The sequence below is a fragment of the Choloepus didactylus genome, chromosome 15 (genome assembly GCF_015220235.1).
Source record: "Choloepus didactylus isolate mChoDid1 chromosome 15, mChoDid1.pri, whole genome shotgun sequence".
Classification (NCBI taxonomy): Eukaryota; Metazoa; Chordata; class Mammalia; order Pilosa; family Megalonychidae; genus Choloepus; species Choloepus didactylus.
This window is the reverse complement of record NC_051321.1, coordinates 33,082,155-33,322,220: the sequence shown is the minus strand read 5'-3', so window position 1 is coordinate 33,322,220 and position 240,066 is coordinate 33,082,155. Positions and strand designations below refer to the sequence as shown.

At 40.4% G+C, this 240,066-nt stretch overlaps 5 protein-coding genes, 1 long non-coding RNA gene, 1 other non-coding gene and 2 pseudogenes across 11 annotated transcripts; 3 read left to right on the top strand and 6 right to left on the bottom strand.

The window, feature by feature from the left end:
* Nucleotides 1-2,054: 2,054 nt before the first annotated feature.
* On the bottom strand, nt 2,055-65,142 carry CHUK (component of inhibitor of nuclear factor kappa B kinase complex). Of its 4 annotated transcripts, XR_005211943.1 has the most exons (22): nt 64,978-65,142; nt 61,228-61,322; nt 59,397-59,511; nt 58,679-58,748; nt 43,797-43,885; nt 42,549-42,638; nt 42,285-42,409; nt 41,987-42,094; nt 41,238-41,373; nt 20,792-20,986; nt 19,732-19,834; nt 16,727-16,850; nt 16,141-16,292; nt 11,866-11,927; nt 10,723-10,832; nt 10,003-10,052; nt 7,491-7,587; nt 6,990-7,137; nt 6,304-6,437; nt 5,472-5,706; nt 4,184-4,283; nt 3,251-3,288 (listed from the first exon to the last, which is right to left on the bottom strand). XR_005211943.1 is itself a non-coding variant. In XM_037804772.1 (21 exons), the coding sequence occupies exons 1-21, from the start codon at nt 65,080-65,082 to the stop codon at nt 3,259-3,261; spliced, it is 2,238 nt and encodes a 745-aa protein (XP_037660700.1). In that variant the 5' UTR covers nt 65,083-65,142; the 3' UTR covers nt 2,055-3,258. The 4 variants fall into 4 exon arrangements, 3 of the variants coding, with proteins under 3 accessions (XP_037660700.1, XP_037660701.1, XP_037660702.1); XM_037804772.1 differs by lacking the exon at nt 5,472-5,706 and having other exon boundaries at nt 2,055-3,288; XM_037804773.1 differs by lacking the exon at nt 5,472-5,706 and having other exon boundaries at nt 2,055-3,288; nt 6,321-6,437.
* A 1,842-nt stretch (nt 65,143-66,984) lies between these two features.
* CWF19L1 (CWF19 like cell cycle control factor 1) lies at nt 66,985-95,381 on the bottom strand. 2 transcript variants are annotated; one of them, XM_037804691.1, is made up of 14 exons: nt 95,268-95,381; nt 91,657-91,741; nt 90,621-90,699; nt 89,747-89,848; nt 87,595-87,809; nt 85,488-85,606; nt 81,866-81,950; nt 80,101-80,241; nt 79,145-79,259; nt 78,359-78,438; nt 71,176-71,385; nt 70,316-70,435; nt 69,830-69,927; nt 66,985-67,396 (listed from the first exon to the last, which is right to left on the bottom strand). In XM_037804691.1, the coding sequence occupies exons 1-14, from the start codon at nt 95,288-95,290 to the stop codon at nt 67,252-67,254; spliced, it is 1,617 nt and encodes a 538-aa protein (XP_037660619.1). In that variant the 5' UTR covers nt 95,291-95,381; the 3' UTR covers nt 66,985-67,251. The 2 variants fall into 2 exon arrangements, with proteins under 2 accessions (XP_037660619.1, XP_037660620.1); XM_037804692.1 differs by having other exon boundaries at nt 90,621-90,683; nt 95,268-95,318.
* On the bottom strand, nt 70,627-70,773 carry LOC119511058. The gene has a single exon (XR_005212142.1). It is a non-coding gene; the product is annotated as a small nucleolar RNA SNORA12 (small nucleolar RNA).
* Nucleotides 95,382-96,620: 1,239 nt separating the features above from the next.
* LOC119509864 lies at nt 96,621-98,208 on the top strand (annotated as a pseudogene).
* A 2,200-nt stretch (nt 98,209-100,408) lies between these two features.
* On the bottom strand, nt 100,409-105,973 carry BLOC1S2 (biogenesis of lysosomal organelles complex 1 subunit 2). The gene is made up of 4 exons (XM_037804587.1): nt 105,867-105,973; nt 103,581-103,700; nt 102,155-102,259; nt 100,409-100,883 (listed from the first exon to the last, which is right to left on the bottom strand). The coding sequence occupies exons 1-4, from the start codon at nt 105,907-105,909 to the stop codon at nt 100,852-100,854; spliced, it is 300 nt and encodes a 99-aa protein (XP_037660515.1). The 5' UTR covers nt 105,910-105,973; the 3' UTR covers nt 100,409-100,851.
* Nucleotides 105,974-107,772: 1,799 nt separating this feature from the next.
* Nucleotides 107,773-155,541, bottom strand: PKD2L1 (polycystin 2 like 1, transient receptor potential cation channel). The gene is made up of 16 exons (XM_037804693.1): nt 155,527-155,541; nt 154,162-154,434; nt 153,481-153,594; nt 127,929-128,056; nt 127,211-127,464; nt 115,392-115,616; nt 115,009-115,237; nt 114,224-114,394; nt 113,860-114,041; nt 113,435-113,555; nt 111,801-111,899; nt 111,459-111,580; nt 110,087-110,213; nt 109,189-109,307; nt 108,824-108,947; nt 107,773-108,517 (listed from the first exon to the last, which is right to left on the bottom strand). The coding sequence occupies exons 2-16, from the start codon at nt 154,394-154,396 to the stop codon at nt 108,344-108,346; spliced, it is 2,424 nt and encodes an 807-aa protein (XP_037660621.1). The 5' UTR covers nt 154,397-154,434; nt 155,527-155,541; the 3' UTR covers nt 107,773-108,343.
* Nucleotides 155,542-157,127: 1,586 nt separating this feature from the next.
* LOC119510412 lies at nt 157,128-162,846 on the bottom strand. The gene is made up of 3 exons (XR_005211916.1): nt 162,780-162,846; nt 157,606-157,696; nt 157,128-157,252 (listed from the first exon to the last, which is right to left on the bottom strand). It is a non-coding gene; the product is annotated as an uncharacterized LOC119510412 (long non-coding RNA).
* Nucleotides 162,847-194,794: 31,948 nt separating this feature from the next.
* On the top strand, nt 194,795-207,628 carry SCD (stearoyl-CoA desaturase). Its single transcript, XM_037804588.1, has 6 exons — nt 194,795-195,149; nt 195,647-195,929; nt 199,791-199,921; nt 201,078-201,283; nt 202,808-203,040; nt 205,210-207,628. Exons 1-6 carry the CDS (start codon nt 195,123-195,125, stop codon nt 205,407-205,409), a joined length of 1,080 nt encoding a protein of 359 aa, XP_037660516.1. The 5' UTR covers nt 194,795-195,122; the 3' UTR covers nt 205,410-207,628.
* On the top strand, nt 206,908-207,657 carry LOC119509863 (annotated as a pseudogene).
* Nucleotides 207,658-240,066: the final 32,409 nt, after the last annotated feature.

Sequence of the window (240,066 nt, the reverse complement as noted above, 5' to 3'; positions counted from 1 at the left end):
GAGAACCCACTCCCTTGCTCAGTACAGTAGCTGTTCGTTTATTTAATCCTTTTGTGGTTTATACCGAGCCCTACTGTATGTGACAAATGCTTCAGGCACGGACCATGAACTTCAGGAGCTCCCCAGACTTGTTGGAATAAAGTGCTGAAGAAGATCAGAAGAGCAAGAGACTCTACCCACCTGCCTCAATCACTCGTTTTTTTTTTCCCCCTCTATCAAGCTTTAAAATTTTTTTATTGTGCTTATATATATATATATATGTATATGTATGTATATACACACATATACGTATAACATATATACACACAAATTTTTATTGTGGTTACTATAACACACACACACACACACACGTGTTTTCTGGGTACCTACTATATGCCAGACTCGGCTGATTCAGGGAGGACTTTAGGAATGGCATCCACACAATGGGAACAGAATGAAATAAGCATGTGGGGGTGGGGATGGAGTGGAGGTCTTCATGGGAACTAAAATGAACAGTTAGCACTTGAATTTCTTCGAAGCCTTATGTGATGGAAAGGAGTGGTATGGTAGGCTAGGATCAGATTTTGAAAGGCTTGAATGCCCTTTTCTTGCTGGGAAGGGATCTGAATGACTAAAAAATAGAAACAGACTTTCTTTTCACTGAATATTGTTTTTGTAAAAAAAATTATGCACCATGTATATATATATCCTCTCAATAAAAGAAAAACAAAGGAAAAGGGTAGAGATGGATGACTATAGGGGAAATAAGGGCAGCATAGTACAGAAAATTGGGCATTAATGGTGCAAGCCTTGAAAGGCTAACAGTGGAACCTGAACTGGGCAAGGTAGATTAGGGTTGGAAGGCCTGTAATTTCTTGAGCAGGGAAGTATGGGAAAGCAGTGCTTTAGGCCAGTGGATCTGCCAGTACTAAGCAAGATGGCTCAGAGTGGAGACAGCCTGGAGGAAGAGAGCCAAGTGGTTAGGAAACTGCAAGCCCGAGGATACAAAAACAGAAGAGCTAGGATGGGGTAAACAGAATCAATTCAAGTCTTCATTAAAGCAAGCCCTTTCAGACCATTCTACCCTCTCCCTTCAATAAATGAATGTATCATCCATTTGACTTTTATTACCTAGGAATGTCTGGAACATTATTCCATATAAATGATATTTGTACAGTCCATATATTTTCTGAATGCATTCTTAGTTTTTCACAATAGTGCTTGGATTAGAAGATGAAAAGTATAAAATCCACAGTTGCCATTCAATTCTGAAAAGTTGTTAACCAATAAAAAATAAACAATGTGGTTAATCCATGCATCAAAAGCAAATCTGGGTTGATGTCACTATCACAGTCTGTCCTGACTCACACCACCTGCCTATGTCCAGTGAATCAAGCTGTTCTGACATCACCCTAGCTACACACCACCAAAATGGCCCCATCTATAGCAAATCTTTTACCAACTACTGTATTATTTAGAAAATGCATGATCATGAAAAAAAATTCTTTAACAGTAATTCCAATACTGAGATGTTTTGCAGTGTTCAGAGTCCCAGATAAGCATTCTTCTACTGTATTATTGTATCTGATCTTGCTATCTAGCTCAGTATCTTCCAAGCAACAGATACCCAATAAATGCTTATTGATTAAAATCTGCTAGAACTAAAGAAGAGTAAGAGACTGCTTATTATAGCAGTTGACAGGAACAGAATTTCAATCTTTAGAGAAACAGTGGTAACAGATGACTAAAAAGATATGAGAAGACAACCTCAAGATTTCAAACTTGGGTGACTAGGAAAATGATACTAGCAGAAATGAGGATGGTGGGAAGGTGACATCAGTTTATATGGGCATGGTATTTAAACATGGATAGTGGTGACAGGACTTCTGAGAGGATAAGACTACATTAGAAGGTACCCAACACTGTCTTTACCATGACACCTGTTTAATTCCTAGGGAAAATACAGTGACACCCTATATGTTATTCTGTGCTCCAATTCTATGAATCTTCACATTTCCCAAACCATTTTAAGCTGTTCCATTATAATTTGATTTTAATGAATAGAGATTCAAAAAGTAATTTAAAAATCATTTAATACACAAAATGAAAAACTGTTTTGAATACAAAAGCATTTCACATTTTTTTTAAAAAACAAGTAATACCTTCTAAATTACTTAACAGATGAAAGAGATCCACAATCCTTTATCTGAAACTATTGGGGCCAGATGTTTCAGAATTCTGAAATTTTCAGATTTTAGAAAAGTAATTCAGTGCATATGCCATATACTACATAACCCCCCCAGAAGAGTCTGTTGCAGCATCTCATAATCAAACACATCACGATTTCTGCAGCAAAATAAGAGAATATTCACACTAAATGGGATAAGTAGATTCAATATCAGTTCAGATTAAATTTGCAAGCAAATGAATTTTGTCACCAAGCCTATGAAAAACATTTTCAGAGCTTTTGGAATTTTGGAATTACAGATAAGGGAGTGCAGACCTTTATAAATTTATATGACAAGACATGAAAAAGCCTCTCAACAAATGACCCATTTTTACAAGAGGAAAAACAGATAAACGTACAAATATATTATAAATTAACGTGGGTGTCTTCTCTTTGATATTATTAAATGTACATCTTAAATACATATACATGTTAACAGTACACATAGCACATTTAACAAGATTTATAAGATTCAACTGTTATTAAAGACAGATGCACAGTCTTGACTGTCAAATGTGCAGTAAAATTGAAAATGGGATTAAACCAACGCCTTATGATGCCAGGAAGATCACCTGTTAAGTGCAACACAAGGACGTAAGAGTTTATTCTTCAAATTCAATTTTATTTGCAGCAGTCACTTCCACAGAAACACAAGTAGACACTTACTTTAACATGTATGTTAGTTGCGGTTTTCTTCTGTATATACAATACCACTTTTGGCCTTATGCCCAAAAGGCAAAACTTTAAAAGGCATTTTTTAATCAGTTAAATAAGTAATGTTTATACCAAATTTGGAGACAAGGGGATCACAATGATGTTCCTAAGTAGCTGTAGTATTTAAAGAAGTTCATTGACTTTTTATAAAATCCTGTTAGGAAGTTAAAATTAATCAAAATCAAAACATTGAGCTTGTAAAATCACGAGCAACTTCTGATCATAGCCATTTCTTCCATTGGCTGGTGTCTGCAGAATAGTTTCATGGGAGAAAAACGAATTTCCAACTTGTGCAGAGACAATTTCCATAAGTTTGGTGACAGTGAACAAGCAGCAGATCACTCTGTTAACCAACTCCAATCAAGATTCTAAAACCAGGCATGAAAAAGCTACAATTAGATGTTGTATAAGTAATAGCTATATGGGTGTTCATTTTTGCAAGCTTTCTGTATGTTTGATCATTTTATAGTAAAGAGTTGAAAAATCAAAAATATAAAAGCTACAATTAGAGAGTTTAGTTCCGAACAACTGATTGTACACTTTGGAGGATTGTACGTTATGTGACTATATCTCAATAAAGTTGCATTTAAAAAAGAAAACAGAGTTAATTTCCCTTATTTTTTGTTAATCTAAAAAAAACTTCAAAGACTTTTCATAAATATTTGAAGCAAATAATTATTCTTAATGAAAAAGAAGTATAAAAGTTGACATCATGATTAAATGTAGTAAAAATTAATTTAGTAAGCATTTTATTGTAGCTTCTCCAAGTTTTAACAAATCAATATTTCCACAATAACCAAATCTTCTGGGTTACAGAAGATTATTCTGTACAAAATTAACTATATAACTATATTTACAACTATAATAACTATATAAAATTAGCTATAACATAACACACATACTCATTTTATGTACAGCAGCCACCATTTTGAATTATTGTACAAATCTCACCCATCTTACTGGCAAAAATTGACTGCTGAAGCAAAATGGAATAAACCAATCAATTTCAGTGATTACAAATCAAAGAAAGCTCACCCCTCATTTAATTTGGCCAAAAATGCTACTGTTGAAGATTGTTGATGACATAATCCTAGTACAATGCCTGGGTAGCAGAGGATGGAAATTTGAGGTCCAGGATATTCTTCTGAATTTCTTCTATTTCCCATATGCATCCCAAATGCCAGATAAGGCTAGCATGGACAGTTAAACCCTTTGTACCCAATATACCAAAAAAAAAAACATCCATAAGCACACAAAACTTACCATCATACTACTGCCATGTTCCTCATTTGCTTCATGAATAATAGTGCTTAAATGGCCAAGAAAGTTCAAATTTTCTTCTATCATTTGTGCTAAAGTCTCCCTGTAGAATGAAAGAACAAGGCCTTTTCAAATTCAACAAAGGGGCTTATGAATTTCCTCCACTTTCTGGTCTTCTAGGTCAGGATGATCACTGTTCTTCCTTCAACCAGGACCCCAGAACAGCTGACTTCTGCAGTCCTAAGTTTCCTCATCCTTCTCACCCAGAGGCAGTGTCCTGCTTGTTCCTCCAAGCTGCTGCCTCTGCCCAGCTCTAATGATAAGAAGTCCACTATAACTCCAATCTGTTTTTTCTAAAACATAAGCAGCAAATAAATCCAACTTTTTTTCCTGAAAATGCTAAACTGGAGAAGAAAACCAAAGATCCTTATGGCATAGACAAATAAAAGACCTCTTCTTGTTAATATTCCCCTTTCCTAACATGTAGGGAGAAAAAAACCAGCATGCTTACTTCACAGACACAAATGTAGGAAAGAATATACAAAAGTACCATCTATTCTGCAGAGATCAGGGAAGGTGTAAAACTCTGGGTAGAAACTACAGATGGTAGCAATGAAAAGGAAAACAAGCAAGTTGACTCCTGAGGAGAGCAGAAGAAAATAGTGTGACATAAGAGCTGCCCAGAATATAAGTTTCCCTGGAAGTTTGCATTTGAAGGAGATCCTAATTCTGATTTCCACTCTCTGTGCCTTCCTCTTCCATATGGCCTCCATCTTCACCCTTTACCAACCCTCAGTCCCCACCTCTAAGAATCAGCTCTAGGCAATGGAAGATAACCACTATTAGCTTAAAACTAAATTTTGATTCAATTTTTAGTCACCATATGGAAAATTGAGGCCAAGGGTTCCTAATCCTTGGTGGGTAAGTACCATGGATATATTGTAATTGAAATCAGTTTTCCTTTATAATGTATTCCTACTAGAAAACACATTTAGAATTCCTGCCAGCTACACTTTTACAAAGAACCACAACCTCAAATTGGAAATTACCTGTTTAGAGGTGACATTTGTAACAATTAGCATTCCCTAGCAAACCTAAATGCCTTAATGAAAGCAAAAAATTAATAATGCATTAAATTTTATTTGCTTCAACTCAGATTAATGGAATATTTCCTGAAGTAATATAATCAAGTACTGCCTATGCGATAGCTATAGATGTATTACATTGGGCCAAATGTACATTGACCCCAAGAAATACCCTGGTACTTGCTTTCTTTAAAAAAATAAAATACCTGATATCAGCTTGCCTTCCTGCCATGTGCTTTTCTCTCATAAAAGTAGAGTACAGAATGTGCAACTGCATGACCTCCTGAGGAGTGATGTAACATGGCTGCACTTCTGCAAAACTAATTATGGGCAGAGTTTCCAGGAAGTGCTGGTGCTGTAGAGGTCTCCATGAGTTGTGAGAAAAGCGACAATACACAAGCTAGCAAAGAGCCACTGGCTCTGGATACGGCACATCTTATGCTGAGAAAATAACAGAAATGGATAGTCATTCAGCTTTTAGCACAAGAGTAGGAATTACTAAAAGAAAACACAGAGCTTCAAACTTGGGTTCTTATTGTAAAATTGACTTAAGGCTCTTGAAAAAGTGATTTTTTGAAATACTAAGTTATAAAATAGAGTAGATTAAACTCCACAATTTATTAGAAGAATAATCAAGTGTTTCAAAATGATAAATGCAAAAAGTTAGCAAAATCTCTCATACAGATAAATGGTTCAAGGAAGGAACATGGCTTGGGTAAAACAAATTGTTAAGCCAGTAAGAGAGAAAGAACTTAGAACTTGGGAGGAGTTCATAATAATAGCTAATAATTGCTGAATTTTTACTTTCCAAGCACTTCACATACATTGTCTCATTGAATTTTCAAAACAGTTTTATGAAATATTTCCATTTTACTGATGAGGATATGTGAACATTAAAAAGTCAAGTAAATTCCCCAAGGTTATTACAAACTCAAACCCTGGTTTATAATGCATCGAAGACTATGCCTTAACCACTATGCCTCATTCCTATCACTACTCTTGAAAACACAACTATCTATTGTGACAAAGTGAACCCACCCATCTTGAGGAGTTACCACGCATGACAGAGGATGTTCACGTTCTGCTGAAGTTGGGGGCAGCCATGCTGATGCCTGAGGGGTTACTGCACCTTCTAGACTAGATCCTATAAGAGACCGGGCAGAACTCTGTGTCTGAAGGGGAAAAAAAATCAAAAGATTATAGCAAGCATCTCTGTTGTTTATACAATTTCCTACCAGACCTGTAAGACTTGTATTTCCCTCACTACTTAAATGGACAACCAGAGTCTTTCTGTACAAAACTATTCCCACCTTTATACCACTACTAACTAACCTGCCCTTGGCTCCTTTCTTCATCAGATAAAGCCAGATATATCTGACCCTCTAACTACACTTTGGTTGGAGAAAAAAAAACCCAGCTAAACAAGGGTTGATTTCATTGAAGTCAGGCATATCAAACCCCAAATTAGGTTAGGATATCACAGTGGTCCAGGGCTGGGAGGAGTATAAAAATAAAGGAGACTGAAAAGGAGAGTGATAATGAAGGATGAACATGAAGTCCTGCATCTGAATCACTAGTCAGACACCAACAGAGAACATGAACAGAAAGTCAACACAAAATACTCAAGTCTTTAAGAGGACCTGGATCATGTTGATAAAAATCCCTTTTATAGAGAATAAGAGCCAATCCATATCACATTTAGAAATTCATTAATCATTACTTACACAGGCAATTTTAAGGAGATGCCATATTTCCTTCTGCCTCTTTCCCTGCATAAACATTACAGTATTGTCAGCTTCTTTGATGTTACTGAGGGCCACTTCCACCTTGGGGAGTAGATCGATAATCTTCTGCTTACAGCCCAACAACTTGCTGAAGAGATTAAATCAGTGTCAGACACTTACACATCTCCCAAGACTATGTACCATATTACCAAATCCAGCTGGGGCAATAAACCACAATCAGCATCAGATTTAATGACTGATCTCCAAAACAGGACACACAAGCATTATATATAAATGCATGCAGCTGTGGCCAAGCTACCCAACGCACTGCCAGAACTCTCCCTGGGACTATTATATTTACCAAAGAAAAATATGATACTTTGGAAGGCACATGACATAGATACCCTGGCTTTTCAACAGGATCTGAAATATATATGTGTGTGTGTGTGTATTTATATATATACATATATATATATATATATATATATTTTTTTTTTTTACCTCAGATGACCAAATAGCTCCTTGAGAACACGGTCCTGACTCTGCACAGTGTGCACAATGATCTTCACCATCTCTGTGCTGTCACTGTAGGAATGATCTATAAAAGACCTCAGTCAGTAAGAATAACCTCTTTTAAGCATGTGTATGCATCTCCATGATCAAATTTAGAACATTTTCATCACTCCAAAAAAGAAAGAAAAATAAGGAAACCCAAATCCTCCCATACCCCTGTCCCCACCTATTATTGACCCATAGTATTGGTGTGGTACATTTGTTACTATTAATGATAAGAGTATTAATATATTACTGTTAACTATAGTCCATAGTTTGCAATAGGTACATTTTACCCCTGTATTATTAACTCCTTGTAATAGTGTCACACATTTGCTCTAGTTAATGAAAGAACTTTTTATATTTGTACAGTTAATCACAGACATCATCCACCACAAGATTCACTGTGTTGTACATTCCCAGTTTTAACCTCTAACTTTCCTTCTGTTGACATAAGTCTCTAAACTTCCCTCTACCACACTCACACACTATTCAACACTGTTAATTACTCTCACAATAATGTGCTACCATCACTTTTGTCCATTTCCAAATGTTTAAGTTCAACCTAGTTAAACCTTCTGCACATATTAAGCAACCGCTCCCCATTCTTTAGCCTCATTCTATATCCTGGTAACCTATATTCTATATTTTATGTCTATGAGTTTACAAACTATAATTAATCCATATCAGTGAGATCATAAAATATTTGTCCTTTTGTGTCTGACTTCTTTCACTTAAAATAATACCCTCAAGATTCATCCATGTTGTTGCATGCTTCAGGACTTCATTCCTTCTTACTGCTAAAAAATATTCCATCGTATATATATACCACATCACCCTGCATTTTTGTATTATGAGGATGGCTTCTCTCCTTAAACCTCATAAGCCAACCTCTGCTAGCTTCAAATTTTTCCTCTGCAGCTTCCTCACCTCTCACCATTTATAAACTTGAGAAGAGTTAGGCCTTGCTCTGGATTAGGCTTTCGCTTACGGGAATGTTGCGGCTAGTTAGATCTTCTACCCAAACCGCTAAAACTTTCTCCCTATCAGCAATAAGGCTGTTTCACTTTCTTATCATTCATGTGTTCACTGGAGTAGCACTTTTAATTTCCTTCAAGAACCTTTCCTTTGTATTCACAATCTGGCTATTTGGCGCAAAAGGCCTACCTTTTGGCCTATCTCAGCTTTTGACATGCTTTCCTTGCTAAGCTTTATCATTTCTAGCTTTTGATCTAAAGTGAGAGACTAACAACTCTTCCTTTTCACTTGAACACTTAGAGACCACTGTAGGGTTAACTGGCCTAATTTCAATATTGTTTTGTCTCAGGGAATAGGGAATAGAAGAGGGAGAGAAACAGGGGAACTACCAGTTGGTGGAGCAGTCAGAACACAAACAACATCTATTAAGTTCATGGCACCCCAAAACAATAACAATAGTAACAACAAAAATCACGGATCACAGATCACCATAACAGATATAATAATGAAAAATTTTGAAATATTGCAAGAATTACCAATGTGTGACACAAAGAAACAAAGTGAGCACACACTGTTGGAAAAATGAAAAATGGCACCGACAGACTTGCTCAACACAGGGTTGCCAAAAACCTTCAATTTAAAACTTAAGGCTTTTTTTTTTAACAGTCTAGGTATACAGCAAAGTAGGGCAAAGACTCACCTCATTTCTTCTGTCACCCTTCAAAACAAATCAGTTTTTAACTAAAGGATAATACCTTACAGGTTCATAATACTTTACAGTTCTTAAAGCATTTTTGCAAACATTCTCAAATACAGTATCTCAACATACTAGCTGAGTTAGGAAAACTAGGCAGAAGGGGGAACTAAGGTTCCATTTTGCAGGAGTAACTGAGGTTCAGGGAGATTAGGTGATTTGTCTGAGGTGGCTTAATAAAGTGCCCAACCTAGAATCCAAGGCTTCCAATTCCCATTCCAGTGTTCTTTCCAGTAGTTCATGCTCTGTACCCAGCAGGTGCTCAAAAGGCATTGTTTGGCTAATAAACATTTGTTCAGTGACTAGTGTAGCTAGTCAGAAAATAAGGCATAGTTTTCAAGTTTTCTATACCTGAACTCTATAGCATCAAAATATCCAATCTCTCTAATCCTAAACAGTTCACAGAATACATCAGCATTTATTCTTTCCATCTTTCTACACATTTTCTTGCTTCCTCTTTCCTTCTCTGATTTCCTTTTCCCCCTCTTCCATTACTTCCTCTCACTTCCCTTTTAAAACGTTTCTTCCCCAAGTTTGTTACTCTCCCTTACTAATTTCTTAAGTTCTCACAAACTTAAAGCTGTTGTACTACAAACATCCAAATGGCAATACCAAAACTGGGATTGATTCTGCACTTGCTTAAAATCCCGTCCCCCAGATTTGTTAGCTAGTGATGGGTCCCTAAAATTCTGTACATCTATCAAATGTACTGTGATGAAAGTCTCTTACCTGAAGGTCTGTGCTTTAATTGCTTATACAGATCAATGGCACGCTGCTCCCTACAAAAGTAAAAACATGTTTCCATGTGTGAGGGCAATTCAATGACTATAATAATCTACAACTTGAAATGAACAACACTGATTACTTGGATAATGATCCCATTTTAAAGCAAGTACATATTGCCAATGAATATTTTCATTGCATAATAAGCAAGAGCATTTAATTGAGTAATAAGCAAGAATTATATAAGATCTTAAAAACAATTTTAATGTATTTGATATCTGCACTGATCTATCACCCACATAAACAACACCCCTGCACCAGAAATACTTAAATGGGCAAAAATCATGATTACAGAAGAAAATATGAAGTTCCTAATCCAAATACTTAGGAATTTAACCTCATTTAGGGCATTTCAGAGGCACTGGACTTTGGACCAAAAGTTTGGTAGGTAGAAAAATAGTTTGTAAGTTAGCATACTTGGAAAATTCTTCTTAACACTCACATGAAAAGATACTTTGATTAAAAAGGCAAAGAAGGTCAACCAGAGTTATTTCCAAAATTTTCTGTGCCTAAGAAAAAACTTCCCATTTAAATATGATGCCAATATATTTGGAGAAAGAAAAACTATAGAAAAGAACCATAGAGGCTTAATCTTCAAAATGTAAGCAGAACAATCTGCTACAAAAATTACAAACTCTAAGACCCACAACACAAGTACATTCTTACAGAGATTCCATCAAGTCTCCCTGACGTCTTCCATAGGGGCTCTTCTGTAGCTCCATGATTTCAGTGTGCAGAGACATGATCTGATCCTCTAGGTAGCCAATGACACCAACCTAAAATATGATGAAAAATAAAGGAAATAACAGGCTCACAACCCAACAACACAGAACAGAATGCAGACCTTAAGGACAGAGCATGACTTGCTGCTGCAATAGGAGAACTAAGTGATTTTACGAAACACGAACTTTTGTTAAAGCCTTTTTACCCTTCAGAGTCTGAAGCATAATCTTTCACATACAAACATACTTATTCCTATGCTTCTCTCTTTTCTCTCCTAGTAACAGTAAACTACTATCATTTGCTTTCTCCTTCTGAGAAGCAACAAGTTACTAACTAAAACGTTAGGTGTCACTAAAACAGAGAAAAAGAAACCACCAGAATCACTGGTATTACTTGCATTTCAGCGCTATGATTTTCACTGTCTCTTGTTCCTAACTGCATTGACAAGGACACAATGATCAAGACACTGACTTTCCCACCCTAGGATACCAACTGCTTCACTCATGTCCTCAACTTAGCCAATAAATTACATAAGCATTTAGGCACCAAGGAGAGCAACAATCTGGTGGGACCATGGACAGATGACCAGGGTGAAAAAGGAATCTGTTACATAGAGAATGATCTGTACCTAAGGTGATCATATAATTTACTGCATAATTTTGAAAGTGAAAGGAAATATTTATTGATAATTATGGCAAGACATCAGGTGTAAACTGGGATAGTCCCAGGTAAACCAGGATGTGCAGTCACCCTGTCTAAATCAGACATAAAAATAATAGTGATAACTACCATTATTACTAATGCACATTTAATCCTCACAACCTTTCTAAAAACAGTATTGTCCCCATTACAGAATAAGGAAACTGAAGCTCAGAGAGGCTAAGTGATTTGCCCAATGCCCCACTCCAAAGCCGCTATGCTTATCCACAAGGTACCTCCATCTATATACACAAAGCACCTACTAGATCTTTGTCAGATATTCAGGAATGAAATGAAAAACATTCTTTACATATCAAAACAAAAGGCAATTTCTAAGGGAAGTCTCAGGAATTCATAAGCACAGAAAATGAGCTCAGTGATTTTTACCTCAGCATAGTGAATGGCCTTTTCTTCCATTTCCTTCCATGCTTTCAACATTTTTTCTGAGGCTTAAAAAAAAAAATCTGAATTGGTTTTCTCAGAAATGGCCTTAGTTTATACAGTGTTTGATTTACAAAAACAAAACAAAACATGTTTATGTATTACATATATAGTCAAAGAAATTTTAATGAAATAATTACAATGTTTTGTCATTCACTACAATGCCTATGATACTATCACAAACAGAAATAAAATTTCAATCATGGGACCAGATCTAGCAGGTAAATTTATCCAACCAACCGGACCCTGCTGATCATTTATTCTGAGATACACCTATCTTGCTCAGGACAAGCATACAAACAGCAATTGTTTCTCACAAAAAGGAAGAAATACTGGTGATGACCCCTTCAGTTTATTCAAACATTACTCCGCTTTTTATGTTTCCTGAGTACCTCCGAAGGTAGTTAGGTTTAGAGCCAAATACTGAAAATTTGGAGGCTTTGTGTAATAAAAAACAGTGGGACTCCACAGAACTTGGAAAGAGATGAACCCTGGGATTATCTGAGTTTTTAATTGCAGCAAAGATTCCCCTGGCCAAGAAGTGATCCCAGTATAGACTTTGTACCTATTTTTAAAATGAGGTTAGAAATACAGATTCTTAAATCATTTCTATATTTTTTCTGGAGCCAAATAATTTTAGTCTAACTGTGAAAAAAAAATACTTAAAGTTGCTCAATTAAGAGTATACTAAACAAAATAGAATGAAAATTCAAAACAAATAAACATGGATTAATGATTTACGATGATTTGAGTTGTTCTGTCACTTGTTTTATACATATATATATATATATATTTTTTTTTTTTAATTGAGATTGTTCACATACCACACAACTATCCAAAGATCCAAAGCGTACAATCCATTGCCCATGGTACCATCATACAGCTGGGCATCCATCAACACAATTAATTTTTTTCAATTTTTAGAACATTTTCATTACTCCAGAAAAGAAATAAAGACAAAAACAGGAAACTCAGATCCTCCAATATCCCTAACCACCCCCCTCCATTATTGACTCATAGCTTTGGTATAGTACATTTGTTACTGCTGATGAATGAATGTTAAAATATAACTAACTGTAGTATATAATTTGCAATAGGTATATTTTTTTCTATATGTCTCTCTATTATTAACTTTTAGTTATAGTGTCATACATTTATTCTAGTTGGTGAGAGAAATTTCTAATATTTGTACAGTTAATCACGGACACTGTCCACCACAAGATTCACTGTTTATACATTCCTATCTTTTAACCTCCAACCTTCCTTCTGGTGACATACGTGACTCTCAGCTTACCCTTTCCACCACCTTCACACACCTTTCAGCACTGTTAGTTATTCTCACAACATGCTACCATCACCCCTGTCTATTTCCAAACATTTAAGTTCACCCTAGTTGAACATTCTGCTTATAATAAACAACCGCTCCCCATGCTTTAGCCTCATTCTATATCCTGGTAACTTATACTTCATGCTTATGAGTTTACATATTATAATTAGTTCATATCAGTGAGACCCTGCAATATTTGCCTTTATGTATCTGTCTTATTTCACTCAATATAGTGCCCGCAAGTTTTCTTCACCAGCCCATTTCTTTTAAGATGGTTTTGTCCACACACCATATATTACGTCCTAAGTAAACAATTGTTGGTTCCCTATATAGTCATGTATTTATGTATTTAGCACCATCACCGCTATCTATATAAGGACATCTCCATTCCTTCCACAAAGAAGGAAGAAGAGTCAAAGAAGGCAGAGAGACAAAAGAAAAAGAAAAGAGAAAGAGAGAAAAGAAAAAAAAAATGACAGCTAGAAAGCAACAAAAGGAAAGACAGCATTAACCTAAACTAGAATAAAGAGTAAGACAACTTCACCAATGAAATGCCAGGAGCCCCATACCCTGCCCCTATCCCACCCACCCATCCATATGCATTTACCTTTGGCATACAGCCTTTGTTATGTTAAAGGAAGCATAATACGTTTCCATCAATTATAGTCTCTAGTTTGCATTGATTGTATTTTCCCCCCAATCCCACCCTATTTTTAACAGCTTGCAATGTTGACATTCATTTGTTCTACTTCATGTAAAAACATATTTGTACCTTTTATTATAATCACTGGGCACCCTAGGTTTCCCTGAGTTACACAGTCCCAGTCTTTATCCTTCGTCTTTTGTTCTGGTGTCCCACATGCTCCCAACCTTCCTCTTTCCACCACACTCACAGTCACTTTTGTTAAGTGTATTTACATTGCTGTGCTACTATCTCCCAAAACTGTGTTCCAAACCTCTCACTCCTGTCTTTTCCTTTCTGTCTGCAGTCTTCCTTTAGTGTTTCCTGTAGAGCAGGTATCTTGTTTACAAACTCTGTCATTGTCTGTTTGTCAGAGGATATTTTAAGTTCTCCCTCATATTTGAAGGACAGTTTTGCTGAATATAGGATTCTTGGTTGGTGGTTTTTCTCTTTCAGTATCTTAAATATATCACCCCACTTCCTTCTTGCCTCCATGGTTTCTAGTGAGAAATCTGCACATAGTCTTATCAAGCTTCCTTTGTATGTGACGGATCACTTTTCTCTTGCTGCTTTCAGGATTCTCTATCTTTGATGGCTGATAATCTGATTATTAAGTGTCTTGGCATAGGCCTATTCAGATCTATTCTGTTTGGGGTACGCTGCACTTCTTGGATGTGTAATTTTACGTCTTTCATAAGGAGATGGGAAATTTTCATTATTTCCTCTATTATTGCTTCTGCCCCTTTTCCCTTCTCTTCTCCTTCTGGGACACCAATGACACGTGCATTCTTCCTTTTCGTTTTGTCCTTAAGTTCCTGGAGACATTGCTTGTATTTTTCCATTCTTTTCTCTATCTTTTCTTTTGTGTAGGCTTTCAGGTGTCTTGTTCTCCAGTTCCTGAGTGTTTTCTTCTGCCTCTTGAGATCTGCTGTTGTATGTGTCCATTGTGTCTTTCATCTCTTGTGTTGTGCCTTTCATTTCCATAGATTCTGCCAGTTGGTTTTTCGAACTTTCAATTTCTACCTTGTGTATGCCCAGTGTTTTCATTATACGGTTCATGTCTTTTGCCGTTATCTTCCCTAAACTTTTTGAACTGATTCAGTATTAGTTGTTTAAATTCCTGTATCTCAGTTGAAGTGTAAGTTTGTTGCTTTGACTGGGCCATAACTTTCCTTTTCTTAGTGCAGGCTGTAGTTTTCTGTTGTCTAGGCATGGTTTCCTTGGTTACCCCTACCAGGTTTTCCCAGACCAAATGAGCTTCCAGTCCCAGAAGGAAGAACTACTCAGTATCCAGTTTCCCTGAGGTTGTGTCTTAGAAATTGGCACACCCTGTGAGACCTCAGGTCACTGTCCTTTTCTGCCCAGCAGATAGCACCTGACAGCCTGTAACTCCAGACTGGTGTAAGGAGGTGTGGCCTGTGGCTGTTTTCCCCCAGGCTCTGGGGTCGGGGTCTGGTTCTGAATGAAAGGCGAATAGTAGAGCTGGGCCCCACCTCTTTCCTCTTAGGGAAGATAGAACCCCTATGGAGAGGTGATTAGCATTTGAATACTCTCTCTCTGCCTCTGCTATCTCCAACCTTGTCTGGGTCAGAGCTCTGGGAAATGAAAAAGGCTGCAGCTTTCTCCACTGAGCCAAAACAGAGGCAGAAAGCCCCCTTCAGGGCCAGTCCATGGCCACCCTCCAGCTCTCCAAGATCAGTCTTCACCCAAAGCCTCTGTCTGCTTGTTGGGGATTTGTACCTTGTATCAAGCAGTCCATGCTTGTTAATTAAAACCCCAGTTGGAGCTCAGCTGAGCTGTGTTCACTTGCTCAGACAGAGCTGCTCTTAGCACCACAAGGCTTTGCAACTCGAGCCATGGGGGGAGGGGCCTTCCAGCTTGGATCTGCAGTTTTTATTTACAGATTTTATGCTGCGATCTCGGGCATTCCTCCCAATTCAGGTTGGTGTATGATGAGTGGACGGTCACATTTGTTCTCCCACAGTTATTTCAGATTATTTACTAGCTGTTCCTGGTTGTTTATTAGTTGTTCCAGGGGGACTAACTAGCTTCCACTCCTCTCTATGCCACCATCTTAGATGAGTCTCCTGTCTCTTGTTTTAATGTGACTATCTCAATAAGTAAAAATAACTGGCTAAGGGTCAGAAGGCATGACAGCAGATAGCTTCAAGAGACTAGACACTCCTTGCACACACATTGCCCAAACACTTACATATCCCATAAGTCATCTGCTCACTATATCTCTCCAAGTCAAGCTGAATGCTTTTGTGAAAAAACTCCAATTTAGCTTTCAATTGCTGAGATGCTGAGATCAACGTATTCTTCATTTTTGTCAAGTTAGCATTATATCTAAGAAGACTTAACCTAAATCACAGCCCAAGGAAAAAAAAAAAAAAGATATTAGCATTTCAGAAACAAAACATTGGACAAAAATTTAAAAACATAAATTGCCATAAGCTCAAAGCATAAGTTTCTATTATCAATCTATGAGAAATAGCTGATCTCTAGAATCTGGTTTCCAAAAAACTTCTTGCCTGTGATTTTCTATAATAAAACAAATTCTATAATAAAACAATCTTCTTACACTAGAACCATTCAGGAACTTCTCTCAAGCCATTGCAACTGGATAGTTTCAGACCATTAGTAAGAATTCTTTAAGTCTGATCAGAATGTTACATTTCAAACTGGCCCAATATTTTGGTAATGCATAGAATAATGACGGGTGAAAACTAGTAAGATTAATTCCTGAGCATACAGTGCACATGAAGTTGTATTTATAAACAACAGAATCTGCTTACATTGCTGCTCTCTGTCCCTGAAAGAGCCTGCTGTAGTCTTCTTTTAGCCCAGATACATAGTGCACTGCTTCAGCCCATACTTTACGCAGCTGTATAATTGGTAGCTGTATTTTGCTGTCCTGTACTATATGTAAGAAGATAGGAAAAAGAGGAGAGGAATTATTTTTTAAGATCTTAAGAGCTCATTTATCATTCTCTTTCATTTTCTTGGCCATGCAAATCACATTTCCATAGATGCTAGAAAGAATCACTTGTTACCATTTATATATGTACTGAGCAACTTCAATACAAGTCCTGTTCGAGGTACAAGGTAGAAATACAAAATGAAAAATTCATAACCACTACCCTCACAGAGCTTGCAATTATTCCTTTTCTGCTCGGGGAGGAAAACTCTTTTTTTCCCCCACTAATACAAATTCTTAATTTCTATCAAGTTTCATCTCCACACTCCATCAGCCTTTCCTGCCTCTGAGTAATAAATTTCATCTCCTGGACCACCAAGACAGTTTCAGGAAAACATGGAGAGTCAATGGCAAATTAATAAGATATAGTTTTTTCTCAAAGCCAAACTATGAAATTATCTATTTATGACTATTTCTTGCCTTTCTTTGATGAAGGAAATACTGTTTTTCTAAACCATGTTAGGTATGTTGAGTTCAATGGGATTTCATTGTAACCTTATGAAATTTTCCAAGATGAAAGAGATTCACCCTATCTTTGAGATGGCAGGTATATCCTCTGCTATTCTTTTCCAGTGAGAACCTTCAGAGAAAGGTTAGGCAAAACCTGCCACACTACTATTCATACTGGCAAAAACACATTATCTGATGCAGACTTTTAAAAAATAAAGCTAAGTATGTGGAAACATATTTTCTCCCCTATAATTATTAGTAGCCTCAATTAATCTTTCTTCTATTCCTCCATACCAACACTTCCTCCTGTGGCTTCCTACAAAAGACCAAAAAAAAAAAAAAAAAAAAAAACACTTAAAAAGAAGTCTAGGCAAAAAGTAGATGAATAATAGGGAGGGATGGGGGGTATGGGATGTTTTGGGTGTTCTTTTTTACTTAACTTTTTAATTCTTATTCTTTTTTTTGTGTGTGGTAATGAAAATGTTCAAAATTGAATGTAGTGATGAATGCACACTATATAATGGTACTGTGAACACTGCTTGTATGCTGTGGATGATTGTATGGTATGTGAATATAGCTCAATAAAATTGAATTAAAAAAAAAAAAAAAAGAAGTCTAGGGGAAGGAAGTTAACCAAAACAACAAAATATCAAATAATTAAAAAAAAAAGTCTGAGAAGGCCTAAAAGAAACACTGCCAAGTAGCAACAGGCAAAACTAATGCCCAGATCTTGGTTTCAAATACCTTCTCTAATAAAAGGAACCAGGGTTCCTTAGAGAAATGGCTGATACTAGGAAGTGTTAACTGCTTCTCCCATACCCCCATCTCCTACAAATGCACAATGATGTGGTCTGTTAAAGGAACATAGGAGCCAAGTCAAAGAGCTCCCAATGCCAAAGCCAGAACAATTTGAGCAACAAAAAGCAAAACAAAACAAAAAACTACTACTGGATTATAAGACAAAGTTTAAAAGTGAGTCCATATGATATAAATGATTGAGTAAATTAATAAATGGGAGAGAATAGACAAATTTCCCAAGCAGAAGAATCCACATAAATTATACAGTTACTTAACCCTAAAGAAAGGTGAGTATAACTCCCCATTTCTTAAGTGTGGGCATAGCACAGTGACTTCCTTCTAAAGATTACAATATGGAAATAGGGGGGTGTGAAGATTAACTTTACAGCAGAGAGACATAAAACACTATCTCAGTCAGACTCTCAAGGTCAACAACAGTCACAAATCATGTTTATGGTATATACCCTTAATATGACATGATAAAAATGGGCACTTTATTCTGTGATCTTTTTCTTAAAATCCATAACCCCAGTCTAATCATGAGAGAAAAAAAATCAAATTCCAATAGACATGCTACAAAACATGTGACCAGTATTCCTCAAAAATGTAAAGGTCATCAAAAACAAGGGAAGTCTGGGAAGTTGTCAAAGCCAAGAGGATCCTAAGGAGACATGACAACTCTAAAAGTAATGTAGTATCCTGGATGGGATCCTAGGCCAGAAAAAGGACGTTATATTAAAAACTAAGGAGATCTGAGTAAAGTATGGACTTCAGTTAATAACAATGTATCGACAATGGTTTCATTAATTATAATAATGTATTACACTAATAAAAGATGTTAACAATACAGAAAACTGTGTGGTGGGGGAACTGGCAATAAAAGAACTCTACTGTTTGTTCAATTTTTTGGTGACTCTACAATTGTTCTAAAATGCCTATTAATAATAATAGTAATAATAAATGTCTGAGGCAGGGGGAATTGACTGGAAAGTGACATGAGGGAACATTCTCTGATGAAGGAACATTCTATATCTTGACTATGGTGTTGAATTACACAGGTATATACATTTGTCAAAAATCACAGAACTATAGGATCTATGCATCTTACTGTCTTAAACTACATATTCAATGAAAAAAAAATCCAAAAGAAAACTAATAAAAAGCTAACAGAGAGGAAAGATTCTTGTTCCTTTGTTCAATCTTGTCTTTGAAATGTTGTACTTTAGTTTTGGTTAGACATAAATTGGTCAAACACTTAACTCCTTCAAAAGAAGTAAATATTCTTCTCACTGCCTAAATTAAAACATTTGAATACTAAACAGTAGGATAAAATGAAATAAATATTTGAACATGTTGAGATAATGATTTAACTAATAGTGGACACTCTCATTGTCCTATCTGTAAGAGCCCTATCCTCAGCAAAATAAGCCTTCTTATCTGGTCATGACTCAAAATCTAACTTTTGACCCTCCAAACTGAAGTAATGAAAGATACAGACTATTCCTACTAATGAGGTTGAGAGTCAAAATTACATTATTTCAGGTAGAAGCTCAGGAGTAAATAGACTATACTTACCAATATAATTTACACAGTCAGATAAACTTCTGGAGGCAAATGGCCCTTCATATACAGTCTTACTTTTATCAAACAAATAAACCATATAGCTATCACAGCCTCTCTGAAACAAAGAAGCAAACAATTACAATTCTTCTCAAAGATCACTGAAAATCCTAGATTCTCTAAATACTTAAGCACCAGAATTTCCTATTTTGAAATGTAAAGAAGTAGTAGTTAATGTGCATTAGCATACATCCTACAGACTTAGGGTCTAAACTTTTGTTTAGAGGGAGAAGGGGATAAATAACTTGGTATGGGCTAAAAGAGAAAAACAGTTAACAGACCCCTAAAGGGACAAAAGCAAAAGTCAAAACTACCTATAGCCACACAATGGGGAAACTATTCCACAATCAAAAGGAATGAAGTTCTGACATTCTATGACATGCCTAAAACTCAAAAACATAAAGCCAGACACAAGAGATTACATATTGTATGACTGCATTTATATGAAATGCCCAGAAATGCCAAACTTATAGTAATAGAAAGTGGGTTAGTAGCTGCCTGGGGCCAGCAGAATGGGGACTAACAGTTAATGGGCCTAAGAGATTTTATTCAGATGAAGGAAATGTTTTAAAAGTGATTTATGGTGCTGCCTGCACAAAAATCATTTGACTTTGGTGGATTATGAGACATGTAAAAATATGTCTCAATAAAGTCATAAAAAGAAAAATGGAAAAAAAAAAAGTCATGACCACAATCATATTTTACTATCCACATATCCTCAGACAGGACAGACTGATCTAATTTCAAAGTTCTAGGTTTCAAGTACAAGAAGGAAAGAAATAGAACTGGGCATCAAAAAGAAAGTCATACAAAGTTCAAAACAAACCAATGTCTCATTTCTATCTTTTTCCACTTTGCAAAGCAGTAGAGTAACAACTAGGATAAAACTAAAAATTATAAGGTATGTAACACTCCCCAAGGGATCCCAAGTATGCATCAAAAAATGTAGCATGCGCAACCTTTCTGTGCAAACTGATTTTTTATATATACTCTAGATATATAAGAATTCTCTTACGACTCCATCTAGAACACACTGAGAGGCTGGTTTCCGAGGATCAAGAGAGATTCCTGTCTCTGAAAGAAGCTCTTGAGAACCAGTATTTATTCCGGTTTCACGTTCAATACGAGACTGCAGTGAATGAAGACTTTCATCAGGTGGCAACAAAAAAGAAATAATCTTTGCAGAAGTCATATTTAGAATGTGTACTATCTGTATAATAAAAAAAAAAGATAAATGATTATCAATCACTTGCTACTCAAAAGACCACAGGGCTAGGTATCAAAAGAGGAACATGAGCATAAGATATCATCTCTGTACTACAGAGGGTTCAGTCATTATCTAAAGTGAGATTTTCTTGTATAATATAAAAGACCATGAAAATCAAAGTGTAGAGTTTAATTTTCTACTGCCAATGGAGGTTTAGTTCCAACAAATAAAATTTCAAAGTACTTAAGGATGTAACAAAATCAGAATAAAAATTCCAATTCACTAAAGCAACACATTTATTCTAAGAAACATTTTATGAGACTTGAAGGGAAACATTCCCATTTATGAAGTTGAGTGGTAGTAGGATTGGCAACCACTGTGGAAGACAGTTTGACATTTCCTCAGGAAGCTAAATATAGAATTACCATATGACCTGGCAGTCCTGCTACTAGGTATATAGCCAGAAGAATTGAAAGCAGGGACTCAAACAAATATTTGCCCACACTGATGTTCATGGCAGTATTCACAATTGCCAAAAGATGGAAGCAACCCAGGTGTCCATCAAAGGATGAATGGATAAACAAAATGTGGTATATACATATGATGGAATATTATTTATCTGTAAAAGGGAATGAAGTCCTGATGCATGTGACAACATGGATAAGAACATTATGCTCAGTGAAATAAACCAAACACGAAAGGGCAAATATTGTTGATCCCACTGATACGAACTAATTGTAATACGCAAACTCATAAGAGTTAGAATCTAGAATACAGGTTACCACGAATAGACTGGAGGTAGAGAAAGGGGAGCTGAGGCTTAATTTGTACAGAATTTCTATTCTGATTGATTGTAAAGGCTTAGAAATGGAGTGGTGGGTGATAGTAGCACATTACCATGAGTGCAATTAACAGCACTGAATTATGTATGTGAATGTGGTTAAAGGGGAAGTTTTGGGTCATCTATGTTACCAGAATGATAGAAGACAGAACATGGGACTGTATAACCAGTGTAACCCTGATGTGGACTATGGATTGGGGTTAATAGTACAAATATAAGAATGCTCTTTCACGAATTATGACAAATTGTGTGATATTAATTCAAGATGTTAATAACAGGGTGGTATATGGGGGAAAAACACACCTAATGTAAACTATGGCCCTATAATTAATAGTGCTATTTTAACATTCTTTCATCACTTGTAACAAAGGTGCCACACTAATGCAAAGTGTCAACAAGAGGGGAGTATATGGGGAATGCTGTATTTTTTAAACGACTTTGGGAACCTACAAGTTCTCTAATTAAAAAATAATAATACTTAAATAAAAAAAAACCATTTGGCTAAGTGAAAGAAACTAGATGCAAATTACTACATATTGTATGATTCTATTTATATAAAATGCTGATCTACTAAAATCTATAGAGACAAAAATAGATCAGTGGTTATGTAGGGCTGGAGGACAGACAGATTGAGGTGACTGCTAAGGGATATGGGGTTTTCTTTTTGGAGTAATGAAACTGTTCTAAAATTGATTGTGGTGATAAATACACCACTCTGTGAATATACTAAAAATCACTGATCATACACTTCGGATGGACTGTATGGTATGTGAATGTTATCTCAATAAAAACTGCTTTTTCAAAAAAAAGTTGTTCAGGATCACACTGCTGATAACTGGAAGAGCTCGGATCTGAACTCCTATCTGTCTGACTGCCTCATGTTGCCTCAAGAAAGAATCATCTCATGGAAGAGCTTGGTCTCTCAACAGTAAAAGCACTGTTACACTCATTTTTCAGATTAAGCCAAATCTCAGAGCAGTTAAATGACTTGCCTACGGGCCCAAAGTTAGATATGAAACAGTCTTAATGTTCTCACTTAAAGTCCCATTGAAAGCAGCCTTCTGCAGTCCAAATGAGCAAGAGGCTGAATCAGGTGGGCTCTTTTCAGGTAACCAAGAACGGTCATAGAGTTGACGTCAAACTTTTGAACACAATACAATTTTTTTAATACAATTTTATTGAGATATATTCACATACCAGATAATCTTCATGGTATCATCATACAGTTGTACATTCATCACCACAATCAATTTTTGAACATTTTCAATACTCCAAAAAAAAAAATAAGAATAAAAATAAAAAAGAACAGCTAAAACATCCCATACCACTTATCCCACTCCCCCCGCCAATTATTTATTTATTTTTGTCTTTATTTTCTTACTCATCTGTCCATATACTGGATAAAGGGAGTGTCAGTTGCAAGGTTTTCACAATTACACGGTCACACCATAAGAGCTATATAGTTATACAATGAACTTCAAGAATTATAGTTCAACAGTTTCAGGTATTTCCTTCTAGTTATTCTAATACACTAAAAACTAAAAAGGAATATCTATATAATGCATAAAAATAACCTCCAGAATGACCTCTCGACTCTATTTGAAATCTCTCAGCCACTGAAACTTTATTTTGTTTCATTTCTCTTTCCCCTTTTGGTCCAAGAAGGTTTTCTCAATTCCACAATATCAGGGCAGGTTCATCCCCAGGAGTAATGTCCCTCATTGTCAGGGAGATTTACACCCCTGGGAGTCATGTCCCACATTGGGGGGTGGGGGGGTTGGAGTGAATTTACCTGCAGAGTTGGCTTAGATAGAGAGGCCACATCTAAGCAACAAAAGAGGTTCTCTTAGGGTAACTGTTAGACATAGTTATAAGCAGGCTTTGCTTCTCCTTTGCAGGAGTAAGTTTCTTAAGGGTAAGTTCCAAGATCGAGGGCTTGGCCTACTAAATTGACAGTTCCCAATACTAGCAAAAATATCAGGAATTCCCAGGTGGGAAAGTTTAATATTTCCACATTTTCTCCCAGTCCCTCAAGGGGGCATTGCAAATACTTTTTTATTCTCTGCCCAAATTACTCTGGGATGTATTAGGGCATCACACTAACTTGTACAAACCAAAAAGATCTCACTTCCTATTCAAGGTTCTATGTAATTATGGTGTTCAAATAAACTGATCATACAAGTTAAATTAGATAGTGTGCTACAGAAAATATAAATTTTGCACCAAATAAACATCTCTTCCTTTGGTCTCACATAGAAGTTGAAGTTTTAAAATACAGTCAATATTGTCCTTTACCCTTTAGTCTGATTTGCCTTAGTCCTAACGAGATCAGCTTCATTCATATCTCTAACTGAAGTCTGATGATCTCTTTTTTAACAGTTGTTGTATGGGGTAATGCTGACTTTCATAGCTGCAGAACTCTAGCTCTGAGTCTCAGGTGTCACACAGATACCTGAAGTTCCAAGAAATGACCAGGTTATACACAAAGAGCTCAGCATCTCAGAATTTAGAAATAACCATAACAACTCAGGAATCGACATGACTGCTGTAAGAGTTTACAATCTAGGAACCTTTACAATAAGCCTTCTCCTGTTAACCTATGCTCTTGAATTCAATTCTCAGAATTCCCACATTATATTTAGTCCAAATTAGTGAGGCACTAAAATATTTGTCTTTTTGTTTCTGGCTTACTTCATTTAACATACTGTCCTTAAGGTTCATTCACCTAGTTGCATGCCTTACAACTTTATTCCTTCTTGCAGCTGCTCAATGAACACAATATGATCCTTTTTTCATGCAAACTCCAAATGCCATAACAGAATTGCCATTATTTTTCTCAGCAGATTATTAAGATGTTTTCCTTTAACACATAATAATCCTTTATGCTTAAGGGAGGTGGGAGTGGGAGTGGGGGTAGGCAGGGTTGAGAATCTTCAAAATCAACAAAGACTTAAGAAACAAGCATACCAACTGAGAACTTTCATACCTTTCTAGCCTAGGCAGTTTTCACACTTTGACAGCTGCCACTGACAGCAATAGCAGAAACTTAGGGTGAAAATCCTGAAGCAGACATTGACTTTTAGACAGGGTAAATGTCAAACTAGTGTAAGTGATCATGGCATCCTACTCACCAAAGCTCTGAGCCAGATGGGAGCAAAAGAAAGAAGAAATACAATTTAAATTTATCTATTTGTTCAATGAAATATTTAATGAATGCCTATATGGTACATACTATTAAGTGTGTTGTGGTGGTGGTAGTGGGCATGCAAATTAAGTAACTTATGATCCTCGCCCTCTATAAGACTATGGTCAAACAGAAGATATCAAGTCATACTAAGAAAACTAAAATACAAGGCAAAATGTGATAGATACTATGATAAATGTGAAGTATTATGCAGAAGCCTTATGAGATTGCTTGGTACAAACAAGAGGGCATTTAATGAAGGGGGAACTATTTGTGCCAAATCTTTTGAAAAGGAATAAAGATTGGAATGAGAAAAGATTGTAAGGAGAAAGTTTCTTCTAGGCAAAAAACTCAAGGTAGGCAGAGGTAGAAATGGATGAGTATAATGAGAGACTATAAGTAATTCAAATTAATATAAGTAGTTTCAATGTACCTAAAATGGTGTCCCTTTAGGGCAGAATGGGAGATAAGGTTGAAAGTATAGGTTGAGATGAGATCAGATAAGATCTGAATATCACTGCAAGGCTTTGGACTTTAAAGCAACAGTGAACTATAGAATGTTTTTTAACTTGAGAAGCTGACAAGCTCAGAATACATTATCTGACAGAATAATTGCATATGTAGATTGAAGGAGAAGGAATCGTATAAGACAGTCAAAGGTTCCAACCTAGGTAAAAGGGAAGGTGATGGTGTAAATACGAGTCATAGGAAAAGATATAGAAGAAGAGATTTAGGGAGGTAGATGTGCTCAATTTTTAATATATTGAGTCTTAGATGCCAGTATAGTCATATAGTAGTTATAAATACTCAGCAGAAAGCCACAACTGGGGAGATAAATTTGGGAGTTATGCATATACAGTTTATAGCTAAAGCTATAGACCTGAAAAATTGACAAAGAAAAGAAAGGAGGGCGGGGCAAGATGGCGGACTGCTGGGCTGTATGTTTTAGTTACTCCTCCAGGAAAGTAGGTAGAAAGCCAGGAACTGCGTGGATTGGACACCACAGAGCAATCTGACTTTGGGCATACTTCATACAACACTCATGAAAACGTGGAACTGCTCAGATCAGCGAAATCTGTAAGTTTTTGTGGCCAGGGGACCCGCACCCCTCCCTGCCACGCTCAGTCCCATGGGAGGAGGGACTGTCAGCTCCGGGAAGGATAAGGGAGAACTGCAGTGGCAGCCCTTATCAGAAACTCATTCTACTGATCCAAACTCCAACCATACATAGACTGAGACCAGACACCAGAGAATCTGAGAGCAGCCAGCCCAGCAGAGAGGAGACAGGTATAGAAAAAAACAGCACGAAAAACTCCAAAATAAAAGCAGAGGATTTTTGGAGTTCTGGTGAACATAGAAAGGGGAAGGGTAGAGCTCAGGCCCTGAGGCTCATATGCAAATTCCGAAGAAAAGCTGATCTCTCTGCCCTGTGGAACTTTCCTTAATGGCCCTAATTGCTTTCTCTCTTAGCATTTCAATAACCCATTAGATCTCTGAGGAGGGCCTTTTTTTTTAATCCTTTTTTCTTTTTCTAAAACAATTACTCTAAGAAGCCCAATACAGAAAGCTTCAAAGACTTGCAATTTGGGCAGGTCAAGACAAGAGCAGAACTAAGAGAGCTCTGAGACAAAAGGCAATAATCCAGTGGCTGAGAAAATTCACTAAACACCACAACTTCCCAAGAAAAGGGGGGTGTCTGCTCACAGCCATCATCCTGGTGGACAGGAAACACTCCTGCCCGTCGCCAACCCCATAGCCCAGAGCTGTCCCACACAACCCAGTGTGATGGAAGCGCTTCAAATAACAGGCACACACCACAAAACTGGGTGTGGACATTAGCCTTCCCTGCAACCTCAGCTGATTGTCCCAGAGTTGGGAAGGTGGAGGCAGTGTGAATTAACAAAGCCCCATTCAGCCAATCATTTCAGCAGACTGGGAGCCTCCCTACACAGCCCAGCAGCCCAGAACTGCCCTGGGGGACGGCACTCACCTGTGACATAGCACAGACATCCCTCAACAGGACCCGGGGTGCACGCCTGGAAGAGGGGCCCACTTGCAAGTCTCAGGAGCCATACCCAATATCAAGGACTTGTGGGTCAGTGGCAGAGATAAACTGTGGCAAGGACTGAACTGAAGGATTAGACTATTGCGGCAGCATCGTTAACCCACAAACGTCCATAGATCACAGGGAGATTTGATTGTTAAGCCACCCCCCCTCCCTGACTGCCCAGAAACACGCCCACATATACAGGGCAGGCAACACCAACTACACACGCAAGCTTGGTACACCAATTGGGCCCACAAGACTCACTCCCCCACTCACCAAAAGGCTAAGCAGGGGAGAACTGGCTTGTGGAGAACAGGTGGCTCGTGGACGCCACCTGCTGGTTAGTTAGAGAAAGTGTACTCCACAAACTGTAGATCTGATAAATTAGAGATAAGGACTTCAATGGTCTACAAATCCAAAAGAACCCTATCAAGTTAAGCAAATGCCAAGAGGCCAAAACAAACAGAAAATTATAAACCATATGAAAAAACAGACGATATGGATAACCCAGGCCCAAGCACCCAAATCAAAAGATCAGAAGAGACAGCACCTAGAGCAGCTACTCAAAGAACTAAAGATGAACAATGAGACCACAGTACGGGAGAAGGAAATCAAGAAGACCCTAGAAGAGCATAAAGAAGACATTGCAAGACTAAATAAAAAAATGGATGATCTTATGGAAATTAAAGAAACTGTTGACCAAATTAAAAAGATTCTGGACACTCATAGTACAAAACTAGAGGAAGTGAACAACGAATCAGTGACCTGGAAGATGACAGAATGGAAAATGAAAGCATAAAAGAAAGAATGGGGAAAAAAATTGAAAAATCGAAATGGACCTCAGGGATATGACAGATAATATGAAACGTCCAAATATAAGACTCATTGGTGTTCCAGAAGGGGAAGAAAGGGAAGAAAAGGGTAAAGGTCTAGGAAGAGTATTCAAAGAAATTGTTGGGGAAAACTTCTAAATCTTCTAAACACATAAATACACAAATCATAAATGCTCAGCGAACTCCAAATAGAATAAATCCAAAAAACCCACTCCGAGACATATTGATCACACTGTCAAACGGAAGAGAAGGAGCAAGTTCTGAAAGCAGCAAGAGAAAAGCAATTCACCACATACAAAGGAAACAGCATAAGACTAAGTAGTGACTACTCAGCAGCCACCATGGAGGCGAGAAGGCAGTGGCACGATATATTTAAAATTCTGAGTGAGAAAATTTCCAACCAAGAATACTTTATCCAGCAAAGCTCTCCTTCAAATTTGAGGGAGAGCTTAAATTTTTCACAGACAAACAAATGCTGAGAGAATTTGCTAACAAGAGACCTGCCCTACTGGAGATACTAAAGAGAGCCCTACAGACAGAGAAACAAAGAAAGGACAGAGAGACTTGGAGAAAGGTTCAGTACTAAAGAGATTCGGTATGGGTACAATAAAGCAAATTAATAGAGAGAGGGGAAAAATATGACAAACATAAACCAAAGGATAAGATGGCTGATTCAAGAAATGCCTTCACGGTTATAACGCTGAATGTAAATGGATTAAACTCCCCAATTAAAAGATATAGATTCGCAGAATGGATCAAAAAACATGAACCATCAATATGTTGCATACAAGAGACTCATCTTAGACACAGGGACACAAAGAAACTGAAAGTGAAAGGATGGAAAAAAATATTTCATGCAAGCTACAGCCAAAAGAAAGCAGGTGCAGCAATTTTAATCTCAGATAAAATAGACTTCAATGCAGGGATGTTTTGAGAGACAAAGAAGGCCACTACATACTAATAAAAGGGGCAATTCAGCAAGAAGAAATAACATCGTAAATGTCTATGCACCCAATCAAGGTGCCACAAAATACATGAGAGAAACACGGCAAAACTAAAGGAAGCAATTGATGTTTCCACAATAATTGTGGGAGACTTCAACACATCACTCTCTCCTATAGATAGATCAACCAGACAGAAGACCAATAAGGAAATTGAAAACCTAAACAATCTGATAAATGAATTAGATTTAACAGACACATACAGAACTTACATCCCAAATCACCAGGATACACATACTTTTCTAGTGCTCACGGACTTTCTCCAGAAAGATCATATGCTGGGACATAAACAAGCCTCAATAAATTTAAAAAGATTGAAGTTATTCAAAGCACATTCTCTACCCACCACATGGAATACAATTAGAAGTCAATAACCATCAGAGACTTAGAAAATTCACAAATACCTGGAGGTTAAACAACACACTCCTAAACAATCAGTGGGTTAAGAAGAAAAGCAAGAGAAATTGCTAAATATAGAGACGAATGAAAATGAGAACACAACATACCAAAACCTATGGGATGCAGCAAAAGCAGTGCTAAGGGGGAAATTTATAGCACTAAACGCATATATTTAAAAGGAAGAAAGAGCCAAAATCAAAGAACTAATGGATCAACTGAAGAAGCTAGAAAATGAACAGCAAACCAATCCTAAACCAAGTACAAGAAAAGAAATAACAAGGATTAAAGCAGAAATAAATGACATAGAGAACAAAAAAACAATAGAAAGGATAAATATCACCAAAAGTTGGTTCTTTGAGAAGATCAACAAGATTGACAAGCCCCTAGCTAGACTGACAAAATCAAAAAGAGAGAAGACCCATATAAACAAAATAATGAATGAAAAAGGTAACATAACTGCAGATCCTGAAGAAATTAAAAGAATTATAAGAGGATATTATGAACAACTGTATGGCAACAAACTGGATAATGTAGAAGAAATGGACAATTTCCTGGAAACATATGAACAACCTAGACTGACCAGAGAAGAAATAGAAGACCTCAACCAACCCATCACAAGCAAAGAGATCCAATCAGTCATCAAAAATCTTCCCACAAATAAATGCCCAGGGCCAGATGGCTTCACAGGGGAATTCTACCAAACTTTCCAGAAAGAACTGACACCAATCTTACTCAAACTCTTTCAAAACATTGAAAAAAATGGAACACTACCTAACTCATTTTATGAAGCTAACATCAATCTAATACCAAAACCAGGCAAAGATGCTACAAAAAAGGAAAACTACCGGCCAATCTCCCTAATGAATATAGATGCAAAAATCCTCAACAAAATACTTGCAAATCGAATCCAAAGACACATTAAAAAAATCATACACCATGACCAAGTGGGGTTCATTCCAGGCATGCAAGGATGGTTCAACATAAGAAAAACAATCAATGTATTACAACACATTAAAAACTCGAAAGGGAAAAATCAATTGATCATCTCAATAGATGCTGAAAAAGCATTTGACAAAATCCAACATCCCTTTTTGATAAAAACACTTCAAAAGGTAGGAATTGAAGGAAACTTCCTCAACATGATAAAGAGCATATATGAAAAACCCACAGCCAGCATAGTACTCAATGGTGAGAGACTGAAAGCCTTCCCTCTAAGATCAGGAACAAGACAAGGATGCCCGCTGTCACCACTGTTATTCAACATTGTTCTGGAAGTGCTAGCCAGGGCAATCCGGCAAGACAAAGAAATAAAAGGCATCCAAATTGGAAAAGAAGAAGTAAAACTGTCATTGTTTGCAGATGATATGATCTTATATCTAGAAAACCCTGAGAAATCGACGATACACCTACTAGAGCTAATAAACAAATTAGCAAAGTAGCAGGATACAAGATTAATGCACATAAGTCAGTAATGTTTCTATATGCTAGAAATGAACAAACTGAAGAGACACTCAAGAAAAAGATACCATTTTCAATAGCAACTAAAAAAATCAAGTACCTAGGTATAAACTTAACCAAAGATGTAAAAGACCTATACAAAGAAAACTACATAACTCTACTAAAAGAAATAGAAGGGGACCTTAAAAGATGGAAAAATATTCCATGTTCATGGATAGGAAGGCTAAATGTCATTAAGATGTCAATTCTACCCAAACTCATCTACAGATTCAATGCAATCCCAATCAAAATTCCAACAACCTACTTTGCAGACTTGGAAAAGCTAGTTATCAAATTTATTTGGAAAGGGAAGATGCCTCGAATTGCTAAAGACACTCTAAAAAAGAAAAACGAAGTGGGAGGACTTACACTCCCTGACTTTGAAGCTTATTATAAAGCCACAGTTGCCAAAACAGCATGGTACTGGCACAAAGATAGACATATAGATCAATGGAATCGAATTGAGAATTCAGAGATAGACCCTCAGATCTATGGCCGACTGATCTTTGATAAGGCCCCCAAAGTCACCGAACTGAGCCATAATGGTCTTTTCAACAAATGGGGCTGGGAGAGTTGGATATCCATATCCAAAAGAATGAAAGAGGACCCCTACCTCACCCCCTACACAAAAATTAACTCAAAATGGACCAAAGATCTCAATATAAAAGAAAGTACCATAAAACTCCTAGAAGATAATGTAGGAAAACATCTTCAAGACCTTGTATTAGGAAGTCACTTCCTAGACTTTACACCCAAAGCACAAGCAACAAAAGAGAAAATAGATAAATGGGAACTCCTCAAGCTTAGAAGTTTCTGCACCTCAAAGGAATTTCTCAAAACGGTAAAGAGGCACCCAACTCAATGGGAAAAAATTTTTGGAAACCATGTATCTGACAAAAGACTGATATCTTGCATATACAAAGAAATCCTACAACTCAATGACAATAGTACAGACAGCCCAATTATAAAATGGGCAAAAGATATGAAAAGACAGTTCTCTGAAGAGGAAATACAAATGGCCAAGAAACACATGAAAAAATGTTCAGCTTCACTAGCTATTAGAGAGATGCAAATTAAGACCACAATGAGATACCATCTAACACCGGTTAGAATGGCTGCCATTAAACAAACAGGAAACTACAAATGCTGGAGGGGATGTGGAGAAATTGGAACTCTTATTCATTGTTGGTGGGACTGTATAATGGTTCAGCCACTCTGGAAGTCAGTCTGGCAGTTCCTTAGAAAACTAGATATAGAGCTACCATTCGATCCAGCGATTGCACTTCTCGGTATATACCCGGAAGATCGGAAAGCAGTGACACGAACAGATATCTGCACGCCAATGTTCATAGCAGCATTATTCACAATTGCCAAGAGATGGAAACAACCCAAATGTCCTTCAACAGATGAGTGGATAAATAAAATGTGGTATATACACACGATGGAATACTACGCGGCAGTAAGAAGGAACGATCTGGTGAAACATATGACAACATGGATGAACCTTGAAGACATAATGCTGAGCGAAATAAGCCAGGCACAAAAAGAGAAATATTATATGCTACCACTAATGTGAACTTTGAAAAATGTAAAACAAATGGTTTATAATGTAGAATGTAGGGGAACTAGCAGTAGAGAGCAATTAAGGAAGGGGGAACAATAATCCAAGAAGAACAGATAAGCTATTTAACGTTCTGGGGATGCCCAGAAATGACTATGGTCTGTTAATTTCTGATGGATGTAGTAGGAACAAGTTCACTGAAATGTTGCTATATTATGTAACTTTCTTGGGGTAAAGTAGGAACATGTTGGAAGTTAAGCAGTTATCTTAGGTTAGTTGTCTTTTTCTTATTCCCTTGTTATGGTCTCTTTGAAATGTTCTTTTATTGTATGTTTGTTTTCTTTTTAACTTTTTTTTTCATACAGTTGATATAAAAAATAAGGTAAAGTTAAAAAAAAAAAAAATAAAATAAAAAAGACAAACAAGTAAAAAAAAAAAAAAAAAAAAAGATGTAGTGCCCCCTTGAGGAGCCTGTGGAGAATGCAGGGGTATTTGCCTACCCCACCTCCATGGTTGCTAACATGACCACAGACATAGGGGACTGGTGGTTTGATGGGTTGAGCCCTCTACCATAAGTTTTACCCTTGGGAAGATGGTTGCTGCAAAGGAGAGGCTAGGCCTCCCTGTATTTGTGCCTAAGAGTCTCCTCCTGAATGCCTCTTTGTTGCTCAGATGTGGCCCTCTCTCTCTGGCTAAGCCAACTTGAAAGGTGAAATCACTGCCCTCCCCCCTACGTGGGATCAGACACCCAGGGAAGTGAATCTCCCTGGCAACGTGGAATATGACTCCCGGGGAGGAATGTAGACCCGGCATCGTGGGATGGAGAACATCTTCTTGACCAAAAGGGGGATGTGAAAGGAAATGAAATAAGCTTCAGTGGCAGAGAGATTCCAAAACGAGCCGAGAGATCACTCTGGTGGGCACTCTTACGCACACTTTAGACAACCTTTTTTAGGTTCTAAAGAATTGGGGTAGCTGGTGGTGGATACCTGAAACTATTAAACTACAACCCAGAACCCATGAATCTCGAAGACAGTTGTATAAAAATGTAGCTTATGAGGGGTGACAGTGGGATTGGGAATGCCATAAGGACCAAACTCCACTTTGTCTAGTTTATGGATGGATGTGTAGAAAAGTAGGGGAAGCAAACAAACAGACAAAGGTACCCAGTGTTCTTTTTTACTTCAATTGCTCTTTTTCACTCTAATTATTATTCTTGTTATTTTTGTGTGTGTGCTAATGAAGGTGTCAGGGATTGATTTAGGTGATGAATGTACAACTATGTAATGGTACTGTAAACAAACGAAAGTACAATTTGTTTTGTATGACTGCGTGGTATGTGAATATATCTCAATAAAATGATGATTAAAAAAAAAAAAAAAAAAAGGAAGAAAGAGCCAAAATCAAAGAACTAATGGATCAACTGAAGAAGCTAGAAAATGAACAGCAAACCAATCCTAAACCAAGTAGAAGAAAAGAAATAACAAGGATTAAAGCAGAAATAAATGACATAGAGAACAAAAAAACAATAGAGAGGATAAATATCACCAAAAGTTGGTTCTTTGAGAAGATCAACAAGATTGACAAGCCCCTAGCTAGACTGACAAAATCAAAAAGAGAGAAGACCCATATAAACAAAATAATGAATGAAAAAGGTGACATAACTGCAGATCCTGAAGAAATTAAAAAAATTATAAGAGGATACTATGAACAACTGTATGGCAACAAACTGGATAATGTAGAGGAAATGGACAATTTCCTGGAAACATATGAACAACCTAGACTGACCAGAGAAGAAATAGAAGACCTCAACCAACCCATCACAAGCAAAGAGATCCAATCAGTCATCAAAAATCTTCCCACAAATAAATGCCCAGGGCCAGATGGCTTCACAGGGGAATTCTACCAAACTTTCCAGAAAGAACTGACACCAATCTTACTCAAACTCTTTCAAAACATTGAAGAAAATGGAACACTACCTAACTCATTTTATGAAGCTAACATCAATCTAATACCAAAAACAGGCAAAGATGCTACAAAAAAGGAAAACTACCGGCCAATCTCCCTAATGAATATAGATGCAAAAATCCTCAACAAAATACTTACAAATCGAATCCAAAGACACATTAAAAAAATCATACACCATGACCAAGTGGGGTTCATTCCAGGCATGCAAGGATGGTTCAACATAAGAAAATCAATCAATGTATTACAACACATTAACAAGTCAAAAGGGAAAAATCAATTGATCATCTCAATAGATGCTGAAAAAGCATTTGACAAAATCCAACATCCCTTTTTGATAAAAACACTTCAAAAGGTAGGAATTGAAGGAAACTTCCTCAACATGATAAAGAGCATATATGAAAAACCCACAGCCAGCATAGTACTCAATGGTGAGAGACGGAAAGCCTTCCCTCTAAGATCAGGAACAAGACAAGGATGCCCGCTGTCACCACTGTTATTCAACATTGTTCTGGAAGTGCTAGCCAAGGCAATCCGGCAAGACAAAGAAATAAAAGGCATCCAAATTGGAAAAGAAGAAGTAAAACTGTCATTGTTTGCAGATGATATGATCTTATATCTAGAAAACCCTGAGAAATCGACGATACAGCTACTAGAGCTAATAAACAAATTTAGCAAAGTAGCGGGATACAAGATTAATGCACATAAGTCAGTAATGTTTCTATATGCTAGAAATGAACAAACTGAAGAGACACTCAAGAAAAAGATACCATTTTCAATAGCAACTAAAAAAATCAAGTACCTAGGAATAAACTTAACCAAAGATGTAAAAGACCTATACAAAGAAAACTACATAACTCTACTAAAAGAAATAGAAGGGGACCTTAAAAGATGGAAAAATATTCCATGTTCATGGATAGGAAGGCTAAATGTCATTAAGATGTCAATTCTACCCAAACTCATCTACAGATTCAATGCAATCCCAATCAAAATTCCAACAACCTACTTTGCAGACTTTGAAAAGCTAGTTATCAAATTTATTTGGAAAGGGAAGATGCCTCGAATTGCTAAAGACACTCTAAAAAAGAAAAACAAAGTGGGAGGACTTACACTCCCTGACTTTGAAGCTTAGTATAAAGCCACAGTTGTCAAAACAGCATGGTACTGGCACAAAGATAGACATATAGATCAATGGAATCGAATTGAGAATTCAGAGATAGACCCTCAGATCTATGGCCGACTGATCTTTGATAAGGCCCCCAAAGTCACTGAACTGAGTCATAATGGTCTTTTCAACAAATGGGGCTGGGAGAGTTGGATATCCATATCCAAAAGAATGAAAGAGGACCTCTAGCTCACCCCCTACACAAAAATTAACTCAAAATGGACCAAAGATCTCAATATAAAAGAAAGTACCATAAAACTCCTAGAAGATAATGTAGGAAAACATCTTCAAGACCTTGTATTAGGCGGCCACTTCCTAGACTTTACACCCAAAGCACAAGCAACAAAAGAAAAAATAGATAAATGGGAACTCCTCAAGCTTAGAAGTTTCTGCACCTCAAAGGAATTTCTCAAAAAGGTAAAGAGGCAGCCAACTCAATGGGAAAAAATTTTTGGAAACCATGTATCTGACAAAAGACTGATATCTTGCATATATAAAGAAATCCTACAACTCAATGACAATAGTACAATAGTACAGACAGCCCAATTATAAAACGGGCAAAAGATATGAAAAGACAGTTCTCTGAAGAGGAAATACAAATGGCCAAGAAACACATGAAAAAATGTTCAGCTTCACTAGCTATTAGAGAGATGCAAATTAAGACCACAATGAGATACCATCTAACACCGATTAGAATGGCTGCCATTAAACAAATAGGAAACTACAAATGCTGGAGGGGATGTGGAGAAATTGGAACTCTTATTCATTGTTGGTGGGACTGTATAATGGTTCAGCCACTCTGGAAGTCAGTCTGGCAGTTCCTTAGAAAACTAGATATAGAGTTACCATTCGATCCAGCGATTGCACTTCTCGGTATATACCCGGAAGATCGGAAAGCAGTGACACGAACAGATATCTGCACGCCAATGTTCATAGCAGCATTATTCACAATTGCCAAGAGATGGAAACAACCCAAATGTCCTTCAACAGATGAGTGGATAAATAAAATGTGGTATATACACATGATGGAATACTACGCGGCAGTAAGAAGGAACGATCTCGTGAAACATATGACAACATGGATGAACCTTGAAGACATAATGCTGAGCGAAATAAGCCAGGCACAAAAAGAGAAATATTATATGCTACCGCTAATGTGAACTTTGAAAAATGTAAAACAAATGGTTTATAATGTAGAATGTAGGGGAACTAGCAATAGAGAGCAATTGAGGAAGGGGGAACAATAATCCAAGAAGAACACATAAGCTATTTAGTGTTCTGGGGATGCCCAGGAATAACTATGGTCTGTTAATTTCTGATGGATATAGTAGGAACAAGTTCCCAGAAATGTTGCTATATTAGGTAACTTTCTTGGGGTAAAGTAGGAACATGTTGGAAGTTAAGCAGTTATCTTAGGTTAGTTGTCTTTTTCTTACTCCCTTGTTATGGTCTCTTTGAAATGTTCTTTTATTGTATGTTTGTTTTCTTTTTAACTTTTTTTTCATACAGTTGATTTAAAAAAGAAGGGAAAGTTAAAAAAAAAAAAAAAAAAGGAAAAACAAGGAAAAAAAAGATGTAGTGCCCCCTTGAGGAGCCTGTGGAGAATGCAGGGGTATTAGCCTACCCCACCTCGATGGTTGCTAACATGACCACAGATATAGGGGACTGGTGGTTTGATGGGTTGAGCCCTCTACCATAGGTTTTACCCTTGGGAAGACGGTTGCTGTAAAGGAGAGGCTAGGCCTCCCTATAATTGTGCCTAAGAGCCTTCTCCCAAATGCCTCTTTGTTGCTCAGATGTGGCCCTGTCTCTCTAGCTAAGCCAACTTGAAAGGTGAAATCACTGCCCTCCCCACTACATGGGATCAGACACCCAGGGGAGTGAATCTCCCTGGCAACGTGGAATATGACTCCCGGGGAGGAATGTAGACCTGGCATCGTGGGACGGAGAACATCTTCTTGACCAAAAGGGGGATGTGAAAGGAAATGAAATAAGCTTCAGTGGCAGAGAGATTCCAAAAGGAGCCGAGAGGTCACTCTGGTGGGCACTCTTACACACACTTTAGACAACCCTTTTTAGGTTCTAAAGAATTGGGGTAGCTGGTGGTGGATACCTGAAACTATCAAACTACAACCCAGAACCCATGAATCTTGTAGACAGTTGTACAAAAATGTAGCTTATGAGGGGTGACAAGGGGATTGGGAAAGCCATAAGGACCACACTCCACTTTGTCTAGTTTATGGATGAATGAGTAGAAAAATAGGGGAAGGAAACAAACAGACAAAGGTACCCAGTGTTCTTTTTTACTTCAATTGCTCTTTTTCACTCTATTATTCTTGTTATTTTTGTGTGTGTGCTAATGAAGGTGTCAGGGATTGATTTAGGTGATGAATGTACACCTATGTAATGGTACTGTGAACAATCGAAAGTGCGATTTGTTTTGCATGACTGCATGGTATGTGAATATATCTCAATAAAATGAAGATAAAAAAATAAAAAATAAAAAAAAATCATGAATATTTAAAAAAAAAAAAAAAAAAAGAGTAGAGGAACACCACCAGGAAGACAAACCATCATGAAACTGGTCTCTAAACAGAAAGCAACACTGACGGACTCACAAGGCCACACTCAGGAGAGAACTTTTTCACATCACCCTCCAACACCAGCTAATCACGACAACGGCAACAACCAAAATCAGGACATTGGAGGATGAGTTGGTCTCTCTGGACTCCTCTGGAAAGACTTCTGCACAGTGTGATTTATTCAGTGCATCAAGACGCAGAGCCTGTTACACGCTGTGATCTCAGTGATGCCTTAGTCGTTTGTATGTGCACACACACTGTGCCATTTGGTTTTGCATGTATGTTTCCAACAGGACACAAGAGTAATACAATAGTGAGGACTGGAACTGGAGTTTGTAGGGAGCAGGGCAAAGAGAAAGTTAGATATCCAAGTTTACTCCTTTTATCATGTTTACCACACAAGTGTTCACTGTATACCAGTTTTTAAAAAGGAGAAGGAAAAATCAGTTTAAAAATCTGACTAACTTTCCTTGCAAAAGGTACTATACCGGTTTGTATATATTATGTCCCCCAGAAAAAGCCATGTTCTTTGATGCAATCTTGTGGGGGCAGACATATTAGTGGGGATTAAGTTGGAACGTTCGGATTAGATTGTTTCCATGGAGATGCACCCCACCCAACTGTGGGTGATAACTCTGATTGGATAATTTTCATGGAGGTGTGGCCCTGCCCATTCAGCGTAGGCCTTGATTAGTTTACTGGAGCACTATATAAGCTCAGACAGAAGGAGCGAGCTTGCTACAGCCTCGAGGGGCACTTGGAAGAAAGCGCAGGAGCTGAGAGAGGAGCTTCAGCTTACAGAGACAGTTGAAGACAGTCTTTGAAAGCAGACTCTTGCTCCGGAGAAGCTAAGAGAGGACAAATACCCCAAGTGCAACTGAGAGTGACATTTTTGAGGAACTGAAGCCTAGAGAGGAATGTCCTGGGAGAAAGCCATTTTGAAACCAGAACTTTGGAGCAGACACCAACCATGTGCCTTCCCAGCTAACAGAGGTTTTCCAGACACCATTGGCCATCCTCCAGTGAAGGTACCCATTGCTGATGTGTTACCTTGGACACTTTATGGCCTTAAGACTGTAACTGTGTAACCAAATAAACCCCCTTTGTAAAAGCCAAAAAAAAAAAAAAAAAAGAAAAGAAAAGAAAGGAAAAGTAATAGGGAAAAAGGGAAGACCAAGGAGAGAGTCTCAGAATATAGTTACAGTTAAGAGCATAAAAGAGGAGGCCAAAGGAATAATTGAATAATTGTTTCACCATTATTTTCAGTGGTAGGTTCAGTATACTCTTAGCAACTTCTCTACATATTTAAAGTTTTTAATAATAAATAGTTGGAAAATATATGATCAGACTCTGTTTTTTAAAAGGGAAAGAAATATTTCATAGGTTTTTTTTTTAATGAAAATCAAATAGACATCATTCTCTCCTTGAATAACATATAAACACCCTAGAAAAATATCCTACAGTAATACCAAGCTGTTTTGCAGTTCATGCTTCTATATTTTTGCTCATGGTGTTCCCCTGGCTGTAAATCTCTTCCCCCCCACTCTTCTCCCGATTAACTTTTACTTATCATTTAAAATTCAGTCCTGTTATCATGTCCAGGAAGCATGATAGAGTACTCCTGAACTACTCTGCAGAGCACCCCATGCATGCCTTATTCTTCTGCACAGTCCCACAATAATATTGACCCTTTGAGGAATATATTACTGTCCCTCAGCTAAAAAAGGCAAACATTTGCCCAAATTTACAGACAGGTAAATAGCGGTGCTGCAAACTGAACTCAAGTCTATAGACAACTAAGCCTATAAAGAAGATTCTTGCCCCATGGTCTAAGCCAATCAGATGCTCCAGACTCCTTCCGCTCCAGACTCCTTCCAAGTAGAAACAAGGCTATGAAATGTCTGAAAAAATGTCTGAGATACCTGGTTCATGCATAACCAAAATTTCTGAAAGACAACAAAGAACTAAAAGGGGTCACCAACTCCTGCTTTGCTAACACTGTGAGAAGTGATCTATTCCTTGGCACAACAGAAGAAAACCAAACTGAGAAGCCAGATTTTTCAATGTTAGCCAAAAATACTTCAACATGCCCTCAAGTTCCTCTTTAATAAGTTAGAGCAAAATCAGAATAAAACTTATATGATTATAATTTCTCATTTCAGTTTTTGAAATCCTGGACACTAAAGGCAATCAATAAATGTGGAAAGTTCACAAATGAAAGTTGTTTCTGGGTGTACAGCATAAGAGAACTATCTAAACCTCTCATTCATTTGATGAATATTTAATGAGAATCTGATACATATCCTGCTGTGTACAGAATGCTGGGTATGGATTGGGAGTATGGAGGGCAAGGAGGAATGTTAATGAAAATAATAAAATAATTCCATCCTTGAGTGGCATGAATGGAATATGAGAAACAATTAGAAAATATAGAAATATGATTAAGTGATATATTGTGTGGTAGAGAACATTCAGAGAAAGGAGAGTGGAGTATGGGCCAGTGTAGGTAAGGAGATGCAGAAGGATAGCATCTGTGAAAGCACAAAAACGGGTAATGAGCTTGACAGCATAAGGAGCACTGAAGAGCTGGCTCTGGATGAGGTAAAGGGTAAGAGAAGCAGGTAGGAGGCAAGTGTTTGGCTGGAGTGGGGTTGCATTAGGAAAGTAAAAAAAAAGATAAGAAGATCAGTTTAGACTTGACTTGATAGGCAAGAAAGAACTAATAAAGTTAAAACATTAATATAATAACTAATAAATAATAAATAATAAATAAGTACAATTTCTTGGACAGGAGGATGAAAAGGCATTTTCAGAACATGAGATGGGCAGTTCATGGTGCATGGACTATAGGAAGGAGAATAAGTACAGAACCATGAACACCGGGTAGGAACCTTCCTCTCTAAACCAAATCCAGTATGATCAGACCAAGATTAATAGACACCAATACAGGGAAGGAAGAAATCCAAAACATGCTTCAAAGGACTAATCAACAATCACCAGTAAGAAGAAGCAGAATTGAGAAGAAGGTTTGCTAAAGAATATAAAAGCATTAGCTCTATAAATATTTTCTTTTTTAAATAAGCATGAGGTAAAGATGATTAAAACATATTTATGTTCATTTTGTAAATAAATTTTAATTTCAATGCTGGTTTCACAAAGTGGACACCATGGAAACTAACCTTCAAATTCAGAATGTGATCCATTAATAAAAAACATCTTGGCTGCTTCGAAGCAAGATCAATGGGTCCTCCTCTCTGTTGAGGATCCCAATTCAGCATCAACTGTAGCCAGTTTTCTGTGGGTTCTACTATTAAACTAGAGAATGTAAAATATAGGGTGAAAATCATACTTAGATGTTCCAATTTTTCTTTAGTATTATAAAAAAAGGTAATTTTATAAGTTGTCTATTTTGCTTTCCCATTACTTGTGTGTACCATTTTATATTTAATTTGCAAATAGTTCATGAAATGACAAGGGATAAACTGTTTCCCATAAAACAACAAAAAAAAAAACATATATGTAAGTTAGTTACTGGCAATGCCAACAGATGAGTCCAGTTCCATTCTCCAAGGAACTCATTTACTTCATTATCCCAAGAGTTTTCTTAGCATCTAAGCCAATCAGTTGAATGTCAGCAGGTCTTGTTTCCACTAGACCTGTGCTGTTCAATATGGTAACCATTAGCCACAAATGGCTATTTACATTTACATTTAAATTAATTAAAATTAAATAAATATAAAATTTTATTCCTCAGTCATACTAGCCACCTTTCCAGTACTCAACAGACTCATATGGCTGGCATAGATATAGAGCATTTCCATCATCACAGAAGCTTCTACTAGACAATGCAACTTGAGGCAACTACTCTGTTGATTTTTTGTAACCCTGGAGAAGCTGAAGCAAACTTCCCCAAATAAAACATACTTACCTACAAAGGCTATTTGGTTGAGGTAAATGGCTACTAAACCGAACTTCTCCTGTCATCTCTTCACAAGCAAATATACACTTTGGATCCTTCTTCTTAATCTTCTCATGCCTATGAAAACAAAAAACACCTTCAGCTGACAACCTGATTCCCACAAACACTCTTAATATTTCTTGCCATTTAAGTTTGTTAAATTTTGTGTTTAAAAAAGAAATTATACCATTAGAGAGAGAAAAACAGTCAGATATAAAAAAAATGTCCATTCCCATTGAACACATCAAAGTTATCTTCCATTTCTTACCAGGCAAATGGCTGCAGATGATGCAAAAAAGGCCTATATCCAGCAATACATTCAAACACCATGGTCCCAAAGCTCCAATAATCAACAGTGGCTGTGTAAGGCTTATTCTCAAAGAGCTCTGGGGCCTTAAAAAGAGAAAATGTTTTAAACACCAACACTATAAGGAAAAGCCTACTTTATTTCTGAACTACTATATTCATGACCTGCAGAAATAAGAATGAGAATCTTATACACTTAAAGTAAAAGAAATGATACATGTCTCACCAGATACTGCAATGTACCCACAAAAGATGTACACAGACTTCCTTGATCAACATCTTTGGCATATCCCAGATCAATTATTTTATGCGTTACCTGCAAAGAAGAGAGAATGAGTTTTAAATTGTTGAAAATTTTATAAGGAAAGGAACAATGTCTTTATAAGGCTGCAGAGAGGGCGGGTAATGCGGGTGGTTCTGGAATAATGCAAATGTGTCTCAATCCTGAGCACTACCATTTAACAAGCCAGGTGATCTTGATCCAGTTACTTAGTCTTAATCACTTTCCTACATAATGAGATTATTAACAGTCTCTACGTCACAGAAATATTATTAGGATTCAATGAAATAGTATAGGTAAAGAACTTAACACAGTGCCTGGAACATGGCAAAAATTAAATACAGATTGGTTATTAATTTTTATCTTGGTATATTCAGAATGAGCTTAATCCAATAAACTGGAAGGCCAATGTGACTTCCAAACTTGAAGAAGGACCTTACTATCTTAGAGTGGGTCAAATGTTAATAATACCTATCGCACTTCATTTCAAGAAAGTTTTTGAAATCTTTGGATATTTTAAAAAAAAAGCAAAGATAGTTGGTGCCAAACATAAATGAAGGGCTCTTAAGAGAAGGTGCACTAAGGTTCCATCTTCACTAACTAAAGAGTCAACACACAATCCAATTCAAGGTTCATATTCTTGGCTTCAATTATTGGAAAGGAACCTGGCTGCTAGAAACAAAAAAGTGTTCAAATTGTTCTGGAGAAAATTAACATTTCAGTAGTAAATTCACAGTTTCTGGTTTTTCTCAAGATGAGTTACTTAGTAATCTGAGAAATTAAAGTTTTGAATTTTATTTAAATGTAGAAATCAGGACTTCTGGGGAGGAGAATAAATTACCTTAAAGTTAACCCTATGTGCGCATGCATGAGTCTGTTTGTAGCCTTTTAAGAACAACATAGCTAAGGGTTGACAAATTATTTATTCACTGCCTACTATACCTGCTAGAGACTGTGCAGGAAAAAAAAGTGAACAAGATAGGTGCAGTTCTTTCTCTAATGGAGCTACTTCTAATGGAACAGAGAAGACAAACCACTGAACATACAACTATGGTTCAGTGAATGGGGGGAGGGGGAGTAGAAAAAGTATAGAGTGCCATGGGTACGCAGCAAGAGCACCAAACTTCAAAGACTGACCGCAACAGAGAGACTGTATTCAACAGGCAAGGAACATCACCCTCAAGTTTCACCTACCTTCCCACCAACATCCTGAAGAACAATGTTTTCAGGTTTTAGATCGCGATGTATAATTTTGTTTTCATGCAAATATCGAATCCCAGACCCTAAATAAAGTTTAAGATATATTTTGAGGTTAGAAAAAACACTGAGTTTTAAAAAAATTTCACTTTACATTTTGTGCAGATCTGCTGACACTCAAATTTATGTGGATAATCATAATTATGCAACTAATGATACATAAAAAGTCACACTACTTCAGATTTTATCCACAGAAAATTCAGTTTAAACATTAAACAAATACTGAAGAATTATGATATATGCTCATTTAACTTATGAGAATTAACACTAAAAAGAAATGGAGCAGTGACATCAACATGGAGACATAAGACATCTCCTGAAAAAACCTCCCCAGAGATTCAGTGAATAAAAGGACAAATCCCACTTGCTTAGAACTCTGGAGGAAGCAGAGACTGGAGAAGGACTCCACAAACGCTGACTCAAAAGAAAGAAAAATTTCCACATGGGAAATTGCCGTCCAGGACCCACCTGTCCACTCCCCTGCCCTCACTTGGTCCCACACAGCTTGGGAGGCACTCAGAGGCAGCACCCCGGATCCCTCCCACTGTGGACACAGATTATAGAGCCATTCACACAGCAAGTTACCAGGCTTAACCAGACACAGGGACCCAAGTCCTCAGAGACCGAGGGCAGAACACAAGCCACTGAGGAGTGTTGCACACAAAAGGGTGTCCTTGGGGGGTTGGTGGGGAGAGTGCAGAAGACTGGCAAGTAGAGCACTCACTCAATCCAGTTTCTGTTGGTTGGAACACCTAAACACAAACTGGACTTTTCTCGAGTGGCCCACCTCTCTGGATTGACTCCATATGGTATCCCAGGGAATAATACACTAAAAGGGAAGAAACCAGAGGAAGAAAAGCCTCACAGAGGAAAAACAAAGTGGGGAGGGGGCAGGTTTAAACTGAAGGAGAGTCCCAGAACTGAAAAGTATAAAGAAAATGGGGCACTGAATGAGAAGGGAGAACTTCAATCATAGGAGCTGGGGAGAAAATTCTGCATAAAAACAAAATAGAACAGATCAAGATTACCAGAGAAGGAACAGAGAAAGTAAGCTTTCTCCTTAGAGGTGAAACAATTGCATAATGAGCAATCTGAAAAAGTATACCGTATATCAGAGCAAGAATCAGATGAAAAAAGAGATGACAAAATCTGATCAAACACGGGCTATCCTAAAGGTCTAGAATAAATTAGGCCAAGCATCAAGGAAGAGCCTTAACATAAAGCAGATCAACAACAAAACCCTGGATAAGAGCAAGAAACTTAACTTCACAGTTAACTGATATTTGATTATCTGATTATCAAGATAATCAGATGCCTAGACATAAGCAAAAATTAAAACCCGTGCTAAGACACAGGAAGATATGGCTCAGTCAAGGGACAAATTAAAACTTCAGAGGAGACACATTCTGAGATGCTGATCCCTTTGTATATAACCTGATCGATCCCCGGAACTTCGGGTATCTGTGTGACACCTGAAACTCAGAGTAGGGCTCAGCAGATATGAATATCAGTATTTGTGCATACAGCAACTGTTAAAAAAGCTGAAAAAGAGTCCAGACTTCAATTAGAGATATGAATGAAGCAGATCTGATTAGGATTAGGGCAAACTGGGCCAAAGGGTAAAGGATGATACTGACTGTGTTTTAAAACTTCAACTTCCATGTGAGACCATGGGAAGAGATGTTTACTTGGTACAGGATCTATACTTCCTAAACAACTTACCTAGTAGTTTGTTCAAACACCATAATTACATGGAACTTTGAATAGGAAGTGAGACTAACAGGTTTGTATAGGTTAGTATGAAATAGCGACACATGCCAAAGTAATCTGGGCAGAGAATAAAAATATATATGCAGGCCCTCCCTGAGGAGCTGGGAAAAAATGCAGAAGTGTTGGATTTCCTGACCTGGATTGCTGCTGATGTTCCCACAAACACTGAGGACTAGTGGTTTGCTATGCCGAGCCCTCTATCTTGGGGCTCACCCTTATGAAGCACATTACTGCAAAGGAGAAGCTAAACCTGCTTAAAATTGTGCCTCAGTCTCCCCCCTGAGTGCCTCTTTGTTGCTCAGATGTGGCCCTCTCTCTCTAGCTAAGCCAACTCAGCAGTGAGCCAACTCACTGCCCTCCCCCCATGTGGGATCTGACTCCCAGGGGTGTAAATCTCCCTGGCAATGCAGGATATGACTCCCGAAGATGAATCCAGACCTGACATCATGGGATTGAGAACATCTTCTTGACCAAAAGGGGGATGCAAAATGAAACAAAATAAAGGTTCAGTGAGTGAGAGATTTCAAATGGAGTCAAGAGGTCACTCTGGTGGGCACTCCTATGCACCATATAGATAACCCTTTCTAGGTTTTAATGTACTGGAACAGCTAGAAGTAAATACCTGAAACTATCAAAATCCATCCCAGTAGCCTTGACTCTTGAAGACAATTGTATAAAAATGTAGCTTACAAGGGGTGACAGTATGATTGTGAAAGCCGTGCGGATTGCACTCCCTTTATTCAGTGCATGGATGGATGAGTACAAAAATGGGAACAAAAAACTAAATGAAAAATAGGGTGGGGGGGTGTTTTGGGTGTTGTTCTTTACTTTTATTTTTTTATTTCTATTTTCACTTTTTCTGGTACAAGGAAAATGTTCAAAGAATAGACTGGGGTGATTAATGGTACTGTGAAAAATTTGTACACTTCGGATAATTGTATGGTATATGAATATATCTCAATAAAACTGAATTAAAAATCTGCATATTAAAAAAATACACTAGAGGCATACAACAGCAGATTTGAATAGGCAGAAGAAAGAATCAACAAACTAGAAGACAGGACAACTGAAATCATAAACTCAGAAGAACAGATAGAGAAAAGAATAGAAAAAAATTGAGCAGTGTCTCAGGGATTTAACTGACAGCATGAATCACATAAACATATGCATTATGAGTGTCCCAGAAGGAGAACAGAAGGGAAAAGGGGCAAAAAGAGTATTTGAGGAAATAATCACTGAAAACGCCCATCTCTCATGAAAGACATAAATATATGTGTCCAAGACACACAACATACTCAAAACAGGATAGATCATAATAGACTTAGTCCGCAACACATACTAATCAGAATGTCAAATGCCAAAGAGAAAGAGAAAATTCTGAAAGTAGAAAGAAAAAAGCAATTGGTAACATACAAGGTATCCTCAATAAGACTAAGTTCTGATTTCTCATCATGGAGATGAGAAAGCAGTATGTGATATACTTAAGATACTAAAAGAGAAAAACTGCCAGCCCCAACTTCTTTATCTGGCAAAACAGTCATTTAAAGATGAGGGAGAATTTTAAACATTCACAGTTAAACAGAAACAGAGTTTGTCAACAAAGTACCCTACAAGAATTACTAAAAGGAGTTCTGCAGGTTGAAAGGAAGACAGGAGAGAGTAGCTTGGAGTAAAGCAGTGTGAAGAAATGAAGAGCATCATCAAGGGTTACTAAAAAGGTAAATGCAAAACCCAATAGTACTGTATCCTCAATATACAGCTGTAGTTTTTAATTCATATAGGAATCAGAATACTATTGGACAAGAAAAAAGCATATTTTCTAATAATAAACATGCAAAATAAAGAGGTAAAGTGGGACAAAAACAACATAAAGAGGGGAAACAGAAATATGGGAGCAGAGAACATGTATGATATGGAAGATAAGTTGTTATTTTTATCAAATTAGTAGCTTATAGATACATAGGTTGTATAATATAAACCCCAGGGTAATCACAAAGGAAGTATTTTAAATATATACAGATATAGAAACGAGAAAGGTATCAGTCAGATATATCACACAAGATCAACTATACAGAAAAGGAGGCTACAATAAAGGAAAAGAGAGACCAAAAAAAAAAAAATGACATATAAAACCTAAAGGACAAAATGGCTGAAGTATTGCCTTTACAGTAATAAAACTAAATGTTAATCGATTAAACTTCCTAATCAAAAAACAAAGATTGGCATAATGGATTAAAAAAAAAAAGCATGACTGAACTACATGTTGTTTACAAGAGACTCACCTTAGACCCAAATACACAAACAGATTTAAAGTGAAAGGTTGGAAAAAATTTTCCATGCAAATAGTAACCAAAAAAGAGCTGGGGTAGCCATACAAATATTGTACAAAATACATTTTAAGTCAAAAGCTGTTATAAGAGACAAAGAAAGACACTATATATATTAATAAAAGGGGCAATTCACCCAGAAAAAACAATAATCATAAATATTTATGCACCTAACCAGAGTGCCCCAAAATACATGAGGTAAAAACTGGTAAAACTGAAGAGAGAAACAGACATCTCTACAATAATAGTTGGAGACATATGTACCAATCTCATCAATAGATAGAAAGGAGACCCTGATTAATATGATAAATGAAGTAGAGTTAACAGATATATACAGAATATTGTACTCCAAAACAGCAGGATATACATTCTTCCCAAGTGCACGAAGATCATCTAGAGGATAGACCATATGTGGGGTCACAAAAGAAGTATCAATAAATTTTAAAATACTGAAATTATACAAAGTATCCTGTCTGATCATAATGGAATGAACCTGGAAATCAAAAACAGGTAGAGAATTGGAAAATCCACAGATATCTGGAAGTTAAATAACACACTCTTAAACAATCAGTGGGACAATGAAGAAGCTGCAAGGGAAATCAGTAAATATCTTGAGAAGAAAAATGAGAACACAACATATAAAAACTTATGGGATCCTGGAGCGTCTCGGCAAGATGGAGGCATAGGGAGATGCAGAATTTAGTCTTCCACAGGAATTGGTAAATAGCCGGGAACAACTAAACAGTCTGCAACAATTGTTGGGGGACATCTGTGACCGGATACACATCATACACCAGTCTGGAATGGGTGGAACAACTGAGATCGCAGCATAGAACTGGAAACTTGATACTGATTACACCCTCCTCCTCAGATCTGGGCCTGTCTGGTCTGGTAAAATCTGACTGGGGTAATCAAGGAAACCAGATGCCTAGACAACAAAAAATTATGAGTCACACAAGGGAAAAAGAAGACATGGCCCAGTTAAAGGAACAAACTTATACTTCAAATGAGAGACAGTAATTGAAACAATTAAAGATGTTCAGACAAATCTTCTGAATCAAATCAATGAGCTGAAGGAAAATGTGGCAAAAGACATGAAGGATATAATGAAGACACTGGGTGAAAAATAAAGAAGAATTTGTAAGTTTGAAAAACCAAATGGCAGAACTTATGGTAATGAAAGGCACAACAGAAGACATGAAAAACACAATGGAGACATATAACAGTAGATTTGAAGAGGGTGAAGAAAGGATTCAGGAACTGGAGGACAGGATACCTGAAATCCTACACACAAAAGAACAAGTATCTAAAAGCATCAAGTATCTAGGAATAAACTTAACCAAGGATGTAAAGGACCTCTATACAGAAAACTACAAAACACTGCTAAAAGAAATCAAAGAAGACCTAATTAGATTGAAAGACATTCCATGTCCATGGATAGGGAGGCTAAATATCATTAAGACATCAATTCACCCAAACTGATCTAGAGATTCAATGCAATACCAATCAAAATTCCAACAGTCTACTTTGCAGAAATGGAAAAGCTAATTATCAAATTTATTTGGAAGGGTAAGGTGTCTTGAACAGCCAAAAATATTTTGAAAAGAAGAATGCAGTGGGAGAACTCATGCTTCCTGACTTTGAAGCATATTATAAAGTCATAGTAGTCAAAACAGCAAGGTAGTGGCATAAAGATAGACATATTGTTCAATGGAAATGAATTGAGAGTTCAGAAATACACCCTCAGATCTATGGTCAATTGATTTTTGATAAGGTTTCCAAATCCACTCACTGGGACAGAGCAGTTTCTTCAATAAATGGTGCTGAGACAACAGGATATCCATATCCAAAAGAATGAAAGAGGACCCCTATCTTACACCTTATAAAAAAATTAACTCAAAGTGAATCGAAGACCTAAATATAAGAGTCAGTACCATAAAATTCCTAGAAGAAAATACAGGGAAACATCCTCAACACCTAGAAATCCTAGGTTTTTGGTTTTTATTTTTTTGGTTTTCTTTTTTTTATGTCTATTTGTTGCATATATTTTTTGGAATAATGAAAAAAATAGTCTAAAATTGAGTGCCTTAATGATTGTACAACTAGGTGATGATACTGTGAGACACTGATTGTATACTTTGGATTAATTACACAGCATGGGAATATATCTTAATAAAAATTGCAGTTAAAAAAAAAGGAATAAAGCCTCTTAGACCTTATACTCAAAGCACAAGCAACGAAAGAAAAAAATAAATAGGAACTCCTCAAGATTGAACACTTCTGTTTTTCAAAGGACTATGTAAAAAGGGTAAAAAGGTAGCCAACTCAATGGGAGAAAATATTTGGAAACCATATATCTGATAAGAGTTTGCTATCCAGTATATATAAAGAAATCCTACAACTCAACAATAAAAGACAGACAACCCAAATTATAAAATGGACAAAAGACATGAATAGGTCTTTCTCCAAAAAGAAAATATAAATGGCTAAAAAGCACATGAAAAGATGCTCATCTTCATTGGCTATTAGGGAAATGCAAATCAAAACCACAATGAGATATCATCTCACACCTATAAGAATGGCTGCTATTAAACAAACAAGAAGCTACAAGTGTCGGAGAGGATGTGGCGATAAAGGAACACTTTCACACTGCTGGGGGGAATATAAAATGGAACAGCTGCTGTGGAAGAGTTTGGCAGTTCCTTAGAAAACTAAATATTGAGTTGCCCTATGACCTGGCAACTCCACTGCTCAGTATATACTCAGGAGATCTGAAAGCAGGAACACAAACAGACATTTGCACACTGATGTTCACAGTGGCATTACTGACAACCTACACTAAGAAAAACAAAGATATGGCCCAAAGGAACAAACTTACACCTCAATCAAGATAGAGTTGAGATACTGTTTCACTTTAATGAAACAATCTATTAAAGATTTTCAAAGAAATGCGCTAAACCAAAACAACAAGTTCAGGAAAGATAAAACAAAAGAGACAAAGGCTATAAAGAAAACACTGGGCAAACATAAGGTCGAAATCAAAAGTTTGAAAAAACAACAGGCAGAATCTATGGAAATGAAAGGCACAAGACAAGAATCAATGAAAATTTTCCATCTCTTATGAAAGACATAAAATTACAGATCCAAGAAGCGCAGTGTACCCCAAACAGAATAGATATGAATAGACCTACACCAAGACACTTAATAATCAGCTTATCAAATGTCAAAGACAGAGAATCCTGAAAGCAGCAAGTGAAAAGCGATCCATCACATACAAAGGAAGCTTGATAAGACTATATGAGGATTTCTCAGTAGAAACCTTGGAGGCAAGAAGGACGTGATGTGATATATTCAAGATACTGAAAGAGAAAAACCGCCAACCAAAATCCTATATACAGCAAAACTGTCCTCTAAATATGAGGGAGAGTTTAAAATATTCTCTGATGAACAGACAATGAGAGAATCTGTGAACAAGATACCTGCGTTACAGGAAATACTAACGGGAACACTATAGACAGATACGGAAAGTCAGGAGTGAGAGGTTTGGAACACAATTTTGGATGATGGTAGCAAAGCAATGTTAAGTTCACTGAAGAAAGATGACTGGGAGTATGGTTGAAAGAGGAAGGTTAGGAGCATGTGGGACACCAGGAGGAAAGAGGAAAGATAAAGACTGGGACTGTATAACTCAGTGAAACCTATAGTGCTCAACAATTGTGATAAAAGGTACAGATATGTTTTTACATGAGAACAAATGAATGTCAACCTTGAAAGGTGTTAAAAACAGGGTGGTATTGGGGAAAAAAATACAATCAATGCAAACTAGAGACTCTAGTTCACAGAAACTTCGTATTATATTTCCTTTAATGTAACAAAGGCAATATACCAAAGCTAAATGCCTTTAAGAGGGGGACATAAGGGAAGGGTATGGGACTCTCGGCATTGGTGATGCTGTCTCTTTTATTCTACTTTAGTTTAATTCTATCTTTCCTATAGTCGCTTTTTAGCTCTCATGTTTTTTTCTTTCTTTCTTTTTCTTTTTTCTCTACCTTCTTTGACTCTTTCTCCTTCTTTGTGGAAGAAATGGAGGTGTCCTTATATAGATAGTAGTGATGGTGGTGAATACATAAATAGGTAACTATACAGGAAACCATCGGTTGTTTACTTAGGATGGAAAGTATGGTGGGTGAACAAAACTGTCTTAAAAAAAAAACGGGTTCACGAAAAAACCTTGAAGGCACTACAATGAGTGAAATAAGTCAAGACACATTAAGGACAAATATTCCATGGTCTCATTGATATGAACTAATTATAATATGTAAACACATGGACATGAAATATAGGTTAACAGGATATAGAACAAGACTAAATAATGAGGAGTGGTTGCTTATTATGAGCAGAATGTTCAAGTAGGTCGAACCTAAGTGTTTGGAAATGGGCAGAGGTGACAGTAGCACATTACTGTGAGAATAACAGTGCTGAATGTTGTGCTAATGTGGTGGAAAGGGGAAGCATAGAGTCACGTATGTCACCAGAAGGAAAGTTGGAGGTTAAAAGAGGGGAATGTACAAAACAGTGAATCTGGTGGTGGACAATGTCCGTGATTAACTGTACAAATATTTGAAATCTCTCTCATGAACTAGAACAAATGTATGACACTATAACTAGAAGCTAATATTAGAGGGGTATACAGGGAAAATAGATACCTATAGCAAACTATGTACTACAGTTAATAGTATTTTAACATTCTCTCATCAAGAGTAACAAATGTACTATACCAATACTATGAGTCAATAATGGAGGGGGGTTGGTTAGGGGTAGAGGTGGAACTGAGTTTTCTTTTTTGTCTTTATTTCTTTTCTGGAGTAATGAAAATGTTCTAAAAAAATCGGAAAAAAAATTAATTGTGGTGATGGATGCACAGCTGTATGACAGTACTGTTGGCAACTGTGCACTCTGATCTCTGGATAATTGTATGGTATGTGAACAATCTCAATAAAATTAAAAAAAAAAAAAAAAAGGGCCAAAGACATGAAAAGACATTTTTCCAGAAGAAATACAAATGGCTAAAAAGCACATGAAAAGATGCTCAGCTTCACTACCTATTAGGGAAACGCAAATTAAAACCACAATAAGATATCATTTCATACCTACTAGGAAGGGCACTATTAAACAAACCAGAAACTACAAGTTTTGGAGAGGATGTGAAGAAATAGAAACACTTATTCACTGCTGGTGGGAATGTAAAATGGTGCAGCAGCTGTGGAAGATGGTTTGGTGGTTCCTCAGAAAGCTAAGTATCCAGCAATCCAGCAATCCTGCGACTTGGTATATACCCAGAACATCTGAAAGCAGGAACACGTACAGACATTTACACACTGATGTTCAGAGTGGCATTATTCACAATTGTCAAAAGATGGAAACAACCCAAGTATCTATCAACTGATGAATAGGTAAACAAAATATGGTTATCTACATGCAATGGAATATTATTCAAAAGTAAGAAGGAATAAGGTCCTGAATCACACAACATGAATGAACCTTGAGGACCCTATGTTGAGTGAAATAAGTCAGACAAAAAAGGACAAATATAGCATGATCTGACTAATATGAACTAATTTTAATATGAAAACTCATAGACATAAAATTTAGAATATAGTTACCAGAAGATAGAATGAGACTTGAGAATGAGGAGTGGTTGCTGGATATATGCAGAATTTTTAACTAGGCTGAACTTAAATTTTTGGAAATGAATAGAGATAACAGTAGCACATTATTGTTTGTATAATTTAACAGTGCTGAATTGGATGTGAATGTAGTTGAAAAGGATAGTGTAAAGTCATGTTTGTCACCAGAAGAAAAGCTATAGGTTAAAACATGGGAATGTATAACAGAGTGAACCTTGTGGTGGACAATGACTGCTATTGACTGTACAAATATTAAAAAGTTCTCGCATGAACTAGAACAAATGTATGACACTATCATAAGGAGTTAATAATACGGTGGTATATGGGAAAAAAAGCACCTAGTGCAAACTATGGACTATAGTTTTAACAGTAATATCTTAATATTCTTTCATTAAGAGTAACAAATGCACCACATCAATACTGGGGGTCAACAATACGGGGAAACAAGGAGTATAGGATGTTTTGGATTTTCTTTTACATTTTTATTTTTTGTTTTTTTGGAGTAATGAAAATGTTCTAAAATTGATTGTGGTGATGAATGTACAACTATGATATGATACTGTGAGCCAGTGATTTTATATTTTGGATAGACTGTATGGCGTGTGAATGTATCTCAATAAAATTGCATTTAAAAAAAAACTTACAGGATTCAGTGAAGGCAGTGCTGCGAGCCAGATTTATTGCCCTAAATACTTACACTAAAAAGAAGAGCTAAAATGAAAGACCTAACCGTACACCTGGAGGAACTAGAAAAGGAACAGGAAACTAATCCCAAACTAAGCAGAAGGGAAAAAATAACAAATATTAGAGAAGAAATAAATGAAATTGAGAATAAAAAACAATAGAGAGAACTAACAAAACCAAAAGTTGATTCTTTTAAAAGATTGGTAAAATTCACAAACACTTAGCTAGACTGACAAAGAAAACAGAGAAGACACAGATAAATAAAATCAGAACTGGGGGGGGGGGGGGGCGTTACTATTGACCCTACAGAAATAAAAAAAAAAATCATAAGAGATACCATGAACAATTATACACCAACAAACTAGACAACTTAGATGAAATGGGGACAATTTCTTGGAAACACATGAACTGTTTCTATACTGACTTGACAAGAAACAGAAGACCTCAACAGACCAATTACAAGTAAAGAGATAGAATCAGTCATCAAAAACTCCCAACAAAGAGAAGCCCAGGACTGGATGGCTTCACAGGTGAATTCTACCAGTCATTCCAATAAGAATGAATACCAATCCTGTTCAAACTCCTGTTACAAATGAAATCCAACAGCACATTAAGAGAATTATACACCCTGATCAAGTAGGTTTTATCTCAGGTATACAAGTGTTGTTCAACACAAGAAAATGAATTAACGTAATACACATTAGCAAAGCAAAGGGAAAAAAACCATATGATCATCTCAATTGATGTAGACAAGGCATTTGACAAAATCCAGCATCCTTTCTTGATAAAAACACTTAGAAAAATAGGAATCGAAGGAAACTTCCTTTACACGATAAAGGGCATATATGAAAAACCTACAGCTAACATCATACTCAATGGGGAAAGACTAAAAGTGCACCCTCTAATATCTGGAACAAGACAAGGATGTCCACTATCACCACTGTTATCCAACACTGTACTGGAAGTTCTAGCCAGAGCAGTTAGGCAACAGAAATATATAAAAAGTATCCAAATTGGAAAGGAAGAAGTAAAACTTTCACTATTTATAGACGACACAATCCCTAAACATAGAAAGTCCTGAAAAATCTATGACAAATTCAACAAAGTATTGGGGTATGAGATTAACACAAAAATTATTAGTGTTTCTATACAATACTAATGAGCAATCTGATGAGGAAATCAAGAAAAAAATTCCATTTACACTAGCAACCAAAAGAGTTAAACATCGAGGAATAAATTAACCAAGGATATGAAGGACTTGTTCTCAGAAAACTACTACATATTGCTATAAGAAATCAAGACTTAAAGAAAGGAAGGACATTCCATGTTCATGGAATGGCAGACTAAATATCTTTAAGATGTTAATTCTACCCCAAATGATTTACATTTTCAATGCAATCCCAATCAAAATTCCAACAGTCTACTCTGCAGAAATGGAAAAGCTAATTATCAAATTTATTTTGAAGAGTAAGGGGCCCCAAATAGCAAAAAAAATCTTGAAAAAGAAGAACGAAGTTGGAGGACTCACACTTCCTGACTTTAAAGTATATTACAAAGCTACAGTGGTCAAAATGGCATGGTACTGGTACAAGGATAGACATTAGGAAACCCACTGAGAGTTTAGATTAGATACTCAGATCTATGGCCAATTAATGTGGGTTTTTTTGCAATTTTGTTGAGATATATTCACACACCATACCAACCATCCAAAGTACACAATCATTGGCTTACAGTATCATCACAGAGTTGTGCATACATCCCCACAGGCTGCCAAGTCTACTCAATTGGGAAAGAACAGCCTCATCAACAAATGGTGCTGGGAGAACTGGATATCGATATGCAAAAATGCAAGAATGAAAGAGGACCCCTATATCACACCATATACAAAACTAACTCAGAATGGATCAAAGACCTAAATATAAGAACCAGGACTAGAAAACTCTTAGAAGAAAATGTAGAGAATCATCTTCAGGATTTTGGATTAGGCAATTGTTTCTTTGACTTTATACCCAAGCACAAGCAATGAAAGAAAAAATAAATGGGACCTCCTCAAAACTGAATACTTTTATGCTTTGAAGGACTTTGTCATGAGAGTGAAAGACAACCTACTCAATGGGAGAAAAATATTTGGAAACTGCAAATCCGATAAAGGTTTAATAATCAGATTATATGGAGAAATCCAACAAGTCAACAACAACAAAAAAAACAACCCAATTAAAAAATGAGCAAAAGACTTGAATAGACATTTCTCCAAAGAAGATATAAAAATGGCTAAAAAGAACATGAAAACATGCTCAACATCACCAGTTATTAGGGAAACGCGAATCAAAATCACAATTAGATATTATTTCCTACTCACTAGAATGGCTACTATTAAAAAAAACAGAAAATTTCAAATGCTGAAGAGGATGTGGAGAAATAGGAACACCCATTAATTGCTGATGGGAATGTAAAATGGTGCAGCCAATTGTGGAAGACAGTTTGGCAGTTCCTCAGGAAGCTAAGTATAGAATTACTGTATAACCCAGCAATCCTGCTTCTAGGTATATACCCTATGCCAGTCTGAATCTATTATGTCCCCCAAAATGCCATTATCTTTGATGTAATCTTGTGTGGGCAGACGTATGAGTGTTGATTAGATTGTAATTCTTTGAGTGTTTCCATGGAGATGCAACCCACCCAACTGTGGGTGATAACTCTGATTGGATAGCTTCTGTGGAGGTGTGGCCCCGCCCATTCAGCATGGGCCTTGATTAGTTTACTAGAGTTCCATATAAGCTCAGACAGAAGGACTGCGCTAGCTACAGCCAAGAGGGACACTTTGAACAAAGTACAGGAGCTGAGAGAGGAGCTGCAGATGAGAGACAGTTTGAAGATGGCCGTTGAAAGCAGACTCTTGCTCCGGAGAAGCTAAGAGAGGATAAACACCCCAAGAGCAACTAAGAGTGACAATTTTGAGGAACTGCAGCCCAGAGAGGAACATCCTGAGAGAAACCCATTTTGAAACCAGAACTCTAGAGCAGATGCCGACCACATGCCTTCCCAGCTAACAGAGGTTTTCTGGATGCCATTGGCCATCCTCCAGTGAAGGTACTGATTGTTGATGACCTACCTTGGACACTTTATGGCCTTAAGATTGTAACTTTGTAACCAAATAAACCCCCTTTATAAAAGCCGATCCTTTTCTGGTGTTTTGCGAAAAGGCAGCATTAGCAAACTGGAACATATCCAGAAGAACTGAAAGCAGGGACTCAAACAGATATTTGCACACCAGTGTTCCTAATGGCATTATACTCAGTTGCCAAAAGGTGAAAGCAACCCAAATGTCTATCAACCGATGAATGCATAAACAAAAAGTGGTATCTACATACAATAGAATATTATTCAGCAGTAAGAAGGAATGAAGTCGTGATGCATGCAACAACATGGATAAACCTTGAGGACATTATTCTGAGTGAAATAACCCAGAGACAAAAGATCAAATATTGTATGATCTCACTGATATGAACTTATTATAAGACACAAACTCATAAGAGTTAGAATCTAGAAAATAGGTTACCAGGGGATAGATTGGGGGTACAGAATGGGGAGTTGATGCTTAATTTGTACAGAATTTCTATATAGGTTGATCGTAAAGGTTTAGAAATGGATATAGGTGATGGTAGCACATTATTGTCAGTGTAATTAACAGCACTAAATTATATAAGTGAATGTAGTTAAAAGGGGAAACTTTAGGTCATATATGTTACTAGAAGAAAAATTAAAAGATTAAGGGGGAAAAAAAAGAAATGGAGCAAGCAATTGAGAAAATCCATACATTTACCCTTGTAGCCTTTCCCTCCCACCTACATCATCCTCTTTACTAAGACCTTGGTAAAGAAGAAAAACCAAAACATAGGGAAACAAATTCTTGGCTCCTCAGCTTCTTCCAAGAGTGTAAGTTATTATAGGAATTTTTGAGGACTAATTCTGATTAAATAGTTTTTTTTTTAATCGCTCAGTGGCTTGAGAACGTATGCCTAAAAGAGATGCAATTCCACTGAATACAAAATATTAATCGAGGGGGGGTAGGAGGAAGCGAAATTGAATAAGGTCATTTCCCACCATTTTTTGTTAGCAATTAGAACATCTTTTAGCCAAAGATGAACTCCTAGCCAAAAGCAAAAAATAAATAATAAAATATCTTAGTTTTAACTTAGCATCAACAGTAATATATTTTTCCTACAATTACTTAAATCTATGCTTTATGTAGTATATAAACAATTCTGCTTATTTTCCCAATAGTATATAGAATATTCTATGAACCAAAGAGAAAGTAGACTATGATGGTAATTTCATATGGATTACATACCTATATCACTAAGTAAAGAAAGTATCTGGCTTTCTTTAAGTCCACAGCAATTTTCTGGTTTGTTGAGTAGCTAAAAAAAAAAAAAGGAAGTATAAAAGCATGTACTACCAATATTGCTGGTCAGCAATAGCTACAAACACTGATCACTATACTCTAACAGCAATTCAAATGAGAAAATAAATCATGATTAAAGAAAACAAAAGAGGAAAAAACCAAATCCGTAGGAGAACATTCAAATTTCATGACAAGGCTCATAGAAGTACAGATAAAGGGGGAAAATATTTGAACTTTGAAAAAGTTTAAAATGAGATGGGAAAGACAGATTTGCAATAAAGAAAACTTTTTTACAAGCATCTTAACATTGATGTTTAATCTAGCACCATCCACACAGTCCCATTTTGCATGCAAATAAGCAAAATGCATGTTCTAAATCGGGGGTTGGCAAATTTCTTCTAAAAAGGATCAGAGAGTAAATACTTCAGGCTTTGTAAGCCATACAGTCTGTTGTGACTACTTAACTCTGTTGCTGTAGCAGGAAAGCAGCCACACCCAATATGTAAAAAAATGATCGTGACCACATTCCAATAAAACTTTATTAACAAAAACAGGTAGCAGTGAATTGTTTTCTGACCACTATTCTAAATTATCACATTGAATATGATTCAAACACTGCTAGAGTTCATAATTTATTCTCATCATCTCAAAACTTCCATACTACCTTCCGAAGATCTCCTCCAGAACAGTATTCCATGGCCAGAAGAGGCACATCATTAATCAAAATATTCAATTCCTCAGGAACATCACAGGCCTTTACAACATTGGGATGGTTCAACCTAACAAGAAAGGGAAAACATTATAATAAAAAATTTTATCCAATGAAAGGGATTAGGGTTTGAAATGGTAGTTAATTGAGGGTACAAAGCCTGGCATTATATATGATATTCTAATTTCTTGCTTGTATCATTAAAAATTAGTAATTTTTAAAATTTTAACACCATCACTATTTCTACTATTACATTTCTACTGTCACTATTACATTTCTGTTACAAGCACTTACTTAACTCATTAACTCGTCACAATAATCTGACTGTAGGTAGATTTATTAATACTCCTATCACACACAAGAGAAAACTGGGGCATAAATTGATTAAGTAACTTAAGATCACAAAACAAGCAAGGAGTTGAGCAAGTTTTCAAATCTGACAGTCGGGCTCCAATGCTCATGTTATTAACTACCATATCACATTTCCTATCTCATAATCACTTATTTACAATGTCACCCAAAGGTGAATACTATTAAAATTTTGGTATATTTCCTTCATGTTTCAAATCTATGCATAAATACATTTTTAGTAAATACTTTGTTTTTAAACTTAAACAAAATATCATCCCCATCATCATCATCGCAGTGGATCCCAAAATTGGAAGATGTCCACGTTCCAGGAACCTAAAGAAATAGAACCTCCAAGTACGGGGCCTGAGAATCTATATTGTTAAAAGTTGTCCTGGTGATTCTGCTACACAGTCAATTCTGAGAACCATTAAAGAACACAGACACTGGAGTCAGAAAGCACTCATTTTCTGACTACCAATACCAGCTGTGTGATTCAATGATCTCCAACCTCCTCATTTACAAAACAGGGTCATTACCTAAATACAGAGTTGCTGTGATAATTAGAAGTATCTGTAAAGCATTTAGGACACTAAAAATGGCAGTTTTTAAATATGTCCACAAATTATTTTATACTTTTCCCTTCAAGAGCTTACTTCCTCTCCCACTGAGTGTAGGCTATGCTTAGTGACTCATTTCTAATGAAAAGAATGTGGTGGAAAGGATGCAGTGTGACTTACAAGGAGATCATAAAAGACATGGTAGCTTATATCTTGCTCTCTAAGATCACTCACTCTGAGTAAAACTAGCTACCATGTTATGAAGACATTAGTTTCCCTGTGGAGAGGCCCACATGGTGGGAAACTAATGACTCTGGCCAACAGCCACATACTTGACCTTGGAAGCAGATACTCCAGCCACAGTCAAACCTTTGCATGACTGCAGTTCCAGTCAACATCTTGGGATGTCTCAGGAGACCCAGAGCTAGAACCATCCAGCTAATCCACTCCCAAATTCCTAATCCACAGAAAGTGTGAGACATTAAATATTTGCTGTTTTAAGATACTAAATTTTGGGGTTATTTGTTAAGAAGCAATAGATAAATACACTATCTTAAAAAAAAAAGTAGGTGCAAAAGAAATGGAAGTTTTGATCAACATTTAACTAGAAAGTATAATAGGTGGGAATTGCCCAAATCCAGAAATAGATTCTGTCCTCAGAGAGCTGAATCTGATAAGACCTAGCTGACTCTTCTTAATCATAATGTGATGTTATCACTTGAAACAGAACACATATTTAATGAAAGAAAGATATAGTCCCAAGAAGATTGTGAGAAAACTAGATTCTGTGGATTTCATGGGTTCCTGGCCTTCTACTCTATGATGACATCTGTCTGGGCTGCAGGACTGGGGAAATATCAGTTAACAAATATACCTACTTCTTCATGATCTGGATTTCATGGCACCATCGTTCTCTGTTTTTGGTACTTAGCTCTAGGCGACAAGACTTAATTGCTATTTTGTGATCAAGTTCCTGCCAAAATAGAAAAACAACAGAAAAAAATATAAATTAGGTTCTTGTGCAGATTTGCTTGCTATCAAAGAAATGTCAACCTGGAGAAATAAAACTTTTTAGCCTTATTTATTAAATACAGTTATCCATAGCCAACACTTTTGGTAAGCAAACCATGAGAGTATTAAATAAATCAATGCTTTAAAACTGACCTTCAAACACACCAAAGCATATAAGCAAAAACTGACTAAGGTTGATCCTGAAACAGGTCTCTTCATAACATTGTTTCATATATGCTGCTAGAAAAAAAAATTATATCCTGTCTCTAACAAACCTCTTTTCAGATCATAGTCAAGACAGCTAATAAGAGCTCCAGACTCCAGCATGACCAGCATGAAGATGATAATTCAGGAGCTCCCTAACCTATATAAGCAAGAAATAGTTTTAATATGACCAAGCCTGATGCAAAAAAACTCCAAAGTTAGGTCCTAAATTTGCATTTCAAATGACATGGAAAAAAATCCTAATAATTTCCGTACTTCAGTTTCCACATCTATAAATTGAACCTAACAGCTCTTGCCTATCACTGAAATTAAATTCATATTGATGCACATTACAGGAAATAGCCAGACCTGTTCACATTCAGTACCCACTAGCCACACTAACAATGCAGCCCAGCAACAACAGTCAGGGCCTAGCAAGCTACACTATGTTTCCAACATTGTGAGAAGAGTCCAAAATACTTCCAAAATATACAGTCCCTGACACAAACCAAAAGTGTGCTAAAGGCTGTGTATGAATTAAGAGGGAAGAGCCCAGGGACTGGTATGGGTTTTAAAAAAAAAAACAAAACTATAGGTGGGGAAACGAGACATAGCTTGGAACTAGGATAGTCTGAATGGGGTAAAAAGAGGCTAGAGATAAGACAGTCTATATGCATAGCAACAGAAATAAGGAATTAGACTACAATCTAACCTAACCACAATTTTCACTCCCTTCAACCTTTCTTTTGTTATGAGCAGGTGCCTAGTTGTAGCTATGTTCCATGTAAGCTCTTACTACCATAGACACAATCTGGTACAACCACGAAAAATGTTAAACCCTATACTCTCAAATGAATGAGGCAGGAAGCAATCTGCTTCACAGAGGTCCCATCTCAGAAGATTCTTCAACTCCATAGTTTATATTTCACCTACTCTGTGCTGGCCTTCCCCAATCTACCTCTTCACAAAGTGTTTGGTGGGACTTTTATAGATGTCCAGTAAAACAAAACAAAACAAAATGAAACACAACCAGTTCTGTGTTAAAATACATTTGGGAAATACCAAGTAAAACTGGTTTCTTCATACAGGATTTCCCAGAGTTTTTACTATGTTAATATGGGTTATGAATCTCCAAATGAAGGAATATTACATGCAGCATTTATCAAAGGTATTTTGCCATAGTACCCTTTTTCAAAGCATTTCATGGGATTAGTTTTCCCAAATACACTTTGAGAAGTGCTACCCTATTCCCTAGAAAGAATGCTTCAGTTATTTTGGCCATGCTTCTGTATCACTTTGCAAATGTCTTTATTATAGATTGTACTTTAATTGTTCTTTATCTCTCTCACCAAACTTAAAATCTTGAGGGCAAGGAAAATTGTTTTTGTTGATTTAGGCACCATCAGCAACCAGTACTGTCATTAGCTACATAATGCATCTCATATTCTTTTCTCTTCTTCATTGTGCTTTGAGAGGCGTAGACAAAATACTGGGTCATGGCTTCCAAACATGAAGATCTTGAAAACTGTGAATGAAAACCCCAAGTAGACTTGGAAAAAGAAGTCTTACGACAGAGTATTACTTCTCTCCTCAATACTTGCTCAGTTATCAAATGTCCCAGTTTTGGGAAAGGGTCTCTATGGACAATTGGAAGTTCTTGAGCAATTTCTAAGATTCTAGAGGAACCCAGGTGTCTTCCATTTAAAAAGTGATGCAATTCATCCAGCCCTAAACAGGGAATGAGAGAAACATTTACAAAAGCATGTCACCATGTATGCTTCCTCTCTTACGACCAGGCTGATGGGGAAGGCTTAAGTAACAAAATCACAGGGAACATTCCACTGAAAGCACGTGGTTCCCTCTTTTTTGTGTATGTGTGCGTGTCTGAAGTCCCCTCCCCTCTTTTTTGTGTATGTGTGCGTGTCTGAAGTCCCCTCCACCCTGCCACCTTTGCCCTGAGAATTACTAAATTTACTACTTCTTTGGCTTCAAAGTACTTCATACCTTCCATTCACCCTCTTTCTGAGGTTTCCTTCTATGCTCTATCTAGAAACACATTTCACAGAATTCCCTCAGTTCTATTACTGACATTTGTCACTCTGCCCCACAAACATGCCTGTTCCCCCAGGTGGACTCCCATCTCCCCTTCTGCCTACCCTACATTATAGCCTCTACCAACACTCATGTTCCTTAAAACAGCAAATCATGATTTGTCCTTTTGAATTCTCTTATCCATTCACAGGCTAAGTACAGGTAGTTTAATAATATCTTAACTGCTCATCTTGCCCTATGTTTTTCCACTCAAAGTTATCATTTACAAAAGAATCTTCCTAGAACACCACTTTACCTTACATTTCCATTTTTAAAGCCAATTAATGATGATGAAGATGATAACAGCAACAGCAACACGCAGCAACAGCTAATATTTGAGGGCTTACCATGGCCAGGCACTATATTTAGCTTTACATACATTATTATCTTATTTAACTCTCAAACAGACCCATGAAGTATGTATCTTATACCCATTTTACAGATAACAAAACAAAGGTTATACTGCAGGGATTATTAATCTAAAGTCTATATTCCTAAGAGTCTGTGAATGTGTTTCAGGAGACCGTGAGCCCCCTCAAATGGCAATGCATAAGATGCATAAGGTTGTGTAGACATGAGTGTGCATTTTTCTGGGGGAAAGGAAGGGTACATAGCTTTTACTGGTATCTCAAAAGATGCAAGACTCAAATACGATTATTAACTGCTTCTACAATGGTTAAATATCTACAATTAAATCAAAGTAAAATGCCTGGGTCTGATGTTAGCTGCCCTCCACCAACTAAAATCCCTCCTCCTGCCCCAATCTTATCTCCTGAGAAGTCAGGATCATTTTCAACAGCTTGTCCTCATACTGTTTCCTACCTGGAATCCATCCCCAACTCCAGTCTACCCATGCTTCCAAAGGCTTAACTCTTGGACTCACCAAGCATCCTTCCTCGTCTACCCCAGCCCCAACCGGTATCACAGGCCTCCAAGAACACACACGTAAAAACACATTCCAACAGAGTGCCCCCATCCCTTTAGCCCCGTTTCCTCATCCATTTGTGCTCACATACACAACTCTGACGCTCCACGTTTACAAAGAGACATATAAACACAATGTTACATCTAAACACCTTTACATTCAAACCCAAGATCCTCCCTAATAGCTTTCTCTCACCAACACTGAACCCAGGACCAATCCCACTCGTTTCTATAGAGAAAGAAACAACCTCGGACTCACAAGCATGGTATCTCTCACACACACAAGCGCTAAGACCCACTGGTCCTCAAACACTGTCCAAGGTCTCACAATCTCACACATACTGACAGTCACTGTTTCACAAACACCCCCCACCGCTCCCTCGCGCGCCCCGCCTCACCCGATGCTGGTATAGGCAGACGTTCCCGAAGCCGCCGGTACCCAGCCGCTCCCGCATCTCCCAGGGCCCGCCCGCGCCCGGGCGCAGCCCCGGGGGCCGCTCCATGGGGCGGGAGCGGTAGCGGCCTCAGACACAGCCGCTGCTCCCGGGCCGGTTCCGGGCTGCCGAGGCTCGCGCGACTTTCTTCTCGCGAGATGTATGCGTCACTTCCGGTAACTGTCGCAAGCAAGACCCCACCCCAAGTTCTCCAAGTCCGGCAAGAGCTCCACCGGCGAAAGGGCGAGAAGGCGAGGGAAGCGCTCCCAGTCCGCTGTGTGAAATGCTGTAATCATTTTTCTGACCTAGAGGACTTCTTGTTTTTTTTTTTCCAGTCATGAAAAAATAAGCTCTATCCAGACCATGCATTCCTTTAAAATAACATTCTCTTCGTATTCATCTTTCCAAACTTAAGATTGCCTCCGGCCCTGTCTACAGTCACCTTTACTCAGGCTGCTCCATTTATCCTTCAGCCCCACCACCCACTGAACCATCACTGGCAAAGGCCACCAGTGGTTTAAATACAATCAGTGATTTAAATATTGAGGAATCTGAAGAAATCGAAAGAATCCTTCGTGAACAGGCCCATTGATGCACTGGCCTTCATAGTTTACCCCTTAAAGGTCCCCATTCTCTGATGCTGCATAGTCCAGTTTTTTTTCATCTCAGGATTAATGTGCCAGTTTGGATATATTATGTCCCCCCACCCATCCACCCCCAAAAGCCATGTTTTAATCCAATCTTGTGGGATATTTGGATTAGGTTCTTTCCCTGGAGATGTGACTCACCCAACTGTAGGTGATAACTTTTGATTAGATTATTCCTATGGAGGTGTGGCCCTGCCCATTCAGGGTTGGTCTTGATTAGTTTACTGGAGTGCTTTAAAAAGAGCCTACACAGGCCCAGACGTTTGCTGATGCCCAGAGATGCTTGGAGATGTGGACAGAAGGATGTTTGGAGATGCTCAGCTAAAAGAAACCCAGAATTTGGGAGCAAAGGACCAGCAGACACCAGCCACGTGCCTTCTCAGCTGAGAGGGGTGTTCCAGATGCCATCACCGGTTCTTCAATGAAGGTATCCTCTTGTTGATGCTTTAGTTTGGACACTTTATTGGCCTCAGAACTGTAAATCTGTAACCTGATAAAACCCCCTTTATAAAAGCCAATCCATTTCTAGTGTTTTGCATAATGGCAGATCTGGCAAACCAGAACACCAGTGTATGAGTCTCAGTTTATTCCTGTATAAAATGGAGGTAATGACATCTATTTCGTAGAGATTGCATGAGCATTAAGTAAATTACAGTGTCTGGGCTATAAGCAACCAATTTACATAGGAACAATTTTCTTTTGGCTTTCAAGATCCAGCATTTTCTGGGGATCTCTCTGCTCCTTCTCCATGCACTTGTGGGACCACAAGCACTCCTTAAATATTTCTCAGGTAGTCATCCTCAGCTTAGAACTTCATTCACTCTTATTTTCATCCATTCTTATCATTTCTCCAATGGCCTATATCCTTGTGATCCCCAAATCCCTATGCCCACCAACCTAGAGATCCATGAGTTTAAATCTACCCAAGAGCACAAGGGCCAAATATGGTAGATATCTCAGGCATCTAAATCTCTACATGTCCAAAGCAGAACTCATCTTCCTAAATCTTCCCCTTTCTCTTCCCAAATAGATTGTAAACTCTGAAAAACAGGGACCATGTTGGGACATGGCTGTACTCCCAGAGTCTAAAAAATGCCTGGCTCATAGAAAATATTTGCTGAAGGACTGAATGAGCTCTTATACATCAAGATGAATGCTGTGAGAAAAAAATGGCAAAGGCCTTAGATCTCTTCTCTACTCTGGGTAATTCAAGGAGAAGCCATCCTGTGTGATTCTGGGATAACATCTAGGCCTAAACCCTGGCACCTCCTATTACAAACATCACCTCATTTCAGTGGTCACAGGTAACATGAACACAAAACACTGACCATGGTAAAGTTTTTCAATTTTATTTGATGGTTTAGATGTTTTTGAAATGTTGTTAAATATAAACTATTTGGAACTGGATGACAGACATGTTTTTAATATATAATAAATAATATATTGAGTCCTAGGCTTCTTGCTACAAGCAGGATTCATGGGAATGCATGAAAAAGAAGGTGGGAAAAAGTCCCCATGGGAGTCTGTGGGTTCTTTAAAAACAGGCTGCTGCTACTACCTGTGACATTCATAGGAGTATCATTCCCTATGGTTAGTCATCCAGAGTGAAGTCAAAGGGCTCAAAGTTTTTCCGAAAGCAGCGAGCTAGGGTTTCCTCCTCGTCCTTGCTAATCTGACATTGCCGCCAGTCAGACTTGTCAGGAATATTAAGAATGGCTTCACTGGCCAGGACCTCCCTGAAGAAAGAGCACAACGAAGTCAAAATGGACAGCATCAGCCAGAAAGCCCCCTCCTTCCTCTACTCCCTCTCCAATAAGATAGCTCCTCAGCATCACCCAAAGAAGGTATGCAAACTCCTCTGCCTTTGCTCATGCCATTCTCCTGCTCTTAGTGCCATCTTTGCCATCTATCTATCAAAAGCATACCAACTTTAAGTGACCAGTTCAGGTCCTACCTCTTTCCTAACCCTCTGAACCCCATTAATTTCTCCCTCTTGTTGAACAACTTGGAACTACATCATTGATACTTTGCGAAACAACATGGCACTGTAGAAAGAGGGCAGACACGGGAGTCAGAAAGATCAGACTCGATTCCATTCCTAACTCTGCACTTGCGGTCTGTTATTTAGACAAATTACTTCATCTCCGAGTTTTGATTTCCTCACCTACGTAATAAGAATAATACCATACCTTACAGAGTTCTGTGAGGTGAAGAAATAACACAGTCAAAGCACCACAATAGCTATGATTACAACTTGACTTAAACTCTAGCTTTGTCATCCCAACTAGACCATTAAGGTCCGGTGATATCAGGCACCTAGTGTCATACCCTCTCTGTCTTGAAATTCCGCTGCATCTCCTTCCACGGGACTCAGACCTACATAGGCAAAACCGCGCAAGCTCACTGTCAACCAAACAACTTAATTTGGCTCTCAAGAATAAAAGAAACTACATATACATACACACACGCACACACACACACAATGCCACTACACACAAGCTGCCTTCTCATTGCCAATGCTTTTTATTTTTATTTATTTTTATTCACTTTGATATATTAGAAATTACTCTATTTGTGCATTCATATAGCTCATATTCTACTTTGAAGCTACAATAAATAGAAAAGTTGAACTCAAATCACACAATTCCTCTAAAAGTCAAAGAACCTGAGCTCAAGTTCTAGCTCCCTGGGCAAACCTCTGAGTCTTCTTCTTCTGTAAAATGGAGATAGTACCAACTTTATTGTATAGCTGGAAAAATCATGTCTTTTCAAGTTATTCTGTTAACTATAAAATGCTATATAACTGTAAATCAGTACTTTGAAAAATACTAAATGTGCATTCGTATGGCCCATATTCTACTTTGAAGCTATAATAAATAGAAAAGTTGAACTCAAATCACACAATTCCTCTAAAAGTCAAAGAACCTGAGCTCAAGTTCTAGCTCCCTGGGCAAATACTAAATGTTGAAAATACAACTATCATGAGCACAAAAAACACCAACACAGAAAGCCCATAGTATGAAGCTCTAGAAGAACGCCCAATAGAGAGGAAACAACAAAAAGATAATGTCTGATGTTTGAATCTCATAACCCATTTGTAATCATTTATTATCAATTATCTTTTTGAAGATGCAGACAACTACATTTGCTGGACTTATCTAATAGTGGCAGTCTCTTGGGGGCTGTCCAAATTAGTTCAAAAATGGTTCAGGGCTCACTTAAAGCCCAGTTCTAACTAGGGGGAAAAACAGCTACAAATTAGACATCAGCATTAGATAATCCATCCTGTACATTTTCTATTCCCATGTCCTCTGTCTCTTCTTGCCAACTCCTCCCTGTCGTCAGTCTTTGCTTAACTTGTACCATCCTCTGTACGGTTTTTCAGTTAGGTACTACCTGATATTAAAGTTTCATCCAGACCTTTAGGACCCAGTATAGGATAATAATGTTAGGACCTCATGGTTTGGGGTCCAACAGGCCTGAGTTTGAACCTACCACTATGTGAACAAGGACAAGTTATCTAACCCCTCTAGAGCTGTGCTATTTGATAAGATAGCTGCTAGCCAGATGTGGCTATTAAATTTAAATTCTAATTAATTAAAATTGAATAAAATTTAAAATTCAGGTCCTTAGTCACATTTCAGTGCTCAACAGCACAGAAACAGTATTGGACAGTGTAGATTTAGAGAACATTTCTATCATTATGGAAAGCTCTATTGGGCGTTCTTCTGGGGCTTCATTCTTCATGTTGATAAGTGGTATCTTACATAGTTGTAAAGATTACATGAGAGTGCATGTAAAGTTCTTGGCGCAGAGCATGTGCTCAATTTTAATGGAGCACTTTACTCTGCCTGGCTGGAGTGTCCTCACTCCAATCTTTGCCCTCTAAATCTATGTCTCAGATTCAACTTTAATCCTTTCATGAAGACTTTCACCAAGTACAAAATGAGCTCTCCCTTCTCTGAATTTCTAAAGTACATTGTTCTCCAAAACTTTTAAATTGTTCTACAAAACATTTTCACATTCTGCATTCCTGTCACTATGTAAATACCTGACTTGCCCTAAGGACTATTTCTTATTTATCTTTGTACTAATTGTCCATGTATCTCACTACATTGTTCATATTAGAGCCAGTAAAATTACATTTAAAAGAAGAAAACCATACAAACCTTCCAAACTGTAAAGGAAAATTCTTTTTAATTCTGTGGAAAAGCTTCTCTCCTGTGTCAAGTTCAACATAAAAATATGCTGATCCTGGCTGTGCAATCTAAAGTAATCAGAGTTGTATAAGTTTTAATTTGGCAAATAATTCAGACAAAAAGTACCAAAAGGAGGGGTGGGGGTGGGGGAAAGGGATGCAAGTAGCTTAGAGATTCTAAGCCACTTAGGGGAACCAGATTGTAAAAAGCCAAAGCGGCATATATTACCAAGATCCTCCCAGCGACATATATCCTTCTAAGTTCCCACCTTAGGAAATTTTTAATTACTTTCTTGTCCCAGAAAAGCACTAGGACTTGGCTGAAAAGCCTTCTTGATCTCCAGTCTGATTAACATCCTGTACTCTAATCCCAAATTGTTACCACCTACTTAACATTTTAGAATGCCTTGATAGTACCTCAGTTCAACATGTCAAAAACCTTCTCCTCCTGTTTTACCTGTTTGATGTCAGAGTGCTCTGGAATTTCCAACAGTTCTACCTGTTGCTCCTGCGCCTGGGTAATGAAGGCATCTTTTATGTCATCAGTGGTACAGCAGCTGAGTGGCACAGGAATGACCTGGGAGTGGGGGGGGGGGGGAGGTGAGGGGTGCTTTGGCTATGTCCCAGAGAGGATGTACCTGCACAGTCCCTGAAAAGCAGCAAATCCATCACAGGGGCAGAGAAACACCCCTCAGCACAGATTCTCCTCAGGCCAGACAGGCCACGTCAGCCTGTCCGTAAGGACTTAAACTTATGAGATAGCTTGCCACATATGGGAGCCAAACTCTGGTGCAGGAAGGCTAGCAAGAGATCTCTTTGTCTTGAAGCCTTTGTCAGCTCCTATATATTATATGTGGCAGAATCAGGCCCATTTGAAAACTTAACAAATGTGCCAGAAAGAAAACCACCACAACTACAGACAAATTATCCATAAAGAGTCTCTGAATGTCTGAACTGCTAGCTCCATGCAAGCTCTGAGACTATTTCCTGCCTCTAAGCCTCCATATAAAATATCCACTACTTTCCAAATTCCATTGATCAAGGCCCAAATCTCCCTTTGAGCCTTCCTCAACTACCTATTCTTTTGCTAAACAAGACACCGTCTATTTAACTTTTTAAAACAACATTATTTAAATATGAAGATAAACATTTATGTTCAATTATGTAAATATAAAATTAAAACAAATATTTGAATATTACTTAAAATTAATATCACTTAAATAGATAATATTTGAATATTTTAAAATTGTTTTTTTACCAGTAAATATCAAGGCACCCCACAGGGCCCTTCCCAAGTCCTGGCCAGAGACCACCTACCTGTAGCTGGAGATGATGGCTTTTATAATTTCTCTCAAATAGAATACACCGTTTCCCTCGACTCTTAAAGAATCGCCTCAGTGTAGCCTTGTACTTCTCCACCTCCTCCACCACCTCTGCTGAAAGCTCCACCACTGATTGGTAGTGTCCAATGGGCAGAATGAGAACATGGTCATCAGATAAGCCTCCTTTGGCCAGGGCAAGGTAGCACTGAAGAGGAAGCACAGAATTTAAACTTCAATACAGCATTTATGATTCTCCAGGGAGAAAAGCCTATGCAAAGAGCCTGAGGTTGTAAACAAGTGAGCAGAAAGCCATCAATAGAAATTCTTGTACGTTAAAAAATCTGATCGTAGAGAGTATAATAACAGTGTTCCCAAGAATCTGCTCAAGAATGAGATTAGATGCAACAAATTTTTATGCAAGTATCAAATGAATTAGGAGCAACTGAATTGGGAGAGACACAAATGCAGGCTTTTAGCTTCAATCACACCAGAGCTAAAGGAGACTGGAACAACAATTGGTGTTTGCTTCCAAGCTCCAAACTTGAAAACAATTTTTCAGTCACTATCACCTTCAGCCACAGAAAGATACTATTCCTCATTTCAAAATGACCACTTTTTGCCTCCCTACTGTAATACCCAACCCCCTTCCCTAATATACCCTCCAAGCTCACAAGACAGGCTAAGATGACATGTTTAAGCATCCAATGTCCATACAGCCTTGAGTGGCTGAGTGATCTCTACAAAATGAAAGCAAACATATAACCTAATGGGGTGGAAAGATGAAGGAGAAACATCAAACCCAGATATCTCCAAGATGTAGAGAACTATGGTTCCTAACAATGGATGTCAGCTTTTAACAGCAACTAAAAATACTTGTTAAAACCAAAACATAGGGGTCTTCTGAGGAAGATGGCAGAGTAGGAAGCTACAGGACTCACTCCTCCTCCAAAAACAGCTAGTGGACAGGTAGAAACTGTCTGAAACAACTGTTTCGGGACTTGAGGCCAAGGGAGCACTGTACAGCATCCAGGGAAGAGAGGAATGAAGAGACTGAGAAACTGTGGTAAAAAACTGTAAGTCAATCCACAGCGGGCGCTGGCACCCAAACCCCACCCTAGAGGCAAGCCATTCAAGTCCAGTCCCTGGCTGGCAGCCTGCAGTCAGGGGGAAATGGAAGCCCTCCTTCCCAAGGGCAGTAGGGGACAAGGCAAAGAATGAATCATGGCTTCTGATCGACCAATATAGATTGCTGGGTCCCAGCTCTGAATTGCTGTTCTAGTCCATTTCAACCCTGCCCCCAACAGGGGCCGAGGAAGTGGAAGTTTAAGGACAGTCCTCCCTGGTGCTGCAGGTAACAGTCTGCTAAAGGGCACCATCTGCTGGGCAGGCTAGGAAAGTGCAGGTTTGGAAAGCTGGCAAAAAGCCATGGTGGTATCTTTCCTGATCCTCCCCCCAGGGCCCTATGGAAATGGTCTGCCTTAACAGAAAGCCAATCAGCAACAAAGCCCTAAACAGGAAACTGACCTTCACAGTAAATTCATCAAGATAATTAGATGCCTAGACATCAGCAAAAAATTACAAGCCATACTAAGAAATAGGAAGCTATGTCCCAAAAGAACAAATTGGAAGATATGTCCCAAAAAAACAAAAAATTACAAGCCATACTAAGAAATAGGAAGCTATGTCCCAAAAGAACAAATTGGAAGATATGTCCCAAAAGAACAAGTTGGAGAAGATACAGAATTTGTAACAACTAATAAAAGATGTTCAAACAAAGCTCCTAAATTGATTTAAGGAGAAGGAACACATGGCTAAACAGATAAAGGATATTAAGAAGACACTGGACTTGGACCCACAGAGCTTGGGAAGTGATCAGAGGCAGTAGCCTGGATCCCTCCCCCCACCACCAGGGACACAGACTGTAAAACCACTCACAGCCACGAGTTAAATCACCAAGCATAACCATAGGGACCCAAATCCACAGAGACCCAGGGCAGAACACAAGTCACTGAGGAGTGCTGAATACAAAAGGGCCCCAAAGAGGAGTTTCCAAAATGGAGGATTAGGGAGGGAGAGGCAGAATCTACTTCTCTCCTAAAAGCAATGAGTAGCCAGGCAGAAACTTCAAATCAACTATTTGGGGATCTGGGGACCAGGGGAGGTCAGTACAATGACCAGGGAAGTGTGAGACAAAGAGACTGAGTAACTGTGGCCAGAGACGAGGAGTAATTCCCTCCACAGCTCCTGGCACCCATCCCCACCCTGAGGGAAGCAGTGGTGGGTGGCCTCATTCTTGCCTGGGGGGCAGCTGTGGACTGAGACAGCTGTGGGAGTCTTCTGCCCCAAATACAGAGGGGCCACAGCCCAACATTGAGCCAGATATTGGCTGGCAAAGTGAGAACACAAGAACCCCATGGTTTCAGCCCCTCCTGGTCAGACAACTCCAGGCATCACTCTGTCATCTGCTTCAGAGGTGGATTCGGCAAAAAGCCATAAAAGCCTGCCTTCATGGGGCTGAGGAAAATAGGTAGCTGAAGAGTGCCATCTGTTGGGCAGGCCAGAAAGTGCAGTGAAAAAAGGTTTTTTGGAGTCTTTCCAGACCCTCTCCCAGGGCCCACTGGACCTGGTCTATGCCTTTTACAAGGGTACCCAGCCTTGTTTTGGCTGGAAAACACTGATGATCCAACTGTCGAAGGAGCTGTAATACAAACCCAATCAATAACAAAATCCTAGACAGGAGAGAAAAACCGACCCCATCAAGATAATCAGATATCAACAAAAAAATCACAAGGCATACTAAAAAGCAGGAAGATATTGCACAAAGGAACAAATTTAGAAGTCAGAAAAGACACAGAATTTGGAACAACCAATCAAAGATGTTCAAATTTCCTAAACAAAATTCAACAAGATGGCTAACGAGTTAAGGATATCATGAAGACAATGGGTGATCATAAGGAAGAATGTGAAAGAATACTAGAAAAATAACAGATCTTATGGAAATGAAAGACAGTATAGAGTAAATAAAAAATACACTAGAGACACACATTTGAAGAGGCAGAAGAAAGGATCTGTAAGCTAGAAGACAGAGCATCAAATATGAACAGACAAATGGAGAAAAGTATGGAAAAATCTGAGCAGGGTCTCAAGGAAATGATTGACAACATGAAGCACACAAATGTATGCACCATGGGTGTCCCAGAAGGAAGAGAAGGGAAAAGGGCCATGAAGAATATTTGAGGAAATAAAGGCTGAAAATTTCCCAACACTTATAAAAAGACATAAATATGTAAATCCAAGAAGCCCAACACACTCCAAACAGAATAAATCCAAACAGACCCACTCCAAGGCACATACAAATCAGGCTGTCAAATGCCAAAGAGAAAGAGAGAATTCTGAAAGTAGTAAGAGAGAAGCAATTCACCACATACAAGGGAAACCAAATAAGACTAAACAAAGAATCAATAAGGAAACAGAGAACCTAAATAATATGATAAATGAAGTAAACCTAAGACATATGTAGAACATTATACCCCAAAACAGCATCATATACAGTCTTCTCAAGTGCTCATGGAACATTCTCCAGGATAGACCACACGTTGGGTCACAAAACAGGTCTCAATAAATTTTAAAATGATTGAAATTATATACAAAGCACTTTCTCTGATCATAATGGAATGAAGCTGTAAATCAATAATAGGCAGAGAACTAGAAAATTCACAAATATATGGAAGTTAAACAACACACTTAAACAATCAGTGGGTCAAAGAAGAAATTGCAAGAGAAATCAGTAAATATCTCCAGATAAATGCAAACAAGAACACAATGTATCAAAACTTATGGGATGCAGTGAAGGCAGTGTTGAGAGGAAATTTACAGCCCCAAATGCCTACTTTAAAAAAGAAGAACGATCTAAAATCAAATACCTAACTGAATACCTGGAGAAACCAGAGAAGGAAAAGCAAACTAATCCCAAAACATGCAGAAGGAAAATAATAACAAAGACTACAGCACAGATAAATGAAATTGAGAAAAAAAAATAGAATTAACAAAACCAAAAGTTGGTTCTTTGAGAAGATCAATAAGATTGAAAAACCCTTAGCTAGACTGACAAAGACAAAAAGAGAGAAGATACAAATAAAATCAGAAATGAGAGGGGGGTTTTTACCAAGGACCCCACAGAAATAAAAAAGATCATAAGAAGATATCATGAATAACTCTAAACAACTTAGATGAAATGGACAATTTCCTAGAAACACACGAACAACCTACACTGACTTGAGAAGAAATAGAAGACTGAGCACATCTACAAAGTTAATTTGTCAGATAACTAAAGTACCTCTAAGCCTCATAAGCACTAAAGCATTTAAAAAATTTTTACAATAACTATTTTTTATTCTGTTAGCCTTTTCTTTATGTCAGGGGGTCATCACCACAAGTATCAGCTTTTATTTTCTGATTTTATATGTGATGTGAAGGTTTCTAGTCTGAACAGCCCCACAATGCAGTACTTGCAGTTCTTGTGAATAATCACTTGGCCCAGTCTCGTCCCTTCCTTTCTAATTTAAACCTTCTAATCTGTTCTATGCTTAGATTATCTCTAACAATGTATAAACAGAACTTGAATGTTTCTCCCGTAAGTAAAATGCATGGATTTTGCAGATGTTATTTTGGACTCTTAGCAGTCTTTCCTAATTTGTGTGGTCATGGACCACCAGCACAGTTTTATGTACAACTCTTGTGGAAGGTATGGCAAAGACAAAGAAAGCCAAGAAAAAAGTGATAAAAGGAGATCAAGAGGAATGATTACAGAGGGGGATCCCAATAGCTTTGCCAGACACCCAGGTCACCACATGTTCCCAAGAGGTTTCTACCAGACAAAGACATTTACCAGTCTGGATAAATGTAGAATTGATTACTAGATAGGATCTGGGCTAAAATCTTCAAGTTCCCTACTTGGGGTAACACAAGTAAGACCTGAGATGCCTTTTTGCCTCTCTAGCTTCAGGCCTAGAGGAGAAGCATACATAGTGGTTTCCTTGATCTTCCCCTAGGCCCTGAGCTAGATACCCTGGTGAAAGGTGAATGGAAAGGAAAGGTCATTTCTCCCTGAGGCCTAGAGCAGCACTGAGCAAAGTCACCTACTCCAACTCTCTTTTCCTTATGTGGAATCTTGAATTTGCTAGGGTTTCCCAAATGAAGGCAGCCCAAAGCCTGCCTTCTACAAGTTGTGTAGATAGAAGAATGGCACAAACTAATCCAAAGAGGAAAAAAGGGTCCAAGAGAGATAATCCAGAAAGGGCATTCCTATTCAAGCAAGAGTTTTCTACTTTGCTCTTTTTCCCACTGAGATGTCCATCCACAGGCTCCATGGACCAATTATGTCATGGACCTTGACCTTATTAGTGCTCCCCTAGATCTAAGAATGTGCCACTAATCAGGACCTGAAAAATAAATGTAAAACACTGGGACTTCTCAGTCTGAAACAATGAAGGCAGGAGTAGGATGTGACTTAAAGTCTAAGATGAAACTGAGACTCTAGTTAGTCTGTTGGAGGCCACAATAAAAGGCCCTCAGATTGTTAGGATAAGCTGAGGAAAAGGCCACTCTTAGAAACCAAAATTAGAACAAATCAATGAAAAACATATAAAAGCATCCATCTGCAGAAGAACCACATACTAGGAAGTGGTTTGTAGATATTTCCCTCAGAAGCCTTGGGAAACATCCAATTCTAGTCACAGATGACTAGGGTCCAACTTTAAGCCTGAATATTAAGCTTTCTTAATTCTAGGTGAATGCGGAAAGAAAGATAATGGTCTTTATAAAGCCCAAAGAAATGAGAGTCAAAGAATATTTAATGTTTAATAGAGCCCTGGGGAAGTCTCAAATAGACTGACTTTACTGTGAGATACACTTGGTTTATCAGTATTTTCCACAGCCTGAATAAAATCATCCTCAGTATTATCCAGTTTTCCGAGTCTGTTCATGCTTACCAAGCAACCTAATTATTATCCAGAGTTCCCAGATAACCCACACCAGGAATGTGGATATGGGTGATTCTGTCACTAGAAAGCTATATCTTCGACTACAAGGCAAATCTGAGAATTTACCACTTTAGTCTTTCATATGATTAGTTAGTGTGAATCAGTTCCCAGCATTAGACAATTTCAGATAAAAATTAATAAGCTCAAATTTCTGGATCTGAAGCTCTAACAAGAATATTAGTATTTTTAATGCAATCTAGGTATATAAACAACAGAGGACTCCCTTTTTAGGACAAAGAAAATCTGTTTTAAACAGAAGCAACTCATTGCTACAAGTAGTATGGACTAACAGAGAGAGTTCAAGAAGTATATAAAAGCATCACTGTCAGGGATTCATACCTATTTGGAAAAGAGGGAGGAAAAAAAGTGAGAAATCTTGTAAAACTGGTTCTACAAACCACAGGAGAATGACTATAATCAAAAAAGACAGACAATAACAAATTCTGTTAAGGATGTAGAAAAATAAGAACTCTTATTCATTGCTGTTGGAAATATAAAACGGTACAGTGACTTTGAAAACTCTTGACAGTTTCTTAAATTGAACGTACATTTACCTTACAACTCAGCAATTCCACTCCTAAGTATCTACCCAAGAGAAATGAAAACATATGTCCACACAGACTTGCACGTGAATGTTCATAGCAGCATTATTCCTAATGGCCAAGAAGTAAAAACAACCCAAATGTCCAATGGATAAACAAAATGTGGTATATCCATATAATGGAACACTTTCAGCCATAAAAAGGAATGAAGCTCTGATACATGCTACAACGTGGATGAAACACAACAATATTATCCTAATTAAGAGAAGCCAGACACAAAAGATCACATATTGTATGATTCCATTTATATGAAATGTCTAGAAAACGCAAGCCTATAGAGACAGAAAGTAGATTAGTGGTTGCCTGGGGCTGGAAACAAGGATTAATGGTAAATTGGCATGAGGGATCTTACTGGAGTGAGGGAAATGTTTTAGAACTATATTATTGTGATGGTTGTACAACTCAGCAACTTACTAAAAATCACTGAATTGTACACTTAAAAGTAAGTAAATTTAATGTTATGCAAATTATGCCTCAAAAAGAAGAAAAACACAAGTTTCTCCTTCCCTGTAAAAGGTTCATGGAAGTAACTCACATGTGTGCCAATGTTGACCACCAAATGTTTTTCTACTTCAGGGCTGGCAAGGCAAAACCAACAAGGTCCCGGAGGCTGAGCTTCAAGTGGAAGAAAGTCAAATGTTACTATGATACAAGCACTACAGCATATAATCACCTTTAGAACTTAGCTTTGTCTGATCTTTCTATCTTGCAAAGACTGGTATACAGCGCTGCCACAATGGGCTGGGCCAGTTACGCTCCTCACTATGACCTCCCATCATCATTATCAAGGAAATTGAACCTCTTTAGAAAAGTTCTGCATTTGTAACCAATCTACAGGTAGGTGATCCACAAACAAGTAACTACATACTGACTAAAGCAGCGCATAACTGGTAGCATGCTTCAGTGAAAGAACACTTATCTGGGTATCAGAAGTCCAAGGTATGCTTCTAACTAGCCACATCACCATGGTATTAAGTTTACCCTCCCATAATCAGTTTTGAACTAAGGGGATGGGAAGAGAGTATCTCAGTGAAATAACCTTAAAGTCTTTCCTCTCAGTTTGATTATTCTATTATTTTATGAAACTTCACAATGGTTTTATAGGTCCTTTACCTCATCAAGTTTTACAAACTTACAGGAATAGCCTCAAAACAGCCTCAAAGTCAGGCCATTCTTTATTTTATTTTTATTATTGGTCCTAATGACTCATTGAATACTTTTCCTCTGCCAAAAGAGGCTCTCTCAGCAATACCACTTCCGAAACAAGACCTGAAATAACATTATTGCTCACACAGGAGACATCTGGAACCAAGGTACTTACGAGGTTTGCGAGGCTGTTTAGGGTGAGGAGAAGACTTGTTATCTCTGCCTGTGGATGAGCGCTTCCTTCCCTGCTTTTCACTTAAGTCAAAGAAAAATTGACAGGCTGACTCTTCCTGAATGGCCGAAAGGTAGAAGAGTAAATATTACTCAACTAACCTTTGGACAAGTAGCCAGACATTCATATACAAGAGAACATTCCTCCCAGTCCTTTCTGCCTGTGCAAGGGAAGAAAAATTATCTCCCCAAACCTAATGCCTGGACTCAGCCATACTTTTTCAACACTTATCAAAGCTACCACCAAATTCATCTCTATGGAAAAACAAGTTAAAATGCCAAGTTATAGAGCAATTCTTGACCAAAACAGAACAATATAACCTTATCCAAATTCTTTTTCCTTTCTCCCTCAATTAGGGCCATAGTGCAGTACTACAATTTCATAGGTCAAACAAGTTTAATCCAGCTTTAATAAAAGAGATGAGAAGGCTGCTTATAAAGAAAAAAGAAAAAAAAAGTCTGAGTCAGCAGACCATGCTTACTAGGTGAGGGAACTTGACTTCTCTTGCTTTAGTGGAAGAAAATTTTCAGAAAAGTCTGCTATTAACAAAATCTCTTCTGAGTGAATCTTACTTACTACTAGTATTCATCATAAAACAAGTTACATTGCTACCAAGTAGATGGATCCTTGTCTGAAGAATTGAGAATGGATAATCAAGTTTAAATGAAAGACAACATGAAAATGTTATCAACAAACTACAATAAAAAATACTGAGCTTACTTGAAGTCTAATGCTTTCTTAAAATCATCATGATTTCCCGAGGAAAAAAAAAGATTTAGATATAAAGGAGTAAACTAGTCTTATGTACTAAACTACAAGGAGAAAAGTACATCCACCAGGAAAAGTACATCTGTAACAGGCAATCTTGCCCAGAAATGCCACCCCTCATCAGAACATACCTCAGGGGCAGGAGTTTGCTTTCCCATGGATGCTTCCTTCCCAGATTTTCTGTAAGGGTTTTCAGTGACATCCACAGGCTGTTTTACCAGTTCTGCTACATCCATTAGTTTCATGGGAATGATACTGAATGCATAAAGATACTTCGGAGAAAAAACCAACATAGTAACTTTACAGGAAATACTGTTAATCCAAATGTAATCATCCTAGTTTGTTGTGAAGATTTCATAGAAAATTTCTAAAACTGAGCAAAATTAAAAGCGCAGCAACCAGCCCATCTGTGGCTCAGAGAATACACAGTAAGTCAAATGCCAACCCAGTGACCACTGCAGGGGCTGGCAGGGCTGACATGGGCTGATGAAGTAACAAGCAACATATCAGAATCCCAGCCCTTTCACAAATCAGGGATCCTTACCCAGAGGAGGGAATCCTGACAACCATCTCTGCAAGGCCCAGGGGGACTTGCTCCATAACCCTTGAAGACAAAGGACTTCTGTGTCTGAGCCCTTTATCTTTCTATACTTTCTCCACAGAATCATTCTTTTTTAAATGAAAACTACAACTGGACAATTTAGGGTTTTCCCCTCTGATAACTATACAAATTTTGCTGTACAGCTGGTCAATTTTCTTAAGGACTAGTAGCAAAGAAGTAAATATTTATATAAATATCTAGAATCTTGGACTAATGGCAAAGAAATTGAAAACTTTAGATGAGGTATGAATAGGCATTCAACCTCACTACTACTGATCAGGGAAATGCAATTAAGAAACAATGATACACTATTTTTCATCTATCAGGTTGTCAAAACTTTAGTAAAAAGGTGACACTACCCCATGAAAATGTGGAGAACAAAAACAACCATACACTGCTGCTTAGGTATAAACTGGAATAAAACTTTGAGACAAATTTATTAATGCTTCCCAAATTAAAAAATGTACACACCCTTTGACTAAAATATGCTTATGGCTGAGGCTAACATGTTCCTGATAGTAAAGAAGCAAACTGAAAATACTGTGGTTTCTATTCCAATTTAAGAGGACAGTAAAAAAATTAGAAATCTAAAAGTTGCTGAGAATGAATTGGGCTTCCAAGCTTAAAATATTATGGGAAAAAATAAATACGTATGTGCCTATCTTTATGTACATTGTCTATGGCATGTTATAGTGGAATAATCTTCAGATTATTTATCTCCCTATTTTCCCATTTGACTGACTGCTCTGATCTTAGCTATCTCAATCCACAATACCCTGCTTTTGGCCCTAAGAATCAGAGATGCTCTCAGGGAAGTGAGAAAAATAATCTACTTCTCTGATATTTCATCTACCTGTACTGCTTTCCAATACAAAGGTAGATTCCAGGTTATCACTAAATTTCCCAAAGCCAAGGAAGGCTTAGGTAAATCCTTGGGAGGATTTTATCATTTCTGCTAAATGAAGTTGCTAAAAGAAACAAGCAAGAGTACGGTCTGGGGGCAAACTCATGAATACCAACACAGACAACCACATGGATGTGGGAGAAAATGAACACCGTTCATTTCAAATTTTGCCTTTGTTTCACTGAGCCTATCTTCCCAGGCTCTTCCCTAGAATCTCCTGGGAAGAACTCAAGGAAATGCGACCTTCCATTACAGATCTTAGAAAGGAGTCGCTGAGGCTGCTGGGACCTTGCAGTGGGGGAGAAGTGACCCAAATGCTGATCTAGACAAGAGGAACATTTATCAGACAGACAATGAGTATTAACCTACCACCACATACTCAAATCTTTACCTTTTTCTTTTCTGGGTTTCCAACGTTTGCCAAAGCTATGAACCGGGTGGCATGCTGTGCACTTTCCTGTAGAACGATGTGGTTTCTATAACATATTTGAGAGACAACAGGTTACAAACAAACTTTACATTTGATTTGCAATTAAGAAACTGTGCAAACTCCGTGGAGCCATGAAAAGAGCCTAGGCCCTGAGTCCACCACTGCAAGAAACAAAATCTCAGATTAAGTTACCTACGTCCGTGGTAGGATAGTAGTCCCTCCCTCACAGGGCTGTTGTTAGGGAGAAATGAGACCATGTAATGGAAAAGCACAAAAATTCCAACTTTTGCCTCTAAAAGAATTGTAAAATTGGAAAAATGTTGATAACTGCTGAGGCTGGGTGATGGGTACATAGAGGTCATTATACTATTCTCTCTTCTTTTGTGTAATTAAAAACCAGAATAATAAACCAAAAGGAAGTTAGCTGTAAGTGGAAAGAACTTGCCTCAAATAGTAATATATAGTATGACTGTATTTTTCTAGGAAAAGTATTAAAAATACATGCATGTCTATGTTTCAAAGGAAAAATACAGGGATTACATACATCAAAAGAGTTTTTTGAGCTTTTTTATGTTTTACATGTATTCTACATTAAGCAACTATTATTTGTAGTTTAAAAAGAGATGTTGTGGCATGATATACATTTATTACTTTTAGTAAGTTGACCAATAATATAGATGCAGATCCTCTAGAGGCCTTTACATTCTTCATGCTATAGAAATTTACTGAATCTACTACAACACCATTTTACATAAATACACAAATACATATTTTATATACACATGATTGAAATGAAATAAGCCAAAATATAGTCTATTCCAATAAAACTTGTGTTTCTTTAAAGAGAATAAGCACATTTGTTGTTGCTAAACAGGGGGCTGGTGTCTATATTACGTGAAAATTGTGCTGATTCACACAAATTTTCTCTAACTTTTAAAATGACTGAAACAAGTTTTCTCACAATTAAATGGAAGCTTTAACAACATATGATAGCAACAACATTAAGGAGAAACAGCTGAATATCCTGTAGTAGCGTCTTTCTTTAGTGCAAGTAGCAAATAGTGCAGTGGTCTTAAGACCTGCTAACTTTCTAGTATTAAACTAGCCAGGTGTGGGAGGCAGAATAATGTACTTCATAAAGATGCCCATGTCCTAATTGCTATAACTCGTGAATATGTTAGCTTACATAGCAAAAGGAAATTAAGGTGGCTGATGGAATCAAGGTTGTTAATCAGCTGACCTTAAGATAGAGAGATGATCTTAGATTATCTGAATAATCTTGGATTAATCACAAGGGTCCTTAAAAGTGGAAGAGGGAGGCAGAAAAGAGTCAGAGAAATGTGACTATGGAAGAAGGTCAGAGTGGTGGGAAAGACTGAATAAGCTGTTGCTGGCTTTGAATTCAGAGGAAGGGGCCACAAGCCTAGGAATATAGGTGGCCTAAAGAAGCTGAAAAAGACAAAGAAAGAGATTCTCCCCTACAGCCTCCAGAAAGGAACACAGCCCTGCTGACACCTTGATTTCAGTCTAGTGAGACTAAAGTCTCTATCAGACTTCTGACCTACAGAATTGAAAAATAATGAATTTCTATTGTTTTAAGCTACTAAGTTTGTGGTAATTTGTTAGAGCAGCAATAGAAAACTAATATGCCAGGGAAACGACAAGTACAGACAAAGTTTTATTTTAAAATAAAAAAGATGATTGGTGAAGAAAGCTACCCCTGGATGGTATTTTTAACTATGATTAAAATAGATGTTTAGTAGAAGCAAATGTCTTTAAGGACCCACATTGTAAGACTGCAAGGAGGAAGCACAATTCCCACATTTAAAGTTTGTAAAGCATGGGCTGACTGTTATTCTAGATGCAAATGGTGGTAGTGATTTAACTATACTAGTATTTTTATTATAATAGCTACTGATTTTATTATAGCTTTGGTTAAAAAGTTGTACAGGATTGACTGTTATGTTTTTTAACAGCTTTATTGAGAAATAATCCACATACCATACATTCAACAATTTAAAGTATACAATTCAATGGCTTTTGGTATATTCACAGTATTGTTCTAACTCTAGAACATTTATCACCCCAAAAAGAAACCCCATACCTATTACCATTAACCTATTGACTGCTAGCAGTCACTTCCCATTTCACTTCTGCCCTAGGCAATCACTGATCTATTTTGTATCTCGATGGATTTGCCTATTCTGTTCATTTTATATTAATGGAATCATACAATAAGTGGTCTTTTACATCCATCTTCTTTCACTTGGCATGTTTTCAAGGTTCTATGTGTAACATGTATCAGTACTTCATTTCTTTTTCTTGCCAAATAATATTCCATTGTATGGTTATACCACTTTTTATTTATCCATTCATCAGGTGATACATATTTGTGTTGTTTCCACTTTTTGGCTATTATGAATAATGCTACTATGATCAAACATGTACAAGTTTTTGTACAAACATATGTTTTCATTTCTCTTGGAATAGAAAGAGAATTGCTAGGTCATAAGGCAACTCTATGTTTAACCTTTTGAGGAACTGTTAAACAGCAGCTGCACCATTTTACATTCTTACATTCTTAAGAGAGTTCCTATTACTCCACATCCTTGCCCACACTTGTTATTATCTGCCTTTTCGATCAGAGCCACCCTAGTGGGTGTGAACTGGTATCTCATTGCGGTTTTGATTTGTTTCTCTAATGGCTAATGATGTGAGCATCTTTTCATATGCCTGTTGACCATTAGTAAATGTTCTCTGGAGAAGTGTATATTCAGATCCTTAAAAGTTGCACAGGTTTCAAATAGTTTATCCCAACTCTATTTATCCCATAAGCTCTGCTTTTAGTGCATGGTTTTAGAAACAGGAGGTTTTTCTGGAATGCAAATAGGGTGATGTAGCAGAACAATCTGTATTTAGGCTGTGGGATTACGGAGGAAGGGCAGTTCTTTTCTTCTTTTCACTCATCTATATTTTTTGGACTTTCAATAATAAAGACATATATTACTTTTGTAAAACAAGCAAAAAACAAAAAGGGAAAAGATTTTTATACATTACTTTAGGGATTAATCATCCCTTTATCAGTTAAGATAATTCAGAGTTAACTTTATTGAACTCTATCACTTATAAAACACTGGTTTTATTTTCTCTGCAATACATCCTTAAAAATTCCACCTCCAAACTTAAAAGAAAGGAGGGAGGGAAGAAGGGGGAAAAAAAGATATAAATTCTTGATTCCTAAACTGAAATACTCCTTAAGTGATTATACGGAGAACCTGAATTTTCATGACTATACAAAGAATACTGGTTTGACCTGATTAAAACAGGATCTAATGTGCTACACAGAGCTATAATGATTAAACAGCATTGTTACCTCAGCCCTCAAACCTTTAAGGAATCTTATAGTACAATTCCTTAAATTTCATATTAGGGAAAAAACTCAGAGACGTTAAATGATTTGAGTCATTCATTTCAGTGTCTGAGCAACCAAAAGGAACCAAGATTTCATATGGCTAAAAATGAATGAGAAGTTTACACAGAAGATCCCAGGCACCGTTTTCAAAAAGCCAAAAATGTTACTTACCGATACGGAAGCCTCTCATAATAGGTCTTTTCTAAAGCAGCAAAGTGATATCTTGGTTTCAAGCCTGTGGCAAGACTAGAAACCAAAGCAGAGCCACATTTTTTGGTATCCACTTCTCCCTGTTAAACAGGAATTCATTTGTCTATAACAGAACTAACACATATCAAGAAATACCAAGACTCTTGGAAATGTCTTTGAAATTTATATGTGGTCACAAATATGGGCAGTGAGATTTGCATAGTGAATTGCATAGTTATGGCAATCAGAGAAATCTCAAACACATAAGGGGAACCGGGCTATTATGGATGCAGAAATAGGAACAACTGTGCGAGGCCAGAGGCTAAAGGGTAAGGTATCTTCTCTATACTAGTACCCAAAACATGATTTATTGAAACCTTTTTTTGGCAAGTAAGCTCACTATCTGGAGCCCCCAGACTGGTGCTTCTGTAATTTGCTGTGTAGTGCGTCTATAGTTCTGAAAATGCCAAGTCATGGTCAATGCAGAAAATAAAAATTAAAAACCAGCCTTCAGGGTTCCTAGGACTCAGAATATTTTGTACGGAATATTCAAGGATTTCATTACATAAGCACATAATCCTTTATTTTCCTTCAGTCAAGGAAGGGCATGGTTTGTAGAAGGGCACAACTGCCCTTTTTAATAGGAAGTTTGTCAAAAGTCAGGGTTGTTCCCCAAGCATTACTGCATTTCTAGCTTCTATTAACAACCAATTATGTGATCATTCATCCTTAACATTATTTATGAACTCTATTTGAAGAGAATGTATTAGCTGGCAACAAAGAAATTATCAAAGCTATTTTCCACTAAGTAAAGCAGTAACTTTCCTTCATCTCATGCTTGCCTCCTTCAGATTTCTGCTAAAGGGCAGGGAATTGGGCCCTAAGGTTAGTTCTAGTATCTTATGATCTGGCAAACTATTCTGTTTTTACCCTATGCATATCTTTCGTAATTATGTATAAAACTTAATCAAAATCCTCTTTTTGCACCCCCAAAGTGACAGGGTCTCATTTTTCACATTCTTTCTTACAGAGTACCACATGTACTCTTTCTCCCTTCCATCATTACCTTCACAGTCCTTCTCTGGATCTTCCCTAGCTTTTCTATACCTTCTCTGTGCTACAACCAGTGATGCCCCTTGTATTCCAGGCCAAATATAGCAATGGGTTTGTGGAAGGGGGTGATACTGTTGTCCTTTTTGCTTTCAACACCCTCCCTAAAATGCCTGGCATCTTGTTGGCCTTTTTGGCCACAGACATTTTGCTGAAGTGGGCAAGGAGTGGCCTATAGGTCCCTTTTCTGGATCATCACTGATAACTCTGAATCCATTAATTGAAATTTCTTCTTAATCACATTCTTACATTTCCCTTCAGTGAATGTTTTCTGCTTCAGCTTTATCCAATGCTTTCTGTCCTCACATACAACTTTTCAAGAGCTGATGTTTTCTGCCCTTATATACAACTTTTCAAGATCTTCCTTAGTCTCACTTCCACCAATGTAGTATTTCACTCCCCATGATAGTTGTCACCCACCAACACGGTGTGCATCCTCTTCTAGATTATTTATAAAAATATTAAGATCAAAGGCAAGAGTGAGTTCCAATGCATCCCAACATTAAAGCTTCCCCATTAAGGAAGCACGACGTTTTCAACATCTTGCTTCCTATCTTTAAATATATTTCCTCAATCCTACAATGATTCAATGTTTTAAAATATTTTGATAGCCAACAAGCTATAATTTGGAAGGAAGGGGAAAAATACAACTGCAGAGCCGCCATTAGCAGTAAATCTCTTCACTGAAAGTTAGTGAACCCTCAAAGCATATTAAGAGGAGGCTTGAGAGAGGGCATTTGAAGCACAGAATATAATCATTCATTTATGATTAAGACTTCAACAATCTCATCTATGAATCCCAATTTCTTATGATTGACTTTCTGCCTTGGTCAGCTTTTTGGTATCCTGAAAAAATTCACAAAATCTTTCTGCTGAAGAATATCAAGAGCTAAAATACTCAATTTGAGAGAAAACAAAAGCCCAAATTAAGCCAATACAATTTTCTTTTAGAAATTCCAAGTGAATAAGCACTACTCACAGAAGAATTCCCAAAGTTCCCCACATATTTTGGCCATGGGGATGTGAGTAAGATATCAACACCCTTAAACTGGGATGTTGAGCACAACATCATTTTCAGAGAAGACACATCCTTGGAACTAAAACTGTAACCTGGGACTGGCTCATTCAAAGACTCTGTCCCACTGAGGTATACAATCTGCAGCCCCGACGTTCCAGTGAAGACACCTTTACGACCTGGGTTGAAAAAGAAATGGGTAAGTTTCAGTCAAACCTTCAGAACGAAAATGTCATTATGGTGTTGAATCTCTCTTCCTATGCCACAGCTCTCCTACCTCCCTGCCATTCTACATGCCTGAATGGATATAAATTCTCCTGTAACCCACGTGGGGCTGCTAGGTATCAGTGTTGAGTGGCTATAACAGTACTCCTATTCAGTAAGTAAGAGCAGCACCTCCCAACTGGCATGCTAGTACAGGTAAGTCAAGGCTCCTGGAACCCACAGGCCAGTCTGTTATTCCAGGTGCCTTACAAGTATCGAAAAAAGTTGGGAAGAACTGATTAACAAAAAAACTTTCAGCATCCTACAGGAGACTCTGCATGGACTAAAAGAAACCCAGAAACCTGAGCACAGGGAAGGTATAAATTATGTTCAAATAAGGAGAATTCCATTTCTATGGCCTTACTGTATAACCTTACTAGATATATACAGTTTACTTGTAGATTTCTAACTAGCAGTTTCCTTCTCCACTCTCTCTCCAAGGCCACTAAGCCCTATAATTGCCAATGCTCACTTCTCTTAAACTACGCTCTCTTCCTTTTGAATCTATGAACTTGAAAATACCTTTACCTCTCCAAACACTCCTCTAATCACTTTCACTTCTCTTTGCCTACGAAAAATATATCCCAGAGGTACCATTATCTATTTGCTTCCCTTCTCATTATATTTCTTCCTTGGCAATTTCATCTTCTCCTCAGCTTTATTTTTCATCTTTATGAAACCAACTCCCCCAAACTCACACTCGCTAATATTGTCCTTGTTTATATACTCTAGAAAGAATTGTCACTTACAACTATACGTTGGATGTCCTACCAGCACTTCAAGTTCAATATGTTCACTATCAAGCTCATTGTTTGTTCCTCCTACTGGATCTCAAAAAATCAATTTCACACAAATAACGAAAGTACCCATAAACTATCTTAAAGCAGTGCTTATAATCCAAATCTAATAACTAGACTGAGAACTGCCATTAAGTCAGGCTCATGTTAAGATCTACAACAAGATTTCAAAATGTATACCTCACAACTGTGGTGTTAAAAAATAACAAGCAAAACTCCCACCCTCAAATTTTTGTTTAGAGGATCCCCATACGATGGAGCAAGATGAGATTTACACATGAAGGTCACAGCCAGATATAGAGAATAAAGACCAGGATGGCTATGGCAGGGGGAGGGAGGGGTTTTATAGTAAAGGAAACTCAGAAGATTTCTAGAGAAATAAGAGACCAGCAAAGAATAAATGTGAAGATTAGTGAAGCCATTTTAGAGAAAAATGAATTGAACGATCCAAGTGGCAGTAGGACTAGCAGGTACAGGAAAACAGAAGCAAAACTGACAGTGGTTCTGAAATGGCCAGACACTGAGATTCAAGGGAATTGTGGAGGGAACAACTTTAACCTAAAGTTGAAGAGTAGACCTGGAATCAGAAAAAGGACAGAGAGTAAAAACCCCAACCAAAAGATCAGGACTAATAACCTGAGTTGCCAAATCTTAGAATGAAACCTTGAGTTACAGCTAGTTAGAAATCTACAAGTAAACTTTATATGTCTAGTAAGGTTATACAGTAAGGCCATATAAATGGAATTCTCCTTATTTGAACATAATTTATACCCTACACGGTATAATTTATGCCATACTGTAGTCAGGTATCTTATCCCTCAAGTTGGCTGAAAGAGTATATACTGGGTTGTGGGGACACAGGAAACCTGAGGAGAGGTGGGGGAGACAACAAAGGAAAAATGCCATCATCCTAAGGGCACAGACACAGATTTTGGAATAGAACTGCATTTTCTCAGGAAGTAATGGTAGAAGAATCCAGCCGCAAAATTTCCTGGGAGACTAATTCTTGGGAACATTTTATTATGCTTACTACAAACACAAAAATATCAACTTACCCAGATAAGTAATGTTTTCAGCTAATTCACACCCATCAGCATCTTGAAAATATTTTAATGTTTCCTGGTTATTGGCACCCAGAACATATGTCTGAATAGGAGCTAGTGAGAGAAATAGATATGACATCATATAGCTACCAGATATGCTTTAGAACTTGCGAAATGCTTCCCCACAGGAAAAAATACTCATAGCAAAAGTAAAGACTCTAAATACAAAGAATTAAAAATAGAGTGGTATGTGGGGTAAAAATACCTACTACAAGCTACGGACAAAAGTTAACAATAATATCTTAAAATTCTTTCATCAACAGTAACAGGTGTACCACACCAATACTAAGGGCCAATAATAGAGAGAGATAAGGGATATGGGGTGTTCGGGGTTTTCTTTTTGTGTGTCTATTTGATAATTTTCTTTTCGGAGTAATGAAAATGGTCTAAAAGTGATGATGATTATACAACTAAGTGATGATACTGTGAGATACTGATTGTATAATTTGGATGGAATATATGATAAATGAATATATCTCATTAATGGAATCCCCAGGCTTCTTATAGAAGACGGTCAACATCTAATTAGGAAAATAAAGACCCTAAAGAGCTTAATAAAAAACACTGAAACTGGAAAAGGAAAGGACATTTGTGACTGCATTATTTACTCCCTGCCTACTGAAAAGAGTATTATTTTTCTGGAGCTAAATCAAACCAAATTCAAAATATGAACAGTTGGACTATGTATAGGCATTCTTCTCAGCATAGTGCAGAGCTCAAAGGGGAAATTCTTAAATAACTAATACATGTAGTGAAAATCCAGCAAGAAATGCAACACCTGAAACTTTGTTAGCAGTTATATGTTAAATAAAAATAATTTGTATACCTTTCTTGATGCCGGTCTTATACTCCTCCCATTCAGCACCCAGGGTGGAGCCAAAGAAATTTCCTACACATAACAGCAGCTAAAATGAGTTTTTTAAAACAGATATGAGCTTTTTTTATACCAGTCAATACATAATTGATAGTAACATTCAGCTTATCATCCGTCTTAACGATCTCAAACTAGGTTTTTATTCTTAACCAAATAGCAGAATTTCAACATACAATTCTTTAGCAGCAATTGTAGTAGCTGTTCTGATTCTATAAATTACCAAATCTTGGCTCACTGCTGTCAAATTCAAGTGGGGGTGGAAGACAGCAGGCCAGGGAACTGAATCGTCAAACAATGCCAGAATTTGAGTGCTCGTTAAATACTCCCAGTCCCACTTTGCCACTCCATGATTCCCTCCACCATCCTTCTCCTTCCTTCGTGCATACAGTGACGGGGAAACAGACCTTTGAAGAATCCCTCTGTGAAATACAAAACTTAAAATATTAGATACACTGAGGGATACAGGGCATAAAAGACATGTTTCCTGCCTGCTGTCTTTACTCAACTATTAACTCAATGGACAAATTATCCCAATGCCTAGAATACTCTTTTATCCTCCAGGGGTTTAGTCCAGTTGGCAACCATACACAGTATTTATGTAGTGCTCTTTAGTTTGTGAAGCATTTGCACATGTTATCTGACTTAATCCACTCCATATACCCAAGAAATAGATTTGTGCTTCCCAAACTCTACTGGTCAGAATCACCTAGGGAGGTTTTGCTAGCCTGTTTTTAGTTTTTTGAACAATAATAAAGTAACAAGATCCAAATGTAAAAAAGTATTTTTAAAAAAAATCTACAGTAAATAGGTTTCCCTTCCCCCACTATTCCCCAGCTACTAAGTTACTATACTCACTAAAGGAACTCAATATACCAAAAAAAAAAGGACAGTAAGAATGTGTTCAATCAAGTAAAGAAGCCCAAATTTCATTTTAGTGTGTGTTTGACTACAATAGTAAAATTAAATTCAGTAAAAAGAAACATCTTACATCAAAGTTTCCACTTTTCTTCTGAATTGTTCGAACTCTATTGAATACAACATCAAACTTTCCTTCAACATCTCCACAAGCCAAGCTGCAAACAAGAGATAAATGTTAAGGAAATCGAAAGTACGATTTGTTTTGTATGACTGCGTGGTATATGAATATATCTCAATAAAATGAAGATTAAAAAAAAAAAAAAAAAAAAAAAAGACATAATGCTGAGCAAAATAAGCCAGGCACAAAAAGAGAGATATTGTATGTTACCACTAATGTGAATTCTGTGAAAAATGTACAATGTTTTATACTGTAGAATGTAGGGGACCTAGAGATACCAATTAGTGGAGGGGGAATGATAATCTAATAAGAACAGATAAACTATGGAGGGTAATCTCAATGTTATGGGAATGCTCAGGAATGATTATGGTTTGTAAACTTTCTTGGATATAGTAAGATCATGTTGGAAGCAATAGAGTTATTTTAGGTTTTTTTTTTCTCTTATTCCTTTGTTTTCTTAGGGGTTGTTAATTTTCTTGGGGTATGGTAGGAACATGTTGGAAGCAATGTAGTTATTTTAGATTATTTGTTTTTCTTACTCCTCTGTTTGGACATGGTTTATTAATTTTCTTGGGGTATGGTAGGAACATATTGGAAGCAAAGTAGTTATTTTAGGTTATTTGTTTTCCTTAATCCATTGCTTTGTTTGAAATGTTGTGGGGTTTTTTTGGTTGTTGTTTGCCTGTTTGTTTTTAATTTTTTGATAAACAAAGTTAAAAAATTGAAAAAAAATCAGTAGAAAAATGGGAGTAAAAACTAAATGACAAATAGGGTGGGATGGGGGGATGGTTTGGGTATTCTCTTTTCACTTTTATTTTTTATTCTTATTCTGATTCTTTCTGATGTAAGGAAAATGTTCAGAAATAGATTGTGGTGATGAACGCATAACTATATGATCATACTGTGAACAGTTGATTGTATACCATGGATGACTGTATGGTTTGTGAATATATTTCAATAAAACTGAATTAAAAAAAAAAAAAATGTTAAGGAAACTCAGGAAACGCAAACAGGACTGCCAAGTCTGGTAAACACTAGTCTTCCTGAGAAGTTCAGTGCATGTGAACTCTTATGACTGCTGGACAGCTACAGCTGAATGACTCTCAACACCTCCAACTCACCATATCTAAAATTTAGTTTATCATTTTCTCCAAAATTGAGTCTACTCCTCCTCACTTTTCAGGTTCTGTGGATGGTTGCTGACAATCATCAAGACTCAGAAATCCTTCATCTGGTCACTAAGATCAATCAATCCCTCTTCCAAAACAACTTTTACATTCATCCTGTCCTTTTTATTTGCACTGCCACTGTTAGTATGGAGCTTCAGTCATCCACCCAGTGAGCATGTACTGGACACTTACAATATACTGAGTACAATATGCCAAGCACTATGCTAAGAATGTATTAGGAGTACAAAGAGGAGTAAGATTTAGTTCAAGCTTCAAAGAGCTCACAATCAGGGAGGGGGAATATTCTGATCATTCTAAATTTTTATGAAGGGCTAGCAGTTATGGGACAGAGAAGATAGAGTAAGGTGGAATGGCCCTATGTAAAGAAGTAATTTATTCTATCATCTAATTTCTGAGTTTTTCTAATTATGATTTGTATGTACTGTAGTATCTGTTTTATCACCATGTCTTTCTGGTGTGCTTTTATTGTTTATATCACTGAACATTTTTAAGCAGGGAAAGACATGATCATACCTGTTTTAGAAAGACCATTTTGGTAATGGAGTAAAAAATGACCTGTTGGAATAAGCAACTATAAGCAAAAATATCAACAAGAAGGCCAACAACAAATAGAGATGGGGAGGAGAGAAAGAGATGGGAAATCGTGAATGGGGAAGATTTTGACACAAATTGGATTGGGGAAGTAGGATGGGACATGAAGGAGAAGGAGGAATGGAGGATGACTGCAAGACTGAGCAACTAAGAGTCCTGTAAAGGCAATGGCCGAATCAGTTAAAAAGATAATGAGCCTGGTATTGGACACAGAGTAGAGATTACACTTACTTTCTTCTAATGCCTCCTCTTCTTCCTGTTCACCCTACATAAGCCATCAGCTTAATGTTTTTTCCTCAGAAACATTAAGAGGTTGTCCACTGCATGCAGAACCACAGCCATCTGCAAGGCCTGGACCTCTCTTTCCAACAATTCCTCCAGATTTCCCTAGCAGAACCCTTCTTTCCTGTCAATGTGGTCATTCTGCATCTCCACCATTCCCTGGAGTAGTTTTCTCTCCCAGTATGTCCTTCCTATCACTCCTCACCACTCCACTCCCTTCCGAGTCTAAGTTTTTCCCAAAGTTAGCACATGCCTGAAGCCTTCCTGATAGTCTCAGAAGTCACTACCTTCTCAAAACTTTCAGAACCCCACGTATCATTTCAGAGCAAGCTCAATCATAAACTATTATGCATTTTTATTTATCGTCTGAACACCACCTCTTCTAAGAAGCTGTTCACAGTCCCTATCAGTCACCAGTTCCTGGTGCTCCCATAAGAGCCTGCACTTCCCGTATAATAGCAGTTGTCACATGGTATTATAATTGTTTCTGGGAGAGTCACTGTCTAGTTTGTACATGTCAGGGCACCTCAAAATTCATCATCTCCTCATATAGGCCCTCTTCATGTATTCCCTATCCTACCAGAAACCTAGGACCAGACAGTGTCAATTCCTTCCACAACCAAACCATCACCAAGCTCTGTCAATCTCATCTCTTTAATTAACCTTGAATACTAACACTTCTTCCCAGCCATCACTCTTCCTAGTCCTAACTGCCCTCTACTTTGGCTTTAATCCGTTCTCCACGTTGCAGCAAGAATAGCTTTCCAAAATAAAAATTTGATCATGCCATGACATGCGTAAACATTCCGCAGGCTTACCAGAGCTCAATCCTCACTTCCCGAGGGAAGCCTTCCCTGATTCCTCACATTAAGCCAAATATCCCTACCACACACCGCCCCAAAACCGTGACCTTTTCTTCGAAACACTGATCACTATTGAGATTTTACATCTAACTAGATGATTTGAAAATATTCGTTCATCTAGTCTGTAAGATCCATTAAGACACTCCATCTGTGCAACGCCTAGCACAGTATCTGGCACACTGCAGTTGTTCAAAATATTGAATGAGTGAAGTCCTCTTCACCACCCCGTCGCTCCCTTCCCCCAAAGAAAGTGCGCCAGAGTAAGCTTCCTATTCATCTATCCAGTTCATCACCGTCCCCAGCGTCCAGCATTGGACCCGAAGTCTACAAGCATTTGGTTAATAAGGGGAGAAACGAAATGGAGATTCGTGTCAGAAGCTGGGATGGCCTAAGATGGAGGAGATTTGACGCCTGGAGCTTCCGCTTCTCTAAAAGAGTGTCGCCAAGAGAGTACTCCCTTTGAGGCGAAAACGGCCGGGAAAAGAGGACAGACACGGCCAGAATAAGACGTCACCGCAGATTCCCAGCCCCTCCCGCCTTTTCCTGTGCCTTTTACCGTCATGAGAAAGACCCCGCCTGTGTCTACACACACACACACACACACACACACACACACTTCCTATTCAGGGTCACTCACAGGCGAAGCGGCTTCTGAGCCATCGGTTCCAACAGCCTGGGCTGGGACCACCACCGAATTCTAAGGTTCCGAACCCGCGCTCTTCCGAAAAAAAGCGATCGCTCTTTAACAAAATGTCAGCTCGCCCCAGCCAATGAGGGCCCAGCTCTCTACGGAGAACGCCGAGGGACAAAAATGTTTTTCAGACAGTTTGCCTTGAAAAATTAAAAGAAAGGAGGAAGGGAAAACAACAAAACGAAATCTAATGATCATTTTTCATTTCGGGGCAAAAATAAGAAGTTATTGAGTGGCTGAAGAGTTTCGGGCACAATGTTGGGCCCTAACCTATCAGTCTAGTGAGGAAGACAGTCTCTCTCCACACACAGTTTTAAAAATGTTTTAACCTATCGAATTGTGGAAAGAATAATGGCCATCACCTCGATTCAATAAGTGTCAGCACGTAGGCAAATTTGCATTTTCTCTCTCTCTCTGTCTAGGTGCACAAGCACTTTTATTTTCACTGAATCATTTGAAAGTAAATTGCAGACATCATGAATCTTCATCCCCCATATCTGTGACAATCTCCTAAGAAAAAGGACATCCTCCTAAGAATAAGGACATCCTCCTACATAACCAAATTACCATTAACACACCTAAGAAAAGTCACATTAACTCAACAATATCACCTAATATACATTCTACTTAAATTTCTTTTGTCCCCACAAATTTATAGCTGGGGTTGTTCTCATTCAGGATCCAATCAAGTTTGATAAAATTATAGAGAAAGCCCCTGGGGCCCCTCAGAGCCAAAAAATCTATGCCCTACTTTCTCTTTGAACTCCCTCTTGAGAGCTTCTTAAATTTGAAATCCCCACTAAGGCGGCCAACCCTGACAGCCAAACAAGCCCCTAATTACATTGTTTTGACCTAATACCAAATAAAGCCTGCCTGCCCTAAACCCACCCTGTAAGATGGACAAACCCCTGTCCAATCAATAGGAATCAAGCAAACTTCTTTTTATGTCTATATAAATCGCCTGCCATTCCTAGAAGCTGCTTCCCTTTTTGCAGGAAAATTTTTGATGTTCCGAATAAAATGCCGTGATCTGCAAACCCAACTCTGATTGGTCTTTCAGGTTTCACAGTCTCCTAATTTACAGTATCCTACCTACCTTCTTGATTTTTTTTCATGGCATTGACTTTCTTGAACCGTTCAGGAGACAACATAGATACAAAGGAAAAAGTTCCTGAAAACCGAAGGGCAAGAAGTCTCCTCAAGGGCATCCAAGTAATTAAAAAACAACTAGCTTTTTCACAACAGGTTTGCCACCAGAACACAGGTGTCATGAAAACCATCGCTGATTCTTAAGCCAAAATGGGAAAGGAAAAGACTCATATCAACATCGTTGTTATTGGACACGTATATTTGGGCAAATCCACCACTACTGGCCACCTGATCTACAAATGTGGTGGAATCAACAAAAGAACTATCAAAAAATTTGAGGAGGCTGCTGAGATGGGAAAGAGCTCCTTCAACTATGCCTGGGTCTTGGATAAACTGAAAGCTGAACACGAGTGTGGTATCACCATTGCTATCTCCCTGTGGAAATTTGGGACCAGCAAGTACTATGTGACCATCATTGATGCCCCAGGACACAGAGACTTTATTAAAAACATGATTACAGGCACATCTCAGGCTGACTGTGCTGTCCTGATTGTTGCTGCTGGTGGTGGTGAATTTGAAGCTGGTATCTCCAAGAATGGGCAGACCCATAAGCATGCCCTTCTGGCTTACACACTCGGTGTGAAACAACTAATTGTTGGTGTTAAAATAGATTCCACTGAGCCACCCTACAGCCAGAAGAGATATGAGGAAATCGTTAAGGAAGTCAGCACCTACATTAAGAAAATTGGCTACAACCCTGACACAGTAGCATTTGTGCCAATTTCTGGTTGGAATGGTGACAACATACTGGAGCCAAGTGCTAAAATGCCTTGGTTCAAGGGATGGAAAGTCACCCGTAAGGACGGCAATGCCAGTAGAACCACACTGCTTTAAGCTCTGGATTGCATCCTGCCACCCACTTGTCCAAGTGACAGATCTTTGCATCTGCCTCTTCAGGATGTCTACAAAATTGGTGGTATTAGTGCCGTCCCTGTAGACTGGTGTTCTCAAACTGGGCATGGTGGTCACCTTCACTCCAGTCAACGTTACAACTGAAGTAAAGTCTGTACAGATGCACCATGAAGCTTTGAATGAAGCTCTTCCTGGGGACAATGTGGGCTTCAATGTCAAGAACATCTCTGTAAAAGATGTTTGTCGTGGCAATGTGGCTGATTACAGCAAAAATGATCCACCAATAGAAGCAGCTGACTTCACTGCTCAGGTGACTATCCTGAACCATCCAGGCCAAATCAGTGCTGGCTATGCACCTGTGCTGGATTGTCACACAGCTCACATTGCTTGCAAGTTTGCTGAGCTGAAGAAGAAGACTGATCATCATTCTGGGAAGAAGCTGGAAGATGGCCCCAAATTTCTGAAATCTGGTGATGCTGCCATCATTGATATGGTTCCTGGCAAAACCATGTGTGTTGAGAGCTTCTCTGGTTATCCTCCTCTGAGTTGTTTTGCTGTTTGGGATATGAGACAGACAGTTGCTGTGGGTGTCAACAAAGCAGTGGACAAGAAGGCTGCTGGAGCTGGCAAGGTCACCAAATCTTCCCAAAAAGCTCATAAGGCTAAATTAATATTACCTATAACACCTGCCGCCCCAGTCTTAATCAGTGGTGGAAGAACAGTCTCAGAATTGTTTGTCGTAATTGGCCATTTGAGTTTAATAGTAAAAGACTGGTTAATGATAACAATGCATCATAAACCTTTCAGAAGAAAAGGAATGTTTTGTGGACCGTTTTCTGTGTGTGGCAGTTTCAAGTTATTAGTTTTTAAAATCAGTACTTTTTAAATGGAAACAATGACTAAAAATCTGTCAAAGAATTTTGAGATCCATTAAAACAAAGTTTAATGAGAAGAAGAAGGGGAAAAAAAAAAAAACCAACTAAATCATTAAATAAGGTTAAGGAAGAACCACAAAGTTCTGATTTTCTCCACAACTTTCTGAAATGCTTTGTTAGGAAATACCAAATTCCTTTCCATGTAAACGTCGGTACTTTGCTGGCACCCTAAGTACGTGGTTTTTCAACTTTTGGGGTCTAATACAGCATTTCCCAGGAGTGATACTCAAGACTGAATCTTAAAGAAGAGCAGAAGATTGCCAAACCTGGGCAGGTAAATTCCAGAAATAGGAAACAATAGTAATATATGAAAACTTGTCCATGGAACTCTGTACTATCTTTACCAACTTTCCTGTAAATCTAAATCGATTCTAAAATTAAAAGGTTATTAAAAAAAAACAAAAAACCACATCCACGGGAATTTAAAGTGAAGATAGTTGAACACAGTGTAAGTGTAAGAGAAGCAGGAAATGAAACAGAAAAAAGAAAAAAATAGGGGCCTTGTATCCATGCTGTGGCAACCCGTGGCCTGAGCAAACAGGCCTGCAGATCTTTGGTGCACAGCAGTCTGCGTGACCTAGGCAGCTAAATGTTTAACCTATTGTCTTTGTAAGCCAGTAAAGAGAAAAAGGGTAAATTGACCTTCAAATGTAACTTTATGGGAAGCAGACAAGAAGTGAGAGACTCCTAAGTCTCACAAAAAGAGCAAAATGTAATTGTTCAAATGTGATCCCAGTCCTTCCTGCACCACCCCTCAAGTCAGAGTGACCTGTTCCTCCATCTGTGCTCCCCCACCCTTAGGAATGTCTTTGTCTAAAACCCTTATAAAAGGGCTTGCTGTTCTCTGAATCACGCCGCCGATTTTCCCTGCAAAAGTGGTGCCTGCCCAGCCAGAGAAAAGCCATTTGAATTCTCCCTCCCTGTGAGTAAGCCCCAAATAAAGTCCATGTTTCAGCAAATGCTGGGCGTTCTCCTTGGTCTTTTGACTGGTAAAGCCCCCCTCGGGCTGTAACACATGCTAAGAAGTCTGGTTCTTTCAAAGAGGCCATGAGAAGTCACTAAACAATTCTAAGCAGGAGAAGTAATGTGGCCAGTTTACATTTTAGAAAGATTGCTCTGACTAGCAATAGTTCAGAGCAAAGGACACTATATGGTGGCCTGGAACAGAGATAATAGAAATAAAAACAGAATTAAGACCTCTTTTGGAGGTGGAATTAGGGACCTCAGGCACCTTCCTAGCTACTAACACTCAACACTAGGTAAGCCTGTCTGTCTTCGAAACCAGACTGGTCAGTCAGTATTCCCCATCCACTGCTGTCTCTAGTCTGGAAGAAAGACAATTGGGTCCCCAGAAGCACCCTCAGACCTCACAAACACAAGTAGAAAGATGTTTTATAAAATGCTTTATTAGTGACAGCCCACACCTACCACTCCCACCTACCCAACACATGCACACTCGATATATATACATCTCATCTTTTGTCTTTTCTCTATTACATTTCCTTTTACTGTATCTGCTCACTCTCTAAGGCTCGGCCTGGAATTATTTTAAGATGTTGTTGTTAGGTCCAGAGCCATTCAAGAATCCACACAACGCAGCGAGTCATGGTTTAAGTAGAGAGCTTAAGGTTTATTAGAGGAAGAAAGCAGAAGAAAGCAGGTGGGAGCCAGCAGAAAAGAAAGAAAGGAAAAATGGCTCCAGCTCTCTATCTGAGAGCAGCATTTTTTAAAGGAAAAACCTACGTTGGGATGGGAGGGTGTCAAGGGAGAAGGGTGCCTGCTGAGTGCGTCCTGTGCCTCGACTGGGTGAGTGCCTATCAATTTCTAGGCTGATAGGTTGTTCGGATTCTGGCACATTATTCTTCTTAGAAAAGCAGCTGCGTTATCTATCTAGGGAGAGCAGGTCTTTTCAGTTGTTCATCTTATGGACATATCTGACCTTGCCTTTATCCGCCTTTTGAGGTTGGGGCGCCACTGTGGCTGGAACAGCCTTGAACAGCCTTCATTCTTTAGTTTATGGGGCACCTATTTTCTGTGAGATAAGCAGCAGGGCCCCTGGATCAAACATTCCTTCTATATGTTAGACTCTTTTTTCTGGGGTCTGATAGTTGTTATTGGCAATATTATAGAAAAGTATATTACTAATATTCATAAGGCCAAATTTGTTTTTTAATTTAGAGTCTTAATACATTAGCATCACTGACAGCAAAAAAAATCATTTACACAGCAACTTAAGACCAGTCATTTAAAGGAAATAATGAAGTAATCAAACCAGTACCAGTAAAAAATAGTTCTTCTCATTTGACTCTACTACCAAGCCCAGGTTGTTTATTCTGAACTTTGAGAGCCTTGGCCTGAATGGTTGGTGAAGCATTCAAGTAGAAGGCAGAGAGTTATGAGTTTCTGAGAGATACTGCCTCAAAGGCGGTTCAAAAATAAGCATAGTTCTCCAGTTTACTCCAATGTTAGGATATTCCTGGGACAACCAGCATTGTTCCTTTTGAGTTCTGACAATTCCATCAGCCTCAGGATTTGGGTCTTATAAAACATTCTTCCACATTAAAAAAGACTTTCTCCCATAGGAATAATTTTTTTCATCGCTTTTCCAGCTTCTTGTACTTGGCTTCTACCAGAGGGAGGAGAAGGAGCAGTTATATCTTTTAAAACTGGTTCTTAATAAGAGTTTTTAGTTAGCACTTCCAAGCAAATTCAAAAACGTCTATTACATTGTTAAAACACTTATTAGCTTCAATCTCTTCATTTGTCCAAATATGCAGACCCCTGATGTATACAACTTAAAATAAGGAATCAAACATACACAAATAGAATTGAGAACAACACAAGTTCACTAAGCTCTAACCCTGTCAACAGCATCTGCCTAGACAGCTCCACCAAGATTAAGTAGATCTACTTCCACTTGACCCACTGGGAACCTTACTAAGCACAGGAAACTGCTTCTGCAGGTACTGTTCTAGGCATCCTCTGGGTATAAATGTATTTCTGCCCCTTAATTTCATATCCCTATACTTTGGTCCAGGAAAGCAATTCAAGATGTAGAGATTTAAAAGGACATCAAATAAGCCTTTTAAACCCCTGAAAGCACTTGATACAAAGTCTTCTACATAATATAGTTCACACAGTAACCATTTACCAAATTAAATTCAACTACACTCTAAACTGCTAATTTAATTGTGGACAGTGAAACTGGTTGTTAATCACCAACCATGTTAAATCTCAGCCTGCCACAAACCACTCTCCTGAAGTAGTCAACAATTCTTAATGATGAAAATAAAATAATCTACAAATTATATCTAGATAAAAACAAAATACACAATATTTTTAATCATGTATATAAAGAGTCAGAGTCACTTAGCAAGTCATCAACACTAAAAGTATCACTTTCCTCCTTGGAGGAAAATTAATCCTCCAGGAAAACCCTTAATTGCCTATTCCATTTTTAAAAATGTCTGTTTATTATTATTAAAGACGCTTCAGCCTGCTGAAGCACAATCAAGAGCTTGAGCTTTACAGTCCAACAGACCTAGTTTGCAATATATCTCTTCCTTACACTAGCTTGGTGACCTTGAGCAAGTTACTTAACCCCTTAAACCACAGTGTCCTCCCCTGTAGAATTGGTCTACTTACCTCAAAGAACTGGAAGGATAAAAGACATAATATATGTAAAACTCTAAGAGTAATGCCTAAAATATCATTAGGTACTCAGGAAATATTATTTTTATTATTAATAATAATAAGAAGAAATAATAGTCACTGGGTTTTCATAAAGATTAAAATAGGTGAATGAAGGCACTCCATAAATGTTAACTATTCATAATAGCTAAGGACATACTGGCAAGGAGTATTCCTTATCAAACTGAAACAAATAAAAATGGTTACCCAATTTTTTTGAATATGCATCCAACTTGTAGGCTGCCTGCTCAAGAGCCGCTACCTGCTCTTCAATTATATTGATCTGATCCAGATAAGGCTGCAGTCCAGCATCTTTAAAACAAAGACACCACACATTTGTATGGAATCAACAAGGAGTGTAGAAGTAAGGTGGGAAAGTAAGAACGCAAACGTCTCTTGAGCTCTGCCTAAGGAAGACCAGGTGGGTTAGCATGAGTTCTGATCAATGGCAGGGCAGATGCTTTAGAAAACTATAGCTAGATGACCAGGCACAAATGTAATCCAGACAAAGTCAGTCTCTCTCATCGACTAATTTTCTTGTATTTCTTAGCTCCACAATGTTTCATTAATGATTCAGTTTCTTAGGCACTCCCATATCAAGAAAGAATGCCCTACATGGAATATGACTCCCGGGGAGGAATGTAGACCTGGCATCGTGGGACGGAGAACATCTTCTTGACCAAAAGGGGGATGTGAAAGGAAATGAAATAAGCTTCAGTGGCAGAAAGATTCCAAAAGGAGCCGAGAGGTCACTCTGGTGGGCACTCTTACGCACAATTTAGACAACCCTTTTTAGGTTCTAAAGAATTGGGGTAGCTGGTGGTGGATACCTGAAACTATCAAACTACAACCCAGAATCCATAAATCTCGAAGACAATTGTATAAAAATGTAGCTTATGAGGGGTGACAATGGGATTGGGAAAGCCATAAGGACCATACTCCACTTTGTCTAGTTTATGGATGGATGAGTAGAAAAATAGGGGAAGGAAACAAACAGACAAAGGTACCCAGTGTTCTTTTTTACTTCAATTGCTCTTTTTCACTTTAATTATTATTCTTGTTATTTTTGGGTGTGTCCTAATGAAGGTGTCAGGGATTGATTTAGGTGATGAATGTACAGCTATGTAATGGTACTGTGAACAATCAAATGTACGATTTGTTTTGTATGACTGCGTGGTATGTGAAGATATCTCAATAAAATGAAGATTAAAAAAAAAAAAAAAAGAGTGCCCTAGAGATAGGAAACATAAATATAATTCAATGGAAAAATATATTCTATCAGACTCTAAATTACCATTTCCCATTTATAGATTTTTCTGGTGTTTTGTATATAGAATAGACCTTTATGGATTTCATTATAAATCAGTCCACTAGAATCTGACCACCCTTCCTTTGCTCTTTCCTTTTCCAAGGATTTTATTCTTGATAAAATCAAGATTCAGAAGCAGAAATAACCATGCCATCAAAACATGTTAATCCATAGAACGGAAGAAATTCACCTTAACTTTGCAATTCAAGTTTAGAAAATGAGTTCCCCCAGTAGAGTAGCCGTGTTCCCTCCCGTTCCTCCATAGCCCCAAGCACAAAAGGACATTAAACACAAATACATTTGATTATAAAAATTATTACTTACACTTCTGGTTTAAGTCCTTTAAGTTTCTACTAATGTTTATAGCAATATCTTTCATTTCAAGGTACTTCAAGCTGGTTAGTTTATTCATATTTTCCAGGAGCTTATAATCTTCGCTGGTGGCTTTAAAAAAAAAAAAAAAAGGTGATGTTAAGCTTGTCTTTGATCACTGGAATGTGAATTATAGGCCAAATGATAGTTCAGGACAGGACCTATGGAATGTCAAAGGAGCAGGACACTTAAGATCTATGACATTTATAAACAGCCTGTGCGCTCTGAAGGCTTAAATAGAAACTTGGGAAACAATCAGCAAACCATTTAAACCAAACAAGATCCAAAAGCTTCAGGATCTCAGTTAGAAAGGGAAATGATAAACTATGTGCTTAAAAAAAAAGGGGGGGTGGGTGGTAAAATAGTCTTGGTACTTCAGCTTCTACAGCATGAAAACATATATTTGGGGGATTATATCATTTTAAAAAAAGCTATAGCATAAACTAGGACCTCAGTGATGTGTTTATTACTGTGCATGATATATTGCATTTTTTAAAAAACAGCTTTATTGAGGTATAATTTGCAAACAATATTTAAAGTGTACAATTTGGTAAATTTTGACTATGCACACATCCGTGAAAGCATCACCACAATCAAGACAGTGAACATATATTGAACATATGCATCAACCCCAAAAGTTTCCTCATGTCCTCCCCTTTTTTTCCTTCTTAAAGAAGTGGTAGATCTACAGAAAAATCATGCAGAAAATACAGTGTTCCCATATACTGCCCTCACATACACAGTTTTCCCTATTATTAACACTTTGCATTAGTGTGGTACCTTTGTTACAATTGAGGAAACAATATTATTGTAGTTATACTGTTAATTATAGAGCATAGTTTACATTAGGATTCACTGCGCTGAACATCCCCATGGTGTGTGTGTTTTAATTTTTTATTCCAATACCATTAGATAACCTAAAGTTTCCCCCACTTAATCACATTCAAATATATAATTTGATGATGTTAACTACATGCACAATTTTATGCTACAATCACCACCATCCATTACCCAAACTGTTCTATCACCCAAAACAGTAACTCTGCATCAATTAAGTATTAACTCCCCATTCCCTATCCCCACCCCAGCCCCTGGGAATCTGTATTCTAGTTTCTGCCTGTACCAATTTGTTCATTCTAATTATTTTCTATCAGTGAGATCATACAATGTTTGTTCTTTTGTTTCTGGCTTATTTCACTCAATATGATGTCTTCAAGGTTCACCCATGTTGTCTCATGTATCAAAACATCATTCCTTTTCACAGTTAAATAATATTGCATTGTATGCATAAACCATATTTTGTTTATCCATTCATCCACAGAGAGACACTTAGGCTGTTTCCACCTTTTGACAACTGTGAATAATGCTGCTATGAACACCAGTGTACAAATACATGTTTAAGTCCTTGCTTTCAATTTTGGGGGTATATACTTAGAAGTGAGATTGCTGGGTCGTATGGTAATTCTATACTTAACTTTCTGAGGAACCACCAAACTGACTGTTTTCCACAGCCACCTGCACACCATTTTACATTCCCATCAACCATGAATGAGTATGCCTATCTCTCCCATATCCTCCAACTCGTTATTTTCTGTTGTTTTTTTTTAATAGTAGCCATTCTAGTGGGTGTGAAATGGGAATCTCTTCAATCCTCTCCCCTTTATGTCCAAACCCTCACTCCATCCCAGCATCTTCTCCTCTAGATAGAAACAGATTCAGGTTTCCTCTAGCCCAAAAGCACTCCCTCTGTTCTGCTAATCCCTATCATTTGCTCAGCAAGGCAAAGGAGTGTCACTGCTAACACTTTTGAAACAGTAGTTTATACTCACTGCTTCCCCTTCCTCACCACTCAAGCATGTAACCTTGCAATCTGGCCTCTGCCCCGACCATTCCTGAGAAATTACATTCTTCAAGATCATCAGTGCCCTCCTAACCACCAACTCCACGGCACTTTCTCAGTTCTTATCCTCCCAAATTTCTCCATTGAGTATGACACTACTGATCTCCCTCTCTTCTTTAAATGCTCAGTTCTCTCACCTGCAATGGCACTGTACTGCACTGATTCTCTAATCTCTTTCTAACTGCTCTTCCAACAGACCTGTCTCAGGACATGTGGGTAGAGTAGTAGGAGCTGCAGAGAGATGCTGCCTAAAGCATGTCACAGGTCTCCTGGAGCCAAGCCACAGCTGGTAGGGAGTGATGCAAGGCAGCACCCGAAGGAACCCTGGCCGGTCTTACCCGTCAGTTCCCCAGTTAGGTAAGTGGCCATTTTGGAGAACATGTCCCGGCAGAGCTCATTGATGTCAGCCTCAGCGGGCTCCTTGGCTTCCTCAGCTGTCTCCACGGCAGCAATCGTCTAGGCCAAGAGAGAGAATCAGTAAGTGTCCTGCCCTACACCCATCTTATCCCAGCCAAAGCAGACTCCACCTGCCCTCATGCGAGCAAGCCGGCTCCATTCTACGTCTACCATAATCTCAAATTCCTCCACTTCGCCCTTGCCCCACCAGACATGCCAATTCTGTCCCCGTGCACCGGCCCCTCACTCATTCACGATCCTGCGTCCAAACCATTTCTTAGTCGCCCTGACTGGACAAACTCACATATACCCTCTCCGACCTGCTCGTTCCTGCCAGGTGAACCAGCCACACACAGGCCTCCCGTCCCGGGCCCCCCACCACGAGTCGCCCTTATGCCGCCGGACAATTCATCCCCATGAACCCCGGGTACCTCGAACAGCGTCCCTCAGGTCGAGTGGCGGGTAAGCCCTCTACTGCCGCCGCCGCCCGCCGCCATGCCGAGCCCGCGTTGCTTTCCGGTTCTGGGATGCCTGCGCATGCGCACCAGAGTGCCCCGCCCCACCTCCCGGGACCTTCGGGTGTCCCAGCCTGGGGTTAAGAGGTCTCGGCCTCTTTCCTAAGTCATGCCTCAGATAATGAATATTAACAAATGTAAGCACGAAGCCAAACTTGAAGCTAAAATAGGCTACAGTTAACCAGTCCGCTGCCTAGATTCGCGAAGTCCAGGACAGAGTCTGCACTCATCCCTGAGGCCACCCAGGAGGCATCTAGGACCACCGGTCTGGGGTTGGTTGAGCTGGGGGTAGCCTGCTCACCAAAGTCACCGGAGACAGTTTGCCCCACCCCAGAGACTCCACACCCTGGCTGGTGTAAGTCACCAGAAGATTGCTCAGGGAATCCATGATTTGGGTGGTAGTCTCATCTAGTACTTTGGCAACATGCGGGCATGAATTCCTAACCCTAAATACTCTCCCTTCCAGTGTCCTGGATTAACACCAACTCAGTGACCCTTTTTCTTTAACTACAGGCTGGCACCTACTCCTCTTCAGTTGATAGAGCTTTTCTTGAAGAAAACCTAGATTGTAACTATTTTAGGGCCATGGAAACTCTCTGGTTATCTTAATTGTACTTAGGCTGATTCATAAGTCTCCTTGGTGTACAGAGTGTACTGAATGGAATAGGAGAAGAGAAGTGGGTAAAGGGAATGGAGGACAAAAAGTGAATGGGGAACAACAGAAAGTGCAATATGAGAAAGGAATAAGGTCGCAGGAAGGGTAAAGAGTATGTATAGCAGATCTCAGGAAGTCAGCTCCCAGGCACCCAATCTTGCTGTAGGAGTTTCTTGTCTTATCCCTGGTTATCACTCCATTTTCACTTTCTTACTTCCACGTGCCACACATACCCAGTGCTACCCCCACCACCACTAGCCCTCTCAACCTTACTCACTCCATCCTAGGACATTCTCTGCTCTCCCTTATGGTACAGTCATAGTGCTCACCATTTGAAACCATACCCAAGGGCCAGAAGTTCTTATTTCTGGACTCTTGGGGCAGCCCAGCTTCTTCACATTGTCACTGTCCTCACTCTACACTTCCCAGAGGAGGTGAGCCTTCCCCAGCCCACGTACAAAGATGGCCCATAGTCTCAGCCTCTCTTCTTCCCCCTATAATCCCAGAAGCAAATGCAAAGTCCTGGTTTTTCTAAGTATTTTTATTGATATTCACCAAGGAAACCAACATTGCCATATGGAAGAATGCAGTCAGCCCACCACATCTTAGTCCAAAGATCTCTGAAACCTGAGATCATTTCCTTGCTGATTCTCCTCAGGCTCCAGCTTTGTCTCCTTGTGTACAGCCCCCCCCAGTTCCCCGCATTCAGTGAAATGTCAAGAGGCAGCCCCCTCTCCACAGAGCCTTCATCGACTTTACTCTCAGAGGATGTCACTCTAACCCTCTCCAACAGTTGAATCTCACCATGTGAGGAAGTCTTGTCTCCTTTAAGGCTTCTCCTTCTCTTTTACAGGGAAACTCAATGGGGGAGACAAGAAACCTATGGGCACTAGCAGCATATCTTTAGATACACAAAGGACAAGAATAAAATTCACTGGCAAGTAGGAAGACATCTAGATATGGGCTGCTCTCTTGGTCTACCTTTTTCACAAATCATGGCTATCCAAGTGCTTAAGAAGAGTCATTACCCTCCCTTCCTTTATTCTGTTTGTTATTGTCATTTTTTATCACCAGAGTGGAGCTAGAACCACAAGGAATGAAAGGCCCAGTACAAAATATTATTTCACAGAGCTACACAGAACTATTTGGCTACACACAGCAGCACTGCATCACAAGCCTAAGCATGATGCCCAGCTCACACATGAACATTGGCTCAAAAGGCCAGGTACAGGCTGGAACCCAGTAGCAGCTAAAAGTAGAGGGCATGCGGAGAGGGGGCCTCGAGGGAGGCAGTGAGAGAGGACCCTGCTGTCTGATGCTTCAGGATCCCTCCCCCACCACTCTTCTGCCAACCCTGGATTCCCCAGTGGACTGGGGTTCCAGCTGGGGCTGGCTGCAGGCACTCCCAAACAGCTTGTTCCTCCTGGAGCAAGAAAAAGGAGACAGGTCATTTAAAGGAGGAGTTTGTGTCCCACTTTCCTTTTCTCTGGATCTGATTCTCCACCCTCAGACCATCTTCCAGAGCCCAAGGCAACCCCACACTGGGGCAACCTCTTGCAGGCCTTCCCTCCACCCATTACCTCTAGTGATAGATGGACCGCTGCAGACATGATGTCCCAGTGGCCTGAAAACATAGGATTTTTGAAAGTACTCTGTCCCCACCCACTGAGTAGAAAAGACGGTAGAGTTAGCTATGGGGAGTTAAGGACCCAGATAAAAGGCCACTTACCATGCCTGGAGAGACAGCCAGCTGCCCTTTCTTCTCCAGCATCTTCAGCTTTGAGCCCACAGCATCGACCTGGCACACAACTCCTTCCAGGACAGTCTCCAGCCGCAGAACTCTCCTCATGAGCCTGTGCAGGATTTTAGAGAGACTGAGGGAGCAGAACAATGTGTCTTGGGGGCTAGGTGTCTACAGAGGCAGGGGGAACAAAACAGTATATGTCGGAGGGAGGAAGGAAGGTAAGGCTCAGCTTTGTAAGGCTCAGCCCAGGGTCTCCCCCAAACTAGGACAGGGAATTGGAAGGTTGCAGAAAGAAGCACAAGGTAGGATGTTACAGACACAGCCAGCCCTGGGCCCTTGGCTGCACATACGTTTGAAATTCTTCTCCTGAAATCCAGCCACCTGCTCTGACAGCCTCTGGGCCCAACTCTCCTGGTGGGCTGCGGGTAATAGACTGGCCCAGGTTCTCAATCTCAGTGCCGAGGGCCACCTGATCAGGAAGTCAGAAGGGAGAGGGGAGAGGATGACTCTGGGAAGCCATCAGCTGCTGTTCCATCCCCTGCTCTAATGGGCTCTTGGGACCAGACCCTGGGCTCCAGATCTTGTTGTGACCCTTCCCTCTCAGACTGGAAAAAATACTGTCAGGTTAGTTGGTGGACACAAACCTCATCCAACCACTGGAGAAACAAAATGTAAGTGCCTTGAAGCCTTGATTAGTGAAGCATTTGATAGAGGCCAACTCATCTTGGGAGAAGAGGGACAACACCAGAATTCCTGGCACTTTCCCTCTGAGCTGCCATCACCCCCTGCCCTCAACTTTTTGGTCTACACTGAATAGGGGTGGAGCAAGCATAGCAGAGCAGCTGAGAATCAGAGTTTGGAAATCCCAAAGACAAGGCAAGTCCTCAACAGGAGTTCTTGGATAATTGCCTCTTTTACCCTAAGACTGTGTATTGGAGTAGTGGTTCTCAACATTGGCTGCACATTGGAATCACCTGGGGTGTTTTAAAAGCTACTGCTGTCTGCGTCCTACTCCCAGCAATTCTGATTTAATTGGTCTAGGGTGTGTGGCCTGAGTATGGGAATTTTTAAAAACTCCCTCAGAGTATTCTGATGTGCAGTAAAGTCTGAGAACCAATATTCCAATTACTGCTCATCTATCAGAGGATTTTCAGTTTGGGTTTGGGTGCTGGGTGTGTTGGGGGGTGGGCAGCTTCCTTATACTGCCTCCCCCACCAACCAGCCAGGGAGGGGTGAGGGATGGCTCACCCTCTCCTCCTCCAGGTCCTGTTGCATTTCTGCCTGCTCCTTCTCATCCAGAACGTGGTTCCCATCTTGGTCAAACCTGGTGAAGGCAGCCGTGAGCTCAGTAATCTCATGCTCTGCGTGCCCCAGTCTGCGGAGAACAGGATTATGGAATAACCCGCAGCCACTGTAACTGCTCTAACATGAACTCCCACTTTCTTGCCAGGCTCAATGCATGAGTAGCTTGCTCTCTGGAGAAAAGGGGGGCTACATAGGAAAGCCAGGTTCTCCAGGGTCTAGCAATGTTACCAAGAAGAAGTCACTTGAATCTCTCTTCTTCCTCTCTTAACTTCTGCTGGCCACTTCAAGCCCACCTGATCTTCTACAGGGATCACTGCAAAATCTCTTCACCTCCAACTAACCTGCAATGCCCTGCCTCCCACCCTCACTCTCTACCTCAAAATCCATCCTCCATAATGCAATTAGAGTAATGAATCTTTCTAAAATGCAGGTCTAAATATACTCCTTCCCGGCTTAAAATCCCTCCTAGGCACCTATCCTATTCTTTGGATAGAATGGTTGTTTTTCCAACATGGATCCCTTGCAAATTTCTCTGGCCTGGTCTCCTTCTATGCCCCACCTTTCATGTGCTATCCTAGCAATGCTCAGCTGCATATAATTCCTGTATATGTTGTTCTATTTCAGACTTCTATGCCTTTGTAAATGCTTCCATCTCTTCTTGGAATGGTCTTCCCTCTGGTTTATCCACTTGGAAGTTATTCATCCTCTGAAATCCTATTCAGACAGCACCTCTTCTCGGAACCTTCCCTCAAGTTCAATATAGAATTGATCACTCTCTTCTCTGCTCTAGTTATTCCTGTTATTAGTTACTTATGTTGTTGAACTTATTCTGTGATGCAGTTTATTTGCTTATATGTCTATGAGCTCCTGGAGGACAAAGACTGTCTCATTTAATTATGTTGTGCTCTACTTAATGCTTGGCCTACAGGTGGTGGTGCTCACAATGTATTTGTTCAATGTTTGCTAACATGTTTCACTGGAAAGCAGGGAGAGAAGGGCTCAGGTAATAGACCAATGTTTGTTGGGGAGCATAGAATCGAGATCAGAGTTTTGTGAGAGTGGGGGATATGTATAACAAGGGAATTATATTATTACCTTGGGCCTAAGAGTTCTTCAACAGGGACCAGAATGTTATAGACCATGGTCAGAAGTCTTTACACCAAGGGCACAATTTGGAAGGTCAAGATCAGAAACATATAGACCAAGGTCTGAAGCCTAACAGCCAAGATGAAAGTCTTATAGGCAAAGGGTGTATAGTTGAGGGTCACAGACTTATAGACCAAGGCCAGGGGAGGCTGGATCTCTGGTTGCTCACTCCCTTAAGGTGTTGGTGAAATCCTCAAACTGGATCTCCTGCTCCCCACCCTGCAGGACCTTCTGCACATCTGAAACTTGTTCTTTCCGCAGGCGCAGCCTCAGAAGGGTCTTGTTGTAGCCCTGTAAGGGGAAAGGGAACAGGCTGAGGCCCCACAGGCCCCTCATCATCCCTGGCCCCCACCCCCACCCCCAGGATGCCAGGCTTCCATAAATCCACAAATTGATAAGTCAATGGCACACAAGGGCATGGGTCCTACACCAGTCAGGAACAGACCAGGACACAAAGCCTTGGACCTGGGCCCTGATGCAGATGTGTAGCTGAAGGAGATTAGATCATCACCTGTTTCAGGAGGTCAGAAAGCTGAAGCTCATCCTTCTGTCCAGCCAACTCCTCCTTGACCTCTGAGTATGTGTCATTGATGATGGCCAGGAACATGTTCTAGAGGATAAGACAGGGACCTGGATCCTCACCCTCAGACCCGATAACTGCCCCAAGCTCACTGACTCCATTGATGGCTCAGACACATATTCTAAAGGGGCCAATGCTCTCAACTCCAGCTCTGCAGACCACCAATCCCACCTCTCAGAGGTTCCAGAGCCCAGCCTTTCAGCACATCATGTTAGGGATGGAACATCTTCTCTCATTAACCTGGTGCCCACACTTCCAGTTGCAGTAGTTTTACTGACCACAGATAGCCCACACATCCGCTTTCTCTCTAAGCCCACTCAGCAGGTAAACTCACTGCCCTCCTCCACTTCATGGGACCTGACTCCCAGGGGAGTAAATCTCCCTGGCAATGACTCCCAGGGATGAACCTGGACCCAGCTCGTGGGATTGAGAAAGGCTTCTTGACCAAAAGGGGGAAGCAAAATGAAACAAAATAAAGTTTCAGTAGCTGACAGATTTCAAATGGAGTCAAGAGGTCATTCTGGAGGTTATTCTTATGCATTGTATAGATATCCCTTTGTAGTTTTTAGTGTATTGGAATAGCTAGAAGGAAATACCTAAAACTGTCAAACTGAAACCCAGTAGCCTTGATTCTTGAAGACAATTGTATAACTATGTATCTTACACGGTTTGTGTGATTGTGAAAACCTTGTGGCTCACACTCCCTTTATCCGGCGTATGGCCAATGAGTAGGAAAATGGGGACAAAAATTAATTGGAAAATAGGATGGGATGGGGGGATGGGATGTTTTAGGTGTTCTTTTTTACTTTTAATTTTATTCTTATTTTTATTTTTTTTTTTTGTAGTAATGAAAATGCTCAAAATCGATTGTGGTGATGAAGCACAACTATACAATGGTACTATGAACAATTGATTTGTACACTCTGGATGATTGTATGGTACGTGAATATATCTCAATAAATCTGAATTTTAAAAAAATATACCCCACACATGCCACAGACCCCATTACATGCAAGAGTCCACCAATCACTGAAACCAGACTCTTGTCAAGGTGAGAGTACAATTGTGTTCTCTTTACCACCATATACCCGCAACCTCTGTCCATATCCCCATCCAACAATCATATAAAGAAACCTGCTGGCTTTGTTAATAAAAATGAAACCCAGATCTTTCATGGTTGGCATGGAAGGAGAACAACTACAAAGCAATGGCAGTATAAAGCAGCAAGAGATCCCCAGGGGAAAGGGGAATCTTGGAGAATAGGTGTAGAAGCTTCCAGGTGCAGCCACTTCTCCTCATGAGGTACTTTTCTCACCCCTTCCATCCTTGAAGAACAGGGGTTTGATTTTACTGAGGGACCCTGCAGGTACCCTTATGCAAACTGCCTGACTATACAGACGACATCAGAAGACCCAGAAGTTACCCCCTCACTCTTCATCTTTGATTTGAGACACCCATCATAATCTTGAATCGGGGAAGATGGGGGGTCAAAACCCCACCCTGCAGGCCCTCCACATCCTCACCCCTCAGGCTCCCAATTCCCCAACCCTTAGAGGGACCCTCACCAGGAGCACAAAGAAGACGAAGAAGACGTAGGTGACAAAGTAGGCAGGGCCCAGGATGCGGTTGGCATTGTCGATAGCATTGTAGTCGAAGTCCCCAAGGATGATCCGGAACTGAGTGAAACTGAGAGACCAGGATCTGGTCTTCACCCAAAGCCTCACCATAACCCTGACCCCAATCCACACCCTCTTTCCACTTTGATGACTACTGCTCTTGCATAGACTCAGAGAGACCCTTCCAACCCAATCATATGGAAAGACAGCAAGGTGCATAGAAGACTTGAGCGCACACACCAGGGCTTCCTGACACTCTCACACGGATGCTTTAAACACAGACATGCACCCACACACATACCCAGCTTCCCCAAGGATACAGACACCCTTGGAGCTGGAGGGTAAGGGACCAGGAAGGACTAAAGGACACACACATGCACTTGATGAAAGTGCTAAAATTTTCCACTTGGGTCCCAAAAAGCAGGTAGCCGAGTTGGGCATAGGCGAAAAAAACGATGAAGAACATGACGGCGAAGCCCAGGATGTCCTTGGCACAGCGGGCCAGTGTGGAGGAAAGCTGGGTCATGGTTTTGTTGAAGCTGATGTACTTGAATATCTGGAAGGGTCAGGTTGAACAAAATGTTGAAGGAGGGAAAGAGAAGAGCTTTGAGAAGTCCACTCCAGGGGCCTACGGAGGCCACAGGAGTTGCCAAACCAGAAAAGGAAAATAAAACAAGTATTGAGGAAGGCAAAATGAGGGCCCTGAGGCAAAGCTGTGGGGGAGGAGTCCCAGGGTACCTTGATCCAGGCGAAGAAGAGGTTGACGGCATTCATGTTGTTGTACTGTGTCTGCCAGAAGGCGAGGAACTCGAAGTCAGCATACATGTTTGGCTGTTTCAGTAGCTTCCCCATCAGCCGATTCACCTCGAGGGTTCGGAATATGTGGAAACCCACGGCCACAATGGAGAGCTATCATCACAGGGATTGGGGGTGTGGTCAGAAAAGTCAAGGGGAAGCTCAAAGATGAGGTCCCCAGACACAGTTGGGGTAGTAAGGCAGGAAGGAATAAACATCTGTCCCTGCTGAGTTCTTGATTTTGTCTCAGGTTCAGATGGACCTGGATAGGATGATTGGGTAGCATCTTAAGTAATTAAAGTCCAAGAGAAGGCTGTGGTAAATACATAGGGCCATGGGGAACTAGAGTCAAGAAGTTTTATCTCCTCCTGCCACTGCCCATCCTCAGTCAGGAAACAAATGTGTCCTGTTAATAGGAAGGAGGTAGAGGGGAAGAATAATTGAATAGAAGAGAAGATTAAAGGGAATGGTTATAAGGGGACAGTTCATAAAGGCAAGAAACAAAAGAGGAACAGAATATCAACTACATAAAGAAAAGAGCAAGGCCTTTCACAGGTCAGGAGAAGAGAGGATGTGAGAGATGGGGTTTCCCAAGGACCCAGACTTAGGAAGCTGTTGCACAGTGATTTGACCTGAAGTCATAGGAAGGACTTCGAGCTTCAAAAGGAAGAACTTGGATCCCCCTCCTTCTCACAATTTGCACTGAATCCAGGATATGTTTTCCTCACCAAGATGACCACCAAGTCCAGGATGTTCCAGATGCTGCTGAGGTAGCGAAGCCGATGGATGTGGAGCTCCAGGATCTCCTCCACCACATAGTAGAAGATGAAGGCACAGAAGATGACCTCACAGCCAATGATAAAGAAGTCCCAGTTGCTGACATAGCGGATCAGCTTCACTGTGCGGATTTGCCAGGATGGGATGGCACCTCCTGTTGCTGGAAACTCCACCACCAACCTGTGTGGAGGGATGGGGAGATGGCTAGTGGAGCATGGGCTGGGACAGTTCCTCCCACCCCAACCATAGGGTACAAGTTTAGGGGAAGATCTCAAGGAGAGGAGAAAGGAACCAGGAATCATGGTGGAGGGATGTGGTAGGGAAAGATGCTCACCTCAGAACACAGAAAAGATTAATGTTGGCGTTGTAGACTGAGAAGTCAATGAAGACCACCCGAGTGCCCCTGTCCAGCCACAGCCCCTCCTGAAGATCCCGGAGTGCCTCTGCACTGGCCTTTCGGGATCCTGGAAGGTCCAGGTAGTAGCCGCCTCCACTGTAGCTTGTGAGTCGGCCCCAGTGGGAGGATCCTCCCAGCTCATCCTGAGAGTGGTATGTCCACCTGCCACAGAAGATGTCATCTGAGCAAAGAGAGGTCTGAGATAGCCCAAAACTCATCCTCCAAGGAAATGGCAACACCTTATGACTGTCTGAGCTTTACAGTTTCAGCGCTACTTTATACACACTACCTTATTTGATACTAAATATTTGAGGGAGGGCAAATGAAATCTACATTTTGCAAAAGAAGAAACTGAGACTCAGAAATGTCAGATAATCCAGGAAGTTAGTGACAGAACTGAAACTCAAATGTGCATCTCCTGATTTTTTCACTGTCACCCAAGACTACAGGATAAACCTAAGCCCCACTCTTGGCCCAACCAAGTTGTCCCCTTAAAGGAAGCACCTGGACCATACACTCTTCTAGCTCTTGTGGTTGTACACCCGGCTGCTTAACCCCTTGACTCTTTGTACTACCCACCAAACTTTCTTTCCTGAACCTCAATTACCTCTCTCTTCATCCCTTTCCTATCCACCCTTTCCCCTATCCTTTCCTAATTCCCCAGCCATTCTGGATTCCTTGCTGCTCCTTCTATCATTCCTGAGGGTCAGGACTCCTGTATCAGTGTCAATGCTTTACCCACTCTCCACACCCCCAAGGAGACTTCTGGGCAAGGAAGGATGCTTTCTCTGGCAGGACCACCCCCAGGGTAGGACAGGTGTGACTGTGACCTGCAAATGGGAACAAATCTGGAGGCTGTGGCTCTGTCTGCTAGTGCACCTCTTCTGTTCCTAAGTGACATAAACCAAGATCTCCAAAGAGTCACAGATATGACTCAGGGAGATTCCTCTTTAAGTTCCCCTGAGTGCCCCCAATCTCTTTAAGGCTCAGAAGTGGTTCCCAAAATGCCCAGGAATGACAATGGTCTGTTAATTTCTGATGGGTGTAGCAGGAACAAGTTCACAGAAATGTTGCTATATTAGGTAACTTTCTTGGGGTAGAGTAGGAACATGTTGGAAGTAAAGTAGTTATTTTAGGTTAATTGTCTTTTTCTTACTCCCTTGTTATGGTCTCTTTGAAATGTTCTCTTATTGTATGTGTTTTTTTTAATTTTTTTTAATTTTTTAATTTTTAATTTTTTTATTTTTCATACAGTTGATTAAAAAAAAAACAAGGAGGGAGGCGGAGTGCTGAGGAGCAGAATTTTGTCTCTCCCCTAGAGCAGCTGGCAATTACCCAAGAACTATATGAAACAGTGTTTTCGGGGTCTCCAGTAACCAGTCACACATTGGACACAAGTTTGGAATTGGAGGAAAAGCTGAGATCGCAGCGAACATTGTAAGTTCCCCGGACCAGGGGTCTGGCGCCCCTCCCCACCCAGACCTCACAGACTGTCTTGCTGCCGGGTCCCTGAAAGGGGGGGAAAAAAAAAAAAACAAAAAACAGCAATCTGCTGAGGGCAAGAAGGGAGGCTCAACCCAGCCTCAACTGCAGAATTAATTAACAAATTAAGTAACTAATTTTGGGAGATGGGGTGCTAAAGAAGGGCTGGGCTCCGAGAAGTGGGGGCACGTAAAAGCGGGCACCCATTCTCAGACTCCAAAAAAGCCATTTTTTTCCCCCCTACATTTTGTCCCTTCTGGCTTCTCACTGATCCCTTATCTTTTTGCATTTCAATAGCCCCCGGCAGGGGTGGAACTGAAGCTGTTGTATATCAGACAATAGCCCAAAGCATATCTTTAAATGCTCTATTCTTACACTGACAAAACTTCCAGGCTGGGGAAATAATTTTAAAATATACCATTTTTTTTTTTTTTTTTTTTTCCTTCTTTCTTTTTCTTGATTTCTTTTCTATTTTTTTTTTTTTTTTTTAATCTAAAAGTAATGTATGTGATTATTTTCTATCGGAAAGCCCAGGTTGAGGGACTAGGCTGGGCTTGGGGGAGACAGAGTACCCACAGTGTCTTTGAATTCCGTATTCACTACTGAAGGCCTCCATCCTCATCTTTAATTGGCAACTCAGGCTGACCAAGGAATCTACCTGGAGAGGCCCCAAAGAGGAGAGGGGAGAAGGGAATAGTGCCCCTGAGAGACAACTGGAGTTCTGAGGATTGGGAGAGTGGAGGGAGGTCAGCTCAACTGGCAGTCCTCCTTCTGGGAATTCAGACCCCAGGGGCTGGAATTCAGATTCTGGCTTCAGTCAGCCACGCCCCTGACAGGATCAGAGTCACCAGGAGGACTAAAGGCTCCATACCTCCTTACACTGGTGGGGGAGCTGTGGGCTGGCCAGCGCCACCTGCTGGACAGGGGAGGAAAAGCACCAATTCTAGAGGCCTCATAGGAGAGTCCCATTCTCAGGAAAACTCCATACCCTCCCAATGAGACCTGGGCCTCACTAGACTGGGAAAATATGACTAGGGTCTACCATATCTGAGGAGACCCACCCACAAAAAGGTTACATAGAGGCAGAGCAAGAAACAGGAAAAACAAGAGGAGAAAAATTCTGATCAACTAAATAGAACCTAAGTTAGAGGTCTAGAATAAGTTGAACTGAATAACAGAGGCCAGAGAACAAAGCCAACCAACAAGAAAACCACTAGGTAAAAGACAGAAAACAAGCTCCAAAATAAACTAATCAAGAAAATCAGATGCCTAGACAACTTAAGATAACAAGCCATACCAGGAAACACGAAAACATGGACCAGCCAAAGGAACAAACTAATAGCTCAGCTGAGACACAGGAGTGGAGGCAACTAATGCTAAATAAATTTGATGAAATGAAGGAAGATATAGCAAAAGAGCTGAAGGATATAAAGAAGACACTGGCTGACCATAAAGAAGAATTCATAAACTTAAAAAAACAAATAGCAGAACTCATGGGAATGAAGGCCACAATGGAGGAGATGAAAAACACAATGGAGGGACACAACAGTAGATTTGAACAGGCAGAAGAAAGGATCAGTGAACTGGAAGACAGGTCATTCGAATTCATACAAACAAAAGAACAGATGGTGAAAAAAATGGAAAAATATGAGCAGGGTCTTAGGGAGCTGAGTGACAACATGAAACGCACAAATATACGTGTTATGGGTATCCCTGAAGGAGAAGAGAGGGGAAAAGGGGCAGAAAGAGTAATAGAAGACATATTCACTGAAAAGTTCCCAACTCTTATAAAAGACAGAAAATTAGAGATTCAAGAAGTACAACGTACCCCAAAGAGAATAGATCCCAATAGACCTACTCCAAGACACTTACTGGTCAGATTGTCCAATGTCAAAGACAAAGAGAGGATTCTGAAAGCAGCAAGAGAAAAGCAATCCATCACATACAAGGGAAGGTCAATAAGACTATGTACAGATTTCTCTGCAGAAACCATGGAGGCAAGAAGACAGTGGCATGATATATTTAAGATACTGAAAGAGAAAAACTGCCAACCAAGAATTCTATATCCAGCAAAACTTTCCTTCAAAAATGAGGGAGAGATTAAAACATTTTCAGACAAACAGACACTGAGAGAGTTGTGAATAAGAGACCGGCACTACAAGAAATACTAAAGGGAGTGCTACAGGCTGATAGGAACAGACAGGAGAGAGAGAGAGTTGGAGAAGAGTGCAGAAATGAAGATTATCAGGAAAGGTAAAAGGAGAGGAAAAAATAAGTTATGACATATAAATTCCAAAAAACAAAATTATGGTAGAAAGTACTGCCCTTATAGTAATAACACTAAATGTAAATGGATTAAACTCCCCAATAAAAAGACACAGACTGGCAAAATGGATTAAAAAACAGGACCCATCTATATGCTGTCTACAAGAAACTCACTTTAGACACAAGGACAAACATAGACTGAAAGTGAAAGGTTGGAAAAAGATATTTCATGCAAACAACAACCAGAAAAAAGCGGGAGTAGCTATATTAATATCAGACAAGTTAGACTTCAAAAGCAAAACAATTAAAAGAGACAAAGAAGGACACTATATATTAATAAAAGGGTCAATTCATCAAGAAAACATAACAGTCATAAATATTTATGCACCAAGCCAGAATGCCCCAAAATTCATGAGGCAAACACTGCGATCACTGAAAGGAGAAATAGATACCTCTACAATAATAGTTGGAGACTTCAATACACCACTCTCATCAATGGATAGAATATCTAGACAGAGGATCACTAAAGAAACAGAGATGTTGAATTGTATGATAAATGAACTAGACTTGACAGACATTTATAGAACACTACATCCAACAACAACAGGATACACTTTTTTCTCAAGTGTTCATGGAACATTCTCTAGGATAGACCACATGTTGGGTCACAAAGCAAGTCTCAATAAATTTAAAAATATTGATATTATACACAACACTTTCTCAGACCACAATGGAATGAAGTTGGAAATAAATAAAAGGCAGAAGGTCATAAAATTCACAAACATATGGAGGCCAAACAACACCCTCTTAGAAAACCAGTGGGTAAAGGAAGAAATTACAAGAGAAATTAGTAAATACCTCAAGGCAAATGACAATGAAAACACAACTTATCAAAACTTATGGGATGCAGCAAAGGCAGTGATGAGAGGGAAATTTATTGCCCTAAATGCCTATATTAAAAGAGAAGAGAGAGCAAAAATTGAAGAGTTAACTGCTCACCTGGAGGAATTAGAGAAAGAACAGCAAACTAACCCCAAAGCAAGCCGAAGGGAAGAAATAACAAAGATTAGAGCAGAAATAAATGCAATTGAGAACAGGAAAACAATAGAGAGAATCAACAAAACCAGAAGTTGGTTCTTTGAGAAAATCAATAAAATCGATGGACCACTGGCTAGGCTAACAAAAAAAAAAAAAAAAAAGAGAGAGAGCAGATGCAAATAAATGCAATCAGAAATGGGAAAGGAAATATAACTACCGACCCTGCAGAAATTAAGGAGATAATGAGAAGATACTATGAGCAACTATATGCTAATAAACTAGACAACTTAAATGAAATGGACAACTTCCTAGAAAAGCATAAACAACCAACATTAACTCAAGAAGAAATAGATGACCTCAACAAACCAATCACAAGTAAAGAGATTGAGTCAGTCATCAAAAAGCTCCCAAAAAGGAAAAGCCCAGGACCAGATGGTTTCACATGTGAATTCTACCAAGCATTCAAGAATGAATTAGTACCAATCCTGCTCAATCTCGTCAAAAAAATTGAAGAAAAGGGAAAGCTACCTAACTCTTTCTATGAAGCCATCATCACCCTAATACCAAAACCAGGCAAAGATACTACAAAAAAAGAAAATTATAGACCAATTTCTTTAATGAATATAGACGCAAAAGTCCTCAACAAAATACTCGCAAATCGAATCCAGCAGCACATTAAAAGAATTATACACCACGACCAGGTGGGATTTATTCCAGGTATGCAAGGCTGGTTCAACACAAGAAAATCAATTAATGTAATACACCACATCAATAAATTAAAGCAGAAGAACCACATGATCATCTTGATTGATGCAGAAAAGGCATTTGACAAAATTCAACATCCTTTCCTGATGAAAACACTTCAAAGGATAGGAATAGAAGGGAACTTTTTCAATATGATAAAGGCAATATATGAAAAACCCACAGCTAACATCACACTCAATGGGGAGAGACTGAAAGCTTTTCCTCTAAGATCAGGAACAAGACAGGGATGCCCACTATCACCATTGTTATTCAACATTGTGCTGGAAGTTCTAGCTAGAGCAGTTAGGCAAGAAAAAGAAATAAAAGGCATCCAAATTGGAGAGGAAGAAGTAAAACTTTCACTGTTTGCAGATGACATGATTCTATATGTAGGAAATCCAGAAAAATCTACAGCAAAGCTACTAGAACTAGTCAATGAATACAGCAAAGTGGCAGGCTACAAGATCAACACACAAAAATCTGTAGTGTTCCTATACACAAGTAATGTACAACAAGAGGAGGAAATCAAGAAAAAAATCCCATTTACAATAGCAACCAAAAGAATCAAGTATTTAGGAATAAACTTAACCAAGGACACAAAAGACCTTTACATAGAAAACTATAAGAAACTGCTAAAAGAAATTGAACAAGACCTGAAAAAATGGAAGAACATACCATGTTCATGGATTGGAAGACTAAATATAGTTAAGATGGCAATTTTACCTAAACTGATTTACAGATTCAATGCAATACCAATTCAAATCCCAACAACTTACTTTACAGAAATAGAAAAACAATAACTAAATTTATTTGGAAGGGTAAGGTGCCCCGAATAGCCAAAAATGTCTTGAGAAAGAGGAATGAAGTGGGAGGTCTCTCACTACCTGACTTTGAAGCATATTACAAAGCTACAGTGCTCAAAACAGCATGGTACTGGCATAAGGACAGATATACTGATCAATGGAATTGAATTGAGTGTTCAGAAGTAGACCCTCACATCTATGGACAACTGATCTTTGATAAGGCAGTGAAGCCGAAGCAACTGGGAAAGAGCAGCCTGTTCAATAAATGGTGTTTGAAGAACTGGATATCCATTTCCAAAAGAATGAAAGAGGATGTCCATCTCACACCTTATACCAAAATTAACTCAAAGTGGATCAAAGACCTAAACATTAGCACCAAGACCATAAAACTCTTAGAAGAAAATGTAGGACAATATCTTAAAGATCTTGTGAAAGGAGGTGGTTTCTTAGACCTCACACCCAAGGCACAAGCAACCAAAGAACAAATAGACAAATGGGATCTCCTCAGAATTAAACACTTTTGTACATCAAAGGACTTTGTCAGAAAAGTAAAAAGGCAACCTACACAATGGGAGATGATATTTGGAAACCACATATCAGATAAGGGTTTAATATCCCAAATATATAAAGGAATCCTGCATCTCAATAACAGAAAGACAAACAATCCAATTAAAAAATGGGCAAAAGACATGAACAGACATCTTTCTGAAGAGGAAATACAAATGGCTCAAAAGCATATGAAAAAATGCTCAACTTCACTGGCTATTAAGGAAATGCAAATCAAAACCACAATGAGATATCATCTCACACCTACCAGAATGGCCATTATCCAAAAAACAGAAAATGACATGTGTTGGAGAGGATGTGGAGAAAGAGGCACACTTATTCATTGTTGGTGGGAATGTAGAATGGTGCAACCACTCTGGAAGACAGTATGGAGGTTCCTCAGGAAGCTAAATATAGATTTGCCATATGACCCAGCTATTCCATTGCTGGGTATATACTCAGAGGAACTGAAACTTAAGACACAAACAGACGTTTGTAAACCGATGTTTATTGCAGCATTATTCACAATTGCCAAGAGATGGAAACAGCCCAAATGTCCATCAAAGGACGAGTGGATAAACAAACTGTGGTATATACACATGATGGAATATAATGCAGCTGTAAGACAGAACGAAGACATGGATCATGTAATAATGTGGATGAAACTTGAGGACATTATGTTGAGTGAAGTTAGCCAGAAACAAAAGGACAGATTCTGTATGGTCTCACTAATATGAACAGACATTAATGAACAAACTTTGGGAGTTAAAAGCTGACAACACAGGCGACCAGGAGACAGAAAGAGGGCAGAGATCAGCCATTTGATGCTGAAGGACTACAGAATGTTTAGGATTGATTGCATAGATCCAGAAATAGATAGCATAATACTGTGTGATGGTAGCACGGTATTGTAAGTACACCGAACAAAGATGTCTGTGAGTAAAGCTGAAAGAGGTGGGATAGGAGAATGTATGACACCAGAGGTAAAGATAGATGATAAAGACTGGGACTGTATAACGTGGCAAAAACTGGAGTGGCCAATGACTGTTACTAAATATACAAATATAAAAATGTTTTTGCATGTGGGAAAGCAAATGAATGTCAACCATGTAGAAATTTGAAAAAGGGATGGTATTCAGGAAAAAACATAATCAAAGCAAACTGGAGTCTATGGTCAACAGTAACATGTAATATACCTCCATTAAATGTGTGCCGGTTTGAATGCTTTATGTCCCCCAGAAAAAGCCATATTCTTTGATGCAATCTTGTGGGGCAGACAGAACAGTGGGGATTAAGTTGGAATGTTTGGATTAGGTTGTTTGCATGGAGATGTGCCCCACCCAGCTGTGGGAGGTGACTCTGGTGGGATACTCCCATGGAGGTGTGGCCCCACCCATTCAGGGTGGGCCTTGATCAGTGGAGCCATATAAAACATGCTGACTCAAAGAGACTGGATGCAGTGCAGCTGTGAGTGACGATTTGATGAGGAGCAAGCTTGCAAGAGAGGAAGTCCTGGGAGAAGCCATTTTGAAACCAGAACTTTGGAGCAGACGCCAGCCATGTGCCTTCCCAGCTAACAGAGGTTTTCCGGACGCCATTGGCCATCTCCAGTGAAGGTACCCGATTACTGATGTGTTACCTTGGACATTTTGTGGCCTTAAGACTGTAACTGTGTAGTGAAATAAACCCCCATTTTATAAAAGCCTATCCATCTCTGGTGTTCTGCATTCCGCAGCATTAGCAAACTAAAACAAAATGTAACAAATGCAATATGCCAGTGCTAAATGTATATGAGAGGGGGATATAGGGGAGTAATATGGGATTCTTGGTAGTGGTGTTATTTGCTGTCCTTAGTAGTATATTGTATTGTATGACATGTTATTTTTCTTTTTATCATTTTTTCTTATTGCTAAAAAAAAACAAAACTATTTTTCTTGTAGTAATCAGTATGTTCAAGTGCAGATTGTGGTGATAAATGTACAACTTTATGATGATACCATGAACAACTGATTGTACACTGTGGATAAATGTATGGTATGTGAATATAACTCTATAAAATTGTAGGAAAATAGATATATAGGAGTAAAAGTGTTGGAGAAAACATGGTGAGAGGGATGATGCCTCACCAATATGGACCAACTACAATGTGTAAACTCAGAATTGAATCTTAGAACATAGCCTAACGTGGACACAATAATTGTAATAGTCCCTAGATTGTAAGCTCTTACAGCAGTTAACTCTATCCCTGAATTGTAAGGCCTATCTCTAAACTTTGAGATGCTGATCCCCTAGCATATAACCTGATTGGTCTCTGGAACAATGCATATCTCTGAGACACCTGAAACTCAGAGCTAGAGCTCGGCAGATATGAATGTCAGTATTAGTGCATACAGCCACTGTCAAAAAAAAAATAAACAAATAAAAAAAGCTGAAAAAGAGCCCAGACTTCAATTAGTGATATGAATGAAGCAGGTCTGGTTAAGACCAGGGCAAGCCAGGCCAAAGAGTAAAGGTCGAAACTGATTGTGTTTTAAAACTTCAACTTTCATATGAGACCAAGGGAATAGATATCTATTTGGTACAGGATCTAAATTTTCTAAACGGTACAACTCTACAGTCGATTTGTTCAAACACCACAATTGCATGGAACTTTGAATAGGAAGTGAGATACAGTAGGTTAGTATAGGCTGGAGTGAAATAGTGACACATCCTAGAAATAATTTGGGCAGATAATAAAAAATATATTTACAGCCTCCCCCTCCCCAGCCCCGAGGATCTGGGGGAAGGTGCGGATGTATTGGACATCCTCACCTGGACTGATGTTGATGTTGTCACAAACATTGGGACTGGCAGTTTGATGTGCTGAGCCCTCGAGCACAGGACTTGCCCTTATGAAGCTCATTACCACAAAGGAGAGTCTAAACTTGTATGTAATGGTGCCTAAGAGTCTCCCCCCGAGTACCTCTTTGTTGCTCAGATGTGGCCCTCTCTCTCTCTAACTGAGCCATCTCGACAGGTGAACTCACTGCCCTCCCCCCTACGTGGGACCCGACTCCCAGGGGTGTAAATCTCCCTGGCAATGCAGAGTATGACTCCCGGGGATGAATGTGGACCCGGCATCGTGGGACTGAGAGTATCTTCTTGACCAAAAGGGGGATGCAAAATGAGACGAAATAGTTTCAGTGGCTGAGAGATTCCAAATGGAGTCGAGAGGTCACTCTGGTGGACATTTTTATGCACTATATAGATAACACCTCTTAGGCTTTAATGTATTATAATAGCTAGAAGTAAATATCTGAAACTACCAAACTCCAACCCAGCAGTCTGGACTCCTGAAGACAATTATATAATAATGTAGATTACAAGGGGTGACAGTGTGATTGTGAAGACCTTGTGGATCACACCCCCTTTATCTAGTGTATGGATGAGTGGAGGAATGGGGATAAAAACTAAAGGACAAATGTGGTGGGATGGGGGGATGATTTGGGTGTTCTTTTTTCACTTTTATTTTTTTATTCTTGTTCTGTTTCTTTCTGATGTAAGGAGAATGTTCAGAGATAGATTGTGGTGATGAACGCATAACTAGGTTATCATACTGTGGACAGTGGATTGTATATCATGGATGATTGTATGGTGTGTGAATGTATTTCAATAAAACTGAATTTAATAAAAATAAAAAGAAAAGAAAAGAAAACAAGGAAAAAAATATGTAGAGCCCCCTTGAGGAGCCTGTGGAGAATGCAGGGGTATTATCCTACCCCACCTCGATGGTTGCTAACATGACCACAGACATAGAGGACTGGTGGTTTGATGGGTTGAGCCCTCTACCATAGGTTTTACCCTTGGGAAGACGGTTGCTGTAAAGGAGAGGCTAGGCCTCCCTATAATTGTGCCTAAGAGCCTCCTCCCGAACGCCTCTTTGTTGCTCAGATGTGGCCCTCTCTCTCTAGCTAAGCCAACTTGAAAGGTGAAATCACTGCCCTCCCCCGCTACATGGGATCAGACACCCAGGGGAGTGAATCTCCCTGGCAACGTGCAATATGACTCCCAGGGAGGAATGTAGACCCGGCATCGTGGGATGGAGAACATCTTCTTGACCAAAAGGGGGATGTGAAAGGAAATGAAATAAGCTTCAGTGGCAGAGAGATTCCAAAAGGAGCTGAGAGATCACTCTGGTGGGCACTCTTATGCACAATTTAGACAACCCTTTTTAGGTTCTAAAGAATTGGGGTAGCTGGTGGTGGATACCTGAAACTATCAAACTACAACCCAGAACCCATGAATCTCGAAGACAATTGTATAAAAATGTAGCTTATGAGGGGTGACAATGGGATTGGGAAAGCCATAAGGACCACACTCCCCTTTGTCTAGTTTATGGATGGATGAGTAGAAAAATAGGGGAAGGAAACAAACAAACATACAAACAGACAAAGGTACCCAGTGTTCTTTTTTACTTTAATTGCTCTTTTTCACTTTAATTATTATTCTTGTTATTTTTGTGTGTGTGGTAATGAAGGTGTCAGGGATTGATTTAGGTGATGAATGTACAGCTATGTAATGGTACTGTGAACAATCGAATGTACGATTTGTTTTGTATGACTGCGTGGTATGTGAATATATCTCAATAAAATGAAGATTTTTTTTTTTTTTTTAAATTTGGGGTGGTGTGAGGCTGGCTACAAATCGGAATTGCCTATTGATATAGAGATTCCTGGGCCTCGAGATGCCTGGGGTGGGGCCTTGGAATTTGCATTCTAATGATTTCCTCAGACGAGGACAATGTAGAACCAGATTTGGGAATCTCCACTCTCTAGGATTCCCGCAGCCTGCGGGTCCTTGGACAGGCAAGCCCTGAGACATTGGTGGGGGCTCACTCACGCTGTGCCATTGAGGGTCCCAAAGGGGAGCTGCTCTTCCTTGTCTGGAGAGTAGACGTCGTAGCAGCTCAAAATGTCCTCACGGAAGTCCTCATGCACCACACAGGAGTCATTGCGGACCCTCAGCTGCCGCAGCCTCGGGACCCCCAGCAGCAGGTTCTCGTAGTAGATGAAGGAGTGGGAGCCACGGCCTAGGCTCTGGTTGTTGTACCATTTGGTCCAATACAAACTGTCCAGTAGTGGGCCCTGGGCAAACTGAACCAGGAGCCGAGTTGGGCCTGACCCCACCGCATCCTGACCCCCATCCCCACCCTTAGAACGAAATTTGCCCTCACTCCCTGATCCCCAACTGTCTCCATTCTACATCTGTTGGATTCCTCAGCTGACCCTCAGACCTTGATCAGATCCTAATCTGTCTTTGCCTTTCTCTTTATTTAAAATGCACCTTGAAGCTCCACCTTACTTCTAACCCACTATCCTATTCTAACTCCTTGCTTAACTCCCCGATTAACATGTGATCCCTCATCTACCTCCACTTGAACTCTAACCTGACCCATCAATTCTTGCTGACTGACCCTGTGACTCAGCCTGATTCCTAATCAACCTAATTTCTGGCTTTCTGCCCACTCCACTGTCTGACCTCCCCCAAACCCTGGCCTGTGGCCTCAGGCCTCAGGCCTTCCAGGGGAGGGGAAGGGTAGAGGACATCCCATACTCACATCCCAGAAGTCTGCCATGCTGCTGATGGCCTGGAAGGAGACGCCGGTGTCTGACGTGGTATGTAAGAAAAGCTCAGACATCACTTTGGTGTAGTAATAGGCACTGGAGCTTGTCATTCCATAGGTCACTAGAAACCAACCCAAGAGGCTGTGTCTTGCTCATTGTCCTCATCTCCAGTCCCCAGAGGAGACAGGAAGCCCCACTGCCCTGGAGCCAGAGATGCCACCCAGATCAGATCCCATCAGACCTACCCACAAGGGTTGGCTGTGGAGGCTGCTCGTGGCATCAGGGACCAGGAAATGCATCAAGAAAGAGTTGTGGCTACAAAGTCTCCATCCTCCTCCCAGCTCACCTCAGAAAGACTGAAGTCTGCTTGGTAATTGTATCTTAACATTGTCATTCTGAAAATTCACTTTCCTCTTCCTGTATCAGCTTAACTTCCTAGATCTCACTCCCCAGGACCAACATACTTCTGCTTTCTGCCACAGGTAGTGCTTCCTTTTATTTACCTTATATTTACATCCTTTGGAAGGTGCCTCAAATTCTAAAGAACTTCTTGCACCTTGCAGTGGAGGTGTGGTCTGCCCCCTGGAGTCAGTGACTCCATAGCCATGGTAGTAGCAGGTAGCAAGCTGGTAAAATGTTCACGTGGGAAATCTAGGTGAAATATATGTAGGAATTCTTTTGTATTATTCTTGCATCCTGATGGGCACAGTTGTCCTGAGAGGGGAACTCAGAGCATCCCCATATCAAAACAGACCTGGCTGTTTCCCTGAGTAACTAGATCTGCCTCCAGTACCCTCACACACATACTCAGTCTCACGTGCCGAAGGTAGGGCTGCCAAGAGAAGTTTCCTGGTTAAAAGACAGGATTTAAAGAGTATAAGCTATTTATTTTATGGATTGTCCCTCAGCTTAGGCTTGTTTAATGAATCCTCGTGATTAAATTCATGTTGTGCAATGTTGTATCCTTCTGAATATATCATATCAGGAGGCACATATTGTCTATTTGTCTCATTACTGGTGATGTTCACTTTGATTCCTTGTTAAGGTGATATCTTTTCTAATGTAAAATTATTATTTTCCTCTTTGTAATTAGTAAGTATTTTGTAGGGAGATACTTTGAAATTATGTAAATACCCTGTTACTCATCAATTTTCACCTACTAGTTTTAACATCCATTGATGATTTTTGCCTAATTATTACTATGATGGTTGCCAAAGGGTAATTTTCTAAATCCATTACTACTTCTATACTTATAGTTGGTATTCTCTATAAGGAGGGATTTCTCTTCTTCCCCATTTATTTATATCATTATGGATTCATGGTTTTTTGTTTTGTTTTGTTTTTTTCCCTACAGGTCATAATTTGTTAATATTATTATTTGTTTTGTTGCACAAATTGTCCCATTTTTGGCCAGGTCATGAAATACAAAGAAATACTGAAGAATTGTTCCAAATTAAAAGAGACTAAAGTGACATGAAAGTTAAATATAATGTGTGGTCCTGAAATGGTTCCTGGAACAGAACTCCTTTTCTTTTGCTAAAAGGCTATTAGTGGAATAATTGGTGAAATTTGAATAAGGTCTATTTATTAGATGATGGTACTGGATCAATGATAATTTTCTGACTTTGATAAGAGAATGTCCTTCTTTTAGAAAACACACATTAAATATTTAGGGCTAAAGGAACATTATGTCTGCAAACAGTTCATAAAACATAAATATGTATACGTACATATATGGGGAGAGAGACAAATGTTCACTTTTGGGAAATGTGGGTGAGAGTACAGAGGAATTCTTTGTATTATTTTCTGTAAGTCTGTAGTTACATCAAAATAAAAAAATTTTTAAGTAGGATTTGTCAGCCTCCTGTTAGCAATTCCCTTTAAGAATTTTCCCTTTCAAATCTTGGACATTTTCTCTCATCACCCCATCTGGTTAGGGTATGGGTTGGAGAGGACCGGAGCTCAGCACAGTTTTGTAGTACAGAAGGGTTGATGAGTACACTTCGATTGAGCATAAGCAATATCATGCTTCTCTGGTGGAGGGGGAGGGAATAAACAAAGAAGGAAGCATCATTACTTCAAGTTTCCCCACTTCACTTTATCGAAGAAACTGCTCACTTCTCTCTAGCTCAAATCTATGATTACTTGACCTTATTACCTGCAGAGGAATTTGTAACTCAACTTTTCTGGATCTGGAAATTGGGCTCCCACCTGAAAACAGACTTCTGTTAGTTGACGGACCATGGCCAGTTAGAATTGATGGTCAGTGAGCTGAACTTTTCCTCACCTAAGGATGACTCAAGTGTTACATCATCTGAATGGCCTCTAGGTGGCACTAGTTGCTATAGCTGTTTCTCATCTCCAATTCTAAGTTACTGCCTAGAATTAACATTACACTGAACTGGTTGTCAAACATTTACGGATCCAAGATACCCCTGATTATTATCCAAGGCAGTCAACTATGTCTTCTGAGAAATGGGACCTTTCCTGTCAAATGCTCACTGACCCTCAGGTATTCAGTATTCACCCTTATTTGTAACTTTTTTAATTGATGTATAACATACATAAAGAAAAGAGCAAGAGGCTACCGTAGAAAGCCTCTAAATGAGGAGCTAAGCCTGGGTTAGTACCTATTCAACACCCTCTCCAAACACTCTCTCTTCTTTGTCAATTCTTATTTCGGCAAAATTTGTGCTTTGGCTCGTGAGAGGAGGGATACTTTCCCCCAACCCTTTATGAAACCCAAACTCAGTTTCTAATACCCCCAAATATTGATACTTAGTAGCCTGTATTATCAGTTTATCAAGTTAAATTATTCTAAAGATACATTTCATATTTATTCAACAAGTATTAACGTCTGCCATGTGCAAAATGCCTTGCTAGATCTTGTGAGAGACACAAAAATTACTAAAAAATGGTTTCTATCCTCAAAAAGTTCTACTGAGGAAGACATGTCTCAGAATAAACTTGGTATAAAAGAATGAGCATGAGCTTTGTTCTCTTTGGCATCTTTATTGAAGATGAGGGGGATTATATTGCAACAGGTTAAGGCAGTGGTTCTCAAAATGTGGTTCCAGGACCAGTAGCATCAGCGTCAACTGGAAACTTGTTAGAAATGCAAATTATTGGGCCCCACCCCACTCCTGATATGGTTTAAATCCCAGCTCTGTCACTTACTGTATAAACTTTACTCTGGGCCTCATTTTTCTCATCTGTAGAATGGGATTATAACACCTTTCTTGTAATTTTGTGAAGATTAAAGTTGATGTATTTAATATGCATGGAACATGGTAGTAGGTACTCAACAAGTGATTCTAGTCACTCTATTGTATGCTCTCCATGACAGGAACTATGTTTTATTCATTTAGCACAGTGCCTACTATTTAATAGGTCCCTAATGTGTTTGTTGGGTTGAATCAAAAATAGAAAAACCAATAACTGTAATACAGGGCAGAATGAAATACACGCATCATTTTCAAACTGGGTGAAGAGTTATGATTAATTGGCCTAAAATAGCAATGTCATCAAAATATTCAAGGGCAACTTCTATTTAGTAGATGTTGGAAAGAGATGGCCACATACTTTAATCCAAAAGGGAGAACAATAAATTCATGCAAGTCTTGGGTAAGAGAAATGAAACCAGTCCTTGGCTGCCTAAAGATCAGGCACTGTCAATCAGTAACCCTCACACAATCTGAGGATAGAAATGGTGCTGCCAGAACTCAATATCCCTAACAAAGTTTGGCAGAATTAAAGATCAAGAACATCAGGCTTGGAAACTGCAGCAATCAGAATCCAAAAGCACAGCCAGGGGAAGAGGGAATTGCTAAATAAAGGCGATGATCAATCCCAGCTCCAGCGTCTGTCCCCCTTTTCCTTAACCCACTGATTCGCAAATTTTACCATGCATCAAAATCACCTGGAAGACTGTAGGTCTGCAGTGGAGCCCAATGATTTGCATGTCTAACAAATTTCCAAGTGATGCTGACACTACTAGTCCTGGGACCACATTTGGAGAACCACTTCCTTAATCTGTTGCAACTTAATCCCCAGCCTTCTTCAATAGAGATGCCAAGAAGGCAGTGTCTATTTCAGTGATTTTCTAGATAGGGAGTGGGAAAGAAAGGAAAAACCCCTCTCCCAAAGGGTTCTCAGAATCTCTCTGAGATGTGGAGAGCTTCTTCAAACTTCACAGACCTCTCTGAGCACCCTCTCCCATCCCTGGGGAAAATCGCTGAATCATTGGCCCAAGTGAACCACTGGCATTCAAGGGAGACGTTCACATCCTTCAGGCGCATTGTGGTGGAAGCAGATTGAGAACAACTTGTTGATCTTTCTTGTTGTCTCCCTCCCTCCCTTTCTCATTGTATCCCATAATAAGGATCATAGTTTGACTTTACTGTGAGGAACCAGCTTGTCTAATTTTGACACCTGGTTCAGAAATTCCTGAATCTGACAGGGACTCAGCATATCCATTCCACCATTATCCTTCTCCACATCAGGAGGAAGAAATGGCTAAGGTAGCCACGTACTGCCTCAGAACCCCTATTTTGTAGCTGTGTGCCAAGTGCTTTACATGCTTACTTCATTTAATCCTACAGCAACATTTTGTGGTGGGTGGTATTATTATTCCCATTTTATAGTCTCAGAGAACTTAGTAACTTGACCATGGTAAACAACTAATGGATCCAGGATTCAAGTGCAAATCACTCTGACTCCAGAATAGACTGATTCTGTACTGCTTCAAGAACAGAACTATATCCAAAGACAGAAGTTTCTGGAAAGAAAGTTCAAGTACCATAAAAGTCAGATCTTCCTAATCATTAGTGCTTTCAGTTAGTTTTTGTTTTTATTTTTATTTTTATTGAAATATATTCACATACCCTACAATCACTCAAAGTGTAAAACATTTGTTCATTGGTGGTCCCCAATGCTTACAAGATTTTCAGGAATTCCCCACCTGGGGAATTTTAATATTTCCACATTTTTCCACAGTCCCTCAAGGGGGCTTTGCAAATACTTTTTATTCTCTGCCCAAATTACTCTGGATTGTATTGGGACTTCATACTAACCTGTACAAACCAACAAAGTCTCACTCCCTAGTCAAGGTTCCACGTAATTAGGGAATTTGAGTAAACTGACCATACAAGTTAAATTATATAGTGTGCTACAGAAAACATAGATTTTGCCACACAATTTCTTCCTTTGGTCCCACACAGAAGCCAAAGTTTAAAACACAGTTTGTATCATCCTCTACCCTTTAGTCTGATCTACCCCAATGTCAACCAAGTCCATTTCATTCATATTTCCATTCGAAGTCTGATCTCCTTTTCAGCCTCTTTAACAGTTGACTGTTGGGGCAATACCAACAGTCACAGCTGCTGAACTCTAAGTCTGACTCCCAGGTGCCACACAGACACCTGAAGCTCCAGGGACCAACCACGTCACACACAAACAGCTCAGAATCTCAAAATTTAGAAGTAACTGTTACAACTCATTAATAAATATGACTGCTGTAAAAGCTTACAATCTAGGAACCTTTACATAAGCCTTCCCCTTTTAACCCATGCTTCCAGATTCAATTCTCAGAGTTTATACGTTGTTATTAGTCCATATTAGTGAGGCATTATAATCTTTGTTTTTTCATTTCCGGCTTATTTCACTCAACATACTGTCCTCATGGTCCATTCACTTCGTTGCATACCTCATACCGTCATTCCTTCTTGCTGCTCCCTCGTGAAAAGCATTCCTATATTTGTACATTTAATCACACTCATTGACCACTCTAGGTTTCACTAAGTTATACAGTCCCAGTCTTTATCTTCTATCTTTCCTTCTGGTGTCATACAGACCCCTAACCTTCCTCTTTCAACCATATTCGCAGTCATCTTTTTTCAGTGTACTTACAATATTATGCTACCATCACACAGTATTGTGCTATCCATTTCTAGATCTACACAATCAATCCTCTAGAACATTCTATACTCCTTCAACATCAAATGCCCGATCTCTATCCTCTTTCTGTCATCTGATATCTTCATTTCTACACTTTTCTCCAAACCTCTCTCTCCTGTCTTTTCCTGTCTGTAGCATTCCCTTTAGTCTTTCCTGTAGAGGAGGTCTCCTATTCATGAACTCTCTCAGTGTTTGTTTATTTGTAAATATTTTAGATTATTCCTCACTTTTGAAGGACAGTTTTGCCAGATTGGTTGGCAGTTTTTCTCTTTCAGTATCTTGAAAATGTCATACCACTGCCTTCTCGCCACCATGGTTTCTGCTGAGAGATACACCCTTAGTCTTCTCGAGCTTCCCTTGTATGTGATGGATTGCTTTTCTCTTGCTGTTTTCAGAATTCTCTCTTGGTCTTTGACATTTGAAAATCTGTTTAGTAAGTTTCTTGGAGTAGGTCTATTTGGATCAGTTCTGTTTGGGGCACACTGCCTGTAATTTTATGTCTTTCATAAGAGTTGGGAAATTGTCATTGACTATTCTTTTGCCACTTTTCCCTTCTCTTCTCCTTCTGGGGTGCCTATAACATGTATATTCATATGTTTCATGTTGTTATTCAGTTCCCTGAGACCCTGTTCATATTTTTCCATTCTTTTCCCTATCTGTTCCATTGCGTGCAGAATTTCAGATGTCCTGTCCTCCATCTCACTGATCCTTTCTTTCGCTTCTCCAAGTCTGCTGTTGTATGTCTCCATTGTGTTTTTCATCTCTTCTACTGTGCCTTTCATTCCCATAAGTTCTGCCATTTGTTTTTTCAAGCTTATGAATTCTTCCTTAAGATCACCCAGTGTCTTCTTTATATCCTTCATCTCTTTTATCACATTCTCTCTCACCTCATTGATTTGATTTAAAAGATTTGTCTGAACATCTATAACTGATTGTTTCAACTCCTGAATCTCAGTTGAAATGTTACTTGCTTCCTTTGACTGGGCCATATCTTCCCATTTCCTGATGTGGCTCGTGATTTTTTGCTAGTGTCTAGGGATCTGATTCTATTGATTGGTTTATTCTTGGGGTTGTTTTCTCTCTTTTGCCCAAGGTTTTCTTGTTAGTTGACTTTGATCTCTATCTTTTCTTTTTTCTCTCCCTGGCCAGTTTTCAGATTGGCTCTGCCCCTCAATCTTCTCCCCAAAATCAGGCACCCACCATGGCCTGCCACAGGAATGGGAGGTAGGCACTGAGCACCCAAACAAATTCACTGTGTGTGGTAATACAAATCTGCTGGCTTCCAGTGGTGCTCTATTTTCCACCAGCTAGCAAGACCTGGGTTGGTTTTGGGGACCTACTTTAACAGTTGGGTCTTCCCTATTTCTCAGACAAAACAGGGCTGGGTTTCCATACAGGGCTTGTAGACCAGCTCCTGTGTTCCTAATGAAGGATCTGAAGCCTCTTTTAACAAGTATTTCCTTCCCTTGCACTTTCCAGACTGTCCAGCAGATGGCGCTGTTTGGTGACGTAATTGTTGTCAGAAGCTACTTTGCCTAAGAGCACAGGCTTTGTAGGACCCAGCAAGGCTGAAACTGAGGGATTCCTATGCCCTCACTTTGCCAGCCAAAATCTGGCTCGATGTGGGAAAGTACTCCCTCGGCCAACCCAGCACTCAAGCTGTCCCCAAGACAAGGAAATGGCCGCCAGCTGCTGCTTCCCTCAAGAGTGGGGGAAGGGCTTTCAGACCCAGAGCTGGAGACACAGTCTCTGTCCATGTTTTCTCAGTCTCTTTGTCCCTCACTGATCTGGGCCTTGAGATGTCCTCCCTGTCCACCAGTTCTTTAAACAGTGAGGGTATTTTTCACTGCTGTGGGATTTTAAAATCTGTGTTCCTGGTGGGAGGGTTCCAGTTTGCTCTTTCTGTGCCTTTCCTGCATGGAGACAGAGTGAGGAGGAGGGGAGATGACCAGCTGGTATGGGATGGAAAATTCCTACATGATATTTTTTCTTTTGCTTCAATTTGGCATTTGCAAGGTCTTTCCCCAGTCTATATCCTCCTCCAGAGTTTCAAACAATTCAGAATTGCCCTTTTTCTTCACTGAATCTCTGGATAGAAGTTTTCAGTAGCTGTTTACATTGCCATGTTGATGATGTCACTCCCCCCTATATTTTTGAGTGAAGAACATCTTTCTATCTGGGAAAGTCTTATTCTTCAGAAAGAATACCTGTGCAATGGACCAGAGATGTCAACCCCAACTATCTCTGAGATTAAAGATGAAGCAGGTTGATCAGTCTCAAATCCAATCTTGTATGAATAAAATAAGCATCAGGAAGTATAGCTGTCATCTTCTAAGGGAAATATTCTGAGGGTTTGGCAGCATAAATCCATCCATAAGTTATAATAGACTATTGTGGAATGGGACTCTACTACAACCAAAATAAAAGACATCGGCAAATCTCAATCACCTTGCAATTGTCAGGATGCCTTCAAGATTTCCCTTACCCTGTTATGGCAAAGGGATGCGCTGATGGGTGTAGGCACCACTGTCTGCAACCCTTCTCCTCCTACTTCAGTACTAACAAGGCAGATGAGCTGGAGTTCTGCTAATTCCACACAGTTTACTTCATGCCAACTTTTACTCTCCATGAGGTCCAGGTAAACCAAGAATGCTATCTAAACGTGGGTGGCATCTCCTATATCTAATTCCATCATCTCTAAATACTTAGGGTAGGTCCCCATCCAGACTTCCTCGGGGATCCACAAGTGAGCGTCACCACTGTCTGATATGCCGTCCTGGCTCAGGCCTCTACAGCGGGGGGTCAGCTTGTAATCACCACATTCCTCCATGCCAGGCCAAGGAGCATATCCTTCTTAACTGGTGTGCTTTTTCTTATTCAACAAGGAGAACTTGGCAACCTATTTAGGTTTTTTTCTCTGCATTGGCTGCCAGGAACCCAGGCTTTCTTTTCATTTGCAGTACCTTTATCTTAAGTTTTCTGGTACAAGTTATCTTTTCCCAGTTCTTTGGCTATGTATTTTTATTTTGGTTCTAATGGGCTATGTTTTACTTACCTGGTCTTATTAATGTTAACTGACTCAGTTCTCTTTTAGTTGTAGATGGGGCATAAAGAAATTGTTATTTAAGAAGCATGACTATAATAATTATCATTAGTCTCATCATCATCATGAGCTTGGGTAAAACCCTGATTTTATCCATTCCTATGTTTACGCTAGGACTAAATATTCTTGTTCTCTCTTCTAAACTTGTGACATACCTCCCCAGCTCAGAGCAATGGCAAGAAGCCAGCAGTTGCTTTGTGCTTTTCCTTTCCCAGGCTTTAGCCACATAGGCCATTAAATGCTACCATTCCTAATTGCTGTTTAATGGAGGATAGCTGTCCTCTGACAGCACTCTCCTTGGGCAGGAATGGGACCCCTTTCTCAACTAATTAGCAAAGAGTTGGGGGTGTGTCTTCCAGTGAATTTATAGTTCCATTTTGTGTCTACACTAGTTCTCTGCCAAAACCTCTGTCTCTTCAAGTTTTTGACACTCAAAAGTCACTGCTCCTTCCAAAAACTGGTGGCTCTGAAAAGAAGTATTGAAGATGTTTCCTCTAGAAACCTGGAGATCTCATCCATCCCCAATCCCAGCCCTCACAGTCACTGTGCTCATAGAGCCTCCACTGTTTTGTCAATTTGCCAACTGTGGAAGAGTTGGAGGTCCCTTGGGCCTTCCCAGTTCTAAACATTTCATCCTGCAGCAACTCTGATGGCTTTTTCTGGAGTCCCTCTTATCACCTGGCTTGCTGAGAAGTTCTTTGAAATACCTCCACTTATTTCTTGGTCTACTGTATCCAGGTTGGCTTTGATCATATAAATAACTTGCAAGGTAACTTGTGGTTACCCCTACAGGGTGGTCCTACTTTTTTGTGAAATAAAACACAATGCCCTGAGACCTTCCCTTCTTTTGCATCCCCAACAGCCTCTGATAATAGTTTCAAATTTCTTTAGCTAAGCACTTCAACAGCCAGTCTCGGTGGAGAAGAATCAGCTCTCACCAATCTTTCCAGTGACATCCAGGGATGTTATTACAGCCTTGATTTCTTGGCGTTCCATTCATTTTTGCTGCCTCCATGACAAACTATGGACAAGATTTCTTCTCCTTTTATTTGGCACAGACAGTTATCACCCAATTACCTTCCCCTCCCTTCATACATAATAAAATAGAGGAACATGGCTGCCCAACTAAACACCACATCATCCAGCATCCCTTGCAGCTAAGTGGTGACCATTTGATTAAGTTCTGGCCAATGGAGTGATTAAGTCCAATGAATGCAGTGACAGGCTTCCATTTACAATTCCTGACTCATGTCCTTAAAAGGAAGTAGATGCCTTCCCAGTCTACTTTTCTATTTCCTGCTAGCTGAAGTATGGACATAATAGCAGGACCTGGAGCATGGAATAGAAGCCATGTGCTGAGGATGGCAAAGCAATAAGGTAGAAGAAGCCTGGGCCATACATCATTGTGGAGCCCCAAATCAATCCAGAGCTTCTTACACCCCAGACTGTTTTGTGAGTGAGCAATAAACCTCCATCTTATTCAGGCCACTATTATTTTGATCTTGTTATTGCAGCTAAACCAGTATCCTAATTGATGTGCTTCATATGAATACATCCATGTCAGATGGGTACTTTGCAAAAGGAACCTTGCAAGGAAAATAAGGACAAAAGTGGGGAGTGGGGAAATGGGGAAGAGCTGAAGTCAACAAACGGATAATGCAAAATTCCTGTCCTAAAAAAACTCAAGTCTAATGACTGGTCTCTATGTTAAATCCATTTACTTGCTCCTTTTCTTAGTAGGAAGTCCCCTACTAAGAAAGATTTTGCTTGTTGTCTCTGAGAATAAGGACATACTGTTTCAAGAGAGCTGAAGGTACCAATTGGAGTATAAAATAAAAGCCCTGGCTTAGCAGGGGGTATTTTGGGCTGATGCGTCAGAAGTGGCTCTGCACATGCTCCTATGGAAGGTTATAGAGGAAGACTTGTGTTTCCTCTTGGCTATGCTTCCTTGAACTATTTTGCCTGAGGTCTCCCAGGCACTGATTATCTTGGAAGAAACCAAAGCTACAGAAAGTGGTATAGAATTGTGTTCCAGTTTGCTAATGCTGCCGTTTTGCAAAATAACAGAAATGGATTGGCTTCAATGGAGAAAGGCCTTTAGCATCCAGGAAAACCTCTGTTAGTTGGGAAGGCACGTGGCTGGAGTCTGCTTGCTCCCAGGTTGCGTTTCAAAATGACGTTCTCTAAAATGTCAGCATCAGCTTTCAATGGCTATCTTCAAAATGTCTCTCTAAGCTGCAGCAGCTCTGAGGTCCTTCTGTTTGTGCACTTTTACAGGGGTCCAATAAACTAATCAAGACCCATGCTGAATGGGCGGGGCCACACCTCCATCGAAATAATCTAATGAAAGGTATTACCCACAGTTAGGTGAGTCACATCTCCATGGAAACAACCTAATCCAAAGATTCCAACCTAATCAACACTAATATGGCAGCCCCCACAAGACTGCATTAAAGAACATGGCATTTTGGGGGATATAACACATCCAAACTGGCACAAACTGCATCCCAAAGACTTTTTACTGCCTATATCTACCTGCACCTAAGAGATATTTAATAATAGAAAGTGAGGAAGCATTAGAAGAAGAAACCTTGATGTTAACTGGTGCCATGGCTGGGATCCTCAAAATTGCGGACCCAGAAGAGATGAGAAACCAGGCAGGGAAATCTTGGAACCAATCCAGGATGCCACCATTTCATCACTGTCTTAATAAACAATAAGATGATGGAGTTGGTAATGAGTGATTTCAACATATAGAAACCTTAGACTTCACCTATAGTTTTGTAGTACAAGCTGTATGGATCAATAAAATTCTGTGAAGATTATAGGATAATCAATACCATGACCAAACCATATGTTCACCCAATGCCAGGAACTGATTCTCTCTGAAAGCTTTTGGGTCTGTTAAGGGTGTCCTTGTCATTGATTGGTTCAGGAAGTAATGAAAATAAAGGTAGTCCAGGAAGACTGTAAGAAGACAGCTTTGGTCACCCCAGATAGAAGCATCACCTCCAGAGATGGGCATGCTCACTCAATACACAACAGAGGGCTCTCAAATGGCTTTATATAGAGGAAAAGCATATTTAAATAATTAATACATTGATTGATTTTTTTTTTTTTTTATTAGTTACAGTGTCTAGTTTATGCTGATTACATCCGTCCCCCAATGCCTCCCCATTTTTAACACCTTGCAAGGTTGACATTTGCTTGTTCTCCCTCATAAAAGAACATATTTGTACATTTTATCACAATTGTTGAATACTCTAGATTTCACCAAGTTACACAGTCCCAGTCTTTATCTTTCCTCCTTTCTTGTGGTGTCTCACATGCTCCCCACCTTCCTCTCTCAACCGTATTCATAGTTACCTTTGTTCAGTGTACTTACATTGTTGTGCTACCATCTCCCAAAATTGTGTTCCAAACCACGCACTCCTGTCTTCTATCACCCTGTAGTGCTCCCTTTAGTATTTCCTGTAGGGCAGGTGTCTTGTTCACAAAGTCTCTCATTGTCTGTTTGTCAGAAAATATTTTGAGCTCTCCCTCATATTTGAAGGACAGCTTTGCTGGATACAGGATTCTTGGTTGGTGGTTTTTCTCTTTCAGTATCTTAAATATATCACACAACTTCCTTCTTGCCTCCATGGTTTCTGCTGACAGATCCACACATAGTTTTATTAAGCTTCCTTTGTATGTAATGGATCGCTTTTCTCTTGCTGCTTTCAGGATTCTCTCTTTGTCTTTGACATTTGATAATCTGATTATTAAGTGTCTTGGCGTAGGCCTATTCATATCTCTTCTGTTTGGAGTACGCTGCACTTCTTGGATCTGTAATTTTATGTCTTTCATAAGAGATGGGAAATTTTCATTAATTATTTCCTCTATTATTGCTTCTGCCCCCTTTCCCTTCTCTTCTCCTTCTGGGACACCAATGATACGTACATTATTGTACTTTGTTTCATCCTTGAGTTCCCGGAGACATGGCTCATATTTTTTCATTCTTTTCTCCATCTGCTCCTTTGCATGTAGGCTTTCAGGTGTTTTGTTCTCCAGTTCCTGAGTGTTTTCTTCTGCCTCTTGAGATCTGCTGTTGTATGTTTCCATTGTGTCTTTCATCTCTTGTGTTGTGCCTTTCATTTCCATAGATTCTACTAGTGGTTTTTTTGAATTTTTGATTTCTGCCATATACATGTCCAGCGCTTCCTTTACAGCCTCTATCTCTTTTACAATATCTTCTCTAAACTTTTTGAATTGATTTAGCATTAGTTGTTTAAATTCCTGTATCTCAGTTGAAGTGTACGTTTGTTCCTTTGACTGGGCCATAACTTTGGTTTTCTTAGTGTAGATTGTAATTTTCTGTTGTCTAGGCATGGCTTCCTTGGTTATCCAAATCAGGTTTTCCCAGACCAGAACAGGCTCAGGTCCCAGAGGGAAGAAATATTCAGTATCTGGCTTCCCTGTGGGTGTGTCTTAGAAAATTGCTCCACTGTTTGATGCCTCAGGTCACTGTGCTTTTCTGCCCAGAAGGTGATGCCTGTTAGCCTATAATTCTTGACTGGTGTGAGGAAGTATGTTCCCCCAGGCTCTGGGGTCTGGTTCTGAATGGAAAGGGCCCCACCCCTTTCCTCCTAGAGAAGACAGATCCCCCAGGTGGAGGTCATTAGCATTTCAATGGTCTTGCTCTCTGCTTGTGCTGTCTCCATCCTTCCCAGAGTCACAGCCCTGGAAACTGAAAATGACTGGGACTTTCTCCACTGAGCCAAAAAAGAAACAGATAGTTCCCTTCAGACCCAGTCCAAGACGATTCTCTGGCTCTCCCAGGTCAGTCATCACCCAAAGCCTCTGTCTGTTTTTTGGGGATGCGTACCTGTAGTGAGCAGTTCATACTCGCTACTTAAAACCCCAGTTGGAGCTCAGCTGAGCTGTATTCGCTTGCTGAAAGAGAGCTTCTCTCTGGCACCATGAGGCTTTGCAGCTCAGGCTATGGGGGAGGGGGTCTCGTGACTTGGATCTGCAGGTTTTACTTACAGATTTTATGCTGTGTTCTTGGGCATTCCTCCCAATTCAGGTTGGTGTATGATGAGTGGATGGTCTCGTTTGTCCCCCCGCAGTTATTCTGGATTGTTTGCTAGTTGTTTCTGGTTTTTTGTAGTTGTTCGAGGGGGACTACTTAGCTTCCACTCCTCTCTATGCCGCCATCTTGCCCGAGTCTGATTGATTTTTAATCATTTAAACAGAAACAGATGTCATTACCAGTTTTAAGGGTGTGAACTCCCCAAAACACCTTCTCAAACTTTCCCTTGGGTTCAAGAATCAAAAGAAGGAAAATGCTTTCCTGGAGGTCCCAGCAGTGACAGCCCTTAAAAAAAATCCCAAGAAGCCATAGGTTTACATCAGACAGGGGGGCAGGGAAGGTGCTGTGAGGCAGCAGATGAGGGAGTAAAGGAGAGGAATCAAAAGCCATGGCAGGAATAGCTGAGAAGGCAAAGTGGATTCGTGCCTGCGGAGACAAAGAAGGAAGATCCTGGGAGAGGCAGTCCAGGATGGAGAAGGCAAGAAGAACTGATCCTGATTCTGGGATTCACAGCAAGCTGGCAGTTCCTTGCAGTTTTTCTGCAGTATGAGCTACATTCACAAAGTGCTTCAAGAGATCTTCCCAAGCTGACTTTCTTGCCACCAGCCATCAATACCTCAAGAGTCTCCTATACTTCATTTATCTCATCAGCTGGACATTTCATCTCACAGATGGTGTTTGTGTTGATTCACACTTGCTTCTAGTGTAAACCAACCAAAGCTTCATATATAAAATTCACTTATATATGCCTAGAAAAAGGCTGGCATTATATACACCAAACTATTAACAGTGGTTACAAGGAGGAATTTTAACATTCTCTACGTTATTTGACTTTTTTATAGTGACTATAAATTAGTCAAAAATTTAGTAAAGATATTCTCAGGGTTTTTGTTTTTTGTTTTTTTTTTTTTTTTTTGGAGAGGGAGCGGTGCAGGGGGAGAATTCTTTTGTAATGGAATGAGGAGAAATGCTGTTTTCTATTTTCTTATTATACTTGTCCTTTGAGACTATGACTATTGCAAGACCCTTGTATTCACAGCCTAAGGCCTTAGTTGGCTGGTGCCATATCCTCCACCCCCTGCCTTCTCCAGAGAAGGAGCCAAAGGTAGTAAAACAAGCATAAGCAAGCAAGCACCCTGCCTTCTTTGGCAATGACTTTGGGCCTCCTCAGGCTGGAATGGTTGCCTGCCTCTGGGACCTGCAAGGGTCTCCCTGACCACTTTGCCCCCCACATCTCACCAACTCAACCCCTCTTTTGTAACCCTCATCATACTCTACATCACTGTTGGTTTACATGCCATCCTCTTTGCTCCTTGGAAGCAGAGAATGTGTGGCTCAGGTATTTCAAAAGTCTTAGCACATGGCCTTTGACCCAGTACCTCATAGGAGGTCATAGATGTCTCAATGAATTTACATGTGAATTCCCAGGATCTCATCCTTAGTTTGAACCTCTTGCTAACAAGCTCTCATCGTCTCACTTGTTCTTTCCTCCATGCCGTGAAGTAATCCAATTTGACCAGCTCAGACTCATTCTCTAAGCCAGCAGTTCTTAAATGCTTGGTCTTGGGATCCCTTTTGTACTTTTCAAATTTATTAGGACTCCAAAGAGTTATACCTATCACTATTTGAGTGATATCTATCAATATTTATCTTATTAGGAATTAAAACTGAGGAAACATTTAAGTACTTATTAATTCATTATTTAAAAATAATAAACCCAATGCATGTAAATATAAATAAAATATTTTTATGAAAAAGAGAGCTATATTTTCTAAAACAAAAAAGTTTTAACAAGAAAAGTGGCATCACTTTACATATTTGCAAATCTCTTTAATGTCTGGCTTAATAGGAGACAGCTGGAGTCTCATATCTACTTCTGCATTCAATCTGTTGCAATCTGTTGTTTGGTTGAAATACAAGAAGAAAATGTGATCTTACACAAATATGTAGTTGGGAAAGGGAGGACCTCCTGAGAGGGTCCCAGGAAACCCCAGGGATCCTCAGACCACACCTTGAAAACCACTGCCCTATGCCTTCTTTCTGTGACTGGAGCCTTGGCCTCATCCTGAAAATCTGCCTCCACTAAAAACCCTAGCCTTCCTACTGCCACTATATAATAAAATAAAGAGATTATTTTCAATATTATTATGGATCCCTTACAGTGTACCATGTTTCACAGTTTTCAAAAAGCCTTCCCATGCAATGTCTCCCAACAGGCTGGCAGGCATGCCCGATTATTCCACTTTGCCCATGGCCATTGTTTATTATGAATCATGAAGCTTAGAGTTTATATGATTTGCTCAGGATTTTTCAGCTGGTGAGAGGTAGAGCCAGTATTCAAACTCTCACCTTAGGAATACCAGCGAGATGCTCTTTCTCTGGTCGCTCACAGCAGAGTGCTCCAGCTTGATCTCATCTACAACAATCTAGAGAATCTAGATGTCCTGCTCTTTAGTACTTAATCTAAGAATTGTCCCTGGAATACAGCCGTGATTAAATGCATGGCCCCACATGGAGGAAAACTAAATGACAGTCAACTCAGCTGTTGGACAACAGGATGTGTCCAGACCCATCAGTCTTTCAAAAAGGGTCCAGGCCTTGGCCACTGGGGAATTCATCACAGCAGACACAGGCAAAAGCAAACTGGTTGAATAGTTACATCCCAGTGGTGCCTAAATCCCTATTATTAGGGTTAAGCTGTCTTAGATCACCTCATCCTAGTAGTAGGAGGACTTTGTAACCCTGTGTCTGATTCAGTTACCCAGTAGTTAACTGAACATGGTTGGGAAAGGCAAGATATCATCCTATAGCCATTCTGGATCTCTGGCAACCACTTCCAGAAGGCCTATTCTTTTTGATCCTTCACAACCATTATCCTGTTGCTTTCAAGCAGATTCCAAGCTTCTAGTGGTTCGCTTAAACTTTTCATTTCAACATTTTCCTAATTTATACTTTGATGTGGAATGGCAACTGATATTTATCGAAAGCCTACTTTATGCTGGGCACCGTCCTAAATACTTTATTTGCTTTTTTTCCAACCTCACAAGGAAGACATTTTCCTCATTTGATAGATAAAGAAATCAAGGCTACAAGAGATTAAGTATCTTGGACTATCCTGCCAAAGACACATAACTAATAACTGGCAGAGCCATCATTTGAACCAGGTTGCCTTACTCCAGGTCCCATGTTCTTTCCACCACACCATTGTGCCCTCATTAATATCTTGTTTCTATGTGACCAATTATCTTCTGCCATCATTACAGCCACATTGGAGCTCAACCACAGACATTTCCTGAAACACAATGCATTTCTGTTCCTTTTCTTGTCAATTCTAGAAATGCTCAGTAAGGAAAGCCAACATTTTCCCAATTCCCAAACTTAAATCATCCACTCCGATAAATGCAAGATTCCACCAATATATGGACAGAACCTTGAAACCCACTAAAAAAAGGCAGAATGAAGAGAGACAGGCATTTCTTTATGACCAGTGATGGATTAAAAACATCCGATTGACATTAACTGACGTGTAAACATGAATCACCAAAGGCGAGGGTCTCTGCCCTCCTCCCTGATTCCATGGTGACCAGACCCAGTGGCTTCCTGGTTCAGAGCCTCTCCCATACAGAGCCAGTCCCTGGTGCACCTTTGAGATAACAATACCTCTCCTAAAACAAACAAGTCATTGTTTCCACACAAAGAGCTTCGATGTTTCCTCCATCAACAAAAGTCTACAGCCATCCTGCCCAGAAGACAAAAGACCGGAAGACCTTTCATAAATATCATGATGATGATGGGTGTCTTGTGCAGTGGGGGCAAGGGGGATCATTCTCCAGCACATTCTCTGCGGAGGAATAGCTGAGCCAGGACTGACTCCACCCATCATGGACAGTTCTGAATGACTGATCATTCCTAAACTATTCATAACGACAATAATAATAGTTTTCTAATCTGTGGAGGGGAAATAATGATATCTATTCCTTACAGGATTGTTGTTGGGATCAAATGAGATAATAGGTATGAAAGCTCTTTGTAAGCTCTGGCTACACAACTGATAGTTTTTATTATGAGAAGACCGATGATTCACCCACATTGCCTGCATAAAAAAGATAGCTCCACTTTAGTCAGGGGAGACTGCAAATATCTCTGGTTTCTAGGCCCATTCAGGTCTTTCCACACAAAGACCAAGAACACAGCACAAGGGAAACAAGTCTTTATGGTTTGCCACTATAGCTTACTAGGGCCCATCCCAGGCCAAATTGCTATTTAGGGGAAGCCTAATTTTGCTGGCTGTTCTTTCCATCCTCAGGAAACCAGGTCTTGGAAATGAGACACCTGGTGGCAGGTCCCCACCTAAGCTTGAATGCTCCAAGCTTCTTGCCCCATCCCTTCCCTGATACCTCTGGATTGGGAGGAAGCTTCTGTCAGCCTTTGTTATGCAATTTATACAAAAATAAATGCAAGTAATAAATTAAAACAAGAAAAAGCTGTTCATCCTTATTAGTAATCAAAGACAAATTAATGGACACTGTGCCATTTATACCTATTTAATAATAAAAATTATAAGTGAAAATATCTAATTTGAAAAAAATGGTATGAACTTACTGCACTGGTTGCATAATAAATTTGCATAATTTCTCATTAAGGCAAAATGACAACACATAGCAAGTGCTAAGGAGATATTTTTATCTTTTGGCCTAGTTATCCCTCTCCCTGGAAATTCCCAAGGAAGTAATTCAACAAAAGTGAAAAGAAAAAAACAGAAGCAGGTGTAGGTGTATTTATCTATAATGGGCAAATATTGAAATAACAAAAGAAATGTATAGTTAATTGTGGTATGATTATAGTCACTAAAATGAAAATATAAAAAACCTCTTAGAAACATGAGGAAATATTTATGATATAATTAAAAGTGAAAGTGGACAACATAATGCAACTGGGTAAAGTGTGTATGTACGGATAAGGACTGATAATATAAAAAAGTGGGACTATCTTTGATGTTACGGTGATGAATTATGTGTGAATTTTATTTTAAAATATTCTTTAATGTTTTTATATCATCTTTTAAATACAGCAATAAAAAGAAAGAGAATTAATCAGCTGGTAGAATTATCTCAAGATCCTGCTTCTACCAGGGTAGGGCAGAAAGTTATCCTTGCTAAGGTGTTAATGAGAGTTAATAAATTAATGTGTAACACATTTTGCATGTAGAGCAGCTCTAGTAGACTCTAGGGTTGAAAGCCTCAGAATTTGAGTAGGCAAACAGTAGCTGAATTGAATTCCTGCCTCTGCCAGTTATTTGCTGGCGGCTATTTTAAAAAATTGCCAGTTATTTTAAAGCAAATTTAAAATAATGGCCAGTTATTTTGAAGAAAATTTCATATATTTCAAATATAAGGTATGTGCATTATAAAAACTGAAAAACAGAAAAAAATCACCCATGGTTCTATCACTTGAACATTTTGTTGCATTGCCTTACAGTCACACCTCCACATACACATATTATTTGTTAGCTGATTTTTAGGCATTGTAAACCACTTTATAAATACCATTTTTCCTCCTGCCTTTTTCACTGATTAATAGTGAACAATACCCACATTGCAGGGACACACCTGAGGCCAGCCCAGAGCCTGGGTCTCTAGGTGGTTGCATGCATTGATCGCTGAGCCCGGGAAATGAACTGCAGATCCACCCAGGTTCAATGGCAGCACTTGTGAACGTCGTGGTAGACAGGCAAACACAGAACCAGAGGGTCCAATACCGGGAGGATACACAAACTTCCAAGGAATGGCCCAAGACTTCTGGAAGAGTCTGACAGAAGCTTCCTCCCAATCCAGAGGTATCAGGAGCAGCTCAGGGACTTCCCAGAGCCTGCAGACCAAGGCCCCTCGGTCCTTTACTGGGGCCGTGTGGCAGCTGGAGCCCAGGAGGGGCTTCCCGCATGGCCCTGAGGGGGCTGTGTCTTCTGCCTGGGTCTGGCATCACTCTCCTCATTGTGACTAGGGAGCATGTCCTTAAAATTCGCTGGCACTCGCTGGCATGCAGGATGAGCTCCTCATTGCCCTGGGCACTGATGGTCAGCTCATGCTCTGCAGAGTTGAAGACATCCAGAAGCATGTGGCATTCTCGGGTGCTGGTTGCTGGGAGAGTACTGACTTGGGTGAAAAGCACAGATGGCTCAAATTCAACATGCAGCCCCAGGGAGCGTTTCCTTCAATGTGGCCTGGGCCTCCAGAGTATTTGTAATTCAGGATGGCTTCCAGAGGTTTCACGTGGCTGAAGTCACCCACTTTGCTGTTTTCAAGTGGGTTTGTAGGTTTGCTGTCCACTCGGAACATGACAACCTAGTGAAAAGGACTGGATGATGCAAAGCCACTGACACTGAGTCCATCTGTGACTGCACAATGCCAAATATAATACAAATACTTTGGGCAAGCTATTTAACAGGTCTAAACCTTTCCTGATTTGTAAAATGGGATGATAAACTACCTATTTCATAGAGTCTTTGGGAGTCTCCAATGAGATAACATATATAGCATAGTGCTAGGCATATTAAAAAATGATTCAATATAGTTTTGTTGTTTGTGCTGTCAATAATAATAATAATGCTGATGATAAGGTGGGGATGGTGATGATAAACTGTAGCCTTCTAGAGACAATGTCTTAGCTTAAAGGTCTTAAGTCAGAAGTAGAGATTTTGATGCTGTCAAAATGTTATGTGGCGCCAACTACAAACCTGAAAAGGGAAGTTTTTACAGTCTAGAGTACCAAGTGAGTATTTTGAAATTCCACTAGACAATACAAAGATAATTACTACCAGTGACCGTGTTAGGTTCTTTAAACATGTTATCTCCATATACAGGTATTATTATCCTTGTTTTACCACAAGGACATGCCTAAGGTCACAAAGCCAGCAAACGGCATAGGTAGGATCTGAATGCAGTTTATCCAACTACAGTGTTCTTATCTTTCCATTATGCCACAATATTCACCTTAATATTGAACATGGCTCCTGAAACATCTGCACCCAGTCATAGGAACTGACAAGGAAAAACACACTTGCAAAGCTTATATCCAAGTGCATGTCACTCCAGCTGTTGAAAACAGTATCACGACAAAACAACCCAACAGCCACCCTGCTTTTTGTCAGATTTTAGGGCCAGGACTGCATTCCTCATTCTTAGGCAGGAGAACTTAGTCAGCATGCTGACTAGCAAAATTAGGAGAGTCTAATTCAGTATTTCTCAACCTTTTCTCATTACCCCCTCTCCCAGGATCCTCTTTAGACATATTCTTCTTTTTTTTTTTTTTAATCTTCATTTTATTGAGATATATTCACATACCACGCAGTCATACAAAACAAATTGCACTTTCGATTGTTCACAGTACCATTACATAGTTGTACATTCATCACCTAAATCAATCCCTGACACCTTCATTAGCACACACACAAAAATAACAAGAATAATAATTAGAGTGAAAAAGAGCAATTGAAGTAAAAAAGAACACTGGGTACCTTTGTCTGTTTGTTTCCTTCCCCTATTTTTCTACTCATCCATCCATAAACTAGACAAAGTGGAGTATGGTCCTTATGGCTTTCCCAATCCCATTGTCACCCCTCATAAGCTACATTTTTATACAACTGTCTTCGAGATTCATGGGTTCTGGGTTGTAGTTTGATAGTTTCAGGTATCCACCACCAGCTACCCCAATCCTTTAGAACCTAAAAAGGGTTGTCTAAATTGTGCATAAGAGTGCCCACCAGAGTGACCTCTCGGCTCCTTTTGGAATCTCTCTGCTACTGAAGCTTATTTCATTTCCTTTCACATCCCCCTTTTGGTCAAGAAGATGTTCTCCGTCCCACGATGTCAGGTCTACATTCCTCCCCAGGAGTCATATTCCACGTTGCCAGGGAGATTCACTCCCCTGGGTTAGACATATTCTTCTTAATCACCCCTCCCAACTAAATTAATTTTTGATACCACAGATATACAATAGTCCTTTGGAAGGCCACAAGCCATTATAATATCTAAGTTTTTGGCCCTTCAAGAACCAGTTTTCATCCCCCCATTGAAAATGCATAGTCTAGTTTTAGATGACCAGAGCTCAGGGAGGCTGCCAGGGAGCTGAGATCCCAGGGAGGTGGGGCCAGGACCTTGGATAGCACCAGAGAGGCTCTAATGAGACAATGCCCAGGACTCAAATTTGTCTGAAGACTTGCCAGGGAGAAGGAAGAGGCAGGGAGAAGATGAGGTTAGGAAACTAGGATTGGTTTTATCTCACTAATGAGAAAGTTCTTGTTGGGTCTGGCCCTTTGTGAGTGGGAACTTCCATTCTCAAGTTCAAAGGCAGTTAATGGCATACCTTCAGGTAGTATGATGATTTCAAAGTCTTTACTAAGAGTCCAACTCCCTAAAAGGTAGAGATTTTCAGAGGTTTAGAAGTTTCAGATTAATTCTCCCTTCCTTGCCCCCCATCAGTGGTTGGGTTCATGACACAATAACATAGTTTTTCAGTGTCTGTTGTCAGTTAAAGATAATAACTGATATGATTTACCATGTGCCGGAGACTGTCCTAAGCACATTAATGGGCTATTTTATTTAACCCTTACAAAATCTTATCAGGTGAGTATCCTCATTATCCAAGGCTAAGAGAGGTTAGTAAACTTGCCCAGAATCACACAGTTAATAATTGGCAGTGCCAGCCTTGAACCCAGGCAGGCTGACTTCATAGCCCTAGTGTTTATCCAACATGCTATACTGCCACTGAATTGACTCAGTGTCCCTGATAAGGTTGCTGTGAGGTTTAAATAAAATAGTCCATTAATATACTTAGCACAGGACTATCCTCTTCCCCACTCAATTTTCCCAGAGATACCTCAATAACCCAAGGTCCAGATTTTTATTCTCTCTCCAGAATTAGAAGAACTCAAAATTTATCATGTCACACTTTGCTCATAACACTTCCATGGCTTCCCCCACATAGCCCTTGGAATAAAGTCCAAATTCATTATTATTGCTTATAAGGCCCTTCATTATCTGCCCCTGCTTATATCACCAGCTTCATCTTTCTACCACTTTGCTCCTCAAACCCTCCACTCCAGCCACACTGATGCACTCTCACTTCACTGAGCCCTCTATCACCTCTGGGCCTCAGCACATGCTGTTCCCCCTTCCCGGAAACTTCCCTGTCTCCACCTCCCTTTCAAGGAGCCAAATCCTCCTCATCTTTCAGGTTTCAGATCAGACATCACTTCTTCACCATGACCTCACATATCCCCCAAATCTGGACACAGTGGAGGTCAATGGTAGAGGCTGGTGTTTGAACTTGAGTCTGTGTAAATTCAGAGGCTATGCTTTCAGTCTCTGCATAATACCACCCCTGGAAACCATATGATAATGACTGACTTAGTGAGAAAATAGAAGTTGTTTAACCTGGAGTACAGATGGCCAAAGAGAAACATGAATAGCTACATTCACTCAAACAGTTGAAGGGTTGTCACATATGCTTCAGAGAGTAACAGCACAGTGGATGGCTCAATAGAGGAAAGAACATTCTAAAGAGGAGAGTGAGCCCCTGAGAGGAAGGCCCAAGTATCAGTCATCTCTGTATCCCTCAGTCCAATTTCTGGCACAGAGGAGGGGGCTTATAAATGTCTGTAACTAAAGGAAGTACACTGAGCTGCCCAACAATGGAATGGTTTGACCCGTGAAACAGTGAAATCCCCAACAATACTCCCCAGTGTGAGGCTGTTGGCCACCTGACAGAGCACAGTAGAAGGGGTTTTAGGAGGGATCACTACTTCGTCTTCACCCTTGAACTAGATGACCGCTAAAGCTCCTGACCGCTTGAGGATTCTATAATTATTGGACTGAATCTATGAATTAGATTTTGGCAAGCTGCAGACCATCTGGCATTTATCAGTGTGTTGGGATCTCACAAGGTAGGGAACACGAGTGGATGGGCTCCTCAGCTACAGAGTCAGAAATGGTTTGCTGTAACTTGGGAGATAGAAACCTCCCAATCCTGTTCCAAAGGCTACTCTGGAAATAGAGATATTTGAGTCATATATAAAGAAAGGCTTTCTGTCTGTGGGTTTCAGCTGCTGTCATGGTGCCTGAAAACTGAGAGGGAACACTCCTTCCTAGCAAATAGTTAAGAAAAAAAATCAATATGTTAAAAAATGAATTCCTGACAGTCATTTGCTGAACGCAAACAAATGGGCCCCACAGAATGGACTCTCGGTCTGCTGTCATTCCCCACGTGCAGTTTCCTTTCATTCCATGCTGAGTGACCTGTGGGAAACACTTGGAACTGCCCCCGCTGCCCGGCACAGAGTCAGTCCTAACAGCATACAGCCAGAGGGAAGTGCTTTCTGCTCAGTTTCCCAGATGGCTTACATCGATGTAGGTGGCTGACAAAGATAATGACATTTTCTGTCAACTCTGATATCAGACTTTCAGATTCCACTTTGAAAAGATTCATGCACCCTCAAAAGAGCAGAACCTTCTATCGGATACAATGCCACCTCGTAATGAGAGACACCTTGGTTGTTTGGCCCAAGCTACACCTTTAATCAGCACACACATACACAACTCGATTTAACTAGTCAAACTTCACTTGCTGCACGGGTTTGTAAAGAAGTAATTTGCTGAGCACAAAGTAGCACCGTCCTGTCCATAGGCCTTTTGGATCTATTTGGTCCAACTCTATTATTATCTACAGTTCTTTATTAAACTCTGTACTTCCAGGGTCCACCCTTCTATTTTTTTTTACCTGCTTCTCTCAACTTAGAGACCAAACCTTGCCAGTTTGTAACTACAGCTAGAGCTTCAGATACGCTCCCCTCCACTACCTGTGGCCTGGCGGCTCTCACACAGGAGAATCTTATCTGCATTGACCACCACAACTCCATTTGCATCTCTAACTCATTTATCAGAGCTTTGAGCTTTAAGAACTCCTGTATATTTTTCTTCCTGCCTCTAAAGAAACATGGATCCGTTGCAGTAAAATAACAGTGTGAAAACCACCAAACTGTTGAAACAGAAAGGAATGGTCTCCACTCCTAAAAACTTCCACCTGCCAATAGAAAACAATGGCTGCTGAGTAGATGTCAGTAAACTGAATTTAAAAACTGAGTTCCCCATGTAATTCTTGACAAAGCAATTTTTATTAGCAAGCTTTCTAACAGTCCACCTGCTTCTACTGAACTAAATGACTAGTTATTTTTATAACAAAATATCTTAAGCTGAAAGGGTAATAAATAGGACTGAATATTGATTTTAAGTTCCCAGGACACAGCCTGCTTTCACAGATGGATGCTGTCCCTACAGATGTTGCCTGCAGAAATGTGTACATAGAGGTTACACACATAGATGCTTCTCACAGACAGATGTACACAAAGACAGATGTTACTCACATAGACAGATGTCCACCAGGAACAAGACGTACACCAAAAGTTCCCGCAGGGTGGTCTTGACATAAAGTTCCCGGTTCTCGGCTGTGTTCTCAGTCAGAGTTGTTCCCCAAAGTCCTAAGGAGCATTCGAGAGATGCCCAGTGTCCTCCAGTGGCAGGACCCCTCCTGGTTTTCCCCAATCATCTGCCCCTGGACTTTACCCACATTGCCACCCTAGTCCTTTTCCATACCCATCACCTTATCCTTTGCCTCAATCTGGCTACTCTAATGATACCCATGTCTGTCCTCCTCCACCAACCTCCCTGAGAAGCACATCCTCAGCAGAGGCATGGGTGAAGGCTCTGGGCCAAGGAAAGCAAAAGTATTAGAAGGAGCACTTGATCTAGTGGGCAGTCCAGGTATCATCACATACCTGGCCTCCCCCAAATTAGCTCTAACATACCTCTCTGAGCTCCTAAGTGATGACCATGCCAGGCTGCCCTGCTAGGGAGCCCAGGATATTGGCCTCTGTGTTCTGGGACATACAGCTCTAACACAGACAATTCACAAACTCCAAACATACACCAAAATTTCACCTCTTCTTCAGAGCACAATCCATCCCACCCCCTCCCCCCAAGAAGGCTTTTGGGGACCTCTTCTTCTGTCTCCAAGATCCCAGGAGAACCCTCCCCTGATCAAGTACCTCTGATGCCATGACAGATATGGAGGCAGCAGCTATACACCGGGGTCCTGTGTGCTTTCTCCTGTGGACCATCTTCAGGCTTCTTGGCTTGGGGCTGGGGGGGCACCACACTGGAGATAGTGCAGAACCTCAGTGTCCCATGCGGGGAAGGGGGACCGCTGTAGGCAGGGTTGTCCCAGGCTCCACTCCCCAGCTTTTGCATCTCCTGCCCCTCAAGACTTTCCACAGTCTTCATAGGGAATGAAGTGGGGTACCTCAGGTGCCCACTCTCGCCTGGAGAAAGAGAGAGCCACTGCCCAAGCTAGCCAGCTGAGGGCAAAGGAAAGAAAGCACGAGAGCAGCTGGTCTCAGACAGCCTCTGCTCCTATCTTTTGTAGGGAGAAATCAGTGCCTGCTTGGGGGAGGGAGCAGATGAGGAGGGACAGGGGTGGGGAATGATCTCAGTCCTGTCAGGGGCTCGCTCTCTCTTCCTCTTGCTGCAAGTCCCAGAGGACAAGAAGAAAGGGGTTGGGAGGGAACTGGGAGGCAGGGGTTTGGCAAAGGGGAGAAGGGGGATACGAGGAAGATGTGAAGACTAGGGTGGAAGGAAGGGAGGATGAAAGAGATGAAAGTGGGGACACTGCATGCAGATAGGCCCTGGTGGAGAGATGGTCCAGAGGTCAGACGAAAGAGGTGATGAAAGAGCAAAGGGAGGGGCTGGGAGAAGGGGGAGGATGGAGGACTCCATCGTGGGTCTGAGCTGATTTCCACTAAAAGCTCCTGAAAGGGCCGACATGGATCGGGGTGGCGACCAAGGCCAGGGATGGGGGATTGAAATGTGCTGCCTCCCTCTCAGGCTCTACCAATGATGCCTGAGGCTCCTTTAATGTCTCACCTTGAGCTGTCCCTTAGTGGAGTGGAAGAGGAGGGTTCCCTTCCCTCACTCCACCCCCATCACTGGGGGAAAATATAATGGCAGGAGGAGCCCTGTCTCAGACACTAATGGGACAGGGTCTCTGACCCCTGATGGAAAAGGAGGAGGGACTGCTGGGCTCTGGGTTGCCTGTATCCTTTCTTCTGACGTTTGCCCTCCCATGGCTTATGGGTGAGATATACCAATAGAAGGGTGTACTGTATGGGTGTGGGGCTCAACTAGGGAAAAAACTAAGCTCTGGTTGGGGGAATGGACCAGAGAGCAAAGGGTAAGGGCAATGTGACTTGGGACTCTCTAAGGGGAGTGGATATCTGGACTCAGCTTAGCTGGTGTTCTAGTTTACTAATGCTGCGGGAATGCAAAACACCAGAAATGGATTGGCTTTTATAAAAGGGGGTTTATTTGACTACACAGTTACAGTCTCAAGTCCATAAAGTGTCCAAATCGGGTACCTTCACTGGAGGATGGCCAATGGTGTCTGTTAGCTGAGAAGGCACGTGGCTGGTGTCTGCTCCAGAGTCCTGGTTTCAAAATGGCTTTCTCCCAGGTTATTCCTTTCTAGGCTGCAGTTCCTCAAAAATCTCACTCTTAGTTGCTCTTGGGGTGTTTGTCCTCTCTTAGCTTCTCTGGAGCAAGAGTCTGCTTTCAACAGGTGTCTTCAAAATGTCTTTGTAAACTGCAGTTCCTCTCTCAGCTCCTGTGCATTCTTCAAAGTGTCCCTCTTGGCTGTAGCAAGTTCACTCCTTCTGTCTGAGCTTCTATAGTGCTACAGTAAACTAATCAAGGCCCACACTGAATGGGCGGGGCCACACCTCCAAGGAAATTATCCAATCAGAGTTATCACCCAAAGTTGGGTGGGGTGCATTTCCATGGAAACAACCTAATCCAAACGTTGCCACTTAATCCCCACTAATATGTCTGTCCCCACAAGATTGCATCAAAGAACATGGCTTTTTCTGGGGGACATACATACAAACTGGTACAGGTGGTGATCTTATCCCATGGCTCTTAGTACTGGGCCTAGAACCATGAGTTTGAGCACAAAATGGAATACAGGAGATATCAGAACTGATCTACTTTCTTTCCAGTCCCAGGTCTTTGAATTCAAATCCTGGCATGGGCCCCAAAGCACATCCCTGTCTGTGCCCAGCTCCAACCTCTGATTACCTATCCTGGGTCACCGACAGGCAGGTACTGTGCCCCAGAATGGGACAGGTCCCACAGGCGCTGGTGGTTACAACCTGCAGTCACTCATCCCTGATATCTGGGTTGTGGGGGGAGGTACTGTCCTCTCTCCAATTCCTGACTCCCCACCTAGGGCTATTTTATTGCTCTACTGGCCTGAAACCCACCTTCACGTTTGGTAAAACATCAGCCTCCTGGAAGTCACCAGTCTTGAGTGCCCCCATAAAGAGGTTCTAATCCCAGACAACACAGGGCTGGGCTCAGCCATTTGATAAGTAAGTGTACTCCAACTTCTGAGACAGGGTTGAAAAAGTGGTTGTCCTACCTGCTAGGTCTGCTGCATGGACCTCCTGCCCCAGGCCCAGATACCATTAAAGGAATTATTTTCGTGCCTGGGCTAGAGTGCCTGAGGACTCTTAGTGAGCTTTCCTGGATGGAGCAGAACCCAGTCTCCCTACTCTACCCATTAGTAAGACACACTTCAAGGTGCTTGTTTTCTTTGAGAACAAAAAGGATAAGGAACCATGCCAATATCAACCATTTTGTGTTAAATCATCTCATGGTAAAAGAAAGGGAGCTGCTGCCTCTCACTCACAAGCCTTTTGAACAAATGCAAAAGGCCCCTGGCTTGCAAAACAGGCCTGGGACAGGGGTGATAACAGGAAGCTAACAGTCTGGTCCAGAGAAGCAGGGAGAGGAACAGGCGATGGCTTCTGATTCCATTGTGGTGATTCTGAATTCTGGGGGAGATCTGTGGTTGACAGAGGTTTGAATGTTCAGCCTTGAGCCCTCTGCATGTGTGTAGAGCAATCCTAGCGGCACAGGTTATGCAACATAGCTTGAGAAATTTTTCAAAAGGCAATAGGAAGGCCTAAGGTGCTTAATCTTGCACAAGAAATTGCAAATGTGGTAATCAAGTGGGATCTCCAGATAACTTTATGTCTAGCAGTTCTCACGTCCTCAAGCTTCTACCGGCACCTGCATGACCACACCCTGTTAAAAAAGAGCAACCAGTTTCAGGGGAGTCCTGTGGCTCAGGCTGCCACCTACCTCAGAGCCTTGAACTTGGAACCAAGACTCCTGAGTTTAACTCTTGACCCAGCTTACTTACTAGCCATATGTTTCTGGGTAAATCACTTTTAAGACTTATTTTACCTATCTGCAAAGTTTTGATAGTAATGCCTGCTCTGCTGATCTTAAGAATTGTTTTAGTGTTAAAATGAGAGATTATGGAAGTCTTTATAAACTGTGTACTACAAATCATAAAACAAATTTAATTGTCTTATCATAGCATCCAATCTCATGCACTCTACTCACATTTGGCAATTCATGACTATGATAGATACCTTCAGCCAGGGCTCCAGTGTCATTGTCTCTGAGGGACAAGGGTACCAGGACTCTCTGCATCCAAACCATTCCATTTCCAGCAGATGACACCTGCAAAATGGAATGATAGCACTTGGGCTGAAGAGTATTATTTAAAAGGTAGTCTTTGAATGAGAGCACCTCTTAGAAGAGGTTTATTTTAATTTAATAGATTTTTTTAGAGCAGTTTTTTAGAGCAGTTTTAGGTTTATAGAGGACTGACATAGGAAGTACACAGAGTTCCCATATACCCTGTCTTTCCTCCCAACTCCCCACCCCCAGTTTCCTGCTTGCATTAGTGATACGATATATTTGTTACAACTAAAACAATATCAATGCGTTATTATTAACTCAAGTCCATAGTTTCCATTAGGGTTCACTCTTTGTGTTGTACAGTTCTATGGTTTACAAATGCATAATCTCATATATCCACAGTATCAAACAGGATAGTTTCACTGTCCTAAAAATGCCCTGTGCTCCACTATTCATCTTCCCCTTCCCTTGCTCAGACCTCTGGAAACTACTGGTCTTTTTAGAGTCTCTATAGTTTTGCCTTTTCCAGAATATCATATAGTTGGAATCATACAGTATGCATAGCCTTTTCAGACTGGCTTCTTTCACTTAGCAATATGTATTTAATTTTTTTTCATGTCTTTTCAGGCCATGATAGCTCATTTCTTTTTATTGCTGAATAATATTCCATTGTATGGATGTATCACAGTTTCTTTATCCATTCACCTATTGGTTGCTTCCAATTTTTGGCAATTATGAATAAAGCTGCTATAAACATTCATGTTCAGGTTTTTGTGTGGACATCAGTTTTCAACTTTTTTTGGTAAATACCTAGGAGCGTGATTGCTGGGGCATATGGTAGGCCTATAATTGACTTTATAAGAAACTGCCAAACTGTCTTCCAAAGTGGCTGTACCATTTTGCATTCCCACTAGCAATGAATGAGAGTTCCTGTTGCTCCTCAAGCTCAACATTATTTGGTGTCATCAGTGTTTTGGATTTAGTCATTCTAGTAAGTGTGTAGTGGAGTGCTGGTTTGGATATATTAGGTCCCTGAGAAGCCATGTTCTTTAATGCAATCTTGTGGGAGCAGATTTGTTAATCTTTTTGATTAGGGTGTGACCACTTGATTAAATGTTTCCATGGAGATTTGATCATGCCCGTGCAGGGTAGGTCTTGATTAGTTTACTGGAGTCCTTTAAAAAGAGCTCACGCTGAGAGCAGCTTAGAGTGACATTCTGGAGAGAAGCTAAGAGCTGACACTGACACTGACACTTGGAGATGCTTGGAGATGTTTGGAGATGCTAGCCCAGAGTTTGCTCCAGAGAAGCTAAGAGAGGACCCCAAGACAGTTAGATGCACAGGAGCTGAGAGAGGAGCTGAAATACAAACCGGCACAAGGGACCAGCAGACACCAGCCACATGCCTTCTCAACAGACAGAGGTGTTCCACATGCCATTGGCTGTTCTTCAGTGAAGGTATCCTCTTATTGATGCCTTAGATTACACACTTTTATGGCCACAAAACTGTAAATTTGTAACCAAATAAATCCCTTTTATAAACGCCAGTCCATTTCTGGTATTTTGCATAACAGCAGCATTAGCAAACCAGAACAAGTGGTATCTCATTGTTTTGATTTGTAATTCCTGATGACATATGATATTGAACATCTTTTCATATGCTTATTTTCCATTTGTGTATCTTCTTTGGAAAGTTGTCTGTTCAGATCTTTTGCCCATTTTATAATTGGTTTATTTGTTTTCTTATTGTTGAGTTTTAAGAGTTCTTTGCAGGTTTTGGACACAAGTCCCTTATTAGAGATGTGTTTTGCAAGAAGAGTCTTTACAGCCAAATGATAACCCTTGTGGCCCATGAAAACCAGAAGCACCTCTTCATCATGATGCCACTTAGCCCATTTGGGGAATTAATTCCTTCACTGGGTTCAAAAAAAATTTTTTTTGTAATTTGCTATCTTAATGCAGGTACATGGAGGAGAATTAACCCTATCTGCTATCAGTGCACTTCCTTTTCACACCATGCGTATCCTAGCCAGCTTCTTCAGTTCCAGCCTGATCTACTAGGCTCTGACAAAGAGCCCAGACATGTTAAAGCCTATAGGAAGGAAACTTGTGGCCCATCACCTTATAAGTTCTCCAGAAGGACTCCCTGGGATAAGTCATATTCAACATTCTAGAAAAAGGAACCCTGGGATGATTCACCTTCCAGGTTCTGCAGGGAGAAGCAAGCTCCAAACCGCCTTCTGTATCCTACATAATGATCCTCAATCTTTTTCATCCCAATACACATAAACAATAGGACACACTCCATAGTAAGTGCCTCACTATAACAATTATTCTCAATGGAAGACATTGGAAACCATTTATCTATAAGAAAGAACCCTGGTTAAAGACCTTAAACTTCACCAAATATGCCACTAGAGCCACCTGTGTAAAAAAATACTAACATTTCTAGGGCAGGGCAAGATGGCAGCATAGAGAGGTGTGGAATTTAGTTAGCTCTCTAGAGCAACTAGTAAATAGCCAGGAACTACTAGTAAATTGTCTGGAACAATTGTTTTGGGCTAGATAGAAGGAAATACCTGAAACTGTTGAACTGCAACCCAGTAGCCTTTATTCTTGAAGAAGATTATATAACTATGTAGTTTACACTGTGTGACCTTTTGATTGTGAAAACTTTGTGGCTCCCACTCCCTTTATACGTTGTATGGACAGATAAATAGAAAAATGAGGACAAAAAGTAAATGAATAATAGGGAGGGATGGGGGGTATGGGATGTTCTGGGTGTTCTTTTTCACTATAACTATTCTCATTCTTTTTCTGTGTGTGGTAATGAAAATGTTCAAAAATTAATTGTGGTGTTTAATGCACAATTATATAATGGTACTGTGAACAATTGATTGTACACTGTGGATGACTGTATGGTATGTGAATGTATCACAATAAAATTGAATATAAAAATTTTTTTAAAAATTCTGTAATTTGAGTAGCCCAAGTTTTCTGTAACAAACATGATGGACCAGGCAAACAGACATGAGTAGGCTAAGTCCAAGGGAATCCTTGCCTATTGTATGTGTGTGTGTGTTATAATTTGAACTACTTTATTTGGATTACATCAGTTTGTTGACTAATGACCTTTTTGTTTCTTTAAGCTTTTTATTTTGAAATAATTTCAACCCTACAGGACAGTTGCTAAAATAATACAAACTCCAATCAGAGAACTCTAACCCACCCCCATCCCTCCCAGATACCTAGATCAACCAATTTTAACATTTTGCACATTTGCTGTGCATCATTCTATCTATCTATCTATCTATCTATCTATCTAACATTTTCTGAAGATTTGAGAGTAGGTTGTGTACCTCATGTTCCTTGTATACTTAATTCTGCCATGTATATTTCCTGAGAAAAAGTGTATTCACTTATGTAACCACCTTAAATACAATTATCAAGTTCAAGAAACTTGATGTTAATATAAAGCTTAAAATCTGTATTCCAATTTTTCATATGCCTCAATAATATACTTTTGAGCCTTTTCTCCTCCATTATTAAATCTCATCCAGGATCACGTATTGCATTTAATTGTCATTGTCTGTGTAGTTGCTCTTTTTTTAAAAATTGTGAAAAAATGTACACAACGTAAACTTTCCCATCTCAACCACTCTCAAACATACTATTCAGTGGGATTAATCCCATTCACAATGCTGCTTACCCTCACCACCACCCATGACTAGAATTTTCCCATCACCCCAAACAGAAACCCTATTCCCATTATACATTAATTCCCCATTTCCCCTCCCACAGCCTTTAGCACCCTATACTCTACTTTCTGTCTCTATGAGTGTACATATTCTCTGTCATTCTCTTTCTAGTTACCATAGAACTTTAATTTAACATCCTAAATCTATAACAATTTTGTTTGGTTTGAAACCAAATTCACTTTAACAGCGTGTACAAACCCGGTGCTATATCCCTCTGTTCCCCCCACCTTTATGCGGTTCTTGTCACAAATTACATATTCATAGATTATGAGTCCAAAATCACTGATTTATCATACTTTTTATGCATTTGCAGTTTAGTTCCTCTAGGAAGTAAAAAAGTGGAGTTAACAAGTAAAAAATTCAATTGTACTGGGATTTATATTTTTCCCATCTCCTTATTTACTGGAGATTTTTATATCATCATACAGCTTTGATCTACTATCTAGTGTCTTTTCCTTTCCACCTACAGAACTCCCTTTATCATTTCTTGTAGGGCAGGTCTAATGGGGTGGGACTCCTTTGCTATGTGTTTTCATGCAACAGACAGAACAGCATTGGATCAGGGGCCTCCACAGACTTCTCTGCTGTTCAATATGCCAATGAACAAGACAGATCAACTAGAAGGCTTGGGATATATGAAGTCTAATTGCAGCTGACCCTAGCCCAGAAAGCCAGAAAATAGCATTTTGTTCAGTTTCATATGGGTCTTCACGGAGAGACTGGAGTGACCCAGCTTCTCATTAAAATGGCCCACTTTATCCTTTAACGTCCTTCCTTTCATAGATCTTGTTGGAATACACTTTGCATCTTTCACCTCTCAAAAGAGATCCTTTTGAAAGAGCCTCAGCTTTCTCCCTATTTCTAGAGGATCCTCCTGGACATCTATGTCCATTTGTCCATGCCCTCCACATAAGATTGGACAGATGGAGAGCACCAATCAAATTCAGGTAGGTGTAAGACAGATGATACATCCACTGAGCTTCCAGAATCCCTGGAAACTTGGTTCTGAGGTCATGATCATGCGCCTGAGACAGTCCCTCATTTCTAACATAGTCCAGACATCATGTGTTCATGTGGTCCTGAAGTAATCCATCAGTATTATCACTTTTAGGCAGAGTCTGGCTGCATCAGAATTCTATGGCTGGTGCTGAGTATCAGTTAGGACACCAGCTGGAAGGAAGTGAACTGGGGAGGAAAGAACTCCATATGAGAATGAGAAACCAGGATAGAAAGAAAGAGAGGGACCCATCTCAAGAGGAGGGAAGGAGAAAAAAAGGTATGAAAGAGAAAGGAGTTGTCTGACTGATGGTCTTGGGGAAGAGTACCTAAAAGAACTCAATTCTTCCTACCCTCAGAGTCACTCACCAAGTTCCACCTGAGGCACCACTGATGTGCAAAACCTTTGAAGAGGGGAGATCAGAGCAGGGCAGGTCCTTCTGATGTCACTCTTCCACTTCATTCCCAGCCTCTGAGAGCCCCGTTACAGGTGATAGATATTCTTCCATCCAGTTGTCACTTTAGTCATTAATTCATTCCAGGTACTTACTGAGTGTCGACTACATGGTGGGTACTTTGCTTAGCTCCGGTGATGAAGCTGCAAACAAGATCATCATGGGCCCTGCCTCCTCACTTAAGTGGGGAGAGAAGTGTTAAACAAATGCTTACATGAATAATTCAGGATTTATAATCATAAAAAGCACTACAGAGGAGAGGTACAGAGCACTCTGAGGATATATAGTGGGAGACCTGACTCTGGGGCCAATGAGTAATGAAACGATGATGTCTGTTCCTTTCCCCCCCTTCTTGTCCTGAGGCTTTCAAAAAAAATTTTACTGCTAATAAACACAGGGAAACAGACTAAGTCAAAAGAACAAACAAGGGGGAAGTTATAATATTGCAAGAAATGTTAAGATTTAGTCATCTTTATCCCTCATGGTTACTGGAATGTGAGTAGAACTAAGTTTGGAATCTTACATCAGATTCTTGCCTTAAAATATGGAACACAATCATGTCACTCTTGAAATTGGTTGCCTCCTCAAGACCTAGAAAAGAGATTAAAATTAATAAAAGAGATAGAATAGCTTAACTGGTGCAAGTACAAGTTCTGAATAGGAATTCAGATCCAAAAGTTTCATTTTTTATTTCCTTGACCCTGTAATCCCAGGTCTAGGAATCTATTCTGATAATTCATCAGCATTAGTGATAATAGGAAGGAAAAAAAAAAAGGCAGGGCAAGATGGTGGCAAAGGGAGGTATGGAATTTAGTTAGTCCCCTATAACAACTACCAAATAGCCAGGATTATTTACTGTTTACAACTAGTAAATAATCTGGAACAACTATTAGGGTAGGGGAACATCTGTGACCGGACAGCATCGTACACTAGTCTGGAATGGATGGAACAGCTGAGATCACAGCATAGAACTGTAAGTAAAACTCCCCAAATTGTGCAGCTGGCACTCCTCCCCCACTGGCACAGCAGGCTGATTTGGAACATATGGGAAAAAGAAGCAGTCTCTCCAGGAAGACAGGAATGTGGCTCTACCAAGCTCCAATTGTGGTTTTAATTTGTTAATTTGGGCTACTGAATACAAGCTATGAGCATAGATAAACTGAGATCAAGGAGGAGAGGAACCCAGAGGTTTCTCCTGGAAGAGAGGAGGCAGAACTGATGGGGGAAAAAATACATAAATAAATAAAAACAGAGGCTTTTGGAGTCAACTGACCTCAGAATACTGGAAAATGGCTGTGTCCCAAGAAAAGGGGCACACAAAACTGGGCAACAACTCCAGTTCTTGCCTGATGAACTGGAGGTCTGGGGACTGGCTCTGTAAAGGGAATTTCTTTCTTTCTTTCTTTCTTTCTTTCTTTCTGTTTTTCTTTTTCCTTCCTACACACAATAGAACAGATAGGGAAAAGAACAATGAGCAGGGTCTCAGGGAATTGAATGACAACATGAAGCACACAAATATACATGTCATGGGTGTCCCAGAAGAAGAGAAGAGGAAAGGGGCAGAAAGAATAATGGAGGAAATAATCACTGAAAATTTCCCATCTCTTATGAAAGACATAAAATTACAGATCCAAGAAATGCAGTGTACCCCAAACAGAATAGATCCAAGTAGAACAACTTCAAGACACTTAATAATCAGATTATCAAATGTCAAAGTCAAAGAGAGAATTCTGAAAGCAGCAAGAGAAAAGCGATCCATCACATACAAAGGAAGCATGATAAGACTATGTGAGGATTTCTCAGTAGAAACCATGGAGGTGAGAAGGCAGAGGAATGATATATTTAAGATACTGAAAGAGATAAATTGCCAACCCAGAATTCTATATCTGGCAAACTGTCCTTCAAAAATGAGGGAGAATTTAAAATATTTTGAGATAAACAGACTCTGAGAGAGTTTGTGAACAAGCTACCTGCTATACAGGAAATACTAAAGGGAGCACTACAAGCAGGAGAGAGAGGTTTGGAGAAGAGTGTAGAGATGAAGAATATCAGCAAGGGTAAAAAAAGAGAGAGAGGAAAACAATAAAAACAAAATAAGATATGACATATAAAATCCAAATGGCAAAATACAGTAGACATTACATTGAGTGAAATTAGCCAGAAACAAAAGGACAAATACTGTATGGTCTCACTAATATGAACTAATATTGATGAGTGAAATTCAAGAGTTGAGAACACAGGTTATCAGAAGATAGAAAGACGTTAGAGATTGGGCATTTGCTGCTGAAGGAGCACAAAAGGTTCAACAGGATTGATTGTATGGATCCAGAAATGGATAGCATAACAGTGTATGATGGGAGCACAATATTGTAAGTATTCTGAACAAAGATGAGTGTGAGTATGGTTGAAAGAGGAAGGCTAGGGGCATGTATGCCACCAGAAGGAAAGATAGGAGATAAAGACTGAGATTGTATAACCTAGTGAAACCTAGAGTGGTCAATGGTGGAGACTAAATGAGCAAATATAAGAATGCTTTTAAATGAGGGAGAATAAATGAATGTCATCATTGCAAGGTGTTGAAAATTGGATGGTATAGGGGAAAAATACAATCAATTCAAACTAGAATCTATGGTTTATGGTAACATTGTAAGATGCTTCCATTAATTGTAACAAAGGCAATATACCAAAGCTAAATGTCTATAAGAGTGGGATATAAGGGAGTGATGTGAGATTATTGGAGGTAGTGTTGTTGTCTGACCTTTTCATTGTATTTTATTTTATTTTTATTTTTCTCCTATCTTTTATATTTTTATTCTTCATTTTGTTTTCTCCTTTTCCCCTTTCTTTGTGGAAGAAATGGAAATGTCCTCATATAGATTATGGTAGTGAATGCATATTATGTGATTATACTGGGAATCATTGTTTACTTAAGATGGATTGTATGGTGTGTGGATGAAACTGTTAAAAAAATAAACAGAGGGATACAAGTGCTGGATAAAATGTGGAGAGAAGGATGTACCTATTCACTGTTGGTGAGGAAGTAGAGTTGCGCATCCCATCTGGAGGGCAGTGTGGTAGTTCCACAGGAAGTTAACTATGGGGTTGCCATATGGTCCTGCAACCCCGTTAATGGGTATCTACTTGGAAGAACTGAGAACAGGGACATGAGCAGACATTGCACACTGGTGTTTATGGCAGCTGTATTCACGATTTGCAATGGTTGGAGGTGGCCTGAGGGTATATCAACTGATAAACAGAAGGGTGAACTATGTTGTATACATACAATGGAATACTGAGAGGCGGCAAGAAGAAATGAAGTTGTGAGGTACACACCTAGGTGAATGGACCTTGAGGACAGTATGTTGAGTGAATTAAGCCAGAATCAAAAAGACAAACATTATAATGCCTCACTAATATGGACTAACTATAATGTGCAAACTCTTGGGAATTGAATCTGAGAGCATAGGTTATCAGGGGAAGGTTTATGGTAACGGTTCCTAGACAGTAAGCTCTTACAGAAGTCACATAATTCATGAGTTGTAATGGTTATCTCTAAATTCTGAGATGCTGAGCTGTTTGTGTATAACTGGTGGGTCCCTAGAACTTTGGGTATCTGTATGACACCTGAGACTCGAGCCAGAGTTCTGCAGCTATGAATGTATTACCTCATACAGCAAATGTTTAAAAAGCTGAAAAAGAGATCAGACTTCATTTAGAGAGATGAATGAAATGGACTTGATTAGAACTAAGGCAAATCAGACTAAAGGGAAAAGGATGATATTGACTGTGTTCTAAAACCTTAACTTCTGTGTGAGACCAAAGGAAGAGATGTTTATTTGGTGTAAAATCTGTATTTTCTATAGCATGCTATATAATTTAAATTGTATAGTCATTTTAGTCAAACACCATAAATTATGTGGAATCTTGAATAGGGGGTGAGATCTGGTTAGTTTGTACAGGTTAGTGTGAAGCCCCAATACATTCCAGAGTAATTTGGGCAGAGAATTAACAGTATTTGCAAAGCCCTTGAGGGACTGGGGGAAAATGTAGAAATATTAAGCTTCTATTAATAAAATTAAACTACTATTGTAGTAGGCCAAGCTTTTGACCCTGGGCCTTGCCCTTATCAAGCTTGTTACTGCATTGGTGAGGCTAAGCCTACTTATAATGGTGCCTAAGAGTCACCCCCAGAGGACCTCTTTTATTGCTCAGCTGTGCCCCCCCACCCAAGCCCACTTGGCAGGTAAACTCACTGCCCTCCCCACTACATGGGACATGACTCCCTGGGGTGTAAATCTCCCTGGCAATGTGGGACATAACTCCCAGGGATGAGCCTGGACCTGGAATTGTGGGATTGAGAAAGACTTCCTGACCAAAAGGGGGAAGAGAAAATAAACAAAGTTTCAGTGGCTGAGAGATCTCAAATGGAGTCAAGAGGTCACTCTGGAGAGCATTCTTATGTGCTATATAGATATCCCTTTTTAGTTTTTAGTGTATTGGAATAGCTAGAAAGGAAATACCTGAAAGTGTCAAACTGCAAGCCAGTATCCTTGATTCTTGAAGATGATTGCATAACTATGTAGCTTACATGGTGTGCCTGTGTGATTGTAAAACCTTGTGGCTCACACTCCCTTTATCCAGTGTATGGACAGATGAATAGAAAAAAGGGGGACAAAAAGTAAATGAATAATACGAGGGGAGGAGTATGAGATGTTTTGGGTGTTCCTTTTTACTTTTTATTCTTATTGTTATTTTTTTTTGGAGTAATCAAAGTGTTCAAAAAAGTGATTATGGTGCTGAATGCACAACTATATGATAATACTGTGAATAATTGATTGTACACTTCAGATGATTGTATGATATGTGAATATATCTCAATAAAATTGCATAAAAAAATGGAAACCTAAATAGCCAACAATAGAAAGAATATGATTAAATAAATTACAATACATTTGCATGATGGATTATTCTGCAGAAATTAATGAAGCATATTTAATACCATGAGAAAAGGCTCACTACATGTCATGTTAAAAATTCTGGTGTATACCTCTATATTGTAATGGAATCCACATTTTAAGTGTACGCTATACTGATACAGATGCATAGGTTAAAGAACTAACAGTAAATGAATAAAAAATTTAGCAATAGTTATTCTAGAATGGTGTGATTACAGGTGCTTTTTATTTTGGTAAATTTTTTACTTCAGTGATATGTGTACTTTTTTTTAGTTTTTTTTAAATTCAGTTTTACTGAGATATATTCACATACCATACAATCATCTACAGTGTACAATCAACTGTTCACAGTACCATCATATAGTTGTGCATTCATCACCCCAATTTTGAACATTTTCCTTACACCAGAAAGAAACAGAATAAAAATAAAAAATAAAAGTAAAAAAAGAACACCCAGATCATCCCCTCCATCCCACCCTATTTTTCATTTAGTTTTTGTCCCCATTTATCTATTCATCCATCCATACACTGGATAAAGGGAGTGTGATCCACAAGGTTTTCACAATCACGCTGTCACCCCCTTGTAATCTACATTGTCATACAATTGCCTTCAAGAGTCAGATACGTGTACTTTTATATTCAGAAAAGTAATAGGTTTTAAAAATCCAGTGGTGACAGTGGATCTTGTGGTGGATAGTGTCTGTGATTAACTGTACAAATATAAAACTGTTCTTTCATGAACTAGAGCAAATGTAAACAGTATTACAAGGAGTTAATAATAGAGGGGTATATGGGGAAGAATGTACCTATTGCAAACTATGGACTATAGTTAACAGTAATATTTTAAAATTCTTTTATCAACAGTAACAAATGTACCACACCAATACTATGGGTCAAAAATGGGGGTGGGTTGGGGGGTAGAGATAAGGGGTATGGGAGGATTTGGGTTTTCTTTTTTTATTTCTTTTCTGGAGTAATGAAAATGTTCTAAATTTCATCATGAGGATGTATGCACAACTATGTGACAATACTGTGAGCCAGTGTTTATACACTTCAGATGGTTTGTGTGATATACAACTATATCTCAATAAAATTGCATTAAAAAAAATTCAGTGGTGAGTAGTTACATTCATAAATTCTTCAGATTCGTTTTCACCTCAGCTCAGAGAAACTCTTGACTACTTGCCTTTGCCACACAAGCTCTCTGCTATAGCAAGAAATCATTAAATGGTGTACGAATAAAACTGCTTTTTTTTAAAAAAAAGGCCCCCACTCCCTTCTACATAGTATTTGGTTCTCTCTCTTTGTGCCAGTTTGAATGTATTATGTCCCCCAGAAAAAGCCATATTCTTTGTTGCAATCTTGTGGGGCAGACATATTAGTGGGGATTAAGTTGGAATGTTTGGATTAGGTTGTTTCCATGGAAATGTGCCCCACCCAACTGTGGGTGATAACTCTGGATAATTTCCATGGAGGTGTGGCCCTGCCCATTCAGGGTGGGTCTGAATTAGTTCACTAGAGCCCAATATGAGCTCAGACAGCCAAGAGGGACACTTTGAAGAATGCACAGAAGCTGAGAGAGTAGCTGCAGATGAGAGATGAAGATGGCTGTTGAAAGCAGACTCTTGCTCCGGAGAAGCTAAGAGAGGACAAACACCCCAAAAGCAACTAGGAGTGACATTTTTGAGGAACTGCAGCCTAGAGAGGAACGTACTGGGAGAAAGCCATATGAAACCAGAACTTTGGAGCAGACACCAGTCACGTGCCTTCCCAGCTAACAAAGCTTTTCCGGACACCATTAGCCATCCTCCAGTGAAGGTACCCGATTGTTGCTGACTTACCTTGGACACTTTATGGCCTTAAAACTGTAATTTTGTAACCAAGTAAACCCCCTTTACAAAAGCTGATCCATTTCTGGTATTTTGCATTCTGGCAGCATTAGGAAACTAGAACAGATTTTGGTACCAGAGAAGTGGGATGCTTTTGCTGCTGAGTTTGCAAACACCAAACTTGTTGGAATGGCTTTTTAAAAGGATAAGGGGAAGATTCTGGAAGAATTGTGAGGAGCTTGATAGAAAAGGCCTAAACTGCTTTGAAGAGACTGTTTGTGGAAATATGGACTCTAAAGATACTTCTGACGAGGCCTTGAACAGAAATGATGAATGTGTTGCTGCAAACTGGAAGAAAGGTGATCCTTGTTTTAAAGTGGCAGAGAATTTGGCAAAATTAAGTCCTGGTTTCAGACGGAAGGAAGAATTTGAAAGTGACAACCTGGAATACTTAGCTGAGGAGATCTCCAGACTACGTGTGGAAGATGTACCCTGGCTTCTCCTTGCAGCTTATAGTAAAATGAAAGCAGAGAGAGATAAACTTAGAACTGAACTCTTGGGTTCAAAGAAACCAGAACCTGATGGCTTGGAAAATTATAGGCTTCCAGGGGGTGGAATCCCAGAAGCTACAGCCCAACGTGAGGATGTAACCAAACATGGAACCCAGCCACCATTTCAGTACAAGCCAAGACTGGAAAAGGAGTTAAGCAGAAAGGATTTGTGGAAAGTCCTACTGTCTGGACAGCTTTGACCCCTGTGTGCTTCATCCAAAGCCAACAGAATTTTTGCAAGATCTTTATAGACAGAGCCATTACCGGTCTGGACTGGAGGAGACAGACAAGGAACAAAATGAAGGAAAAATGTCTTCAAAGACAGAGCCATGGAGTTCGAGGTCTGGAGTCAAGAGGACTTGGGTTGGGAGAAGGGAGTGGCCCACACACATGAAAAGGGTGAGTTTGCCCCAGAGATCGAGGGCAGGCCTTCCACCTGGATGCTCTGGAAGAGTTTTGCCACCCCAGGTCCCAAAGAGGGTGGAGCACATTCCCAGGGAATTGGGGAGAGCCTGGCTGCCACCCCACTGTTTTGAAGGGGTTGAGCGTGTGCCCCAGAGATGGAAGGGAATCCGGGTGCTGCCCAGAAGTTTGAGGAGGGTGGAGCCAAGAAGGTGGTCTCCCCATTATGTGGATATGTTGGAGAATTCACCCCAGTGTTTGGAGAGGAAAGAGCTGCCAAAAAGGCTCATAAGAAGGGTTAGACTCCCGCTCTCTCAAGCCCCAAGGATGCAACGTAGTTCTGTTAATTACTCTCAGACTTGGAAATCTAACGGAATTTGTCCTGCGGGGTTTTAGGAACTGTTTTGGTCCTGTTAACCCTGTTTTCCTTACTGTTTCTCCTTATGGCAACAGGAATGTTTACCCTATGAATGTCCCTCCTTTGTATATTAGAAGCACATAACTTGTTCTAAGTTCACAGATCCACAGCTAAAGGAGAATTATGCCTTAGGACCGACCATGCTTGTAATTGATTTCAGTGGGATCTTGTGGTTAACTATTGTTACTGAAATGACTTAAGTTTTTGTGATACTGTGATGGGATGAATGTATTTTGTATTTAGAAAGAATATGATTTTATGGGGTCCAGGGGGTGGAATGTGCCAGTTTGAATGTATTATGTCCCCCAGAAAAAGCCATATTCTTTGATGCAATCCTGTGGGGCAGACATATTAGTGGGGATTAAGTTGCAATGTTTGGATTAGGTTGTTTGCATGGAAATGTGCCCCACCCAACTGTGGGTGATGACTCTAATTGGATAATTTCCATGGAGGTGTTACCCTACCCTTTCAGGGTGGGTCTAAATTAAATCACTGGAGCCATATAAATGAGTGACAAATAGAAGGAATTCAGTGCAGCTGAGAGTGACATTTTGAAGAGGAGCTACAGCCAAGAGGGACACTTTGAAGAATGCACAGAATATGAGAGAGTAGCTGCAGATGAGAGACAGTTTGAAGATGGCTGTTGAAAGCAGACTTTAGCTCCGGAGAAGCTAAGAGAGGACAAACACCCCAAGAGCAACTAGGAGTGACATTTTTGAGGAACTACAGCCTGGAGAGGAACATCCTGGGAGAAAGTCATTTTGAAACCAGAACTTTGGAGCAGATGCCAGCCACGTGCCTTCTCAGCTAACAGAGGTTTTCTGGACACCACTGGCCATCCTCCAGTGAAGGTTGATGACTTACCTTGGACACTTCTTGGCCTTAAGACTGTAACTTTGTAACCAAATAAACCCCCTTTATAAAAGCCGATCCATTTACGGTGTTTTGCAATCTGGCAGGACTAGCAAACTAGAACAGATGTATTAATTGCTACCTTCTTGCAGATTACCGTTAGGGAAGGAGATGGGTGAAATATGTGACAACTACACAAATAGCAACAGTGAAAAGTAATGTAATTATAGATACAGCATCCAACAGGGGTTCAGAGGAAGGAGGGTGATTGGCTGAGGAGGTGGAAAGATCAGAAAAGGAATGTTGAAGGGGATGACATTGAAATGGACTTTGAAGGATGGGTAATATATTAAGAGACAGAAATAGGATATAGACACCATTTATTGACCATCCGCAAGCCAGACACTTTACATTATCTCAGTTAATTCCCACACTTTTGGGGCAGGTTTTTATTATCTCCATTTTACAGCTGCAGAAATTGAGGCTCAGAGAAATAACTTATAGTGGAATCAGCCTTCAAAACCAGGTCTGTGTGACCATAAGGATAATCACCTCCTCTGTGTCACCCATGCAGGGAAAGCAGAATGAGCAAAGGCGGGCAGGTAGGAATGTTGGGTGCTTTTTTTTGGACAAACTGTTCCATTTTGGCTGGAGCATAGGAAGTAAGCCTGGAAAGAGGGCTGGGGTTAGATATGGAAAGGCCTCAAATGCCAGGTATTTAGTTCATTGGTCAATAGAAGGACAGAAAGTTTCTGAGCAAAGAGTAATGTAATCAAAGTATTTTATGAAAAATAGATTGACAACCCTAGATTGCGTTGATTTTAGAGGGAAACGGAAAGCCATGAAACCAGTTGGAAGGTTTCTGTGCTAGTTCAAAAACAGATAATAAAATTCTGAATTATGGTGATGAAATAAGAATAGAAAGGAATGGAAAGGTATGCAAGACACCTTCTAGCCAGAACCTGCTGGGATTAGCATCTGATTGGATATAGGGTGCAAAGGAGAAAGAAATTGAAGGTGGCTCTAAGGTCTCAAATCTGGACAATTGGAAGGACAGAGATGCTATTAAAGGGGGTGGGGGTGGATGCAGAAGGGGCAGGTCTCAGCAGAAAGTGATTAATTCAGCTTTCATTATATTTGAGTCTAAAGTGTGTTAACGGGACATGCAGCTGATGATGTCTTAGAGGCCTTTACACAATTTGGGCTAGAGCTTGAGAGAGCGATAAGGACTGCAGAGAGTGATGTGGGGATCAAGTAGCTAGTGGTGATTATTGGAGCTACAGGAACAGTTGAGATTTCCAGAGGACTGAGTGAAGAGGAAAGAAAGGTTCAGGAGTCAAGGGAAAGAAAAAGAGCCAGCAAGAGAAAGAAGGAGCATAAGAACAGCAGGAGAACCAAGTATTAATGAGACATCAAATTCAGAGGACGAGTGTGCCGGAAGGGGGTGGTGATCAACAGTGACAAATGGAGCTAAAAGGTCAAGAAGCGTTCTGACAAATTAAAAGGTGACCTTGGAAAATGAGAAGGCCACAGAAAATTTGGGGGAGAGGCAGTATAGAGGTTAAAGGTGAGTGGGTAGTGAGACAATGAAAGCAGTGCGCCCACTTAACTGAATAAGTAATATGTAAAGTAATTATCAAGTACCTACTGTGTGACCTTCTTGCATATCTGGTTTAGGTGTCCCAAGAAACTGGACCCAATCATCCCCATCTTCATGTACTAAAAGCCTCAGCTCATTCCAACTCCTCTTATGATGCTGATTTTCAGGGAGGAAACTTTGGGTATGAAGTTTGGAAGTCAGGATTCCTATAATTTATGCTGTAAATGAAAGAACAGAACCCCAAACACCAGAACAAATTCTCCTCTCATATCCTCTGAGCAGAACCGAAAATAGAGTGGGAGGCCACAAAGTTGCTTTGCCCACAATGGCCACCAAGTGGCAGCAGCCCCCATGTCCCTATCACCTTGCCAGAATGGAAGGTCTGCAGAAGAGATCTTTCTTGATTGTAAAGAGCAGACAATTCATTGAAGACATCATGTTGAGTGAAACAAGCCAGACACAAAAGGACAAAAATTGTATGGTTTCTCACTCATGTGAAATAATTAGAAAATATAAAGTTATAGAGTCAGAAACTAGAACCTACCAGGGGCAGGGATGGGGTAGGGGCTGGAGAGTTAATGCTTGATCTGTACAGAGCTTTTGTTTGAAGTAATGGAAAAGTTTGGGTTATGGATGGTGGTGATGGTAGAACATCGGGAAAGTAATTAACACCACAAATGGCATATTTGGTAGTTGTTATAAAGGGAAATTTTAGGTTTTCACCAGAATAAAGATTTTTAAAAACCATAGAACTTTACAACACAAAGAGTGAACCCTAATGTAAACTATGGACTCTAGTTAATAGTTAATAGTTAATAGTATAACTATAATAATATTGTTTCATCAATTGTAACAAAGTTACCACACAAATGTAAAATGTCAATAATAGGGAAAACTGTGTGTGAGGGGGATATATAGGAACTCTGTACTTTCTCCATGATTTTTCTGTAAACCTATAACTTTTCTAATAAAAATAATGTAAACCTATAACTTTTCTAATAATAGCTTTCTATAAAACCTATAACTTTTCTAATAAAAAAAAAAGAGCAGACAAATCAGAGTTTGGGAGGGCCGCACACTCAGAGGGTCCCCCTCCTGGGGACCATTTCTCTCTCCAGCTCCTTCCTGTTACCTGTTCATCTGGGCAACTCTGGACTCTCAGGTCTGGCCCTGGTAGCCCACAGGATTTTGCCACTCTGGAGGCCTAGTAGCCTGTGTTATCCTAGGTCCTCTAAGAAGCAGGCGCCAACCTGGATAAATGTGCAATGGTTTCAGTAAGGGAAATACCCGAGAGAGAAAATAGTGAGGGTGCTGAGGAAGGCTGGAAGCCACCACACTGAGATGGAAGTCTGACTCCCAGTGAAGGCAGTATAGGAAGGTTGGGTGGAGAGACCATTGCATAGTCTAAGAAAGTTTGGGCAAGATCTTAGAAGACCTTAAAAAAATGACAAAAGATCTTAGGGGAGTTCCTTGAGCCAAAATATACCATCTGGGGAGTTCCAGGGCTCCCGGGACAGGCCTGCCGAGTGCAGCCATTGGTTGGGCTGCTCCTGGGCTGGGAGCAGGTTATGGGAAGCGTGGCCCCAGGTGAAGGCTCTTAGGCAGCTACCGGTAGTTGGAGGTCTATAAGACCCATTCTCTGGGCCTACACACCTTCCTTTGGAGAAGGGCCAGCCTCGGCCTCAGGAGACTATAAAGAGCCATGCTGGTTCCCCACTTCTGAGGGAACAGAGAAGGACATTCAATCCCTGTCTCTGACCTCGTGTGCTGATTTCACTATGTTCTACCCGTTCCCTCCCCAGTGACTGGAGGGCAGGCTCTTGCCCTCAACTTGAGAATCAGATTCTGTTCCCACTCTCCTGGGTGAATCCAGGTACACACCCGCTTCAGCAAGCCCTACCTCTTCCATGCCTCTGCCTTTGGCATCTTCGAGCCCTGAAACTTGGAGGCAATGGGATTACCTGGGTGTTGACTTCAGCCACGACCCACAGGACTAGGTACCTGCCCAACGTGGCAGGAAGTTGGCCAGAACCAGATGACTCACATCTGGTCAACGCCCAGGTCACAGCCCCTGCTGTCCCAGGTGTCCCTCTCCTGACACTCTGACAGTGTGGTTCTGCCATCAGCCAAGGCCAAACTATATGATAGGACAGCCACAGCTTTGCCAGGTGGCCCCAGATGACCAGGTAGCTCAGGAAGAAGCTAGCATTTGTCTGCGGAAAGTGGAGGTTTGGTAAAAACAGCCTTAGGGGAGAGGTACACTGGGTCCCAGACATGTCCTGGGGACTGACAGGGTCAACAGCCCCCTTGGGGCCTGTGTGAGTGCCACTGAGTCTGTAAGGATTGAGATGGAGCAGGGGAACCTGCTGCAAATGGGTCTGGATTTGGCTCTTCTCTGCCCTTGGCTGGTCCTCAGCTGAAAGGCAGGCTTCGGAGGTTTGCAATGAGTGCAGTTGGTTCTCTGGGCTGCTGCTTGAAAGGAGGAACAAGGAGAAACTGAGGACTCTGCAATAGCATTTCTCTGCCAGATGACATTGCAAAGCCAGAGTCCCCTTGGGAAATGAGAAGGAAATAACTCTGGGTTTTTAAAGGAATCAGGCCACCCTCTGGTGTGGGAACAGCAGAGAAATTGCCTGGAAATCCCCTGTGAGGACATTCTTTTTACGTGTTAGATGCCAAAGATGAAGCTGAGGGCAAGTGAGGGAATTTCCCTTTTCTCTCTTGGGCAGGGAGAGATGGAGCAGGAAGGTGGAGCCAGGGGATGGAATTGAAGGAAAAGGCCTCTTGGAGACCAGAAGGGCTTTTAGGCTGCAACTTGCTCCAGGCCAGGACCCTAAATTCTAGGGTTCATGTAGCCTGAAGGACTGGAGTGGGACCACGGAGGGAGTGGTGGGCATTGTTAGGACAGGGAAGAAGCAGGGCCCAGCAAGTCTCCTCACTCCCTATTTAGCAGCATTGTTTGTTCTGTTGGAGAGAGATAATTTCTAGACAAAATATATGACATAACTAGCGCACACCTAGCAGGTGTTAGGCACCTGATATATCCCTAAACCATCACCCACCCCACCCCACCCCAACAACCCCAGGCTGCAATTGCTTTTCTAACCCTTGAAAAATAGGGGTACATATGTTTGTAAATATTAATTGATTTTTAAAGCACCTAGTACAGGGTGTATAAGTAAGCACTAAAAAAAAAAAAATGGCTAAATGAGTCTATCTCAAGCCCATTTTCACCCCCTAACCAATTCTAGGAGCACCTCTATTAGGAAGGGCAACCTCTCTCCCTCCCTGAACTCCTACCCCATTTAATATGGTATGTTTATGCTCTGCTGTCATCAGATATGATCCCACTCCCACCCCACCCCATTCCCACCCCCAGTTTGCTTTTGTACTTTTGTCCTCTTTCCCTTAATCCTCTATGAGCTCCCCAGAGGCAGGACCAGAATTTTAGCTGCCGGTCCCCCTCCCCTTGGCCCTACCCGTCCCAGGGCAGAGAATTTACTTTCAGCTGGGCACTGGGAAGGCTCCTTCAACACTCAATCCCCAAGTGGATACATTGGCTCAGAGGGATGGAATGGAAGAGCAGCGGACTCTTGGCCGGGAAAATGCTCTGTGGCTTTGGTCACAGCCAGCTGCCCTCGGAATCTGGCAGCTGTGCTATGCCCGGCTCAGCTGCTATGTCAGTGCAAAGCAGGGGTCACATCAACTGTGGCAGAGGTTACTGTCAGGCAAGGGGAAGGCCAGGGAGGGTGTGGCAAGATCTACCAGGGAAAGGCTGTCTTCTGCGGGGGAGCTCTGGCAGACGGCCGGGTCTGCGGGGAGCAGCGCTAGGAAGGGGAGGAAGGGAGGAGAAAGCAAGAGTGAGGGGGTGAAGGGCTACCGATGGCTAGGGCCCCTTTTTGCCTGCAAGAAAGAAGGAGACACTAGTTCTGTGCTTCACTCATGACCTCCCTCAAGGTACCCTTAGCACGCACAGGAAGCAAGTGGGGTACACCTCTCTCTGGCAAAGGCAAAGCTGATACAAGACCCTCCCCTCTCTCCGCTTGAGCTCAAAACCCGAGTTAGGGCATGAAGGACTTTCCTTTAGACTCGTTTATTTCCTGTGTTGGCCCTGGGCTTGTATCTGCTATCTTCTCTTGTGCTGTCCATCCTAAATGGAATGCTCAGGTGTGGGGCAGGTTTCCCAGGCGGGGGGGTGTGGGGGGGTGTGGGGGGCTCTGGAGGGACTCCAGAGGAGGGAGTGAGCAGTTTCTGGCCCAGGAGGAGCCATCTTTTCTAGGAAAGGCCACAGGAGATTTCTCCAGCCATAGCCCTGGTCTTATGACCTTTGTCCCCAGGTCACACTTGCTCAGGCCCACATCTGGTCAGTGCACAGGTCATACCCTCTGACCTTGAGACTGTTCGCAGCCACTTAGTATTTGATCTGCAGGCATAACCTCAGGTCACAGAGATAGATAGGAATAACTGGTGAGGGCCCCTCCCCAGGACATGTGACTGAACACGCCAGCTCTCTCTCTCCCTCCCTCTCTGTTTGTTCTATGCCGTACAGGGCAGAACCTGGGGAGGAAGCGCTGGAGTGAAGGGTAGGCCACAGCTCTATGGATACTGCGAACAGATAGATGTCCAGTAGCCCAGGGTGCTGAGCCAAATGAGTGCACTGGCCCCTTCTCAACCAGCTCCCCAAGTTTCATTCTGTGACCAACTGTCATACCACTATAGGCCCTTAGGGAGTTAGCACTATCATCTCCTCCAGGAAGTCTTCCCTGATTCTTCCAAGCTGGGCCCAGTATGTGCTTCTCCTCTGGAGTCTGTAGCACCCTGGGCTAACCTCCACCATAGAGTCCTCAAGATCTCCTCCAACATAGTGACCTGCCCTTACTTCACTGAATATATCTGTGGAGGTATAGGGGCTCCATTCTTGTTTCAACCGATCTCCAGAAACTAGTGATGCCCAGACAGGCTCCAGAAGAGTGGACCAGCCAGCTCCCCTCTCCTAAGTGCAGGAGGACAGAGTGTCTGCTCACACTTGCTCTCCTGGTAGTTTGCTGCCTGCACTTGAGGTTGGATCCCAAAACAGGGAAGAGCCCATAGCCAGGAGGGCTCTGCCCCACTTCTCTCTACACAAAGAACTGGCAGAAGCAAATACTGGGAGCAGACACTGGTGCTGGCTTCCATCCTCTCCCCGCCTTGTCCACTGTCCCATGGGGAAGTACAAGATGTCCAGGGTTCTAAGAGTTTCTACAGCTTGGCCATCTTGTCCCACTCACAGGTGATGTGGATGGATCTATACATGGGGCTTGTTGGATAAAGACATGTCTCAGGCTGCTTGCTTATCTCAGCAAACTGATACTTACTTTACCGTTAGGATCAGGAGTAACTGAAGTGAAAGTGTCCAATACCTTCCAGTCATGGGGGAAGGGACTGGCCTAGTTTTGTCTATTGTGGGGAAGGGCCTGTGGCCAAGGAAGTGTATTCTTTCTCATGTGCCCGTAAAGGTGAGGAAGGGGAAGATGCCGAAGGGCAGAATTAGAGGGCAGCTGAGGCAAGAGAGAGACCTTAAATTTCCTAAACCACTATGGGGCTCAGTCAGTCCTTATGTCACCTGTGTGGACAGCTGTTTTCTCCTTGCAGGAAGTCCAGAAGGGCCAAAGGAAGGGAATGCCAAGCGGCTCATCCAGGTTGCATGAAGAACTGTAAGTACACACCACCCCCACTCATGTTGGCATCTGGCTAAGGACCATCACAGGCCTTCAAGGTGGCTGTTAGGCAACCATCAGCCCCTGCCAACTCACTTCCTTCTTTCTTTCTTCAACCTAACGTGCCATAATTCCAGCATGTGTCCCCAAGCTTCCTTTCCCTAAATCTGTCTAGAAAAGAGAAAAGGGGGTCAAAACTGTCCCTGGGGCTGGGGCCTGTCAGCTTCACAAGTGGGCAGTCATGGGAGTCACTCGATTTTCTGGGATACAGACATGCATGGGCAGGAAGCCTATCACAGGACAGGGGCCCTCATCCTGTTCCCCAAAACTCTGGGAGCCCAGAGCTAGAGGTATTGGCTTCCCACTCCCAAGGGAAGTATGTGAGAATTTAAGTCTGCTTTCCCCATTTCACAGAAGGAGAAACTGAATCAGAAAGCACTGAATGAACAAGTCAGAGATGAAGCTGGAAGTAGCATTGGAAGTGGAAGAAAGTCTTCTGAATCTTGTGATTTTACATCATCCCCAGTGTCAACTTACTTCCTGAGAATGATCAGTTACAGTGTCACCTCTAGCCTACCACGAAATAAGGAAAGAAATGGAAACATACAAAGTGTGTGATTTGAGTTGGTCACAAAGCAATCCTGGGTCAGTATCAGAATGCCCATAATGCATGAGTGAGTCCAGAAAGTGAGTAAATTGTCAAAAGAGCAGCCCACAGAGTGTGCCCCTACATCTCAAAACTTCACACCCCCACCCCCACCCCCGGACCACGTAAGGCTCAACAGGAGGGACAGTCTCTCCACAGATGTGGCCATTGATTTTGCAGCCAAGAGGGACTCTTGGGAAAAGCCACAATGCCCCACAAGCCTGTTACTTCCTGGAAGCCCAGGAGAGCCCTGGGAGGGGTGGGGTCCGGCAGGCGCTCCACCGCTATTGGAGAAGCATGTCTCGCTGTCCTTCTGGACAGTGGCCTGCTTGAGGTCAAGTCCTTTCTTCGTGCGTGGAAGGAAATTTTGACAGGACATGCAAAACTTCGCCCTGTTAGCAGAGGGAAGAAGCAAAGTAATCCTCCGGGCTTTGCTTCCTCCCTCCACGTGTCCCTGTCAGTCAAAGTTCAGGTACACACAACAGCTCAGGTTCAGGGTGGTTGTGCTGTCAGGACTCTGACGGGAAGCAGAATCAAGTATGAGCTGGGACACCAAATCTCAATCCTCAGAAAGGTCCTTACCCTTGTCAGAGAGCCCAGGTGAGGAGATCAGGCTTCTCTGGTTAGCTGTACCCTCAAGCCATCTCTTGGCTTGTACAAACCTCATCAAATAGAAATTCGGTCTATTCTGTGCCCAGCCCTGGAAACATCTGCGGTGCAAGTCCTGAGTATAGAATTGGTGCCACAAAGGGGAGCCAAGAAAGGTCCACAGCCAGGCAGGAACTTGGCCATGAAAATTATTCAGCGCAAAGACTGAAGCAACAGGCATTAGGGCAAGTGGACAGTGAGTAAAAGAAGACATGAGTTTTGTCTGGGTTCCTCTGGAACAAAGAGGTTGCCCAAAGTATTCCCCTTTCCTACGTTTCATAGAACAATTTACTCTAAATCCCCTTATCCCTTTTCTGCACCTGACGTTATTTATCTAATTGTTTCTTTTGCTAATTGTTTGTCTCTCCCACCAGAATGTAAGCTCCATGAGGATAGGAACATGGAGTTTGTCAGTGCTCCCAGCACCTGGAATAGTGTCTGGTCCACAGTAGGGGCTCCATAAACATTTGTTACATGTTGAATGAATGAACGAAGAAAGTTTGACTTGATCTCTCACTCTCGTTCCCACCCTTTCCTAGATTGTTAAATTAAGGTGTAATTACAGTATAATAAAATATACAAATCTTAAGTGTTCAGTTTGAGGAATTTTGACAATTGTAAATATTCAGGTAACCACTACCCAAAACAAGATATAGAACATTTCCATCACAAAAAACTTCCATCAGGCCCCTTTCCAAGCTAACTCCCCCCATCCCAGGCAACCACGTTCTGATTTTTATCACTATACATTAGTTTTTCCTGTTACTAATTTCATACAAAGGGAAGCATTCAATGTGTCCTTTTTACTGTCTAACTTCTTTGGTAAGCATAATGTTTTGAAGAGTCCTCCATGTTAGTTCATGTACTTTTTACGTTTTTTTAAAATTGCTGAGTATTCATTGTATGAATAAATGAATAAATTGTTTATCTATTCTACTATTGATGAACTTCTGGGATGTTTCCCATTTGGGGATATTATAAATAAAGTAGCAATGAATTTTTTTGTACAGGTCTTTTTGTGGGCATATGTTTTCATTTCACTCAAGGAAAATGGAATTGCTAGGTCTTTGCATAGACAAACATTTAACTTTATAAGAAAGTTCATGACTGCATGGTATGTGAATACCTCTCAATAAAATTGAATTATTAAAAAAAAAAAGAAAGTACAAAATAGTTGTCCAAATTTCATTTCATGCCCCCACCAGCAACATATGAGAGTTTCAGTTGTTCTACATGCTCATCAACAATTAGTGTTCTCAGTCTTTTTTATCTTAGTCATTCTAGTAAGTGTATAGGGTTATCACATGGTAATTTTTTTAAACAGCTTTATGAGATATAATTCACATACTATACAATTCATAAATTTGAAGTGTACAGTTCAATGGTTTTAATACATTCACAGAGTTGTGCATCCATAGCCACAATCAATTTTAGAGCATTTTTATCACCCCCAAAAGGAAATCCTGCACCCTTTAGCCATCATCCCTCAATGCTCCCATTCCTCCTCCCAGCCTAGGCAGCTACTAATACACTCTCTGTCTCTATGGACTTGCCTATTCTAGACATTTCTTATAAATGCAATCATAGATATAGTCCTTTGTTGATAGGCTTCTTTCACATAGCATAATTTTTTCAAGGATTAGCCATGCTATAGCATATATCAGTACTTCATTCCTTTTTATGGTCGAATAATATTCCATTGTTTGGATATGCCACGTTTTGTTCATCCATTCATCAGTTGTTGGTTATCTGGGTTGTTTCCACTTTTAGGCCATTATGAATAACACTGCTATGGAATATTCATATAGAAGCTTTTAAGGTAAACTTATGTTTTCATTTCTCTTGGGTATATCCCTACAAGTCAAATTGCAGGATCATATGGTAACTCTATGTCTAACATATTGAGGAACTGCTAAACTATTTTCCAAAGTGACTGCACCACTTTACATTCCCACGAGCAGTGCATGAAGATTCCAATTTCTCCTCGTCCTTGTCAACACTATTTATTACCTGTCTTTTTCATTATAGCCATCCTAGTGTGTATGAGGTATCTCATTTTGGTTTTGATTTGCATTTCCCTGCTGGCTGATGTTGAACATCTTTTCATGTGCTTATAGGCCATTTGTATATCTTTTTTGGAGAATGTCTAATCAGATCCTTTGCCCAATTTTCAATTGGGTTATTTGTCTTTTTATTATTGAATTGTAAGACTATATATGTGTACACATACACACACACACACACACACACATATTCTAGATGTAAGTCCCTTATCAGATTTATGATTTGCAAACATTTCCTCCCATTCTGGGGGTTGGCTTTTCACTTTCGTAATGGTATCCTATGAAGCACAAAAGTTTTTAATTTTTATTAAATCCAGTTTATTTCTCTGTTTGTTGCTTGTGCTTTTGTTGTTGTATCTAAGAAATCATCACCTAGTGCAATATCACAAAGATTTACACATAATTTCTTCTAAGAGTTTTATGGCTTTAGCTCTTACATTTAAGACTTTGATCTATTTTGAATTAATATTGCATATGGGGTGAAGTAGGGGGCCAACTTCATTCTTTTGCATGTGGATATCTAGCTGTCCCAGCACTATTTGCTGAAAAGACTATTCTTTCCCCCACTGAAATACCTAGGCACCCTTGTCAAAAATCAGTTAATCATAAATGTACAGGTTTATTTCTGGACTCTCAATTCGCTTCCATTGGTCTATGTGTCTCTCTTTAGGCCAGTATCATACTATAGAGTACCATGACTGTAATTTTGTAAGTTTTGAAATTGAGAAATGTTAGTCCTCCAACTTTGTTCTTCTTTCTCAAGAAGACTGTTTTGGCTATTCTTGACCCTTGGCATTTCCATTTAAATTTTAGAATCAGTTTGTCTATTTCTTCAAAGATAACCGGTTGGATTTTTATAAGGCTTGAATTAATCTTATAAAAGCCTACTGAGTCTTTCCATACATGAACAAGGTATATCTCCATCTAAGTATTCTATAATTTCTTTCAGCAATGTTTGCTGTTTTCATTGTATAGCTCTCACACATATTTTGTTAGATTCATTCCTTTGTATTTGATGTTTCTGAGGTCAATTGCAAACAGTATTTTTTTTTATATTTTATTTTCCAATTGCCCTTTTATAGTGTTTAGAATAGAACTGATATTTTCTATTGACCTTTGTTTCAGCTTGCTAGAGATGCCATTACACAAAATACCAGAAATGGATTGGCTTTTATAATGGGGATTTATTAGGTTACAAATTTACAGTCCTAAGGCCATAAAAGTGTCCAAACTAGGCATAAACAAGAGGATACCTTCACTGAAGAAATGCCATTAGTGTCCAGAACACCTCTGTCAGCTGGGAAGGCACTTTACTCGCATCTGCTTGTCCTTTGCTCCAGGATTCTAGTTTCAAAATAACTTTCTCCAAAATGTCTCTGGGCTTCTGTCTCTCTTAGCTTCTCCAGGGCAAACTCTGGATTACATATCTTAGCTTCTCCCCAAAATGTCTCTCTCAGCTTTTCTGAGCTCTTTCTCTCCATGAGCTCTCTTAAAGGCCTCCAGTAAACTAATCAAGACCCACACTTAATGTGTGGGGGTCACATCTCCATGAAAGTAATCTAATGAAAGATCCCACCCATAATAAGTCTGCCTCCACAAGGTTGCATTAAAGAACATAGTCTTACCTGGGTACATAACAGTTTCAAATTGTCAGAACCTTGTATCCTGTGTCCTTTTAAAATTTACTCATCAAACAAACTGGTACATACATATGATGGACTACTATGCAGCTGAAAGACAGAATAAAGTTATGACACATATAATAATGTGGATGAATCTTAAGGATGTTATGTTGAGCAAAATTATCCAGAAACAGAAGGATGAATACTGTATGGTGTCACTAATATGAACTAACTATAATGAGCAAACTCTGAGAGCTAACGTTAAGAACAGAAATTATCAGGAAATGGAAAGAGGGTAGAGATTGGGCATTTGATGCTGAAGGAGTACAGAATGTTCAACAGGATTGATGGTAATGATCCAGAAATTGATAGCACCATACTATCTGACAGTAGCACAATACTGTAGGTATAATGAACAAAGCTGAGCGTAAAGTATGGTTGGAAGATGAAGGCTAGGGGCATGAAGAAATGGAAATCTTCTCATATAGATTGTGGTGGTGAATGCATAAGTATATGATTATACTGGGAGCCATTGATATTTCACTTAGGATGGACTGTATGGTATGTGAATAAAACTGTTTAAAAAATAAACAGAAAGATACAAGCGCTGGAGAAGATGTGGAGAGAGAGATATAGCTATTCACTGCTGGTAGGGAGATAGAATGGTGCAGCCCCTCTGGAGGACAGTGTACTGGTTCCACAGGAGGCTGGGTGTAGGACTGCCATAAAATCCTGCAATGCTGTTATGTGGTGTATACTTGGAAGAACTGAAAAGAGGGACACAAATAGACATTCACACACTGATGTTTATGGCAGCATTATTCACAATTTGCAATGGATAGAGGTGGCCTAAGGGTACTTCGATAGATGAATGGAGGGGCGAACTCTGATGTATACTGGCTGCAAGTAGGACTGAAGCCATGAGGCACGCAACTGGGTGAATGTACCTTGAGGAAAGCAGGTTGAGTAAAATAAGCCAAAAACGAAGGGACAAATATTGTAAGGCTTCACGAATATAAACAAACTATAACGAGCAAATGCTGAGAATTGAAGTTGAGAACATGGGTTATCTCTGCATAGAACAGGGACAGGATTGGGCAATCAATGATTAAGGAGTACAGAATATTCAATAAGTCTTATTGTAAAGGTTTCTAGATTGTAAACTCTTAAAAGAGTCACACTTATTCCTGAGTTTTAACTGTTATTTCTAAATTCTGAGATGCTGTGCTCTTTGTGTATAACCTTGTAATGCTGTGCTCTTTGCGTATAACTTTGTAATTTCCTGGAAATTTGGGTATCTGTGTGACACCCAAGACTCAGAGTTAGAGTTCTGAAGCTCTGTAAGTCAGCATTACTCCATATAGTGACTGTTAAAGAAGCTGAAAAAGAGATCAGACTATAATTAGAGATATAAACACACTTGGTTAGGACTAAGGTAAATTAGAATACAGAGTAAAGGATGACACTGACTGTCTTTTAAAACTGCAACTTCTGTGTGAGACCAAAGGAAAAGAAATTCATTTGGTACAAAATTTATATTTTCTGTAGCATGCTATCTAATTTAACCTGTCTGATCAGTTTATTTAAACAATGTAATTACATGGAAACTAGTATAGGGAAAGAGTTCTTGTTATTTTGTACAGGCTAATGTAATGTCCCAGTACATCATAGAATACTTCAGGCAGAAAATAAAATATTTGCAAAATCCCCTTAAGGGACTGGGAGAAAATGTGGAACAATTAAGTTTCCTCACCTGGGGAATTCCTGCTATTCTCTTAAGCAATAGGGGCTCCCAATTTAATAAGCCAAGCCCTTGATCTAGAGGCTTACCCTTATGAAACTTACTGTGCCAGTTTGGATGAATTATGTCCCCCAAAACACCATTATCTTTGATGCAATCTTGTGGGGGCAGACGTATTAGTGTTGATTAGGTTGGAACCTATTGATTGAGTGTTTCCATGGAGATGTGACTCAAGCAACTAAGGGCAAGACCGTTGATTGGATAATTTCCATGCAGGTGTTACCCTGCCCATTCAGGATGGGAATTAATTGGATCACTGGAGTCATGTAAAGGAGTACACAGACAGAAGGACCCAGAGCAACTGAAAGTGACATTTTGAAGAGGCGCTGCAGCTACGAGAGGAAAAAACACCCCAAGAGCAACATTTTTGAGAACACCATTTTGAAATGCAACCTGGGAGCAAGCGAATGTTAGCCACACACCTTCCAAGCTAACAGAGAAAGTTTTCTGGATGCCAAGGTCATCCTTCAGCGAAGGTACCCAATTGTTGATGCCTTACCTTGGACACTATGGCTTTAAGATTGCAACTGTGTAACCAAATAAATCCCCTTTATAAAAGCCAATCCACTTTCAGTGTTTTGCAAAATGGCAGCATTAGAAAACCAGAACACTTATCTCTCCAATGGTAAAGCTAAGCCTACTTATAACTATGCCTAATAGTCATCCCCAGAAAACCTCTTTTTGCTCAGATGTTGCTTCTCTGTAAGCCAACTCTGCAGGTAAACTCACTGCCCTCCCCACTCCATGGGACATGACTCCCCCGGAGTATAAATCTCCCAGGCAACATGAGACATGGCTCTCAGGGTTGATCCTGGAGCTGGCATCTTGGGATTGAGAAAGGCTTCTTGACCAAAAGGGAGAAAAGAAATGTAACAAAATAAAATTTCAGTGGCTAAGAGATTTTCAAATAGAGTTGAGAGGTCATTCTGAAGGTTATTCCTATAGGTTATATAGATATTCCTTTTTAGTTTCTAGTGTTCTGAATAGCTAGAAGGAAATACCTGAAACTGTTGAACTGTAATGCAGTAGCCTTGTTTCTCAATGATGATTGTATAACTATGTAGCTTTCATTGTGTGACTGTATGATTGTGAAAACCTTGTGACTGACACTCTCTGTGTGCTGATTTGAATCTGTTATGTACCTCATAAAAGGCCATGCTTTCTTAATCCAATCTTGTGGGGGCAGACCTACTGTAGGTGGGACCTTTTGATTATATTGTTTCCATGGAAATGTGACCCTACCCATTCAAGGTGGGTCTTAATCATCTTTACTGGCATCCTCTAATGACAGGTTAAAAGGCAGAGACATTTTGAAGAAAGTTCAGAGAAGCTAAGAGAGACAGAAGCTCAGAGACATTTTGGACAAAGCCATTTTGAAACCAGAACCAAGGAGAAAAAGGACTAGCAGACATCACCATGAGCCTGCCCATGTGACAGAGGAACACCAGATGCCATCGACCTTTCCTCAGAGAAAGAATCTACCTCTTGATGCCTTAATTTGGGCATTTTCTTAGCCTAAGAACTGTAAATTTGCAACCTAATAAATCCCCATTGTAAAAGCCAATCCATTTCTGGTTATTTTGCATTGAGCAGCTTTAGCAAACCAGAACACCCTGGAACCAATGTATGAGCAGATGAGTAATAAAGACAAGACAAAAAATACATAAATAATAGGGAGGGATAAGAGGTGTGGGATGTTTGGGGTGTTCTTTTTTATTTCATTTTTCAATTTTTTTAATTGTTATTTTTCAGCGGGAGTAATGAAAACGTTCTAAAATTGTGGTGATGAATACACAACTGTATGATGACAGTGAGCATTTGATTGTATACTTTGGCTGAATTACATGGTATGCAAATATATCTCAATAAAATTGTATTAAAAAATACACTCATCAGTTTTGGTGGTTTTGTTTTTGTTTTTGTTTTGTACATTCCATAGGGCTTTCCTCATGAACATCCATGTGTTCTGCAAATAATGACAGTTTTATCTCATCTTCTCCTTTCTTTATGCTTTTTAATTATTTTTATTGCCTTATGGCACTAGCTAAGATTTTTAGTACAATGTTGAATAAAAGTGATGAGAACAGGCATGCTGGTGCGCTCCTAATTCTTAGAGAAAAATGATTTAATATTTCACCATTAAGTATAATACTAGCCACAGGCTTTATGTGCATATTCTTTAATAGGGAAGTTTCCCTCTATTCTTAGAGTGCTGAACCCTCTTAGTACTTCCACATCAGCATCACCCAAATACATGGTGTTTTGGTTTGTTAACACTGCCAGAATGCAATATACCAGGAATGGGTTGACTTTTATAGTGGGAATTTATTAGTTTACAAATTTACAGTTCTAAGGCCATGAAAGTGTCTAAAATAAGGCATCAAGAGGAAGATACCTTATCTGAGGAAAGGCAGCTGACAATCAGGGTACGTCTGTCACATAGGAAGACACATGGTCATGTCTGCTGATCTCCCGGCTTCTGGTTCCAAAATGGCCCTCTCAAATCCTGTGGGTCCTCCTTGCTTCTCCCAGGAGCAAACTCTGCGTTACATATTTTGGCTTCTCTCAGAAATGTCTCTGCCTTTTATCCTTTCATAGAGGACTCTATCAAGGGGATTAAGACCCACCTTGAAAGGACGGGGTCACATCTCCATGGAAACAACCTATGCAAAAGTTCCCACCCACAACAGGTCTGCCCCCACAAGATTGGATTAAAAGAACATAGGCTTTTCTGGGGTACATAACAGATCCAAACCAGCACACTTCACCTTCTGGACCCCAAAAAGACATGTTCTTTCCATATGCAAAATATGCTCATTCCATCACAATATCACAAAAGCTTAAATCATTTCAGTAACAATAAATAAGTACAAAGTCTTATCAAAATCAGTTATAGGCATGGTTTGTTGTAAGGCAAAATTACACTTCAGCTGTGGACCTGTGAAACTTAGAACAAGTTATCTGCTTCCAATACGCAAAGGAGGGACAGTCATAGGATAAACATTCCCACTGCCAGAGGGAGAAATTGGAAGGAAAACAGGGGTCACCGGACCCAAACAGTTCCAGAAATCTTCAGGGCAAAGGCCATGAGATTTCAAAGTCAGAGAATCACTTATAGAATGACCAGCACACGCAGTTCCTTCGCTTAATCTTACCAGCCCAAAGTAAAAGTTTCCCTGCATTTTACCTCCTACTAGGCCCCATAAAATAAATGAAAGAAAGCAGCAAGATCCTGTCTCAAGGAACTTGAAGTTTGATAAGAAAGATAAGATATGTTTAGGTAATTATTCTTTAGTCCATGTAAGACGTGCCACAAATGATGGCGTAAGCTCTCTGGAGACCGCGGAAGACAGAGCAAAGGCAAGAGCGGAGGAGTAAGCGTGGGAGTTGGGTGGCTGGGGCAGCATAGAGATAGCACATATCCAGAAGGGGTGCAGATCAGGGAAAGCTTCAAGAAAGTGATGGAATTTGATGTCTTGAAGAATGAGTAATACATATTTTTTTATTAGAAGCTGGAAATCACTCTGCACAGAAACACAAATACCCACACTCACACACTCACACTTTCACACAGATTACTCCAGGCAAGGCTGACTTATGTAATTAAAGGAAATGTACATCAAGCTTTAATGACAAAATTCCTGTGCTTTTCTGAGTGTTGCACAATTATCAGGCAAGCAGCACAAATATTATCCTGCCATAAGGCTGCCCTTCCTACCATGAGCTTAAACAATTTATTTTCAAGCCTTTGGCTGTCTGTTAATTACGCATGCATTTCTATACATTCACCATATGCCAGAATGACTGGGTATGTGCCAAATCACGAAGGTTATAAAAGTGAGGACCTAAAAGTTGAAAGTGCCCAAATCTACTTAGAGGCATGCAATTGCCCAAAAGCACCCATGTTAATAAACACAGCATTGCAAGAAAAGCTTGGGGCCCCATCATTCAGCTCAGCTCCATTGCCCAAGAAGACTTAGCTTTACTTGTATGCTTTTAATTTTTCATGGTATCTAAGAAATGATCCATGCTGTAAAGCAGGAGTTTATAAGTGCAGGATCTCAACAAAATCAGACTGCTAGAAAGAAAGAAATACAATTAAAATCTGAAAAAAAAAACTTTTGTCGTTTTTTTTTTTAAACTTTCATTGTTTACTATCAGATGCTTTGGCACTGTTTGTTCCCGGTGTTAAAAGGACTGACACCTTGACAGCCTGAGAAAGTTATTGGTGAGCTGATAGATTTTGGAAGTACAACTCCAATGCTGCAGGATCTTTTTATTTTTATCAGAAAAGTTGTAGGTTTACAGAAAAATCATGCAGAAAATACAGAGTTCCCACTATTAACATTATAGAATGAGTAATATTTTGACAGGCAGAATTGGAGATGGAAAGAAGTTGGGAAGATGGAGCATGTTTAGAAATTAGAAATGATTCAGTTTGATGAAGGTGTAAGTTGTACCAAGAGGATAGTGGGAATTAAAGCTGTAACGGGAAGTTCAGGGTCAAATCACAGAGAGCTTTGGATACCAAACTTGAGGAGTCTGAAAGTAAATCAAATAATTGCAATTGTAATTTATTATGTGTCCAGTATTGTACTAGTAACCTTAATATATTTTTTTCATGCTCATAGCCATCTCGCAAAACAAATATTATTATTCCCATTTACAGGTGATGAAATAGTGTTCACAGAACAAAATAATTCACCCAACATTAGCTGGTGTCTCAGTAAATTTCAGAGCTAGGATCTCGGCCTGCTGCTATTTTTTTTTTCTCCCTTCTATAACATTGTTTTGCATAGCTGAGCTCACGTAAACATATGTTTGTATCTTACTTTGTGACTATTATTATGACATGAACATTTCCTTTCCCATGTCATCAGAAATGTTTCTTAGGCAAGGTTTTAATTGGTGTTGGCTGTGTATCATTGTATCCATTTATTGTTTTTGTAATATTATGTTTCATAACATCATTTTATAAAATATAAATAATGCTATAGTGAATATGTTTGTGTATCTATTTATCCTCCTACCAGCAGTTTGAGAATACTTATTTCATCCTCCCCAGTACTGAATATTCTCATCTTTTAATCTTTGATAGCGACAAATGACATATCATGGTTATTTTTTCTTTAATAATTAATGAAGTTTAATATTTTTCAAGCATTTGTTGGCCATAAGTATCTTTTTCTCTTGTAAAGGGCCCATTCAGTTCCTTTGTTCCTTTATCATGTTGAGTTTAGTAATGTTTTAAATCTGTAGAAATCTGTAGAAATTATATATAAAGACTGTTAATCTTTTGCTGTCATAATTATTGGGGCAGTTTGTTATTTTTGACCAAGAAGCAAACTTGGCATCCAAGTCATTATGTTGGTTTTACTACTGTCACTTGAGAGCTACCCTCTGATCAGGATCTTCAGAGAGCAGGTAATCTCTGCTAAGAGGGAAACAAATGGCCAGTTAGGGAATAGAATGGAAATATTCTCAGACTATTAATTTGCGGTGGCATTCTTTTTTTCCCTCAATTTAAGCCCCTCTAAATTTCTCACACTAGTAAAGAAGAACGCATGGTGTCTGAAATAGATGGAAACACTGTATCATTCCATCCTGAATGTTCTAAATTCCAAATCAGGTTCATGTTAAAACTTGGTGAAAATTTCCTGAGGGTATGTTCTAATCAGGTTCATATTAAAATGTAGTGAAAATTTCCTCAGGGTATGTGGCTGAGAAACAATTAGAATCCTGGAAAACTTTTGCTCTGATAAAGCCCTGTGGGTTCAAGGCCTTATGTGGCTGTCTGCTGTGCTAGATAAGAGGGCCTTAGAGTACCAGGACACCCAGAGAGATGGGGGAGAATTGGAGAACTTTTCCCAGGGGTAGGTTTGCATTTCCAACCCTGCCCTGAAAAGGAACAAGTCCTTGCCAAACCCAGGAACATTTGAGAAGAGACGAATCAACAAGGAGACCCTTTTCCTATGACACATTATTTACTTAAGATGGCTGAAGGGCCCTTTACTTCTTGCTCTCTTGAATTGTGGAATCAAAATGAAATTTTTAGACTCCCAGGGGAATGAATCTCCCTGGCGACAGGGGACACGACTCCCTGGAATGAACCTGGCTCTGGCATTGAGGGATTGAAAATGCCTTCTTGACCAAAAGGGGGAAAAGAAAGGTAACGAAATAAGGATGCAGTGGCTAAGAGATTTCAAATAGAGTTGAGAGGCTGTCCTAGAGGTTACTCTTATGCAAACTCCAGCCAGATACTCCCAATGGCCACAGCATGCCAACAGTAGTCCTGAAATATCGAGGTCCCTACCTGAGATTCTATAAATGTTTCACTCACTAAGTTTCTCTCTCAGAAACTTAAATCCACCAGAATGCTCTTATGCCTGACAAGTCCTAAAACCCAGAGGCCTTTTTAAGAACAACAACCAGATGCAGCCCCCTTCCCCATAAGATCAGCACCCCTTTTCAGTATGAACAAGTTGGGGTGGTCTCTGCCTAGACACTCCTGTAGATCGGGAAAGTGATTAAATGAGAGGAAGGGGTAGCAACAGACAAGATAGGATTTAACAAAGCATTACAAATACTGAATCTTTATATAAATACTTTTTTTTTTAGATGCTAGGGTATTAGAATAGCTAGAAGGGAAGAACTGAAATGGTGGAAATTTAACCCATAACATTCTTTAAAAATTTGCTCTATAGCTACTTGTTAAATTGTACTTTGAAAGTTACCACCTTTCTGTTTATATCTTATGTTTCACAATAAGGAAATAACTGAAACTGTTGGTCTGTAATCTATATAACTACTTGTTGAATTGTACTTTGAGTTATCACCTTTTTTATACATGTTATATTTCACAATAAGGAAATAAGTGAAATTGTGGAAGTGTAACCCATAACATTCTTTGAAATTTGCTCTCTACTTGTCAAATCATACTTTGAAGTTACCGCTGTTATGTATATGTTAAATTTCACAACAAAAATGTATTTTTTTTAAAAACTGCCATAGCACCTTGTGTCCCCCTTTCACAGTGGAAGTTTTATAGCTCCAATCTCCATCTCCCAAGCATATTTTGCACTTTCTTCTTGTATGATAAAACATCATCATATAACTATCGTATACAAATATTGATCACATACTCATTTATAACTTCTAATTTGTCACTGACCTAATAGTTCCTAATACCAAGGCTTATGCTTTTCCCCTAATACCCCTCCTCCTATGCACTTCTATTTTGTGGGCAGTAAGGAATGAGCTTCTGACAGTCTCAAAGTCGTGGGTGACACAATCAGAGCCATGTGATATGCCTTGGATGAACTTCAAGGGAGGAAGCTTGAGGTACGCAATCGGTCATCATTCTATCGCAGCTAATCCACAATGAAGTCAGGTCTGACCTTTTCTCTCCGAAACTCGCTCTCCCTAATCTGGACCTTCTTGTGTTCAATTCTCTCTCTTTGGTAAGGACACCAGTCACGCTGGATTGGCCCCAATCTAATCCAGTTTGACCTCACCCTAACTCATCTTGTCTTCAAGGACCCTACTTCCAATGAGATCACATTTACAGGACTGGGAGTTAGAGTTTGAGCATATCTGTTCATGGGACACAACTCAACCCAGAACACATGGTAAGGCTCCCACAGCCCCAGAAAAGATGGATATAAGAGCAGGTCAGGGAAATCAGTGTATCTCAGGGCCCCAGGGACACTGAGCAACAAGTGGGAGCTTGAGCACTAACATCCCATTTCTGGGCTCAAATCCTAGCTCCACCCCTTGCTTTCTGCTGTGACCCTAAGTGAATTGATCTCTAGCCATCTCAGTTCCCTCAACTTTAAAATGGAATAATGAAGTACCCACTTCACAGGGTCACACTGAGGAGTAAATACAACGATGCTTGTGAATTGGCTTGCCGTAATAATTTAATACCTGTTAGCCGTTCTTATTCCACATACAAATTCCTGACATCTGCTCCTGGACAGGAGTTCTTATCCATGCTCCTGCCCTCTTCCATGAAGGATATTAAAATTACAACCTGCCCCTCTAAAGAATCTCCAAAATAGCCCACACACATTCGGGAGGCGAGGGCATAGGGTCCCTGAGAGTGACTGTTCCCTCCTGAGCGTGCCCTGCCTGAACACCGTGCACACGTGCAGGTTTAGATACTAGTGTTATCCCTGTGCGTCTGCGGAGTGGCCTGTCGGCGAGACCCAGCCAGAGCTCAGGACGGCCTCGGGTTCGCGTCTGTGTACCTCGCAGGCGGGGCAGCGCCATTGTTCCGCAGGCACCAGAGCCCGGGGCGCTCAGGGGCGCGACCCCGGGGCTGAGGCCATGTGTGCCTTCTTGTGTATCTCTGGGAAGGGGAAAACAGTGTGGAATTGTGGTGGTCGCAACCGTGGCTTGGCAGGGAAAAACTGTGGAATTGTGAGTAGTGGTCTCAACCGCGGCTTCCCCACTGTTGCGGGTGAAACTTCCCCAGTGCCCACCGATTCGGGGTGTGCTCACGGGCCAGTCCCGGGCTTGTACCCACCCCTCATTCCCCCGCCAAGTCCTCTCCTTCCTCCAGAGAGAAAGCGCCTCCCGAGCGCCTCCGAGGCCGCGGGGTGCCGGGCAGAGGCCCAGCGGCCGGTGGAAGAGAGGGAAAGAAGGAGAGAGGGAGGGGAGGGGGAGTGAGGAGCTCACGGCAGAGGGAACAGCAGATTGCGCCGAGCCAATGGCAACGGCAGGACGAGGTGGCACCAAATTCCCTTCGGCCAATGAAGCGGCAGAGTTTACAGAGGCATCATTAGCATTTCCCCGGCGGCGGCGGCGGCGTCTGCAGCATCCCGGTGCCCCGGCTCCGGCCCCCTGCACGCCTCGCCCTTCTGTCTCCTCCCCTCGCCCTCCCTCCGGCACCTCCACGCGGGGCAGCCTCGCGAGCCGGCCCTGCGCACTTTGCCCCTTGTTGGCAGCGAATAAAAGGGGTCTGAGGAAATACGGGACACGGTCACCCACTGCCAGCTGCAGCCTTTAAATTTCCCAGCCTCGGGAGAACCACGCACAGCGGGTCCGGCCAGACACGGATCCAGCGTGCAAAGCGCAGAGAAGGGTTCCTTCCCAGCGCAGCGCCAAAGCGGGCTCCGGAGCAGAAGTCCGCCCTCTGCCCTGGGAAAGTTATCCCGGCATCCGAGCGCCCAGATGCCGGCCCACTTGCTGCAGGAGGAGGTGAGCTTCCATGCAATGGCCCCCTGACCGCGGGTTTGCGGGTGCTGGTTGGTGGGGCAGAGATGAAAACTCCGGGGAGATCGTGACCCCTTTTGTGAACTGTACTCCGTTCTATTTATTAGGAATGTGGGTCGTAATCTGGGGACATGGAACTTTTGTTTCCTAAGCTTTAAATTGAAGAAAAATCTGATCGTGGCTGTAACTTTATGAATGTATGGGGTGGGCAGGAGGTGGGGGTGAGGATTCCTTTGTGTGGGCCTGCGGCTGGGAGTGTTTCGCTCCTCCTTCCCATTGCCCCTGCACCTTGAGGTCTCACCCGCCCCTCCCCCCGCCCAAATCTATCTGCACAGTTCCTGGGAACTTTCCTCGCTTCTGGCCCTTAACCTGGGTGGTGGGACTGGAGTCTGCGCCTGTACACCACCCCTCCCCAGCTCGATTAGAGAGGACTGCCGCCCTAGGGTGGGCTCCCGAATTTCTCCTCCACCTCTGCCTTCCAGATGTCTAGCTCCTACACCACCACCACCACCATCACGGCGCCTCCCTCCAGGCTTCTGCAGAATGGAGGCGGCAAGTTGGAGAAGACTCCTCTACCCGCGGAAGAAGACATACGCCCTGAAATGAAAGATGATATATATGACTCTAGCTACCAGGATAAGGAGGGTCCAAAGCCCAAGTTCGAGTATGTCTGGAGAAATATCATCCTGATGTCTCTGCTGCACTTGGGAGCCTTGTATGGGATCGTGCTCTTCCCCACCTGCCAGATCTACACTTACCTCTGGGGTAAGCAGACGCCCTGGCTCTCCTCCTGACCCAGCACTCCAGGTTGTAGGATCTCCCATTGAGCAGAGGCACCAGCCCCTCGCGGGCCAGGTGTTCCTGGCCATTTCTCTCTGGTGGTCTGAGGGACTGAGTGGCTGGGAACACAGCCCAGGGGTTTGGGATGCTGGGGCTTCTATTCTGGGGTCTCTATTTTCAGTTTAACATGGGTGCTGGGGAAGGGGCCCTGGGACCATGTGCTGGAGAATCCACTTTCCCTGAAAGGAGCTTTTTGATTTGAGTCCTTTGCCTGGTAGCCTGTCCAGTCCTGCCGGCCACACTGGGTCCAGGCCCTAACCATGAGGCATGGGAACATGGGACTAGACCAGTGGATTTATGAGATACATGCCCGGCACAGTTGTGGGATAGCGCCTGGCACAGTTGTGGGATAGAGCAAGGGAGAACTGCTCAGAACTTGGCTGTCCAGTCCTTCCATATAACAACCTTCCAAGAGTGAGGCTTTCAGTGAGCAGCCCACATATGAGACTGTTCTGGAAACCCTAAACTTGTCTTCTGGAGAGGGAGTTCCGGGTCTCTGGAGCTCCCTGCTCTCCCTTTTCAACTCAGGATTATGATGGGAGAGATGAAATGCCTGCAAAGCAATGTGCATATGCAGAGGCTAGGGCCTCACTATCAGCCCACACTGATGGATCCCAGAAAGAGCTAAGCTCAGGGCAGAGCAGAGACAAACTGGGAACCGTTTCCCTCACTGCAGCAGCCTCAGTGGGGAGGCTGCTCTGGATTCCCTTTCCTGGCCTGGCCTGTTTTGGCAAAGGTGGAGGGTAGGAACCAGGGAAGTCTGTGTTAGAAGGTGCCAGGTGCTTGGCAATTCGTGGAATCAGGAAGAGAGGGGCTGGAGCAGGCTGGGGCCACCCAGGTCTTCTGTAGGGGGTGGGGTCTTTCTGGAGTTTTGTCTTGGTAGATCCTCCAGGTGTTATATGCAGTGAAAAGCAACTGGGAAGGTCCCTATTTTCAGAATTCCAATTTTTCCAGGTACCAGCTGGGGACAACAATCCTTTTTCCAGGATAGGAAAGATAGTGTTCCTTAGGTACAGGTGTCATTGCTGGGGCAGAGGCAGACAGCAAGACATGGGATCAGTTCATCCCAGACGAGCAAGGACACATTTGTGGGGAAGAGTGGGTGGAGGAGGTCATCTGTTCAAGAGCAAGGATAAGGATTTCCCAGGGAGACTGGGGACTCTTCTCCACCTCTTCTTCCCAAGAGGGGGTCTTCATAAGTAGGTTTGTCACCTGCAAGCCCCTTCCAGCCCATGGACTTCTCTCAGGACCATCCCTGTTGGCCTTGTGTGTCCAGAGTGGGGCCAGATTGCCTCTGCTCAGCCCTTACCCTTGGTTGCTAGTGCAGGAAGCAGAAGGCTAAACCAGAGCCAGGACCATTCCCACTACCTTTTTGATGCCCTGCCCAGAGGTGTGTTGCTGTGCCTTTGCACGGAGAAACATGGCACACAGACAGGATGGTGATGAGCTGAGCTTCTCTTTTCATCACCCAGGGTGAAAGAGTTCTAGTGAGGCAACTGGGCTTCAGCAAGACTTTTACTCCTGTCCCTGAGCCCTTTGGTAGGTGACCTGGCTGATGGAATGACCATCTTGATTTTGGGGTGTCAGAACTCCTCTGTCTTATGAGCCAAGAGGGATAGGGAAGTGTGGGGGCTGGGAGCGGTGTCAGAAGTCTCAGCATGGGCATCTTCCCACCCTCAAGATCTAGAAGCCTTGGCATCACCTTTCCTCATTTTATCCATAAGAACAATGTTAAATCAGCAACAGGTTGCAATTCTGATGCCTTGTATCCATTTTATTCTGGAACCTTTCAGAAAACTGATTGTCGGGCTGAAGAGACTCTGGCAATGCTGAGGCCAAGGCTCCAAACCTCTAATCTCTCTTTTAGGACCAAAGCAATGACATTCAGCTTAACCATCAATGTGGACATTAATAGCCTTCCCTGGGGAAGGATGAGTCTCCCACTGGTTAAAGCCCCTCTATTTGGCAGGCTCAGAGGTGTTGCTAAAAGCACCAGAAGGCCTGGTCCTTGCTCAACTCCCCTATTAATTCTGGGATCTTATGTGTTTTCTGAGTCAACTTGCCAAGGTCCCCTTTGGCATGAAACAAATCCCAAGCAGCTTCCTTGGCCCTGAACTCAGTGCTTCTGCTTTCTGCTCAAAGTCATTTTCTACCTTGTTGGTCACTGATGGGATTCTGGCTCAATTGTCATATTTTCAGATGCAGATGTAGTCATATATTTGCCTAATGAAGAAAAAAAATTACTATATGACCTGAGGCCAGGAAAATCACCTGGGGCTTTAATCCTATCTCAGAGGGACTCTAGATAGAACTTTAATTGGGATAGACTCTGGCTCTGTGGCTCTCCTCAGGATCCTGTAGGAGGAACAGAATGGACCAGAGATGGGGAGGGGCAGGGAGGAGAGGGGCCCCTTCAGGAAGCTGGTGTCTAGGGCTGGAGGAGGACACGGGACAATTTGTTACATTGTGTGGTGTCTCCAACTGCAACTAAATTCTGTGGCCACTGAGGGCCCATTGTTTTTAGCTGATTCTAGCTAGGAGTGAAACGTTGTCAGAAATTGTTGCTATTAATCTCAGCTGTTCTACCAAGGCCTCAGCCCCTGCTTCTTAAACAGCCACTGAAGAGAGGATGATGGGTATGCCCACTACCCAGTTCCGAGATTATATCTGGCACCCCTTGAGCTGCCAGGCCTCCAGGAAGGGGAGGTAGGACAGTGTTAGGGTTTTCCCCTGGCAGCTTTGAGCACATCTTGCCACTATCTAGAATTAGCCTTTCCCAGAATGGAGTATGGGCTGACAGGTTATTTCACAAAGGAGGAAACCAGGAAATGTACATATCTTGAGAAATGGACAGTATAGTTGGGACATGACCAGCTTGTTGGCAGAAAACCTAGTTTCAAACCATGGTTCCACTTCTTACTAGCCATGTGACCATAGATAAAGAGTTAGCCTCTCTGCCTGTCTATTTCAGCCCTTAGGGTAGGGCAGGACAAAGTGAGGACACCACCTGCCTCATTCAGGGTATCCTATGAATTAGAGAATATTAAAATCCTTGATAAAGCTTAACACACTGTGCAAATATGACTATGTGCAGAGCTGATTTTCCCCTAATATGGCCATTCTGCCTGCTAAAATACTGAGATGCTTTTGTACTAGTGGTAAATACCCACACTCCTGAGCCCCCCTGAGTGCCCCTCACTATCCAAGGCCCACCACTCAGGCCCCTCCCCCAGGACCTTCCATCCACCCCCAACTCAGCAGCCTGTAACATCTGGCACAGCAGGGAATCTCCAGGGCCTGAATAAGTCAGAGCCCAGGCTGTCCTTGCTGCTAAATATTTTAACATCACCTTTGCTTATGGGTCCTAAGCTCTGCAGGAGTAGCCTGTGGTTCTTAAAACCTGGGAGGTTAGCGGGAGGTCAAAGGAGGTAGGACCCGGATAATGTTCCTCCAGACCAGAAATGACAAGGGGCTGAGTGGTGAGAGCCCCATTCCGTCCCCCACCTTCCTGCAGTTCCTGAGACTTGTGCACTATCTCCTTAGCTACACTATCTTCTTAGCTTATCCCAATCCCTGGGTTTGAGAGTCTGCGGTAGGATGGGTGATGATTTATTTTAGATGGTAACATCTAAGAAACCACAGTATCCCTGGAGTTCAAGGCAAAGCAGGTCTTCATCCAGAGCCTAAAAAGATGCAGACTCCAACATGGAGAGAATATCCTTTGATGGGCTTTCCCAGATGCAACTCACCCAAATTATTGACTCCCCCAATGTCTTCTCCTGGCAGTAATTTTCTACTATTGTGTAAGTGCCCTGGGCATAACAGCAGGAGCTCATCGCCTGTGGAGTCACCGAACTTATAAAGCCCGGCTGCCCCTGCGGGTCTTCCTGATCATTGCCAACACGATGGCATTCCAGGTAAGAAGCCGGCCCTGCTCACCTCTGCTTTCTTCTCTCTTTCGGTGATCCTCGGGCAGAATGGAATGTTGCCTGGAGAGGAACATCATCTGGACAGCCCTTTCACTTTTTCCTTCTCTCAGAGTCACTTCAAGTGCAGGCTTAGTTCATGAGGACATTTTTGAGTCTCTGGAAAAGGAGAAGTAAGCCAGCGACTGACCCTAGTTCCCTCTATCCTGGTTCCCTAGCCAGACAGACTCATGAATTCTGTTATTTTTAGATAAAAAGCACAAATACTTAGAGCACTGACTGTGTGCCCAGCACTGTTCTAAGCACTTGATGTAGATTAGATCAATAAAACCTGGTGACAATCTTAGTAGGTAGGTGCTATTATTATCCCCATTTTACAGATGAGAAAACTGATCACTGAGAGGTTAGATGACCTATTTTGGTCCTATCTTGGGCTGCCAGGCTGACTGAGTCAAATGTTGAGGGCTGCTGAGGCAGAAAGTTTATAGCAGAGATAGAATGAAAGGAGTTGAGGAAAGAGAATTCCCATAAGATAGCTGTGAAGTGGTAGCAGTGGGCAAAGGATAGATGGCATGTGGTGTGGGGCTTAGGTTTGGGCAAGAGGTAAAAAGAAGGTAACCAAGTTAGTCCCCTTCACCATGGCAGCATCCCAAGTACTTTCCAAAGCTGCTCTATACTCACTCTATACCTTAAAGACTCCTGGAAACGTCCTTGTAGGGCAGAGAGAACACAATCTTTAAGAGATAGGGGGAGTCCCAGAGAGACCCAGAGGTCATTTGGAAATGTGGCCGTGATCCTGGCCTACCTGCCGGTCTTGTTAATGAGTTGTGTGAGCCCTCTCCTGCCAAGGACGTCAGAATGGAGAAAGCTCCTCTCTGAGCTCTGCATATTCTATTGCCAGTCCACCCACCGTGGGTTCAAGTCCACTTGAACTTTAAGTCCAGAAGAGCCAGTCCTAATCATGTGGTCCTGGGACTTTAAGCTGCTTCTCCACTTATCAGGGGCAAGTTGGGGGAATAGAGGAGGCAACCCCATGACTCGCCCCTTTGGGGCATGTGGTGAGGTGGAGCTCTTGAAGACACCTGCCCACTGGGATTTCCCCCAGAATTTCCCCTCAGGCCTACATTTCTCCTTTCTGTCCCTCCAGAATGACATTTATGAATGGGCCCGAGACCACCGTGCCCACCACAAGTTTTCAGAAACAGATGCTGATCCTCATAACGCCCGACGTGGTTTTTTCTTCTCTCACGTGGGTTGGCTGCTTGTGCGCAAACACCCAGCTGTCAAAGAGAAGGGCGGTTTGCTAGACTTGTCTGACCTAAAAGCTGAGAAGATGGTGATGTTCCAGAGGAGGTAAGTGAAGTGACGATGGAGATAGAGAGATGGCCCTGAGCACCTGGGGTTTGGGGGCTCCCTTATTTTCTCCTAGGACTTACAAAACGTAAGCTGAGAAACTTACTGCATTTGCATATACAAAGTCATCATGTAAAACCCCAATTGTTAACGTCCCCTAGGCCCACAGTCATAAACTAGGGCTCTATATCTTTCTATGCTATCTTAAAGGTAAATCAAATTCAACATATTTAGTGACTTAGAGCCACCATGGTTACAAAGATGAATATTGCATAGCTCTTACCCTTCAGGAGTTTGTAGCCTTTTAAGGGGGTGGGAGGGTGGTAGGGGAATAAGCCAAGGACCTGAAGAAACATGATACAAAACAGAACATTTTCTGTACCATGAGATGGGCAAACCAGGGAAATTGAACAGCAAGGAACATCAGGGAAGGATTTATGAAGAAAGTAGCACTGGATTGAGTCTGGTGGATAGGAAGGGATTTTGACAGGTGTGGGGTGGGGGTGGGAGCAGAAAGAATAGAATGAGAATGAACTAAAGCCTGAAGCACATTCCAGCAGCAGTTCTTTTTCCTCAAATACAGGGTGTGGCAAGAAATAAAAGACTGGAAAGAGAGGTTGATATACCATTTTGTTTTAAAAACAGATTTAGGATTTAATTCACTAGGCAAGAAGAGACCATTAATAGGTTTTTGAGCAGGAATGTGACAGAGTGAAAGGTGTGCTACGGAAAGTTCACTCGGGGGACAAGTGAAAGGAGCCATTGATCCAAAGAGATGAGAGGCAGGAACACAAGTCAGAGGTAGCAAGGATCCGCACTAGGGAAGCACTGGTAGGAATGGAAAAGAGCTGGATGCAGGGGCTATGGATGGTATGAAAGGGTCAGACTTGACTGCCAAAGGGATAAAGGAAATCCGTTCCCTTAGGGTGGCCTTGTCTGCATATGGAAAAATGCATCGTGGGACAGGGCCTCCAGAGGAACAGACCTGCAGGCAGACGAAGACGCTTAGTGTGCCTCTCCAAGGGGAAAGAAGCAAAGGATTGGGGGGTGGCTAGCAGGAAAGGGGAGACATGACATTAAGCACAGACTGTTAAAAAGCACTGATGGAAAAGAGTAAGGAGCCCAAAGGCAGAATGGAAAGAAACAGCCTGAGAAAGAGAATTTAATTTATTAGTTTGCCCTTTGGACTTCACCTGTTTTACTATCACGGCATTCTGCTATAGCCAAAAAAAAAAAAAAAAAAAAAACACAGCCATCGATTTAGAATCAGGAGATGAGCCTTCCAATCCTTGCTCCACCGGTTCTGGTGGAATGCTCTTTGGAAAATCACCCAATGCCTCTTCCTGACCTCTGAAAATGGTGAGGTAATAACACTACATTCTCAAAGGATTTCCCACCTCATTCCCTCCCGCTCTGTTCGCTGCCACATTGTTTGCTTGTAAGAGGAAAGAGACAGCCCAGCCCAGTGGCTATGGACAATCCAGGAAGAGTGTCCTATAACAATCCTATATTCTCTCAATGTAGACACTACAAAGTTGGAATCCTGTTGATGTGCTTCATCCTGCCCACACTGGTGCCCTATTATTTCTGGGGTGAAACTTTTCAACACAGCTTGTTTGTTGCCACTCTCCTGCGTTACGCCATTGTGCTCAATGTCACCTGGCTGGTGAACAGTGCTGCCCACCTGTATGGATACCGCCCTTACGACAAGAACATCAACCCCCGGGAGAACATCCTGGTTTCCCTGGGAGCTGTGGGTGAGTTAACAGTGCACAGCCAGACCACGTCTATTGATTCACTGGTTAGGGTATAGAGTTAGGAACCAGAACACAAGATGAACCTGTTTTTTTTTTTTTTTTATGACCTCTTCCTATCTCCGTTTTCTCCAGGGGTGAGGGATATATCAGAAAACCCTTAGGAGAGTCAGATAAGAAGTCATTCAAAAAGGAAAGGGTAAAAAATAATAATTCCTTTCATTGTGGGTTCCAAATCCATCTCCAAAAGAACCACTTTGAGTTTTCCTTTTTCTGGTCACCTCTGGGCTGGACTGCAGATAATGCATAAATGGAACAATAGGTGCATTTGGGTGGCTGGTAAGCCTAGTGTTTTATATTTAAACGTGCTGCATAAAACATAGAATAAATAATTGTAATTTAGTTCAATAAACCTTATCTCTCTGCTATATTTGGACATGCCATACATACCTGAAGTTTATGCCGTATCTTATTGCCCACTGGTGCCGGGATGAATGGTGTCCCTTGCCACCAACTATCACACTTGTGTCCTCTTGTCCCTTGTATATTTTCTCTCTTCCACCCCCTCCCCCAGCATGGCTTAAGGATCCCCCTAGGGAGCAGTTAGTTTGATCCTAAGTGCCTCCTCACTGATCTGATTAATGCTGACTGTTCATGAACTTAATTCTCTCTATAATTCCAGTACCAATTGCCAGAGTCTTGAGACAACAGGGTTCTACCATCTGTCTCCATTTTCTGTCTTTCCAGTTGAATGTGGACCTTGACGAAGGCCTCTATTTAGTTTTCCATAAATAGACCCATGTTTAAGGGCTCCTCACCAGTGATCAGTGCTGTTGGTCATCCTGTGTCACCTAGGCAACCACATTGCTCTGTGTACTTGTGCACGCCATCGTCTAACACACTCATTTTTTCTGCCTTTAAAATCTTTGTATTCTCAACTCTGACCATCTTTATTGTCTTTACTAAAGGCATTTTTTTCTATCTCAACTTTCACACTAACCCCTCTCCTTTCAGGCACCTTCTACAATTGTTCATGTTCTTGCTTTGAAATAAATCAACTAGGCTGCACATGTCTGAGATTTTCTTAGAAGTGGAATTTGCTGGAAGGAGATTTGTGTGCTGCAAATGGATCTATAATGTGCTTCCCCAACTCCAGCCTCTTTATGACCACCAGCTCAAAGTGTCTTACTTTGTCTCAGTTATCATCCACTTCTTCAAACCTGCTGTCCGGGTACCTGCTCTACTTCTTTATCACCACACCCTTTGTTCCCCTCTAGCTAGGTTTTCTGCCATGCTAATCTTTTTCCTCCTTGAATTACCTTCCCTGCAGTCACAAGCTCATCTTCTCTCCTACAAAGCAGACCTCCTCCCTGGAGCGTCTCTTGGGCTATCTTACTGCCCCAGTTGCACAGTCTTGTTCTTCCACCTACTGACCCTCCTTTTTTTCCCTCCATTATCTACTTGTATGTCTGATTCAGTTTTAAATCCAATAAGTGTAAGGTCTGTTTAGTGCTTATATGGAGCCTAACTGGATAACCACTGATAGAAATTAGAAATCCTCTGCCACTACCTTTAGCCTTGGGGTTATCCACCTTCCCACCCAGTTCACACTGTGGATAATCAGGTGTCACCGAGGTAATGTCCCCCATGGGGTCATTTACTTTGTAGACTTCCTTCACTTGCTCGTTATGAACATCATTACTACTTTATCTAGGATACTTTCATCTTCAAAGGGCTTGACAAGCTCTTTCATTAGCTATTTTTTACTCCTAAGGGTTGAGTTGGCAGTGTTATTTATTTTTGCGTGAGGTTCGGAAAGAATTGTCTTGCAAACGTTGGAGAACTCTTTGTAGAGTTTAGTGAAGCTCTGGAATTTCTCAGTCTAAAATCCGTTCCCAGCCATAGCAGCTTCTCTCTGAGACACCTTACGTGCTCTGAGAGAAACGGCTGGTCCTCCTACAAAGGCTCCCAGACAGCCATGGATGGCTCACGATCTCCCCAGTAGGTGCCTGTGAGGGACATGTATTGGGTTCAGAGTAAAAGGAGTTGGATTCATTTAACAACAGCCAGCTTCTACTAGGGTTGAGATACTCTGCTAGGTGACGGTCAAGCAAAAGTCAGGAAGACAGCCATCCAGCATAGGTCCATAACTTCTCTCCATTTTTCTCCCAGGTGAGGGCTTCCACAACTACCACCACACCTTTCCCTATGACTACTCCGCCAGTGAGTATCGTTGGCACCTCAACCTCACCACGTTCTTCATCGACTGCATGGCTGCCCTTGGTCTTGCTTATGACCGGAAGAAAGTATCCAAGGCCACCATCCTGGCGAGGATTAAGAGAACTGGAGATGGAAGCTGCAAGAGTGGCTGAGTTGGGGTCCTTCAGTTTCCTTTTCCAAAAGTCAGCTGGTCAGAGATTTAATGTTCTGTTTATTAACTACTGAATAATGCTACCAGGATGCTTAAAGATGATGACGTTAACCCATTCCAGTACAGTATTCTCTTAAAATGTAAAAGTATTGAAAGCCAACAACTCTGCCTTTATGAAGCTAAACTGATATTCTTATTTCTTCTCTCTTCTCTCTCTTCTGGTCCCATTGGCCTTCTCTTTGCTTAGTTTCTATCACCTTTCTTTCTCTTCCCCACTCATTGCCTCCCAGGCAAAATGCGGGTAAGTCATTAGAGGGTGTCCAGCTACCAAAGCCTAGCCAGCTTTTTTGGAGTATAACACCCTTTCCTTGAGCTGTCTTGAGCTTCAGGGTAGATGGCTTAAGTTAGAAATAAAACTTCTGGAGAGGCCCCTGTTGATTATCTTCAGCCCAGGCTTTTTCTAATTGGAATGAAAAATAACTGTTTTTGGCACAAGGCTTTTCTAGAACAGGGCAATTGTCAGAGGAGAAAGTTAGCATGCCTGGTATGATTGACAAGTAAGGGTGGAGCAGGGTGGGAAACATGGAGGAAGTTCCTGCCATAGTCACACAGAGCTGCCTGCCTAGTGAGGACTTCAAGCTCCACCACGTGGCATGCTTCCTTTCTCTCCTGACTGTGAGTAGGGAATGGCCCTGGAGCTTGGCAATGCTAAAACACAGAAGCCAGTTTTAAGGTTTAGGCTGGGGATAAAGAAGCAGCATTTAGTTTGCAGCAAGAGTGTTCTCTGCTGGGGAAGGATTTTTTTTTTTTTTTTTTTTTACCTTATATAACAGAGAGATTTCTTGTTTCCTATATCAAGAAGTCTTCAAGTTGGGTGTTGGGTGTCTCCAGAATTGGTGAATCCAGCAGTTCATGGAATCATCAAAGTTCTTTCATCTTTCTGCTCTGCCGTCTTCAGGAGCTTGGTCAGCTCCCCTCATAGTTCCAAAGTGGCTACAATACTTCCAGACATCCAAAAAAAGGCAGAACTTTAGGAAGTGGAGTTGGATCAAACGTGAAAAATATATACATATATACTTTGCTTAGAACATTAAAGTCATTCACTTAGAGTGGTTCCCTCTGAAAGAGGAATGCTTGGAGAAACTTTGAAGGAGAAGAAGAATTAGTTGGAATGTCTACTTTCCCCTCACTGCTGGACAAAAAATGGAGAGGTTTGAGGGGCAGGGTCTGTAGGCAGTTCCTAAGCAAGAACTTTACAAAGGAAGGGCTCTGAGAACACGTTGCCAGGGGATACAGACAATTACTGAGGAAGTTATCGGGTGTCCTAATTTGAAACATGGTCATACAAGTCAGATGCTAAGTTCGTTCCTTAATTCCAATTTCTCCTTGGGATGTGTAAAAACTAGAAGGCTTCTCCCCAGTGTCACACCCTCTCACTCACTCCTTGCTGTCTTGCTGTGTTAACATCTGGCCTAGGGTATAGGACTGCCTGATTCTTGATTCCTGGCTCTTCTCTTTCCATCCCTTTTCTCACACGGGCTCTGTTGCCTCCCTGGCGTTTTCTCCCTTCTCTGGACAGGCAGGCTCCTTTGTGTTTATACAGAGACAGTGATGGCTATTACCATCCAGGCAGCTCCCACTCCTGCAGACCCAAATGCTCAGGGTCACCGAACCACTGTTTCTTTTTATAAAGTAGTTAGCTGCCACTTTCATTTGGCCTCCAGAGTCACTCCACCCCACACCCCTGTGCTCCCCTGCCACACTGATGACTCAAGACAAGGCTGGCAAACCCTACTAGAAACACCCCTAGCTCAGAGAGGCTCTCTCTGGAGGCACAGTCAAGCCAAATGCTTGTGTTGTGCCAGTGAGCCAGCCACGGAGGACAAGAGGGTTTGTTTTTGGTCTCCCCTGTCTGGCTCAGAACCAGAGAACATGCTGGATGCCCTCTTCCCCACCCCCACCCCCACTTGCTCAGTGAGCCTGCCCAACCTGAGTCAGTGCACCCAGCTGACAGTGCAATGCTTGTAGAAGTAGGAGGGAGCCCGGTCTTCACTGGGACACACAGGCAAAGGGGAATTCCAAAGTGCCTCACTTAGAAAGGAGGCCCCATTCCCTGGAACCAAGGTGTGCTACAAACTAACCAGCATTGCCCACAATACAACCTAGGGCAGACAACAGTATAGAAGTCCGAAAAAAAAAAAAAAAAAAAAAAACAAATCTGCTTTGAGAACGTTGGAACACTCCTAACCCTGTATCTCAGTCATCAATGCAGAAGCCTGGCTTTACTCTAAGATTGAAATTGTACAATACCAAATATTCTGTCCCCTGTTGCGCCCCTGTGGACTCTTGTATTCATGGAACAAACAGAGGCTATGGGGGTTTGTCTGGACTAAAGGCATCCTTGTTTTTTGAGCTGTTCATCTCAGTAGGAAAGAATTGAATGGAAGATCCCTCTAGTTTAGATCTGCTAACTTGTGTACACCTACCGCTCGGAAATGTCTTTTGGGTAGTTGTAATTCCACAGGTCATCAGATGCTTGCTCTATGATATATGAACAATAAAAACAACTTTCTACTCTACTCATGTTCTGTAGATCTGATCCATATCAGGACCCTACACAAAGGCTGGGCAGAGTTCCTCAGGCTGAGGCCCCCCGTGTGTAGGTGGGTGTGTTTTCCCAACAAGGAACACTTTTCATGATTCTAAAGCTTAATTCAAGCGGCACATCAATGATCCAGAAACTCCGATCTGATCAAGAGTTGGAATTTCTAATCGTTCTTGCTTTGTGGGTATGCTGACAACTTATTTGGGTGCCTTACATCTTTTCTAATCAGTATTGCATATGAGCCTGCCCTCTCCCTCCTGGTTGTGCCCTCTGTGGAGTTCATTTGCACCTGAGAGCCTCAAGAAGTGGCTGGTAGAAAAGGGGGCCTGGCTGGAAAGTTATCAGTACAGCTATTTGCAGGATACCTCCCTGGGCTTTATTTTGGAAACTTTTCTTAGGGCTGTTTTTATTAAGTGCCCACATTCTACGGAGGATGGAAGTAATTTGAATGTACTAGATTTATAATTTTTTAGGGTCAAAGATGGTTGTAGCATTTAAAATGGAACATTTCCTTCTTGATTTGCGAGTATCCTGATTTTATTCTCTGTAAGTGTGGCTCAAATGGGTCAGAGTAAAAAGCTGAACAAACGAAGGCAGCAATGCTACACTGGTGGCTGAGGCCAGGGCCCCTCATACCACTGTGCCACTGACTTGCTCTGTGACCCTGGGCAAATCACTTAATTCTATAACTATGTGCCTCAGTTTTCCGTCTGTTAAAATGGGGTAATAATACTGACCTACCTCAAAGGGCAGTTTTGAGGCATGACTCATGCTTTTTATAAAGCATTTTGGGATCGTTTAGCAGAGGAATTCTCTCAAGTCCTGAGGATTTTTATAGGAGCAGTGTCCACCATAAACTTGGTATGTCCATATCCTGCCTGGTACTTATCAGTATGGTTCTCTCCAAGGGATTGAATGAATCCATTGGATAAGTGGTGGATAACTAGCCAGACCAAGTGTGAGAAGGCATAAACTCATTGCCATGGAAACATATACAGGATACCTTTTCCTAGATTGGGTGGGATTTTTTCCCTTTTTATGTGGGATAGTAATTATTTGTGATCTAAGAATAATTTTGGAATAATTTCTATTAACATTGACTCTGAAGCTAGTTGTACTGATCTGAGATTGTGTTTGTTCATAATAAAAGTGAAGTGAATCTGATTGCACTGTGTCTGGCAGTTTTTTGGCTGGGATCCAGAGTCCTCAGCACCCTATCTATGACCTGTACCTTTTTTTTTTTTTTTAATTAAATTCAGTTTTATTGAAATACATTCACACACCATACAATCATCCATGGTACACCATCCACTGTCCACAGTATAACATAGTTATGCGATCATCACCACAATCTAACTCTGAACATTTTCCTTACATCAGAAAGAACCAGAACAAGAATAAAAAATAAAAGTGAAAAAAGAACACCCAAATCATCCCCCCATCCCACCCTATTTGTCCTTTAGTTTTTATCCCCATTTTTCTACTCATCCATACACTAGATAAAGGGGGTGTGATCCACAAGGTCTTCACAATCACACTGTATGACCTGTACCTTTAAGAGTAAAAAAGAAATAGAAGCGACAATGGTTGACTCATACCCCAGTAACCGCCCTCCCCATCCGAAAGGTAACTCTAGGTTAAACTTGGCCTAGAGTTTAACTCTAGGTTAAACTCCAGGCTGAGTAACTTAAACTCCGGGCCTGGAGTTTCCTGCTGTCAAATCAAACACGTTAACACCAGCTGACACCTCCGTCCTGGGGAAATGCCAAGGCACTCATGTTTCACGTGGTCACATGGACCCAAGATAGAGCTCCTGGGATGGGGGTGGGGGGGTGGAGCAGTAAGAAAAGCACTCCCTGGAAAAGCAGTGATTTTCCTTGAAGGGACTGGACAGTCCAGCTCACTCAGAAATGTAGTTGCCTCCAGGGAATAAAAAGGCTTCTGGAGAACACTGATGCACGACAGCAGAAGGAAGGGCAAAGCAATCTGAAGGAAGGTTTGTAAATTCATGATCATAAGGTAGAAACGGCTTTAGCTTTTACTGCTTTCTTAGAATCCTCATGTGAAAAAGAGAAGAGGGAACTTTTCTCAGTTTTGAGGAGTAGCGTGTTTCAGCAGGAGCCACGTTGACCAGAACCAGCTCTGCCAGGTCACCTCAGATTCATAACGTCTATGTTAACTAAGGCCTTGCCAGACTGTAATAACTTAATGGTGGCATTTTCTTCAATTACTATCTAGATTTTCATCTTCAGCTTCTTTACTTCTTATTTTGCTTAAAAGGTTCAGGCCAGAATTTTTTTTTCTTCAGTTTTTTCTGTACCTGCCCTCTTCCAATTCTCTGCTTTGTTTCCCACTAACTGGCACCCAATTCAAACTATATATCCTCACTATGCTCTTCGCTACTTTGTTTTCATTTCCTCCTATTTTACCCAGGGCGTCTTTGCTCTGATGAAACAAACCTTGCTTTCTCCATGTAATTTCTATTGCATTACTTGTTATTTCATTCTGGGACTATTTTCTTATTCCTATCTGCAAAAGTTTGAGAACGGGAGAGGAAACAGGAGAGATCTATGGCTGGAAAAGAGTCGATCAATGTGTCCAGGTGAATTCAAGATTGAGAAAGAAAGAGAATAAATGATGAGTTTACCTGAAAAGGTGAATTGTAAAAAGAGTTCCTAGGAGGCAAAAAACTGTTTTTGGCATGCTTTGTATGGGAAGGTATAAAGAGGTTAAGGTCCTGTTTAGGAATCAAGATTTAACCATGGAACAAAGGGACAAAAACAAAACAAAACAGTTTAATGGAAAAGAGCATAGAAAAAAATTTTCTGATTCCCAAGAGCCCCCAGTTTTCCCCCTCTTCCCTAGAGGAAGAAAGAGGATAGACTCTAAAACTACCCACCAGGACAATTAGGCAGTTTTTAATATTTAGAAATAAAAGGCCTCCATATTGGAAAGGAAGAAGTAAAAATATTTGCATATGACATGATCTTGTATCTAGAAAATCCTAAAGAATTCACACACAAAAAAACTATTGTCATTAATAAGCAAGCTCAGCAAGGTTGCAAGACACAAGATCAACATACAAAACTCAACTGTATTTCTATAAACTAGCAATGAATGATCTGAATATGAAACTGAGAAAGCAATTCCATTTATGATAGCATCAAGAATAATAAAATGCTTAGGAATAAATATGACAAAAGAAGTACACAAGGTTTGTACATTGGAAACTACAAAATATTGTTGAAAAAAATTAAAGAAGGCCTAAATAAGTGAAAAGTAAGTCCTATGTTCATTGATCGGAAAACTTAATATTATTAAGATGGCAATACTCCCCAAATTGATTTGCAGATTCAACACAATCACTATTAGAATCCCAGCCATCTTTTTTGCAGGAATTGTCAAGCTGATCCCAAAATTCATATGAAAATGAAGGGACCCAAAATAGCCAAAACAATCTTGAAAAAGAAGAAACAAAACTGGAAGACTCACACTTCCAGATTTCAAAATTATGTCAAAGGGTAATTAATCAAGACAATGTGGTATTGGCATAAAGATAGACATACAGATCAATGGAATAGAATTGAGAATGTAGAAATAAGCCCATATATTTATGGTCAACTGATTTTCAACATAAGTGCCAAGACAATTTACTGGGGAAAGTATAGTCTTTCAACAAATAAGGCTGGGACAACTATCCACATGCAAAAAAATTAACATGGCCTCCTGCCTCACACCATATACAAATATTAACTTAACGGACCAGCCAGAACAAATCTAAGAACTAGAACTATAAAACTCTTAGAAGAAAACATAAGCCCTCCTGACCCTGGATTAGGCAATGGTTCCTCAGATATGGGACACGAAAAGCACAACAGCAAATGAAAAAAATAGATAAATTAGACTTTGTCAAAATTGAAGATTTTGTGCATCAAAGAATATTATCAAAGTGGAAAGCCAACCCATAGAATGGAATAAAATGTTTTTAAATGATATATCTAATAAGTGAATAGCATCCAGAATATAAAAGGAACTGACAACTCAATACTAAAACAGACTGCCCAATTTTTAAATGAGCAAAGGATTTGAATGGACATTTTTCCAGAGAAGATATACAAGTGTTATAAAAGCATTTGTATATAAAAGAGATGCTCAACATCATTAGTCATTAGGGAAATGCAAATCAGAATCACAAAGAATTATCACTTCACACCAACTAAGGTGGCCATAATAAAAAAGAAGTTAAAAACAAGTGTTGGTGCAGATGCAGAAAAATTAGAACTTACATACACTGCTGGTGTGGATGTAAAATGGTGCAGCCACTTTGGAAAAAAGTGCTACTTCTTTATGTGGTTAAAACACAGATTTACCATATGACCCAGCAACTCCACTCCTAAGTATGTCCCCCAGAGAATTGAAAAATATGTCCCTACAAAAGCCTGTACAAGAACGTTCATAGCAGTTCATTATATAATATATATTGTATAACATAATCACCCCAAAGTAAAAATAGCCCAAATGATCACCAACAGATCAATGAACAAAATGTGGCATATCATGCAAAGGAATATTATTCAACCACAAAAAAGAATAAAGTACTGATACTTGCGACAACATGGATGAACCTTGTAATCATTAAGCCAAGTGAAAGAACCCAGACAAAAAAGGCCACACATTGTATGATTCCATTTGTGTGAAATGTCTGGAATAGGCAAATCCAGAGGCAGAAAGCTAGTTAGTTGTTGCCAAGAGCCAGGAATGGCGGGAAGGGAGGCGGAATGGGCAGTGACTGCTAATGGTCTCATGGTTTTTTAGGGTGGTGGGGATTGATGAAAGTTTTCTAAAATTAGATTGTGGTGATAGTTGCACAATTCTCTGAGTATACTAAAAACTATTGAATTGTACACTTTCAATGGGTGATTTTATGGCATGTGAATTATATCTTAATAAAAAGATTCAAACCAAATACAATCAAAGGAAGCACTCCACGTGCCCTCAATTCTACAGAGATGTGGTCTCTATTCTCAAACTACAAGGGGGCAAAAACACTAGCCATGTGAGAAATAGCAGCTGTGAAAGCCTGGAGAGCCTCAGATGGCATTCTTGCTATACCTTGGAAAAATCCAGCTACCATACACTAAGCTGGCTTAAGCCATTGAGTAAACACAAATCTGCCTTCCTTTTAATGGGGGAGATCCAAATTCTGAGTCTGCCACCAACAATAGCTCCAGGTCCTGCTGCCAGGTACTGTGCTGATGCTTCCCCTCAAATTATCTTACTGCAGCAGAAGTAGGTGCCATCACTCCCAGCTTTACTGATGAGGTAACTGAGTTCTGAGAGTAAACCGTGTGAGCAAATATGGGTGCCTGTGGTGTTAACTGCTGTACTGGGTGTGAATCAGATGACAAGCTAGATAAGCCCAGTGCATACACTTTTCATATATTCAACTGCATGCCTGGTGATGTTCAGGTAAACTCAGAAGCAAAGCCCGGCTATGTGGTCTCCTTCCTAGGTGGCAATAGCACAAAGCTTGACTTATGTCAAGTCCACCTGCAAACACTGCAAACACGCCCTCTATTTGGGAGGAATCTTGCTCACCCCACCTCATGACCCATCTTAACCTTCAACCATGCCTGAGTTTTTTTGTTTCTTTGTTTTTTGTTTTAATTCAGTTTTATTGAGATATAGTCACATACCACACAATCATCCATGGTGCACAATCAGCTGTTCACAGTACCATCTTAGAGTTGTACATTCATCACCCCAATCTATTTTTGAACATTTTCCTTACACCAGAAAGAATCAGAATCAGAATAAAAAATAAAAATAAAAAAAGAACACCCAAATCACCTGCCTCCCATCCCACCCTATTTTTCATTTAGGTTTTGTCCCCATTTTTCTACTCATCCATCCATACACTGGATAAAGGGAGTGTGATCCACAAGGTTTTCACAATCACACTGTCACCCCTTGTAAGCTACCTTGTTATACAATTGTCTTCAAGAGTCAAGGCTACTGAGTTGGAATTTGGTAGTTTCAGTTATTTACTTCTAGCTATTCCAATATATTAAAACCTAAAAAGTGTTATCTATATAGTGTGTAAGAATGTCCACCTGAGTGACCTCTTGTCTCCATTTGAAATCTCTCAGCCACTGAAGCTTTATTTCATTTCATTTCGCATCCCCCTTTTGGTCAAGAAGATGTTCTCAATCCCACAGTGCCAGGTCCAGATTCATCCCTGGGAGTCATATCCTGCGTTGCCAGGGAGATTTACACCCCTGGCAGTCAGGTCCCACGTAGGGGGGAGGATAGCGAGATCACCTGCTGAGGTGCATGCCTGAGTTTTAAACTCGCCTCCCAGGCCATAGAGATATACCTGACATTTCCTCTATACTTTTCTCCTTCCTCCTGTAAGGTTTTCAGCCCTTAAGGACATCTGCCTCTTTTAGAAATAGCTGCCCCGCACCTAAACAATCAGTACTTGATTGTAAGGCCAAAAAACAGTCAGTTCTTGATGAAATGACTGAAAGATCACATGTCTTGTTTCAAAGTCCATCTCTGCTACAAACTGGGTGAAATGTCACAGGGAGTGGGCGTCCTGTGTTATGCACCATAGTTAACTTTCTACTCTGCAGGCAAAGAGCCGACTCTTGATTTGGGGCAAATGCCACAGGCCCTAATTGTAGGCTCCAAAGAGCTAAAATGCTACACTGGGGTTGCTGAAGCCTTCCCCTTCTTGGGATCCGGGTCTGCCCTTCCCCCCACTGGTCCTCCCCAGGACCGCTCCACCCAGGCCACAAAACCACACAAAAGGCGCAGTGTGCGCTGTGCTGACTCACGGTGGTTCTCGGCCCAAGCTGTCTCAGAGGGACCCAAGAGGGCTCCTGCTTCCTGGCCATTTCTCATAGGAATCAGAGAGGAGCCAGGGCCATGCCAGGCTTTAAGAACTTTGTGACTGACCTCAGCGAGGAGAGAACAAGTGTAAAGCAAAAAGCAGAGGGGAGCACAGAATTGCTCCTTACTCTTACTGTATCCCTATCCTTCCTATGCTTCTGTTTTGTTTCGTTTTCTATTGTTTCAGATCTGTATACATAGATATATTTAAATTGAAGTGAAATTCACATAACATAAAATTAACCATTTTGAAGTGAACAATTCCGTGTCATTGAGGACATTCACAATGTGCAACCATCCACCCCGCCTCTATCTAGTTCCAAAACATTTTCATCATCCCAAATTAAAATTTTGAACCCATTAAACCTTCACCCCTCAGTTCCTGACAACCACCAATCTGCTTTCTGTCTCTATGGATTTACCTATTTTGGATATTTCATATGAATGGAATCATACAATATGTGACCTTCTGTGACCGGCTTCTTTCTCTTAGCATAATGGTTTCAAGATTCATCCACGTTGTAGCATGAATCAGTTCTTCATTCCTTTTTATGGCCAATCTACTGTGTGTGTGTGTGTGTGTGTGTGTGTGTGTGTGTGTGTGTGTGTGTGTGTGTTTACCACAATTTGTCCACTCATCCGTTGATGGACATTTGAGTTGTGAATAGTGCTGCCATAAGCATGTGTGTACATTGTATTTGAGTCCCTGTTTTCAATTCATTTGTGTGTGTATCTAGGATTGGAATTGCTAGGTCATATGGTAATTCTACATTTTACTTTTCTGAGGAACCCTCAAAGTGTTTTCCAAAGCAGCTAGGCTTTTTACACTCCCACCAGCAATGTAAGAGGGTCACCCTTTATTCTAAACATGTACCCATTGTTTCCTTTCCTCCCCTCACTTCCTACTCTCTGTTACGAAGAAAACTGCCCCCACCCCCACCCCCGCTTCTCTTTCCCCTGTGGCAGGGGCCGTGGCGCCCCTGGGAGACGGATCGCCCTCAGGCCATTGCTAGCTGCAGGAAGCCCAGAGGCCTCTCCCTCTGCCTCCACTCCTGACTCTCCTACAAATAGGATACTGGGACCTGGAGCAGGCGGGGAAAGGGGGCACACTCAGCACGGCTAAAACTACTCTCTCCGTCACCTCCAACACCTCTGTCCACACACAGAGTTCTCGTTAAACTCTCTCAACAGCTCAAGCTGAACGCAGAAAGGACGCGGCTGTGTAAGGACGCTTGCAGCCCTGGCTCAGATCTGCGGGTGTGTTTCAGTCTAAGCTCAGGCTTAAGATCTCGGAAGACTCAACCCTTAGCCTCGTCCTGCCCAGCCCCCTCCGCTAAAGTGCCTGCCTGTCTGGGCCTGGCTGGTCATAGACATGAATGGAGAGGAAGGGCCTCCCTCTCCACCCCCTTTCACCGGGGTTACTGCCGGTCGCAGAGCAGGAGCTATTTACATTTACAACAGCCCAACAGCGCCTGACCAAGCCAGAGCCAATCAGCAGCCCCCAAGCTTGTCTGATTCTGTCTGCGCCAATCAGGAGGCGCTATCGTTACAGCCTTTTTCTCTTGTGAATTACAGGTCTGCAGTAGCTTTCTCGGGTGGGTGGGGGTGGGAGTGGGGGTGTCAGACTCAAAGTTCTGCTTCCCTGGACTCAGTCTGTCATTCTCTGGAATGGGGGAAATGCTGCGATGCCATTCAGTAGGGGAAACGTCTGTGCTCTAGAACTCTGAGAGAGTTTTACGTGGGCTAAGAAGGGAGAACCCACTCCTTCCCAGCAGAGATCAACAAATGTCAGGAGAGATGTTAACCTCCCTTACTGCCTGCCCCTCCCTAGCTCAGGATTACTAATAGCAGCTCTTATACAGCAGCTGCCTTTGAAGTAGCGTGAGATCTCGCTAGCTAGGACAGGCCAGTAGGCAGAGCTAATTTTTACTGTTGTCTGCAATAGTGCAGACAAACACGTACCATGCAACAGATAGAGGGCAAAGAGTTAGCAAAACACATCAAAGATTGGTTAGTCACAGGGCCACGCATGAGTAAAAGCACAGAAAACAGGAATGTGTTCAGGAATGTTCGTGGCTGACATAAGCAGAGTATGAAGGTGATGTGCCGTGGCTGGGAAAACTGAAGAGGAGGTCTTTGAATGCCAGGATGGAAAGTTTAGACTTGGTTCTGTAAGTGATAGGGAGATATTTTCAAGGAGAGAGAAATAATCTCTCGTTTCAGAAAGCTAACTCGGGTGACAACATAAACAAAGGATCAGACACAGACCAGATTAGGGGCTGGAAGATGAGTTAGGAGGCTATTGTTAGGCCACAAAGAGAGGCCATGGGACCTAAAACTCTAGGATAGTAACGGATGGTGGAAACGCAAAGAACAGACACAACAGAGAAGCATTTTGGAGAGGACGCATAGCACTTAAGTGATTGAATGAGTGAGATAAGGGAAGTAGAAGTCAAAGATGACTTGGAGGTTTGTAGCCTGGGTGACTGAAAGGATAGCAACATCACAAACTGAAATAGGTGGTAAAAAAAAGAAACGCAGATTTTGGAAAGAGAGTAGGAATTCAGTTTTTGACCTGCAGAGTTTGAGTTGCAAGAACATCCACGTGTAAATAATACCCAGTAGACAGTTCAGGAAAAGGTTCTGGTATTCAGAATAGAAGTATAGGTGAGATCCGAAGATTTTATATGACAGCCGGGGAAAAATTTGATCACCTAGGAAGAGTTTATAGAATGAGAAAAGATTTGATGACAGACTCTCGAGAAGTACCAACATTTAACAGTAGAATGAGTTAGCGAAACTAAGTATCAGAAAGATATGAGAGGAAAACAGAATAGAACAGTTTAATAGAAGTGAAAAAATAATTTCAGGAAAAGGAAGCAGGATGTTGTAATAGCTGGAAATAGGACACTAGTTAAATAAACTAAGAAGCATTTAATAGAATATCATGCAGCTCTTAAAATTATATTATAAAACTGTGTTAATTACCATTGAAAGGTGTTCAATAAGTCTTTTTTTTAAAAATTGTTATTGTGGTAACATACATACAATATAAAATTTCCCATTTTAACTACTTCCAAGTATATAATTTAGTGGCGTTAACTACATTCACAAGGTTGTGCTACCATCACCACCATCCATTACCAAAACTTTTCCATCACCCCAAACAGAAACTCTGGGCCCATTAAGCATTAACTCCCCATTCCTCACTCCCACCCTTGCCCCTGGTACCCTGTAATCTACTCTCTCTATGAATTTGCATATTCTAGTTATTTTCATAAAATTGAAAGCATACAATATTTGTCCTTTTTTGTCTGGCTTGTTTCATTCAACATGACGTCTTTGAGGTTCATCCATGTTATTTAGGAGAAACATTCAGGTTAGAAGACAGTATGAACAAAATTATCTCATTTTAAAAAATAGCATATGTGACTGTGAAGGGGCATTAGGGAACTTTTTAAGACAGGGAACTGTTCTATATCTCGATTGTGTGATAGTTACATGACTATATATGCAATAACCAGAAAACATCAAACTCCAATACTTTAATTTCAGGATGACTTGTTGGAAGTTACCTACTTCATAGGGTTGTGCTGGGGATTAAATGGCACAAGAAGGCACAGAGTCTGGAACACAAAAGGGCTCACTCCGACCCGAAGGGAAGGGTGGTGCACTGCACGGAGGAGCCGGGACTGGGAGCAAGGCTCAAAGGATGGGTATGGAAGACAACTGGCCCTCCAGGACAAACCAAAAGAAGCTAAAGAAACTGAGTGTTTTTAGACTGAAAAGGGAAAATTTATGAGAGGGTTTCATAGCCAACTTAAAATATGCCACAGAAGGGGAAATAGACCTATTCTTTACTGATCCAGAGGGTTGAGTAAAAGTAGTGAAACTCAGTAGGAATGAGATTATTCTGTAGATGTGTCCTGCAAATTTCAGGACAAAATGTGACGTCTGGGGTGGGGGTAGGGGATCACTCCTCACCAGAATTGTTCAACTTGTCAGAGGTGCTGGAGGAGGTTCCCACACAGGATGAGGAGATGCACTAGATTTCCTCTTAGGCCCCACCTAGTTTTAAGACTCTGTAATTTAGAGTACATGAAATTCCTTTACCCAAACATAAGGTGACAGGTTTTAAGTTTTGTTATTTTCAGCCAACTTTGTCTCTTTTGGTTGTCCAGCTGTATTCCATCTCTTCACGGTTTTAAGCAAATCTGTTGAGGCTGTTTTCATGACCCGGACTAGATGAGTTTAAAAGTACTATATCTGACTAATAAGCACTAATTGTGTTTCAGACTAGTCCTCTGGCAGAAATTGAGTTATTTGACTTTAATATGAGTTTTCATTATTCAATGGGATAATGGAGAAACCATTAGACTAGGAGTCAACAAGCCCTACTTTCAAGGCTTGATTCCACTACTTACCAGGTGAATGACTTGACTTCGGGAGAGACATTTTATACACAGGTTGTCAAAGGATGGTGGGTCCATGGAACATTTTAGTGGATCCATGAGGTCAAAATGAATATCATAAGCATAAGTCTTTATTTTGCCTTTTCTCACTGTGTTAACATTTGAGCTGATGGCAGAAAAGCAATGGTGAGTAAACATTTGCCCCTTGGCAGGAATCAAGGGAGTAGCACCAAATTGTATCATTGGTCAGTATTCTTCACTTGTCATGTGCTGGGGAAGGGGTGGGATAGAGGGGATCCAGTTTCACTTCAGTATGTGTTTGATGGAGAAGTAAAAATTATTAATTTTCTCAAATCTTGACTCTTGACAATGGCTTTTTGAAATTCTGTGTGATGAAATGGGATGTAGGCATAAAGCAGCCTACTGTATAACAAGGAACACTAGTGTCTCTAGGAAAACCATTTGTGCCGTCATTTGAGTTGTGAGCTGAATTAGCCACTTTTTTTTTTCAGGTAATTTCATTTTTACTTGAGAGAATGAATGACAAAATATCGTTATTCAGACTTGGGTTTTTGGCAGATACTTTCTCGAACATTAGCGAAGTGAGATTGTTACTTCAAGGAAACAACTCACAACATTTGTGCCAAAGACAACATTTGAGCTTCCAACCAGAAATAATGCACTATGAGTTTGACAGCTTCCCAATAATTAAAGATTTCTCTGATGATACCATTGGTGTTACTAACAAATGTGGTTTTTTAATGTTGTAGAAGGAAATGTGAAACATTTGGGAGATTTGCATTGCTCAGTTAACCAATATTTTCCAAATAACCAAAGCACAACATGACAAAATCAAACATGAATTCAAGGTGCAAGCAAACTGCAAGAGAGAACACGGATTCTAATGTAACAGAATACGAAAAGTTCCTGATGCCATTTCAGCATTATACTTATACTTATAGCCATTTTCACTTGAACTGTTAAGCTAAGTCTCCCCCACCCTATGTTTGTGAACTTAATTTTTTGAACATAAGCAGGGGGCGTTAAAAGTATTCCTAGTAAATTTCATTTATTTGTTAATCCCATCTTTGAGACCTATTGAAAGCTTTTTTTTTTTTAATCTTCATTTTATTGAGATATATTCACATACCACGCAGTCATACAAAACAAATCGTACTTTCGATTGTTTACAGTACCATTACATAGTTGTACATTCATCACCTAAATCAATCCCTGACACCTTCATTAGCACACACACAAAAATAACAAGAATAATAATTAGAGTGAAAAAGAGCAATTGAAGTAAAAAAGAACACTGGGTACCTTTGTCTGTTTGTTTCCTTCCCCTATTTTTCTACTCATCCATCCATAAACAAGACAAAGTGGACTGTGGTCCTTATGGCTTTCCCAATCCCACTGTCACCCCTCATAAGCTACATTTTTATACAACTGTCTTCGAGATTCATGGGTTCTGGGTTGTAGTTTGATAGTTTCAGGTATCCACCACCAGCTACCCCAATTCTTTGGAACCTAAAAAGGGTTGTCTAAAGTGTGCGTAAGAGTGCCCACCAGAGTGACCTCTCGGCTCCTTTTGGAATCTCTCTGCCACTCAAGCTTATTTCATTTCCTTTCACATCCCCCTTTTGGTCAAGAAGATGTTCTCCGTCCCACGATGCCGGGTCTACATTCCTCCCCAGGAGTCATATTCCACGTTGCCAGGGAGATTCACTCCCCTGGGTGTCTGATCCCACGTAGTGGGGAGGGCAGTGATTTCACCTTTCAAGTTGGCTTAGCCAGAGAGAGAGGGCCACATCTGAGCAACAAAGAGGCATTCGGGAGGAGGCTCTTAGGCACAACCATAGGGAGGCCTAGCCTCTCCTTTGCAGCAACCATCTTCCCAAGGGTAAAACTTACGATAGAGGGCTCAACCCATCAAACCACCAGTCCCCTATGTCTGTGGTCATGTTAGCAACCATGGAGGTGGGGTAGGCGAATACCCCTGCATTCTCCACAGGCTCCTCAAGGGGGCACTACATCTTTTTTTTTCCTTTTCTTTTTTTTTTTTAACTTTCCCTTCTTTTTTAAATCAACTGTATGAAAAAAAAGTTAAAAAGAAAACAAACATACAATAAAAGAACATTTCAAAGAGACCATAACAAGGGAGTAAGAAAAAGACAACTAACCTAAGATAACTGCTTAACTTCCAACATGTTCCTACTTTACCCCAAGAAAGTTACATAATATAGCAACATTTCTGTGAACTTGTTCCTACTATATTCATCAGAAATTAACAGACCATAGTCATTCCTGGGCATCCCCAGAACATTAAATAGCTTATCTGTTCTTCTTGGATTATTGTTCCCCCTTCCTTAATTGCTCTCTACTGCTAGTTCCCCTACATTCTACATTATAAACCATTTGTTTTACATTTTTCAAAGTTCACATTAGTGGTAGCATATAATATTTCTCTTTCTGTGCCTGGCTTATTTCGCTCAGCATTATGTCTTCAAGGTTCATCCATGTTGTCATATGTTTGACGAGATCGTTCCTTCTTACTGCCGCGTAGTATTCCATCGTGTGTATATACCACATTTTATTTATCCACTCATCTGTTGAAGGACATTTGGGTTGTTTCCATCTCTTGGCAATTGTGAATAATGCTGCTATGAACGTTGGCGTGCAGATATCTGTTTGTGTCACTGCTTTCCGACCTTCTGGGTATATACCGAGAAGTGCAATCGCTGGATCGAATGGTAACTCTATATCTAGTTTTCTAAGGAACTGCCAGACTGACTTCCAGAGTGGCTGAACCATTATACAGTCCCACCAACAATGAATAAGAGTTCCAATTTCTCCACATCCCCTCCAGCATTTCTAGTTTCCTGTTTGTTTAATGGCAGCCATTCTAACCGGTGTTAGATGGTATCTCATTGTGGTCTTTTAATTTGCATCTCTCTAATAGCTAGTGAAGCTGAACATTTTTTCATGTGTTTCTTGGCCATTTGTATTTCTTCTTCAGAGAACTGTCTTTTCATATCTTTTGCCCATTTTATAATTGGCCTGTCTGTACTATTGTCATTGAGTTGTAGGATTTCTTTATATATGCAAGATATCAGTCTTTTGTCAGATACATGGTTTCCAAAAATTTTTTCCCATTGAGTTGGCTGCCTCTTTACCTTTTTGAGAAATTCCTTTGAGGTGCAGAAACTTCTAAGCTTGAGGAGTTCCCATTTATCTATTTTCTCTTTTGTTGCTTGTGCTTTGGGTGTAAAGTCTAGGAAGTGGCCGCCTAATACAAGGTCTTGAAGATGTTTTCCTACATTATCTTCTAGGAGTTTTATGGTACTTTCTTTTATATTGAGATCTTTGGTCCATTTTGAGTTAATTTTTGTGTAGGGGGTGAGGTAGGGGTCCTCTTTCATTCTTTTGGATATGGATATCCAACTCTCCCAGCCCCATTTGTTGAAAAGACCATTATGACTCAGTTCAGTGACTTTGGGGGCCTTATCAAAGATCAGTCGGCCATAGATCTGAGGGTCTATCTCTGAATTCTCAATTCGATTCCATTGATCTATATGTCTATCTATGTGCCAGTACCATGCTGTTTTGGCAACTGTGGCTTTATAATAAGCTTCAAAGTCAGGGAGTGTAAGTCCTCCCACTTCGTTTTTCTTTTTTAGACTGTCTTTGGCAATTCGAGGCATCTTCCCTTTCCAAATAAATTTGATAACTAGCTTTTCCAAGTCTGCAAAGTAGGTTGTTGGAATTTTGATTGGGATTGCATTGAATCTGTAGATGAGTTTGGGTAGAATTGACATCTTAATGACATTTAGCCTTCCTATCCATGAACATGGAATATTTTTCCATCTTTTAAGGTCCTCTTCTATTTCTTTTAGTAGAGTTATGTAGTTTTCTTTGTATAGGTCTTTTACATCTTTGGTTAAGTTTATTCCTAGGTACTTGATTTTTTTAGTTGCTATTGAAAATGGTATCTTTTTCTTGAGTGTCTCTTCAGTTTGTTCATTTCTAGCATATAGAAACATTACTGACTTATGTGCATTAATCTTGTATCCCGCTACTTTGCTAAATTTCTTTATTAGCTCTAGTAGCTCTATCGTCGATTTCTCAGGGTATTCTAGATATAAGATTATATCATCTGCAAACAATGACAGTTTTACTTCTTCTTTACCAATTTGGATGCCTTTTATTTCTTTGTCTTGCCGGATTGCCCTGGCTAGCACTTCCAGCACAATGTTGAATAACAGTGGTGACAGCGGGCATCCTTGTCTTGTTCCTGATCTTAGAGGGAAGGCTTTCAGTCTCTCACCATTGAGTACTATGCTGGCTGTGGGTTTTTCATATACGCTCTTTATCATGTTGAGGAAGTTTCCTTCAATTCCTACCTTTTGAAGTGTTTTTATCAAAAACGGATGTAGGATTTTGTCAAATGCTTTTTCAGCATCTATTGAGATGATCAATTGATTTTTCCCTTTTGACTTGTTAATGTGTTGTAATACATTGATTTTCTTATGTTGAACCATCCTTGCATGTCTGGAATGAACCCCACTTGGTCATGGTGTATGATTTTTGTAATGTGTCTTTGGATTCGATTTGCAAGTATTTTGTTGAGGATTTTTGCATCTATATTCATTAGGGAGATTGGCTGGTAGTTTTCCTTTTTTGTAGCATCTTTGCCTGGTTTTGGTATTAGATTGATGTTAGCTTCATAAAATGAGTTAGGTAGTGTTCCATTTTCTTCAATGCTTTGAAAGAGTTTGAGTAAGATTGGTGTCAGTTCTTTCTGGAAAGTTTGGTAGAATTCCCCTGTGAAGCCATCTGGCCCTGGGCATTTATTTGTGGGAAGATTTTTGATGACTGATTGGATCTCTTTGCTTGTGATGGGTTGGTTGAGGTCTTCTATTTCTTCTCTGGTCAGTCTAGGTTGTTCATATGTTTCCAGGAAATTGTCCATTTCTTCTACATTATCCAGTTTGTTGCCATACAGTTGTTAATAATATCCTCTTATAATTTTTTTAATATCTTCAGGATCTGCAGTTATGTCACCTTTTTCATTCATTATTTTGTTTATATGGGTCTTCTCTCTTTTTTATTTTGTCAGTCTAGCTAGGGGCTTGTCAATCTCGTTGATCTTTTCAAAGAACCAACTTTTGCTGATATTTATCCTCTCTATTGTTTTTTTTTGTTCTCTATGTCATTTATTTCTGCTTTAATCCTTGTTATTTCTTTTGTTCTACTTGGTTTAGGATTGGTTTGCTGTTCATTTTCTAGCTTCTTCAGTTGATCCATTAGTTCTTTGATTTTGGCTCTTTCTTCCTTTTTAATATATGCGTTTAGTGCTATAAATTTCCCCCTTAGCACTGCTTTTGCTGCATCCCATAGGTTTTGGTATGTTGTGTTCTCATTTTCATTCATCTCTATATATTTAGCAATTTCTCTTGCTATTTCTTCTTTAACCCACTGATTGTTTCGGAGTGTGTTGTTTAACCTCCAGGTATTTGTGAATTTTCTAAGTCTCTGATGGTGATTGACTTCTAATTGTATTCCATTGTGGTCAGAGAATGTGCTTTGAATAATTTCAATCTTTTTAAATTTATTGAGGCTTGTTTTATGTCCCAGCATATGATCTATTCTGGAGAAAGTTCCGTGAGCACTAGAAAAGTATGTGTATCCTGGTGATTTGGGATGTAATGTCCTGTATATGTCTGTTAAATCTAATTCATTTATCAGATTGTTTAGGTTTTCAATTTCCTTATTGGTCTTCTGTCTGGTTGATCTATCTATAGGAGAGAGTGATGTGTTGAAGTCTCCCACAATTATTGTGGAAACATCAATTGCTTCCTTTAGTTTTACCAGTGTTTCTCTCATGTATTTTGTGGCACCTTGATTGGGTGCATAGACATTTACGATTGTTATTTCTTCTTGTTGAATTGCCCCTTTTATTAATACGTAGTGGCCTTCTTTGTCTCTCAAAACATCCCTGCATTTGAAGTCTATTTTATCTGAGATTAATATTGCTACACCTGCTTTCTTTTGGCTGTAGCTTGCATGAAATATTTTTTTCCATCCTTTCACTTTCAGTTTCTTTGTGTCCCTGTGTCTAAGATGAGTCTCTTGTATGCAACATATTGATGGTTCATTTTTTTTGATCCATTCTGCGAATCTATATCTTTTAATTGGGGAGTTTGATCCATTTACATTCAACGTCATAACCGTGAAGGCATTTCTTGAATCAGCCATCTTATCCTTTGGTTTATGTTTGTCATATTTTTCCCCTCTGTCTATTAATATCTTTTATTGTACCCATACCGAATCTCTTTAGTACTGAACCTTTCTCCAAGTCTCTCTGTCCTTTCTTTGTTTCTCTGTCTGTAGGGCTCCCTTGAGTATCTCCAGTAGGGCAGGTCTCTTGTTAGCAAATTCTCTCAGCATTTGTTTGTCTGTGAAAAATTTAAGCTCTCCCTCAAATTTGAAGGAGAGCTTTGCTGGATAAAGTATTCTTGGCTGGAAATTTTTCTCACTCAAAATTTTAAATATATCGTGCCACTGCCTTCTCGCCTCCATGGTGGCTGCTGAGTAGTCACTACTTAGGTCTTATGCTGTTTCCTTTGTATGTGGTGAATTGCTTTTCTCTTGCTGCTTTCAGAACTTGCTCCTTCTCTTCTGTGTTTGACAGTGTGATCAGTATATGTCTCGGAGTGGGTTTATTTGGATTTATTCTATTTGGAGTTCGCTGAGCATTTATGATTTGTGTATTTATGTTGTTTAGAAGATTTGGGAAGTTTTCCCCAACAATTTCTTTGAATACTCTTCCTAGACCTTTACCCTTTTCTTCCCCTTCTGGGACACCAATGAGTCTTATATTTGGACGTTTCATATTATCTATCATATCCCTGAGGTCCATTTCGATTTTTTCAATTTTTTTCCCCATTCTTTCTTTTATGCTTTCATTTTCCATTCTGTCATCTTCCAGGTCACTGATTCGTTGTTCAACTTCCTCTAGTCTTGTACTATGAGTGTCCAGAATCTTTTTAATTTGGTCAACAGTTTCTTTAATTTCCATACAATCATCCATTTTTTTATTTAGTCTTGCAATGTCTTCTTTATGCTCTTCTAGGGTCTTCTTGATTTCCTTTGTCTCCCATGCTATGGTCTCATTGTTCATCTTTAGTTCTTTGAGTAGCTGCTCTAGGTGCTGTGTCTCTTCTGGTCTTTTGATTTGGGTGCTTGGGCTTGGGTTATCCATATCGTCTGGTTTTTTCATATGCTGTATAATTTTCTGTTGTTTTTGGCCTCGTGGCATTTGCTGAACTTGATAGGGTTCTTTTAGGATTTGTAGACCAATTGAAGTCCTTATCTCTAATTTATCAGATCTGCAGCTTCGTGGAGTACACTTTCTCTAACTAACCAGAAGGTGGCGTCCACGAGCCACCTGTTCTCCACAAGCCAGTTCTCCCCTGCTTAGCCTTTTTGGTGAGTGGGGGAGTGAGTCTTGTGGGGTCCGATTGGTGCACCAAGCTTGCGTGTGTAGTTGGTGTTGCCTGCCCTGTATATGGGGCGTGTTTCTGGGCAGTCAGGGAGGGGGGGGTGGCTCTAATAATCAAATCTCCCTGGTGATCCTAGAGTTTTAAAGCTGCTGCAATAGTCTAATCCTTCAGTTCAGTCCTGCCACAGTTTGTCTCTGCCACTGACCCACAAGTCCTTGGTATTGGCGTATGGCTCCTGAGACTTGCAAGTGGGCCCCTCTTCCAGGCTGTGCACCCCAGGTCCTCTGTTGAGGGATGACTGTGCTATGTCACAGGTGAGTGCCGTCCCCCCAGGGCAGTTCTGGGCTGCTGGGCTGTGTAGGGAGGCTCCCAGTCTGCTCAAATGATGGCTGAATGGGGCTTTGTTAATTCACACTGCTCCACCTTCCCAACTCTGGGACAATCAGCTGAGGTTGCAGGGAAGGCTAATGTCCACGCCCAGTTTTGTGGTGTGTGCCTGTTATTTGAAGCACTTCCGTCACACTGGGTTGTCTGGGGCAGCTCTGGGCTATGGGGCTGGCGATGGGCAGGAGTGTTTCCTGTCCACCAGGATGATGGCTGTGAGCGGACACCCCCCTTTTCTTGGGAAGTTGTGGTGTTTAGTGAATTTTCTCAGCCACTGGATTTATTGCCTTTTGTCTCAGAGCTCTCTTAGTTCTGCTCTTGACTTGACGTGCCCAAATTGCAAGTCTTTGAAGCTTTCTGTATTGGGCTTCTTAGAGTAATTGTTTTAGAAAAAAAAAAAAAAGGATTTAAAAAAAAAAAAAAAAAATGGGCCCTCCTCAGAGATCTAATGGGTTATTGAAATGCTAAGAGACAAAGCAACCAGGGCCATTAAGGAAAGGTCCACAGGGCAGAGAGATCAGCTTTTCTTCGGGATTTGCATATGCGCCTCAGGGCCTGAGCTCTACCCTTCCCCTTTCTATGTTCACCAGAACTCCAAAAATCCTCCGCTTTTATTTTGGAGTTTTTCGTGTTGTTTTTTTTCTATGCCTGTGTCCTCTCTGCTGGGCTGGCTGCTCTCAGATTCTCTAGTGTCTGGTCTCAGTCTATCTATGGTTGGAATTTGGATCAGTAGAATGCGTTTCCGATAAGGGCTGCCACTGCAGTTCTCCCTTCTCCTTCCCGGAGCTGACAGCCCCTCCTCCCACGGGACTGAGCCTGGCAGGGAGGGGCGCGGGTCCCCTGGCCGCAAAAACTTACAGATTTCGCTGATCTCAGCAGTTCCACGTTTTCATGAGTGTTGTATGAAGTATGCCCAAAGTCAGATTGCTCTGTGGTGTCCAGTCCACGCAGTTCCTGGCTTTCTACCTACTTTCCTGGAGGAGTAACTAAAACATACAGCTCACCAGTCCGCCATCTTTCCCCACCTCTGAAAGCTTTTTGAATCTTGATTCTTTCTTCCGAACTACTATATATCCCTTCTTGCTGTGTTTAATTGAAAATAATCACAGATAAGAGGTTTGTCTAGGTCAGACCAAGGACAGAGGGAAATGTTTTGTTTTCAATGCCTTTAGAATAATTCCCCAGAGTACTGTGCGATAAATGGATGAGCATACCTGCTCCTCCAGGGTCACAGAATAGCCTTATAATCAGAGCCAGTAGAGCAGTCAGTGAAACAGAAAGGGGAAATATTCTAGAACTTGCTTGGCAATGGGTAATATTCTGTACAAAAATAACCACAGCTAATAATACCTCTGCCTTTTATCTCTGGTGAAGACATCGCAAAGAAATGAAAGGGTAACAAGAACAAAAGCCGTTACCAAGTGTTGACTTGGCAAGCGTGAATACCTGCCAAAGGAAGTTGGACCCCAAGTCCACACAAGCCTTTAAAGAACAACCTGGAGAGAGGAGGAGTAGAAGGTGCATTTAGAATCAAGGGTTTTGGAATTAAGATATTCGGTGGAATGTAAGGAACAGGAAATACATTAGGATAGAGAAGTCCTGGTTTTGATGTCTGTAAATTCAGAAGAAAACCTTTAAACTGCCTAGGAAGAAGTCATCTACTGATAATGGACTAAAGCTGAGAGGTCCCAAGGCTTCCTAACGAGATCTTGGCAGAGCAGATGCCAGTTTCAAGGAGGACTGCCTTTCCTCTCTTATCTGTACCCTGGCTTGAAAGTGTTTGTGGGGTGGAGATGGGGCCGGGTGGTGGGCTCTGAGATAATATTGTGGCAATACACTGGGAGGGGAGTAGGTCCCAGTGGACACTGTTCACTTGAAAAGTCTCCTGGAGTTTCTTTGTATTTTGTTTCCATTTTCTATGTAAGTTAGTTTAGAGAGTAGTTTAGAAAGTTTAGAGAGTCAAATATTTTATAAGGCTTATTTTGAAAAGAGCAGAGCCCCATTCACCTATCCCCACCATTTTCTGCTCCTCAGAATTAAGCATTTTCAACTATTTTTAGTTGACTTTTTTGGCATTCACTTCTGTATTTCAAAATGACATGCTTACACTGCTACTTATTGATTTTTTTGCCCAATTTTATACATTATTGACTTCCCATCACAGAAGATGAGAATTTCGTCTTTCTCACCACCACCACCACCACATACACACGTTCACATCAGCATGTGCATGCATCACTTTCCCCATCTTCCCAATACAGTTGTGTTGCAATTTTGGTTGGAACAATTTTCAGGGTTTATATTACTCTATGTAAATAGTGTTCACTCATGAGCCATGTAATATATCCACGATTACTCTTGCACAACTTTTCATTTTCTCTGGACTTGATTATATTTAGTTTTCTCTGTACTTATCATCAATGCAACTCAACTTCCCCACTAATTGTCTACATCTCTTGGCAATACTTTGGTGACATCAAGTGCTCTATCAATTTCATCTTCTTGAAGAAATCTGGAGCTCCAGATTTCTTCACCTGCTCCAGCCTGGTCCAGTTGCCCTCTAAGCCTGGTGCCTAGTTGTCCTGGGAATTCTCTTCAGCATCTTTCTAGATAGTCCCTTTTCTTCTCTCTGTGTTGGTTCCTTGCGCCTGGATCCTTTTGCTTCTTCTATCTTGGTTTACTCTCTTGTTTTGGAGAAGCCTATTCCTCATTAGTCTCATGAAAAAGAATGTTTTAAAGATATTCTCTTTGCCCCCAGTTTTCCAAAGTTTCATGATGATGTGGCTTGGTACGAACCCGTTCTCTTTCACTATCATGGATACGTGGAGGACCCTTTCAATATAGACATGCTTGTCCTTCACTTCGGAGAATTGCTTTGGATTAATTCCAGACAATTAGGGGGGTGATTTCTTCCTCCTACATTTTCATTGTTTTTTTGTTTGTTTGTTTTTGTTTTTGTTTTTCCCCTCTCACTAGAATCTCCAGAATTGTTCCTATTTTCCTTGCCTTTATCTTTTGCTTGGCTTTCTACATTTTTTCAACTTTATCTTCCAAGCCTTCTGTGGACTTTCAAAGTTCTGCTATCACACTATACTTTCCAAAATTTCTGTTTTTGTTCTCTGAATTTTCCTTTGTATTTCAACTTGTCTTGTTCCATGGATACAATATTTTCTCTTATTCCTTAACGGTACTTTGGGGGGATGTTTTCTTCTGTTTGCATAGTCTCTCCAACAGTTTCTCAAAACTTGTGCATTCTTTCATTCTACATATATTTATTGAGTGCTTCACATATGGTAGGTATTGTTTAAACACTTGGGATACATCTGTGAACAAAACAGAAGATCCTTGCACTTGTGGAGTATACATCTAGAATGTGGGGGGGAGAGATAAAAATTAAACATAAATATATTGTCCTTTATGAATCTTTGATTCCAGACAACTTGCAATACTCCACTGACCATATTCTGAAACTGTTTCTCTCCTCCCTCAAAGAATTTACTGAGTAGCTACTTTGTGTCAGAAACCCTGCTGAATGTTAGGAAGGCAAAGCTGAACAAACAGGGTTCCTGCCTGTTCTAGTTTGCTAATGCTGCCAGAATGCAAAACACCAGAGATGGACTGGCTTTTATAAAAGGGGGTTTATTTGGTTACACAGTTACAGTCTTAAGGCCATAAAGTGTCCAAGGTAACACATCAGCAATCAGGTACCTTCACTGGAGGATGGCCAGTGATGTCCAGAAAACCTGTTAGCTGGGAAGGCATGTGGCTGGTCTCTGCTCCAAGTTCTGGTTTTAAAATGGCTTTCTCCCAGGACATTCCTCTCTAGCTGCAGTTCCTCAAAAATGTCACTCCTAGTTGCTCTTGGAGTGTTTGTCCTCTCTTAGCTTCTCCGGAGCAAGAGTCTGCTTTCAACGGCCGTCTTCAAACTGTCTCTCATCTGCAGCTACTCTCTCAGATTCTGTGCATAATTCAAAGTGTCCCTCTCAGCTGTAGCTCCTCTTCAAAATGTCACTCTCAACTGCACTGAGCTCCTTCTGTTTGTCAGCTCATTTGTCTGGCTCCAGTGATTTAATTTAGACCTACCCTGAATGGGTGGGGTAACACCTCCATGGAAATTATCCAATTAGAGTCACCACCCACAGTTGGGTGGCATGCATCTCCATGGAAACACTCAAAGAATTACAGTCTAATCAACACTGATACCACTGCCCACGCAAGTATTTGGGGGACCTCCACTAAAGTTTAGTTTTGGGGGACATAATACATTCAAACTGGCACACTGCCCTAAAGTTTATAGTTTACTGGGGAGACAGACTTGCAAATAACGGCTACAGTATAATTGTTTTTTGAAAATATGTACAAATTACGGAATGCAGTAGGGCAGAAGGAACACAGAAGACTACCTCCATATGGGAAGGGAAGGGGGTGGTGGTGTGAAGACTTCACAGAGGAGGAGTCTGACCATGCTTTCACTCACGCTGTTCCCTCTGCCTGGAAGATCCTCCCCTCTCACCTGGAGCTCTTTATGGCCAGCTCAAATGCTGACTCCCACAAAATGCCCCAGTCACCCCAGGAAAGTACTTTGCACTTTTCTTATAGCCTAGACCACGTTGTCTTCTAGTTTAGATATTTATTTGCATCTGTATATCTTAACTCCTCTACTAAATTATAAACTCATTAACAGAAGGTATTGCCCTCTTCACATCTTCCATATAGCCTAGAATACTACTGGCTCTCAGTGTGTGATCATCAGATACTTTACTGAAAGAAAGAATAAAACAAAGGAGTGGGGATGATATCAGTTGGCTCCCATTCTCCCAGACACTTGACCCTTCAAACATTTTAAGTAATTGCTAAATTGGATTGTACAATATTCGCTATTGCCAAAGTAACAGGAAGATTTTCTTTTTTCTTTTTCTTTCTTTCTTTCTTTTTTTTTTTTTTTTTTTAACAGAGTCAAAGCCATTTACCCTATTTCTTTGGTACAGAAAACATATTATGTAACATTATAACATCTGGCCAGTCAAGAGGTCTTGCTCTGGTCTTCTGTTTTCAGCCTCCTAAATAAACTCCACACTCCCATTTGAAAAGATCTTGCCAACTTTAATTCATTACCACTGCACCCATCAGTAGAATGAAAAATATTGCCTATCTGTCTGGTATAGCAATGGGGAAATGAAGTGGGAAGCAATTTAGGACTTGGAAGCTGGAGGCTTTTATACTTTCTAAATAATGAGTGGTCTTCTTTCTAGTAGCAGAGGGCAATACAATGCTATCTTTGTTGAGTTTTTCAGTACATGCAATACAGTTTTTATAAAATGAACTAAAGTTACTTATAATCAGAAATGTAGGAAAAGTGCTACAGCCCTTGCCTGGGCTTTGGAAGTACTACTGAGAGCACAGAAACCAATAGGGAGTTAGCAGGAGAACATGGCAGAGTCAATTCATTCAACATTCAGCAGATAACCACTGAACACCTACCATGTGTCAGACACATTTTTCCAAACTAAGCTCCCACCCCATATTGAAATAGGAAGTACGATTCTGCCTGGAACTTTGAGAGAAATACATACCAGCTAATAACTATAGGCTTTATGAAATAGTTGTTCTTTTTCATAGCTTTTTGTACATAACTACTTAAAGATACTATCTGTCTATATAGATGAAATCAGAAGGCTACACAAACCTAACAGGTGAAAATATTTCCATATTGGTTTATAAATCCCATGTGCTAAAAAATCTAGCCTGCAGCCTACCCAGATTCACATTGTTGGCAAAAAGATAGAGCAGGCATCAAGGACAAGGCTTGTATCCTTTGATGCTATTTGTAGCACCCTACTAACCCAGACGTGTCTGTGGGAGCTGGGTTTGGAATCAAAATCTACTGACAGGTCCCCCTGAGAAGCCCTTTACAAAGAATTGCAATAGGAAATGGTGATCTTTCACTAAGAAAGGTAAGAGAGAGAGAAGTGTTTTCATATCACAGTAAGAATCTTTGGATTTCCTTCATGAAGAAAATTCCATTTGCATGTAATCTTAGCACAAAGATGGGGGATTCAAGGAAAGAAAGATCCTCTCCATGAAGACATCTGCAATAACCACTGCAATATTTTTTATTTTCTTTAAACATTTCACAGAAAAGCTATTTTTGCAGTTATTTAATTACCACAAGCATCAGGAAGAAACACCGGAATTCACCCATTTCACCCTCGTGGAGGACCAGCATACACTCTATGGATATGATTCCAAACTTCAAGATGAGTGTTAACACTTCCCTCAGTTCCTGGACTTGTATGAAGAGTAAACCTCTTCACAACATTTTTTTCAATGAGGGACTTTCTAAGCATGTAGCACGGGATAAGGAGACAGTGAGTCTCCCCAGGCAAGCGTGGGCTCTAGGATTCAGCTGTGATAAGATGGTCCCAGGCAGAGGGCAGAATGAACTGCCTAGAGCAGGAATGAATGGGGCCAGCCTCTGTGCCTTCTGTCAGTTGCTCTCCCTTTCCATTTTGCGAGACACAAACTTCTCTGTCGGCGCTCGGTATAGTTATCTCCTACCCAACCTCTGCCAGGCAAGGCCCTTCACAGCCCTTGTCCTGGCACAACACTCAGGGGCTGTGGAATTGTCTTCGATTAACTTTGGCTTTGGAAATCTATACTTCTTTCTCCCTAGACTGGTAATTAAATGAGTGATTCAATAAAAGGAAAAGGTATTAGTTAACCTTCTTTCTATACCAGTAAAAGGCATACCTTCCTATCACTTTTACTCATCCAAATACAACAATGCAATTAAAAAAAAAAAAAAAAAAACTACTATATTTGAAATCCTGTGAGGCCACACTGACTTAAGCCCTGATTAAGATAAGGTGTCAAATTCAACCTCAGACTGGGCTGTGCCAGAATTTCAACACTGACAGATGGAACGGGAAATATTTCTTCTGTTCAGTTGAGCATGGCTGCTTCCCAACTCACAAAAATTAGAACTCTGGAATCTTAGAAATGGAAGGGAACTTTGTCCTTGTAACTAACCCTCAGCCCTGCTCTCTGTGTGTGACTCATCTCCAGTAGTTTCCCTTCTACATGATGTGGGACCTGGTACAGCCAGAGTTTTTTGCCTGTTATCTTTTTTGTAATCAGAGAAGACACAACTGGCTGAGATTGTGGTCAGTATGTGGGTGCGGCTGGAAAAAAAATACCCTCTGTAAGCGATAGTTCTTTCTTCGCTGTACACTGCTTTCATGCTGTTTCTCATGAATAAAACATATTCACATGACATTTTGTACTTTTCTTTCTTTATTCAGTTTATGCAGATAGCCACTTCCTTTGGGCAAATAAGAGCTAAGTGTTAGCTCTGTGTGGTTAGAGATTAGGAAAAAGAGGCATGAAGAAGTTAGAGAACTCATTTGAGAGCACATGGTGGGACCCTCTTGGACATGGGATGCAGAGAGAAAAGCATGGACTCTGGGTCCATAAGTTAGTCTGCTTTCTTCCCTATAAGAACCTTGTTTACTTTCCAGGACAAATAAAAATTCCTGATAACTTTCGTCTTTCTGGGTGCAAACATCTATTTACCCTGCCAAAAAGAAAGGAAGGAAGAAAAAGAAGGAAAGAAGGGAGAGAGGGCATCGGACTAGTTTCAAATTCAAATTTTTCACAAAAACACAAACCTCAGACAGGTTGAAAATTCCAACCTTCAGTAAATTGAACGTGCTATCTTTGTCTTTGTAGAACAAAGTGAATTCTTTGGAAAGTCACCTGAAGCAACACTAGTTAGGTTCAATCTGGAAAGATTTCAACCAGGAACACAGCCACCCTGAAATGTTAAAGGGAGTTGCACCTAGTCTAACCAACTCTTGCCATCATCAGTCGCCATATGTACAGGGGCCGCTTGGCATGTGCTGACTTTCCCCGTGGCTGAATTATTCTTGTACCAGCTTGACTTATTAAATGTTTACAACACTTACAAATATTGTGAAGGAAGGTACAGACAGGTCCAGAGGGTTTTTTAAACAACACTTAAACAAAGTTCTCTTTTTCAAATGCCAAAGGTAGAAACAGAGGTTACCGTGAGGATTTTCAACAGGACTCGTCCTATGTTTGCAGGGCCATGGCAAGAGTACAAAGGAAGGCCTACATAAGTATGTTTAAATGCTTAAAACTATTTAAAAATTTTAATGAATTAACAAACTGTTATATAAAATATGATGAAACTCTATTCTTTCCTTTGACCTTGACCCACAGGCCTTCATAAGACCTAGATGGCTCAGTCAAGATTTAGATTTCTAGAATTCTAAACTTCTCAGAGTTCCACCCAAGGATGAGGTGGTTGGGAGGAGCTGGAAGCCAGGTCCCCTCTCCCTATCCAGCTATTTTCCACACTGTGAGGGTCCTCATGCCCATTCATGGGAACACTGTGGCTCACAAGGTTAAGTTCCGGCCACATTCTCTTCCAAAAGCCACCCTCAGGCTATTTACTCTTTAGCAATCTCTCAATTTCGGTTTGTCCATTATTTCCTCCTGATTAGATTCAGATTATGCACTTTTGGCATGCGTATCACAAAAGAGGCGCATCCTGTCAGACCATGCATGATTTCTATTTGCCCCATTATTAATTCTGTACTCTTGATTAAGGTGGTGAAGCAAGAGTAGTAATTAATAATGGTTTTGTGGGGAGGTAATTTGACACTACTTAAATATCCAGTTCCTCATTGAATGGAAGCCTTCCTCACCCCACGTGGGATCCAACACCCCACGCTGGGCTGCCGTGCACCCCTCTCCGACTGAGCCACCACCCAGGGCCTCAGCATCTGACAGCCAGCGCTGGGTTGTTGCCCTCACAGATGCTCTCCCCACCCCACTCAGGCTCCAGCACGCTGTGCCATGTGCCAGGCAGCCCCATGCATGGAAGCCTTCCTCCCTGCTTAGACCCCGACCCTCCACTCTAGGCCACCATGGAACCCCTCCCTTCGTTCCCACCATGAAAACACCCATCTGCTTGTCTAATGGCTGTTGGACTGAAATTGCTCATGAAAGGAAGAGAAGAGAGGAAAGGAAGGAAAGAGGAGGGAAAGGAAGGGAACAGGAAGGAAGGGGATGGGGGGCGGGGAGAAGGGAAAGAGCAATCCTGATTTACTTTCATGGGGGAGAATATGGCAATAACCTGAAGCTGTGCTAATTCAACATTAGAAAACAATTCTTTTGCATCTGAAAATGATAGGGGTCTGCTTCTTACATTAACTTTTTTTAGTGCAATTTCATTGAGATCTATTCACACTCCATACAATCCATCCAAAGTGCACAATCAGTGGCTCACCATATCATCATATAGTTGTGCATTCATCATCACAATCAATTTTACAATATTTTCATTACTCAAAAAAAAAAAAAAAAGAAAGAAAGAAAATCTAAAACATCCCATACCCCATACCCCTTTTCCCCCCAATCCCTAATATTGACCCCTAGTATTGATGTGGTACATTTGTTACTATCGATGAAAGAATATTAAGATACTACTGTTAACCATATACATTATTTTTTAACTATACACATTAACTTTTAATCATTATTCTTTTTATTGTTGATAAGATAAGGTGGTATTATGATATCCATTTAACATGGAAAAACTGAGAAAAGGGATTTCTCTAGGTCTTCTTGCAAGTGACTGGCTGAGCTAGGAAAAACAATTTTCAAGGTCAAGTCTATCACTGTCTCATCTCTATTACCTTTGTCTGGCTAGTGCCTGCTTTGTTGTAAAAATTATACATAGAATTAATGTCTATACAGAGTGAAGGTTAGTGCAAGGTCCCAAATATCTGCTGGAAAAAATCTTCCCCATTGATCTGTCATTGTTCCTCTCTCCCTTTCTACATGCCTGAAATTCACATGACTAGTGACACATTTTGGGAAGTGAAAAAAAAAAAAAATACTGGGGTACAACTTCCAGTAAGACTCTATTGAAATGCACATCTGGTATCTGAAAGACAGCAGGCTTTAAAGAGAGTCCTTTAAAAATTTCCTGCTTATGATTTATGCAATAAATTCAATTCATTCAACAAATGCATGGTTTTGTCCTTGTGGAGCATCATATTACAAATATGATGAATGTCACAAAACCAAAAACCACAGGGTGCTTGGAGAGCATATAATATGAGGGAGCTAACTTGGGTGGACTTTTTCAAAATTTGAAATAAATAGAAATCAGCAAGTGAAGAGTCAGTAGGAGAAAGTAGAGAGGGCACCAGTGTGCTCTAGGCAGAGGGAGAGGATCAGGGGAGTAGAGAGAGATGGGAGGAAGAGTGGCCAGAGATAAGTTAATGTAAGTAGGGAGAAATAAGTAGGGAGCCTTGTAAATGAGGGTTGGAAGTAGAGACTTTATCCCAAGAGCAATGGAACCCACTGAAGGATTTTAAACAAGGAGGTAATCTGTTAAATTTGCATTAAAAAAAATCACTATGGATATAGTGTGGTGACTAGACAGGGGCAAGAGTTAACCCAGGAAAACCAGTTATGAAGCTATTTCAATAGTCCAGGTGACAGATATTGGTGGCTGTGGGATGCAGAGAAGAGGACAAACTGAAGAAATATTTAGGAACCAGAATTGATAGGACCTGGTGATTCAATGTAGGAAGGGGGAAGAGTAAAAAATGATTCCTAGTCTTTTTCCTTGGTAGCACTTTTAATATTATGATTAGTTATTTGTATTATTATTATTTAATGTCTGTTTTCCCCACTAGATTATAAGCAACCCAAGGACAGGGACCCATCTTGTTCAATACTTATTCCTTCTGTATATCTTCTAGCATAGAACATGGTATATAGTGGTGTTTAAAAATTATTTGTTGATTAAATCATGTTTTTGGTTATGAGAAACTGGGTTTCTGGTGGTATCACTTGAGTGAAAGACATGTAGGAGGAAGGAAAAGGTTTAGGGGGATGAGTTTAGTTTTGCTTATGCTCAATGGCAGGCTCCTGTAAGACATCTGTGCCAGTTTGGATGCATTTGCCCTCAAATGCCATGTTCTTTGATGCAATCTTGTGGGGGCAGATGTATTAGTGTTGATTAGGTTGGAACCTATTGACTGAGTGTTTCCATGGAGATGTGACTCAATCAACTGTGGGCAAGACCTCTGATTGGATAATTTCCATGGAGGTGTTACTCTGCCCATTCAGGGTGGGTCTGAATTAAATCACTGGAGCCATATAAATGAGCTGTCAGACAGAGGGAACTCAGAGCAACTGAGAGTGACATTTTGAAGAGCAGCTGCAGCTAAGAGAGAACAAAACGCCCCAAGAGCAACATTTTGGAGAACACCATTCTGAAACGCCACCTGGGAGCAAGTAGACTCCAGCCACACGCCTTCTGAGCTAACAGAGGTTTGCCGGATGCCAATGGCCATCCTTTAGTGAAGGTACCCAATTGTTGGTGCCTTACCTCGGACACTTTATAGCCTTAAGACTGCAACTGTGTAACCAAATAAATCCCCTTTATAAAAGCCAATCCATTTCTGATATTTTGCATAACGGCAGCATTAACAAACCAGAACAATATCCAAGCCCAAAAATTGAAAATATAAATCTATAATCTCAGGAGAGAGTTGAGCTGATCATCTGTGGGAGTTGTACACATAGAAGAGGCAATCAAAGCCATGGACTTTATGAGATAGCTTAATTAAAAAGTTTAAAATAATAAGAAAAGAGACCCTCAGAGAGTAGTCTGCAGAAGTGATATTTAAGGGTTTTACAGAAGAGTAGCCACCAACAAAGGAGCTTGAGAAGGAGTGGCCAGAGAGAGGTAGGAGGAGAACCAGGGGAAAATGTTTTAAGGAAAGGATGTAGAAGGAAGGAGGAATCAACAGTGTCCATCCAATGCTTCTGAGAACTCCAAACAATGGAGACCATCAACAACAGTTTCAATACAGTAGTGTGCAAAACCAGAAAAAGGGAAAATGGATTTAGCAAATATAATTAATCAATCAATCAATTAATTAGGTTAGCCAATTGTCATCTTTAAAACCTTTATCCAGAAAGGACAAAATGAAGCACCTGAATTTTAAAAAGGAGAGAGGCTAGAGTAGAGCAAGTTAAGCCCTGAAGAGGAAATAACATGGAGGTTCCAGACAAAGGAGGAGGTCTCCAGGGTGGGTCCTAAAAGTGGGAGAGGAGGAAGGTAGATAACTGATTATTCCATCATTTTGCCTTATATCACCCTAATCCTCAAAGGATTTACTTTCAGAAATTAGTTAACCAAGGGAACTTCACCTCTCTCCCACAGATCTTAAGAGCTTCACCCAAATAGCAAGAAAATAAAGCTCTATTGAGAAATTTCAGGACATTTTCCTAAGCTTCTCAACCTCCCCTCTATAAGGAAGCTATTCAGTGGAGAGAGCAAAGAATATTAAAAAGCAACAAAACCTCTCTTAGCTGAGAGATTGGGGGAGTAATGGTAAGTTAATCTTTCTTTTTTTTTTGTTCAGGCATTTGATTTGTTGCGTATCATTCTTGCACCCTACCTAGTTTTAGGGATGTTGAGAAAACTAGTAAAACCACTTGTGTGAAATGCTTTAAGCCTTTAAGTCAATGATAAAAATACAAGTTGATACTTCCCTTCCTAACAGCTAACAGATTAAATATTAACCTAAAGTGCCATTTACCATTGGAGGTTTACAGGTTCAGTCCAATTGCTAACAAGACAATCTTTGAAAAATGGAGAGAGAAAGTAGAGACAGACCAGATTCTGTCCCTGGTCTAGAAATTTTTAAAAAGCTTAAGATCAGGAAAAGTTGACATTAAAAATGTCTTTCCAAGCCTTATGATCAGAGAACCAGACCCCACAACAGCCCTAACCTCTGAGCTCTCAAA

Bases quoted from the DNA above. Each gene is read 5' to 3' on its own strand.
- CHUK (XM_037804772.1), bottom strand. From the start codon at position 65,082: ATGGAGCGGCCCCCGGGGCTGCGCCCGGGCGCGGGCGGGCCCTGGGAG. The intron at 43,886-58,678 runs GTATGTAATCCA...AACTTTATTTAG, and splicing joins TTCTTTACTTAGTGATATAG to GGTCTGGGATTCGATATTTG. The intron at 16,293-16,726 runs GTAAGCAGATTC...GCTGTGATTTAG, and splicing joins CAGGGACAGAGAGCAGCAAT to GTTAAGTCTTCTTAGATATA.
- CWF19L1 (XM_037804691.1), bottom strand. From the start codon at position 95,290: ATGGCTCAGAAGCCGCTTCGCCT. The intron at 91,742-95,267 runs GTGAGTGACCCT...TCTTGTTTGCAG, and splicing joins GCTCAGAAGCCGCTTCGCCT to CTTGGCTTGTGGAGATGTTG. The intron at 87,810-89,746 runs GTAAGTTGATAT...TTTTCAACCCAG, and splicing joins TGAAAACATTACTTATCTGG to GTCGTAAAGGTGTCTTCACT.
- BLOC1S2 (XM_037804587.1), bottom strand. From the start codon at position 105,909: ATGTTCTCCAAAATGGCCACTTACCTAACTGGGGAACTGACGG. The intron at 103,701-105,866 runs GTAAGACCGGCC...TTTTTTTTAAAG, and splicing joins CCTAACTGGGGAACTGACGG to CCACCAGCGAAGATTATAAG. The intron at 102,260-103,580 runs GTAAGTAATAAT...TTTGTTTTAAAG, and splicing joins AAAGGACTTAAACCAGAAGT to ATGCTGGACTGCAGCCTTAT.
- PKD2L1 (XM_037804693.1), bottom strand. From the start codon at position 154,396: ATGAAGACTGTGGAAAGTCTTGAGGGGCAGGAGATGCAAAAGCTGGGG. The intron at 111,900-113,434 runs GTGAGGGTCCCT...CTTATCCTCTAG, and splicing joins TCGTCTTCTTTGTGCTCCTG to AACATGTTCCTGGCCATCAT. The intron at 108,518-108,823 runs GTAAGTGGCCTT...TTCTTGCTCCAG, and splicing joins TGGCTGTCTCTCCAGGCATG to GAGGAACAAGCTGTTTGGGA.
- SCD (XM_037804588.1), top strand. From the start codon at position 195,123: ATGCCGGCCCACTTGCTGCAGGAGGAG. The intron at 195,150-195,646 runs GTGAGCTTCCAT...TCTGCCTTCCAG, and splicing joins CCCACTTGCTGCAGGAGGAG to ATGTCTAGCTCCTACACCAC. The intron at 195,930-199,790 runs GTAAGCAGACGC...TTCTCCTGGCAG, and splicing joins GATCTACACTTACCTCTGGG to TAATTTTCTACTATTGTGTA.